At 43.0% G+C, this 243,793-nt stretch overlaps 2 protein-coding genes across 2 annotated transcripts in view; one reads left to right on the top strand and one right to left on the bottom strand.

Annotated features, from left to right (window-relative positions):
* The first annotated feature begins 2,918 nt into the window (after window positions 1-2,918).
* On the top strand, window positions 2,919-167,436 carry C6 (complement C6). The gene is made up of 18 exons (XM_082261715.1): window positions 2,919-3,027; window positions 7,434-7,585; window positions 14,987-15,143; window positions 39,862-40,006; window positions 64,694-64,826; window positions 68,316-68,463; window positions 79,073-79,273; window positions 84,071-84,311; window positions 122,672-122,794; window positions 125,997-126,163; window positions 137,150-137,375; window positions 140,224-140,395; window positions 147,308-147,419; window positions 153,119-153,251; window positions 155,883-156,074; window positions 158,037-158,127; window positions 161,238-161,476; window positions 167,175-167,436. The coding sequence occupies exons 2-18, from the start codon at window positions 7,443-7,445 to the stop codon at window positions 167,348-167,350; spliced, it is 2,799 nt and encodes a 932-aa protein (XP_082117841.1). The 5' UTR covers window positions 2,919-3,027; window positions 7,434-7,442; the 3' UTR covers window positions 167,351-167,436.
* Window positions 167,437-184,236: 16,800 nt separating this feature from the next.
* C7 (complement C7) overlaps window positions 184,237-243,793 on the bottom strand; it is a 117,916-nt gene continuing 58,359 nt past the window's right edge. Inside the window, exons 10-18 of the mRNA XM_082251610.1 lie at window positions 236,411-236,577; window positions 221,660-221,888; window positions 219,412-219,589; window positions 213,792-213,879; window positions 211,887-212,019; window positions 207,206-207,397; window positions 203,128-203,215; window positions 199,867-200,048; window positions 184,237-184,644 (exon numbers count right to left, since the gene is read on the bottom strand). Of these exons, the coding sequence (XP_082107736.1) occupies window positions 184,472-184,644; window positions 199,867-200,048; window positions 203,128-203,215; window positions 207,206-207,397; window positions 211,887-212,019; window positions 213,792-213,879; window positions 219,412-219,589; window positions 221,660-221,888; window positions 236,411-236,577 (1,430 nt within the window). The 3' untranslated portion in view covers window positions 184,237-184,471. The remainder of the gene's footprint in view (window positions 184,645-199,866; window positions 200,049-203,127; window positions 203,216-207,205; window positions 207,398-211,886; window positions 212,020-213,791; window positions 213,880-219,411; window positions 219,590-221,659; window positions 221,889-236,410; window positions 236,578-243,793) is intronic.

Below are 243,793 nucleotides of genomic sequence, written 5' to 3'. Positions count from 1 at the left end.
TGTGCAAAGTTTCAGGGCAATTGGTTATGGTTTAGGCACTTTATTACACATTAAGCTACATTAAGCCATTTTCACATTAAATGTTTTAGTATGTCCCCTTCTTTCCCTTAAAAAACTCTTTGGTTGCTTTCGCAGCATGCTTCAGGTCATTGTCCATCTGCACTGTGAAGCGACGTCCAATTAATTCTGAAGAATTTGGCTGAATATGAGCAGATAATATTGCCTGAAACACTTCAGAATTCATCCTGCTGCTTTTGTCAGCAGTCACATCATCACTAAATACAAAAGAACCAGTTCCATTAGCAGCCATACATGCCCATGCCATGACACTACCACCACCATGCTTCACTGATGAGGTGGTATGCTTTGGGTCATGAGCAGTTCCTTTCCTTCTCCATACTCTTCTCTTCCCATCACTCTGGTACAAGTTAATCTTGGTCTCATCTGTCCATAGGATGTTGTTACAGAACTGTGAAGGCTTTTTTAGATGTTGTTTGGCAAACTCTAATCTGGCCTTCCTGTTTTTGAGGCTCACCAATGGTTTACAGCTTGTGGTGAACCCTCTGTATTCACTCTGGTGAAGTCTTCTCTTGATTGTTGACTTTGACACACATACACCTACCTCCTGGAGAGTGTTCTTGATCTGGCCACCTGTTGTGAAGAGTGTTTTCTTCACCAGGGAAAAAATTATTTGGTCATCCACCACAGTTGTTTTCCGTGGTCTTCCGGGTCTCTTGGTGTTCCAAACAGTTGATTTGGCACACCTAATGTTTTTACTATCTCTCTGATGGGTTTGTTTTGTTTGTTCAGCCTAATGATGGCTTGCTTCACTGATAGTGACAGCTCTTTGGATCTCATATTGAGAGTTGACAGCAACAGATTCCAAATGCAAATAGCACACTTGAAATGAGACCCACAGGCCTTTTATCTGCTCCTTGTAAATGGGATAATGAGGGAATCACACACACCTGGCCATGGAACAGCTGAGCAGCCAATTGTCCCATTACTTTTGGTCCCTTAAAAAAAAGTTGGAGGCACATATACAAACTGTTGTAATTCCTACACCTTTCACCTGATTTGGATGTAAATGCCTTCAAATTATAGCTGAAAGTCTGCAGTTCAAGCACATCTTATTTGTTTCATTTCAAATCTATTGTGGTGGTGGTGAATAGAGCCAAAAAGATTAGAATTGTGTCAATGTCCCAATATTTATGGACCTGACTGTATGTAACTCAGGGACTGCCTGTATATAAAAGTTTACAATTAAAGTAGATTTGATACAAGCAGTAGCTTTGATCATACAAAGGACATTGATGCTTTCCAGCACTCCACTTCTGTCTCTCAAATGTGCAGGATAAAGACCTTTGTTTATAACTGCAGGCCCCTTTTTTTCAAGGTGACCCTAAAAGACTTGTCCCCAAAACATTGGTCTTGACAACTTACAGGAGTGCAAAGTGGAATCAAGATGTAAGGGACCAAATAAAATGACTCGCAAGCAGACAGTGGCAGCTGCTTTTCTTTTGATTTGGTTAAGGGACAAGATCCTTGTCTTAGAAGGCTTGAACCCTCCTGAAATCTACTCCTTTAGGGTAACAGATTCAATAAGAGCAATAGCCTTGATCACAGCAGGGCAAAATCTAAACGCTTGAAGTCTGTATTCCATAAAAAAGTTAGATACATACAATAATCCTGGCATACAAAATATCTTTACTGATCCAACGAACAGACCAACAGAACCATAATCACAGAGATTCTCCTTCTGGAGGCTTCAGAGGGAGTATTCCGGTGAGGTCTTGTTGGCCTGTTCATTGGATCACAAAAATCTTTTGTATGCTGGGATTACCATGTGTGGCTTTGCTTCCTAAACTAAATACAGGCAATGATGGTACCTAAAAGAAGTCAGATTGTGCATGAACATGGACACATTAAAATCCAATTTCAATAGACTTGGCTTGAATCTTATACTCCTCCACTTTTCAAAAAGCAGATTTCAATGTGTCCAAACATAGATGTGCTGTCCAGTGGTGCTGTACGTGAGCTAGGCCTCCATGCCCAGGGCAGTCTGTTATTGGGGCAGGATGTAGGCATTACATATCAACGTCAGTATGCATGACATGTCCTCTAAGAGGATAGATATTTTAAAGAATTTTTAAAAGAACAAAAATCAATAAAATTATAATATATGGCTGTATAAGACTAAAGAAAGAAAAGGTGTGAGCTTCAGTAGGACTTCATGCTACATTCAGTATAAACTAACCGGCGCCTTTGGGAAAGTAGATAATGGGTAGGATGCGGAAACGGAATAAGTCACATCCCCGACCCAGGTCGCTTTCGGCCAGGGGCTACCAATGTCGAACATGACCACATTTTGAACATGACCACCACAGATCACTTTTCAAAGGAGTGGCTATATTAGCTGCATGTCTGAACGAACCCTTAGACAGCAGCTGTCACTAGGACGGTTGCCCTCTCCTCCTGTCTCTTGATTTCCTACCTATGTTTGAAGGTTTGACATATGTATGTGATCATTACACGCCAAATATAAACTGGTTATGTCACAATGTACACATATGGTACATTATGGTAAAGACCAGGCCATGCAAAAACATGCTACTTTATTGAGATGCATCATGGCAAAAATGTGGCAGAAAAGCCTGTATGTCCATGCAAGCTTAGAAAATTACTTTATATCATTAAAGAAAGGCAAATATCTGAAGATGGAAAGACTATGGATGCCACAAACTTGATTTTTACCTGATTTATTGAGGACTGTCCCATCTGTGGGTGTCAGCAGACACCACCACCCCCCTGTCCGGTCATCTGTAGTCTATAACCAGCTTGGATTTCACACACAGACTCCTGATTTAAAAGATAATGGAACCAAACAATGGTTTTCAAAATACTAAATTTGCTTTTCAATGGATGAGGGGAGTGGAGGTTGGTATAAAATTAACCAATGTAAACAAAACCCTGGACTTTTACTTTAAGGGAATCTACTCCACAGATAGCAGTGTCACAGGAGCCAAGGTAAGGCATGCTAACACAAAAAGAACCTAAATATATGTTAAGAACCATAAAATTATTCATTTAGTAAGCAGTGATGTTATTGCTTAAAAGTATGATGTATCACCAGTTATCTAAACTGCCTTAAAGTAGGTCTAACCTCTTCTGGATGACATTTAATTTGCTAGAACGCTGTATATCATAAACTGATGCTGTATTTTTGTTTTCATTACTAAGGACCATATTCACCCTTATTTTATGCTTTGTTTGCATCTAAGTGAGACTGATTTCCTCCAGTCTATTTCAGCCGCTTCCCTTTCTATTCACTCGCTCAACTGCATATGATTGCATTGTACCAGATTCCTAATAGTGACAATGGTACAGGATGCGTGAGCAATATGTGTCGGCTGAATCAGTAGGGATTCTTTTAATCAAAACTGCATATCAAGAATGAAATCAACCTTTGAAATTACAGGAAGATTTAAAGTTTATATGAGATGTAATATAATGTTTATATGAGCTTTAACTAGGGGTTTCCACCAATTATAAAAAAAAGGTCAGGAATTCAGCTATTTGTTTTCTTTTAGAGTAGCTCTAAAACTGCAAGCTCGCGACTAAGACACATATTCTGTTTTCTGTGTATGGCTTATTGTTTATGAACAGATAACGGCTTTTCTATGGTGTCATACATGGATTCATATACTTTCTGATATGAAGGATGGGATGGAATCACATCAGGAGTAGTGGATGCTGGAAAATTTACAATATCAAGAAAAACTCTCAATGCTTTGGATTGCTGGACACAAAACCAAACACCAGATTGTGAAACTATTGTTAAGTGTGCTTTACTCAGCATTCTGGGGCTTGGGATCTGTATTACTATTGTTTTTTTTTTTTTATTACTCTTCATAGCATACATATCTCCTGTTAAATGCCTAGGGATTTTTTTCTGAATGCACAGAGTAAAGCAGCTCGTAATAAACTTTATTGCAATGAACCATTTTGTTCATAGCACATCACGCACAGACTGCTCCTTCTGACGTGTTTTACTTTAAGGGGCTTAATAACAGGGTGTTAAGTTCTTTAGGGTGAAACACATTAGAACCCTGATGCCCCTTATGCCCTTTGGCCCTTTTTTGTGCATTCCTTGGCGCCCCTGCAGACAGTAATCTGTGTTTCCTTATTCTCCTGTATAAACAGTGATCGCTACAGTATTATGGAACATGTCTCAAGTCTACGTCTCCTGAAGAATATTCCCAGTCTTCAACAACTTCTATAGTATTTTTGCAATCTCAAATCATATCTTGTTGATGCATACCTAAAGTCTCCAAGGCTCTAGATCATTTTTTTTTCTTGCGGAAGTGGGGTTCAGCTCTCTCAAATTGCAAGAGTAACACAAGATGGTGCCCTTTGCAGTTTGCACCTGCTCAGAAAGGTTGGCTATGGGGGTGTTTTATGAAAACCGTGGACCTGTGTGCAAGATCAAAAGTTCAGCTGTCTTGCCCGTGAAAACGAAAGCGTTCGGCAAATATTGGATGTGGTTCTTAGTGTGCTGAATATTGGTCATGGCTTAAGGGGGCACAAAGTGCAGGGGATCAGTAGTAAGTGAGGCAGATTTCAGGGGTCAATAGTAAGTGGGGCGGAGTTCAGAGGTCAGTACTAGGCAGGGCAAAGCTCAGGGGTCAGTAGCAAGTGAGGCAGATTTCAGGGGTCAATAGTAAGTGGGCGGAGTTCAGAGGTCAGTACTAGGTGGGGTAGAGCTCAGGGGTCAGTAGTAAGTGAGGCAGATTTCAGGGGTCAATAGTAAGTATGGCAGGGTTCAGAGGTCAGTACTAGGTGGGGCAAAGATCAGGGGTCAGTAGTAAGTGAGGCAGATTTCAGGGGTCAATTGTAAGTAGGGCAGGGTTCAGAGGTCAGTACTAGGTGGGGCAAAGCTCAGGGGTCAGTAGTAAGTGAGGCAGATTTCAGGGGTCAATAGTAAGTGGGGCAGAGTTCAGAGGTCAGTACTAGGTGGGACAGAGTTTAGGGGTCAGTAGTAAGTGAGGCAGATTTCAGGGGTCAATAGTAAGTGGGGCAGGGTTCAGAGGTCAGTACTAGGTGGGGCAAAGCTCAGGAATCAGTAGTAAGTGACGCAGAGGACATATTTTGCCTAACAGTGGGAGGGGCTTAATGGGGATGATTAAACAGAATCTGTGCCTAGTGGCTCTATACAATGCACACATATATCACAGTCCTTGTACCCACAAAATACTCCTAATTCCTATGTCACAAATGACAGTCTCACAGATACACATAAACCTCAGAACAAAGGATCAATTTTAGAAAAATAAACTTTTCCATCACGTATGCTTTTCTGCACAAAAAAAACTGATCACTTTGTTTGTCTGAATCTACCTTAAAAAAGAACTTAATTAAAACCAGCAATTGCTGGAACAATGAACACTATAGCCAGGACTATGTAATGTACATCATAATGTATGAAGCGTAGGGGTCAGGAGTTATAATATTATACAAAACAACATATAGAATGCAGCAGTCAGGACGAGCCTCCAGTTCACATCCGATTTCTCCATTACATCCTAAATTCTGACCAGGATTACCTCCTACAAGTCCCCAAAGTTCCACTTCTAAGTCAGTCCTTACTTACTTACTCACTCCTTCTCTAACATGAGGGTCCCTGGAGTCTCCCCCCTTTCATCAGGGTCCCCAGAGTCTCCCCCTTACATCAGGTTCCCACAGTTCTCCCCCAACATTAGGGTCCCCAGAGTCACCCCTCCTTACTGCAAACAAAAAACACAAAAAGGGCGCACCAACCTAGCGCATTATCCTCAATAATGGTTTTATTGTTGTAACATAAAAATGACTACTCACAAACGCAGATGAAATCAATCATATCGGACTCAGAAACTTGAGTGTCAGCAGTAGTTCATATGAAAGTCCATTGTCTAATTAGGATGACAGCTGACACGTTTCGAGGACTACGCCTCTTCCTCAGAGCCACTCTACAGAGACCCTTCCCTAACATCAGTGTCCCCAGATCCATCCCCTTACATTAGGGTCCCCAGAGTCACCCCTACCTTACATCAGGTTCTCTAGAGTCTCTCCCCTTGCATAAGGTTCCCCAGAGTCACCCCCTTATATAAGGGTCCCCAGAGTCACCCCTCCTTACACCAAATTCCCCAGAGTCATCCCCTTTTATATGGGTCCCCAGAGCCCCCCCCCCTCCTTACATCAGGGTCTCCAGAGTCTCCCCCTTACATAACGGTCTTCAGAGCCACAGAACTTACATCAGGGCCCCCACAACCACCCCCCCCTACATCAGGGTCAGTATGGCCACCCCTTTACATAGCGGTTCCCAGAGTTCTCCCTCCGTTACATCAGGGTCCCATGGAATAATCCCTCCCCTACATCAGGGTCCCCGGATTAATTCCTTCCCTACATCAGGGTCCCCAGAGTCGCAGCCCTTACATCAGGGTCCCGGGAGTCTCTCCCCTTACATTTGGATACCCAGAGTCCACCTGCTTATATCAGGGTCCCCAAAGCCACTCCACAACATTAAATTGGTGTCTTTAGAACTCTCCCCCCTCCCCCTGCTTAGGAGTCCAGTTACATTCTAAGTGCTGGAAGGGTGGGGACTAGCAGCAGGTCTGCAGGAGGAAGTTCCCCTTCTGAATGCTGGGGGCAGAGAAGGAATGTAATTGGTTGCTAGGATGCCGGCCTGGCACAAGGTAAAGCTGCGGCAGTGGTCTTTCAAAAAAAAAAAAAGATCTCTGCGACTTGGAGGTTGTTTGGGGGTGCTATAGCATACCCGTGCACCACCCTGGGCCTCTACTGTGTACTGTTGATGAGCATTGCAGTGGCACTGGGCACTTGTACAGGACACTGGAGGGGGGGTTGGACTCCCCTGACACCTGTTGTTATCTACACCCATGGCAGTCTCTCACAGTGTTCTGTAGCACTACATTTACTGGATATTTTTTGCTGCCTTTGTGTAATGTCAGGGGCTGAACTTGAGGCCCCTTATATCAAGAAAGTTGACCACCACTACGCTAAAACAAGAGGCCTATGCAGGTTGTGCTGTGAACAATAAAGTTTATTCCAGGAACAGAGCAGCTGCCATTTGGAACTATGGTACACTGGTTTGTCAAGCCACAGTTATTATTATACAATGGCTTTACGGTTAACGTTTTTTACAAGAGGAAAATTTGTAAAATGTTGATTCATATGCCATTCTATGGGCTGTTAGTTAAAAAAAAGATATTATACATTAGAAAAATGACAGAAAGCAAGGTGTGACTGGTTACAGTATGCAACACATTCGGTTCTTTTTTGCAACAGTTTTCATGTAACAATACCGAAGTATTAATTATAATTCTGAACAAGCTAAGGAAAATGCTGTAAGTCATGTTTTGCCTATCTCTCATTTTCAGTGTTAATCGATGGAGTCCAGAATCTGCCTCTTTAGTTTGCTCATAAGTTGCCTTGTAGCAACGGCCTCTTCATGCTTTTGTGAACATTACCCATGGGGCTCTTGGTCAGCATGTACCAGAACATGTGCCTATGGAACACAGAGCCGGTCACGGTAAGTTCTGAATGGTTCATGTAACTGAAATGTGCAGTCACTTACTAACCACCATCGCAATGAAGAGTAAAGAAAGTTATAATAATTAGCTTTGTGCTATAAAACATTCCCTACTGTAAACGACATCAACAGAATTTTAAAAGTTCAGACATTTTTGGCTAGATATGTAGGTCACAGCAAATGACTTCCAGATGACATAAAAGGCCACAATGAGATCTCCTAGTCCTCTTACATAGCTGTAATCAGGGCCGAGACAAGAGGAGGCAGGAGGGGAGGTTGCCCTGGGTGCAATGGTTTATTGCAAGAATGAGGGGGTGCCTTGACCCTAACCCTAAGGGAAGGGGGGGGGCGCAGTTTGGCATCCTTGCCCTGGGCGCTGGATGACCATGTCCCGGCACTCGCTGTAATACTCTAGGCATATCCACCGGGACTAGTTCTTGTTTTAGGGCGCTAAGGAAAATTACTTAAGAGCCAATAACTTTGTAGAACAAATCTGAACTTATTTACTGCTCACTGCAGAATATGGGAAGAATGGTGGAGAATAGTCAGCACATCCAACTTCACCCAGTCTTAAAGCTCAGGCTAACTTGCAATAAACCTTTTTGTGTTCCTACAGACTGTGCTGGCTTATATCAACTCACAGATCTTAAGCTACTAGGGGTCAAAGGTTCTTGGGTGTCTTGGTAGCAGTTTCCTAAAGCAGAACAGCTGAGAAAGAACCCGTGTTCACCATCTCTCTCTGCTAGTCACTCACCACCTCTCTTCAACTGGGGGATAGGCACAAGAACTTCCTCTATGTTGAAGAACTTCTAATCATTTAGTAGGCCAGCATCTTGTACCATTCTCCCACAAGGGGCACATTTTCTGACACACAGCTCTTGTGGGCCAATGACCAGGGGATACAGAACTCAGCACTCTGTCCCTGTGGTCAGGAGTTCAGATACCTAGGAACACTATTGAGGCTGTTCCAAATAATTTATCACATCTTCAACTCACACCATGAGGTCAAGCTTATAGCAGTGATTGCCTGGGCTGATAAGTATTTATAACTTAGTCACTCACTACATATAGCAAGGTTTGTACAATTGCAAAGTACAGATGATGACATCCTTCAATCTCAACTGATCCATCCTCTTGGTGACAGAGGCGGCTTTAGGCTTTGTGAGGCCTAAGGCAAAATTTGGACATGAAGCCCCACTCACGCCCATAATGGGAAAAATAATTCAAGCGATAAAAATTAATTGTATAAATTGCATATATTAAGAGCCTTAACCTTTGTACTATGAATTCACAGTTTCTAGAAACCCTGATATAAGGGGGAATGCTGGAGACTCTGATGTAAGGAGAGTTCTGGGAACCCTGATTTGAGTGGGAAAGCTGGGGACTATGGTGTAAAAGAGAACTCTGTGGTCACCAAGGCTCCCCCTTGCATCAGAGTTTCCAGAGTCCCCCTTACACTTCCCTTCCTCAGTCTGCCACAGTCTAGGGCACGACAAGTCCCACTGCAGAAGGCTGCCATACCTGAGTCCCCACAGAGGGCACTGTAAATTCCAGTATAGTGCACTGCCATTCCTCCCTGAGGAATGGAAGCCTGCTATGCTTGGACTTGTACTGCTCTCTGTAGGGGACTGAGGAACTACTGCCTGCTATGCTAAGACTTGTAGTGCCCTTTGTGGGGACTAAGGCATGGCAGCCTGCTATTCTGGAACTTGTAGTGCCCTCTGTGAGGAACTGAGGATTCCTCAGTCCTCCACATTCTAGGGCACTATAAGTCCCAGCATAGCGGGCTGGAGTTAAACATCTAAAGGACAACTCCAACCAAAACTACCAATAATGTACAGAGTCCATATGCCTTTATAATGTCACAGCCCCGCTACCCCTCACCTTCCACCTCAGGTGCTGTCATTGTGTAGGGCAAAGGGCTCCAGCTCCACCATGTTTGGCTTTGATGTCAGATATGCAGGACTGGCTCAGCTCCACTTTCTTCCCTGGCAACTGACTCTGGCATCATGGGGGCCCTCTCCTCCTCCCCCAGCCACCCAGGGGCCCTCTCCTTCTCCCCCAGCCACCCAGGGGCCCTCTCCTTCTTCCCCAGCCACCCAGGGGCCCCTCTCCTTTTCCTCCAGCCACCCAGGGGCCCTTTCATTCTCCACCAGCTACCCAGGGGCCCTCTCTTTCTCCCCCAGCCATCCACGGGTCCTCTCCTTCTCCCCCAGCCACCCAGGGGCCCTCACCCTCTCCCCCAGCCACCCAGGGGTCCTCTCCCTCTCCCCCAGCCACCCAGGGTCCCTCTCCCCCAGCCACCTAGGGGCTCTATCCTTCTCCCCCAGCCACCCAGGGGCCCTCTCCTTCTCCCTCAGCCACCCAGGGGCCCTCTCCTTCTCCCTCAGCCAACCAGGGGCCATCACCTTCTCCCCCAGCCACCCAGGGACCATCTCCTTCTCCTCCAGCCACCCAGGGGCCATCTCCTTTTCCTCCAGCCACCCAGGGGCCATCTCCTTTTCCCCTAGCCACCCAGGGACCCTCTCTTTCTCTTACAGCCACCCTCTCCTCCCCCAGCCACCCAGGGCCTTCTTCTTCTCCTCCTCCTCCACCAACCATTCTAAGACTCTTCCAACTTCCCTGGGGCTCCTCACCCCCTTTGCGTAGTAGACACCGCAAATCTATGACCAGCAGAGTGACAAGTCGGGACTTGGTTACCTTTTTGTTCCAGGGCCAGGGCAGAGCACTCCTCCCAGAGCAACAACCGATGATAGCAGAGTGAGCTGAACGGGCGGTCACTTCCTACTGATGCAGGTACACGCCCACCGATTCCTCCACATCTTAGGATTACATGATCAGACGCCCAATCCCCAGGCAGAGAAGGCGGGGTAAGTGTCAGCGGACAACAGACACCTGGCAGCCGCAGTGAAGGGACTGCAGCACACTGCTGCAACTTTAATATCCAAGGATTTAAAGCAATCTTTTATTTGGGAGATTTCCCTGACTGTGCCCTTCTAAATGTTGTCGCTCTGCCACTGGCCGCGAGGCCCCTGTAGGTGCGAGGCCTTAGGCGACAGCCTAATTTGCCTAATTAGAGAGCTGCCTATGCTTGGTGACCTTGCATCCAAGCAGAAAAGAAAACCCTACATGAACCCTATGGTTCCTGGGAACCCTGTAGTTTTGTCCACTAAAAGGCATCCATAACAAGCGGTGTGAGCAAAGCTGAGAAGCAGTGTTAATTTTGATGTCAAATTTCAATGTAGTTTTAGTCCGAATCGTTTGATTAAAATGGCATTTTAGTTTTAGTCATATTTTAGTCTTTTAATTAAAATGCCATTTTAGTTTTTGTCCTATCTTAGTCATCTGAATTGTTTTATTTTTATTTTAGTCAACTAAAATCTCTAGTACATTATAGTTGACTAAAATCTCCATTATATTTTAGTCAACTAAAATCGAATGGGTTTAGTTAGAGTGATTGTAAATGATCACCTTGTAAAACAATCCATTCAATATAAAATAGAAATTAAAGGCAAAACATTTTTATATAGGGGGAGGAGCAGCAGCATACTGAGCTTCCCAGTGAATGGCTGTGCAGTGGAGAAGCCATAGCTATAGAACTGACCACTGTATTTTCTCCTGCTTAGTGTGGTCAATTTTAAATAAGAAAGCAGAGGGACTGGCAGGAACACCAGGGATTTCACATAAAGCAAGCAATACAAAGAGAATATAATACTTTATCATACAAGTACATGGTGCAGCGGGCAGGAGGAGGAAGTTCCATCCTCCTTCCCTGAATGCTAGGGGTGGAGAAGGAATGTGATTGGTTGCTAGGATGCCAGCCTGGCACAATAGGGGAGCTGCAGGAGTGGCCTTTAGGAATTGCCAAACTCATTATATACTCCTGGAATAAAAATATAATAACATGTTATTATTTATAGTAATAAGGTTTGAACATGCACTATAGTTACAGATTTAGCTGATATATAACTTCTTTATAAATAAAATCAAGTTTCATAAACAAACAAAAATATTGCTTTTTGACAAACAGAAGTGCAAATTTAAAATATAAAAAAAAAACTCTGTAAATTCTATTGGCTGCAATGCCATTGTACATATTATCTATGTATACTGTATTACCAACATTAAATATTAAGGAAAAAATAGGAAGGCAAGGGGGGTGTTTGCCATGAAGCTGCTACCCTATGACTGAGCGGTTACCCTGTCCTATCAGATGGTTATAGTCCTTGGATGCGGTTATTGCCCTGGGCAGGGCCGCTGATAGGGGGGGACCACCAGCCCTCTTGTAGGGGGCCTTAGCACACAGGGGGGCGCACACAGAGAGGGGGATTAGTGATGGACAACAAATACAGAAATCTTCCTCCGGCACCTGAATCTGATCTGTCCCTCTCCCTGCTATCAGCTTTTATCTGTTGAGAAAGAGACAGTCGTCCCTCACTAATCCCACTCCCTGAGTGGGCCCCCCTCCCAGCTCTTATCTCTGCTCAGGAGTTTATTTGTAAATTGTAACTTTGTTTCTCTCTCTCTCTGTCTCTCTGATCTCTCATCTCATCTTCTTTTTTATTTAACATAGTTTTTTTTTTAGATTTAGCAGGAATTATGGGAGTTATGTTATATTTGTGTCTGATAATAGTGATTTTGTTGTAATTTTAGCTAAATATATCTTTAATATTTTCTTGGGGGGGGCCCTGCCAGGTAGTCTGTACGGGGCCCCTGCGATTTCTAACAGCAGCCCTGGCCCTGGGTCATCTGAGTGTTGCTCTGACGGTTTTGACCACCTATAATCTAGTGGTCATTTGGATCTGGTAAGGGGATTACCTTATCACACTGGGTGCACATCTATCTGTGTGTGTTTTTTTTCTGGGAACATTGGTGTCATCTACTATTCCCTCCCGGATTAAATGTTTTATAAATGGACTTTTTTACATTGCTATATTTATTATTATCTCTCTGTAATTAGGCCCCTTTCACACTAGCGGACCGTTCAGGTCTTGTCTGTCAGTTTTTCAGGCAGATCTGAACGGATGCCCCACGCATCTCTATGGGGCATCGGATGTCAGCGGAGACATGTCCGTTGACATCCGATCCATTGCGTCAGATCCGGAGGGATGGAAACCCTATTTTCCATCCGTCCAGCGGATTGGATCGGATGGGATCAGATGAGAACGGACAGGCGGTCCGTTCTCATCTGATTCCCCCATAGAGGACAGCGGAGACCTGACAGCTGTGTCTCTGCACACAGCGTGGAGACAGAACTGCCATCCGCCTGCTCAGCGGGGGATCAGCGGATCGATCCCCCGCTGAGAAAAACAGAGTCCGCCCACGGACTCCCAAGTGTGAAAGGGGCCTTAATGTCTAAACCGCTGGCAAGAAAAGTGAGTACACCCCTAAGTGAAAATGTCCAGATTTGGCCCAAAGTGTCAATATTTTGTGTGGCCACCAATATTTTCCAGCACTGCCTTAACCCTCTTGGGAAAGGAGTTCACCAGAGCTTCACAGGTTGCCACTGGAGTCCTCTTCCACTCCTCTATGAAGACATCATGGAGCTGGTGGATATTAAAGACCTTGCGCTCCTCCACCTTCCATTTAAGGATGCCCCACAGATGCACAATAAGGTTTAGGTCTGGAGACATGCTTGACCAGTCCATCACCTTTACCCTCAGCTTCTTTAGCAAGGCAGTGGTTGTTTTGGAGGTGTGTTTGGGGTCATTATCATGTTGGAATGCTGCCCTGTGACCCAGTCTCTGAAGGGAGGGGATCATGCTCTGCTTTGGTATGTCACAGTACATTTTGGCATTCATGGTTCTCTCAATGAACTGTAGCTCCCCAATGCCAGCAGCACTCATGCAGCCCCAGACCATGACACTCCCACCACCATGCTTATATGTAGGCAAGACACGCTTGTCTTTGTACCCCCTCACCTGGTTGCTGCCACACACACTTGACACCATCTGAACCAAACAGGTTTATCTTGGTCTCATCAGACCACAGGACATGGTTCCAGTAATCCACGTCTTTAGTCTGCATGTCTTTAGCAAACTGTTTGCGGGCATTCTTGTGCATCATCTTTAGAAAGATGTTTCCTTCTGGGACGTCAGCCATGCAGACCAATTTGATGCAGTGTGCCACGTATGGTCTGAGCACTGACAGACTGACCCCCCACCCCTATAACCTCTGCAGCAATGCTAGCAGCACTTATACATCTATTTTCCAAAGACAACCTCTGGATATGACTCTAAACACGTGCACTCAACTTCTTTGGTCGTCCATGGAGAGGCCTGTTCAGAGGGGAACCTGTCCTGTTAAACCGCTGTATGGTCTTGGCCACCATGCTACAGCTTCGTTTCAGGGTCTTGGCAATCTTCTTATAGCCTAGGCCATCTTTATGTAGAGCAACAATAGAGCACAGAGTGAGAGTGATAATGCCAAATTTAACACACCTACTCACACCTGAGACCTTATAACACAAATAAATCACATGACACCAGAGAGGGAAATGGCTAATTGGGCCAAATTTGGACATTTTCACTTAGGGGTGTACTCACTTTTGTTGCCAGCGGTGTAGACATTAATGGCTGTGTGTTGAGTTATTTTGAGGGGACAGCAAATTTACACTGTTATACAAGCTGTACACTCACTACTTTACATTGTAGCAAAGTGTCATTTCTTCAGTGTTGTCACATGAAAAGATATAATAAAATATTTACAAAAATGTGAGGGGGGTACTCACATTAGTGAGATACTTTATACTTATGTGGTAAGGCAGTGTTCATTTTGACGTCAAATTTCAATTTAGTTTTAGTCATAGTCTTTTGACTAAAATGCCATTTTAGTTTTAGTCGTATTTTAGTCATCTGAATTGTTTTAGTCATATTTTAGTTGACTAATATACTGTTAATTTAGTCAACGAAAATATTTTCGTCAACAAAATTAACACTGCCGAGAGGGGCCTTTTTTTCCTTTAGTAGCTCTGCACACACCCATATTTTATTCTAGCGAGATCAGGGATACCCAACAATTGTGTATGCTCAAATGCGGGTTTTTCTATAAATGCATACCAGGAAAAAGAAAAACATTTTCTTGGATTCTAGCTAGTTGAAACTTGTGTTTGTGTTACTATTGATGACTTTAATTAGTTGTACTGCTTGAGCCATATAGTATGAGCTTTATACTTTTCCCATTGAAACAGTTTTAGTTCCTCCTGACCTCCCTTGCCCCCACACAATAACTTCAGCTTCATCTCCTATTACCTATTACACAACAACAACAGCACCCACTGCCCCCTAAAATATTATTTATATACCAAAAATAATAAAATATTCTTGTACCTAGTATTGATGAAACAAATTACGTATGTGTTTGCAACAAAGCCAGTTATTAATAAGCTGCTCTTGGTTACAGAAATATAGTCTATGATGACTACTTCTGGAAGAATAACTGCAATCAAATGTGCACAAAATACGAAAGCCGATCTTGTAATGAAGAACCGTGTGCCATTAATTGTCGACTTGGGGACTTTGGACCTTGGTCGGATTGTGACCCATGTCTCAAAAAGCAGGTATGACCTTTGCAAAGATATACAGTACATTTTAACTGAATCTTGCCCTAAAATGTAGCATTACTTTTACTCCTCAAACAATGACAAAAAACCATACAGTAGATGTCCCACACATTGCTGTTGTGTTGCATTGCCATGTATGCTAGTTTACCTGCCAATCCCTATTTTAAAGCAGAACTAAACTCTCTCAATCAACATTAACTGTTTTTATTCCTAATGCTACGAGCCTTAGTGAATGGATAGGAAGGTAAATTATATTTACTCGCTTTAAACTTTTTATTTTACATTTCTTTAGTTACTTCCTGTTTTTTTGGCCTAGGCCAAAATTATGTCATACATCCCAGGAGTCTTCATGGCTATTTCTTTTTTCCATTTATCTGGAGGAGCTTTCTTAGCAAAGCACACCCTCCTGCTTGCATGCCCGAGCTAAGGGCAGATGGGTCCCCGAAAGTAAATTCCACATGAATCATCTACCCTTACTCAGGATGGAGGCAACCAAAAATGGTGGGGTTGTTAGACAATGCTTGTTAGGAATGCTTGATATGGTCACCCAGGACAGATATCTTGGGGAGGCGGCAGCGAGAGCCCTGTTTCAGGCATGTAGACTATTGTTAGCAAACTGGACTGCAACTGAACCTCCTACGCATGAGATGTGGATTGAACAGTTGGCCCAACAGTTTTACTACAACTGAGTTGGGTAATACATGTTGTATAATACATGTTTGTGTATTGAAAAACGTATATATCAACATAGGGGCTCCCCTTACAAATTTGAGAAGGTATGGGGTAGATGGTTGGCTACTCTGGGTCTGGCACCTGCGGACTTGGTACTGGATAGATTGCTGCGCCAATAATGGCATTTATAATGTCACTTGGGAGGAACTGCAGAGGCAATAGGAAATATGTGTTTGCAATTTTGTATAACGAACAGTATTTCTGTAACATTAGGTATGTATGCACCTGTTATAAATGTATTATTGTTGGCAACTCAATAAAATTGTTCTTGATTAAAAAAAAAAATGGTGGGGTGGGGGATTCAAATTAATTTCTTAATAAAATAAACCATGGAGACATGGATGGATTGGGATGGATTGGTGAGTTTGCTCTGAATATTAAAAAAAATATTTAAATAGCATTTTCAGTTTGTAGTCCTCAGATATAGTTATGTTCACTTTAATGATAATGATGCCTGATAGGTGTTTGCAAGTTGCCTGCGACACCCAATCGATTTTTGCATTTGTTTGTATAGCACCAATTGCACTTTATATTGGTCACTGATCTTTAGGGTCAGACCAACAAGGGGTGATTATTATATAATTCATCACATTGTGTTTTTTCATTTTTTATTTTTTATATTTCATATTTTTATATTTTATTTTAGCACTTAAATGCACTTTATATTGGTCACTGAGCACAGACCCATTATTAATTTGTTGTGATTTATAATTATCTTGGCAATTGGATTAGAATTCAAATTAAGTTACACTTTTCTTGCCCTGTGTTTAGAAAGAATTACCCAATTTATTATTACAAAGTGAGCCAAGCAAGCCAGAAACACTGTGAGAAGTGGCACATTAAATAAACATAAATTGTCCCATAGATATGTTAAATAGATAGACAATGCCATATTTGCGAATCTGTTCTTTAAATGATAATAGACAGGTCATTGGTTAAGGACCTTTAATGATGTACAGTAGGTCTACATGGAGGTCATCTGCTAAGCACCTTTTATGATGTTGGTTCAGTTTCTCCTAATATTACCCATCTTAAACTGTACAGGAACTGAAACTTGGGGTGCAAAAGTAAAAGATATACTGTTGGAGCTTTATAGGCTAGGTAAATTTTACCATTTGTTTTCCCCCGAAGTTGCATGTGTAATATCATGAAAGACATTTTTCAGATAACTTTGCTAGAGTATACAAACTTTCCAGCATTTTTTTTCCAACAAAAACTTTGGGTGTAACGTACAGTACATTATATGGCCAAAATTTTTGGATAGCTTACCATCGCACCTATATACAGCGCCTTGAAAAAGTATTCATACACCCTTGAAAATTTCCACATTTTGTCATGTTATAACAAAAAACGTTATTGTATTTTAATGGGATTTTATGTGATAGACCAACATAAAGTGGCACATTTCCACATTTTTTACAAATATATATCTGAAAAGTGAAGTGTGCATTTATATTCAACCCCCCTGAGTCAATACTTTGTAGAACCACCTTTCGCTGCAATTACAGCTGCAAGTCTTTTTGGGGATGTCTCTACCAGCTTTGCACATACAGAGAGTGACATTTTTGCCTATTCTTCTTTGTAAAATAGCTAAAGCTCTGCTAGATTCGATGGAGAGTGTCTGTGAACAGCAATTTTCAAGTCTTGCCACAGATTCTCAATTGGATTTAGGTCTGGACTTTGACTTGATCCAAACCATTCCATTGTAGCTCTGGCTGTATGTTTAGGGTCGTTGTCCTGCTGGAAGGTGAACCTCTACCCCAGTCTCAAGTCTTTTGCAGACTTTAACAAGGTTTCTTCTGAGATTGCCTGTATTTGGCTCCATCCATCTTCCCATCAACTCTGGCCAGCTTTCCTGTCCCTGCTGAAGAAAAGCATCCCCACAACATGATGCTGCCACCGCCATGGTGTGTTCAGGGTGGTGTGCCCTGTTAGTTTTCTGCCACACATAGCGTTTTGCTTTTAGGCCTAAAAGTTCAATTTTGGTCTTATCTGACCAGAGCACTTTTTCCACCTGTTTGCTGTGTCCCCCATTTGGCTTCTCGCAAACTGAAAATGGGACTTCTCTTGGATTCCTTTCAACAATGGCTTTCTTCTTACCACTCTTCCATAAAGGCCAGATTTGTGAAGTGTATGACTATTAGTTGTCCTGCGGACAGATTCTCCCACCTGAGCTGTGGATCACTGCAGCTTCTCCAGAGTTACCATGGACCTCTTGGCTGCTTCTCTGATTAATGCTCTCCTTGCCCAGCCTGTCAGTTTAGGTGGACGGCCATGTCTTGGTAGGTTTTCAGTTGTTCCATTTTTGGATGAGGAATTGAACAGTGCTTCGTGAGATGCTCAAAGTTTTGGATAGTTTATTATAACCCAACCCTGCTTTAAATATCTCCACAACTTTATCCCTGATCTGTCTGGCGTGTTCCTTGGTCTTCATGATGCTTTTTTTGTTTCACTAATGTTCTCTAAAAAACCTCTGAGGGCTTCACACAACAACTGTATTTATATTGAGATTAAATTACACACAAGCGGACTCTATTTACTAATTAGGTGACTTCTGAAGGCAATTGGTTCCACTAGATTGAAGTTAGGGGTATCAGAGTAAAGGGGGCTGAATACAAATGCACACCACACTTTTTCGATATTTATTTGTAAAAAATGTTGAAAACCATTTATCATTTTACTTTCACTTTACATGTGCCACTTTGTAGTGGCGTATCACATAAAATCCCAATAAAATAAATTTACGTTTTTGGTTGTAACATGACAAAATGTGGAAAATACTTTTTCAAGGCACTGTATACACTTGTTTGGGAAGGTTTTACACAATAGTTTGGAGAGTGTTTGTGGGAAGATGTGCCCATTCAGCCAAACAAAGCATTTATGAGGTCAAGGCTTTATGTTCACATTTGACATTACAATTGTGTTCAACAGGTTTGAGGAAAGTGCTCTTTGAAGGCCATTCATGTATATTCCCAGCAAACTCATTAAACCAAGTCTTTATGGACCTGACTTGGTGCACAGGGGCAGTTATGATGGTACAGAAAAAGAAGTGCACAATTGTCTAAAATCTTCTTGTATGCAATAAAGTATACGTCCAGCTGAAACAATGGATTAAGTGGGGATGTGGAGGGAACCCTTCTGGAGTTCTACTGCTATCTGGGTCTCTGTAAGAGACTTCCTGTGAATACTCTCTTGATATCAATGGTTTCACCAGTCAATAGACATGTGCAGAAGAGAAAAAGATTGTTTTGTTTAGTTTCGGACAGATTTGTTATGTTACTAATTTCGTTTAGTTGAATAATTTCGGATATCACTTTGTTTTGTTTAGCTTTCATTTTATTTAATTGAATTTATTAATTTTCTAACGAATTCCAAATTTTCAGAACGATTTGAATTCTGTGTGAAAATTAGCTGGTTGGTAAGCAGACCGGGAAGCCACCTGCCGTGTCCTTAATAAAAACGAATGACTCGGGGGCGTGGCCGGACCGGGCATGTGAGAAGACTCAGCTCACGGAGCTCCAAACATTAATCCTTTAATAAGATCCTTTACCCGGCCGGATTACCACAATTAGTGGACTGATCTTTCTCAGGGGGTCCCCCTGAGTCTACTGCTGCCTCTTGCTCCCGTATGTGTTCCTGAACACCAGAAGTCCTGGACCGTGGGGAGAGCTCCGCTCCGCCGGATCACCATCCCTCGCCATCCTACCTCTGCTTCACACCATCGGGCTCCAGCTCGCCTCCCAGAGGCTTTATTTCATCCCTGCCACAGAATCCTGCCTGTAGTTTTTGCGGGGGACCGCGCTTCGTGGAGTTCCGGACCGAGGCCTAGTTACTGGCCGAAGCCGCGGCCTTTCCTGCGGCGGGCGGCCGATCGCGGCGGCACCTGGGCGGACGTGGACTCAGTAAGCGGCTGTACCCCCTCCTTTGCCCGGTGCTCACCCTGGACTGTTCCTTATCTTAGACTCTCCCTGTCTGTACCCTGCATGTCCCGATCGGCGCTGCTATGACCCGTGGGAGCAAGCTGAAGGACGGCTCTGTCCCTGGCTCGGCCAGACAAGATGGGGCCGGCGTGGGGACTCCGCAGCTGTCACGGGGTAACAGGGCAGAGCCTGACGTAAGAGGAGTGGCTTACCGGGTAACTGGCGTGGCACAGGTTCACCAGAGGCGCGGAGTCTAAGTGTTAGCCGGTTTTCACCAGGGCCTCAGATGGTGGGGATGGACTTGGCTGCTTGCTAACACCAGGTCGCGGCCCCCTGGATTCCCTGGGAGAGCCAGGAACAGGTCCAGGACCAATAGCCGGTAGCAGGTAAACAGATCAGGACGAGACAGGAGGATAGTCAGGACAAGCCAAGGTCAGGGCGGGCAGCAGGTAATCAGAATCCAAAGACAAGCCGGGTCAGGTAAACAGGAACAGCAGATATAACAGGCACAGGATACAGGAGAGCTAAAGACAACACAGCAATCACCTAGAGTGACAGCTGTGTTTAAATAGGCCATTTTGGCACCAATTTGGTAGCCTCGAACTACACTGAGGTAGCCTCGAACTCCGCCAAGGTAGCCTCAAACTCTACCAAGGTAGCCCCGAACTCTACCAAGGTAGCCTCGAACTCTACCAAGGTAGCCTCAAACTCTACCAAGGTAGCCTCAGCGCATGTACATAGGCGTTCGCCGGTTAGCGACACCAGTGCGCCTCCGCAGGGTATTGGGTCCCTGACAGCAGCACTCATCCCGAGGCCCTGACAGGCAGAAAGACACAGGCACAAAGCCCAAAACAGTGCGCACAGGGGGAAAGGACAGCGCTGGTGACATCCTGCTGTATGCTTAAAAGTTGTGTGACATCCCGGACCCCAGCGATGAGGAGTCTGCACCCCTGACAGGAGCACAGGCCCTCGGGGACATTCAGCAGGGCCTGGGGGCTTTGGAACCGCCTGAGCAGCCTGAGTTTAGTGCTGAGCTGGAGGGAGACATGCTGGAGGGGACTCAGCCCACCTTGGGTCACATTCTTCTAGCAGTACAGAAATGCACGGCTTCAGTGAACACTGTCAAGGACAGATTGGGGGGTCTCACGGAGGAAGTGGCCCTTTTGCACCAGGATTTACAAAAAATGCGGGAACGCACCACAGCTGCCGAAAGACGCATCTGCGACTTGGAGGACCAGATGCACACATTAATTACGAAATCCAGGAAAACAGCCAGGCAGGCTCAGGCTAACAAGAATAAGACGGACGATATTGAGAACCGCCTGCGCAGAAATAATGTTCGTATAGTGGGGCTCCCAGAGAAGGTGGAGGGCAGGGACCCCACGGACTTTGTAGAAAACTGACTCTGTGAGATCTTCGGGCGCGAGTCCTTCTCTCCTCTGTACGCGGTGGAACGTGCACACCGTGTTCCCACTAGGGCGCTACCTGGTAATGCTCCCAGGCCCATGCTCGCCAAGATTTTACACTACAGGGACAAGGAGAAGGTGCTCCGCCTTGCCCGTGAAAAAGTCGATATCAGATATAATGGAGCCAGAGTGTCCTTCTACCCGGACTTTTCGGCGGATGTACAAAAACAAAGAGCTAAATTTATTGATGTGAAGAAGAGACTCCGTCGAGTTGGCCTGGTGTATGCCATGCTGTACCGTGCCCGTTTGAGAGTTACGGCGGAAGGCAGGGCGCATTTCTTTGACACTGCTGTAGACGCGGCGAACTGGCTGGATGTCCACGAGCTGGCTCTCAGCCGTAGGAATAGGGATGAGCGTGGAGAGTGACCGGGATTTCTTCAGTGACCGGATTTTTCTGAACGGGAGCTATTCTACATTTTGCAAGTGCGCTAGCACGCTGTTTGCTTTTGACCCAGCCGGGGTCGTTTACCGTGCTTGGTTTGGAATCTACAGCTCCAACTATGGCAAGTGTTGACGAACAATGATGTATTTCTACACGGCTCTGTTCTGGGGCCTGTTTATGTGTTTGCACAGTTGTGCATATTGGCCGGGTAGGTCTCTTCCGGACGGTTGGGCCGCAGCCGGGTCCGTCTGGAGTGGACCACCTGTGTTCAGACAGTTCGTTGTCAGGGTGCCGTTGTGCCTTGACTTACTGAGTTCTAGTTCATATGACATTTGTTTTGTTTTTGGGAAGATTCACACCGCATGTTTTTCTGGACACTGTCAGGATGCCATGCCTCCACACCGGCAGCCCTCTGGGGATCTTTTCTGTTTGGGCCTTGGCCACTTTGAAGGGGCCCCCGGTCTCCACCCATGTATTTCTATTATTTTTTCTTATGGCGGGGTACCGGTAGTCTCTTGGAACGTCCGCGGCTTGGGCTGCCCGCTCAAGCGGGCTATGGTGGCCCATCAGTTACAAAAGTACCACCCGGCCATTATTGCTTTACAAGAGACTCATTTGGTGGGGGACTCTGTTGGGTGTCTTTGGTACTCATGGGTGGGTTGGGGATACCACTCCACCCACTCCACATATTCCCGGGGGGGTCAGTGTGCTGATTCATGGGTCGCTGGCCTTTCGGGAACTGGGGGTTCGGGTGGACTCTGAAGGGAGGTATGTGTTCATACATTGTGTGCTCTTTCAAGTTATGTGTGTTTTAGCAATAGTGTACATACCACCTCCTTTTTCTTCTGGGGTTCTCAGGGAGCTCCTCCAATTTACTATGGACAAAGTTGGTCTGTCACTGTTTATTATAGGGGACTTTAATGGGGTGCTGGACCCCGCCAGGGACAGACACCCTCCACCTTCCCCCGTGGGTGCGGCAAGAGGTACAGCTCTTTCCCGGTTTCTGGTGGAGGTGGATTGGTCTGAGGTATGGCGCCTTAAAAACCCTGACACGGTGCAATTTTCCTTTTTCTCCAAAACACACTCTGCATTGTCTCGTATAGATTTATGTGTGAGAAACAGGGAGGCTCTTGCCATGGTGGAGGACATTAAGTATGCCCGCAGGGAAATCTTGGATCACTCCCCGTTGGTGGTCAGATTACAGGTTCGCCCTCGGGTGGACTTACGTAGAGCTCCCTGGCGTTTGAATGCCTTCTGGCTGAAACTGTTTCCGCCGGATAACGACATTCCAGCTGCCATTGCCAGCTTTTTTGAGGAGCATGACCAATTCGGTGATGTGCTCCTGAGGTGGGAGGCTTTTAAGTGCTTTCTCCGAGGGGTTCTCATAGCTAATGTTAAGAAGGTCCAGAACAGCTCTAAATGCTTTGAGGAACAGCTCTCCCAGTGTGCACAGCGGATGGAGCAGGAATACTTGCACAACCCCACTGATGATATTAGGGCGGCATGGCTCTCGGCTCGGTATGGGTTGGGGAAGTTCGCTCCAAGGCGGACAAAAAGTGTTTTTTGGGGAAGTTCGCTCCAAGGCGGACAAAAAGTGTTTTTTTGCCAAAACAGCATTTTATGAAGATGGGGAAAGGACGGGCCGCATGCTGTCGAGAATGGTGGGGGCACGCCCCTCGGTTCCTCCCATAGGAGCTCTCCAGATGCCTGGGGGGGGGCTTTGGTTGATACGCAGGATAAAATTATGACTGAACTGGTGAGATTTTACAAGGACCTGTACTTCTTGTGGGCTCAATACAGCCCGGAAGAGTTGCAGGAATATTTAGGTGCCACTCCTCTACCGCAGTTGACGGAGGAACAGCGGATGCAGCTCGAAGCCCCGATTACGGAACAGGAGTTGCTAGAAGCGGTGGCCCTCTTTCCGGGATCTAAGGCTCCTGGGGATGATGGCCTTCCTGCTGAAATCTATCAAAACTACTCTGGGTTGATGATGCCGAAATTATTAGAGGTGTTCCAGAGGGCGAGGGAGGTGGGGACTCTTCCAGAGTCTATGACTAGGGGCGAGCATCATATTACTGCTTAAACCGGATAAACCCCCCATGGCCCAGGGATCCTACAGACCCATCTTCTTGCTCCAGGTGGATGTCAAGTTACTGGCCACAGTTTTGGCGCGTAGAGTTAACAAGGTTATAACACACATCATACATGAAGACCAGGCGGGATTTATGCCCAATAGATCTACGGCCCTTAACCTGCGTCGCCTGTTTGTTGCGATTCAGACACCGGCGGACAACGCGGGGGAGAGGGCGCTGCTGTCACTGGATGCCAACAAGGCATTTGACAGTGTTGAGTGGGGATACCTCTGGGCGACCATGGAATCCTTTGGTTTTGGCCCTATTTTCCTGTCATGGGCGAAGCTATTGTACTATCAACCGACAGCTTCCATTAGGGAGGGAGGTAGGGTCTCCATATGCTTTTCTCTGGGAAGGGGGATGAGGCAGGGGTGTCCACTGTCCCCCCTATTGTTTGCCTAAGCGATAGAGCCCCTTGCGGCATGCATTGGAGCTCAGCAATCCATCGTGGGGTTCCGATATGGTCCCTATCAGGATAAAGTCCTGCTCTACGCAGACGATATGCTCCTGACGTTGGGAGATACTGATGTTTCCCTGAGAACAGTTATGGCAGTTATTACTGAGTTCGGTCGGTTTTCCGAACTCACTATAAACTGGTCCAAATCGGCCCTTCTGCAGTTAGACAGGGATGTCGCCCCTTCCCCGGGTCCCCACTGTCCGGTCCCCGTGGTCCAGCAGTTTAAATACCTGGGGGTTGTGTTCTCGGTGGATCCGACCCAGTATAGCTTACTTAATATTAGTCCCCTTCTCACCAGATTCCGCGATAAAATCAGGACTTGGAACAAACTCTGGCTTTCACTAGCCGGTAGGGTGAACCTTATAAAGATGGTATTGATGCCGCAATTATTACATTTCCTCCATAATTCTCCTGTTGTCATTCCACTGCAAACCTTTTGCATAGTTAATACTCTATTCCGAACCCTTATGTGGAAGGGTAAGGCAGCTAGAGTACGTTTGGAGCAATTACAGAAACCTCGCGAGGGGGGGGGGTCGCTCTTCCCAATCCATGGTTGTACTATCTGTCCTCCCAGTTGCAACATCTGGTGGGGGCGGTGTCCGGGACGCGTACTGGCATGGCACTGGGGGTTATGCAGTGGTTTGCTGGCGCACGAGGGGTGCCGGAGGGTCTTGAGGCGCAGCTTTTTTGTAAACCTAACAAGCGTTTCCCGACATATAGATTATTACAAAAAATATGGGACAAAACTAAACAACTTCAGCGCGCCTTGGGCTACACTAATTTTAGCCCGATCTGGGACAATAAGACTTATCCTGAATTATGTAAGTTGGATCAGGCAATCAGGTGGCGAGCATATGGGGTGACTCGCCTTACGCATGTTCTGCGGGAGGGGTCCCTCCTGTCTTTTGAGCAGTTTAAGGAGCGATTCTCGCTGCCGGACAGTATGCGGTTTTATTATTTTCAATTGCGGCACGCGATGCGGGTGCAGGCAGCCCATGGACAGCTCTTCCTGTCCCCGACTCTTGTTTTCTTCCTTATGCAACAATATACGGACACCAAGGGTTTCATATCTGGCTGCTACGCCTCTCTTTTGGGTTCGTTTTTGGAAAAATACCCGAGTCCGGTTTGTGACCGTTGGAATGAGGATGTGGGGGAGGTCCCGGGGGAACTGTGGGAGGAGGCCTTGGAGGTAGTTCGTTGCTACTCTCTCAATGTCTCCCACCAGGTGTCACAGCTTTACATCCTACTAAGAGTGCATCACACCCCCCTGAAACTTCATGCCATGGGTCTTCGCGACGATGATCTCTGTGGACGATGCCAGACAGAGACAGGGGACTTGATTCACTTGTTGTGGAGATGTCCAAAGTTGCACAGGTACTGGTCCACAGTGATATCTGCCATTAATGGGGCTCTGGGGGTGGATATCCCTAGGGATCCCAGACACTGTATTCTTGGGATACTGGAGTCGATAGTGGAAGATAGGTTTCTGAAAGAGGCCGCCACTCGGGTGCTCTTTCAGGCCCGTTTACTTATCCTGAGACACTGGATAGCACAGGAAGCACCTACGTATAGGATGTGGCTGGAACAGATGGCTTCTACTTTACGTATGGAGAAGGTTATATACCAGCATAGGGGGGTGCCTCAGAAATTCTCTAAGGTATGGGGTGTATGGTTGAACAGTCCAGGCATGGCCCCTGATGATCTCGTTCTGGACCGTTTGTTATTGTAATTCCTTGGGTGGCACTCCTGTTAATTTTTGGTTCGAATGAATGGGGTAGGGGAGTTTCCTGCATTTCCATATACTTTGTTCTCTTTTATGTGGATCGAACTGTACTTTTATGTGATATACTTGGGGGGACTGTGGCATGGTGTGGACTATGGAATGTTTATGGTTTGATGCTGCCATCTGACATTGTTTCTTTTATTGAATGTAATGGTGTGAATTTTTCTCAATAAAGCTTTTTCTTGATTTAAAAAAAAAAAAATGAATGACTCACTGACCCCACTGACAGCTGAAATGTAAACAAAAGAATGGCGTCAATAGAAAAGTCAGAGAAAAACATTTGGAGTCCCCCCAATCTATACCAGGCCTTTCGTGTCTGTACCCGGAGGGTCCCCTTAGTGCCTGGGGGGTCACCTTAGTCTGCCTGTAAAGTAGTGCATCTGTACCATGTATAGAACCTGCTGCAGCAAAACCGACAATTGTAAAGAAAAAAAAGAAAAAACATTTAAACTAATTATCACGGCTGCAGGCCATTGCCAGCAATAAAAAAAGGTATAAAATGGCATGGGGTCCCCCAAGCCATAATTAAAAATAAAATGGTGTGGGGGTCCCCCCAAAATCCATACCAGACCCTTGCAGTATGTACTTTTTTGGTAGATCTAAAAGAGATTATAGAATCAGATTGTGTGCAATGTGTAATTAACATATGGCTAGAAGTGAGAAGAGAGAGAGGGGAAAGAAAAGTAGAGCAGAGTAAGAAGAAAAAAAAGGGGGAGGAGGACAGATCTGTAGAAGAGCTTGTTGGCTATATAGATACTAATGCCCCGTACACACGTGCAGATTATCTGCAGACTTTTGTCTGCAGACTTACCAAAACCATATAATATGAGGTCAAATCTAAACACTTTCAATTTGTATGCAATCTGGCAGGCCCTTGCACTACATAGAAAAGGTAAGTCTGCAGACAAAAGTCTGCAGATAATCTGCACGTGTGTATGGGGCATTAAGCCAAGATAGATGGATCTATAGCCATTCCTGTCTGTGAGAAGTCAATCTAATGATCAATTTCTCTCGAACCGGCTTGTTGGAAAATATTTGTTCAATCAGTACTGCATTGATTAGTGAATTCTGACAGCAGATGAGTCTCTGCTGCCAGAATACAAAAGAGCTGCATAGAGGATTTCTGTATTCACTTTGAATGTGTGGATGGGGGAATCCATTTAGTTTTTTTTTTTTTTTTTAAATACTGATCAGTGTATAGCCAGCTTTAGAAGGGCTGTTTTGAAATTTGCAGAAAAGTCATTTGTAAACCACGAAGCCCAAATTACATTAAATGTAATGAATTATTTCAAGACAGTAACTGACTTAAAAGGTGTTCAATAATAAACGTAACCATCTAATATCACCCAAGGCTTCTTACATGAATGCAATAGTGGTTACAGAAACATGTAAATAACAAATCAAATAAATACTTAAAAATTAAACATTACAAACAAAAATGCAGTGATATTGTCTGTGTAGTCAAGTCCTAAAACAATGGCAAAGATCTAATATGCCACACTCACTGCACTTAGTTGACACAAGGAGGTCACCTAAAGGTTTATGGCTAGCACTCAACCAGAATATAAACTATAGGAACTTGTTAGGAATATCAGAAGATAATAGGAACACTCCCGACACTCACCAATCTGGTTTATGGCTTTACTGAATTAGCAGGATGACATAGTAAAACAGCAGGATTTAAACTCCCATTTGTTCCCAAACTTCTGTTTGAAGAAGCCTACATGTGTTCAATCATTGCCTGCATGCATATTATCCTACTGTGTCTGCTTCAATTTACAGTATATCACCCTGCTGATTTAGTAAAATCACAAGCTTATTTGGTGAAAGCTACAAAGCTACTTCATTGTCTCCTGAATATTGCTTACAGAGAACCTGCAGGTTTGCCCTTACCAAATGTAGTTATGGTGGACATATAGATTTAAATTTATATAGTAGCATTCACTATACCAAGCATTGTACTGTGGTGTTCCATGTGATCAAACCTATATAGAAAAACATATAAACAATAAGTCGTGCTAAACAAGTGAAATAGGATCAAAAATTATATTGATATACTGTAGTCCACAAAATAATTCATACATTTTTAGGTGGAAAAGTGATTAACACCGTGACACAATGAAATCCACATCTGATAGGGAAACTGCTTACCAGAGATGAGTAAATAAATGACATGTAACTCAATCCTCCTAATTCTTTCAAGAAATGTAGAATCCAGTTCAGATGTGAGCGAAGTGTTTTGGCGTCAAAAATCCCTCAAATTGGAAAAGAAGTAAAAGGGGACTCCATAGCATAACACCACACAAAAAAAATTGTAATAAATGATACACTAGAGAAGTGACCCAGCAACTCCAAAGTGAAATAAAAAAAAGGGTATGGAACACCTCAGTATGATATAGAAAAGGTAGGAATAGGTACTTCTTACCAGAAGCAAGAAGAGAAGTGCATAATATGGACCTCAATTAGATGCAGATGGGGGAGGGCACATAGAAACATAAAAACATAGAATGTGTCGGCAGATAAGAACCATTTGGCCCATCTAGTCTGCCCAATATATCTGAATCCTATGAATAGTCCCTGGCCCTATCTTATATGATAGGATAGACTTATGCCTATCCCATGCATGCTTAAACTCCTTCACTGTATTTGCAGCTACCACTTCTGTAGGAAGGTTATTCCATGCATCCACTACTCTCTCAGTAAAGTAATACTTCCTCATATTACTTTTAAACCTTTGCCCCTCTAATTTAAAACTGTGTCCTCTTGTGGTAGTTTTTCTTCTTTTAAATATGCTCTCCTCCTTTACCGAGTTGATTCCCTTTATGTATTTAAAAGTTTCTATCATATCCCCTCTGTCTCTTCTTTCTTCCAAGCTATACATGTTAAGGTCCTTTAACCTTTCCTGGTAAGTTTTTTCCTGCAATCCATGTACTAGTTTAGTAGCTCTTCTCTGAACTCTCTCTAGAGTATCTATATCCTTCTGGAGATATGGCCTCCAGTACTGCGCACAATACTCCAAGTGAGGTCTCACCAGTGTTCTGTACAGCGGCATAAGCACTTCTCTCTTTCTACTGCTTATACCTCTCCCTATACATCCAAGCATTCTGCTGGCATTTCGTGCTGCTCTATTACATTGTCTTCCCACCTTTAAGTCTTCTGAAATAATTACTCCTAAATCCCTTTCCTCAGATACTGAGGTCAGGAATGTGTCAAATATTCTATATTCTGCCCTTGGGTTTTTACGCCCCAGGTGCATTATCTTGCACTTATCCACATTAAATTTCAGTTTCACATAGTAGGGATCCTCGTCCAATGGGTGAAATAGGAGAGGGAGAGGAATAAACCAGTGATACCTGCACCCAGTAAAAATGAATCCTTGACCAAAAGACCTTAGATGCTGCAAAACTTGGATTCCAACCTGCGTGTGGGACAGCTACCCCCACCCCCTCGTATGAAGGTTGGTCTGATCGTTCGATCTCCTTGGATCTTCAAACAACATTTATTGTCCCATTTGAAGCGTTTTCCTTACTGTGGTCTGGTAAGGATTCATTTTTACCGGGTGCAGGTATCACTGGTTTATTAAATGCACAGGCATTTAGTACAGCCCTGGTGATTCGCAGAGGAAAGTGCCTCGGTGCATGCTGGGATACTGTATAAATGCCAAGGGCACATGTGCTCAGGGTCTTTCAGCTGGAGAGGGGAGTCCTGGAGGGAGGAGGCGGCAGCCTTCTCCTCTGTAGAAGTTTCCATGTGGCCTCAGGTAGTCCACCTGAGGGCCTAGAGAGCTAGAGAGGAACAAAACCTGTATCTGTGTCAAGGAGCCTGACCTGAGGGGGGCCATCCCTGCAGCTAGAAGAGTCAGTGGATGGGTGTCAGTAAAGGGAATGCCAGAGAGTATCCTGGAGATAATATAGTTCACCAAGTCTATTGCTGGAGAAAGAGAAAGGAGGCTTAAACCTTTACATACATGTGGCAGTATGGTCAAGCAGTGTGACTGCTTCCACAAGCAGCCTGGTGAGGCCAAGTGAGAGTCCTTATCAACTGTATATAGTTCCAGTTGGAGTATCCTACTATTCCCTTCTCCCATGCAAGTTCCACAATGAATACTAAAAACCAACACCCCTGGACTGTTTGGGTGTTGGGAGTAAGGGAGTAAGGATGAATGTGTGAACTGTACCCTAAGTTACTGTCTGCTGGTAATCATCATACAGCAAGCCCTACAGGGACAGCTACATTTGGGGGCTCGTCCGGGATTTCCTCTGAGTTACAGCAGTGGTTGCTACCAACAATGGCTGAGAGTATTTGCCAAGTAACGCTATGTCTTCTCAAGTAAAATTTCTGGCGTGTCAATAGAGAAAGGATGTGCTGTATTGTAGGAGAAAATTGTGTCTGCTTTACAGTAACCTGTGCAAGTGTGCTTTCAAGTTATGTTCAGGAAAGCAGTGACCCAGGATGTGGGGACCGGCATTTCAGAGGTTGTGTCAGTACATGTGCTGTGGAAGAAAATTTCTGCCGTGCAGTCGGTTACATTGCGACAATTCCTAACAGCAGTGAGGTAGTTTGGTTGGCTTGTGAATGGAGAAGTGCAACTGAAGCTCAAGTACAGACAGAAGAGGCAAATGTATGTGTATCTGTGGCAGGAAACACAATCTGCAATGCAGTAACATTCGTGCAGGCTGAGCAGCGTTATGACAGCAGCAAAGGGGTTACTGCACTGCGCAGGAGATCTGCCTTTCAGGAGGAGCCACCGCAGGAGAGACAGCTAGTCTGGGGCCATGGGCAAAGTCGCCATCCATGGGCCGCCAAGCCGAGTGGAGGAAGGGAGCTGATACATTACTTCCACCATTGGGTGTAGCTGAACAGCAGACACATGTGTGGAGAAGCAAGATGGCGGATTGAGCCAGAGAGCAGGGGATATCCCACGTGTTGGCAGAGAACCTGCAGAGCGGACTTAATCGTAGAATCCGACTCTGTTGTGTGGGACAGCTACAGACAGGGGTCCGATTGATGCCCAAGGGACGTCTGGCCTTGTGCAGCTGAGGAGACACGGAACATCTTGGACTTGTATGTAGCAGGTGCCTGAATGTGTCCATGTGGCTGCGACCGTGGGGTCAGTGTGGGAACTGTGTTGACATGCTGCCTTAGCTAGAGAGGAGTGATCACCAGCTCAGAAGATTGTATGTGAACTGGGAAGTAGGAACTTCTTCAGAATTGCTGACACCTATTGTGGCTATCCCTTTTGGAAGAGGACAGGGAGTGCCAAGAGTGTCGCTGGGGCCAGGACCAGTGATGCAAACCTGCACATCCATCTACCAAACCAGGGAGACCCACATCTCAGAGGTGCAATGCACACAAGTTGTCAGAGCTGAGCAGCGGTCCTAAGGTGCATTGGTAGCAGTTACAGCAGCAAACAGTCCTGCTCCTAAAGAGGCAGAGGGGAGTCAATGGGCCCAGAGATGGAAGTCCTCCAGTTCGTCCAGTGAAAGGGAGGTAGGGGCCATTGATGTGGGGTCACCCAGTTTCCAGTATCGCTACAGGTCCCTGAAAGAGGGAATGGTTGACTGGGGATCAGAAGTAGAGGCTGATTGGCACTGAGGAACTAAAGGAAGAAGAAGCCCTGCCAGTTCCAGTTCAGTCAGTGAAGAGACAGAGGCAGCAGTTGTTTACATGCTGTGCGCAAGGAACTTGGAGTTCTGTGAGGCCTATGCCACTAGGGTCCCAGATCTAACCCACCTCGCACTTATTCCCGGTCTTGGGCATAGAAGGACACCTACTCCAATCTGATCCAGAAAGTGGAGACCCTTTACACCCCACCTGGGAGAGGAAACAGGTTAAAAACTCCCCAGGTTCTCACATTTTCAACGCCTTGTCCAGAGGAAGGTGGCCATAGTGTACAGATACGATTATCTATACACTCCCTGGGAGATAATGGAGGAAATTGAGTGCAAGAGAGGGGCCAGGTGTGTAGAAGCTGTATTGGACTTTATGGATGTCCCCAAGCCACATAGGTACCAGTCCAAGCCTCAATTATGGGACACCTTCCTATCAGTCAAGGCTAACTGCAATCTAGGGCAGTCCATCTACATTGACCAAGTGGAGGTCCACCGCCCAGATGGAAAAGGTCAAGCCTGGGCCATCAGTATCCGAAACCCTGAAGGCAAAATCATCCACATACCTCATCCTGATCGCTACTACTGGGGTGTGCCGAGTTCTTGTCTCAGCTGGAAGTTGAGTTACAGGGATGTTCCTGTTCCTGGATGTTGTTAGTGCCTGTGTGTATGATGATATGTTTGGGGTTAGTGAAATATGTGTCGTTGATGACTCTTGTTGCCTGTACAATTGTTGAACAATGAATCCTGTTCCTGGGAAGAGCTGTTTGGTGTTAAAGTATTTCCCATTTGAGTCTATTATTAAAACTTTTTTAGGAGTTTGTTGACTGTTCTTGCCGTTTGATGATGGTTTGTTTGGGGTTTCTGGATTATTAGATTTGTCTTGGCTATTGTTTGGCTTTGTAATGTTAATTTGTGGAAGTTGATGAGTTTCACTAGTCTGTAGTTTACTGATGTGTACTTTGCCTGTACAGACCATAGCCTTTGAGTCTTTTTCCTGGTTGTTGATCTTCATTTGTGATTTTAGTGTCATTATCTCTTCCCTCAGATGAGTGTTTTCTTGAGCTGTTGCATTGTAGATCGAATTTCTTCTATGATAGATTTGTGCTGAGATTTCAGTGTATTCAGTTCTTCCCTCAGCTGGTCGTTTACATTTTTGTCACTTAACTGTCTTTGAAGCTGGTCTTTGAATTGTATAAAGTCTCTCTCAAGTTGAGATAAGCAATCTCTGGGCACAATGGGTGAGGGAACATCAGGCATGTCTCTGGACAATGTATCTCTTGGTATCTGTTCCTCATGATTTTTGCCTGGAAATTTTAGATCCTTATAGACCTTGGCCTGATCTTTAATTTGTGAGAAGACCTGTTTAAACTCCTTTAGGTTTTCATTATTTGTGCCATGATGGTGCCATTGTGATATATGTTCATGTAGAGTACCGCACAATTATCCTCCTCATCCCTGACCTTGATCTGCCAGCCCTTGCAGACACCTCTTTATGTAGTATTCTTGTAAAATGTACAGAACGCTGTATGCCAGGTTTCAGTATACTCAGTATGGAATATCAAATTAGTTATTTTTCTGCCATGTTCACTACTGGAAAAGTCAGCAAACAGAGTCTTTGGATTTTGCTTAAGTTGTTCCCTTTTAGGCCCCGTTCACACTGGGGCGATCCGACTTCCAGGGGCGACCTCCGAGGTCGCGGTGCGAGCAGTGCGCCGCGACCTCGGAGCGGCCGGCACGGACTTCATAACATTGAAGTCTATGACGGTTGCTCCGGGTCGCCCCAAAGAAGCTCCGGACCCTTTTTCTAAGTCGGAGCGACTTGTGTCGCTCCTATTAGAACGGGTCCGCAGCTTCCCTATGGAAGGCAACCTACGGCGACCTGTGAGGCGACCAGGTCACCTCACAGGTCGCCCCAGTGTGAACAGGGATTTATGGCTTTCTTTGTTTGTTTGCTCTTTTCTTCCTCTGAATAAACAATCTCCAAAACATCAGACCCTTTGCTGACTTTGGCTTGTGTAAAATAGTCTATTTTTGGGGTATTCTCTTTGTTCTGTTCCATTCTAAGTACAGAAATCTTCTTAAAAATGTATGTATATTTTCTTTATCTTTGTCTGTTTGCAGTTGGTGTTCTAGTAGGATGGACCTACCTTGTGTCACTGTTTGCTTGAATCCTTCAACCTTTGGTGCTTTCTGATGCTGTCTTCTGGATGGTCTTTGAGTTTTTTGCACTTTTGTCTTTATTCACCTGTTTTCCGTTAACTTATTTCTTCTTGTTCATCTCTGTCTTGCATGTAGTCTCAGTTTTCCTTGGTTTGTCTTTGCAATTTTGCCCATTACAAGGTATAAACAAATGAAGTTTCAGGAGCTCATCCTTAGTGCTACTGCTTCTCTCAGAGCAGGAAGTGCACTCTTTCTTTCTTTCTTTCTTTCTTTCTTTCTTTCTTTCTTTCTTTCTTTCTTTCTTTCTTTCTTTCTTTCTTTCTTTCTTTCTTTCTTTCTTTCTTTCTTTTCTTTCTTTCTCTCTTTCTCTCTCTCTTTCTCTCTCTCTCTCTCTCCATCCTTCTTTCTTTTTCTCTCTCTCCACCCCTCTTATTTTATCTTTCTCTCTCCCTCCATCCCTTTCTCTCTCTCTCTCTCCACCCCTCTTTATTTCTCTCCATTTCTCCCTCTCTCTCCGTCCCTCTTTATTTCTCCCTCTTCCTCTCTCTCTCTCTCTCTCCATCCCTCTTTATTTCTCTCTCTCTCTCTCTCTCTCTCTCTCTCTCTCTCTCTCTCTCTCTCTCTCTCTCTCTCTCTCTCTCTCCCTCCCTCCCTCCCTCCCTCCCTCTTTCTCCCTCTCTCTCTCCATCCATCCATCCATCTTTTTTTTTCTCTTTCTCTCTCCCTCCATCCCTCTTTCTTTCTCTCTCTCTCTCTCTCTCTCTCTCTCTCTCTCTCTCTCTCTCTCTCTCTCTCTCTCTCCCCTCTATCCCTCTTTCTTTTTCTCACTCCCCCTATACCTTTTTCTTTCTTTCCCTCTCTCTCTCTCCATCCCTCTATCTTTTTCTCTCTCTCTCTCTCCGTCCCTCTTTCTTTCTCTCTCCATCCCTCTTTCTTTCTTTCTCTCTCCATCCCTCTTATTTTCTCTTTCTTTCTCCCTTTATCCATTTCTCTCTCTCCCACTTCCTCCCTCCCTCTTTCTCTCTCTCTATCTCTCCCTCCACCCCTCTTTTTTTCTCTTTCTCTCTCTCCATCCCTCTTTCTTTCTTTATTTATTTCTCTCTCTCTCTCTCTGTCTCTCTCTCTCTCTCTCTCGCTCTCCATCTCTCTCTCTCTCTTTCCCTCCATCCCTCTTTCTTTCGCTTTCTCACCATCCTTCTCGCTTTCTCTCCGTATTTCATTTTTTTTCTCTTTCTCTATCCCTCCATCCCTTTCTCTCTCTCTCTCCATCCCTCTTTATTTTTCTCTCTTTCTCTCCCTCTCCATCCCTCTTTATTTCTCTCTCTTTCCTTCTCTCTCCATCCCTATTTCTTTTTCTCTCTCTCCCTCCATCCCTCTTTTTTTCTCTTTCTCTCTCCCTCCATCCCTCTTTCTCTCTCTCTCTCTCCCCCCCTCCATGGTCTTTCTTTCTCTCTCCCCATCCCTCTTTCTTTCTCTTTCTCTCCATCCCTCTTTCTTTCTCTCTCCCGTCCTCCCTCCCTCTTTCTTTCTTTCTCTCTCTCTCTTTCCCTCCACCCCTCTTTCTTTCTCTCTCTCTCTCCATCCCTATTTCTTTATTTCTCTCTCTTTCTCCCTCCATCCCTCTTTCTTTCGTCATTCTCTCTCTCTCTCTCCCTCTCTCTCCACCCCTCTTATTTTCCCTTTATCTCTCCCTCTATCCCTTTCTCTCTCTCTCTCCATCCCTCTTTATTTCTCTCTCTTTCTCTCTCCCTCCATCCCTCTTTTTTTCTCTCTCTTTCTCTCTCTCCTCATCCCTCTTTATTTCTCTCTCTTTCTTTCTCTCTCAATCCCTCTTTCTTTTTCTCTCTCTCCCTCCATCCCTCTTTCTTTTTCTCTCTCTCCCCCATCCCTCTTTTTTCTCTTTTTCTCTCCCTCCCTCCATCCCTCTTTCTTTCTCTCTCTATCTCCATCCCTCTTTCTTTCTCTCTCTTCATCCCTCTTTTTTCTCTTTCTCTCTCCCTCCATGACTTTCTTTCTTTCTTTCTTTCTTTCTTTCTTTCTTTCTTTCTTTCTTTCTTTCTTTCTTTCTTTCTTTCTTTCTTTCTTTCTTTCTTTCTTTCTTTCTTTCTTTCTTTCTTTCTTTCTTTCTTTCTTTCTCTCTCTATCTCCATCCCTCTTTCTTTCTCTCTCTTTCCATCCCTCTTATTTTCTCTTTCTCTCTTCCTCCATCCCTTTCTCTCTCTCTCTATCCCTTTTTATTTCTCTCTCTTTCTCTCTCCTTCCATCCCTCTTTCTCTCTCTCTCTCTCTCTCTCTCTCTCTCTCTCTCCGTTCCTCTTTCTCTCTCTCTTTCTCTCTCTTTCTCTCTCTCTCTCTCTCCCTCTCTCTCTCTCTCTCTCCACCCCTCTTTATTTTTCTCTCTTTCTCTCTCCCTCCTTCCATCTTTCTTTCTCCACCCCTCCATCCCTCTTTTATTTAATTTATTTTTACGGCCGGCCACAGACAGAGTGAAATTAGGCCAGTTCAGCAGAAACTGGACAAATGTCAATCCATCTATCGACAGACTGGTTGTACTGAAGTCGATATTGCACTTTATTTGTTAAAAAAGGAGTACATATTATATATATAAGATCCCCCCACCTCAAAATTAAAAAAGTGTGTGAGAGTGTACAATATCTCACAAAAGTGAGTACACTCCTCACATTTTTGTAAATATTTTATTATATCTTTTCATGTGACAACACTGAAGAAATGACACTTTGCTACAATGTAAAGTAGTGAGTGTACAGCTTCTATAACAGTGTAAATTTGCTGTCCCCTCAAAATAACTCAAAACACAGCAATTAACGTTTTAACCACTGGCAACAAAAGTGAGTACACCACTAGGTGAAAATGTCCAAATTAGGCCCAAAGTGTCAATATTTTGTGTGACCACCATTCTTTTCCAGCACTTAACCCTCTTGGGCATGGAGTTCACCAGAGCTTCACAGGTTGCCACTGGAGTGCTCTTCTACTCCTTCATGACTACATCACCGAGCTGGTAAATGTTAGAGACCTTGCGCTCCTCCACCTTCTCTTTAAGGAGGTCCCACAGATGCTCAATAGGGTTTAGGTCTGGAGACATGCTTGGCCAGTCCATCTCCTTTACCCTCAGCTTCTTTAACAAGGCAGTGGTCGTCTTGGAGGGGTATTTGGCGTCATGTTAGAATACTGCCCTGCGGACCAGTCTCCAAAAGGAGGGGATCATGCTCTGCTTCAGTATGTCACGGTACATGTTGGCGTTTATGGTTCCCTCAATGGACTGTAGCTCCCCAGTCCTGGCGGCACTCATGCCGTCCCAGACCATGACACTCCCACCACCATGCTTGACTGTAGGTCTTTGTACTCCTTACTTGGTTGCCTCCACACACACTTGACACCATCTGAACCAAATACGTTTATCTTGGTCTCCCATGAGACCACATGACATGGTTCCAGTAATCCATGTCCTTAGTCTGCTTGTCTTCAGCAAGCTGTTTGCGGGCTTTCTTGTGCATCATCTTTAGAAGAGTCTTCCCTGTGGAATGACAGCCATGCTGATCAATTTGATGCAGTGCCCGGCGTATGGTCTGAGCACTGACAGGCTGACCCCCCACCCCTTCAAATTCTGCAGCAATGTTGGCAGCACTCATACATCTATTTCCCAAATAAACAACCTCTGGATATAACGCTGAGCATGTGCACTCAACTTCTTTGGTCGACAATGGCAAGGCCTGTTCTGAGTGGAACATGTCCTGTTATACCTCTATATGGTCTTGGCCACTGTGCTAGCTCAGTTTCAGGGTCTTGTCAATCTTCTTATAGCCTGACCATCTTTATGTAGAGCAACAATTTTTTTTTCAGTTTCTCAGATTTATTTGCCATTAGGTGCCATGTTGAACTTCCAGTGACAAGTATGAGAGAGTGAGAGTGATAACACAAAACTTAAAACACCTGCTCCCCATTCACACCTGAGACCTTGAAACACTAACAACTCACATGACACTGGGGAGCGAAAATAGTTAATTTGGCCCAATTTGGACATTTTCACTTAGGGGTATACTCACTTTTGTTGCCAGTGGTTTAGACATTAATGGCTGTGTGTTGAGTTATTTTGAGGGGACAGCCATGCTGATCACTTTGACGCAGTGCGCGGCGTATGGTCTGAGCACTGACAGGCTGACCCCCCCACCCCTTCAAATTCTGCAGCAATGTTGGCAGCACTCATACATCTATTTCCCAAATAAACAACCTCTGGATATAACGCTGAGCACGTGCACTGAACTTCTTTGGTCGACAATGGCAAGGCCTGTTCTGAGTGTTATGCAAGCTGTACACTCACTACTTTACATTGTAGCAAAGTTTCATTTCTTCAGTGTTGTCACATGAAAAGGTATAATAAAATATTTTCAAAAATGTGAAGGGTGTACTCACTTTTGTGAGATACTGTACACTCTCACACACTTTTTTATTTTTGAGGGGGGGGGTCTTGGGTGAGTTCCCACACTTTTTTACCCAGGACTTGACTCCCCAGGGCTAGGAGCCCTGTTCCCAAATTCCCCTTCCCTTCTATCTATGCAAAAGAAGATGGGGATCAGCGAAACTGCTACAGTTTCTTCACCTGGGAGAAATAACTTTTTGCCACATGAACTGTTAAAACCAGGGGCTGCTACCTAGTTCACTGAGACATCCTGCTAAAGGACACTTTGTCAAAATCTTTTGGCCTTGGGCCTCTACTGTTGCTAAAGAGGAGTACCCAGAAAAGACACTTTGGGAAGATTCTTTGTTTAAAGGACACTTTGTGAAGATCCTTTGGGCCAGTGGGCCAGAGTGCTGTTGTAGGAAACTTTGTGCGAGTTGCTACCTTGTGAGAGAAGGGTAGAGGTTCATTGCCTCTTCAAAGAGAGAGGGATGCCAGAGTGAAGGATCCCTTGAAGAGTTTTTACAGACATCCACAAGTAAGGCAAGCTTTGCTCAGGCTCCAGCAATAATAACTTGCCGCCAGGAGAAGATGTGTTGCCTCGGTGTTACAGAGAGAAGGACACTGTGAACACTAGTCGGGTGGACTCTGCATTTCTTCGTCCTAATTTGTGGGATTAGGATAGGACAAAGTAACTGGTAACTGAGAGGGACTGTGCCTATTGCTAGTCAAATGGTTCCCAGATGGAACCAGTGCAAATGTGTTAGTCAGTTAGATTGGCAGGAGTTGTTCTGTTTTTGTCTATTACAGGTGCTCAACAGAACGACGAGTCAAGCGTGCCCTTAGGGGGCCACATGCATCAGAAGTCTCTACGGAAATGTTAAAGCAAGAGATTCTGCAGGTGAGTATGTAGGATGCATACGTTGCTATGTGCTTACCATTTCCTTTGCAGGCCATTCACTGTCCATTTTATATATATATATATATATATATATATATATATATATATATATATATATATATATGTACAGATGTTGTTTTTAGCCTAGTTAGTTAGGAATGTCTAACCTTTACCCGTCAGACAGATTTTTGTTTGGGGGGGGGGGGGGGGAGAGGCATTGGTCTAAATGCACCTGGTACCTTCCTATGTGAAAATGTGTAAATATTGTATAGCAGAGGTATTTCCCCTCTTTCCAAGTTTGTGGGATACTCTGTGTACATTTTTGTATAGGTATTTTTGTAGCCATGAAGTAACTGAAGAAATGTAAAAAAAAAAGTTTAATGCAAGTAAATATAATATACTTTCCTATCTATTTACTAATGCTAGCAGCATGAGGATTAAAAGTAATCAGTGTTTGTTGGATGAGTAAAATTCCACTTTAAACAGCAATTGCAATGGGTCGGCAAAAGGGATACTTTTCACAGGAGTAGCAAAACAAACATCCATTGTATTGACCTGCCTCCAACTGAGGTGATAGAGGAGAACCTAAACAACGTATCAATCACATATGAGTGCTACTATAACACACTTGTACATAATCGAAAAAACGATAAAAGGTTTTTAATTCATTGTTTTATCATACTCCTTATTTAGGAAATACACTAGGATCATTTTGCTAACTTGTACTCCACCACAAAAAAATGTGTATTTTCAGTTTCGCGTCCGTTCACTGGAACAGCCGTCCCAGTTTGGAGGACAGAGCTGCGAGGGATTGCTCTCAGATTCCCGCCCATGCATTCCAACAAAACTTTGCAACCTTGAAGAACAAGACTGCACTAAAAAGTTCAAATGTGCCACAGGTGAGCCTGCATGTTGTTTTATCATTTGTAATTTTTTGAAAATGTCATGGAATTAACAGTAGGTGGGCAACTTTTAGTTCAGGATTAGGGTTGAGCGAACACGGACTGTATTATTCGTGTTCGTACCGAATAATTGGATTTTTGTTACCCGAACACGGACCCGAAAACTTTACTGTATGTTCGGGTAAAAATCCGTATGTTCGGTCATTTTATTTCTGGGTTTTGTATGTATTGGCGAGCTTTTCATGGCGGGCTTTCAACAGCCAATCAACAAGCGTTTAACTGGTGTGCCTTAAGCCATCCCAGCCATGCCTACAAATGTATTAGTAGCTGTGATTGGCCATCTGAAGCATGTGACCAAGTCTTTATAAGTTCGAGACCGAGCGCCGCTGCGTCATTATGCTGTAGTACAGGGACAGAGCACACAACATCATGCGTGCTGGCTGCTGATTAGGGACAGACAGGCAAAAAAATCATATTGTGTCCGAAATAGAATTGAGGGACAGGTCGGAGTGCTGCAGGCAGGGGGAGATATAGGCATTTTAGGGCGAGGCTGGAGATATTTAGGGTCAGTGTTCTACAATCGATTTTGCTGTGTGGGGGGGGGGGGGTTTGCAGTGCCGGCAGTGACTGATCTTATCAATCCTTTTAGGGAGAGGCTGGAGATATTTAGGATCAGTGTTCTACTACAATCGATTTTGCCGTGTGGGGGGGGGGGGGGGTTTGCAGTGCCGGCAGTGACCGATCTTATCAATCCTTTTAGGGAGAGTCTGGAGATAGGCAGGTGTCAGTGGTCCACATCGATTTTGCTGTGTGTGGGGTGGTGTGAACACAATCTTTTTGCCCACTGAGGAGGAGGGAGAAAAGTATTTTTTATCAGTCAGTTGTGTGCAGCTTTTTTCCTTCAGTGCTGCTGTTCTGACTTTGATAATACACTGCTGTGTTCACATGTGCTATTATTGAGTGATTTCAAAAGTTATACACTTTTTTCTATTCCACTATTCAATATACACCCTTGGGTTAAAAAAATTAAATTGTGGCATAGTCTGTACTAATCTAGTTAAAAATTACAAACTTAAAAGGGGAATTTTTTTTTTTTCCCTCCATAGCCTGCTGCTGTGCTGACTGTGATAATACACTGCTGTGTTCACACATGTGCTATTATTGAGTGATTTCAAAAGTTATACACTTTTTTCTATTCCACTATTCAATATACACCCTTGGGTTAAAAAAATTAAATTGTGGCATAGTCTGTACTAATCTAGTTTAAAATTACAAACTTAAAAGGGGATTTTTTTTTTCCCTCCATAGCCTGCAGCAGAGCTGACTGATATAAGACACTGCTGTTCACATGTGCTATTGATAAATCACCAATTTTATATCATATTTTCTATTCCGCTATTCAATCTACACCTTTGGGTATAAACAATTAAATTGCGGGATAGTCTGTGTCGGTACGTGTGAGATACACCTTTCCAATTTTTGGGGTGCATCTCATACTGCCGAGGATTTGAGGGTGCTGCCTGTTCCGAACTCCTCCTACTCCTCATCCTGCCTTTGGGGGTACAAAAAATAGTAATTTGGGCCTAGTCTGGGTCTCTACGTGTGAGATACATACACCTTTTGATATCATATTTTCTATTCCGCTATTCAATCTACACCTTTGGGTATAAACAATTAAATTGCAGGATAGTCTATGTCAGGACGTGTGAGATACACCTTTCCAATTTTTGGGGTGCATCTGATACTTCCGAGGATTTGAAGGTGCTGCCTGTTCCGAACTCCTCCTACTCCTCATCCTGCCTTTGGGGGTACAAAAAATAGTAATTTGGGCCTAGTCTGGGTCTCTACGTGTGAGATACATACACCTTTTGATATCATATTTTCTATTCCGCTATTCAATCTAAACCTTTGGGTATAAACAATTAAATTGCGGGATAGTCTGTGTCGGTACGTGTGAGATACACCTTTCCAATTTTTGGGCTACATCTCATACTGCCGAGGATTTGAAGGTGCTGCCTGTTCCGATCTCCTCCTACTCCTCATCCTGCCTTTGGGGGTACAAAAAATAGTAATTTGGGCCCAGTCTGGGTCTCTACGTGTGAGATACATACACCTTTTGATATCATATTTTCTATTCCGCTATTCAATCTACACCTTTGGGTATAATCAATTAAATTGCCGGATAGTCTGTGTCGGTACGTGTGAGATACACCTTTCCAATTTTTGGGGTGCATCTCATACTTCCGAGGATTTGAGAGTGCTGCCTGTTCCAAACTCCTCCTACTCCTCATCCTGCCTTTCGGGGGACAAAAAATAGTAATTTGGGCCTAGTTTGGGTCTCTACGTGTGAGATACATACACCTTTTGATATCATATTTTCTATTCCGCTATTCAATCTAAACCTTTGGGTATAAACAATTAAATTGCAGGATAGTCTGTGTCGGTACGTGTGAGATACACCTTTCCAATTTTTGGGGTGCATCTCATACTGCCGAGGATTTGAGGGTGCTGCCTGTTCCGAACTCCTCCTACTCCTCATCCTGCCTTTGGGGGTACAAAAAATAGTAATTTGGGCCTAGTCTGGGTCTCTACGTGTGAGATACATACACCTTTTGATATCATATTTTCTATTCCGCTATTCAATCTACACCTTTGGGTATAAACAATTAAATTGCGGGATAGTCTGTGTCGGTACGTGTGAGATACACCGTTCCAATTTTTGGGGTGCATCTCATACTTCCGAGGATTTGGATTTGAGGATGCTGCCTGTTCCGAACTCCTCCTACTCCTCATCCTGCCTTTTGCGGTACATAAAATATGAATTTGGGCCTAGTCTGGGTCTCTACGTGTGAGATACATACACCTTTTGATATCATATTTTCTATTCCGCTATTCAATCTAAACCTTTGGGTATAAACAATTAAATTGCAGGATAGTCTGTGTCGGTACGTGTGAGATTCACCTTTCCAATTTTTGGGGCGCATCTCATACTTCCGGGGATTTGAGGGTGCTGCCTGTTCCGAACTCCTCCTACTCCTCATCCTGCCTTTGGGGGTACAAAAAATAGTAATCGGGGCCTAGTCTGGTTCCGTACGTTTGAGATACATACACCTTTTTTTTGATAATATTTTCTATTCCGCTATTTAATCGACACCTTTGGGTAAAAACAATTAAATTGCGGTATAGTCTGTGTCGGTACGTGTGAGATACATACACCTTTTGATATCATATTTTCTATTCCGCTATTGAATCTACACCTTTGGGTAAAAACAATTAAATTGCGGGATAGTCTGTGTTGGTACGTGTGAGATACATACACCTTTTGATATCATATTTTCTATTCCGCTATTCAATCTACACCTTTGGGTAAAAACAATTAAATTGCGGGATAGTCTGTGTCGGTACGTGTGAGATACATACACCTTTTGATATCATATTTTCTATTCCGCTATTCAATCTACACCTTTGGGTAAAAACAATTAAATTGCGGGATAGTCTGTGTTGGTACGTGTGAGATACACCTTTCCAATTTTTGGGGCGCATCTCATACTGCCGAGGATTTGAGGGTGCTTCAGTCTGCCTCCTGCCTGTTCCGAACTCCTCCTACTCCTCATCCTGCCTTTGGGGGTACAAAAAATAGTAATCGGGGCCTAGTCTGGGATTGTACGTGTGAGATACACCACCGTTTTGTAAAATTTTTCCTATTCCGCTATTCAATATACACCCTGTTTGAGTGTAAAAAATTAAATTGCGGGATAGTCTGTATCGATACATGTGAGATACACCTTTTTAAATTTGTTTGCCACATCTCCTTCCACCGCCGAGGATTGCAGGGAGCTTCAGTTTGCCTCCTGTTCCCAACTCCTCCTACTCCTCTTCCTCATCCTGCCTTTAGGGTACAAAAAATTGTAATCGGGGCCTAGTCTGTGTTTGTACGCGTCAGATACACCGTATTGTAAAATTTTTCCTATTCCGCTATTCAATATACACCCTTTTGGAGTGTAAAAAATTAAATTACGGCATAGTCTGTATCCTTACGTGTGAGATACACCTTTTAAATTTGTTTGCCGCATCTCCTTCCACCGCCAAGGATTGCAGGGCGCTTCAGTTTGCCTCCTGTTCCCAACTCCTCCTACTCCTCTTCCTCATCCTCCCTTTAGGGTACAAAAAATTTTAATCGGGACCTAGTCTGTGTTTGTACGTGTGAGATACACCGTTTTTTTTATCCTTTTTCATATTCCGCTATTCAATATACACCCTTTTGGGGTAAAAAACATTAAATTGCGGCATAGTTTGCATATTTGACTGTGAGATACACCCGTGCGATACTGTTGTTGTTTTGTTCCGCTATTCAATAAACACTTTTCTAGGGCAAGATCATAAATTACAGAAATATGAGGAGACCGTCAAATAGGGGCCGTGGCCTGGGTCGTGGTGCTGCTGGTAGAGCTCCTGTTGCAAGGAGAGGACGTGGTCGATCTGTGCCAGCTACACGCACAAGTGAAACACCTTCCTCAAGTGTGAGTAGGCGACAGAACCTGCAGCAGTATTTGGTAGGGCATCATGCGCCTCTAGAAGTGATGAGGCCAGAACAAGTAGAGGCGATAGTAGATTGGTTTGCTGCTGACAGTGCCTCCAGTTCCTTCACATTGTCTCCCACCCAGTCTACTGCAGAAAGGTCAGAGTTGGCACCTGCAGCCGATGTCCAACCGTCTTTCACCTCACCCCCTTGCAAATCAGACAAGCAGTCTGAGCCCCAAGTCATACAGCAGTCTCTTCTTCTTTTTGAGGACTCTGTCAGCAGGGTTTCCCAGGGCCATCCACCTAGCCCTGCCCCAGAAGTGGAAGAGATTGAGTGCAGCGATGCCCAACCACTTATTTCTCAAGATGAGTACATGCAAGGACCATCGCAGCACGTCTCCGATGATGACGAAACGCAGGTGCCAACTGCTGCGGCGTTTAGAATTGTGGAGACCGACAAGGAGGGCAGGGGTGAAGATTGGGTGGAAGATGATGTGGAGGACGATGAGGTCCTCGACCCCACATGGAATGAAGGTCATGCAGGTGACCTAAGTAGTTTGGAGGAAGAGGGGGTGGTCGCACAGAGCCACCAGCACAGCAGAAGAGGGAGCAGGGTGCAGAAGTGGAGCGGCCGTGCCCTAGACACTACGCCTGCTACTGCCCAACGCAGCAAGGGAACGAGCGCAACAAAGCCAGCTCAAAGGAGTTCTCTAGCGTGGAAGTTCTTCAGAAAATGTGCTGATGACAGGACACAAGTGGTTTGCACCCTGTGCAATCAGAGCCTGAAGCGCGAGGCATAAACCTTCTCAACCTGAGCACAACCTGCATGATCAGGCATCTAAGTGCAAAGCACGAGCTGCAGTGGAGTAGACACCTTCAAAACCAAGAAACGTCTCTGGCTCATCCTGCTTCCTCTTCTGCTGCAGTCTCGGCCGCTCCATCCACATCTGTAGTGATACCGGCACCTGCCACCCCGCAAACAGACGATCTGTCAGCAACACCACCACTTGGGTCACCAACCATCTCCACAATGTCCCGTGGAAGCGTTCAGCTTTCCATCTCCCAAACACTTCAGAGGAAGAGGAAGTACCCCCCTACCCACCCGCGATCCCTGGCCTTGAATGCCAGCATTTCAAAATTCTTGGCCTTTGAAATGCTGTTATTCCGTCTGGTGGAGACGCACAGTTTTAAAAACCTTATGTCGGTGGCTGTCCCACAGTACGTCGTGCCCAGCCGCCACTACTTTTCCAGGCAAGCCATCCCTTCCCTGCACAACCAAGTGGGGGAAAAAATCAGGTGTGCACTGCGCAACGCCATCTGTGGCAAGGTCCACCTAACTACCGATACGTGGACCAGTAAGCACGGTCAGGGGCGTTATATCTCCCTAATGGCACACTGGGTAAATGCAGTGGTGGATGGGCCTGAGGCGGATAGCAATTTGGCGCATGTCCTTCCACCACCGAGGATTGCAGGGCGCTTCAGTTTGCCTCCTGTTCCTAACTCCTCCTACTCCACTTCCTCATCCTCTACCGCCTCCTCATCCGGTCAGCGTAACACCTTCACCACCAACTTCAGCACGGCCAGGGGTAAACGACAGCAGGCAGTTTTAAAACTTGCCTGTTTGGGGGAAAAACCACACACCGCGCAGGAGTTGTGGAGGAGCATGGAACAGCAGACAAATGAGTGGTTGCTGCCAGCGAGCCTCAAGCCCGACCTGGTGGTGTGCGATAATGGGCGAAATCTCATAGCAGCTCTGGGCCTAGCCGGTTTGACGCACATCCCTTGCCTGGCGCATGTGCTGAATTTGGTGGTGCAGAGGTTCCTTAAAAATTATCCCGATATGTCAGAGCTGCTGCAGAAAGTGCGGGCCGTCTGTGCGCACTTTCGGCGTTCTCACCCTGCTGCTGCTCGCCTGTCAGCGCTGCAGCGTAACTTCGGCCTTCCCGCTCACCGCCTCATATGTGACGTGCCCACAAGGTGGAACTCCACCTTGCACATGCTGGAAAGACTGTGCGAGCAGCAGCAGGCCATAGTGGAGTTTCAGCTGCAGCACGCACACGTGAGTCGCTCTGCGGAACAGCACCACTTCACCACCAATAACTGAGGCCTCCATGCGAGACCTGTGTGCCTTGTTGCGCTGTTTTGAGTACTCCACCAACATGGCCAGTGCCGATGACGCCGTTGTCAGCTTAACTATCCCACTTCTATGCCTCCTTGAAAAAACAATTCGGGCGATGATGGAAGAGGATGTGGCACAGGATGAGGAGGAGGAGGAGGATGAAGAGGTAACATTACCAAGGCTTTCAGGGCAGTCATTCGCAAGGGGCTCCGAGGGTGGGTTCCTGCACACACAAACGCCAGGGACACAATTGTCCAGCAGGGGCACAGTTCTGGAGGATGAGGAGGATGAGGAGGAGGAGATGGAGGAGGAGATGGAACCATGTTCACAGCAGGGTGGCACCCAGGCCAGCTCATGGCCATCACTGGTGCGTGGCTGGGGGGATACAGAGGACACAGACGATACACCTCCCACAGAGGACAGCCTTTCGTTGCCTCTGGGCAGCCTGGCACACATGAGCGATTACAAGCTGCAGTGTCTCCACAACGACCGCCGAGTTGCCCACATTCTAACTTGTGCTGATTACTGGGTGGCCACGCTGCTGGATCCCCGTTACAAGGACAATGTACCGTCCTTAATTCACTCACTGAAGCGCGATCGCAAGATGCGCGAGTACAAGCGCACGCTGGTAGACGCGATGCTGCTGGCATTCCCACCTGACAGCGAGGCCACAGTGGAAGCACAAGGCAAAGGAGGTGGAAGAGGTCACCAACGCAACCAGGGCACCGCCAGCACCTCAGAAGGCAGGGTTAGCATGGCCGAAATGTGGAAAAGCTTTGTCAGCACGCCACAACAAACAGCAGCACCAGCAGCTCAGATGGAACGTCTTAGCAGGAGGCAGCATTTCACCAACATGGTGGAGCAGTATGTGTGCACACGCCTACATGTAGTGAATGACGGGTCTGCCCCCTTCAACTTCTGGGTCTCCAAATTGGGCACATGGCCTGAGCTTGCCCTTTACGCCTTGGAGGTGCTGGCGTGCCCTGCAGCCAGTGTATTATCTGAACGGGTATTTAGCACGGCTGGGGGCGTTATCACAGACAAGCGCAGCCGCCTGTCCAGAGACAATGTGGACAAGCTCACGTTCATTAAAATGAACCAGGCATGGATCCCACGGGACTTTTCCGTACCTTGTGCAGAATAGCGATGGATACCAACCTTACCCAGCCATTGTTCTATTTTTGCTTTTTTCTCACTCTTTTGGGGTGTACCCTCATTTAAAATTTCTGAAAAAAAGCAGTGTTGGCTACCTCGTCCTCCTCCACCGCCGCTTCCACCTACACCGCCCATAGGTGTGCGCAGCCTATTGCATTAGGGTGTGCACCCCAAAGTTTAAATACACATGCATGTGTTTGCCTACATGTACATGGCCCCGATACATTACTCTCCCTGCTGGCAAAGTGAAATAGAGCAGAGCAGGTCCGAGGGAGATCTTTCCCATCTCCTCACTGGCAAACAGAGCGATAATGCTAATGTGCCCTAGGTGATTAGGGTGTGCCCAGGTACACCTGGCACACCCTGTTTGCACGCCTATGACACCGCCACATCCACCACCACCTCAACCTCCCTCCTACTCCATATGGGCCTCGTCCTTCAGAGATGAAGAACATTGGTTTATTTTTCTGTTTTTTTTTGTTGTTTTAACTTATTTCCCTATCCACATTTGTTTGCAGAGCACTTGCCATGCTCTTAACTACGTTTTGCTGCCATTTGCAGCACTCTAGCCCTTTCCTTTGGTGTTTTAGAGCCATTTTAGTGCCTGAAAGTTCGGGTCCCCATTGACTTCAATGAGGTTCGGTGTCCGGGTAAAGTTCGGAAAAATTCCGGGACACGGACCAGATTTTTTTTCAAGTTCGGCCGAACCCGCCGAACACGGACATCCAGGTGTCCGCTCAACTCTATTCAGGATCTTAAATTGAATCCTATTAAAAACACATTTGGGGTTCCTAGATTATTACCTATTATATGCATTTGATAGTAATCTATTGGCAAATGGTTTTGAGGGTTCTGGGTTAAGCCATTCTGGATTCAAATATTATTAATGCCATTTAGTTGTTCCCAATGCCATTTTGCGCTAAAGGGCCGCCCTGCCATAGGACATGTATTTGGGGCGGTCTTTAAGTGTTAAACAGCAACTGTTTTTTCTTTTTGGGATAAGGGTTTAACATAAATACCGTATTTATCGGCGTATAACACACACTTTTCCCCCCTGAAAATAGGGGGCAAATTGTGTGTGTGTGTTATACGCCAATATTTTACCTGGCTGCTTCGGGGGGTGGGGGGTTGTGGCAGCATCGTTGCATTACACAAACCCGGGATCTCCTGTGTACTCGGGCTCGCAGTCACACACAGTCCCACCTCCTGGACCGCCTCTTAGGATAGACATCACATGTCCCAGCATTGGACCAGTGTTCTGTCTATCATAAGAACTGGCCAAGGAGGCGGGACTGTGTGTCCCGTAAACAGGAGATCTATCTGGGAACCATTTGACTAGCAATAGACACAGTCCCTCTCAGTTACCAGTTAAACAGGAGATCCCTCTGTGTAATTTGGCACAGATCAGGCTGCAAAGATGGGCAAATACAAGGCTGCATATGGGCACAAATCAGGCTGCAATGATGGGTAATGGCAAAGCTGCATATGGGCACATATCGGGGTGCAATGATGAGTAATGGCAAAGCTGCATATGGGCACAGATCAGGCTGCAATGATAGGCACAGATCAGGCTGCAATGATAGGCACAGATCAGGCTGCAATGATGGGCACAGATCAGGCTGCAATGATAGGCACAGATTAGGCTGCAATGATAGGCACAGATCAGGCTGCAATGCTGGGCACAGATCAGGCTGCTATGATAGGCACAGATCAGGCTACAATGATGGGCACAGATCAGGCTGCATATGGGCACATATCAGGCTGCAGTGATGGGTAAAGGCAAGGCTGCATATAGGCAAGTATCAGGCTGCATATGGGCACATATTAGGCTGCATATGAGCACAGATCAGGCTGAAATGATGGGCAAAGATCAAGCTGCATATGAGTACAGATCAGGCTGTATATTGGCACATTACAGGCTGCAATCATGGGCACAGATCAGGCTGCATATGGGCACATGCGATTCAATGATGGGCACAGATCAGGCTGCATATGGTCACAGATCAGGCAGTATATGGGCACAGATCAGGCTATATATGGGCACATTACAGGCTGCAATAATGGGCACCAATCAGGCTGCATATGGGCACTTATCAGGCTGCAATGATGGACACAGATCAGGCTGCATATGGGCATGGATCAGGCTGCAATGATGGCCACAGATCAGGCTGCAATGATGGTCATGGATCAGGCTGCAATGATGGGCAATGGTGAGGCTGCAGATGGGCACTGATAGGGCAGCATTGATGGGCACTGACCCTTATTATTCTTCAAAGTTCTTTATTTAAAATGTAAGTTTTTTCCTGAAGCTTCCCTCATAAAATTTAAGTGCATGTTATACCCCTGTGCATGTTATATGCCGATAAATACGGTAAATAAAAGCTTGCCATTGTAAGCACCCCTGTCAGTGGTAAATAGTTGTCTCAACCCTCAACTGACACTTTTGCTGGACAGAGTGGTCTTGAAAAATATCAAACTTACTGGTCAGATCACCAGGCGAAATAAAGGAAAAAAAGAAAACCAGTGCAGTCATCACATGATCTAGGAAGCTGTAATATATTACATTTATGTTTTGTGGTTTAATGTCTCTGGAATTGTTCACACTGTGCCCTTTCCTGGCAAAATTTCCCAGGCAACATCCCTTTTAGACATCTGCCATCGAAGCAGATGTCCACATTGGACATTTCCCCTATATTTGCTTCTACTGTAAAATTCTGGATTTTCTATCACATTTCTGTCTTTGTGACAATGTTCACCAGGACACATAGAGAGGATAAATCTCTACAGTGGAGACACAGATAGTAATTAAAACCATAATGGCCATACCTTTCTTGTGGACTACAGGAGTGCAAAAGTACATACAGAATCAGCCACAGTGGGCTAAAGTCTGCTGTAGACTGACGTCACAGAGCTGCTCCAGGCTCTGAAAGGATCCTGACCATTTTGTCGGGATCCACCCAGGTGTCTGATCCACAACTGGCTCAAACCCTCAGCATGAGGCTGAGAACCAGAACCAGCCATTCCTGCCCCTTCCACAGCCCAGTGTTCCAGTGAGCGCTGGAGGGGCAGAGCAGAGAGTGGTGACACCTCTCTCTGGTCAGAGTGAATGGAGAACTGAACGATCAGCAGTCATGTGATCTCTCAGTTCTCGGGTTGAGAGCCAGCGGGGAACAACTGCAGCATCACAGCAATGCTACAGCCATAATGGTGGGTATGTATGTTTGTTTTTTTCAATTCCCATACATCTCCTTTAACACTGACTCCATATGGGACAGAGCTCAGAAGAGAAAAGAACACTCTGAAAGCTTGCTCCAAACATTTATCACACCACTGAACAAATTCCTTAGTTATTTGGCTGGCGAGGATAAGTATTATTATTTCTTCCCTCTCTGTCTACTGTTGAAACATCTCAATAGTAGCAGGTTGACGCAACCAACACCCCAATCTCAGGAAAAACCTGCAGAGCTCAGAAAAAGTTAAGCAAAGCTCAGGCTGACTATAACTACTAAGGCAAAAACAGAATTTACTAGGGACACACGAGTTAAAGCAGGTTTTCTTCATACAATATAGTACCAAAAGTATTGGGACGCCTGCCTTTACACACACATGAACTTTAATGGCATCCCAGTCTTAGTCCATGGGGTTCAAAATTAGGTTGGCCCACCCTTTGCAGCTATAACAGCTTTAACTCTTCTGGGAAGGCTGTCCACAAGGTTTAGGAGTGTGTCTATGAGAATGTTTGACTCACTCATCCATATTTTTATGGACCTTGCTTTGTGCACTGGTCCAAATCATTTGGTGGAGGGGGGGGGGGGGATTATGGTGTGGGGTTGTTTTTTAGGGGTTGGGCTAAGTTCCAGTGAAGAGAACTCTTAAGATGTCAGCATACCAAGACATTTTGGACAATTTCATGCTCCCAACTTTGTGGGAACAGTTTGGAGATGGCCCCTTCCTGTTCCAACATGACTGCACACCAGTGCATAAACAAGGTCTATAAAGACATAAATGAGCAAGTTTGGGGTGGAGGAACTTGTCTGGCCTGCACAGAGTCCTGACCCCAACCCGATAGAACACTTTTGGGATGAATTAGAGCGGAGACTGCGAGCCAGGCCTTCTTGTTCAACATCAGTGCCTGACCTTACAAATGCGCTTCTGGAAGAATGATCAAACATTGCCATCGACACACTCCTAAACCTTGTGGACAGCCTTCCCAGAAGAGTTGAAGATATTATAGCTGCAAACGGTGGGTCAGCTCAATATTGAACCCTACGGACTAAGACTGGGATGCCATTTAAGTTCATGTGCGTGTAAAGACAGGCGTCCCAATACTTTTGGTAATATAGTGTAAGAGCTGCAGCACATAGTTCTACTTTTAAATATATGATATTTTTTTATTCTTCAGAGAAATCATTAACTAATTAAAACAACACATTTTCTTAATAACTTACAGGTGTACAGAAAAAGCTTGAACCATTCTCTAATTAAATTATCATCACATTTCAACAGTGTGTACATCATTTGTACAACAATTATGTCCTGTAGGTGATTGATAAATTACATCTTTCACATCAGAAAAGGGCAGATTATTCTTTCATGTGTTTGTTGTCAGTTATCAGCAACTTCAGAACAAGCAAGTCTTATCTCATTGTCTTTGAGTAAAAAAGGGGCGAGAAAAAGGCCTTAAATTGCTTATCTGTGTCTTAAAAGGGCACTAAACAATAAGTTCACTTTTCAGAAAAAAAATGTTAACTTAAATATATTATTTTTACTACTACTTTTTTTTAATATTAACTTAAATATATACATTTTTGCAGGTAAAAAAAATGTGCATTTATTGTTTTTTTTTTTTTTTTGAGCCTGTAAAGCATTGAACCGGTAAAATCAGCAGATCGCTGGTGCCATGCAGGTCTCCAGCAGATCTGCCAGTGTATCTGTGTGCCCATACATCCGGTACGGGAAGTACTATACAATCTGACAGGAAGAATCAATGAACTAGTGCAGCAAAGGATGTCAGGGCTTGTAGTTCATTCACACGCAGAGCTATGTGAATGAATGATTGACGCTCTGACCGCTACGGGAAACTTCTCCCTGTACTGCTGTCACAGGGGGGTGGATGACAGCGACTGCAGCATTGCAAACATGTTACATGTTCCACTCTAAAAATGGGTATCATGTTCCCAAACTTATCCTTTAAACCCTCTCTTATAACTTGTACCTATAGGTAAGCCTTTAACCACTTAAGCCCCAGAAGATTTTACCCCCTTCCTGACCAGGCCCTATTTTGCGATTTGGCACTGCGTGACTTTAACTGACAATTGCGCGGTCGTGGGACGCTGTACCTAAACAAAACTTACGTCCTTTTTTTCCTACAAACAGAGCTTTCTTTTGGTGGTATTTGATCACCTGTGCGATTTTTTGATCATGCGCTATAAACAAAAAAAGAGTGTAAATTTTGCAAAAAAAATGTAAAAATCAAAATTTTTTAACATTTTAGGCCAATTTGTTTTATGCTACCTATGTTTGGTAAAAAAAATTGCAAAAAGCGTATTTTGATTGGTTTGCGCATAAGTTATTGCGTTTACTAACTAAGGGAAAGATTTTTGTCATTTTTGTTGTTTTTTTTAACATGTAATGGCGGCAATCTGCGATTTTTTTTTTGCGGGACTGCGACATTGTGGCGGACAGATCGGACCCTTGACTGACATTTTTGACACTTTTGGGGTTACCAATGACATTATTACAGTAATCAGTGCTATAAATATGCACTGTTACTGTAAAAATGACACTGGCAGGGAAAGGGTTAACTTTATTGGAGGAGGGGTTAGGTGTGTCCCTAGGGGCGTGCTTCTAACTGTACAGGGATGTGGCTGTTTATGTAACTACAGAGAAATACGATCCTACATAGCAGGACCGTATGATCTCTGCACTTACACAGGGGAGAATGACAGGCGGCTTTGTTTACATTAGCCGTCTGCCTATCTCCCTCTGCAGCGGACGATTGCGGGTGGCCAGCGGGCATCGGGTTCGCGGGTCACACGCGCAGGGGGGTCTGTGAACGAGCGGGAGCGCGCCTCCGGCGGCGCGCGCTTCCCCCCTAGAGCCTCACAGGCTAGAGACTTAGTACTACCTGTGAGGGGCTGACTGCCGAAGTAAATATACTGACGGCAGTCGGCAAGTGGTTAATAAGGCTTACCTATAAGTACTCTAAATATCTCCTAAACTTGCACCGTTAAGGAGATATTTACTTCTAATTCAGCCGATGACATCATCAGCTCATGCGCTCTGAAGGAACGGCCACCCGTGCTGTTCCTTCAGAGCCCCGTGCTGGGAATGGCAGCTCGTGTGCGCATGCGCGGGAGTGATGCCATTGCGCCTCCGGCCAATCAGATGGCCGGAGGATACGAACCAGGAAGCAGGACGGCCAAACATGTCGGCCGTGTCACCAGCGAGCGGGGGGCACTGCGGGGCTTTTTTCTTAGTGAAGTATTTCAAAATGAGCTAGTATGAGATGCATACTAGATCATTATGCCTTTGTCTTACAGGGTTTTTTAATTTTTTTTTTTGAGGGGTTTACAATCTCTTTGAATCCCCAAAAAAATATGTATTTTTTTGCTGCTTATTAATTCTTGTGGTGGCTGCATTAGTTTTCTTCTTTCAGTTTTCCATTTTACCTGTTTAACCACCCACTAAATCTGTTATTTTCCAACTCCCTTTAACAGACCAAGCTATCCAGACAAAAGAGGAGTTAGAGGGTTCGGACAAACCATTTAACACTGACAGGGGTGCTTAAACTGTTGCTGTAACTGCTTTATCACTTGCAAACCCCCTTCCGCAATGTACTGTGGATGGACGTAGGCAAAGTGACGTACCCGTACACCGTTGCCTGCTTCCGAGTTTAGGGTGAACACATTCTTGAGTCCGTCAGCAATTCCCAGACAATGATTCTCAGCTGGGACCTGCTGATAGGTTGTGTCCAATTATAGTTCAGAGCCCTATGTTGACAATCAACACAGGGCTCTTTACAGAGGGAACAATGTTTTATAGCATAAAAAAAAAAAAAAGTATTATTTTTTCAAAATTATCTGTATGATTTTGTTTATATTGCAAAAAATAATAAAAAACCCAGTGGTGATCAAATATCACCAAAAGAAACTATTTGTGTGAACAAAAAGAAAAAGACTTAAAATTTTGTTTGGGTACAGCCTTGCATGACTGCAGAATTAGCAGGTAAAGTAGTGCAGTGCTGCTTAATAGCCAAAAATGGCCTGATCATGAAGGGGGTAAGACCTTCCGGGGCTTCAAGTGGTTAAAAAGTGTGAGCTGGAGTTCGACTTTAATTTGTCAGTCAAATCCATCTAAATCTGCTAATTTAACATTACCCTTTCCACAGATTGCCAGTGCTGCTGTCCAAGGGTGTCTCCTTTGTTCTCCTATTCAGCGTGAAGACACCCTAAGACAAGAAGTGTGTTACTGGTTCGACATTGAGGTGTAAATAGAGGAAAAAAGACATTTAGCGCAGCCTCCGCATTTAAGGATTGGTAAAGTGCAGAGAATAAAATATTTGTTTATGGGTTTAATACCACTTTAATGTGACCCTATTATTAAAATCTAATAAGAAGGGGGGTCGAGACTTTAAATGAGACATGTGACCCGGCCAATGGGATTAAAAAACATATTTATTGTTACAATGACAATAGCATAACATCCGATAAAAATACAAATTGAATTGTTGGTATAGAATTAACAGCACTGGAGATGTGAGCTGGTATGCATGTCCCAAATCGCACAATTGGTGCAATAAATCGAGTGTGGAGCTGAGAGTACATAAAGATATATGGCATCAGTAGGCTCGACGCGTTTCTGTGGGACATATTCCACTTCATCAGGAGAAAGTAATTGATGCGTATCTAAAGAGACATATGTGTCAAGAAGTACCAAAATTGATATAATGGAGAATTGGGAGGAAAAATTTGAATGGCCTAACTGAGCAGCTCAGATCTGGTGGTGCATGTGGACATGAACCCGCTGAACTCCTTATTACATGTCATTATATTGTCTGTCCTGCTGAGCTGGCTGTTTGCCTTTCTTACCCGGGAGCTGCGATGCTTGCCGGGACCCCTCCCCTTCCCCCTCCCCCGACAGGGCGCGGGTGTTTGGGCGGGTGTTTTCCCGCCGAGCATCGGCGCCACGCACTGCGCCCAATGCGTGACGTCATCCTTTGGCGCCGCAGCATTGGCTGCATTGTTCCATCCAGTGTGCTTTTAAGCACCCCATCGGGAGTGGGCTGCCATTGGTGCCTAACTACCGGTTGGAGTTGCTTGCCTCTGCACACATAAACGTGGCGTTGGGGGAACAGTGCGGGCTTGCTATGGACACCTCATGGTAATCCTCTTTCCAAACAGCTGGTTCCTATTCTTGCTTTCTCACTTGGATTTTTCATCCTCACCGCACACCTGTAAGTTACTTCATTTCTTCATATTTTCCCACACTTTCTTTCCACTCCCCCCCCCCTTTTTGGATTTTTATGGGCTTGCTTTTTCTCCCCTTTTTTTCTTTATTCCTTTCTTTCACTTTTTTCCTTTTCCTTTTATGCCCCCACACAGTCTTCAGCCACTTATGGTTTCACCATATTGGCACTGTTCACACCCTTAGCACCTTCTTACTCCAGCACTTCATTTGGGACATTGTTCCCATCCTTGGACACCAAGGCACTAACATACTGTGTTACATAACCAGTGTATACCTTTGATTTTCTCACAAGTACGAGACCCTCCTTTTTCCCAGCTGTACCATGTGTGTGCCCTATCTGCTAGCAATTGTATACCCCCACAGCTCCCGAGAGAGTCGCATTTCCAGCCGAGTTCAGCGGGTTCATGTCCACATGCACCACTAGATCAGTAAGTCCATTCAAATTTTTCCTCCCAATTCTCAATTATATTATATTCTCTATTATATCAATTTTGGTACTTCTTGACACATATGTCTCTTTAGATACACATCAATTACTTGCTCCTGATGAAGTGGAATATGTCCCACAGAAACGCGTCGAGCCTACTGATGCCATATATCTTTATGTACTCTCAGCTCCACACGATTTATTGCACCAATTGTGTGATTTGGGACATGCATACCAGCTCACATCTCCAGTGCTGTTAATTCTATACCAACAATTCAATTTGTATTTTTATCGGATGTTATGCTATTGTCATTGTAACAATAAAAATGTTTTTTAATCCCATTGGCCGGGTCACATGTCTCATTTAAAGTCTCGACCCCCCTTCTTATTACAATTAACAGGAATGGAGGTACTTGGTTTCATACCAAGTGCCTCATCTAAAGTCCCAACCTCCCCCCCTTCTTGCTATTATTAAAATCTAATTGTGATTAAAAGATCTCCCTGCAAAGAGCATAGTTATTACATTCCTCTTGCTTGCTGCCACTGTAATGAAAATAAGTTGCCAGATGAAGACTCTTTAGAAACCAAAATTTTCAGTGTTGATCTCCTGGATCCCCCACAGTGCTCCGTTATACGTCCTGCCCCCACACTACCTAACGTGTCTTGTAGTGACATAGGGGTTGGCATGGTGAACCACAAGCATTGGTTTCTTCAGCCGGTAAGTTTGGGACGTGCCCTACCTTACTACCGGGCAAAGTAGTTTTGCAGGTGTTGGCAGGAGGGGTCTTCCATAAATCACTTTGGGGGACCAGGAGTTCCACGCTCTTGGAAGAGTGTAACGCTCCGGCGTTTATTTGTGTGGTGTGGATTTGCAGCTGCGGAAGTTACACTCAGTAGTCATGTAGAGATGTGTTGAACTACCATATCCAACTCTCAAGACTCATCATTGCGCATCAGCCTGTCTCAGCAAGCACATACACAAACACAGACACTCATTAAAGATGTTCCTGGAGTGATATGTTTATATGTGAAAGTATAGAGGTGATACTGAGGGGACAGGCGTGGATAGTGATAGCAATGGTAAGAGGTAACAGATGGTGATAGTAAGCACTTAGGATAGCAATCATGTACAGGTAACAGGTGGTAGTGAAGAGCAGATGAAGTGTACAGGAGATGCTAGGCTAGTGCAGTGACAAGATGGTAATAGGCTCAAGAGCTTGCAATCTAAGTAGCGGTGCAGATGTTAGATGTAACAGTATAGTTCTTAGAGTAACAATAGTCTTTAGTAAGCAGAGTAGTAGTGAAAGTAGATTAGGAAGGTATTCCCCTGTGGGGTACTTATCACTGGTAGGTTTGTAAGGAGAGGGTTCCGGCGGTGAGGTAATGATCTTGTAGCGAGATACAAGATGTTGTAGCAAGTCTTCGGTCAATCCAGGTATTAGGGAATAGCTGGAGGATTCGGCAGCGTTAGGTAATGCTGTAGCAAGCGGTTTGCACAAACACATGTGAGTGAATGCCTGCGGTTGAAATAGCCGCTCAGAGCGGCACTCACTGATGAGGTCATGGAATTTAAAGGGACAGGTACTAGATGCGTTCCACCTATCTATATGGTGGAACATAATGTACAAATAATAGGCTGGAAGGGTACCGCAGGTACCAGGATCTTACAAAGAGGTGTCTATACACCATGGGCGTCCGCAGGTAGGGGCAAGGGGGGAAAATGCCCCCCCTGGAATCTCAACTTCCCCTTTCAAGTGGACCATCCTGTCTGGTCTGTTTAATAATCCTGTGTGTCTGTGTATGTGTTTTAAAAAAAATAAGCAGTCCTTTACCAGTTTTCAGAGGGCCGAACGGAGCTTGTGTGACCCGTCGGCTCTCTCCTCTCCCCGTCTGACAGCTGCCTGCAGTGGGCGGGTCCAAGGATTCATCAGTCATCACTAATGATAGTCGGAAGGGGAGGAGGAGGGGAGAGAGGCGGCGGGTCACGTGAGTGGCGAGTGGCACTCTAAAAACTTGTAAATATTAAACAGACTGTAGACAGGATATTAAACTTTAAATAAATCTACAGCAGCAGGAGGGGACGGGTGGGGAATGGGGGGGGGGGGGCACTGACACAGGAGCAGACAGGCAGGGAGCGAGGGGGGAGAGAGGACAGAGGAGGGCAGGAGGGCTGCCGATGACGGAGGCACGTAAGCTGACCACAGTGTCAGGGCTCAGCAGTCATGGTATACAGTGGTCAGTTTACAGAGGGGAGGACATAGCCAGGCAGGATCAGCCAGGTATTTTAGGTGATAGAAAGGGCCAAATTACACAGCAAAGCACTGTGCTGTATAACATGCTTTAAGGGAACAGGATCATTTTTTTTTTTTTTTTAGGTTAACAAATGCTTTAAGAATAAATGCTGCTGTTTGCTCTTTAAAAATAAGTAAAAAGTACTCAAAATAAGTAAAATGACTAAGCCCCTCCCCTTCATGACATTGTTGAAAAGAGGCGGCGCATGGGTGACCTTAAAATGTTGCCCCCCGCCCTGAAAAAAGTTCTGCGGATGTCCATGCTATACACTGTGTATTTTCTTTACACAGCACAATTTCAGCTAAAATATGCAGCTTTAGAAAAGAAATTGCTTACTTGGAGCGAGTGCAAAGTGATAACCCTCAGAGACTGGTGCCAACATCTGGTCAGCACAAGGAAGGCACATTCTCATCTGTTTCTTTTGCGATAATTACTACAATCACCTCTGATGTTTCTTGGAAAGGATGCTGAACAGTCAGATCCTTCAGAGATAGTATAGCCTTGGATAATCAGATTTCCTTAGTAGACTAAATGAATTTAACAAATCCCAACCAAATAATTACAAGTTTGTTCAGTTGACTTTATTTAGATATGTGGTGTGCAGTTTTTGTTACAAAATAAGATTTCCTAAATGGTGTAAAGTTAATATCATTTTTTTGTGATTTCAAAATATAATAATCGCTGCAAATGAAACATTTATTACTAAAATTCTCTTCAGGGCTTTCATCATTTTATTCCTTTTCTGTTATAAGGACGTGCCCCCTTTTTCTACCCTTTACTGTCCATTGTACCCTATCCCCTCTCCCCCTCCTCCCCCCCCCCTTTTTTTTTCTTTCCTTTCCCTCCACTTCTTCTTTCTCCTTCATATTTTGCTACTCTTTATTCCTCATTTTACTTTGTCTCATTTTAGGGTCCATAGGGGACATAGAGGTGGTTTTACTACTGGATACCCACATACAGTCTCTACCTCTTTTATATTATATTTGGGAACCCCATTGTTTTCTGTGTGCCTAGCCTATATTATCATACCCAGTATACATGTTGATTGTTTCCGAAATGAGGATTGCTGTCTCTCCTCTTTCTTTTTTTTTTATGTTCTGACTGAAATGTTCTGGTTGTTACTGGCTTTAACCACTTAAACCCCGGAAGATTTTACCCCCTTCCTGAACAGGGGGTATTTTGCGATTCGGCACTGCATGACTTTAACGGACAATTGCGCGGTCGTGCGACACTGTACCAAAATGACATTGATGTCTTTTTTTTTTCCACAAACAGAGCTTTCTTTTGGTGGTATTTGATCACCTGTGCGATTTTTCGATCATGCGCTATAAACAAAAAATAGCGACAATTCTGCAAAAATAACAATATTTTTCACATTTTTTTATATGAAATTCCCAAAAAAAAAATTTAAAAATCTAATTTTTTTTAACATTTTATGCCAATTTGTTTTGTGCTACATATGTTTGGTAAAAAAAATCGCAATAAGCGTATTTTGATTGGTTTGCGCAAAAGTTATTGCATTTACTAACTAAGGAAAAGATTTTTGTCATTTTTATTGTGTTTTTTTTTTAACGAGTAATGACGGCGATCTGCGATTTTTTTGCGGGACTGCGACATTGCGGCAGACAGATCGGACCCTTGACTGACATTTTTGACACTTTTGGGGTACCAGTGACATTACTACAGTAATCAGTGCTATACATATGCACTGTTACTGTAAAAAATGACACTGGCAGGGAAGGGGTTAACTTTATTGGAGAAGGAGGGGTTAAGTGTGTCCTCAGGGGCGTGTTTCTTATTGTGCAGGGATGTGGCTTTTCATGTAACAGCAGAGATCTACGATCCTACATAGCAGGACCGTTAGATCTCTACTGTTACACAAGGGAGAATGACAGGCGGCTTCGTTTACATTAGCTGCCTGCCTTTCTCCCTCTGTAACTGACGATTGCGAGTGACCGGCGGACATCGGGTCCGCCCGTTACACGCGTGGGGATCCCAGTGAGTGAGCGGGGGCGGGAGCACGCCTCCGGCGGCGCGCGCTCGCCCCCTATTGGCTCGCAGGCTAGTGACGTACCGGTACGTCACTTTGCCTGCACGGGGCTGACCGCCACAGTATATGTACTTGCGGCGGTCGGCAAGGGACATACTAAAACATTTAATGTGAAAATGGCTTAATGTAGCTTAATGTGTAATAAAGTGCCTAAACCATAATCAATTGCCCTGAAACTTTGCACAGACTAAGTTTTTAACTGTCCTAATATATCCTAGAAGTTTCATGTAGTTTGGTCTTCCAGGAGGCAAACTAGGGACATTAAGCTCTTTTTTTGGGGCGCTTAATGTGGCTTAACGTACAAAAAAGAGCTTAGATGTGAACCAATTTCCCCCAAACTTGGCACAAAAGAAGAGCCTATCAATTCCAACATATTCTGAAAATTTCAGATCATTTGGTAAATCACACCAAAAGTTATTCACATTAAGCTCTTTTTGTACAATACTAAAACGTTTAATGTCCTTAGCTTAATGTGAAAAGAGCTTAATGTACCAAAATGTGCCTAAACCTCAACCAATTGTCTTGAAACTTTGCACAGCCCAAGTTCTGCACTTCCCAAAGCTATCCTGGAGGTTTCATCGATTTTGGTCTCCCACACGGAAAACTGGGGACATTAAGCTCTTTTTTTGGGGAGCTTAATGTGGCTTAACGTACAAAAAAGAGCTTAGATGTGAACCAATTTCCCCCAAACTTGGCACAATAGAAGAGTTTATCAATTCCAACATATTCTGAAAATTTCAGATCATTTAGTAAATCACACCAAAAGTTATTCACATTAAGCTCTTTTTTGCAATCATAAAAACGCATGGCTTAATGTGAAAAGAGCTTAACGTACCAAAATGTGCCTAAACCTCAACCAATTGTCTTGAAACTTTGCACAGCCCAAGTTCTGCACTTCCCTAAGATGTCCTGGAGGTTTCATCGATTTTGGTCTCCCACGTGGAAAACTGGGAACATTAAGCTCTTTTTTTGGGGCGCTTAATGTGGCTTAACGTACAAAAAAGAGCTTATATGTGAACCAATTTCCCCCAAACTTGGCACAATAGAAGAGTCTATCAATTCCAACATATTCTGAAAATTTCAGATCATTTGGTAAATCACACCAAAAGTTATTCACATTAAGCTCTATTTTGCAATCATAAAAACGCATAGCTTAATGTGAAAAGAGCTTAACGTACCAAAATGTGCCTAAACCTCAACCAATTGTCTTGAAACTTTGCACAGCCCAAGTTCTGCACTTCCCTCGGCTATCCTGGAGGTTTCACCGATTTTGGTCTCCCACACGGAAAACTGGGGACATTAAGCTGTTTTTTTGGGGCGCTTAATGTGGCTTAACGTACAAAAAAGAGCTTAGAGGTGAACCAATTTCCCCCAAACTTGGCACAATGGAAGAGTCTATCTATTCCAACATATTCTGAAAATTTCAGATCATTTGGTAAATCTCCCCAAAAGTTATTCACATTAAGCTCTTTTTAGCAATCATAAAAACGCATGGCTTAATGTGAAAAGAGCTTAACGTACCAAAATGTGCCTAAACCTCAACCAATTGTCTTGAAACTTTGCACAGCCCAAGTTTTGCACTTCCCTAAGCTATCCTGGAGGTTTCATCGATTGTGGTCTCCCACACGGAAAACTGGGGACATTAAGCTCTTTTTTTGGGGAGCTTAATGTGGCTTAACGTACAAAAAAGAGCTTAGATGTAAACCAATTTCCCCCAAACTTGGCATAATAGAAGAGTCTATCAATTCCAACATATTCTGAAAATTTCAGATCATTTGGTAAATCACACCAAAAGTTATTCACATTAAGCTCTTTTTAGCAATCATAAAAACGCATGGCTTAATGTGAAAAGAGCTTAACGTACCAAAATGTGCCTAAACCTCAACCAATTGTCTTGAAACTTTGCACAGCCCAAGTTCTGCACTTCCCAAAGCTATCCTGGAGGTTTCATCGATTTTGGTCTCCCACACGGAAAACTGGTGACATTAAGCTCTTTTTTTGGGGCGCTTAATGTGGCTTAACGTACAAAAAAGAGCTTAGATGTGAACCAATTTCCACCAAATGATCTGAAATTTTCAGAATATGTTGGAATTGATAGACTCTTCTATTGTGCCAAGTTTGGGGGAAATTGGTTCACATCTAAGCTCTTTTTTGTACGTTAAGCCACATTAAGCTCCCCAAAAAAAGAGCTTAATGTCCCCAGTTTTCCACGTGGGAGACCAAAATCGATGAAACCTCCAGGAAAGCTTTGGGAAGTGCAGAACTTGGGCTGTGCAAAGTTTCAGGACAATTGGTTGAGGTTTAGGCACATTTTGGTACGTTAAGCTCTTTTCACATTAAGCCATGAGTTTTTATGATTGCTAAAAAGAGCTTAATGTGAATAACTTTTGGTGTGATTTACCAAATGATCTGAAATTTTCAGAATATGTTGGAATAGACAGACTCTTCTATTGTGCCAAGTTTGGGGGAAATTGGTTCACATCTAAGCTCTTTTTTGTACGTTAAGCCACATTAAGCTCCCCAAAAAAAGAGCTTAATGTCCCCAGTTTTCCACGTGGGAGACCAAAATCGATGAAACCTCCAGGATAGCTTAGGGAAGTGCAAAACTTGGGCTGTGCAAAGTTTCAAGACAATTGGTTGAGGTTTAGGTACATTTTGGTACATTAAGCTCTTTTCACATTAAGCTAAGGACATTAAATGTTTTAGTATTGTACAAAAAGAGCTTAATGTGAATAACTTTTGGTGTGATTTACCAAATGAGCTAAAATTTTCAGACTATCTTAGCATCAATAGAGTCTTCTATTGTGTGAAGTTTGGGGGAAATTGGTTAACATCTAAGCTCTTTTTTGTACATTAAGCCACATTAAGCTCCCCAAAAAACAAGCTTAATGTCCCTTGTTTGCCTCCTGGAAGACCAAACTACATGAAACTTCTAGGATATATTAGGAAAGTTAAAAACTTAGTCTGTGCAAAGTTTCAGGGCAATTGATTATGGTTTAGGCACTTTATTACACATTAAGCTACATTAAGCCATTTTCACATTAAATGTTTTAGTATGTCCCGGTCGGCAAGCAGTTAATATATATGACACGTATACCCGGGGTATGCAAATGTTTGCCCTCTTTGGAAATGTTTATACCCTAAGGTCTGTCATGGACATTGTTGTTTTGTACCTCAATCTTTTGGAAACTCAATTAAAGAGATTAAACATAATTATATTCCTTGCTATGTGTTGTCTGCCCATTGTAAATACAAAGTATATGTTGAGCACAGTGGTTAGCGCTTCCACCTAGTAGAACCAGGGTCATCAGTTTGAATTCGAACCATGGCACTATCTGCCTGGAGTTTGCATGTTCTTGCTTACATGGGTTTCCTCCAGGTACTCTGGTTTCTTCCCATACCCCAAAGACATGCTGGAAGGGTAATTGAACCTAGTATGTGTATGTGTGAATATAAGTTAGGGACCTTAGATTGTAAGCCCCTTGAGGGCAGGGACTGAGATGAATGTATATTAAAATTATGTAAATCGCTACGTTAATTGATTTCTGTAAGTACCTGTAATAAATATTATCAAATAAATAATATTCATAGATGAAAATTATTTAGAAAACAATCCTGTCTTATTGTTGCACACTCTTATGTCTAAAACAGGGCGCTGCATTGACTCAAAACTGAAATGTAATGGCGATAACGACTGTGGAGATAATTCAGATGAAAGAGGATGCCCAAAAAAAACAGGAAGGATCTTTGAACCCGTACCTGGAGCTCAGCTTATGGGAAATGGGTAACACAGCATATACAACCAATGATATCATAAATGGATTTATCAAAGAGAGACTGCTATAAACTATGGAAGATTCATTCACCATTAAACTTTTTATAGTCTATTGAACTGAAAGTGGTATAAAGAAAGCAAAACTCTTTTCCCTTTCTTCTAGCAATTTTGTGTGTACATACTTGTGGCGCATCTGTAAGATCTCAATAGTAGAGCCATAATGTAACTCCAGTGTGCAAAAAAATTGTCAAATGCAGAAGTAAAGGCAGAGAAGATGGCAGTGATGAAGTAGCACTGGGGAAAGAAAAGTTGTCAGAGTGGGGGCAAATATTTTGTGAATATTTTAGCACGGGCTTTAGCAACTCCCCACCTTCAATTCCACTAGAAGCAGTTCACACTGCGTACCTCTGAAGTTGTCCTTCTACCCACAGCTGGGTAAAAAGTCAACATCTCCCATACATTTTGAGGAGGGCCATGACTTATGACAGCTGAGGTACCTATCCAGTCCCAGAAGTTCAAACTGCTGATTCCAAGTAGCAGTTTCAGTGCATACACATCACTGCAAAAAAGCTTAGGCCTACTGTGCCGCAACTAGTAGCTCCATCCAGTTGACCAACCAGCACTGAAGGGTGCCTGGACTGTTGTAGATGAAGAGCAACCCCCCTGTTATATATATAACCTTTTTTGTTTATTCAGATCTCAAAAGCCTTTTAGGCTTGTGAGCGGGGATTAATGCGCCTTAGTGAGGGCACTGTGGGACATCGCTCGCTAAAGCCTACAGGAGCCATAGTCGTGTGAATTCAGCATTAAGATGGCACGCCAAATTTATAAAAGAGCTGGACAACTTGCATAGTTTACACTTTGTAATCTGTAGTGATATTTCTTACACTGTTGACACTAATCCACTACGGACAAAAGGTATGTATGTATCACCTGTCCTCATTTCTGAGTGACAATGTTCTGTATGTTACTTTAGGATACAGGAAACATACTTCTCCATAGCTCCATGCTTGTTCTCCTACTGGGGTCTCACTTCATCTTCCACCATTACTCCAGGCTAGGTCCCTAGGTACTCTGTGCCACAAAATTTGTCCAAACAGGAGGGGAATCAGTTAGTAGTGCAGGGGCCAAGCATTACGCCCCTTCACTACCTGAGTATCCATCACCCCGGCCATGTCACCCATTTCCTGGCTAGTTATTTGGCATATGACACAAATATTGTAGCCATTCGCAATGGCAATATAGCCCTCTTAGGACAGCTTCTCTGCGTGTTAGACATTTGCAATGTATCTTCTGTAATCTCCCAGCCCCATGTTGTAAGCCCTGTTCTTTTGATACACTATACATGCACCCCTTTAGAGATTTCAATCCAGGCAGAATAGACGAACAACAAAAATCTTTACTACAGTAGTTAGATGAGATATTTGAGCAGTACTTGATAGCATCTTCAACACAATCATAGCAAAGTTCTCTACTGCCCCTGAATAGTGCCCTATGAAGTGTTTAGGTAGTAAGTCTATAAAGAAGTCTTTTTCAAATGCAAGTCCAAAAAATTGGCAGAGATCCACACGAGGTAGCAATAATTCATAAGAAATGTCCAGCATTAGCTAGCTCAAGTCCATGTAAGTCTCTAGACTTCTCTCTGAACCACAACTGGGCTGCCCCCAAAGTAGTGGTACATACTGACAGCCTAATTGAAGGTGGTACAGGAGGTGTAGCGCCCCAAGTGGCACAGGTTACAAGCTGAATGCAAGTGGGTAAATCCGAAGGGTTCCAGGAGCGTGCTGGAAGAACTGGAGGCACATTAGGGTGGAAGTCTCTAAAGAGCTCCGGGGGAGCTAGGCAACCTTGTGCATTGGTAAGTCCAGGCAGAGGGTCAAACACTGGAAGGCAATCCAAGGGTAAGTCTTTGGTAGAGGAGACAGAAACTGACCGAAGTCTTGGGCTGGAGAGAGTAGCAGGATCTGTAGTGAAAGCTATGGTCATGCACAGGAGACTGACAGAATAATAGAGGGAAGTCCTTGAAGCAAGCCGGGGTCATACAAGATAGGTAAACAGGAGCGAGGTTGGTGGAGGAAGCCAAAGAGTCAAACCAGGAGGAAGAGATCAAGCAGAGTCAGGAGCAAGCCGGGTCACAACAGGAGATCAAATAGCAGAATACAGGAGGCACAGGAACACAGGGAAGCTGATGATAATCCAACAATGAGTAGTATCCCACAACCGCCTTTTATAGGCCAACATATGCCCATTCACGCCGTTGCGTAACTGTGTTCGCCAGGGCATGAAGGGATGCACCGGATGTGACAAGAGCACCCATTAGTACTATGTTGCCAGTTCTCCTATGGCCATTTCCCTGACAATAATAGCTACATTTTGGCAGTCTTTCCCCTATCCAACCTCCTCAGGACACTAATGAGTCTATATATATATATATATATATATATATATATATATATACACACACACTATATAACCATAAGTATTGAAACGCCTGCCTTTACACACACATTTAATGGCATCCCAGTCTTAGTCCGTAGGGTTCAATATTGAGTTGACCCACCCTTTGCAGCTATAACGGCTTGAACTCTTCTGGGAAAGCTGTCCTCAAGGTTTAGGAGTGTGTCTTTGGGAATGTTTGACCGTTCTTGCAGAAGCGCATTTGTGAGGTCAGGCACTGGAGTTGGACAAGCAGGCCTGGCTCGCAGTCTTAGCTCTAATTCATCCCAAAAGTGTTCTATTGGGTTGAGGTCAGGACTCTGTGCAGGCCAGTGAAGTTCCTCCACCCCAAGCTCGCTCATCCATGTCTTTATGGACCTTGCTTTGTGCACTGGTCCAAATCAAATAGTAGAGGGGGGATTATCGTGTGGGGTTGTTTTTCAGGGGATGGGCTTCGCCTCTTAGTTCTAGTGAAGGAAACTCTTAAGGTGTCAGCATACCAAGACATTTTGGACAATATCATGCTCCCAACTTTGTGGGAACATTTTGGGGATGTCCCCTTCCTGTCAGGCACATGATGTGGATGAGAAGGCCTGGCTTGCAGTCTCTGCTCTAATTCATTCCAAGGCCAGGACTCTGTGCAGGCCAGTCAAGTTTCTCCATGCCAAACTCGCTCATTTAAGTCTTCATGATCCTTGTTTGTGCACTGGTTGCACAGTCATGTTGGAACAGGAAGGGCCCATTCCTAAACTGTTCCCACAAAGTTGGGAGCATGAAATTGTCCAAAATGTCTTTGTATGCTGACGCCTTAAGAGTTCCCTTCACTGGAACTAAGAGACCAAGTCTAACCCCTGAAAAACAACCCCACACCATAATTCCCCCTCCACCAAATGGTTTGGACCAGTGCACAAAGCAAGTTGAGTTACCATAATCTTCCTCCAACCAGCACTAAATTATTTGTTTAAAAATGGATCTACAACTAATACATAAAATAATATAAGATCAGTTGTATTCAGCATTGAATTCATTATACTTTGGTAATTTTCTTTCTTTTTTTTCTAGATATAATTACCTCTCCGGTGAGAGCGCAGGGGAAATTTTCGACAACTCGTTCTATGGTGGACAGCGTAAAATAATTTATGGAAATGAAACGGGGCCAAACCGGAAAGGCTATAGGCTTGCATTCAACCTGGAAAGTTTCCAGTTCCAGGTAAAATCTACATGTTCTAAAATAGTCAGTCCAGCCTATACTGATGTTTCAATTATAAGTCTAAACAAATAGTTTGAATCACCCACTGGCTATATATATGAGCTATTAGAGGCAGCATGTGGTCTCCAGGTAAACTGTACAGACCACCGACATGAGAAACTAGAGATGGTTTCATGCTTCATATGTTGGCAGGTGCTTCATATGTTGGCAGGTCCAGTGCCCCTTTAAGTTTTTTCCCCCCTTTTGCTATGTCATAGATGAGGTTAGTACCCATATAAATCCCAATGGTGATTAGGGTCCAGTCAGTCAGGGTATGGGAGTAGGACAGCCCAGAGCTGAAAAGATGTAGTCCTACACTGTGCTAAGCTAAAGGACCCTCTGCAGGGCTGGACTCCCAGGAGAAGTGGCACAGAACATGTGGGGAGTAGCTGGAGTCCCCTCATCAGCCCTAACCTGCTACTGCAGGTCCTGTAGTGTGGTGTATGGCCCTGGGGGCCTGTGACAGTGTCTTCTAATGTAGATGGCCCTTGTCACTCTTGGTCCCCATCTGTGGGTCCTGTGACTCAGTGGTGGATAAGGATGAGGAATTTAGTATACCCCAGGAAAGTGATCCCAACTCTATGGTGCTCCCAAGGAGAAAGATAAATAAGAAGATGGCTAAAATATGTGAGCTGTGCTCTGCACTTAAAATACTGCAACGGAATGTTTATTGATGCTAGTGGCTTTCTGCGTCAAAGTTCTGTCAGTATGTCGAATGTGATATGTCATGGGAGAAATGGGAGGTTGCAGTAAAGGGCTGAAAATTCATCTGAGTGTGGATATTCCTCATTTCATTTGTTAGGCCTCAGACCTGGGAACGTCTGAGCAGGCCTCTGGCTAGGAGAAATGTGTCCAAGATGGTGACTTTAAAGACAGGTATGTGGGTTCTCTATTCAAGAAGAATTGGGGCTGGACTTGTAGAGTTTGGCGCCAACACCTGCCCAATCCAGGTCCACTACACATGGGTCTTCTCATAGGTGTCATGGATCAAGGGTCTTCTTACTTCACTCAGCATCCCCTGCAGCCCCTAACCCTACATTTGTTTAATGAACATAGCTATAAAGGTCCACAGATATAAAAAAAAAAATTATATAATGGTTATCTCAGTTTGTAAATTTCAAAGCTTGGTGGTGCCCTGTTTAACCCTGCCGCCTTAGGCAATTGGCCACAAATACAATTATGGTAAATACAGTCTGGGTGACCATAGCCAATTAAAAATAGTAAGCATCCCTATGCCTGCATCTGTACATTTAACCACATCTACTTAGCTAAAACAGGGCCTTTTTGTTCCACTTGTACATGCTGAGATGTCCTGATGTGTCAGTTTGATCCCACATCTAGCCAAGGCTAAGCTAGTTACCAAGTATTAAATATTTACACGCAGATTTTTTAGTGTACTTTAATTATTTATATGGAAGTATATTACTATACTTTAAATAGATTCCAATGGTATAATGTGAAACAGCTGGAGAAGAGACAAACAATGCTGCTGATCTGGAAACCACAGTAGAGAGACCTATTTTTATGTCCAATCTTCTCTAGTTTTTTTTTTATTTACATTTTTGTCATTTTTTTGTTAAAAATGATTAACCACTTCAGCTTTCCTACATTAATACCCCTTATAGACCAGTGCAACTTTTGCAATTCCACTATTGGCCTGTTTACTTAGCAATAACTCTGTCATGACCTTAAGATACAACGTAATATTTTGGTTGTTTTTTTGGGAACAAATGTTTTGTTCGGCAATGTTGTTTCACAAAAATTACTTTATGTTCTATTTAAAGTGTTACTAAACCCACAACAGTAATATCAGTCTGTATATGCAGTAAAAAAAGCATGCTTGTTATACTCACTGTGGATCCTAAGGGGTTAATCCTCTGCATTATTTAAAAAGGCTGTTTGATTCTGTCTTCTCTTAACCTCCCCTTCTTCCCCTGTCCCCAATCTATTTGCTGATACTACAGAGCCTTGGGGGCACCCTGCACATGGTCAGTTTGGTGTGTACTGCTAGAGATTTTTTTTTTTTTCTCGGGAGGGTGCATGTGATCAGCACAGGGCCAATCAGTATTGTCCAGACAGAGGGTCAGGGGTCATGCAGCCTCATAGGACAAGCAGGGGAGAATAAAAACTACTTCTACCAATTCCTGCCCGCTATGCGGCTCACCCAAACCATCGCTTGCTCATAGACTATGGTACTGCCCCCATATCCAATCCTTTTGGACTAAGATGGAATACTATGTTGCCTCTCTCACTGGTCTGGCCCCCCACATGGACCCTTATCTCCTACTATTCGGAAACTTTGATGTGGTCTTGCTAAAAATATCCAAAACACAACAACGCATTCTTACAACCAACAAAGCTTGGCTTGCATCATGCTATATGATTGCCAGAAGAGCCATATTAGCCAAGTGGATACAGCCTTCCCCTCCAAGACTCCAGGATGTGAGATTGGGCCTGCAGCAACTCCATGACAGAGAAGCCCTGGATGTCAACACTTCCAACCTCCGAGATTCTACCAAGTTCGACCGCAAGTGGTCCTCTTTTCAAGGTTTCACCCCACACTCCTAGCCCCACCCCCCAGGAGGCATGAATACTACCGACCTGCCACTCGCCAACACAGCCACTGAGCTATCTCTTGATCTGAATACAACACGATGAACTGCTGCTGTTCTGCGGATCTCTTCCTCATCTTGGCACATGGTAGGCTAGTTCAACCCAGTATGACGTCAAATTCCTAGTGTGCATTGAGTGGACCCTTTACTCCACCTCCCTTTTCTCGATATGGCATCACTTGTATACTCTCCCTTCGACACCTGGACATTAAAAAGACCTCCCCAGCGAGGTCACCATTGCGGACTACATCCTCTACGCTCAATAATATCTTGTGCTTGTAGAGGGTCATACAGTAAATTTTGCTTCTTTTACCCCCCCCCCCTATTTCTTCCCCCCCCCCCCCCCCAGACAATGCTAGACACTCTCTCCTTTGAGAACTCTGTTATTAGTATTATGATGGTGTCTAGACGCTTTGCTCATACCAGTATTGTTATGTTAATTCTTGTTCAATTGTTGTAAAAACAAGAAAAATCAATAAAATATTATTAAAAAAAAAAACTCCTTCTACAAGCTTTAACCAGACACTGATAGAAGTCACAAGACTGCTATATACTGCTGATAAGAAAAGGTATTTAGCAGTTTATAGTTTCTAAAATAATTGCATTTCCATGTTCTGTGTACTGTGGGAGACTAGATATAGTGAATACAGGATCCTGGGTTTAGTGACACTTCAATCCATAGACAAAAAGTATTCATGTGTTTTTTTCTCTTCCAACTGAGATTTCCCCAAATTGATGTTTGTGGTACAAACCATGGAAACATTTTTTGCAAATGAGAACATTTTTTTAATTTTGCCTTTACTTTAAATTAATTTAATTACATTACATTAGTGTTTTTTTCCCTGGTGGCTCAAACCGCATTATCTGCTTTTGGGGCAAATGGTAAGGCATCTATCTTTGGCATACTCATTAAAACATTGTACTAGGGCCAATTACCCTACCAGCATGTCTTTAGGGTTTAGGGTGGAATCCAGGGAAAACCCATACAAACTCCATACAAATAGGGTCCTGACCAGGACTTGAACCAATGACCCAAGTGCTGCAAGGCTGAAATGATAATCACTAAGCTACAAAAATGAATAAACAAGTGAAAACAAAAATGAAAAAAAAAAAAGTTTAAATGTTGATGTCCACATGCTTTTGGCCATATAGTTGTTCATTTGCTTTTGGCAATATAGTGACATGTCTGCCACCCCATTTGCTAAATATGAGTGAAACAATTGTCTTTCATACCGAAAGTTTAGGCCCTTTTTCCACTTGTACAACCTGAAAGACGCATGACTTTGTCGCATGACTTTGATGTGTTTTGAAGCAATGCCTGTGTAATCTTGTGGTCTATGGACCATAAGTCGCATCAAAGTAAGATCAAAGTAGTGCAGGGACTACTTTGAAGTTGCTGGGACTTGAATTTGCAAAGATATGAATGGTACTCATTGGAAACCATGGGGTATGACTTGTCATGTGACTTTGCAGTCCCAAACCGCAGGACAAGTCACACAAGTGTGAAAGGAGCCTTACAGCAATAATGTGCTAACTTGGTGCACTTTACCAACTTTCATTTTACAGCTTCCATACAAGAATACCTGGTGATCATTTATTGAAGGTTCTTGTTCAGGCACCTCCTGTTATGGGGTGAAAACTGTCCCTAATGGTACCTCAGCCTTGTTACTTCTTCACAAGTATCCCTGTTGGTGACTAAAAGCACTTGTGTGAGTGCACATTACAGAGGCATGTTCTCCATTCTCACTGTCAGAAATTGGGTAAGGATGAGCTAAGGTTCCTGAACCTGAAGAAAACTCTCACATGACAACAAGCAGCTGGCCCAATCAGTTGATGTCATGTAATTCCAATGCCCACAGCTGCGCTTTACAAAATTTAAGAGATGCTGATGATATCAATGATATTGATGAGGAAAAGGAAAGCAGCCATTTTATTTATTAAACATTTATTTATGATTATCAAACATGGATTTATGATTAAGCAGATATATTGGATGTATATGTTGTGAGAAGTCATATTGTATAACAGCTGTTGTATTCAAAAGCCATTTACAGCTCCAGCTGTTAAGATTGCTATCTCGACCTTTGAAGACCTGTTTAGCCAACAAGCTTTGGAAGTCACACATTTATGTTAAATGTCCATTCTGCATATCAAAGAATGTCCTCAAAGACTGAGATGTATAAAGCGAATGAAAAAATAGGTGCTGGTAATGATGTGGGTTTATAGCATATGTGTACTGATGGTCAGTGAAAATATTCAAAGTGAATAAGGATATTATATATATATATAGTGTCCTTACCAATAAATTATATTAATATATAAATAGAAGGTGGACCTTAAAATCAATTATAATACCTTAATGTAGAACCATAATAATATGCAATGATCCGCAATGAGTATCAACAACAGTGTGCTGTCCCCGCCGGAGTCCGGCTCTTCCTCTAGCCATGACCAGACCCTCTGGGCCCTTTTACAGAAACTGCCTACTAGGGAAGACTTTGAGGCCCTAGCACACAGAGTAGAGACTGCTCTAAGGGGTGAACTATCTTGGTAGTGGCTGTGGAAGCCAGGGTCACTACATTGGAGGAAAACGCTGCCACTATCACTCAGTCTGTCACCGGTCTGCAGACGGTGAGACAGGAGACCATGGACCAGATTTCCCAACTGCTTCTGCTTCTGAATGATCTAGAAAACCGTAACCACAGGCGCAATATAAGAATACGTGGTTTACCGGAGGCTTCTGCACAGCCTGAGCTTAAATCCACTGTGACAGCTATATTTAACATGTACTTGGAACGTCCCCATGACACCAATATCAGCATATACAGAGTCCATAGAACTCTTGGACCTAGGAAACCAGATGGGGACAGACCGAGGGACATCCTGTGCTGCCTGCATAACTTTTCCATCAAAGAGGATATACTTCAGAGAGCTTGGCGGAAGGGGCCTATTGCCTTTGATGGTGCTCAGATCCTCCTACTACCCGATGTCTCTAGGAGAACCCTTCAAATGCGCGGCTGTATTAGACCCTTGTTGGAAAAGTTCAATGAGTTGGGGATCACATATAAATGGGGGCACCCTTTCACCTCATAGTGTAGAAGGATAACCGATCGCTCACTTTGAGGCACCCCTCGGAGTTGCCGGAGTTTTGCAGTTCCTTGGACATGTCCCCAGTGTTCATCTCAGAATGGTTGGCTTTTACTCTCCCAGCAGCGGGCTCTGGGGGGGCTCCACATGGCAGGCCGCAGAGGTCTAGACCAAATCGCAGACCCAGACGCAGGAGGTCGCAGGCTCCCCAGGATCATGAGCCCTGACTCTTGCCTTTTGGTTCCCAGAGGAGAGCAGTGTATAATCCAAACACTTAGAGTCCTGCCTTAGAGTCTGCTTCAGTTTGCCCAGCTACCCGAGCATATATTGCCGTGATGTTTCCGGAGACCCCCTTTTTTTTTGCAAGTCGGAGTTGCCAGAGTTTTGCAGTTCCCTGGACATGTCCCCAGTGTCCCTCCCAGACTGGTTGGCATTCACTCTCCCAGCAGCGGACTCTGGGGGGGCTTCGCATGGCAGGCCGCAGAGGTCTAGACCAAATCGCAGACCCAGACGCAGGAGGTCGTCGCAGGCTCCCCAGAATCATGAGCCCTGACTCTTGCCTTTTGATTCCCAGAGGAGAGCTATGTATAATCCACACACTTAGAGTCCTGCCTTAGAGTCTGCTTCAGTTTGCCCAGCTACCCGAGCATATATTGCCGTGATGTTAGCGGAGACCCCCTTTTTTTTTGAAAGTCGGAGTTGCCAGAGTTTTGCAGTTCCCTGGACATGTCCCCAGTGTCCCTCCCAGACTGGTTGGCATTCACTCTCCCAGCAGCGGGCTCTGGGGGGGCTCCGCATGGCAGGCCGCAGAGGTCTAGACCAAATCACAGACCCAGACGCAGAAGGTCGTCGCAGACTCCCCAGAATCATGAGCCCTGACTCTTGCCTTTTGATTCCAAGAGGAGAGCTATGTATAATCCACACACTTAGAGTCCTGCCTTAGAGTCTGCTTCAGTTTGCCCAGCTACCCGAGCATATATTGCCGTGATGTTTCGGGAGACCCCCTTTTTTTTTACCAGCCCTTAAGTCACACAGAGAGGTTCATCCTCAGGGACCTGACAGGCTCACCACAGAAACTTCTGGCGAGGCTACAGGGTCCAGCTAAAAGTAGCCTCTTGAAGGCACGTAAAATTTTCTACGAATTTGGGGACAAATGTAGTAAACCTCTGGCAAACGCCTTGCGTGCCCAACACTATCTATCTTACATCCCTACTTTGTCTATCTCTCGGCCGCAGGTCTTCCTTCCCTTTACGGAAGAGGAGACAGAGCTGCTCTCCCGACGCATCACAGAAGACGAATTTAGAGGAGCCTTAAAGGGGACCCCCACAGGGAAAGCGCCAGGACCCAATGGGTTCACGGTGTCCTACTATAAACTATTTCCTGACCAACTGGCGCCCCCATTTCACAAATGTCTTTAATGGACTGCTGGACAACCATGACATGACCCCTTACCTCCTGCATGCCAACATAACGGTCATCCCGAAGCCGGGCAAGGATCCGCTCCTGTGCGCTAGTTACAGACCAATTTCTTTGCTCAACTGTGACCTTAAATTGTTCACGAAAATCATTGCTGAACGGCTGAGTTTGGTTCTACAGTGGATTATCCCACTTATCTCACTACCGGTCTTGCTATCTGAAATTCGCAAATACGGGGACCTTTCCGACTTCATAGTCAACCTGCAAAAATCGAAAGCCCTCAACGTTTCCCTTTCTCCACATCTCCTAAATAATCTTAGTAGTAACTTCCCGTTCTGTTGGGACTCTCATTATATCCAATACCTGGGGACAAAGATTCCCGCCAATCTACATCTTACTTATAAACTCAACTTTCAACCCTTATTTATCGCATTCTCCAGGGATTTGGACAAATGGAGAACCCTGGCTATCTCGTGGTTTGGTAGATGCAACTTCCTAAAAAGGAACGTCATGCCACGTCTCCTTTTTTTTTCTTCCAAAATATTTTTATTAAATGAAATTGAACAAGTCATACAGCAAGACTGGAAAGGCATTTGGTGAACATAAAGTATTGCATTGAACAAGGAGAATACAATAATCTTATAACCAAGAATGGATAATAAGTCAACCTAAACGTATTGTCAAGAGGAAAGGTATTTGACAAATAATGAAAAGTCAAGTACATCGTGAGAAAGGATTTATCTTGAACATGCCAAAATTAGGGAGCTAAGTAAAGATCGGTTCATGGTTGTGAGTGAAAGGCATAAAGGGTTGGTAAAGATCCAACTATAAGAATAAGATCTCCTTGTGGTTTATTCCATAGCGGAGATCTGAAGGGTATGGAGAAGGTGTTGTCTAAGTGATAGATGGGTCAGCCATGTTGATTATGTAATAATCTAGGGGTAAGTAAATGTATGACTGGGCGCTTGTGGAGGGATAAGGTGGTATCCTGATGTGGCCAAATTAACCCTCCGTTCAAATGCGGTTGGGAGGGAGGTAAGGGGGGGGGGGGTAGGAGAGGGTTAGGGGGGGAGTCTGACTCGGTCCCTGTTCTGGGGTCGTTCACACTTAGTCTAATGTTAAGGGGGTTGGACCACGTCTCCTTTATCTTTTGCAAGCTCTACCGATTAAAATTTCTTCAGATTTCTTTCACAAACTCAGGACGCTGTTCATCCATTACATTTGGCAGAACAAACCTTTCAGGATTAAGAGGGTGCTCCTGCAACGCTCAAAGCTTAGGGGAGGTGTGGGTCTCCCTGACCCTGCCTTATACCGCACGGCAACCCATCTGAATAGAGTAGTGGACTGGTGTAGGCACTCATCCCATAAACTGTGGGTGGCATTGGAACAGGACTCAGTGCTGGTTCCGCTGGCTGGACTCCCCTGGGTCGTGCCGCGTTACTTCCGATCTCTCCCTCCACACCCCTTGATTGAGCCTACTCTGGTGGAGATCCATAAATATTTCAGATGGGCCGGGGTAAGCGGTTTCCCTTCACCGATGACCCCGATCATTGGTCACCCGGACATTCCCCCGGGTCTCATGGACAAGAAATTCCAATTGCAAACTGAGCGGAGTTTGGCCAGTGCTTCTGCTTTCTTGGGCCCTTCGGGTGGCACCATCCCTCCGCATTATATAGTGCATTTGATTCCTCCATTCTGGCAAGATGGAAGATCTGGCAACTGTCCCACTTCCTTCCTTCCCTGCCGGACCATAACAATTTCTGTCTTACCTCATTTGAAGACCTTTGTGTGGGTGATGGCCCCTTTACGGAAATCCCTTTCATGTTCTTACGGCATCTTAACGACAATCTCATCACATGCTGATCCCCCTTTTCTGAATAAATGGGAAAGGGATCTTAACGTTACGTTCTCAGACGCTCAAAAGAACAGGATCCTTTTCTTTGCCCATAAATCCTCCTTATGTAGCAAATACCAAGAGGTTACCTATAAAATTCTCACGCGCTGGTATCAAACCCCTTCCGCCTTGGCATCAATGTTTCCCGGCCACAGTCCATTGTGTTGGCGCTGCAACACAGAACCGGGCACACTTTTACACATTTTCTGGGAATGCCCTCGGTTGCGTCCCTTCTGGCTGCAGGTACTGGGGATCGTTCACAAACTTACTGACATCTCCCTTACAGATGATCCAGCAGCGGTGCTCCTTAATTTAACCCCTATGTCTAGCAGGAAATACAGTAAATCGTTATTGAGGCACCTTCTTAACGCTGCTAGGGCATGCATCCCCATCGCATGGAAGCAACAATCTCCACCTACAGTTTCCCAATGGTTTGCCAGGGTGAATGACATTCAGCGAATGAAGAGTTTGGTGTCTTCCCTTGAGGACAGGATGGAGGTCCACAGGGATCGGTGGCTGCATTGGGACATGTTCCTATTTTCGGATGATTATCTGACCTATTCTTAATGATACTATTACTCTGAGGGGAAACTAAGTGTTCTGGTATGTCAACAGTGTCAAGGTTCCCCTTACCTTTCCCTTCCCACTCCTCTCTCCCTCCCCCCCCATTTTTTTTTCTTCCCCTCCGTTTCTTCTGCTGCACCTCTTCCATTCTTTTCCTTTTCTCATTTTACGTCTATTCTTAACCTTTTCAACCTCTACCCTTTTCTCATCTTGCAAAAAACTTGAAAATGTTCTTAGGTATGCTTTAACCAGTGGGCCCAAATGATGCGGAGAACAGTTATATGTTCTTCACCTTCCTATCTCCTGGTTTACTCCTGTATTTTGTTTGACCTGGCAGCATTATTTAGTGCCCATTTTCATTCACTCTTTTTCCACCAAATTGATGTACGTTGATAGCCCTAACTTCAACAAGGTTCATCATGCTGTATTAAGTATTGTTTTAGGTGCAGAAAACTATTGCACAGATGCAATTTCGTTTCTTTAACGTTCTTGAATCACTTAGCCAATATTCATGATTATTATTATTATACAGGATTTATATAGCGCCAACAGTTTGCGCAGCGCTTTACAATGTGAGGGAAGACAATACAGTTACAATACAATTCAAAACAGGAGGAACTAGAGGGCCCTGCTCGTTAGAGCTTACAATCTAGAAGATGTGTTTCAAGTACCTTCCTACCTGTTGCATTGAACCTGTTGTTTGGATATTGTTATTACTGCTAATTGTGTTATCACTCTGTTATGTATTATTGCATACCTTAAAAAAAAAAAAAGGTAGAAACAGTATTTTATGAAAAATTGTCTATCATACATAGTGCTTTGGCAAACTAAATGATAGGTTTAATTATGCTTTTAATAACATGGTAATTAAAACCATGAACATCTACAGTACCTTCAGCTGAAATATGGGGTGGTAGGACCCTCAATGCAGTTATAGTGGGAATGAGATAAACACTTCTTAAATGATAGTGAATATGCTGTACTATTTTCCCCACAGGTGAAAACTGAGGAAGATGATGTTGTATCTGATTTCTACAGCAGTATGAATGATTTTAACCGAGACATCAAAAATCAAGACTATAGGCAGTCGTCTGGCTCTAGCACTTTTAGAATTCCGATCCTGTTTAGTAGCAAAAGCAACTCGAGGAGGACCTCAAGTTCATCCTTTAAGGAAGCTATAACGTCATCTTACAAAAAGGTATACAACATTTATCTGGTACATGACACAATGGACATCAGTATATGGGTTGGCATATTAGAAATTATGGTGCTATATCTTAAAATAATATTAGGACAAAATCCAGTGGAAGTGAAATATTCTATCAAACCTGGGGTGGCCAGAATTCTCAGAGACATTGTAGGAAAGGAAGGGTGATATAGTTGATTTAAAGTGTAAATTGAATGTGCTCACCTAGATTCTAATCAAATTGCTCCTATACCAAAAAAAGTCCTTCAACTCAGTGGGTTTATCTCAGGGGTATACTCTGTGCCAGCAATGCAAACACAGCCAACGCAAAATATCCTGGGAAGATACACAGCTGAATGAAACGAAAATGTGATGCACAGCAGCCATAAACATTTTATTACATGAAAATTAAAGAAAGTTATTGAGAAGCAGTACTTTTCAGAAGTATGCTAATCATCATTTGCAATTATTAAAGTGTAACTCCAGCAAAAACTTAAAATTTTGTTTCAGATAAAGCAGGGAAATGTTTGAGTCTCTGTTGAGTTTTACTGCTATCTACAGTATGTCTCTATTATGGAGTTTTCTCACTTGCCAGTACAGGAAATAATGGGAAATCTTGTCAATGGGAACACAAAACCAAAAAAAAAAATTGTAGAGAGAATTGCTTAGTGAATGAATTCAATCCCTTGATAGGAAAATGTAAAAAAAAACATATTTTTGCTTAAGGCTGACTGGATAATGGAAATTTTTAGAACTTCACCCCATTTAACAAGCTAAGGTAATATTTCCTACCAACCCCAATAATGCCACAATTGGAACATAGAAAACCAATGCAAGCATTACCTGCTGCACTACCACTGCAACACCAAGATGCACCATCTAGAAAAGTATAATAAACATTTGCCCTATCGTGACAAAAGTTTGATTCTAGGTGTACTGACACAGCACACTATTCTACCAACAACCATTCACAAAATGTGCGGGGGCAGCAATAATTAGGATCCAACTGAAATGTTCTAGAAAGTGGTCCAGAACATTTTTATATTCTGAAAAGCATTATTGACAGTTAGCAGTAGGATGTGTGGGTGACTGTGTGCCACCATTGGCCATGGCTTATGTTGGCAATCCAGAAATCCAGCCTTGGAACAGTGGCACTGTGGCAGGTATATACTGGGAGGGTTTAGTATCAAACAGCATGGTACATAAAGAGGTTTGGTCCATACTCATCAGCCTTTACCAGGGCTTTTAGCCCACGTTTATTTTTCTCCATCAAAGTAATACAGACACAGTGGTAAGTCCCACATAAACTTAGGAATTCAGTCCTCCTCAACTTCACTTCAGTTTGTTTTATTAGCAATGATAGGCTTCAAAATGTGTATATAGTATTAAATTGAGGTGGGGACTAGATAAGGAGATAATAGCCTGAGCAGCCACCCATATCATTGCAATGATGAGTATTGCAGTCCATGTTTGGTTCCCATGTTGTTGGCTGTAGGGGGATACCAATGTTTAAGCCCAACTCTAATCAAAGCTTTTTTGCCAAGCTTTGCAAGTTATATCTACACATTAGGTAATATAACTGCCGCATTGACAAATAGTTGCCATATTGTTCCTTTTTGCATCTCTGCCTTACATACTTCATGTAGCTATTGTGTCTGAAATTGTGATACCAATACAGATGGCTGTTGATAGGGGCAGCTCTGCATTGTGGCACCAGGCCAAGTGAGTCTTCATTAATTCTGAATAAAGATTTAGGTAATGTTAGTTCTCCAACTGTGGCGGCATTAGCTCATGTGACCTAGAGTGTCTCCAGATCTCCTTGCTATGACATACAGGTGCATTTATGCATAGCTCCCAAATGTCCCTGATTTTGAGGGGCCATCCCTGATTTGGAACAAAAATCCTCTGTCCACCTTTCCTCCTCATTTGCCCCTCATTTTTATCTGATCTATATTGTTGTATATAAAATGCACTTTTTATCTTTCAAAAAGTGTTTCGCAGTGCTAACCCTTTCCTCCAGTTTCTACATTTCTACATTTGTAAACTTTAAAAGCCAGTTTAAAGAAATAGTAGCGGTAAAAAGAGCATGTGGGTTTAACTAACAATTTTTTTGTATAATTCCCCTTTAGGGGGGCGTGGCAGAGGGGTGCCCTATACCCACATATTTTAACTAATAGGTGTCCCTCGTTCCCGTCATAAAAAGTTGGGAGGTATGCATTTATGATCATTCTAATACCTTTATCCTGTGTCCCTAATTGCTCTCTAGTAGTTTTAAACATACCTCAATTTTGACTTAATGTACTGTATAATTAAAGGCAAAAGTTTTTTTTAGTTTTAGAGTAGAGAGGGATTAAAACCCCTCTTATGTTTTTTTTATTCAAACTGCATTTATTTACAGTACAGAACAAAACAGAATAGCATGTAGGTAAACTGTGAAATAAGATGTTGTATCATGCAGGCTGTAGGTTTAATACAAAACTGATGAGTTGGATCAGTAAATAGAATTTGAGAAGAGAATAAAAATATTCATAATACTGTAGAATAAACACAATGGCAAGATATGGCTTTCCAAATACAGACCGTTGTGCTTAAACCTTAGCCTTTAAATGCCATCTCGGTAATTCTTAGGCATGATAAAAGCAGTTTGCAAGGCTGGAAAGAGGCATGAAGCATCACTGTATTACCTCAAGAGGGCAGATAAAGGAAAGTACAAGTGGAGAAGAGGAGAAAAGGGAAAGGTGGGTATTCCACCATGGCTCTATGATGGCACAAGAGTATCATTTAGCAAGCCAGTCTCGGAACATAGACCAAGAAGCCCATGTTTTCCTAAATTTTTCTGATCTATCGTTCCCCTCTGAGAGCAGGTGTTCCAAACTTCAAATAGTACCTAGGTCGAGACCCATTCCACAAGGCTGTTGATTTCCTGTATATGGGAAGCAGGATAAAGACAGAGAACATCTTCCTTGGCTAGCAAGATTGAGCCCAGAATCATAGAAAGCAAGGCTATTCTAGGTGAGAAAGGTATTTGTGTCATCGTTACCTTACAATAAATGTTGAAGATTTTAGCCCAGAATGCCTGAATTAGGGGGCATTCCAACAATAGGCGTGTCATGTTCCCTTTAGAGTTGTGGCAATGGCAGCAGGTATCAGAGTAGGGCGGAAATGTATATCTGAGAATGCCCAGGCATCTATCCCATCTAGTAATAAGTTTTAACCCTTTTTCAGAACCTGTTTTAGTTTTTTAATTGCTGTCTGCAGTATATCTCTGAAGGAAGATTCACTTTCTTTATTTGTCCTGTTTACCATTATCACTAAGTGAAAGTAAAAAAAAAAAAATCCCAAATTTTGAGTTGCCTCCGGAACAGCACTCGAGAGAAAACTCCAATGGGGGACACTAGTCCTGGTTACAACTGGTGTTTCTCTCACTTCCTGTTGTGGCTGTGGGGCAGGAAGGGAAAGGGAATCTACTCAATGAAACACAGTTGGCAAAATAAATAAATAAATACAAATTGACAGGGGTTTTATCTATATCCAAAAAGGAAAAGCCGGAAAAAACTCAACCTATAGCTGGGGTGTCACTTTAAATTGTTACTCCAGATAAATGTATAAAATTACATTTAGCTCACAAATGTTTTCTTTGAAAAGTCATGAAATAATTGTTAAATTCAAGCATTGTACTTTCCTGAAATGTGTCTTCTATTTGAGTTGCCACACACACAGCTGATATTATTACATCTCACTTATACTGATCGTATAAATTTGTAAAGTGTAAAGAGCTTTGACTCCTAAGGGAGAAAAAGTGCTTTATGAATCTTAGCGGTATAGTATTATGTCTGTGGTGTCCAATCTCTTTAAGTAGATTGAAACTGAAGTCGAAGGTGGCCTTGACTGACTGTAAGCCTCTTATCTATTCCCAACAAGAGTGCAGAGCACACAACCACTACTTACTGTATCAAACTTTTAAGCAGGCCTGTAGTCCTAAGAACATTAGAGGATAAGAGGCGTCTTTTCCTTACACAATTTTCATATTAAAAAGGATCCCTGAACAAATAAGTAAAATATCTTCAAGTTCAACTGTATATTCCTTGCAGATTAAAAAAAAATATGTATTAGTTCATCTGATAAGTCTTTTTATTAAAAGAAGAAAAAATAAAATAGCAACAAAACTTAAGCTGATGTCTTAAGTGACCATTAAGATTATTTCTCAATTCTCATGGGTAAGTGGGGAATGTGGGCTCTCAGGAGATCAAAATCCCTCAACATTGTAATTGTATTTAGTATCTCTGCAGAGAGGGCAGGAGGTGGGGCAGTGGCATGCAGCCAGAAGTATTGCAGACTTGGACATGTAATAGCACTTATGCAGTCATGACTAGGGTAGCTCTGAGGTTACCACCTAAAACTCCTAAACAACCCCCCAAAACTTCACCACCCCTTAAACCCAATAAAATACTCATGACGAAGTGGGGTTAAATGTCCATTAAGATTTTTATTAAATAAAATTAACAATATATAACAAATGAATAACAATTTAACATAACAACAAAATATACATGCCCCCAGCCAGAAAACACTACCTCTGGGACATTAGCACCTGCCCACAGACCTTACAGATCTACCACTACCTGGTACCTATTATTGGACCACAACAGCAGTGGACACCATAGAAACCAATGGTATCCCACAAAAAGATGTTTAACCCTATTCAAGGGGTCCCAAAATTAACCATGTAATATTCCTTATCTGTATCATATAAAATTGAACGTACAACTTAAGAAGATATGTTTATTGTTGGTCTGGTTTTGTCTATAGGATTCTAAATATATTAGGATTCATAAAGTGATCTCAGTGTCGGAATTTGCCATGAAGAAAGACAATCTCTGGCTATCGGATGTCTTCCTTAAGGCTCTCAATTATCTGCCCTTGGAGTACAACTATCCTCTCTACAGCAGGATCTTTGATAATTTTGGCACCCATTACATCAGCAAGGGCTCAATGGGCGGATTGTATGACCTTCTTTTCCAGTACAGTTCAGAGGAACTGAAAAACTCAGGTAATCAAATTACAGGACAGCTGTGGGATGTAGGTTCTTACCTTGATGTAACACTGTATAAAAAGACCCAATTTTTTTGTGATGTGATGCAAATATAAGTATATTGATTTTCATAAGACTGCCAATGAATGAGTTATTGCTTGCTGTGAAATCGTTTAACAGACTTAAGCAATAGCAGAAGCGAAGGGCACACACTACTGTGTATTCCTAGAGAAAAAAACAGTTTTGGTCTATTTTGATGCTCTCTATTGTTACTTTACTCATGCCTACATTGTCTTGTTATTGTGCATGTCGCCAACCTATTTGTTCTTTGCAGAATATGTAAATAGATGTTGCTCTTCTACCCAATTGCCTTCTATTGATTGGAAAAAAAGGATGTGCTCATGATGAAGGTGTAAAGGGAATATATAGGGGTGGTGGGGAAGGGGGGCTTTGCTGATCCAAGACTTCATGTCACTCAGTATTTCATATGCATTTAAGTAAAATACTTTTTTTTTTTTTACCAAGGACAGTTTTTTGACAGATGAATTGCCCAGAAGATTATGATTAGAGGACGTATCCCACTCAAATCAACAGTTATCTATACATCAATAGACCCTGTGATAATGTATATCTTGTACATCAAGATATAATATTTATTTAGTAGCCTATATATGGGTTCACATATGCTTTTCTGGTGTGGTGATCTTGCTCTTTAGTGGCATGTTTTCCATAGGTTTGGCTAGGTTTATATACCGTATATGCTCGAGTATAAGTCGACCCGAGTATAAGCCGAGGCCCCTAATTTTACCACAAAAAAATGGGAAAAATGATTGACTCGAGTATAAGCCTAGGGTGAGAATGCAGGGCTGCGGGCATGGTACAGGAGAATGCAGGGCGGCGGGCATGGTACAGGAGAATGCAGGGCGGCGGGCATGGTACAGGAGAATGCAGGGTTGCGGGCATGGTACAGGACAATGCAGGGCTGCAGGCATGGAACAGGATAATGCAGGGCTGCAGGCATGGTACAGGACAATGCAGGGCTGCGGGCATGGTACAGGACAATGCAGGGCTGCGGGCATGGTACAGGACAATGCAGGGCTGCGAGCATGGTAGAGGACAATGCAGGGCTGCGGGCATGGTACAGGACAATTCAGGGCTGCAGGCATGGTACAAGGCAATGCTGTGGGCATGGTACAGGACAATGCTGTGGACATAATACAGGACAATGCAGTGCTGTGGGCATAGTACAAGAGAATGCGGGGCTGCGGGCATACTACAGGAGATGCAGTGCTGCGGGCATGATACAGGTGTACCATGCCTGCAGCACTGCGTCCCTTGTAGTATGCCCGCAGCCCCGCATAATGGCAGGTAGTGCGGCCATGTTTCACTTACCTGTTCTAGAAGCGCTTTAAATTAAAAAATGGCGCCGCCCGGTGCCGATGCAACATTGCGCATGCGCCGCCGCCGCTCGGGAAACCTCGTATACGTTCGGCTATTCCCGGGAATAGTCGAACGTGTACGGCCTGTCCCGAGCAGCTGCGGTGGTGCATGCGCGGTGACACGTTGGGGACATTTTTTTTTTTTTTGTTGATTCGAGTATAAGCCGAGGGGGACGTTTTCAGCACAAAAAAATGTGCTGAAAAACTCCTCCCGGCGCGGACTGTTTTTGTCTACTCTGATCCAGATCATCTTAACAGTGAGTGTACTGCGTTTTTTTGCCGCTATTGTATGGATTATCTATTCACTTTGGGGCCTTCTTTCGTTATGAGCATTTAGGGCACCAGACCACCGGCTCGGAAGTGCTCCCCCAAATACGAAGAAGAGACCCCCCATACAGCTGCACAGGTCGTATTGCAGACGCCACCTAGTGGACACTCTGGACTCTGCACAGCAGCTTTTGCTTATTTTTAGCACGTGTGGCACATATATCAGTGAAAGTCCTGATATAACACTTGTGGTTGTGGTCATTTCGAACTCTGCACAGTAGCACCTGTTTATTTTCAATACTTGTGTGGCACAAATATATCAGAAAAAGCATATACCTGATATAACACTTGTGGTTGTGGGAACACCCCCCTTCCCCCTCCCCCCCCCCCCCACAATTTTCTTTTTTACACCATTTCGATATGTATATTGCACATGTATCACTATATTTGTTTTTTATTTGAAATTCAATAAACACACGGATTGTTTATTTCATTTAATTTACTCACAAAAAACATTTTCTGTTGACACCCTTATATATTTTTTCACCTACACTTTGGGGAAGTCACGTTTTATACTGTAAGGTAGCGCCGATACCAATCGCCACATAATATATTTCACTTTCACCCTTGCACTTAAGGGTTGATTGGTGGCAGCTCACACCTTCTATATTTCTTTATCTATTTGTCCCCTCATATATCTTTAATCCATAGCGCTGGTCATCCTCCCTTTACTACACACACAGATGTGTTTAATTGGTAGCTTGATTGCATTCAGCCATCTGCTTATGTTTCCTTGTTTTTGCATGTATGAACAGTATATATATACCTGTGTGTGTGTGACCAATATTCCAGCTATGACTAAGCACCAAGATTGGTGTGAAAGGCATTAGCTGGGCTGTTTTTTACTTCCATGTGCTGTATGGATTGTCGCTTTTACATATTTGGAACCGTTAAAGGTGATTCAAGCAGTGTGCGGTCCTCCAGACTTCTTCTTCCTACATGTTTCTGATGCATGCCAGGCCAGCACCTGTTTTATGTGCAGATACAGCTAAGCAATAAGGGAGTAGTCTTCCTTGAGCGGTACACCACATATCAATACATTAAGGCAATTACTTGTTTTAACATGCATGCAAAGATATAGGACATCAGCGGAAAAGGAGACAAAAAGACCCCAGACACAGGGACGCTCCGGTATGTGCAAGCTGCTAAAAGACATTTACTCTTTACTGCGACTCCACCCATAACTGCAACTGGAACCTGTTTACTCTCTCTGTCTATTTTGTGCTTTTGGTATGTGCCCTTATTCATCTGTTGCCCCGTGTTTATTACCATGATGTTTATGTTGTTCTGAAGTGTCAAATAATGCTTTACGATTAGGTCTTATCTTTATAGCCATTCTTGCCCCTTTTCAGTCTGACTTTAGAAGTGAAAGATCCACTCTGTTAGACATCATTATATCCAATCTTGATTAATTAACCAATTTCCACCCCCACCCTTATACAAGTATACATTTAGTGCACCCTTAAGGGGAAGCACTTTGCTGGGCATCTTTCCTTAAGGCTTCTTTCTCTAAGTGATTTTTTCTACAAGTGATATGCACTTCAAACTCTGTACTTCAGCGATTGAACAAAGTGAAAGAACAAAGGAAAGGCTGAGATATACACCACATAGACTGCAGGTGACCTAATTTACCTTATCAGCTCTTGCTCCTTGTAACTAGTGATGTCGCGAACCTAAAATTCGCGGTTCGCGAACGGCGAACGCGAACATCGGCAAATGTTCGCGAACTGGCGAACCGGGCGAACCGCCATAGACTTCAATAGGCAGGCGAATTTTAAAACACACAGGGACTCTTTCTGGCCACAATAGTGATGGAAAAGTTGTTTCAAGGGGACTAACACCTGGACTGTGGCATGCCGGAGAGGGATCACGCAAAAAAAAGTTCTTAAAAATTATAATTTTTTGATACAGAGCCAATTATTGGAAAAATTAAAAAAAAATAAAAATAAAAAATTTCTTTGGATTTAGCATCTGTGGGGTCTAAAAAGTGTACCTGTGAAGTTTCAGCTCTGTAGCATGTCCAGAACCCCTAAAAAACAGCATTTTTCTTATATTTTCAGGAATATGGCTTCTCTGCGGCTGGCTTTTCCTCTTGCAGGCATTTAGCGGGCATTTTTTTAGGCAGGCATGTCATTTTTTGTATTTAGTGTCTGGGGGGTCTAAAAAGTGTACCTGTCAATTTTCAGCTCTGTAGCATGTCCAGAACCCCTAAAAAACAGCATTTTTCTTATATTTTCAGGAATATGGCTTCTCTGCGGCTGGCTTTTTCTCTTGCAGGCATTTAGCGGGCATTTTTTTAGGCAGGCATGTCATTTTTTGTATTTAGTGTCTGGGGGGTCACAAAAGTGTACCTGTCAAGTTTCAGCTCTGTAGCATGTCCAGAACCCCTAAAAAACAGCATTTTTCTTATATTTTCAGGAATATGGCTTCTCTGCGGCTGGCTTTTTCTCTTGCAGGCATTTAGCGGGCATTTTTTTAGGCAGGCATGTCATTTTTTGTATTTAGTGTCTGGGGGGTCTAAAAAGTGTACCTGTCAAGTTTCAGCTCTGTAGCATGTCCAGAACCCCTAAAAAACAGCATTTTTCTTATATTTTCAGGAATACGGCTTCTCTGCGGCTGGCTTTTCCTCTTGCAGGCATTTATCGGGCATTTTTTTAGGCAGGCATGTCATTTTTTGTATTTAGTGTCTGGGGGGGTCTAAAAAGTGTACCTGTCAAGTTTCAGCTCTGTAGCATGTCCAGAACCCCTAAAAAACAGCATTTTTCTTATATTTTCAGGAATACGGCTTCTCTGCGGCTGGCTTTTTCTCTTGCAGGCATTTATCGGGCATTTTTTTAGGCAGGCATGTCATTTTTTGTATTTAGTGTCTGGGGGGTCACAAAAGTGTACCTGTCAAGTTTCAGATCTGTAGCATGTCCAGAACCCCTAAAAAAACAGCATTTTTCTTATATTTTCAGGAATACGGCTTCTCTGCGGCTGTCTTTTTCTCTTGCAGGCATTTATCGGGCATTTTTTTAGGCAGGCATGTCATTTTTTGTATTTAGTGTCTGGGGGGTCACAAAAGTGTACCTGTCAAGTTTCAGATCTGTAGCATGTCCAGAACCCCTAAAAAACAGCATTTTTCTTATATTTTCAGGAATACGGCTTCTCTGCGGCTGTCTTTTACTCTTGCAGGCATTTATCGGGCATTTTTTTAGGCAGGCATGTCATTTTTTGTATTTAGTGTCTGGGGGGTCACAAAAGTGTACCTGTCAAGTTTCAGCACTGTAGCATGTCCAGAACCCCTAAAAAACAGCATTTTTCTTATATTTTCAGGAATACGGCTTCTCTGCGGCTGGCTTTTTCTCTTGCAGGCATTTATCGGGCATTTTTTTAGGCAGGCATGTCATTTTTTGTATTTAGTGTCTGGGGGGTCACAAAAGTGTACCTGTCAAGTTTCAGCTCTGTAGCATGTCCAGAACCCCTAAAAAACAGCATTTTTCTTATATTTTCAGGAATACGGCTTCTCTGCGGCTGGCTTTTTCTCTTGCAGGCATTTATCGGGCATTTTTTTAGGCAGGCATGTCATTTTTTGTATTTAGTGTCTGGGGGGTCACAAAAGTGTACCTGTCAAGTTTCAGCTCTGTAGCATGTCCAGAACCCCTAAAAAACAGCATTTTTCTTATATTTTCAGGAATACGGCTTCTCTGCGGCTGTCTTTTTCTCTTGCAGGCATTTATCGGGCATTTTTTTAGGCAGGCATGTCATTTTTTGTATTTAGTGTCTGGGGGGTCTAAAAAGTGTACCTGTCAAGTTTCAGCTCTGTAGCATGTCCAGAACCCCTAAAAAACAGCATTTTTCTTATATTTTCAGGAATACGGCTTCTCTGCGGCTGTCTTTTTCTCTTGCAGGCATTTATCGGGCATTTTTTTAGGCAGGCATGTCATTTTTTGTATTTAGTGTCTGGGGGGTCACAAAAGTGTACCTGTCAAGTTTCAGCTCTGTAGCATGTCCAGAACCCCTAAAAAACAGCATTTTTCTTATATTTTCAGGAATACGGCTTCTCTGCGGCTGTCTTTTTCTCTTGCAGGCATTTATCGGGCATTTTTTTAGGCAGGCATGTCATTTTTTGTATTTAGTGTCTGGGGGGTCACAAAAGTGTACCTGTCAAGTTTCAGATCTGTAGCATGTCCAGAACCCCTAAAAAACAGCATTTTTCTTATATTTTCAGGAATACGGCTTCTCTGCGGCTGTCTTTTTCTCTTGCAGGCATTTATCGGGCATTTTTTTAGGCAGGCATGTCATTTTTTGTATTTAGTGTCTGGGGGGTCTAAAAAGTGTACCTGTCAAGTTTCAGCTCTGTAGCATGTCCAGAACCCCTAAAAAACAGCATTTTTCTTATATTTTCAGGAATACGGCTTCTCTGCGGCTGGCTTTTTCTCTTGCAGGCATTTATCGGGCATTTTTTTAGGCAGGCATGTCATTTTTTGTATTTAGTGTCTGGGGGGTCACAAAAGTGTACCTGTCAAGTTTCAGCTCTGTAGCATGTCCAGAACCCCTAAAAAACAGCATTTTTCTTATATTTTCAGGAATACGGCTTCTCTGCGGCTGTCTTTTTCTCTTGCAGGCATTTATCGGGCATTTTTTTAGGCAGGCATGTCATTTTTTGTATTTAGTGTCTGGGGGGTCACAAAAGTGTACCTGTCAAGTTTCAGCTCTGTAGCATGTCCAGAACCCCTAAAAAACAGCATTTTTCTTATATTTTCAGGAATACGGCTTCTCTGCGGCTGTCTTTTTCTCTTGCAGGCATTTATCGGGCATTTTTTTAGGCAGGCATGTCATTTTTTGTATTTAGTGTCTGGGGGGTCACAAAAGTGTACCTGTCAAGTTTCAGCTCTGTAGCATGTCCAGAACCCCTAAAAAACAGCATTTTTCTTATATTTTCAGGAATACGGCTTCTCTGCGGCTGTCTTTTTCTCTTGCAGGCATTTATCGGGCATTTTTTTAGGCAGGCATGTCATTTTTTGTATTTAGTGTCTGGGGGGTCTAAAAAGTGTACCTGTCAAGTTTCAGCTCTGTAGTATGTCCACAACCCAAAAAAAACAGCATTTTTCTTATGATTTTTAGTAGAAAACTAATGCAGTGTCTTTCCAGCTGTCTTTTTTTCTTTCTGGCAAGCTGAAATATGATATGCCAAGGCAAACATGCCTATCAGTTGAGCTATGACACAGACAACACTGCACACATGGGGAAATATGTAAAACAAAAAACAGGAAAAGGAAATTAGGTGACGGTCACAAAACATGATATTGTGATTGGCCAAATAAAAAGTCACCTCGCGATGAGGTCGCGCCAAAGTCGCGCTAAGTCGCGCCAAAGTCGCACTGGAAGCGACGCTACTTTAGTGGTAGCGGCAGTGTAAACCAGCACTAAAACATCCAGTGTGTGAATACGATCAGGTATGATGTTTTATCGGTCAAGTAGTGTAAGGGTTACGCCCGTCGCCCGCTTCACAGTGACAGACCAAACTCTGACAGACCAAACTCCCCGTTTAACAGTCAGTCAGTCCATTTGCACAACCGCAAACTCCCAATTTGCACAAGGTTGGATACCAAGCTAGCCATGTCCCGTTCCTTGTCCTCACTGACATCATTGAAGGTCTCTTCCTCCACCCAGCCACATACAACACCAAGGGTCCCCGAAAGGTGAGAACAAGCCCCCTGGGACGCCTGCTGTGGCTGGTATTCCACCTCCTCAAAGCCACCTTCCTCCTCTGACTTCTCTTCTTCAGACTCCTCTCTCTGCGTTGCCACAGGTCCAGCAATTGACAACGACAAGGCTGCTTCTGGTGGTGATGAGGACCACAACTCTTCCTCTTCATGCTCATCTACAGCCTGATCCAGTACTCTTCGCAGGGCACGCTCCAGAAAAAACGCATATGGGATGAGGTCGATGATGTTGCCTTGGGTTCGACTGACCACCAGGGTTGTCATCTCCGCAAAAGGACGCATGAGCCTACAGCCATTGTTCATGAGCATTCAGTAACGCGGCCAAAAAATACCCAGCTCCGCAGAAAGAATGAAAGAAAATGAATGTTTTTTTTTATGAAAAATTATCCTGCGGATCGCTTTTGGTCTGTACACAATGAAGCAACGACCTTATCATCTGGGGTGTGCCAACACAATCCTAGAGGTGATCGCTTCATTGTGATACGCAAGCCCCTTCACCACGACAAGGTAACGATCACGAAGGGGAATTGACACATGTATGTGCCTTTTTTTTTGTTTTTTGTTTTTTTGCAGCCACAGTGTAGCACCAGAGGCCAGAAAAATTAGGCATGTACACATGCATGAAAAAGTAGGTATTGTTGCAGCCGCTGCTGTAGCAGCGGCCTGAAAAATTGAGGTTTTAAGGCAGAAAGTGCACTAAAACATTGCTGCTTGAACTGTAGTTGGTGGCGGAGACGTCACGTAAGTCATCCGGCATGCAGAGAATGATTATATACAGCAGCGTGTGGACCATTTTTAGGCCAAGGCATCTCAGTCATCACCAGGCCTTTTTTAGTCAAATGCATCCCCCACTGTCAGTCCCTTCGGGATCCATGCCTCATTCATCTTAATAAACGTGAGGTAATCAAGACTTTTTTGACCTAGGCGACTTCTCTTCTCAGTGACAATACCTCCTGCTGCGCTGAAGGTCCTTTCTGACAGCACACTTGAAGCGGGGCAGGCCAGAAGTTCAATGGCAAACTGGGATAGCTCAGGCCACAGGTCAAGCCTGCACACCCAGTAGTCAAGGGGTTCATCGCTCCTCAGAGTGTCGATATCTGCAGTTAAGGCAAGGTAGTCTGCTACCTGTCGGTCGAGTCGTTCTCTGAGGGTGGACCCCGAAGGGCTGTGGCGATGCATAGGACTAAAAAAGCTCCGCATGTCCTCCATCAACAAGACGTCTGTAAAGCGTCCTGTCCTTGCCGGCGTGGTTGTGGTGGTAGGAGGAGGATTACTTTCACCTCTTCCCCTGTTGGATTCCCGTTGTGCTGTGACATCACCCTTATACGCTGTGTAGAGCATAGTTTTTAACTTATTTTGTAGCTGCTGCATCCTTTGCGACTGCCGGTAATTGGGTAACATGTCACAGACTTTCTGCTTATACCGGGGGTCTAGTAGCGTGGCCACCCAGTACAGGTCGTTCTCCTTCAGCCTTTTTATACGAGGGTCTCTCAACAGGCATGACAGCATGAAAGACCCCATTTGCACAAGGTTGGATGCCGAGCTACTCATGTCCAATTCCTCGTCCTCACTGATGTCATTGAAGGTGTGTTCTTCCCCCCAGCCACGTACAACACCACGGGTACCAGATAGGTGACAACGAGCACCCTGGGATGCCTGCTGTGGTTGGTGTTCCTCCTCCTCAAAGCCACATTCCTCCTCTGACTCCTCTTCCTCACACTCCTCTTCCAGTGTTGCCGCAGGTCCAGCAATCGATGGTAAGGCTATTTCTGGTGGTGGTGATGGTGACCACAACTCTTCCTCTTCCTCTTCACGCTCATCTACGGCCTGATCCAGCACTCTTCGCAGGGCACGCTCCAGGAAAAAAACATATGGGATGATGTCGCTGATGGTGCCTTCAGTGCGACTCACTAGGTTTGTCACCTCCTCAAAAGGACGCATGAGCCTACAGGCATTGCGCATGAGCGTCCAGTAGCGTGGCAAAAAAATACCCAGCTCCGCAGAGGCTGTCCTAGCACCCCGGTCATACAAATACTCGTTGACCGCTTTTTCTTGTTGGAGCAGGCGGTCGAACATTAGCAGTGTTGAATTCCAACGTGTCGGGCTGTCGCAAATCAAGCGCCTCACTGGCATGTTGTTTCGCCGCTGAATATCTGCAAAGTGCGCCATGGCCGTGTAGGAACGCCTGAAATGGCCACACACCTTCCTGGCCTGCTTGAGGACGTCCTGTAAGCCTGGGTACTTCTGCACAAAACGTTGCACAATCAGATTCAACACATGTGCCATGCACGGCACATGTGTCAACTTGCCCAAATTCAATGCCGCCAACAAATTGCTCCCGTTGTCACACACCACTTTGCCGATCTCCAGTTGGTGCGGGGTCAGCCACTGATCCACCTGTGCATTCAGGGCGGACAGTAGTGCTGGTCCGGTGTGACTCTCTGCTTTCAGGCAAGTCAACCCCAAGACAGCGTGACACTGTCGTATCCGGCATGTGGAATAGCCCCTGGGGAGCTGGGGGGGTGCAGTTGGTGTGGAGCAAGACGCAACAGCAGAAGAGGACTCAGCCGAGGAGGTTAGCAAAGAGGATGGAGTAGGAGGAGTAGAGGAGGTGGCAGCAGGCCTGCCTGCAAGTCGTGGCGGTGTCACCAACTCCTCTGCAGCAGAGCCACGCATTCCATGCTTGGCAGCCGCCAGCAGGTTTACCCAATGCGCAGTGTACGTTATATACCTGCCCTGACCGTGCTTTGCAGACCAGCTATCAGTGGTCAGATGGACCCTTGCCCCAACACTGTGTGCCAGACGTGACATGATTTCCTTTTCCACAATAGAGTACAGGTTGGGGATTGCCTTTTGTGAAAAATAATTTCGGCCGGGTACCTTCCACTGCGGTGTCCCAATAGCGACAAATTTTTTGAAGGCCTCAGACTCCACCAGCTTGTATGGTAAAAGCTGGCGGGCTAAGAGTTCCGACAAGCCAGCTGTCAGACGCCGGGCAAGGGGGTGACTCTGCGAGATTGGCTTTTTGCGCTCAAACATTTCCTTCACAGACACCTGACTGTGGGCAGGTGACGAGCAGGAACTGCTGAAGGTGAGAGGCGGAGGGGCGGGTTGTTGATAGGGGGCATGGAGGACAGCAGTGGTTGACGTGGCTGAAGATGCTGGATCAGGAGGAGGATGGTGGCTTTCAGTTTGTGTGCTGCTTTTACTCATGTGTTGATCCCATAGGCGTTTGTGATGTGAGATCATGTGCCTTCGCAAAGCAGTTGTACCTAGGTGGGTGTTGGACTTCCCACGACTCAGTTTCTTTTGGCACAGGTTACAAATGGCATCGCTGATATCAGAGGCAGACACACAAAAAAAATGCCACACTGCTGAGCTTTGCAAGGACGGCATTCTGGTGGTGGCAACAGCTTGCGTTGATTGGCGTGCTGTCTGGCTGACCCCGGGTGCCGAATCTACATGCTGTCTGACTGCGCCACTAGCTCCTTGCGATGACCTCCTCCCCCTGCTTCCAACTCGTCTCCTCCTCCTCTCTGTCTCCCCATCTGAACTTTCCCCCTCTTCTTCTGCTCTTCGAGCAGGCACCCAGGTGACATCCACAGACACATCGTCATCATCAGCCGCTTCACTTGACAACTCAGCAAAGGCAGCAGCAGCAGGTACAACATCATCATCATCACAATGTACGTCCATGTGTATAATGCTGCCTGACTGAGACATATCCCCGTTATCTACATCCTCTGGCACTAATAGTTGCGCATCACTTATTTCTTCAAACTGATGTGAAAATAACTCCTCTGACGGATCAAGTGAAGCGGCTGTGGTGCTAGTGTTGGTGGTGGTGCCGGCGGGCTGGCGAGTGGTAAATTGAGAGGTGCCCGAAGCTGAGCTGGAGGAGGATGGTGCATTAAGGTTCCGAGCGGAAGCTGTAGACGATTGGGTGTCCTGTGTAAGCCAGTCAACTATGGCCTCAGAATTTTTTGAGTTCAGGGGCTGTGGTGGCCTCTGAACACTGGGCATTATTCTAGAGCCTAAGGAAATCACAGCACCACGACCACGACGGCCCTTGCGGGGTGGCCTGCCTCTGCCTGTCATTTTTTTTTTAATGTGTTGTTACTGTTGTACTATGAGTGCAAGCTGCTGTGCCACCTTATATATCAGTGGTGGGTGGGCAGTGGCACAGTACACTCTCTGTGGACCTGACAGCAGTCACTGACACCCAGGCAACTGCAATTTAAAAAATATATATATTTTTTTTTACTTTGCAAGCTGCTGTGCCACCTTATATATCAGTGGTGGGTGGGCAGTGGCACAGTACACTCTCTGTGGACCTGACAGCAGTCACTGGCACCCAGACAACTGCAATTTAAAAAATATATATATATTTTTTTACTTTGCAAGCTGCTGTGCCACCTTATATATCAGTGGTGGGTGGGCAGTGGCACAGTACACTCTCTGTGGACCTGACAGCAGTCACTGGCACCCAGGCAACTGCAATTTAAAAAAATATATATATATTTTTTACTTTGCAAGCTGCTGTGCCACCTTATATATCAGTGGTGGGTGGGCAGTGGCACAGTACACTCTCTGTGGACCTGACAGCAGTCACTGGCACCCAGGCAACTGCAATTTAAAAAAATATATATATTTTTTTTACTTTGCAAGCTGCTGTGCCACCTTATATATCAGTGGTGGGTGGGCAGTGGCACAGTACACTCTCTGTGGACCTGACAGCAGTCACTGGCACCCAGGCAACTGCAATTTAAAAAAATATATATATTTTTTTTACTTTGCAAGCTGCTGTGCCACCTTATATATCAGTGGTGGGTGGGCACACAGTGGCACTGCAGTGGGCACAGTACACTCTGTGGACCTGACAGTCACTGGCAGCCCAGGCAACTGCAATAATAAAAAATATTTTTTTTTTCAATTTATTGCAACAAGATGCTGTGCCAACGTATATATATCAGTGGTGGGCAGTGCACTGCAGTGGGTACAGTGCACTCTGTGGACCTGACACAGCACTCACTGCAATTATGACAGAGGAAAAAAAAATATTTTTTAAAATGCCAGGTACTGTGCCTGTGCCACCCGAAATGAGTGTGGTGTGCACACAGTACAGTCTGTGGTAGGTCTGTGGCCTCTCACACACAGCGGGCAGGCAACTGCAGTGTACAATAGATATATATATATATATATATATATAAAGAAAAAAATATATTACCTTACCAGCCCTTGAAAGGGCTTTTGGGGACACTATATATATATATATATGTATATATATAAATAAAAAAATCCTCAATTACCAGCCCTTAAAAGGGCTTTTGGGGACACTAGATAGATATAGATATATATATATATGAAGAAACAACTCAATTACCAGCCCTTAAAAGGGCTTTTGGGGACGCTAGGTATATATATATATATATATATAAAAAAAAAAAAAAAACACAAATACCAGCCCTTAGAAGGGCTTTTTGGGGTGCTGATATTACAGCAGTAGTGGACCAAGAACACTGCAAGACCAGGAACACTGACTAACTGTCCCTAGCTTAACAGCAGCAGCAGCAGCAGCAGCAGCTCTCCCTACTCTCACTACACACACTGCTTCAGAATGATCTAAGATGGATGCTGCCCTTGCTTATTTATAGGAGGTGGGAGGGTGTGGGAGGGAGGTACGCTGATTGGCTGGAAATGTGTCTGCTGACTGTAAAGTTCAGGGTCAAAGTTTGCCTCAATGATGTCTTATGGGGGGCGGACCGAACATCGCATATGTTCGCCGGCAGCGGCGAACGCGAACATGCTAAGTTCGCCGGGAACTGTTCGCCGGCGAACAGTTCTATACATCTCTACTTGTAACATGCACTCTCTGCCACTTCTTTTTGCAGCCATATCCTCTATCTTAAACTCTCTCTCCTTCACCCCTCTTCTCCACCTCATAGCTTACATATATCACCCTCACTACTGTCCTCTCCTTATTACTGCACATACCATCTCCTGCTATTTCTAAATCCACACGCACACAAAACCTCCAGGACACTGGGGCATGTCCCTTCATATAAATCACGCTCTCACATTACCACCCTCACCTTTCTGCTTCTCCTAACCTCTGGAGACATATCCCCAAACTCTGGCCCTCCATTTACCTGTACTCAACCCACCCACTACACTGCACCCTCTGGCTGCAGCCGCAGTCAGCACAATCTAGTTCCCATCTCTCTTCTTCCCAAGACCAGACTCCCTTTCTCCTGCGCCCTTTGGAACGCCCACTCTGTCTGTAATAAACTCCCCTCTCTCCATGACCTCTTTATCGCTAACTCTTTTCATCTACTCGCCATCACTGAAACCTGGCTTCATGAATCTGACACCACGTCTCCTGCTGCCCTATCCCAAGGTGGTCTTCTATGGACTCACTCCCCCAGACCCAATAGACGCAAGGGAGGGGGTGTCGGGATCCTTCTAGCCCCACATAGCACCTTTCAGGTACTTCACCCACCTCCCTCTCTGTCACTCTCCTCATTTGAGGTACATTGCATTCAAATTTTCTCCCCTGTCTCTCTAAGGATAGCTGTGATCTACCGCCCACCTGGACCAATGTCAACCTTTCTTGATGACTTCTCTGCCTACTGCCTACTGCCTGATGACTACTCTACTTTCTCTCTTCTGAAATCCCCACAATCATTCTCGGTGACTTTAACATCCCTGTTAATACTAACACTCCTGCCACTTCCAAACTTCTCAGTCTAACCTCCTCCTTTGACCTGAAGCAGGCCCGGATTGGCCAATCGGGAGAACCGGGAGGATTCCCGGTGGGCTGGTCGGGTTGAGGGCCGGTGACACCGGTGTTCTAAAATTTAGAACACAGCTGACAGAGAGGGGGCAGGACTGGTTGCTTAGCAGAGAGGAGGCGGCACGGATAGAATACATCCTCGGGTCTGAGAGGAGGCGGGGCTGAGGCGGGACGGACTGCTTAGCTGGGAGGAGACGGGACGGAGGTAGAGAAAAAATGTAATCTGCCAGCTCTGCATTATTACAATTATGCTCGACTTCCGTCCCGCCTCCTCCTAGCTAAGCAGTTCGTCCCGCCTCCGCCCCGCCTCCTCTCAGACCCGAGGATGTCTTCTCTCCCTCCCACCTCCTCCCAGCTAAGCACTTCGTCCCGCCTCCGCCCCGCCTCCTGTCTCAGCTAAGTAATCTGTCCCGCCTCCTCTGTCAGCAGTGGGCTAATAGCGCGGGGGGGGCGCCATTTTTAAATCGAAAGAAAAAAACTGCAGTGGCCCAGCAGTGGCGCTCGCATCTCATCACGGCCAGGTAAGACCCCTCCACAGCCTTTAACCATCTCCCCTTGTACCATGCCCACAGCCTCTAACCATCTCTCCCTGTACCATGCCCACAGCCTCTGACCATATCTCCTTGTACCATGCCCACAGCCTCTAACCATCTCTCCCTGTACCATGCCCACAGCCTCTAACCATCTCTCCTTGTACCATGCCCACAGCCTCTAACCATCTCTCCCTGTACCATGCCTACAGCCTCTAACCATCTCTCCTTGTACCATGCCCACATCCTCTAACAATCTCCCCTTGTACCATGCCCACAGCCTCTAACCATCTCTCCCTGTACCATGCCCACAGCCTCTAACCATCTCCCCCCTGTACCATGCCCACAGCCTCTAACAATCTCCCCCTGTACCATGCCCACAGCCTCTAACCATGTCCCCCTGTACCATGCCCACAGCCTCTAACCATCTCCCCTTGTACCATGCCCACATCCTCTAACAATCTCCCCTTGTACCATGCCCACAGCCTCTAACCATCTCTCCCTGTACCATGCCCACAGCCTCTAACCATCTCCCCCCTGTACCATGCCCACAGCCTCTAACAATCTCCCCCTGTACCATGCCCACAGCCTCTAACCATGTCCCCCTGTACCATGCCCACAGCCTCTAACCATCTCCCCTTGTACCATGCCCACATCCTCTAACAATCTCCCCTTGTACCATGCCCACAGCCTCTAACCATCTCTCCCTGTACCATGCCCACAGCCTCTAACAATCTCCCCTGTACCATGCCCACAGCCTCTAACCATCTCCCCTTGTACCATGCCCACAGCCTCTAACCATCTCTCCCTGTACCATGCCCACAGCCTCTAACCATCTCCCCCTGTACCATGCCCACATCCTCTAACAATCTCCCCTTGTACCATGCCCACAGCCTGTAACCATCTCCCCTTGTACAATGCCCACAGCCTCTAACAATCTCCCCCTGTACCATGCCCACAGCCTCTAACCATCTCCCCTTGTACCATGCCCACATCCTCTAACAATCTCCCCCTGTACCATGCCCACAGCCTCTAACCATGTCCCCCTGTACCATGCCCACAGCCTCTAACCATCTCCCCTTGTACCATGCCCACATCCTCTAACAATCTCCCCTTGTACCATGCCCACAGCCTCTAACCATCTCTCCCTGTACCATGCCCACAGCCTCTAACAATCTCCCCCTGTACCATGCCCACAGCCTCTAACCATCTCCCCTTGTACCATGCCCACAGCCTCTAACCATCTCTCCCTGTACCATGCCCACAGCCTCTAACCATCTCCCCCTGTACCATGCCCACATCCTCTAACAATCTCCCCTTGTACCATGCCCACAGCCTCTAACCATCTCCCCTTGTACAATGCCCACAGCCTCTAACAATCTCCCCCTGTACCATGCCCACAGCCTCTAACCATCTCCCCTTGTACCATGCCCACAGCCTCTAACCATCTCCCCTTGTACCATGCCCACAGCCTCTAACCATCTCCCCCCTGTACCATGCCCACAGCCTCTAACCATCTCCCCTTGTACAATGCCCACAGCCTCTAACAATCTCCCCCTGTACCATGCCCACAGCCTCTAACCATCTCCCCTTGTACCAAGCCCACAGCCTCGAACCATCTCCCCTTGTACCATGCCCACAGCCTCTAACCATCTCCCCTTGTACCAAGCCCACAGCCTCTAACCATCTCCCCTTGTACCAAGCCCACAGCCTCTAACCATCTCCCCTTGTACAATGCCCACAGCCTCTAACCATTTCCCCTTGTACCATGCCCACAGCCTCTAACCATCTCCCCTTGTACCATGCCCACAGCCTCTAACCATCTCCCCTTGTACCATGCCCACAGCCTCTAACCATCTCCCCTTGTACCATGCCCACAGCCTCTAACAATCTCCCCCTGTACCATGCCCACAGCCTCTAACCATCTCCCCTTGTACCATGCCCACAGTCTCTAACCATCTCCCCTTGTACCATGCCCACAGCCTCTAACCATCTCCCCTTGTACCATGCCCACAGCCTCTAACCATCTCCCCTTGTACCATGCCCACAGCCTCTAACCATCTCCCCTTGTACCATGCCCACAGCCTCTAACCATCTCCCCTTGTACCATGCCCACAGCCTCTAACCATCTCCCCTTGTACCATGCCCACAGCCTCTAACCATCTCCCCTTGTACCATGCCCACAGCCTCTAACCATCTCCCCCTGTACCATGCCCACAGCCTCTAACCATCTCCCCCTGTACCATGCCCACAGCCTCTAACCATCTCCCCCTGTACCATGCCCACATCCTCTAACCATCTCCCCTTGTACCATGCCCACAGCCTCTAACCATCTCCCCTTGTACCATGCCCACAGCCTCTAACCATCTCCCCTTGTACCATGCCCACAGCCTCTAACCATCTCCCCCTGTACCATGCCCACAGCCTGTAACCATCTCTCCCTGTACCATGCCCACAGCCTCTAACCATCTCTCCCTGTACCATGTCCACAGCCTCTAACCATCTGCCCCTGTACCATGCCCACAGCCTCTAACCATCTCCCCCTCTACCCCATAGACATGCATTATGTCCGTATATCATCCGAAAACGGATAGGATGATATGCAGACATAGGGACCGGATGACACAAGTGTCATCCGTGTCCGTAAACAAAAAAAAAAGTGCCACAGCGGACAAAAAAAACGGAGCGGCCGTGTGAAAGAGGCCTTAGGCTACTGAATTTGCACTGAATTGTAAATATTTTTTGAAAAGTACAATGAATTACAAGGCTGTAGAGAATAGAGAACAGTGCGCCTTTGCAAACTTATATTCTGAGGTTTTAATTACATTATTTTAATATAGTCAGTCATGAACTAAAGTGGGCCGGTCTAAGTCATGAAACTCCAGGGCTGAAAATGAGTCCCACTCCGGCCCTGACCTGAAGCAATGGATACATGCTTCTACTCACTCTGAAGGCAATATCCTTGACCTTGTTTTCTCCCACCTATGCACTCTGCACAACCTTTCAAACAATCCTTTCCCTCTCTCTGATCACTACCTTATTAGTTTCACTCTCTCCCTCTCCTCCACCTCCTCTCCCTCCAGCTACCTTACAGTTACCCGCAGAAACCTACGCCATCTCAACCATTCTCTTCTCTACTCTGCTACCGACCACCTCTATGACAAAATTGCACCCCTGTCCTGCACCAACCTAGCCACTTCTGTCTACAATGCTTCACTCTTAGCCTCCCTGGACACTCTGGCCGCCCTCACCACACATCGAATCAGACCCCGACCCCTTCAACCTTGGCAAACAGGTAACACTAGAAGTCTGAAAAAGCATAGTCGCGCGCTTGAGCGCCTATGGCGTAAGACTAAGTCTCAGAAAGATTTCAGCCAATATAAATCTGCCCTCCAAAAATACAATTCCAGTCTCCACACTGCCAAGCAGACCTATTTTATCACTCTCATTAACAACTTGTCATCTCGCCCCCGGCAACTCTTCGCTACCTTTAATTCTCTACTCCGTCTTCCACTGCCTTCACCCACTGATTCAGTCACTGCCCAAGAGATTGCCAACCATTTCAAACAAAAGATTGATACAATCCGTAAGGAGATCATTGCTGTTCAGATACCTTCCGTGCTTGACGCTTCTTGCCCCAGGTGCGATCACTACTTACCTCATTCAACCCCACCACTATAGACGAGGTTGCTAAACTACTTGCTAATGTATTGTCCACTTAACCACCTGCCCTCTGGATCCTGTTCCCTCGCAAATGCTACGTTCACCCTCTGGTCCTATTCTACGCTCTCTAACCCACATCTTCAGTCTCTCCCTCTCTTCTGGCATCTTCCCCAACTCTCTAAAACATGCACTAGTCAGCCCCATAATTAAAAATCCCTCACTGGACCCAAACGATCTTAACAACCTACGTCCTATTTCCTTGCTCCCCTTTTTATCCAAACTCCTTGAACGTCTGGTCTACAACCAACTGTGCAACCACCTTGCCGAGAATAGCCCCCTTGATCCCCTTTAGTCTGGATTTCGGCCTCAACACTCCACTGAAACTGCTCTCCTAAAACTGACAAACGATCTACTAATGGCCAAAACCAATGGACACTATTCTGTACTCTTCCTCCTGGACCTTTCTGCTGCCTTTGATACGGTTTACCATCCCCTCCTCCTCAAAAGACTCCATGCCTTTGGTCTCTGTGACTGTACTCTTCACTGGTTATCTTCCTACTTATCTAACCGCACCTTTAGCGTTACTTACAATTCCACTTCCTCCTCTCCTCTTCCCTTCTCTGTTGGGGTCCCCCAAGGCTCTGTTTTTTGACCCCTCCTATTTTCAATCTACACCTCCTCTCTGGGTCAGCTGATAGCATCCCATGGTTTCCAATACCATTTCTATGCTGACGATACACAAATCTATTTATCCACACCTCAGCTCTCTCCCTCAGTCTCCGCACGTATCACTAATTTACTATCTGATATATTGGTCTGGATGTCACACACTTCCTCAAACTCAATCCCTCCAAAACCAAACTAATAATTTTTCCTCCACCACGTGCCCCTTCCCCTGATCTCTCTGTCAATATCAATGGAATTACTATCAGCCCATCCCCGCATTCCAAGGTCCTAAGTGTTGTCCTGGACTCTGAACTCTCCTTCAAGGCCCACATCCAATCGCTGTCCAAATCTTGCCGCCTCAACTTCCGCAACATCTCCAAAATACGCCCCTTTCTAACCAAAGACACAACAAAGCTCCTAGTTAACTCCCTGGTCATCTCGCGCCTCGACTACTGCAATTCCCTTCTCATTGGCTTACCTCTACACAGGCTATCCCCCCTTCAATCCATCATGAATGCTGCCGCCAGACTCATCCATCTTACCAATCGCTCAGTGTCCGCTGATCCTCTCTGTCAAGCCCTCCACTGGCTTCCGCTCACCCAACGAATCAAATTCAAAATACTAACAACATCTTACAAAGCCATCCACAGCTTAGCCCCCAACTACATTACTAGCCTAGTCTCAAAATACCAACCCAATCGCTCTCTTCGTTCCTCTCAAAACCTCCTGCTCTCTACCTCCCTTGTCCCCTCCTCCCATGCTCGCCTCCAGGACTTTACCAGAGCCTCTCCAATCCTGTGGAACTCCTTACCCTTATCTGTCCCATTATCTCCTACTCTATTAGCTTTTAGGCGATCTCTGGAAACCCTCCTCTTCAGAGAAGCCTATCCTACCCACACCTAACAACTCTACCTCCATTTTATCCATCTGCCTATCCCCCTCGGTTACTGCCTTTTGTTTCACTTAAACCTCCCTTCTAGATTGTAAGCTCTAACGAGCAGGGCCCTCTGATTCCTCCTATTTTGAATTGTACTGTAACTGTATTGTCTTCCCCCAAACTGTTGGCGCTATATAAATCCTGTATAATAATAATAATAATAATAAAAAAGATGCCTATTTTCTCTTTAACATTTACTGCCTATTCTTACTGCCTATTCTTCTACCTGCTCCTTTACTCTTGCCATCTGCACTACTACAACAACCAGCACTAATGGAAACCATTCCTATCTTTACTGGGGTTTTAATCCCCTGCAGATGCTCCTGGGTGATCAGCCATGGATTGAAGAGTCCTCCCTAATTCTCATGCCACATGATTTCTCCCCTTTACATTCATCATGGGTGTCTGTATTGGGGCTCCTTCTTTGCAAGGGTGCTAATTTTGGGGTTAACAAACAACCATTAACTGTCTTTAGTAAGACACAAGTGTCTGTAGCTTAGTGGTATGGCCCAATGTTCAGCTTCCTTGGCAGAACGTTAAAAATTCTTATAATAAGACCAGTCCCAGCAGTAAAAAATCACATGACTCCAATTCATCAGTTGCTAAGCTAATGAAAAATGAATGTGTTGCCTGTAGGCAGGTGCAGTCTACTTTCTCCACTGCAGGTGGTGCTCATTGTTCCTCATTGGTTTTCAGGGTCACTGGGAAAGCTATCCAATAAGATCCTACCACCCCATGTGACTCTAGCAGCCATCTTGGGTCAGGCACACCCTATTTAAAGCCCTGGCTCCCTGGGTAGGCGTGCATTTCTCGAGTGGATAGTGTCCCTCGTCTGGCAGAGGTTCCTGATGAGTTGGGAAAGGATAGGGACACAACATGCTACCTGGAGGCCTAAATATTTGGGTCCAGACTGGCCAGGCCGCATTCTGAGACCTACCGCAAGTGTTTCTGGTTGGGTGTCCTCCTGCTGGGCCTGTTGTGAATTACTGGATTCTGAATGAATACAAGTTCTGTTCTCTGCAACCGGAATCTATGTATTTACTGCCGCTGCACCACACCGCACCTCCCACACTTGGCAGCAGTTGGCAGGATATGTCCTTTCTTGCAGCGGGTGCAGAAGGAGGTGCAGAGACCATCATAGCCCCACTAGGATTGGCTCTGTCATGTTTAAAGAGGAAGAAAACACTAAGCTATAATTTATAGCTATAGGTAAGCCTATAATAAGGCTTACCTATAGGTACAGTAAATATCTTCTAAACGTGTACAATTTAGGAGATATTTACGTTGCATGCAGCTGATGACATCATTGGTGCATGCACTCTGAAGGAGCTGCCACCCGAGCCGCTCCTTCAGATACCTATGCCATGAATGACGGCTCGGCTCCCCCACGCATGCGCGTGAGTGACGACATCGCAGCTCCAGCCTGTCACACCGCTGGAGACTGTGGATCCGGAAGAAAAACCAGGAGAAGATGGACATTGCCTCCAGCAATTACATTGCATTGCTGGAGGGCTTCATTTTCAGGTAAGCGTTACATAACGTGTTGGTATACGATGCATACTGGTACATTATGCCTTTACCTTGCAGGTCCAAAAAAAAAAAGCAACCAGCAATTTACAACCGCTTTAATGGCTCCAACGTTCCCCTGACTGAGTGGGAAGAGAACTAAAAATGGGTTTACTCTCGCACTGCTATGTTGTGCTATTGAGTGCTATGAGACTACAAAACGTACAAAGCGGATCGCTCATTCTTATACACACTCTCTAAACATGTATCAATATTCAGAATTGTATTCATAAGTGGTGCCGCGCTATCAAATGCTAATGTGCTAGTATCCCTTTAAATCTGTTTGCATAGCAATTTTCAGAGTCAGCATACGTATCATATCAAACCATATATAACATTAACAAAACAAATAATGCATCACTCCATAAAGTGTCCTTTGGTATGAATTTGCTTGCATATGCTCAATATTTCATAAAAAACAGACTTGTGTTCACATATCCAATATATATATATATGAGGGGGATATTATCCCCCCTGAGGAAGCCATGTGACCTTGTGGTGTAATGCATAGGGGAGGGGCCGATCTGTCATCACATCAGGAACAACACCTTGTCTGCTGGCTGTAAATCATGTACTCTTAGATCATAGCTCCTCTTGTTCTGCTGACCCTTGGCTCTGTACTAGATTCCTTGACACAAAGCTTAGACCCTTTCTGAATTCAATTGATTCCACTCTTTTTTAGGAGTCTCTGGGTCATAGGTTCTTCATGACAAAGCATCTGTGTCCCTATTCCCAACTGCAGGGAAGCATTTCAAATTGAAATGGAACAAAGACAGTGCCTTTAACAAGGGCTGCTGATTAGGGGGGGGGGGGGCACCAGTCCTCCTGTAGGGGGCCCAGGCACACAGGGGGGCCCCAACATCATGGGGAATTGGTGCGGTCGGGCAGAGGGGCAATTACAGAAGGAAGCCCTGTGTGGCTCTCTGCAGCAGCTGAAAGCCAGTTTCTCCCCCTCCTGCCAGCTTTCATCTTCTGCCAGGAGAGACACAAACTAAGTGGATCATTCCTGTAATTGCTTCTCTGACACTTATCCCCCTCCCTGTTCTGCCTGATTCTAATCCCCCCCCCTTCTTGTGTGCCCCCTTTCACTGTGCCACTTACCCTTGGCAAGAACATAAGTAAGCGGGTTGCTATCTGTCTTCTGTTTGTTGCTATCTAGCTATCTAGCAGGGGGTGATTTCGTTCTGGTTTATGATCAGGATTTTACGTTTTTTTTTTTATAGTGTGTTGGTATTATGTTAATTATTATTTGGGGTAAAAAAAAAAAGTGGTGTATTATTTGCATTTGGTAGTTGATTTTCTGTTTTTTTAATCTGTGCTTTTTATTCTATATTGTAATTTAATTTTATGGATGGTTTATATGTAGTGTAGTTTTAATTTGTTTTATTTGGTGCTAATGGCTGTTATTGGTAATTTTGTTGTGTCTTTGTATCTTGTTCTGTTCATTGGTGTGATCTTGTGTTGTCTTTGTTGAGTGTGGCTGTGTCGCAACAATTTCCCAATTTCCCTTTGGAATTAATAAAATATTCTGTATTCTGTAACCTCAAATTCTACCCTGTACAAGTATCCCTTTTAGCTTGTCCACAGAAGCCCACTTCAAAGCCAAATACTCCAGCTTGTGGACAGGATAGTTTCTCTCAGATGGCTCATGTAACTGACAACTCTCAGACATCCTTCATTATTCTTGATAAAAGACACTATCCAGTCCTTCTCTGCTGACATCAACCTGCAGCTCATGGGGGTTGGCAGGGTCAGCATAGGCTGTACTGACTCCACTAAAAGCCATAAACTTAATCTCCAGCAACATATAGGGATTATAGAACCTGGGAATCTATTTATCCCTTGCATCAATTCAGACAGTTTAACTCGATGAATAAACTTAAATGTTGAGGAGACAGATGATGAAGCCTTTCAAATGTTCTGTTTAATGGAATATACTCATAGGTAGAAAAACATTATTGTTGTAAGCCACATGGAAAGATGTCTACAGCATGACAGGATACAATGGAATGATTCTAGAGAGAGGGAGGAGGATATAGAAGTATGGTGAGAGAAAGAGCTCAGCTTAGACAGAAGAACACTTAAAGACACAGAGCAATGATAAACCAAATAGAGTAACACAATATAAGTCAAAACTGGTGCATTGGTCAAACTCATTTTCAAATGAAGAAAGGTCTGTTCACATTGGGTGAATCATTCTTCCTCTATGGACTCTCTCGGCTCTTTGACTTGATGGAGCTCAGTGAGGAGTTGGAATATCTTTGCAAACCCTTCCACAAACCTCTTGTAATAAGAAACAAACCCCAGGAATTATCTAAGCGCATTCCCATTTCAGGGTATGGGCCAGATGGCGATAGCTTACAACTTCTTAGGGTCAATGGCCACTCCCTTAGCAGAGACAACATGCCACAGATAGGTCACCATGGCTGATAGAACTAGCCCTTCTCAAGAGACAATTTCAACCCTTTGCTAGGACCCAGGTCTGAACCTGCAACCTCTGCCATGCCTGTCAATGTCTCTTCTTGCTAAACCCCCTGATATGCTGGACAGCTCCGGGCTCCCTGTCTGATTGTTTGGACTTTCTTGCTTTGTCTTTTGTTTTTGGTGAACCTTGAACTCTTTGCTCCTCCCATGAACTTCCAGATTTAAGCCATGTCTCTTCACTTCTTGTTTGTCAAATTATTGTGCTCTCTCCAGCCAATATCTCACTCCTGAAACTCCTGCTGCTGTCTGTTTTTTTGCTACCTCTCGTTACCAACCTTTGGCTAGTTCCGTGACTATGCTTCTGCTTAATCCTAACCTGCTTGATTCCTAACTGCTATTTCTGCTACTTGACCCTGGCTTTTTCTCTTCCTGGTGGGACCCTATGTCTACGTAGGTATTGATTATTCTTCCCCGAAGGTGTGGCAAACCTAGCGGGCAGGAGAGTCATCAGAATAGTGCAAGTGTGCCACATACAAATATTGTGCTTGTGAAAAAAATATAAATAAATAATTTATAAAGAAAAAAACCTCTTTTTTACACATACTCGTTCTTAATAAAAATCGCCTATTAAATACTTCTGTAATTTAAATTAGATCCACTAGATGGCAGCATGATCTGACATGATGATTAACGTAGCCATAGATATACATCCCATAATAAGCTTGCACATTCTACAAACATCTTTCGTTATCGAGCAATCACTGGCAAATGTGCATTAGGGCAAGTGATTGGCCACTGGGATGACTCTGGCTATATCAGGACAGCGAGGTCGACTGACGGGCACCACTCCCCATAGACGTCCTATGACGAAACGTACGTAGGGCGGAACCCACGTCACTTCCGGTCTACAGCTCGCCTATGCTTGGAACGCGGAAGCTCCCTTGGCGCAGACTGCTACTATCTGACACGATCTGCTGCATCTACTACCTAAGCGTGAGTCGCTACTACATAGAAACATAGAAACATAGAATGTGTCGGCAGATAAGAACCATTTGGCCCATCTAGTCTGCCCAATATATCTGAATCCTCTGAATAATCCCTGGCCCTATCTTATATGAAGGATAGCCTTATGCCTATCCCATGCATGCTTAAACTCCTTCACTGTATTTGCAGCTACCACTTCTGCAGGAAGGTTATTCCATGCATCCACTACTCTCTCAGTAAAGTAATACTTCCTCATATTACTTTTTTTTTTTTTTTTTTTTTTCTTTTTAAACAGTTTTTATTGAAGGCAAAAGAAACATGGTACAGTAACATGCAGTAGAAAGCTTAGGTACATGCCGTGATATAACAAGTCACAGTAAATCTAGAACTACAGCATATAACATTCAAGGAATAGGTAACAATGTGATACGCATAAGAGATCGACCTGGCATCCCGACTGAGAAGCAGTAATGGCACGTACAAATTCAAGGTGTGACCGAGGTCACAATGCGTAAATGGGCCCCCTCATAGAAGGGGCCTCAACCAAAACAAAGGTATAACACTTAATGTGATATGCCAGGGGCCGAGTGGGGAGAGGGGGCTGGGAAGGCAGGGTTGGGATGAAATCAGGGTAGGTGGGAGAGGGTTATGGGGGTTTGGTAACAGCTGGTAACTGGAGGGAGCCTCGAACCCCCCAGGGGCCCAAGTGGGGAAAGAGGGTCGGCAAGGAGGACTTCCCAATCAGGTGAGTACAAGGCTGTCGTCAAGGCCTGGTGGTAGGCAATGGACAATCCAAGGCCGCCAGAGCCGTTCATAGGGGGTCAGTTTATCCAATAAAATTGCTTCTGTTTTAGCATGTAGCATGGCTTGGGTAACTCTGTGTTGCACAGCCAAATGACAGAGCGTGGGGGTTTTCCATGCTTTCGCGATGGTTTGCTTTGCAGCCGTCGTGACGTATAGGTAAAGTTTGAATTGACGGTGTGTAAGGTTAGGTGGCTTGCGATTCAGGAGAGCTGATGCCGGGTCAGGGGCAAGAGAGGTGCCAAACATGGTAGACAGGGTACCGTGTACTTTGGACCAGAAGGCTCGCACCACAGGGCATTCCCACCAGATATGTGCGTGAGTACCTGGGGAGTCGCATCCCCGGAAGCAACGGGGGGAGTACTGAGGTACATATTTAGAGATCCTAGTGGGAACCAAATACCATCTGGTAAGGACCTTGTAATTGGTTTCGAGTGCTACAATATTCGGGGATGCCGATTTGGTAGCCTGCCAAATTTGCATCCAGTCTTCATCGTCAAGCGTAATATGTAGGTCTCGTTCCCATTTGGCTGTGTATGTGGGCGGGGTGGTCTCCTGAGCTGACAGGAGGTGGGCATAGAGGTCAGAGAGGAGCCCTCGTCTGTGAGGGTCAGTATTGCATGCGCGTTCAAATGTCGAGAAGGTGGTGGTGTTCTCTCTAACGGGAGTAGCTTGTGTAAAGAAATGTTTGAGTTGTAGGTAGCGGAATATTTCCCCAGATGGGAGATTGTGAGTTTCTCGTAGGGTAGGGAATGGGTAGAAGGTGCGTGGAGTGAAGAATTGATGGGCCCGTATCAGACCAGCACTAGTCCAGGCGGAGAAGGAGGTCCGAGAGGACCAGGCCAGGTAGAAGGATGGATTGCGGAGAAAAGAGAGTAGGGGGTTATGAGGAGATTGCAGGTGGAAGCGTCGGCTAAGTCTATCCCAGATAGTCAAGCTATGTTTCGTGATTGGGTTAGTAATACTCCTCCGTTGCGATGGCAGCAGCCAGAGCAGGTTGGCCACAGATAATCGATCGCTTTCCACTGCTTCAAGGGAAACCCACAGCGGAATTTCCTTTGTGGCATGGTATTTAGGGAGCTGAGCCAGTTGTGCTGCGTAATAATATTTGGCGAAATGTGGTACCCCCAACCCGTCGCGAATACGTGGGCGGTATAGCGTCTGTCTCGGTAAACGAGGCTTAGAGTTGCTCCAAATGAAGTCCAAGGCCCGTTTCTGTAAGATGCGTAAGTAGTAGGCCGGCACCTGTATGGGGAGTACCCGAAAGAGGTACAAGATTTTGGGTAAAATGGACATCTTAAGCACTGTGATTTTCCCCATCCAAGATAGGGGCAGGGAGGACCATTTAGACATGAGGTTCGATTGTGTAGACAGCATGTGGGGGTAATTAGCGGAATAGAGTCCAGCAGGGTCTGCTGTGAGTTTAACTCCCAGATAAGGGATATACGAAGTCGCCCAAGGGAACGGGAGTGAGGACCTAAGGTGGTCGTGGACATCGGTTGGGAGAGATACATTTAAAGCTAGTGATTTTCGAGGGTTAACTACCAGGCCTGAGACTGAGCCAAAGTTCGCTAGGGTGCGTAGGAGGCTAGGAACCGACAATAGGGGGGCAGTGAGAAAAACGAGCACATCGTCCGCAAAGAGGCAGAGTTTATGGTGATGGCCGCCCAGCTCAAGTCCCTTAATATTGGGATCAGCGCGAATAAGCATAGCTAGGGGTTCAATAGCTAGGGCAAAAAGAAGGGGGGAGAGGGGGCAGCCTTGTCGCGTGCCCCTTTCAATGGGGAAGGAGTCCGATCGAAAGCCTGAATAGTGAACATATGCTCTAGGGTTCCGATATAGGGCATTTACCCATTGCATAAAATGCGAGCCAAATCCCCAACGACCGAGGATCGAGGTGAGGTAAGGCCAGGATAAGGAGTCGAAGGCTTTGCAAATGTCGAGGGAGAGGAAGCAGGAGGGAATGCGGCGTTGTCTAGCGATGTGGGCTAGAAGAGTAGCTCGTCTGACATTATCACCAGCTTGGCGAGACGGAATGAATCCCATTTGGTCAGCGTGAACTAAAGTTCCGATAACGGTATTGAGACGGGTAGAAAGGGCTTTGGCCAGTAGCTTAATGTCTATATTCAGTATGGAGATGGGTCTAAAGTTAGACCAGGAAGTGTGGTCGGAGTTGGGTTTAGGAATCATGGATATCGCAGCCGTAAGGGACTCCTCTCAGAAGGGGTGCCCATCGAGCAAGGAATTGAGCGCTCCTACCAGAGGGGGGATCAGAATGGGTGCAAAGCGTTTATAATAAGTAGCGGAGAAGCCGTCTGGGCCTGGGCGCTTACGAGGTTTCAAAGACTTTATAGCCTGATGCAGTTCTTCAGCTGTGAGGTGCTGTTCCAGCATTTCCCTATGGGCAGATGATAGGGAAGGGAGTTGGACGGAAGACAGGAGAGCGTCCAGCTGTGATTGATTGAACCCAGAGGGATTCTTGTAGAGTGTTGAGAGTTTGTCGCGAAATTTGCGTAGGATTTTAAGGGGATTGCTGGAGTAGGTGTCCTTGGATAGTTTAAGACGTATGGGTTTCGGAGTGTAGTCAGCCTTACGCAGTGTCAGAGCCAGGAACGTATCAGGTTTATTCGCTTTCATATAAAGAGTGTGTTTAGATTTTCGGAGCGTTTGTTCTGCCGATTCCGACAGGAGGAGGTCTAATTCCAGACGTGCTTTGTCAAGAGCCTGTTTAGTGGAAGGCTTGGGTGTCTCCTGAAAGTCCGCTGAGGCCTTGTAAAAGGCTGCTTCAAGCTTGTGGAGCAGAACACGCTTTTCCTTGCGTACGTAGGAGGCTCTGCTAATGCAAACCCCTCTAATAACGGGTTTGTGGGCTTCCCACAAGGTCAATGGGGATGTGTCTGGTTGCGAGTTTGTAGTCAAGTAGTCGGTGATGGCTCGCTCAATTTCCTGGCGGTAAGTAGGGTTGGCCAGCATGCTGTCATTGATTTGCCAAGTGCGAAGGTTAGGTTTCGGCACCATGGAAGAGAAGGAGGTGATCACCGCATCATGATCAGACCAAGAGCACGGTATAATGGTAGAAGCGGTGATGAGTGGAGACGTGCCCACGTGGGTAAGAATGTGGTCAATTCGGGAAAATACTTTATGTGGATGAGAGTAGTGAGTGTATTGCCGCCGCATGGGGGTGTGCTCGCGCCATGTGTCTAAGAGAGAGTGTTGGTTCAGGAGATGTTGAAAAGAGAGTCATTGTGGAGTCGTTGGGGTAGGGGATTTGTCGAGCAGGGGATAGAGCGTTTGGTTCGAGTCGCCGCAGAGCAATAGCGTACCGCTCTTGTGCGTGTCAGTGACGGTCAATAGATGGGAAAGAAAGGCCTGGGGATTTTTGTTAGGGGCATAGTAAGATACGACCGTGACCTCAGAGTCAAGAAGTTGTCCAACCAGGAGGAGGTACCGACCCTCTGGGTCTTTAATCTCTTTCCGAGGCGTGAAAGGAGTAGTTCTATGAAACGCTATCAGTACCCCGCGTTGCTTCGTGGGGGCAGAGGCCGTATAGACCTGTGGATACTGGTGACCAAAGTGTTTGGGAGTAGATTGCGATGAGAAATGCGTCTCCTGAAGGCAAGCCACATGAATGGATAGTGAAGAAAATGACCGGAAAGCTTTCACTCGTTTAGAAGGGGAATTGAAGCCTTGTACATTTAAGGTAAGCACATTCAAGGTTGACATGGTGAAGATTGGAAGTCGTGAGAGGGACGAAAGAGTCGGGTTCCAGGGGTAGGAGGCTCCCCCCGGGGGGGGGGGGAAGGAGGACGGGAAGGGAGGGTAGACCGGAAGGAGAGGGGGGGTAGGGAAGCTGGGAAAGAGAAGCTTAGGGAGAGTTTAAATGTTCAGTAAACCTACAGGGGTCCTCCGGAAGGAACTGTAGTTCCCGCCGGTAGGAATCAAAGGGTCCAGTAGATGCCAATCCAGACAAGGCTGGCTCTAGTGGACAAAAAGTGGGGTGCAGTGAGCAGTCCCTGGGACTAGGACAGCCTAAGAAAACATATAACGTAATGATGTAAATAATTCGAGTCATTTATACAGTAAACTCTGAACAGTAAAACTAATAGGGTGGACAATATACCCAACTATATCAACATAAGTAGGCAACCAGGGTATCTAGCCCCGAGTGCCTACAGCATACCAATGCACTCAGAACAGGCAGCGATGGTGTTGGGGGAAGAGAAGATGGCATGGCCGACTGTTAGTAAGCTTGCTTAGCAGGCATAGCGAGAATCACTACAACCTTTCCTTGGGTAATGTACGACCAGTATAGGGGGGGGTGGGGTCAGTGCGGGGGCAAGTAATCAACCATAAGTGCCTGGTATGAGTGCACCGAGCAGCACAACTGGCTGCGTAGTGTGAGGAAAAAAAAAAAAAGGGGGGGGGGGGTCATAGTTACTGTGTCTAGGGGACACCAGAACCGTGGTACCCAAAGGGGTCGGCAGAGCTGCAAAGCGCTTGCCGAGGCATTGGAACGCTGCTGAACGGCACGGTGTCCCATCAGTCCATGGAGTCTTCTGGAGCTTGAGCAGGACGTGGAGTTGGTGAAGAATAGCGGCCCCTTTTGTGGATTCCTGGTTGGGCGACTTGACCAGCGTGGGCTTGCGATTTCTGTGGTGAGGAGGATGTAGCTCGGCGTTTAGAGCCTTCTGGCGAATGTTCTGGGGGTGTCAAGTGGAGTTCCCGGAAAACGTGTTGCAGGTCTTCTGATGTTTTACATTGGTAGGAGGTACCTTTGTAAGAAAAACGTACCGCAAAGGGAAAGATCCAGCGGTAGATGATCTTATGGTGTTGTAGGGTTAGCAAGTGAGGTTTCATAGCTTTGCGCTTAGCAAGGGTGGCTTGTGATAGGTCTTGAAAAAACTGGTAGCGATGACCTTGAAAGATTAAGGCTTCCCGGTTGCGGGCTGCAGCCATGAGTTGTTCCTTGGAGCGGAAATAATGAAGTTTCACTATTATGTCCCTCGGGGGTCCTTCGTCTGAGCGAGGGGCTAGGGATCTATGAATCCTGTCCATTTCCAAGCGTTCAATTGGTATAGAGGGGGCTAGTTCCTGAAAAAGCGCTGTTATGGTGGATTGAAGGTCCTCAACCGATTCCGGGATACCCCTGATCCGTATATTGGATCTCCTGGCCCTGTTTTCAAAGTCCTCCAAGCGGGATTGCAGGGTTAGGTTCTCCTCTCTGAGAGTCTCAAGCTCCTCAGCATGGTTACCTGTCGCTACCTCTAGCTCATCAGTACGCTGTTCCAGTACAGTCGTGCGGTGGCCCACTTCTCGGATTTCATGTGTGAGCCTGTCAGTTATGGTATCTGAGGTAGTTTTCAGGGCCCGGGTGAGCATCCGCTCGAATTGCTGGAGGAGGTCAGTTTGTGAGGCGTCGCTCCTAAACATAAGTGGGGTCAGTCCAAAGTCAGGGTCAAGGTCTCCCTCCCGTGGATGGGCAGAGGAATGCGCACCGGAGGGAGTGTGAGGTGAACCGGAAGATGACGGGCCCGCCATCTTGGAAGATGATTTGATTAGCACGTCCCGGATGGATTTAGTCTTTATTTTTGACTTGGTGCCTCCGTATACCATCGCAGGTAGGTCAGACAGTTGGGTCTGTTAGTGGTAAGGTAGGTAGCGATGACTCGAAGCGGCTTGGCTGTCCTATCCCCAGAGATGCGAAGCTCTAGGCTGTCATGTCTTGCCTAGAAGGCTCCGCGCATGCCGCCACAGGAACGGTGGAGTAGATAGCTGAGGGGGATATGATACTTTGAGCACAGAAACAGCTGTATAGGACCAAAAAGTAAACGTCCTGAGACAGAGAGTTAGAGCTGAGATGAAGGGCTATTGTCGTGACTCCGTAAGCAGCCAAGATGGCGGGTGGCTCCCTAAGAACCTGATCAGCTGTTTTCATACACTTGTTAGTTGGCTGCCACTGAACAATAGTATTCTGTGCTGTGATAGTGTTTTGTGCCTGTCTCTGTCAACAACACAATGTAATAGGGGTTGTAAAGGCTGCAAGAGCTATATAGGGGTGATCAATTCATTAGGGCACAGAGTTAACACATAGGATGCAGCTGCTTGAGGAAGTTTTTAGTGATGGTAGGTTTGGTGAGGTGTGCTGCCTAGGCCAAGATGGCGGCCGGCCGCGCTAGGCCCGAGTCCCTGGATTATTAAAAAGGCTGCAGACAGCTAGTTTGGAGGTGGCAGGGAGAAACAAAGGCCTCAGGGGGCAGATATTGCCTTTCTTGGGGATGGATGGAGGTGGATGGCTTACCCAGTCCTCTGTAGTCCGGAGGATGAGATGGCGGCTGTATGAGGTAGGCCGCGGGTCCCGGTATGCAGCAATCCGACTTGCAGGGCGGACAATACTGGTCTCCCCAGGTACCCAGAGGGACTAGCAGTCATTTGGGGGTGAAAGCAACAGTAATCTGTGCTGTAGGTGTGCAGATGGATGTGGATGTTTAGATGGCAAGATGGCGGCGGTATGAGGTAGGCCGCGGGTCCTGGTGTGCTGCAATCTGACTTGCAGGGTGTACAATACAGGTCCCCCCAGGTGCCCAGAGGGACTGGCAGTCTTTTAGGGGTGAAGAAAGCAGGATTCTGGGCTCTAGGAGCGCCGATGGATGTGGCTTGTAATCCTGTGCTCTGGAGCTGTGTAAATGCGGTTTTCTCTTTCAGTCTCCTCTCCTCTCACAGCCCCCCATCCACTCTGAGGGGATAGGTAACAAGGGCTCCAGGTACCTCAGCTATGGTGCAGGCGGCGGGCCCGATGTAACCGCGATCGCGCGGCGCCGGCGGGCGGGAGGGATCCAAAATTTAGTCCGCGGCTTCAGCCTGCGGAGGGCCTCGAGTAGGCCGCAAATCCCCGGGCTCAAGATATTGGTCCGAAATTGAAAATGGAGGTACCTCTGGATAGAGGGCCGCTGTGGGAGTGCTGTAGAGGTGTTTTTCCGGCCGAAGAGGAGAATGCAGAGCAGATGCAAGCGGATTACTTTATTTGGCAGCAGGAGCTCCCTAAAAGATGTCCAGCGCCATCGACTTCCGGCCACGCCCCTCACCTCATATTACTTTTAAACCTTTGCCCCTCTAATTTAAAACTGTGTCCTCTTGTGGTAGTTTTTCTTCTTTTAAATATGCTCTCCTCCTTTACCGAGTTGATTCCCTTTATGTATTTAAAAGTTTCTATCATATCCCCTCTGTCTCTTCTTTCTTCCAAGCTATACATGTTAAGGTCCTTTAACCTTTCCTGGTAAGTTTTTTCCTGCAATCCATGTACTAGTTTAGTAGCTCTTCTCTGAACTCTCTCTAGAGTATCTATATCCTTCTGGAGATATGGCCTCCAGTACTGCGCACAATACTCCAAGTGAGGTCTCACCAGTGTTCTGTACAGCGGCATAAGCACTTCTCTCTTTCTACTGCTTATACCTCTCCCTATACATCCAAGCATTCTGCTGGCATTTCGTGCTGCTCTATTACATTGTCTTCCCACCTTTAAGTCTTCTGAAATAATTACTCCTAAATCCCTTTCCTCAGATACTGAGGTCAGGACTGTGTCAAATATTCTATATTCTGCCCTTGGGTTTTTACGTCCCAGGTGCATTATCTTGCACTTATCCACATTAAATTTCAGTTGCCAGAGTTCTGACCATTCTTCTAGTTCTCCTAAATCCTTTTCCATTTGGCGTTTCCCTCCAGGAACATCAACCCTGTTACATATCTTTGTGTCATCAGCAAAAAGACACACCTTACCATCGAGGCCTTTTGCAATATCACTTATGAAGATATTAAACAAAATTGGTCCCAGTACAGATCCCTGAGGTACCCCACTGGTAACATGACCTTGTTCTGAATGTTCTCCATTGACTACAACCCTCTGTTGTCTGTCACTCAGCCACTGCCTAATCCACTCAACAATATGGGAGTCCATGCTCAATGACTGCAGTTTATTGATAAGTCTTCTATGTGGGACAGTGTCAAAAGCCTTACTAAAATCTAGCTTTACTATCTGGAACATGTGTTTAAACACATGTTTAAAGCAGCTACGTCAGACTGGATCCCCACAGCGCCTATTTCTGTAATGGCAGCTTTCTTGGCCTTAGTCTCTTCTTCTTGAATAGTCAATTTGAAGTAGGTTAACAGCTCATTATGGTCTCTGGTTCGAAGGTTACACCGAAAGAGCCACTGGTATATTTGGGTCCGTTGTTCTTCTCTTAGCCCTAAATGGAGCCTCACTCCTAACACCAACAAGTTACCTTGGCTGTGGAGTCTCCCGGCAGTCACACTGGAAGGATACACACATGGTTACAAAATAAATGACCATGCTGTATTAATGGTAATGAAGAGAATGACAGACAATTCAACAGTAAATAAAATGATTAAATAGTAAGTAAGGTGAATCAGCACAGGAGCAACACAATACAGTCAAATACTCTTAAAATCGTGGCTGCCTGTCCTGCAGGACTGAGGATATAAACAACAGCCCTTTGACTGGGAGATTACTCCCCAAGTAAGACTTGTAAGGTTAATAAAGAATTAGGTCTAGCTCACCTGTAGGCCCTCATTCAGGAGTGTCTAGGTTTAAGCACTAGGAAATCCTTAAAATCTCTTGCACACCAGTGAGTACAGTCAATCTGGAATGTTGATTCTTCTGCCGGCTTAATTGAGACCCTTATGTTGGAGTGCAGTGAAAGGTGAAAGGTGCAGTCACTTTTAGATATATAGAAATAAATTATTCTCTTTAAGAGGTAAAGTGGATGGCACAGTTCTCCTTAGTAAGTGAAGTTGGTAAGGAAGGTCACTTTAGGATATTGGATTGTAGGGATGAGTCAATTTAGGAGAAAGGGGTGAAGAACTGACAGGTGTGTGTTCCTTTAAAGAATGAACTTAGGGGATCTTCTGTGGCTTCTCTGCCTAACCCACTCCGGTCCAGGCCCATGCGGCTCGACACAGCTCTCACATACACTCCTTACACCAGCAAAGTCTCCCCTCAACTCCGATGAACGAGTATAAAATGTGGATTGAGCTAGCATCGAACGCTTATTGGGGCACCATCCCCATAGATAATGTAGAAAAATATATAGAGCTCTTCTATTATCCTGGAGTTTTCCATGGATAAAAAGAAGACTCAGTAAAGAGAGGTATTTTAATTGTGCCAAAAAATAGGAGTATTGCACACCAATGATGTAAAAGAATATACAAAATCTTTATTACGAATATTAAAAGGACACGTATGCAATAGACTATATCATCAAATTTTCACATTTTGTTTCAGTGATATACAATCAGGTTTGTACACAATTGAAAAACAATTTAAAAGTTTGGTGATATTGTCAATTGCATACATGGCCTTTTAATACTTGTAATAAAGATTTGACTGGCACTCCAGGGTAATAGAAGAACTCTATACATCTCTAGACATTAAATACCGTGATAAAGTTGGCCATCATCATATATTGTATCAAAGAAAAAATGTAAAGAAAAAAGTGGGACTATATGGGCCACAGTATTAATGGGATAATCACAAATATTCACAAATTTGTAAAAAGAACATCTTTATTAACCAAAATATTAAAATTCACATGTACAGTATATTTATACAAGTTCACTAGAGAAATATATACAAATAATGTGTTACAACCAGTACAAACATTACACTCCCCATTTAAAGAGGAAGTAAACCCTCCTCTGACACTTTTACCTATAGGTAAGCCTATGATAAGGCTTACCTATAGGTACTGTAAATATCTCCTAAACATGTACCGTTTAGGAGATATTTACCTTACATGCAGCCAGTGATGTCACTGGTGCTTGCGCTCTGAAGGAACGGCCGCTGGTGCCGTTCCTTCAGAGGCCCGTGCCGTGACCGTCGGCTCCGGCCAATCAGATGGCCGGATGCCGGGATCCCGGAAGACCGGCGACTGGACATGTCGCCCGTCATAGAGGTAAACGGGCGGCATGGCGGGGGCTCGTTCTGAGGTAAGTATTTCATAATGAGCTAGTATGCGATGCATACTAGCTCATTATGTGTTTCTCTTGCAGGTTGAAAAGAAAAAAAAAAGTGGGGTTTACAACCTCTTTAATAGTATGCATCAGCATTGTATATGGTACCTTATGGTTAACTCAATCGGGTCATGGGCAGGCTAGAAGCATGTATCCCTGGGCAGGCGTCGGGACCCTCTATATGGTAGATGGCAGGTTTATATTCAAAATTATATCATTACATACCTCCTAGCCAGATGGGGGCTGCTCACCTCTAAACTTATGAATTGCTAGTCATGTAATGTTGGATATCATTTTGAATATAAACCTGACATCTACCACTTATGGAGTTTTTTTTTTCTTGTTTTCTTTTAATATACTGTATGTATATACATGTGAATTTTAATATTTTGGTTAATAAAGATGTTCTTTTTACAAATTTGTGAATATTTGTGATTATCCCTTCAATACTGTGGCCCATATAGTCCCGCTTTTTTCTTTACATTTTTTCTCTATACATCTCTCTCCAACTCCGATGTCAGAAGCAGGGGTTCTCAGACTCAGTGACTTCCTAATGATTTTTACAGAAAAGAATCTCAATTATTAGATGTTGGATGCCTGTTCTGAACTAGAGTTTCTACTAATCTTCCCATATTGGTTAAAAATGAGGTGAGGGGAACCCTAAGGATGGGGTTGGAGAAGTGGCTGGTACTCCTGAATCTGACGCTATGGAGCTGGAACTTTCTAGGTGTCTGTTTGGTATATTTGGCAGCGTAAGCTAAACTTTCAAATCCCCTGGTAGCTTTAAGCTATCCCCCTCAAAGCCCATTGGGATTCCTCTTCTTCATTCTAAAAAAGTGCAACAGGCTGCCTGGTCAACTTTAATTTCCACCACAATTATTTTTCTGGTACCAAGGTCGATACCACTTGCTGGACCTGTTTGCTTGTCCAGATGACAATAGTGAGGCCCATAACTACACAGAGCCCTAGCCTGGCATTCTGCTCTTCACACACTCAACAGCAGTGACCGAGCCATCATGGTGGTATGGTTGGTAGAGGAAATGATTACTCTTTTTCTTGGTCCCAAATTCAAAACCTGTATAAGCCCCCCACATGTATTGCTACTCCCAGAGAAGCCGCAGAATTGTTTTGTCCTTTTCTCTGCACACCTGAAGATGACACCTCTCACTCACCCAGCACTTACTGACACAGGTGAGGTGTTTAAAAAATGTATTAAGCCAAGCATTGCCTAAAAGAAGAGAGGATTACTAGCAAGCTTACTTGTACAAGCAATCAATAAGACATCAACAATATTCTGAGAGATATGGTTGAACACCTGCAGTATTCTGACTACCAGTATTTAACAGAACTGAGTTGCTTTTACTATATAAATACCACATAGCAACACTATATAAAGACAGCCCTAACTTGCTATATCAGTCCTCATTTTATCCCACTGGCCAGTGAACAATGAAAAAAAAAACATTGGCCGGCAAAGTTAGGGCCCTTGAAGAAAACACAGCAGTTCTCAGCAGACAACAGATTTAAGCCCATACAGATGGGGCAAATGTTGGTAGACATCGCCCGTTTAAAACAGATTCGGCCTGTGCGTATGCCACCCTGTCCGACAGAAGCCAGCTTCTGTTGGACGATCATAGTGCAAGTCCAGAAGCCGACCGACTCCCAATCAGCACTCTCCAATGGTGGAGAGCGCTGATCGTAGTGTTCTGCTGAGGGGGCTGTCCCCTTGTTAGAACACAACAGCTCAGCAGGCTTAATTTGTGAAATATTAGTCTCCTTCCAGACCCAGGACTCATTTTTCTTGGTGTTCAGACATGTGCTCTGACTCAGTTCAAGTCCTCAGGCATGGATAGGAGTTGATGTGATGTCTTTCTTTTAGTTCTGCTAAGACCATCTTTTCCTTCCTTACAAATGGTATGAGTGCTCTCTAGTACAGTCTGATCTCACCAGGCATCCACTTCACACCCTCCCATGGAGAAGGTTACTGGTCTCTGAGGCAAGGTCCTGTGTGATGAGCAGTCTCAACACACTTATCCTTGCTTTACTGCATCAGCCAATCATCGTCCTCCAGGATTGATCCAGACTCATCCATGATGGCTGGGCTGTCCCCTGCACTTGAGACACCCCATAGACAAGCATTGCAAAGTGGACTCCTTAATGATGGCTGCTGCACTTCTGCAATAATAAATATTCAGTTTAACCCTGCCCACACTGCAGAAGGATAATACAGCAGCAACAAAGGAATAAGTTTTGCAACAGTTATCAGCTACAGTCCTACAGCCCAGGTTACAATCACAACATTGTATGCTTATGTTTACATAGGCACTAAATTGTTTTATGTGGATACAAATGTGCACATATATATTTATTGTTGGATTGAATTATTTATAATATTTGGCAGTGCAGCACATTTTCTATTTGTATATCGTTAGATTATATTTTCATATCTGGTGCTTGCAGATTAATCTCAAGAGGAAGGTTTGTGCAATATATTATTTTTTTCCATTTTTCTTCTAGGTTTGACAGATGAAGAATCAAAGGAGTGTTTGCGAACTGAAGTAACTAGACGGATCTTGTTTTGGAAAAAAAAGACGGTGAGGGAGAGTTGCACTACAAACAAGATGTCAGTGCGCTATGGAGGTAAATGGAGTCTTAGAAAAAGAGTGTAATTTTTATACGAACCAGTTGATTTAGGTTTAAAGCGATTGTAAAGTCTTGTTTTTTTTCCTATAAAAATAACAAACATTTTATACTTACCTGCTATGTTTCTGTGGATTTGCACAGAGCAGCCCGGATCCTCCCTCTTCTGTGATCCTGGCTCCTCCCTTCTGTTCAGTGCCTCCCACAGCAAGCAGCTTGCTATGGGGGCACCCAAGCCGAGTCACAGCTCCCTGTGTCCATTCAGACATGGAGCCCCAACCCACCCCCTCCCTCTTCTCATTGGCTAGCTGACTTTGATTGACAGCAGCAGCAGCCAATGACGCCACTGCTGTGTCTTAGCCAATCAGGAGGAAGAATCTCGGATGGCTGAGACACTCATGGACATCACTGGACAAAGAGGGACCTCAAAATAAGTATTCGGGGGGCCAAGGGGGGCTGCTACACACAGAAGGTTTTTTATCTTAATGCATAGAATGCATTAAGATAAAAAAAAAACCTTCTGACTTTACAACTCCTTTAATCTCTTGTTTTTTTTATTCAAAAATGGGATACAGGTAAATATTACATGACAGTGCCTCTATCATGAAAATAAGGGATCTGAAAAGGGGAGACAGAAAGGTGAGGGATGTAGGGGCTGAAGATGTGACCGAGATTGCTGTTTTTGTTAGGTGTATAACTACCACATTGACACCAATAGTAAGTTGTTAAGATGTAAAGTGGTTTCGGACTACCCGGGATGATCTGAAAATGGCCCAGCCCAACAAAGTGAAGCGGGTCCAATCTGAAGCAGCTCTTATCGGGCTCTGTTTGCATGAGGTCATTCATTATTGCAGCCCAGGCAGACAGCAGTGGTGTAATGGCCATTTTCCAGTGTCTGGATATTGTGGTGCATGCTGCTACTAGACAGTGTCTCAAGAGATCTCCTTTTTACAGATTATAGATCCCGGGACAAGGAGTGTAACGCTAGTTCTGGTGTGCCTTTAAAATTTTGTTATTGAAATTAATTATATACCTGGAATATTGAATGCAAAAATTTCTTTTTTGTTCAGCTCTACCAGATATGGAGCTAGCTCACACAATTCTTGGTGGCATCTCTGGCAGGTATCAGAAGATGACAGAACATGTTTTACAAGGTGGTCGGCTATGTGTACCACTAGGGATGATCGAACTTTTCAAAAGTTCGGTTCGACCAGAACACCAGAACTTTCAACAAAATGCCCCTAAAAAGTGCCTAGGGTTCTGGGTCATGCCCCAGAGACTATTAATCACACAAAAAAAAGTTCTTAAAAATTTTCATTTTTGATAGAGAGCCAATTATTGAAAAAATTATTGAAAAAAAATGAGATTTTTTTGATTTTGACTTTGGATTTAGTGTCTGGTGGGTCTAAAAAGTTTACCTGTGAAGTTTCAGCTCTGTAGCATGTCCATAACCAGAAAAAAAAAGATTGTTTCTATTAGGTCACTTATAGAACAGGGATATGGCTCCGCTATTTTCACACCTTGCTGGTTTTGTAGAAAGCATTTTTTTGGGCATTTTTTGGGGGTTATTGGAGGCAGTCATAACATCAGAACTTCTGTGTAGGGGTATATATACACACCCACTTATATGTATATATACACCTACACATATATAGGTGTGAAAATAGCAGAACACTATGCTTGCACTAATAAAATAACTCCAAAGACCCACAAAAAATGCCCAACAAAAACGCCTGCGCCAAAAAAAAACGCCCAGGTGTGTTAATGCAGGCTTTTTTTGGCGGGCATTTTTTTGGGGTCTTTGGAGTCAGGCAAAACATCTGAACTTGTGTATAGGGGTATATATACACACACATGTATGTATATATACACCTACACACATATAGGTGTGAAAGGAGCGGAGCCATATGGGTGTTAATTATTTTATTAGCGCAAGCATAGTGTTCTGCTATTTTCACACCTATATATGTGTATATGTCTATATATGTGTAGGTGTATTTAGACATACATGTGTGTGTATATATACCCCTATACACAAGTTCAGATGTCATGCCTGACTCCAAAGACCACAAAAAAATGGCCAAAAAAAAAAGCCTGCAATAACACACCTGGGCGTTTTTTTTTTTTTTGGCGCAGGAGTTTTTTGGGGTAATGATTTGACACGGATAGAGAGTGCATTAGAATGTATGCCTTACGGAATCGGTCCAGTCAGCTTCCAATAGCTGCCCTCCAAGAGCTTGTTCTCAAGCTTTTTCAAGGGGGAGGTCATCTCTCTTAGCATTGCAAAAAGCTCCAATATTGCCCAGGGATTCCTGCTGAAGAGGGGCATATGCATTCAAACTTCATCAGAGGGCAATTTAAAAAATAAAAAGAATATTGCAGCGCTGAAGATAATAAACAATAAGAAACAATCTCAAATGGAAAAAAATGAACAAATTGGAGAAATGTCTCTTGTGATAAAGTTCATAAATTATTGTGACAACATTCAATAGGTGCAATCCAGTGAACATGTGGATGCCACGATGAAAAGGAAAATGACCTCTCCACCACCAAAAATGAGTGAAATGCAAACTCACCAAAGCCAAATGCTGTCTAGATTATAGGACAGCGATCGAGTATTGTGCGACCAGTCTCAGGATCTTTGGGACATCAATGTAGTCAGCAACTTCCAGCCTCGTGGATAACCTCCAATGCGTTGATTGACTCAGCATGTTATGAAAGGGTTAAATTGCAAAAAAAATGGTAAAGGCTCATGGTGTAGTATGAAGTAAAAATCAATTTAATAAAAATACATAATAAAATTTTCGGTATCACTGATAAAAAACAGTGTATAAGAAATGTACAATCAAACAGCGGTAAAAAAGAACTCACATATAAAGCCACCACTAAAATGAAAAGTGATGACTGGGACCTTGTGTGTTTGAGATAACAAGCTCTACGGCCGTTTCAAGGCCGACGCATCCTCCTGTATGTATGCACTTTTCTGCTAGCTGCTGTTTGTTTCACAAGCGCGGATTCATACCTTTTATCACTTAGAGGGCAATTTAAGGTTCATCTTTTGATGTTGATAGTCAGATAGTTCCCATGTCTGGTAACAATTCTTCATGGTGGATTAAGTCAGGTAGGAGGACATAACGTATTTGCATTTTTCTAATGTTATGAACCTGGTAATTTACTCTGCAAATCTATTCACCATTTTTAGGATCTTTTCTGCAGTCATCCGAGAAATCGATCTCTTTTGTCAGAGGCGGCAAAGCTAAATTTTCAGCTAAGCTGGGTTATGAGAAACAAGGTCCCTACCCTGAGAATCCGGACTATGAAGATTGGAAAGCATCTGTAGCCGAAAACCCAATTGTAGTGGATTTTGAGGTGAGAGTCATTGGTCTTCTAATGTAGGTATGTGCAGGCTGTTTACCTTCAAACTTCTTAATAAATACATTTTATAAAATAAATTCATAAAAATATATTGATACATGTTGGTGCAGTATTCATGCTTCAAGGTATCACTCATCGCACATTTTCACCATGGCTTAACTCCTCCTACCCCAGCTATAGCTGTGTTTTAAGTTTAAGGTAAACCCTTGTTAAAGTCTCACACTTTTTTATCTACAATGCTGTTTGATTTGTGACTGATTGTTGCTTGGATATATATAAGCTGTTTTACCTGCTATAGGATTAGCATTTTTGTCCATCCAGGCCCTAAGGTTTACACAGCTCTGCCATACAGCACAGTCCTGTCTGGCAGGGACCTAATTTTTCTCTGCTTTAGTTAGGTAACACTTACTGAACAGGTCTTGTCTCTCCTTCAGCCTGTGACTGTATAGTGAAAGGAGAAACAGCACACTGATGAGCTCGTCACTCTGCTCTCTCCTACTATCACCATGTCCCATGTTAGCACATGATTACTGCAGCACAACTGATCAACTCCTTGAGCTGCTTCTCTCTCACCCTGTCTGAGCTCTGCTGTACTGTGGGTTGCAAGAGGCAGATAAAAAATGTATGTACTTACACTGCTTGGATTAAAAAAAAAATGGCATCTTAATAATTACAGAGCTGCATTATTTGTGTCTTTTATATCTGCCTGAAGTTCAGCTATATAAGCTTTTATCTGAAATTGTTGCTTCCTGCTCACATCTTCAGTGTTCTTTGCTGGCATAGCTAAGAGTCTTCATCTTTTTGTTTTCCTTTAAATAGTTCAAATACATTTTTTTTCAATCTAAGCTCACTTTCCCCTTTAGTATTGTACCTTCTATGCACAAAGCACTTTTGTACATTGAGTAGTTTGCAGGTGGGGTACAGTGTGTGCGGCGGAAACAATTCACACAGACAGGTGCAGGCAGAACTTATATTAAAATACTTATGCATTCCCTCTGGGTCAGAAACCTTTCCCTAACGCTAGTTCTATAACTAACAGGTGGTGTACCTGTCCCTACTCTACCAACTTGCAAAATGCGTGCCAAACATGGGCGTTCGCAGGTAGGGGCAAGGGGGGGCAAATGCCCCCCCCCCCTCGGAATCTCAGCTTCCCCTTTCAAGTGGTTGTTAAGCCACTTTATACCATCCTGTCTGGTCTGCTTAATAATCCTGTGTGTCTGTTTATGTGTTTTAAAAAAATAAGCCATTCTTTACCAGTTTTTAGAGGGCCAAGTGGCGCTCACGTGACCCGTCGGCTCTCTCCTCTTCCTGCCTGACCGCTGCCTGCCTATATATACAGTGCCTTGCGAAAGTATTTAGCCCCCTTGAACTTTGCGAACTTTTGCCACATTTCAGGCTTCAAACGTAAAGAATAAATAAAACTGCAATTTTTTGTGAAGAATCAACAACAAGTGGGACACAATCATGAAGTGGAACTAAATTTATTGGATATTCCAAACTTTTTTAACAAATAAAAAAACTAAAAAATTGGGCGTGCAAAATTATTCAGCCCCCTGGCGGTATGATTATGTCAGGAATTACATACCAAAAGCGGTACAATTGTTTTCATGGAAATTTGGCGTTATGTATTATAGGCCTACAATTCTTAGTAATTACTGACTTAAACCTGACCAAAACAAGAGTCTAGTAGACATCCCAGATGTGATAAATTTGAAACACAAATGCGTGAATTATAATCTAATCAATAATATTATTTTATTATTTAATATATAATATATATAATAAAATTATATTATTGATTAGATTATAATTCATGCATTATATATTATATATAGATATATGTGTGTGTGTGTGTGTGTGTATATATATATATATATATATATATATACACACATATATATATATATATATATAAATATAATATATAACGCATGAATTATAAATGAATCAATAATATAATTTTATATATATATATATATATATATATATATATATATATATATATATATATATATATATATATATATGTGTGTGTGCATATATATATATATACACATATATATATATATATGCATATATATACACTTATATACGTATACATATATATACATATATATATGCATATATATATATACATATATAATACAAAATGTGTTTTGTGAAACGTTTTTTTTTTTTTTTAATTTCCCTCCCTAGTTCCGCTCCCATGCAGCATTGCTGCTGCAGGGAACGGAACTAGGAAGTGATCAGACCGACGGTGGATGGAGGAGCGGCGGGACTCTCGGCTGGCGATCTCAGCAATGAGAGATCATCGCTGGATCGCCAGGATAAGGTAAGAGAACACCGCTGCGCTCTGCAATCCACCCCGAGCGTGACTCGGGGTTACCGCTCCTGCAATGAAAAATCCACCCCGAGTCACGCTCGGGATTACCGCCTAGGTGGTTAAGTTAATACTTTGTAGCGCCACCTTTTGCTGCGATTACAGCTGTAAGTCGCTTGGGGTATGTCTCTATCAGTTTTGCACATCGAGAGACTGACATTTTTGCCCATTCCTCCTTCCAAAACAGCTCGAGCTCAGTGAGGTTGGATGGAGAGCGTTTGTGAACAGCAGTTTTCAGTTCTTTCCACAGATTCTCGATTGGATTCAGGTCTGGACTTTGACTTGGCCATTCTTACACCTGGATATGTTTATTTGTGAACCATTCCATTGTAGATTTTGCTTTATGTTTTGGATCATTGTCTTGTTGGAAGACAAATCTCCGTCCCAGTCTCAGGTCTTTTGCAGACTCCGTCAGGTTTTCTTCCAGAATGGTCCTGTATTTGGCTCCATCCATCTTCCCATCAATTTTAACCATCTTCCCTGTCCCTGCTGAAGAAAACCAGGCCCAAACCATGATGCTGCCACCACCATGTTTGACAGCGGGGATGGTGTGTTCAGGGTGATGAGCTGTGTTGCTTTTACGCCAAACATAACATTTTGGATTGTTGCCAAAAAGTTAGATTTTGGTTTCATCTGACCAGAGCACCTTCTTCCACATGTTTGGTGTGTCTCCCAGGTGGCTTGTGGCAAACTTTAAACAACACTTTTTATGGATATCTTTAAGAAATGGCTTTCTTCTTGCCACTCTTCCATAAAGGCCAGATTTGTGCAGTATACGACTGATTGTTGTCCTATGGACAGAGTCTCCCACCTCAGCTGTAGATCTCTGCAGTTCATCCAGAGTGTTCATGGGCCTCTTGGCTGCATCTCTGATCAGTCTTCTCCTTGTATGAGCTGAAAGTTTAGAGGGACCGCCAGGTCTTCATAGATTTGCAGTGGTCTGATACTCCTTCCATTTCAATATTATCGCTTGCACAGTGCTCCTTGGGATGTTTAAAGCTTGGGAAATCTTTTTGTATCCAAATCCGGCTTTAAACTTCTCCACAACAGTATCTCGGACCTGCCTGGTGTGTTCCTTGTTCTTCATGATGCTCTCTGCGCTTTAACCACTTAAGCCCCAGCCCTATTTCGGACACTTTTTGTTCACGCGTTAAAACCAGTATTTTTTCCTAGAAAACTACTTAGAACCCCCAAACTTTACATATATTTTTTTTAGCAAAGACTCTGGAGAATAAAATGTCGGTCATTGCAATATTTTTTATCACGCGGTATTTGCGCAGCGGTCTTTAAAGCGCCATTTTTTTGGAAAAATTTAGAAAAATCACATTTCACTAATTTTAAAAAATATAAACAGTAAAGTTAGCCCATTTTTTTGTATATTGTGAAAGAACATGTCACGCCGAGTAAATAGATATCCAACATGTTACGGTTTAAAATTGCGCCCCCCCGTGGGATCGCGACAAACTACGGTCAATAGAGATCTCAATCTGCGACGCTTTAAATTTATTTAACGGTTACCAGTTTAGAGTTAGAGTGTAGCTCTTTGTTTTTAATTATTGCTCATGCTCTGGCAATCGCGGCGATACCTCACATGTGTGGTTTGAACAGCGATTTAATTTGCGGCTCGACTTCCGTATACGTTTTTTTTTTGTGCGCGAGCTAACGGTGACGGGGGCGGCTAAATTTTTTTTTTTTTTTTTCCCATTTATTTTATTTTTTTAACTTTATTAAAGTTTTAAAAAAAAATAAAAATCTGATCACTTTTATTGCTGTCACAAGCATGTAAACATCCCTTGTGACACCAATATGTAGTGACAGGTACACTTTATGGAGGGATCAAGGGTCTAAAAGACCCTAGACCCCTCCACTACACTTCCCTGTATGCAAAACGCCGAAAACGGCATTTTTGCATACAGCCGTTTTTCAAATTTGCCGCCTTTTGCAGCACAGTAACCCGGACGTGACGTCATGGACGCCGCCTCCGGGTTACGTCATCGGAGACCCGATCAAAGCCATTTCCGTCATTCATCGGGACTCCATCCAGCCGGCGGACATGTCGGCTGGGTGCTCGGGGCTCCCGGTGGGACGGGAGCCCCGAGCAAAGCCACGGAAGGTGGCGGGAGGGGGGGGGACGTCCCCTCCCGCCCCCCCGGGTACCGATCGAGCGGCTCCCGAGCCGCATCGGTCGGTACCGACGGAAAGCCGACCGTCGGCTTCAAACCACAGTACCGGGATGATGCCTCTAGCTAGAGGCATCATCCCGGTACACTACCGCAAAGTTTACTGACGTAGCCCTACGTTAGTATGCGGTAAGTGGTTAAACGGACCTCTGAGACTATCACAGTGCAGGTGCATTTATACGGAGACTTGATTACACACAGGTTGATTCTATTTATCATCATTAGTCATTTAGGTCAACATTGGATCATTCAGGGATCCTCACTGAACTTTTGGAGAGAGTTTGCTGCACTGAAAGTAAAGGGGACTGAATAATTTTGCACGCCCAATTTTTCAGTTTTTTATTTGTTAACAAAGTTTGAAATATCCAATAAATTTCGTTCCACTTCATGATTGTGTCTCACTTGTTGTTGATTCTTCACAAAAAATTACAGTTTTATATCTTTATGTTTGAAGCCTGAAATGTGGCAAAAGTTCGCAAAGTTCAAGGGGGCCGAATACTTTCCTAAGGCACTGTATATACAGTATCTCACAAAAATGAGTACACCCGTCACATTTTTGTAAATATTTTATTATATTTTTTTCATGTGACAACACTGAAGAAATTACACTTTGCTACAATGTAAAGTAGTGAGTGTACAGCTTGTATAACAGTGTAAATTTGCTGTCCCCTTAAAATAACAACACGCAGCCAGTAATGTCTAAACCGCTGGCAACAAAAGTGAGTACACCCCTAAGTGAAAATGTCCAAATTGGGCCCAATTAGACATTTTTCCTCCCCGGTGTCATGTGACTCGTTAATGTTACAAGGTCTCAGGTGTGAATGGGGAGCAGGTGTGTTACATTTGGTATTATTGCTCTCACTCTCTCATACTGGTCACTGGAAGTTCAGCATGGCACCTCATGGCAAAGAACTCTCTGAGGATCTGAAAAAAAGAACTGTTGCTCTACATAAAGATGGACTATCCTATAAGAAGCTTTTCCATGATGGCCACACAAAATATTGACACTTTGGGCCCAATTTGGACATTTTTAACTTAGGGGTGTACTCACTTTTGTTGCCAGCGGTTTAGACATTAATGGCTGTGTGTTTCAGTTATTTTGAGGGGACAGCAAATTTACACTGTTATACAAGCTGTACACTCACTACTTTACATTGTAGCAAAGTGTAATTTCTTCAGTTGTCACATGAAAAGATATAATAAAATATTGACAAAAATGTGAGGGGTGTACTCACTTTTGTGAGATACTGTATATATATATATATATATATATATATATATATACGCACACACATACACACATATATACATATACACATATATACACAATCCTATACTCACAGTTAATCCAGAGGAAAGCAAAAAAAAAACTCCAATAAAGCATTATCCAATTTGCTCCAGCAAGGGAAAAATTTGTTCCTGATCCCCCAAGAGGCAATCAGATATTCCCTGGATCAACTTTACCTTAAAAAAATAGTATCCAGTTATATTAGGTGTATCTAGGAAAGAATCCAGGCCTTTCCTAAAACAATCTACTGAGCTGGCCAGAACCAGCTCTTGAGGGAGTCTAGTCCACATTTTCACAGCTCTTACTGTGAAGAAGCCTTTCCATTTTTCGGAGATGAAATCTCTTTTCCAGACCTAAAGAGTGCCCCCTTGTCCTCTGTGATGACCTTAAAGTGAATAACTCAACACCAAGTTCACTATTTGGACCACTTATGTATTTATACATGTTGATCATATCCCACCTCTGTCTTCTCTTCTCAAGAGAGAATGAATTCAGTTTCTCTAATCTTTCCCCATAGCTGAGCTCCTCCATGCCTCTTATCAGTTTGGTTTCCCTTCTCTGCACTTTCTCCAATCCCCCAAGCAGGCCCGGACTGGCCATAGAGCATATCAGGCACTTGCCCGGTGGGCCGGGGCCGCAAGTCCTTGCAGGGCCCAAGGCAGCTGGGCTGCTTTTTCAGCCCACACCATTCACCCAGCCACTCTGCGGCCGCCCGGCTGCCAGTTCAGCTTAGCAGTCGGCGCTGGGGAGCATGACCATGAAGGGGAAGGAGCTAGAGGAGACACCTTTGTCCTCTCCGCGGCCACATGATCATCAGTATAGTTCAGCTGTCGGCACCGGGGGGGGCATAACCATGAAGGGGAGGAGCTAGAGGAGACACCGGCTGCAGACACCATGGAGCTGGGTCAGAGAGAACGTGAGTGCAACCACGATGTAACCTGGATAGGAGGAGCAGTGGGGTGGCTGCATATAGAAGATTCATTCTCTCCATTTCCTCCTGCAGCCTCTGAAAGCCTGCAAGAGGGAGAGGAGGAGAAGCAGGCATCCAGAGGCTGCAGGAGGAAATGGAGAGAATGATTCTTCTATATGCTGCCACCCCCACTGCTCCTCCTACCCTGCTTCTTTCTGCTACTCCCCTGTGCTCCCTGCCCCCCCCCCTGTGCTCCTTGCCCCCCATGTTTTCCAACCCTCCAGTGCTTCCAGACATTCCCCAGTACTCTCCAGCCTCACCCCCCGTGCTCACTGGCTCCCCTGTACTCTCAGGCCCACCCTATGTTTTTGCTTCCCCCTGTGCTCTCCACCTCCCCCAGTGCTCTCCAGCCCCCCATGCTCTCACCCCCCCCCCACCCCCAGTGCTCTCCAGACCTCCACATGCTCTCCGATCCAGCCTGTGTTCTTGCTTCCCCCTGTGCTCTCTGCTCCCCTAGTGCTCTCCAGACCCCTGTGCTCTCCAGCCTTCCCTTATGCTCTCTCGCCCCCCCCCCCGTGCTCTCCTCTTCCTCCCGTGTTCTCTTCCTCTCTGCCTTTCCTCAGTTCTCTCTATCCCCCAGTGCTTTCCGCTTTCTCAGTTCCCCCTTTGTGCTGTCCACCTACCACCATGCTCTATACCTTCCCCCTGTGCTCTCCACCTCCCCCCTGTGCTCCCTGTCTCCCCCCCCCCCAGTGCTCTTCAGCCTCCCCAGTGCTCTTGCCCCCCCCAGTGCTCTCTGACATCCCCCCTGCTCTCTGCCTCCATCTGTGCTCTCACCCCCCCAGTGCCTTTCGACCCCCCCCCATGTGCTCTCTGGCCCACCACATGTTCTTGCTTCCCCCTGTGCTCTCCAGTCCTCCTCTATGCTCTCCGCCCCCCCCCCCCGTGTTCCCCTCTTCCCCACCCCATATTCTCTGTCTCTCCCCTGTCATCTGTGCCCCCACATGCTCTTACCCTGCCCCCCTCCCCCCCCCCAGTGCTCTCTCCCACCCTGTGTTCTCTGGCTCCCCCCCAATGCTCTTATCTGGCCCCCTGACGAAAGGATGCATCTACAGGAAGCGGATCACCGGATATCCTCATTGCAACCACTCAGCACAGCGGATAGGAAGACTCCAGACAGATCTTTGCTATGCCCATGTCACATTTACCAAATGTGAGTGCTTTTACACTTTTAACTTAATAAATACTCAGAGCCTACTGCACTTAGAGGCGCCTGTCTTTTTATATTTATCACTTTCAGAGCAGCTTCTCCTCTCCAGTGCTGCCGAAGTGCAGTGTCTCACTTAAAGCCTGCTGTATTCCATGGAAGCGCCCATACAACAAACCCTTGCGATCTGACAGGATGGAGAGTGGGGAAGGGGCAGGTTAACATGTCATGGGTTGCTTAGTCCCAATGCTTAGGCCTATTTTATGTCCAAGTCTGGGCCCGCCCCAATATTCTTTTTGTGAACTGGTACCCAAAACTGAACTGCATATTTCAGATGAGTTCTTACTAATGATTTGTACAGGGGCAAAATGATATTTCTCTCTCTGGAGTTAAAGCCTCTCCTAATACATGAAAGGATTTTGCTCACTTTGAAAACCGCAGCTTGGCATTGCATGTTATATTAACCTCCCTGGCGGTATGATTATGTCAGGAATTACATACCAAAAGCGGTACAATTTTTTTCATGGAAATTTGGCGTTATGTATTATAGGCCTACAATTCTTAGTAATTACTGACTTAAACCTGACCAAAACAAGAGTCTAGTAGACATCCCAGATGTGATAAATTTGAAACACAAACGCATGAATTATAACCGAATCAATAATATAATTTTATTATTTAATATATAATATATATAATAAAATTATATTATTGATTCAATTATAATTCATGCGTTATATATTTTATATATATATATATATATATATATAATGTGTGTGTGTGTGTGTATATATATATATATATATATATATATATATATATATATATACACACACACACACACATATATCTATATATAATATATAATGCATGAATTATAATCTAATCAATAATATAATTTTATTATATATATTATATATTAAATAATAAAATTATATTATTGATTCGATTATAATTCATGCATTATATATTATATATAGATATATGTGTGTGTGTGTGTGTGTGTATATATATATATATATATATATATATATATATATATATACACACACACACATTATATATATATATATATATATATATATATATATATATATATAAAATATATAACGCATGAATTATAATTGAATCAATAATATAATTTTATTATATATATTATATATTAAATAATAAAATTATATTATTGATTCGATTATAATTCATGCATTTGTGTTTCAAATTTATCACATCTGGGATGTCTACTAGACTCTTGTTTTGGTCAGGTTTAAGTCAGTAATTACTAAGAATTGTAGGCCTATAATACATAACGCCAAATTTCCATGAAAAAATGTTTCATTGGGCCACATAGTTGCCCAATGAAACAGTGCATTGAGGTCAGCTTGTAAATTGGAGACATTCTGTAAGGACGTTATTCCACTGCATAGCTTGGTGTCATCTGCAAAGACTGAAATGGTACTTTTAATCCCAGACCCTATACCACTTATAAATATATTAAAAAGTAATGGTCCTAACACTGAACCTTGGGGTACACCACTGATAACCTTAGACCATTCAGAGTAATAATCAATAACCACTACTCTCTGAATTCGGTCTTTTAGCCAATTTTCTATCTATTTACAAACTGATCTTTCCAAGCCTGTAGACTTTACCTTACACATTAGCCGTGTGTGGAAATTATGTCAAATGCTTTGGCAAAATCCAAGTATACTATGTCCACAGCCAACCCTCTGTCCAAGGTTTTACTTACCTCCTTATGAGTCCATGCTGTCTGTTGCTTAAAATATTTATTTCCAGCAAGAACTCATCTATGTGGTCTTTTATTAAACTCTCCAGTATCTTCCCAACTATAGAAGTTAAACTAACAGGTCTATAGTTACTTGGTAAAGACTTTGATCCCTTTTTGAATAAATGATGAATGATGCCCTGTATAAAAATATATATATATATATATATTTTTTTTTTAAATCCAGTCTTACCACTTGAGCCACAATAGCTGTGAATTCTTGGAGCCATGACATCACCCATTTTCTTTAATGAATTCTGCCCCCCTGCCAGCATGTTGTGGAGAAGAATGCTGTCTATCAGCAAAACCTCCCTTCTGAGTCACACCTATAGGAATTGAAATCAGCAAATTTCATACTCCCTGCTGATAAGAGATGTATGGCAGTTACAGAGCCGAGGGCATGTCAGACCTCTGCAGAGAGACTATCAGTATTTACCCAACCACATACACTTCTCCCTGAAGATGAAAGTGGGCATTCAAAGAGAAGCACTGTACGTGAATGCACAGGTAAACGCTGATGCATAAGCCATTGGTGCAGGGCCATCTTACCGAATGGGCAAGCCGGGCAGTTGCCCGGGGGGGCCCCACCTGCCCAACGACCCAGCCCCAGCCAAGCGTTAGTCCAGAATCCAGTGTGCATCCCGCCGCCAAACTTAGCAGGTGGCAAGCGCCTGTCGGCCCTGCCCTGCTGTCAGGCCACTTGGGCCGTGGAGGGGGAGCCCATAACTGCAGGAATACCTGTCTGCCTCCACGGGAACAGGCACACAGAGGACAGTCGAGTCTGACTCCCGTCCGTGTGTGTGTTCACTGGACCCAGCCGCCCAACTTGAAAGCTGTCATTAGTCTGGCACTGCTGTACCAAAAAATATTGCCTTATCGATAATTTGCATTTTTATTCTCGTGGGTGATTGTGTAGCCGAGGCCTCAGTGCACTGCATTGCCCGGGGCCCTTTAATGCTCTTAAGATGGCACTGCATTGGTGTTTACCCAAACATGGCCCTTCACAGCCCTTCCCTTGTATAGGAAGCTGTATCCAGAACGTTCAGCTCCCTGGGTTCCAGAAAGCACCAAGGAGTTTACGCTTCAGCACACAGCAGCTACTAGGCATCCTTGTGCATGAGGCCAAAGACACTACTTGTGTATTTAATAATGTTTCCATTTGTTTAGTTTGTTTAGATATTATTATTTGTTAATAAATTTGGTAATTCACATAATTTGAATGTTTCTTACAGCTGAAGCCCATTGTGGATTTAATAGCTGGATTTCCCTGTGCGGTGACAAAACGTCGCAATCTGCTGAGGGCTTTTAACGAGTATCTGGGAAGGTTTGATCCATGCAAGTGTATCCCGTGCCCTAATAATGCCAGAACAGTGTTAGTGGATACAGAGTGTCTGTGTGTTTGTGAGCCTGGTACATACGGGGAGAGCTGTGAGAAAAAGGCGCCAGATTACAATTCGAGTAAGTGGCGGTTAATACTTTTAAGGTCTATAGAAGCTAATCAGATGAAAGGCTATTTTATAATTTGGACTAAAGAAATGACAGTTGGAAGCTGCTGTGGACAAATATCAGCTTCATTAAAAGATTCATTAAAAAATTAAAAAAAAAAAAAGAAATCCATTACATGACAGTTATATATGTTCAAAGACTTTGGAAAACGTTGTTGCCATTTTGTACTTGGCTTTGCTCTCTAAGATACATGATGGGCCATTACGCTGAGTAACTCAAACGGATAACTAAAGCTACATTCAGACGACTGAATATCTGCTGCTAGTTTGCTGTATTCAGAGGTAGCTAAGCGCCACATTCTGGATGCAGCAACTCTATACTCTTACAGATGGTATCGACATTGTAATTACCTGCGACCAGTTTGTGGTGTACGTTTAATTAAACAGAGATTAGGCCTCATGCACACTGGACATTATTAAATTGTTAGTAGAAAACTGTTTTTCAGCTTTTTACAATAGTGTATTTCAACGTTTTTCAGCTTTATCGTTTTTTCGATTTTTTTTTTTAGCAAAACAATATTCCTGCAAAAGCTTATAGGTCAATGCATTTTTTGGTGTTTTGTGGCATTTTTCAGCATTTTCCAGCTTTTATCAGCAAAACCTACTAGTTTTTGGGGTTTTTTCCAGCCAGAAAACACCCCTGCCAAAAACTGCTGATAACAGCCTATGTGTGCATGGACACATAGGATATCATGCTGGGGAGTTTACTGGCTGGAGAAAAAAACGTCTGACGCCAAAAACAGCAGCTGTAAAATCGTCCCGTGTGCATGAGGTCTTAGGCTCCTTTCACACATGCGGACCGTTCAGATCCGCCTGTCAGCTTTTCAGGCGGATCTGAACAGATGCCCCATGCATCCCTATGGGGCAGCGGATGTCAGCGGAGACATGTCTGCTGACATCCGATCTGATCCCGCCCGTCAAATCCGGACGGATGGAAACCCTATTTTCCATCCGTCTGGTGGATCGGAGTGGATGAGAACAGACAGGCGGTCCGTTCTCATCCGATTCCCCCATAGGGGACAACTGGGATCTGACACCTCCGTCTCTGCACACAGAGCGGAGACAGAGCTGTCATCCGCCTGCTCAGCAGATCGATCCCCCGCTGAGCAGAACAGCTCCGTCGAGGGAACGGAGCCGTGTAAAAGGGGCCTTAATCTCATTTTAGTTCTCAGCAGTTCTCAGAGAAAAATTATCTCCTCTGGCACCCTGTTTATGAAGCAGAGAACATTTGTTCTCAGACATGGGCAGACTGACCCATCGGGCACTGCCCGAGGGCCTGGGCCAGTAGGGGGCCCCATCGGATGTCGGCTGTAGTTGTCATACTGCTGTGTGTCTCTGTTACATTGTAACAGAGCCCAGCAGTAGCACAGCTCCCCCCTCCACACAAATGGCAAAGTCTGGGTCGGGTCTGCCCCCTCCCCCTGTCCCTGTGTCCGTCCACACTCTGTGCAGTCCATGTTCTGCATCTGAAGAGGATGTGGGGGCGGGAAGTTTAAACGAGTAGCCGACAGCAAGAGAAGCTGCCGGCTGAGCCGTTGAACCTCCTGGGACCATCCACGTGAGTTAGCACTGACACTATGACCGAACTCTCCCCCCTCCTGCCCTCTTTTTCCCAAATCTCTCTCATCCCCCCCGTTCCTTCTTACTCTGTTATCTTCCAGTACCAGCAGAACCTTTCGTTATCTCTAGCCAAAGAGTTTCCCTTTAACCAGCCTATGCTAGCAGTTTGCCCCATCATGTTCCTTTAAGTGGGTTTACTGATGCACTGTGGTTCAGTCGCAGTGCGGGTGTATACACTGTTATACTGAATTTACCCCTATTTTAGCCGCAGTCCCTATTAGATTGCGTAATTTTACTGTATTTTCTGAAAGCGCACCAATTGTCCTGTATGCTGCATTTTTGGTGCGCTTTCAGAAAATACAGTAAAATTACGCAACCTAATATAAGCTCTTGGGACTGCAGCTAAAAATTGGGAATAAATGCATGAAAACTGTGTATACATCATACTGCGACAAACTCCAGCACACCAGTGTGAACCCGAAGGCATCTTCATACTCTTGCAGGCAGTACCACTCCACTTAAAATTGATCAATACTCAGGTCACTTTTCAAAAGGCATTTGACAGGCAGTGAGGTGATTACGTATCCTCACTGCCTGTTTTAGCCTGGGTTCACACTAATGCGATCGCAGATATCACATATGATTCACACCATATTCCTATGCAGATCACATGCAATGTTTGTGCAATGCAAATTCAGCCATATAGTTTGTATGGCTGAAATCGCACCGCAAGACATTGCAATTGATGTGCACAGGAATGCAGTGCAAATCACATGCGATGTCTGCAATCGCACAAGTGTGAACCTAGTAAATATGACCTTAAAGGAGAAGTAGAGCTAAAGCTTGTTTGGCTGTACTTCTCCTGTGGGTCACAGAAGTGCAGTTCATGCTGCACTCCTGTGGCCCGATTTCAGCTAACAGCAGGCTATGACCCGCTGTCACAGCTTCTGTAGTAGGCAGCCTTGCTCTTGCCAGTTTAGCACCTTATGTCAAGTCTTAGTTAACCTCTGGGAATTATTCTTTAATTTTCTTGTAATAATTTATAGTTTGGCTTCTACTACTCATTGGCTATTTTAAAATTGTTATTTTTTATTTTTCATGTTTTACTTTTTATTTATGAGTGGTTTCTTGAGACAGATGACCCCTTAGGTTGGATTGTTTGTGAGTTAAGATGTGCTTTAATGCATTAAACCTGTGATATTGACCATTAGTGATTCATTCTAATCTTTAAATTCCTACAGTTGCAGTGGACGGTTCATGGAACTGCTGGACATCTTGGAGTGCATGTGATGCTTCACGAGTTAGAAGAAGAAGCAGGCAATGTAACAATCCTGTTCCCAGGAATGGAGGAAAACCATGCGAGGGCCCACAGACTGGAGAAGATCATTGCACTATTTCTCTGTTTGAAGACCAGTAAGTCAAAAAGTGCACTACAGATCTAAAATCCAACTTTTCTACTGCTTTGTAATATTGTCACCCTTCTCTCCAGAGAAAACACTAAACCTCCATAAGATACATACAAAGATTTATGCCATGCATATCAGTCTAGGTGGTTTCTGGCCTCCAATTAGTCTTATCTTCTTGCTTACTTCAAAGTACAATACTTTACTAGGGAAGAGGGTAACATTATCTATTGTAATCATTGCAGTAAAAATGTTTATTGACATGAAGGTGTCAAATTTAATGTTAGAATATGGGCTGGTTCTAAAATTATATATATATATATATATATATATCAAATAGGTGCGGGGAACAGCCTCAAAAGAATTTCCTAATGCAATGCAATAAGGCTTTCCTACAGCCGTTTTATATAGAAAAAAATAATCCAGGTTTGATGTACTGTAAAGATTTATTTAAATAACCATAGTAACAAAACAAAAAAATCAACCAAGTTCCATAGCTGCTACAGTTTCAGTCTAAACATAATAGTGCCCTTCCTCAGGCTGGAACAAGTCAAATTCATTACAAAAATATTGAATATATATATATATAAACATATTTAGAAGGAACCAATAAATCATTAACACATAATTAGATTAATCAATACTATCACATGTCAAATCTTAATTCTAAGAGTAAAAGCTAACGAGTTTTATTCCTTCCCACTAAGTAGATGTAAAAAAGGTTCCCGAATGTCACCTATCAAAAAACACAATATAAATCATTTATATCTAAAACAGTAGATAATGATATATATATATATATATAATTATATAAAAGATAGATTTGATAAAAACCTTCCTATTCATAGCAAAATACCCCATCATGTTTATTATACTCCTTTTCACAAAAAAATATGTACATCAAAATCTGAATTTAGTCCACAATGCTGTAAAGTACAAACAATTTATCCAATGCACCGCACTTTTTTTAAATGTAATTCCCTATCTTCTCTTTTGGAGGGAATACTGTAAATTACCATAAATTGAAGTTGTTCTACAGTATATTGCTTCTCTAAAAAATGTCTAGATATAGGTAATTGGACCAGTTTGTCTCGAATTGAATACTTATGTCTTGCAATCCTATCCTTAATTTTTGGTGCGTAGTCATGTTGGAACAGGAAGGGGCCATCCCCAAACTTTTCCCACAAAGTTGAGAGCATGAAATTGTCCAGAATGTCTTGGTATGCTAATCAGTGGCGTAGCGTGGGTTGTCAGCACCCGGGGCAAGGCAAGTCATTTGCGCCCCCTACACAAACCTACTAGACCACTATACAGACCTACACCCCCCCATACACTGACACCTACACTGACCCCCCTTCACTTAACCCCACTACACTGACACATACACTGACCCCCCCATACACTGACTCCCCCTTACATTTCTATACACCGACCCCCCCATACACTAACACCCCCTACACTGACACCTATACAGACCCCCCTACACACTGACCCCTACACTAACACCTATACTGACACCCCCTACACTGACCCCCCCCCATACACTGACAGCTACACTGACACCTATACTGACCCCCTTACATTCCCACATACACTGACCCCCAATACACTGACCCCTACACTGACTCCCCCCTACATTTTCACATACACTGACCCCCTACACTGACCCCTACACTAATAGCTATACTGACCCCCCCTACACTGACCGCCACATACACTGACACCTATACTGACCCCTGTACATTTCCACATACACTGACCCCCCCTACACTTTGCCCCCCCATACACTGACACCTACACTGACACCTTTGCTGACCCCCTACACTGACACACCCTCCTCTACACTGACCCCCCCATACACTGACACCTACACTGACCCCCCCGTACACTGACAGCTACACTGACACCTATACTGACCCCCTTACATTCCCACATACACTGACCCCTACACTGACTCCCCCCTACATTTCCACATACACTGACCCCCACTACACTGACCCCTACACTAATAGCTATACTGACCCCCCCATACACTGACACCTATACTGACCCACCTATACTGACATTCCCCATACACTGACACCTATACTGACCCACCTATACTGACATTCCCCATACACTGACACCTATACTGACCCACCTATACTGACATTCCCCATACACTGACACCTATACTGACCCCCCTACACTGACCGCCACATACACTGACACCCCTACATTTCCACATACACTGACCCCCCTACACTGATCCCCCCCCATACACTGACACCTACACTGACACCTATGCTGACCCCCCTACACTGACACACCCTCCTCTACACTGACCCCCCCATACACTGACACCTACACTGACCCCCCCGTACACTGACAGCTACACTGACACCTATACTGACCCCCTTACATTCCCACATACACTGACCCCTACACTGACTCCCCCCTACATTTCCACATACACTGACCCCCACTACACTGACCCCTACACTAATAGCTATACTGACCCCCCCATACACTGACACCTATACTGACCCACCTATACTGACATTCCCCATACACTGACACCTATACTGACCCACCTATACTGACATTCCCCATACACTGACACCTATACTGACCCACCTATACTGACATTCCCCATACACTGACACCTATACTGACCCCCCTACACTGACCGCCACATACACTGACACCCCTACATTTCCACATACACTGACCCCCCTACACTGATCCCCCCCCCATACACTGACACCTACACTGACACCTATGCTGACCCCCCTACACTGACACACCCTCCTCTACACTGACCCCCCCCATACACTGACACCTACACTGACCCCCCCCCCGTACACTGACAGCTACACTGACACCTATACTGACCCCCTTACATTCCCACATACACTGACCCCCCCATACACTGACCCCTACACTGACCCACCCCCCCCCCTCCCGCCCTCCCTCCCTCCCATGTCCACTTCCCCTACACTGACACCTATGCTGACCCCCCTACTACACTGACACCCCCCCCCCCACTTCCCTGGGCCCTGGGGGCAGGCAAGACATCACTTACCTTGTTCTGTGCCAATACACTGGCGACTCGACAGTCACAGTCCAGTCAGTCCTGACTCCTGTCCTGTGTACACAGCCAGCCCACTGAGCCCAGTACAACTCCAGTCCAGTCACAGTCCAGTCAGTCCTGACTCCTGTCCTGTGTCACTCGTGACTCCTACCTTTTTTTTACAGGTGCACCCGATCACAACAGCAGCATGTCTTCTTCTCCAGGTCCTCCGGCTCCTAGGTTTTCCTCCTGCGTCTGTCACCACTGGCTCTCTCCTCTCTGGCCTGTCACCTGCCGCCGCTGCCAGCTTCTTCTTGCTGCTGCTGCCTGGGCTGGGCTGGTGTGGCTCCCGCGCTCAACGCTGCGCTGGGCGGCCGCTGCAGTGCATTGTCCCTCCCCCAGATAGTCCCTCGCTCTCCGCACGCCTGGCACCACCCCCCCCCCCTCCACAGTGGGCGGCGACCCGGCGGCTCGGATTCGCACAGCGCCGCCGCCACAGCCAGCACTGCAGTGAGAGAGAATTTGTGAGCCAGGCAGGGCAGAGCTGCGAGTGCGCCCCCCCCGGATGTTGCGCCCGGTGCGGCCGGCCCCCCCTGCACCCCCCACGCTACGCCACTGATGCTAATGCCTTAAGAGTTCCCTTCACTGGAACTAAGGAGCCAAGCCCAACCCCTGAAAAACAACCCCACACCATAATACCCCTCCACCAAATTATTTGAACCAGTGCACAAAGCAAGGTCTATAAAGACATGGATGAGCAAATTTGGTGTGAACGAACTTGACTGTCCTGACCTCAGCTCGATATAACATCTTTGGGATGAATTAGAGCGCAGACTGTGAGCCAGACCTTCTCTCCAATATCAGTGCCTGACTTCACAAATGCGTTCTGGAAAAATGGTCAAACATTCCCATAGACACATTCCTATAACTTGTGTACAGCCTTCCCAGAAGAGTGGAAGCTGTTATAGCTGCAAAGGGTGGACCAACTCAATTTCGAACCCTACGAACTAAGACTGGGATGCCATTAAAGTTCATGTGTGTGTAAAGGCAGGCGTCCCAATACTTTTGGTAATATAGTATAAATATGTATATATATATATATATATATATATATATATATATATATATATATATATATATATATATATATATATATTTATTTATTTATTGTTACCTGATGATTCTGCCAGTAACACACTACCTGTCCTATGCTTATTCACCCTACTATATATTGCATCTATGGGGAGCAGTACTGTCAGGACTAAATAAGGCTTCCAGCTCTCCATCTTTCCCACATGGTAGGAATTTCTGGTGTCCACAGAGAACGGTGAGAACACTCTCAGCCTGGTCTCTGGCAGCCAGTTGCAAGCTGTATGGGAGGGTGCAGCTCGTCCCATGGCACTCTTCTTTCCACATAAGAACACAGTGCCTGGGGAAGCTGTCCCTCCTGCCCCCCCTCCTTGTCCCATCCCTGCGCAAAGTTTTCAAACTGACCTTGCCTGGTTTGGCTCTTTACCTGAAAAAGTAGAGGCATCATGCAGCTAGACAGTAAATTTTGTCTTCTTTTAAATGTTGTGGATTCTTCTTTTAATCTTGTGTTCTCCTCTGTATTAAGCAGGGTTTAACTTAACTCACTCATCGCACATTTTCAAATCTCCTTAGATTATCTAGGTCTACAAAACAATATGATAGCAGCTGAACTTGGCACTTCTATGGGTTTTAAATACCCGGGGGGGCCAACGTGAGGCAGGATTTATATTGAAATCCATAAATAAATAAAACCCATACAATGAAGACTGCACCATCCAGCCTGCTCTGGAAAGTGTCGGACAAACATTGGCTAGAGATCATGAATAAAGATTAAACTTGTTACATCTGGTTCCTCTGCTTCCTTTTTGCTTGGCTTCTTGCCCATTCAGTGTTTGGAAAGACGAGTGCATGTACCGGTTAGAATCAGCAGAGTTTGGGAAATCTAAAGCAGAATATTGGTTTTCGTCCCTGGAAGCACATATTTTATTTTTAAATCACTGAAACCAAATTTAAAGGCCAACACCCGCTAAAACTTTATATTTTAGTTTTAACACAGTTGAGTATTGTCCATGATACTTTTTTTTTAAATTTGACGGAATGTTAAGAGACAAAACTACAGAGATAAGGATCTGAAAAACACACAAATGTATATATAGGGCAATAAAGTGAGAAAGTTAGCCAGTTATGGAGTAGAAAATTGGGCTTAGAAATAGGAGGGAGGGAAGAGTCACAATGCTGAGAATGGTTCCAAAACTGATATCCATTTGGAATGCCAAGGTCCACATTAAATCCATTATTTTGTTTTAGAAAGTGCAGAGAAGGGTTAGAACCACTGTTAGATTTTTATTTCTATTGACATTACAATTAAACACATAACAATGTAATCCTTAACCACTTGAGCTCCAGAAGGTTTTACCCTATTCATGACCAGGACATTTTTTGCTATTCAGCGCAGTGCTATTTTGACTGGCAATTGCGTGGTTATTCAACGCAATTGCCATTAAAAATGAAATTTTCTATCTTTTTGTTTACACAAATAGCTTTCTTTTGGTGGTAATTGATCACCACTGGGTTTTTTATTTTTAGCCCCCAAATGTAGCACTACTCCCTTGGGAGCTGCTGGTTACGGGTTCCCCTGGGTTACCATTAGCAACAGCACGACAGTTCAACATTTTCCCAAGAGTTTTGGCTCAGTCAGGAAACAGTCCAGTAGCTTTGTTTTTTTTTTTTTTTTTTTTTTTTTGAGAACTTGGATGGGAGAAGGGAATGAGTGGGATACACCAACTTATATAATCCTATATCAATCATGATAAACACCGCCTCCACCGACCCGAAAAAAAAAAGAAACGGTCCGCACCAGACGTAAGCTTCCGCCATCTGACATCTCCACCTCCTGACAGTTCTTAAAGAACTAAAGGGTGGAGCCACCAAATTATGTCATCAGATGACCCCACCCCCCTTTTGACATCATCAACCCAGCATGCCCCACTTCTTTATCTGATTCATAGACTTTTATGTTGCACATTTATTTTTGATTTTTACTTTGTTGCATTAGGATTGTTTTTTTTACTGTATATATTGTGATTTACACATGATCATTTATAGTATATTTATTGCACTGGTGTTGTGTTAATCCTAACAATACTGGTAAAAATTTGTATTGTGTTTGCTGCACTGATTACATGAGTATTGTGAAAGAGACTGTTTATGTTCGCATTTATGAGTTATGTTTATTTATGAGTATTTTCATGAATATATATTGGGTTTTAATTTGACACAAATATTTTTGGGATGATTTCGTTTAAGCAGCACAACACCTTTTTTATTTTTTTTTTTTGGTTTCATCTAGGTCAAAGAACACATTTTGGTGGCTGCAGCAGCTCTTGAATAAGGGGTTGTTTTTAGAATAAGTACAGTGGTAGCGTGATCGTGGTTTTTAGTTTTGTTGGTGCATTCAATAAATGTCAGCAAACTCTAAGACTCCGTTCACACTGGGGCGACCTGTCAGGCGACCTGGTCGCCTGACAGGTCGCCGTGGGTCGCCTGCCCATAGATTAGCACAGGACCCGTTCTAATAGGAGCGACACAAGTCGCTCCGACTTAGAAAAAGGGTCCTGAGCTTCTTTGGGGCGACCTCGGAGCGACCTGCATTGACTTCAATGATATGAAGTCCATGCAGGTCTCTCCGAGGTCGCGGTGCGCGCTGTGCACCGCGACCTCGCGGGTCGCCCCGGCAAGTCAGGTTGCTGCAATGTGAACCGGCTCTAAAATAAAAAAAAGTTTTATCTATAGATACAATTTATTTATAATTTACCATTATGTGTTTTATTACTTATCTAGAGGAGCTCTGTGCATTAACGATGATGAAGACAAAAAGGAAGTGGACCAAACTCATCCAGATCCAGACAGTGGATGTCCAAAGCCAGAGCCACCAGAGAACGCACTGTTTGTTGTAAGATAATATATACCTTTATTTAAAATTAACGATTTGTAAAATAAATTAAAGTTTTATAATCCCGCCTCAAGAAGGCAATATAAGTACCATACCTACCAACTTTGTGCGCTGAGAAATAGGATGTCAAAAAACACACTTCTACCGTGCCCCCATTTACACAGACCATGACAAATTAAAGGGTATGTCAAGGCAAAATGAAAGAAGCCCCTACATTACAGAAAAATACCTGTTGATCTGCCAGAAATGTGATCAGCTCCTAATTTCCTGTTGTGTACTGACTACACAGAGCCTTTTCTGGATTAAAATTGCAAGGTATTTTCTTGCAATTATCAGATATAACGAAATGCTTTCAATTGTATATTTAAGAGAGCAGAATGGTGCAAAAAGTTAATTGTAATGCAATGTGTTGTGATGCATGTCATATTGCCATTCATTTATAACATTACCAATATTATATATATTGATATTATATATATATTATATATATATATATATATATATATATATATATATATATATATATATATATATATATATATATATATTATATATATATACATATCAATGCATTAGGACAAAACAGATCCAACACACATGGGGGAAATTTACTAAAACTGGTGCACAAAGAATCTGGTGCAGCTGTGCATAGTAACCAATCAGCTTCTACCTTCAGATTGTTCACTTAAAGCGTAACTCAACTTTTGTTGAGAAGAAAATATTCCCCTCTGGGTGATCTCTGTACATTGCAAGGATTTTAACAAACTTTGTTGCTGATTCCTACCTTTTGGTATTCTGAAGAAATCATTGTTTGTTCCTCTGTGCCTCTGTGCTGAGTGGGTCAAATGGGAGTGGTTTCAAAATAATCTATCAGCTGTGGCATCTGCAGAGCTCTACTGAGGGAAGCTGCTCGGTCTGAATCCATTTAGACGTGTTCCTATTGGGAGTATCTCACCAAAAATAAATTTTTTGTTGCAGGGGATGCCAGAAATCTGACTTGTATCTTATGCAGACTTCTGGGAAAATTGGTGAGCCAATCACACAAGTGGGAAATTATGTTTCTGGGGTGTGGTCAGTATACATTCTTTGTACAGAACACCTCCAGGTAGCCATATTGTATTGCATTTTCAGAAAATTATAACAGCTGCAGATTGAAAAGGAAAGGTCATTTTTAATAACATTCAATCACAATATGAATTGTGTGTTAATTGTATACGCTATATTGTTTTTTCCTCATTTGCTATTTTTTTCCCCACGAAAGTGGATTTACCATTTAAGCACAATTAAACCAGGAAGCTGATTGGTTACTATGCACAGCTGCACCATATTCTGTATGCACCAGTTTTAGTAGATTTCATCCATGTGTTTTAGCACACCACAACACATAGGGGTTGATTTACTAAAAGTGTAAAATCTGGCGCAGCTGGGCATAGTAGCTTCTAACTTCAGCATGTTCAATTAAAGGGTAATTCCACTTTCGCGGGGGGAAAAAATAGCAAATAAATAAGAAAATAATATAGTGTATACAATCGTGACATAAGTAACATTATAATGAAATGTTATTAAAAATTCCCTTTCCTTTTTAATCTGCAGTGATGTAATCTTCTGCAAAATGCGGAGGTGTTCTGTATACAGATGGTGTACAGAACATCCCCCCAGATATGTCATATCCTGCTTGCATGCACTAGATTTTGCACTCTCCAATTTTAGTAAATCAACCCTATTGCAATACAATGTATTGGGGTTGATTTACTAAAGGCAAATACACTGTGCAATACAAGTGCACTGAAAGTGCATTTGGAAGTGAAGTTCCTGTAGATCTGAGGGGGACATGCAAAGAAAGTAAAAAACAGCATTTTTGCTTGCACATAATTGAATGATAGAAATCGGCAGAGCTTCCCCTCAGAACTACATGACTGCACTTCCAAATGCACTTGCCGTGCATTTGTAGTGCACAGTGCCTTTGCCTTTAGTAAATCAACCCCAATGTGTTGTGGTGCACTACTTAAAAAAAAAAAAAAAAATGCTGCATTAGTGCTTTTTGGTTTATTCTTGCATGTTGAAAATCCATTTAAAATGAATAGGTTGCCTTAACGCAATGAACATTACCATATGATGCAACGCACAATAACACAACATTTACATACCATTTAACCTCCCTAGCGGTATTCCTGAGTGTGATTCGGGGTTACCGCTAGGGAGATCGCTGGATCCTGTAAGAGAGGCTACTTACCTTGTCGCCGGGATCCCATGATGTGTCCCTGCAGCATATGGCGGCTGGATCTTCCGCCCGATGCTGTGAGCCCCGGCTTCCATCTCCTGCGACGTGACGCTCACAGGGGGGTGGAACCGGCGGCAAATTCAAATAGTAAAACACACAAACACACTGATACATTACAAAATAAAATAAATTCACATTAGTTTGCCCCCCAGTGCCCTTTCCTGCAGTTTTACTGTACTTTATATATAATATATGTATACGCAGGGCTTTTTTTCTCCAAAAATAGGTGCAGGAACTCCCTTTTTCGGACTTTCCCCTTGTCTCCGCCCCTACCTACCTGCGTGAACCATTCCTTGGTTCTACCCACTACCCACCTCCCAGGATCATCCTTTTTAGAAAATACAGAACCAAGTAACATTTGTGGTACTAAGCAATTTGTATGGATTTTTTTTATTGATAACAAAGAAGCAGTAAAATAGATCCCCTGCAGCCAACAATAATAGACCCCCCCAGCAGCAATAGATCCAGCCAGCGACAATGGGTCCCCAGCAGCAACAACAGATCTCCCAGCAGACAGTATCAATAGACCCTCCAGCAGCCAGCTACAATAGACTGCTTCATAAAGAGTAGATCCCTCCCATCAACAACTGACCCCTCAGCAACATAAGAACCACCCCATTAACAATAGACCCCCCCCCTGCAAAATGAGATCTCTTCCAATATATGCAATAAACAATATAGACAATATATCCCCCAGCAGCCACACTAGACCTCCCCAGCAGCAATATAACCTCCTGCAGGAATGGATCCTCACCATCAACAATAGATCCCTCAGCAGCCAGCAGCAATAGATAATGTTGCATTCCTTGCAATTACATACATTCAGTGCTGGAGGTGCCGGAACTGCGTTCCCCCGCGTTCCCGCTGAAAAAAAGCCCTGTGTATACGTATATATATATATATATATATATATATATATATATATATATATATATATATATATATATACATAAATACATACATACTTTAACTTATTTATAGTTATTTATTATATTATAATTTATGATTTTGTGTTTCAAACTTTATCATACCCGAGATGTTGTAAAGAAGAACGCACAGAAAAAAATAATCATATGTAAATTGTTGGTTTGGGCTGCTCGATCTTAAGAATTACATTCAAAATAATTGTACCGCTTTCAGCACCTAAAATCGGAAACAATCATACCGCCAGGGAGGTTAATGTGCAAAAAAATCCACAAATGCTTTCTCACTGCTTCTTTTTCTTTCTACTGGCTTTTCAAGATAACAAAGGTAACAAGATAAACTTTGGATTAAAAGAGTAGTTTAGCATAGGGATCTCAGTAGTTGAACAGTACATTTATATTGAGATCTCTTCTTCAGGCCTTAAATCACAAAACTGACTGAACAGATTAACCGCTAAACCTTTCAAAACCATGAAACAAAATTGTGATGGATGGAAACGGTTGATGGTTGTCAGTCCTGTGTTATCAGTTTGGTTTTTCTTTTGCAGTCCACAGCTAGTTAAAAGTGGTTGCATTCACCAGAAACATTTCCTGTGTATGGCCTGCATTAGGGTGAATATTAGAAATATTGGAAATGTTACACATTTTCCAAGGAGAACATTTCAAAGTTAATCTTAAAAAACAATTAAAGTGGCCCTGTTGCTTTACTAAACATGCCAAAAACCCTTTGTCCACCGTTTGCCTCTGGTGTAACGGGTCATGACCCACACTTTACCACAGGCTGTGGGAATGCCACCATATCTCTTCCTTTTGGGACCAGGTTCTACGATATATTTTTCCAAAATATTAAGACTTAATGCACCTAAAGACCCCCTACTGTGCCTCTTCAGTTATGACAGGTTGCCAACCGCTTCATCAATGCAATCTCATGCCCCACTCCCACATTGGGCCCACATTTTCTTTCTGACAGCATGAAGAGTGATCATGCAGACCTGGATATATCCCTCCCCTCCACAAATCACTGCAGTGAGGCAAACACTCCTGAAACTATTTCTTCTAGAGAAGCTGGACACTATCCCCCAGCAATCCAAACCGTTGAAGTGCTTCATTTCTAGAGGGAAACACTACATGGAACATACATTCTCAGCAGAGGACACCTCTCTTCACATGACACCCTTCGAATACACCAACTGGTACCTTCAGGCAGAAGCCTCGGATGCTCTCGGCAAACTCCGGATCCAAGCATAGCTCACCACTCCAATTTATAGTGCTCCCTAGACATTCCAAATGCTCTGTTCTTTTATGTTAGTTTCTGACCTAATATTCATTGTGGCTTACCTACTTGATGCCTTTAAGGATAGTTCTCTATTCTACTCTAGATATTATTGTCAGCTTCCACTCCCTAAGCCCTCCCTTAGCTAGAATCTCAGACCAGAGATACATGCATTTATCCAGATGCCATACTGTTTGAATGTTTGTTAGTTACCAGCACACCTGTACACTCTTAGATTAGTTGCCTTAAATTGTTGACGCTGTCTCGATATCTTGCCATATGAAGTCTTTTCTATAACTCAAGCATCTTTGAGATTGCCATAATTCTGTTATCACTATTGAAAATGTTATGTCTGTGCCTTTTGTACTTGATTATGGGTCCTCTGCAGCTCTCACTGGTTTCTCCTGCTGATCTCCACTTATTATAGGATACAGTAAAGATGTGGATGTCAGCAGGGGGGGACCAGTTGGAGCTGCTGGAAACCCAGAACTCCTGGAAGTGGACTTCCAGGGCCCATTTCTCAAGATCAGAGCGGTGTTCAGCAGTATAGCTTGCTTAGCAAGTTTAATATGACAATGGGGTTGCTTTAAAAGTAACAGAATTTTTGTAAGATAGTCTCATAAAATTATTGAAAATAATAAATGTTACATAGTTAGTCTGGTTGAAAAAGACACAAGTCTTTCCAGTTCAACCAATAAAAGGGGGAAAAAATATACAATCCTATACCCAACAGTTTATCCAGAGGAAGGCAAAAAAAAGCAAATGAAGCATGATCCAATTTGCTCCAGCAGGGGATTCATTCCTGATTCCTCAAGAGGCAATCTGATATTCCCTGGATCAACTTTATCTATAAATAATAGTACAAAGTTATATTATGTGCATCTTGGAAAGAATCCAGGCCTTTCTGAAAAAACACTCTACTGAGCTTGCCAGAACTACCGCTTGAGGGAGTCTATTCCTCATTTTCACAGCTCTTACTGTGAAGAAGCCTTTCTGTATTTGGAGATGAAATCTCTTTTCCTCCAGACGTAAAGAGTGCCCCCTTGTCCTCTGTAGTGACATTAAATGTTACCTTAAAGTTAGTAATAAAATGATAATAATTAAATAAATAAAATAATACATGTTAATAATAAAATAATACAAAATAAACAAAATAATGAATAAGTACCAAATGTAGAAAATAATACATACATTGAATTAAAATATATCTTTTTCTGGACAGAATGAAAAGAGGTGGTACAAAGTTGCCGAGGAGATTGAAATAATGTGCTTCTCTGGCTATGAACTATCTGGATATCAATTCGTGAGATGTCTTCCTGATGGAAAATGGAAGCAGGAATATGTCAAGTGTGTTAGTAAGTGCTTTATTCTCTTGTCCAGGATTTATTGTATTCATTTATATGGAAATTTAGACCAGGGTAAAAAGACTTACATTGTACATGTTTTACTGCCATTTCAATAATCCATGACTCACAATTTATAGCTAAGTATATAGAATGGATTTGTATAAGAGTGAATGGTGCTCACCATACAGGAAAAACTCATTTAGAAATCTTTAATTCTAAAGATAACATACAAAAATATTATTATAATCTACTAATCTAATCTACTGCACTAGGTAGCACATTTAAGGCACATTAGCACTTATAAATATAGCAAAAGGTGGAAGGGGGTGTCATCCTATTAGATTTAGAATACTGTGGTAGCAATCAGGGAAGAGCTTCCCACAGTAGTTGGTCTTTGGCAGAAAATGCATGCTTTTAGGCTGCAGCTCAGCTACACGCACGCCAGTTTTGACAGTGGAGGGCCTCTCATCTGTCCCTATAAAAGAGACACTGTCACCATGCACCACATTCAAGGCACATTAACAGTAATAAATATAACAAAGGAACACTCAGGGTAACATCAGACTAGTAATGCTATTGCATCAACATACCAGTGAATCTCCAACGACAATGCATCAGCAATAGGGTCACTATACAGTGAATCCGCAAAGTATTCACATCACTTTTTCCACATTTTGTTATGTTACAGCCTTCTTCCAAAATGGATTACATTCGTTATTGTTCTTAACATTCTACAAACAATACTTCATAATGACAACGTGAAATAAGTTTGTTTGAAATCTTTGCAAATTTATTAAAAATATAAAATGAAAAAAATCATATGTACCTAAGTATTCACAGCGTTTGCCATGACACTCAAACTTGAGCTAAGATGCATCCTGATTCCACTGATCATCTTTGAGATGTTTCTACTACTTGATTGGAGTCCCCCTGTGGTAAACTCAGTTGATTGGACATGATTTGGAAAGACACACACCTTTCTATATAAGGTCCCACAGTTACCAGGGCTTATGAGAGCTAAAACCAAGCCATGAAGTTCAAGGAATTGTCTGTAGACCTCTGAGACAGAATTGTATGGAGGCACAGATCTGGGAAGGGTACAGAAAAATGTCTGCAGCATTGAAGGTCCCAATGAGCACAGTGGTCTCCATCATCTGTAAATGGGAGAAATTTGGAACCACCAGGACTCTTGTTAAAGCAGGCCACCTGCCCAAACGAAGTGTTCGGGAGAGAAGGGCCTTAGTCAGGGAGATGACCAAGAACCCAATGGTCACTCTGACAGAACTCCAGCGTTTCTCTGTGGAGAGAGGAGAAATTTCCAGAAGAACAATCATCTCTGCAGCACTCCACCAATCAGGCCTTTGTAGTAGAGTGGCCAGACGGAAGCCACTTCTCAGTAAAAAAGTACATGGCAGCCCGCCTGGAGTTTGCACATGAAGGACTCTTACACCATGAGAAACAAAATTCTCTGGTCTGATGAAACAAGAATTTAACTTTTTGGCCTAAATGGCAAGCGTCATGTTTGGCGGAAACCAGGCACCGCTCATCACCTGGCCAATACCATCCCTACAGTGAGGCATGGCGGTAGCAGAATCATGCTGTGGGAATGTTTTTCAGTGGCAGGAACTGGGAGACTAGTCAGGATTGAGGGAAAGATGAATGCAGCAATGTACAGAGACATGCTTAATGAAAACCTGCTCCAGAGCACTCTGGACCTCAGACTGGGGCAAAGGTTCATCTTCTAACAGGACAACGTCCCTAAGCACACAGCCAAGATAACAAAGGAATGGCTACGGTACAACTCTGTGAATGTCCTTGAGTGGCCCAGCCAGAGACCAGACTTGAACCCGATTGAATATCTCTGAAAAGATCTGAAAATGGCTGTGCACCGACGCTCCCCATCCAACGTGATGGAGCTTGAGAGGTCCTGCAAAGAAAAATGGGAGAAACTGCCAAAAAATAGGTTTACCTTGCTTGTAGCATAATACTTAAAAAGACTTGAGGCTATAATTGGTGCCAAAGGTGCTTCAACAAAGTATTGGGCAAAGGCTGTGAATACTTATGTACATGTGATTTTTTTTTTTTCATTTTCTATTTTTAATACATTTTAAAAGATTTCAAACAAACTTCTTTCACATTGTCATTATGGGATATTGTATGTAGAATTTTGAGGAAAATAACAAATGTAATCCATTTTGGAATAAAGCTGTAACATAACAAAATATAGAAAAAGTGAAGCGCTTGAAAACTTTCCGGATTCACTGTACACAGCAGAATAAATACTCACTTGGTATCACATTTTTTTTCGTGTCTCATGGAATCAGGTCATCTTTTACCACGTCTGCAAAGCGTTCCAGTTGGTGGTGAGACGTCATTGTACTCACTTCATCTATATTTTTACCTCTACACCTCGGATACTACATTACACATCTTCTGACATCTCAATCTCCCTCTTTTTTTAACATATACTATATATTTTCCTCTTGTACACTAATAAAGGTGAAAACTTGCCCAGTATGTCCCCCATGGGTGTCTCTCTGCTTCAAGTGCAACTGCAAGCTGACTGGTCATGTACACAAAGAAGCACCCTTTCATCAGTTATTAATAATTTTCAAAACTTGCTGTAAATTTCTCTTTTAGGAACAACATGTCCTAGACCAGCAGCCACTCATGATGTGACGATATCCCGATTTAAGTCAGATTATAAAGTCGGTGAAGTGATTAATTTAAGCTGCCCTTCTGGCTTTACTGTCACTGGTAAAACTCGCTACACATGTGGAAGCAACTACGAGTGGAGTCCACCTATTCAGGGGGAACTGGACTGTGAAAAAGGTAAAAAGGGAGTATAACATGTATTTTATATTTTCATAATTTACTTATAATGATCAGCAAATATAATTTAAAAAAAATCTTTCTAGTCAAGCAGATAGGAAATGCTGCATATGGTTTTTTACATTTGCCATTTTCAACTAGTAGGTGTAAACTGTAAGCTACGAATATAGCTTTTCTAAAGCCTGATTTACTGCAATGCTGAGAATTGTCTCTATAGCCTATGTTATGAATAGACCTAAATGGCAGATGATCAGCAAAATGGCACAGAGAATGTAAACTTCATTCTTATCTAGCAGAGTTTAGTAAAATCAGTAAATTTACAAAATTAGAATGTAAAGCAGTCATAAATCTGGGCAATTCAAACTGAACATTTTATGGAAAATGGATAGGCAGAGATTACCTTCATTGAAAACCACATAAACACAAGGCCGAGCTTGACTTTTAGAGGAAAAGTCAAGATAGTTCCCCTATTGCTGGATCTACTTTTTCATGTAGCACCCTCCACTATAGGTTGCTAGATTGGTTAGGTAATTTTAGTTATTTTCCTCAAGGGGGCAGTGTGTGACTGCTCTTATCTGCTCTGGACGTCCCTGGCTGTGGGTTTGTCTGTTTCCCCTGTCTTCTGGAAAGTTCTAGAAATTAGTGGACTGGATGAAGCAATTTAATTGTTATGTTGTCCCAGCCAATCCCCAGGAGAGGGTGCCCATATGGTGGCTGGGAGTGGGCATAAAAAGCCGGAAGCCTAGAGTTGCCCTGTACTTGCCCAGGAGGAGAAGTTCCCAAATTCTATCTGCTTTCATCGAGTTTCTAGCAATGACAAAGCTGGGGGGGGGGGGCTATGCTGCTAGAGTCCTTTGACCTAAGCAAGGGAGTTCACCAGGGATTTGGTCTGAAAAGTCCACTAAGGAGATGTCTGCCTGGCCCTGGAGGGAGGCATCCGAGCTGTCAAAAACTTATGAGTACATACCTGAGTGCAGGATCTAGGTGACTGTGGCTGCTATTAACCCCATATGCCTGACACATTGTGCTGTCCATTCCTGCAGCAATTGCTGAAGGGGCTGTTCTGAGAAGCAGCTGCATAGAGAAGCGTGTCTTGTCACTGTGCTTCAGTGTTCTGGAGTATCCCACTTCTCCCTGTGTCCTATCCAAGTCATCCAGCGGTCTCCATAATTTCTGAACAAAGAGCCACTTTACTGTCCTTAGGGTTTTGAGGGGGCCAGACTGTGGCCAGTGTGAGTAGAAAATGCTCTGGCGCCAATAAGGGTTAAGAATGCCCCATCATTGGTATTAGTAGGAGGAACATTGCCCCATTGTTGGTATTCGGGGAAAAAAAATTTCTACATGATTTGTGTCATTGGGAGGAATAGTGCCCCATTGTTGTTACCAAGGGAAGGAATAGTACAAAATCATTGGTGTCATTGGGAAGAATAGGGCCCTGCAGGTGGTTTAAATGGGAGGAATGATGTCCCCAAAATTGGTGTCAATGGGAAAAATAGTGCTCCATTGTTGGGGTCATTGGTAGTAATAGTGCCCTATTGTTGGTATCAGTTGAAGGAATTATGTCCTATTTTTGGTGAATAGTATCCCAGGGGCCTGATAAAGCAAGCAAAGGGCTACATCCAGCCCCCTAGCCACAGTTTGGAGACCACTGCTCTAGACTATTCACCAAGCTAGAAGTTGCTGAGTGTCTGGCTGCTGTAAATAATCTGGGACAAATCAGCAGCCCTTTCAGGGTTGAGCACTACATATGCATTTATTCATATTTCATTATTTTATTTATTTAATCATATTCATAATTTGAAGTGACCAATTTACTTTAGCGAGGCACAGGCTACAAAATCACAGTTCAGGAACATTTCTGCTGTTGTAAAATGATAAGCCAGAATTCCCTTTTTTATGACAACTTAGATCATGTTATGTATCAGTCTTGCTAGCAACGTTAATTTGTATTGTTTTTTTTAGCCCTGCCAACGGTGAATCAAGGCAACTGTAAACCAGGTCAAAAGCTACTTGGCTCTGAATGTGTCTGCATGTCCCCAGAAGAGGATTGTGGGTAATGTGTACATTCTCTGCTGCATCTTACAATCTTAATTTCTATATATATATATATATAATTGTCTAGTAGTCCTTGCAATAAGCCATTCGGTGATCAGAACTTTCCTAAGGTTCCCATACACACAAGAGGGTGGTCAGACCTGATATGACCACATTTAGGTACTCCTATGTGCCAGCACTCCTGTAATCATGAATGTTTAATGGTCAGTTTTTGTGTTTAGCCTATGGAGAGGGACAAGAAGGTACAATGTAGAATTCTCCATTGGTTTACATATGAATTAATCAGTTTCTAGGGACTTTTTGCATAAAAAAATGGCTGGACTTTAACGGTATTTCAATACAAATAATTATACAAAAAATATAGTTTTTAATTAAATCCAATTAAATTCATATTAGATTGTAAACATAAAAAATAAGACCATCTGGCAAACATAATTGCATTATACAGTATATCATTTAAACCTCCAAAGGCTTTACCTCAAGGTACCACTGGCCTGCAGCATCAATGTACCTAAAATTGTACTGTAACAGCACATAGTATTGCAAAAACGAACGAATAATGTTTCTGTGACAGATGCTGTTGATTCAATGGAGTAGGGATGGTTGCTATAAAGGTTTCATAGGCACACCTACTTCGTTAGGGGAGCATCAAAGGTATAGTAATCATTTGTCATCCAGTTGCCCCACAGATAAAATCATGAGGACCTCACTCTTCTTTTGAGAAGCCTGAGATCTATACTTAGTATGGTGGATATCTCCTTGTGTCCAGTACTTTCATGTACAAGGAGGAACTGGGATTACTGGGACTAGTGTGATACATTGACATTGAATACTTCCATTTATATTCTGAAAGTCCATTTAGGGTTTTTACAGCAAACCTGATTCACTCACTGGACTGGTTTTATTAATGCCTGAAAGGAAGGCACCATAGACCTACATCTGCTTTTATATTAGACAGAGTTACCACAAATGGCACAGTGATACTGGCACTTTCGCCCTTTCATCTAGTAACTATGTATTTGCCTCTGTGAGATCATCATAGTTTAAACTGTGGTGCAACTGGATGACAAATGATTGCTATACCTCTAATGCTCTCCCGAGGAAGTAGGTTGTATTACGCCTGCGAAATGTGTAAAGGCATCCTCACTCCACTGAATCATCAGCAACTGGTAAATTATATTTTTTTGGTAAAGATTGAAACAAGTGCACTGGTGTGACTAATCAGTGATAGATTGGTGTAAAGTATTTGAATAATATAAATTATACATTATATCTAATGCAATGGAATTTGCCAAACAGCCTTCTTTTAAATATTTACAATTGAATGTCATGTTAACCATGTGATACCATCAATGTCCGAGCCTTCTATTTTGTAAAAAGTCCTTGTGCATTTATAAATGTGGTATTTTGGCTAACCACAAATTATTATTTCTTGATTTATTTCACTTATAAGCAACTCACAAGAGTGAATGATCAGTGAACAAAACCCCTCCAGAATATTAGCAAATTCCTAGTTATTTCAAGCTGCCATCTTGACTCTTACACAGCACGGAGAAGATCGACACATTGTCTCTGCACTCCCTGTGACAGTGATGTGTCACTGCTTTATGTATATGTTAGTTGGTTGGTTAGGGATGGTGATGAGGACTTTTTAGCCTGCTCAGGCTAATGGTTTGGTGAAAGCAGGGCTGCATTTCAAACAGCTGATGAAGCAGATTATGAGGATACCACTATGTTCACATGTTTGTGATATGAAATACATATGGCAGCAACAGTTATATATACAGTATAAGCCCAAGGCTTCTGTGTTTAACCTGGGGGTTTCTGTAGCTGTTCACTTCAACATTCTGCTTTAGAAAAGTACAATCTAAGAACACTACTGTATCTCCTCCCCAATTTTAGTTTGCCAGTCTATACAAAGACTTGTGTAAGCCACAAAATAATTATTGAACACCTTTCCCTGATATTTGAAAGATACTTGAATCTGAAATAGACCCTAAATAACAGTACATTTAACATCAAAGCAAATTGCGGGCGTGACTTACATATGCGTTTTATTTGGTGCATGAGATAACAGGGACAGAGGGGCTTTAAATTTGCGGGGGCACTTTAAATTTGGATCCCAGGCCCCTCCACTGCACTTAAAAGTATTCAAAACGCAGAAATCTGCATTTTTCAATACTGACACTTTATTTAAATCTGCGCCACTGGCAGCCAAGTAAACTCGGGACTCCAACCAGACAGTGGACATGCTGGCTGGTTTCTCGGGTCTCCCGGTGGGACAGGAGACCTGGGCAGAGCCACAGAAGGTGGCAGGAGGGGGGGGTTATCTCCTGAAAGCCGACGGCCGGCTCTAAAAAAATGGTACCAGGTTAATGCAGGCATCATCCCGGTACAACCACTTCTTCAGGAATGTCGGTTGCGGGAGGTGGTTAATTTGCCCTCGAAAGACTAAAGTTAAACCTGAACACCACCCATATATTCTGTATCTCTAGTTTAGTCTTAGGAGATATAATAGAAAATAATACTTACCTTTTTAGTTTTATGTAAGCCACCCTGGAATGTGGGCAGCAATGGCCACTGGTCCTGCATTGCACATGATGATGACAGTGAAAGGGGCAACCACACAACCAAAGAAGATGATACACTTCATGGGACAATTTCTCAGGACTATAATCGATAAGTAATACTCTTTATGACATCCCCTCTAGACTAAACAAGCATTTTATACTGAATATACAAGGAAGGGGCACCCATACGCCATTTGACCAGACTTTAGCTTTGGTGATTAAGCTAATAACACAGAGTCCAGGACTTGGTATTAAACACCGAGCCTAGGTGGTGGGCAGTTTTATGTCTGGCAGTATAAAAAGGAGAGGGGGAGGACTCTTTCAACAAGCCACAAGATATAAGTAAAGGTGGGAGTTGGAGGGTCTTTAGCTATTATTCTAATTTGATACTACTGCGTTTTTCGAAAGCATTGTTATATTGATTGTTAGGTGTATTTTTTTTTTAATGGGTAAATAGAGAACAGGAAATAACATGTCTCCTGTAGGTTGGGATATAATTGTACACAAACACTTATAAACCCAAATTTTCTTTGTCTAGACACTACACAGAAGATTTCTGCCTTTATGATCAAGATAGTGATAGTGCTGTCACTATGCCACGTTGTCGTTTCCTAGCTGAGCAGTGCCTGGGAAGAAAGAGGCTTCATTTTCTAGATAATGGACCATGCAATGATGTCAACCTAAACTGGGTGCGAGACAGGATCTCACTGTCTACCCACAGCATAAAGAGGGAGGCTTGTGGATCCGACTTCTGTTATGACTGGGAGCGATGTACAGGTACAATTCAATGTGATATATCATTCAACACTTTAAAGCACAATTCCAGCCAATTTTTGTTTACATTTTTGGACAGAGTGGGGAAAGGTGAAAACTCGTGACAGGTTTGCTGCTGTTTCTGTAGCCAGAGAGGTTGTCTTTACCTTTGGTGTGGTCACCGAGACAGGAAGTTAGCAATATCTCTGGACACAGAAATAAAATAGTTTAGTAAAGTGAAATGTAGAAAATTATAAGCCTAATTCAGATTTTTACTGTCTGTATTGCAGCTGTCTAGATCTTTGTTTTTCTTGTTTGGTCACCAGGACAGACATTTAAAATCTCCTCTATAAAACCATGGATGCCAATAGAACCCTCAGTGAGATTATACCCCTTGCCTGCTGTATTCAAAACCAAACAAAAAATTATGTTTTGACTGGACGCGAGCTTTAAAGTAAATTATCAAACATGATGTTTCTATGATTTACAGTATAAAAGTCTCATGTGGACATTTATCCAAACTGATTTTAGGTATTTTCAGTGAAGGATACTGTTAATGATACAGCATACAAATACATTTTAGAAAATTGTGAGCTTCCATCCTTGAGGTGAACGTTTGGGGAAGGTCCTTTTCTCTTCCAGCATGCCTATTGCTCTTGTGTACAAAGCCAGCTCCCTGAAGATATGTTTTGATGAGCTTGGTATGGAGGAATCTGGATGGCCTGCATGGAGACTTGACCTTAACCCTACTAAACACCTTCGGCATAAATTATAACGCTGTTTGTCATCCAGCATTAGCAACTGACCCCACAAATGCTCTTTTGTCTGAATAGGCACAACTTCCTACAGACACACTGCTAAATTTTGTGGAAAGACTTACCAAGGCAGTGTAAGCCTTATTACCTTCAAAGTGGGCACAACATATATCTAAAAAACATTGCTGACATCTTACCTGACTCCCAGCAATGTTTTTTTCTAAATGTACACTGTGCATGTAGAGCTCAGTGTACAATCCCAGCATGTGCAGGGGGCTGAGATGTATTAACACCATTGCATATACACAGTAGTTACGTCATTCTAGGCTGCCAAATCAAGATGGTTGAAGAAGCCAAACCTAGAAGAATACTGGGTAAAGATGTTAATGCCTGTGGTGAGGGACAAGTCAGGCATTGCAGTGCTGGAAAGGGATGCTTTGGCAGGGAACTATGTCATAACATACAAGTATGCACAGCTTGGCAAAAACCTAGGACTCTGGAAGCGGAGTTTTATTCTGCTTTAATGTCAAATTGGTATGTCCATGGGTTTAGATGGGATGAATGACCAACAAGCTCATATTGGCGTGATGGTCAGGTGTCCATAAAAGTTTACATTACAATAAATCACCAATAATATTCTATTGCTGTAGATAATGAAGCCATACACATTGGCTTTTCATTGAGGAAGTATGACAATGCTGTAATTTTTTTTGATTTAGGAAAAGTTGAGTATCTAGGTGTCCAATATGTATTGGTCAACAATAAAATGATATATATTTATTAACATATGATAGTGGAATTTTGTCTCCTTTCTTGTTTCACTGTGGTTCTGTTTATATCACATACAGTGGGGATCGAAAGTTTGGGCCCCCCAGGTAAAAATTTGCATTAATGTGCATAAAGAAGCCAAGGAAAGATGGAAAAATCTCCAAAAGGCATCAAATTACAGATTAGACATTCTTATAATATGTCAACAAAAGTTAGATTTTATTTCCATCATTTACACTTTCAAAATAACAGAAAACAAAAAAATGGCGTCTGCAAAAGTTTAGGTTAGAGTTCTGTACGTGGTTTGAGGAGGGAGGTAGATGTAACTTGGACCAGCGTTTTTTTTATTCTGGAGTTCTTGTGTGTGAATTTATGCTAACAGGGCGTTAAGCCTCGAGGTAGATTTATTTTTGGCGTAAGCCCCCAACAAAGTCTACCCCTCATGTACGCCTTATGGGGACTTCAAAGGGTAAAGGGAGAAATGTCATCAGTATCATTGGTTGAGAAAAAATCTTTGATATGCTGAGAGCAAAGCACCATCACTAGGATTTCTGATGAGCTTGTTGTTACACCGCCACAACTTTATTGGAGGCAAAGTGTTCTGCTCCACTATTGTGAGAGTAATACCAGCGTGGTCCAACCACGTGATAGAGGAGATAGCAGATGAGGACACTTGTTGCAAAAGCCCCATATCTACAACAAATAGGTCAATTCATGAGTAAGACCTGTGTCCCGGGGAAAAGTATGAAAAGTCCTTCTCACTAGAATGAAGGCAGTTACATACATCATACAAGTCTTCTTTATGTAGAAGCGCACAGAGTGAGGGCACTCGGCCTTTGGGTGTTGAGGACATATCAAGATGGGGATCAACTGTGAGATTAAAGTCACCGCAAAGGATGAGATGTCCGTATTTGTTTGTTGTTAGCTTTTTGAACAGTTTACCCAGAAGCAGAGAATGCCAGTGTTAGGAGCATATACGCTTGCTAGAATATAAGGCTTGTTGTTAATATAACGTTGTAAAATAATAAAGCGGCTATCCGGGTCATTGATTTTAGCATGTAGGGTGAAGTCCACAGTAGTCTTGACTGCTATCAGAACACTGCATTTCTTTGCTGAAAAGCTGGAGAAATAGATTTGTTGGAAGTCTTTGTGTATGAGGGTGGGAATCAGTCTGAAAATGTGCCTCTTGGACTGTTAGAATGTTGGCTCTGTGGGACATAGCTACACAGGGATGACCTCTTGCCTGGGTGATTGAGGCATTAATTGATAATATTTGTAATGTCATGGTGGCTTAGGAGGGATCGATATGTGTATATGTGGACTCACGTGAATCTCTGAGGAGTTGGTGCTCCGAGAGTTGGCGAGGCAGGGTTGCATCATCAGGGTTTTCTGGTGGCGATTGATCGAGTACGTTGGTGTACGTTCCAATGCATCAAAGTGAAGGTACCACAAACATCAGGTGGAAACTACAAAAGAAAAGTAATTAAAACAACGGAAACAAAGAGCAGCATAGTAAGGCCATGGCTGTGGGGTCGACAAGAAAGCCATGTAGTTAGGTTAAAAAAGAGAGTTCTATGAGAACCATGGGCAGAAGTTCTGCAACACTGAACGGGGGTTGAAACAAAGTGTGGATGTGAGGAAAAAAGATAAGCTTTTGTGGGGCTTCAAGAGTCTAGAGCTCATGTTGCTTGCATCTTAAGGATCTAAAAGGTATCATGGCCCAGAGTCTTAGGGGTTGCGTTTCATATTGGAGCGTCTGTTGGAGACCACTTGCCAATCTTCTGACACTGGAGAGTGGGAGACCTTGGTCGCAGCAGAAAGCTGGTGGTCTGCTAGTATATCCTAAGAACGTAGGAGCCTGGGACCATCTTTCAAGGTTGTGATAGAGGAGGTAGCACCATCACATGTGATGACTAAGGTAGCTGGGTGCCCAAGATGGCGGCCTTCTTCCTAGACCTGCAGAGGACAAATATCGTAATGCTGTTTAGAAATTCTTTACTAAACCATCTCCTAAAGACCAGCTTCCACAGTCTTCCTCCCCTGGCGATGACAGTGCAGAGCATTTAGAGACAGATGACACGGCACCACTGAATGAATCAGCTATTCCCCTACATGATGTTGCCTGCACTTATATCACAGTCACCCAGCACGCTGCAAAGCTAGAGAACCTTGAAAACAGGCTGAGGAAAAACAATGTGTGGGCAATTGGAATACCTAAAAAACTTAAGGGGATAAATCCAGTCACCTTCAATGGTTATTTACTACCTTTGGCAAAGACTCTTTCCCCCCCATGTTTTCTGTGGAATGGGCACACAGAGTCCCTGCAAGTCCGTTACCACCTGGTACCCCTCCTTGCCCATTCTTATTTAAAATGCTAAATTACAAGGACATAGATATATCCTATCTAAGGCCAGAACCATGGGGTCAGCTATGGTTATGGATAATTCCAAAATCTCACTATTCCCAGATTTTTCAACCGAGATCCAGAAGTAAAGGGCCCAATTCTTGATGTCAAGAAAAGGCTGAGAGCATTGGATCTACAATATGCTATGCTGTACCCTGCCAGGCTTTGGGTAGTAGCGAAGGGGGAAGTCCATTTCTTTGAGAAATCATCCATGGCTCAACAATGGCTGGATCGTGAGGAGAACAGCCTCTGGGAGTACGCAGAAAATCGTCGCTTACCTGCTCGAATATGATAGTTACTGTGGTTACATTTTAGCTGAAAGCTGATCTTTCTTACGGAAAGCCGCAAGTTTCTTCTCCTTTCTTGGAAGAAGTGAATCCACAGGAGAACGTCTCAGGGTACATTGGAGGGGAAAAATGATGGTTTAGGGACCCTGTGGATGCTATCAATGGTTAGGTCCTCGGGTGGGAACGATGGGATCAACTTTTGAAATAGGTTGTTCACAACGTGCGGCAGCTGTGAGGAGGATATAGTCTCTGGAATGCCACGAATCTTAAAATTATTGCGCCTGGATCTTAAAATTATTGCGCCTAGATCTATCTTCTAGGTCAGCGATTTTATCTTTGCTCCAAGAGATATCTTCCTCGTGTGTGATATGTGTGTCTACCATGGTGTTAAACGATTGAGTGAGTTCCCCCATTTTATCCTCTACATAATCTACTCATTCTCCTAAGTCGCAAACTTCTGCTGCTACTTTATGCACACAGGAGAAGAGGTCTGCTTGTAGTGAGGCTATGAGAGACATTAACATGTCTTTAAGTCTAGTGTCAGAGTAGGGAATGTAGCTATGGTGTCCTCTGTAGTAGGTGTATTAGGCAAGGGGGTGTCCAAAGCGCTTACCTTCATAGAGGGTTCTGTGGATTCATTATCATCCCAGGAGTCCCTGCGTGGCTGTGAGGGCATACAGGGCTTCCCATGGATGGAGTGATCCATGGGGTTCTCTGTAGCTTTCGACTGAGCGGGTACTAGAGGACCAACTGCGGGACCAACTGCGGCCGCCGTAGCTTGTCTCTCTCCACTATTTTGGGGAAGTCCTTTCTGGATTGTCAGAAAGAACCCAGGTAGCTTCTGGAGCTGGGAAGCTTCTCTGTGGCGTCTCAGCATGGTAGGTTGCTCAGGGGCACTGGAGGAGATGACAGGGGTCCCTTGGTAATCTGGATCCACTCTGGAGGATCAGGTTTAGCTTGGCTGTCGGAGGAGCAGGTCTATCATGCAGCCATTTCTCTTGGCGGTCACCACGCCCCCACAAGTATATTATTTGTATACTCTGTTGAAGTAGTTTGCTCCATTTGTCATGTCATTAGCCACATTTCAATGTAAAATGCAGTGGTGAGCTACACTAATTGCAATAACACAGCCCTAAAAACATTGAAGTTATTAATAAGGTTAAATCTTTAATTAAATTAACTTCTGCTTGACTTCATGCTTATTGAAAGCTTATAATCCAATGCAGCAGATGCCATGGAGCAGATGCTGAGAGCAAATGGGAGCAGAATTAAAGGTAGCTGAAGGATGCATGTGACTCCCAAGCCACTGGCTGAGGACCACAGCTTTATGAAATCTCATCATATTATTTTATTATTCAGACAGATGCATTTAATTTCTCATGAGGTGTACATTGCTGGAATATTCCCAGTTTGTTAAGACAGATATTTAAACATGACTTATTGCATTGCTTCATCGTTCTTCTGCTACCGTTGGATAACTTCTAATCAATCTCATTTCTTCTTGGCAGACTCACAGTGCTTCTGCCTGCTCCCATATCAGTGCCCTGAAAATAGTGAACAGATGTTCTGCATCAAGACTGGTTCTTCTGGGAGGAAGAAAACCGTCAACCTATGTGGACTGGGAGCCATTAAGTGCTCAAAGCTAAAAGTCGATGTAGCGCACGAGGGTGCATGTACTCCGTAACCAGTAAATACTTGTATATGTATTGTATGTGTGCGGCCTAAGACAACATCTTATGAGTAATGATATTAAAGAAAAATTTACAAAGCTCTATTTCTAGCTAAGATGACCACTAAACATTATTCCAGAACAGTTACAGAAAACCTGTGATCCTTTCTGTGAAACAATACTTTCGATTGATAGGATTAAAATTCCTTTAATGGTGGCCATTCAGGCTTCAATAAATGATTGATTTCTTTTCAGATTGATCTCTGTCGATAGGAGTAATCATTCTATAGTTGACAATGCATTTGACCGATATGTTACTTTTTGGTGAAGTGGATTTCGATCAATAGTTAAGATATCATGGTAACTTACCAATATACGTTATCGATCACATCTCTTTTTCCACCATGTAACCTCATATCCTGATTGATTAAAATATGATCACATTTATCTCAGTGCTTCCGATCAATGCAAATGATTATTGTCCATCCTCAGATGATCTATCCATATTGAGTCTGAATCGATCAGAAGGCAAGTTATGACTCTTCGATTGTTTGTGGATTCGATCGTTTTGATCATATATTGATCGGATAAAAATGTTGAAGCGAGTATGGCCACCATAACCAAATATCAAAAAACAAATAGTGCTGTGCTAGCCAATAAACCACTACTTATACTATTTCCAATGTGTGGTGTAACCTATTTTGTGTCATACCAACCAATCGATATGTGCAGATAAATCAAAAGAAAATGTAATAAACAATAAATACAGTCCTTATTGTACACGTGTCTAGTCTCCATGTCTCCTTTCTTTACACCCTGTATTCAGGTGTGTGTTCCAAATATTAAATCAAAAACATTAAGTGCAAATATGTCCTTTATATTCTCCATCAGACATGAAACGAACCCAACAGAACTCCAGTGCTGTAAATTAATGGACTTCCACATGTGCTCACAATGCTCTCACCTCTCTTATTTAACCCACATAAAAAATAAGGTCATATAACACTTTGGTATGTATCCACCAGGACCTGGAACTACACTGCATCTGAGCATCACAAACCAAAGAAATATTTTAATAATTTGTAATATTCAAAGCAAACTCACCCACCCATCCATATTTTCTGGCCCTGGCCATCTTAAGTAAGGGCAGATGATTCATGTAGCCTTTACTTCATGAAATCCATTTGCCCTTAGCTCATGCATGCAAGAAGGAGAGTATGCTTTGCTAAGAAAACCTCTCCTCCCCTCCTGAAGGGTCCTGGGATGTATGATGTCATTTGCCTAGGCGTGGAAACCAGGAAGTAACCGAGGATATGCAAAAAAAAGTAAATATATATATATATATACTTTCCTATCTATTTACTAATGCTAGCAGCATAAGGATTAAAATTAGTCAATGCTAATTGAGAGAGTGAAGTTCTACTTTCAATGCCAGCTTGTGCACTTATGCTGTCATCCAGGATATTATGGTGTGGGTCCCTTAAAGGCTGATAGCTACTTATGAGGCCATACTGTATCACTCCTTCACATACCATGTTAAGACACAGAGACAGCCTCCATAGTGTAATAATTAAAATTAGATGATTTATTAATGAAAATCTGCACTCACATTGCTTAAAAGACAACTTGTATATAATAAATCCCAAAGAAATACCGCCAGTGCTTTACAAACTGTCACATCTGGTCTTCGTCACCCAGGCTCCGCCCTATGCACCGGTCACATGACTTCATCAGGGGATGTGTCACTGTCACAAAACTGTGAGAGCTCACATGCCAGGGGCTGACATTAATAATCTGTAGAGGGACTGCTTCTGCATACATACTGGGTGAGAGACCATCCATTGCACCCGTATTTAAACAGGACACGGACTATCCCTGCTGCATTCAGGAGGGCTGCCATTGCATCCAGAGACTGTGAGAGTCAACCTGCAGTTGCATTCAGAGACATGGCTCTGAACTCCTAGGAATAAATGATATTGCCATACAAGATTTCCAAAGTAGTAAAAGGCCTCTTGGCCACTGGTTTTGTCTTCTACCTAGTTAAAGAGATAAAGCTGTCCTCTTACCATGATAATTGGAACTTATTCCTTTAGGGAGCTCCTTCCCCTTTTTCTGAAATTAGAAAATCTATTTAAATCACTACATCAAGGACATTTGACTCCAACGCCAGCCAACGACAGACGTGACCACTGGCCAGTGGAGGTAAGCAGGTACCGAACCTTTTATAGGACTCTGTGTATCTCCCATTACTTTGGGAAATTCCATCGGCCGGAGACCTAGAAGAACCATTAATCTAGGGTGTTCAGTAAACTCATAGTTCAAAAATCTGTTGCAATCTGTGTTATTGGTACATGAGGTATACATTTATGTTGTTTATTGATCTTATGTTTCAACCAGCTAGATGTTGTAGCCCAGCAGGGAAAAGAACCATTTTCTTGTCAGAGTGTGCTACCATTTAGGGGCTCATCAGCACCAGGAATGTAAAAATCCAAACAACCAGCTGCTTTGGGATTGGCTTTACACTATTTCGCCTTAAAGTGTATGTAAACCCTAACAATTAACTTTCTGTGCTTTCTGCCGGTGCTGCACCTTAGTCAGTTATCGCTTTCCCCACAGTGGCTAAGTTGGTAGCACTTCCGCCTGGCAGCACTGGGTAGGGATCTGCAAGGCCGTACATGGACACTGGTGTCCACGGCTGGTCCACGGCAGCAGCACAGTCAGTGACAGTCACAGCCACGCCGCTGCCCGCTGGTTGGTAGGACCATGCCAGAGTCCTAGCCAATCAGGTGCACTACTGCTCAAGTTGCACCTTGTGCATTGGTTGCCCCACCCCAGGCCCTGAGTACTTCAGAGCAGAGGACTCAGAGAAGGAGAATGGAAGGAACTGCTCTAAAGGAGATCTATGGGGGACCCTGCTCTAAATGGAGATTTATAGGGACCCTGCTCTAAAGGGGGATCTATGGGGACCCTGGCCTGCTCTAAAGAGGGATCTATAGGGACCCTGCTCTAAACGGGGATCTATGGGAACCCTGCTCTAAAAAGGGATTGATGATGACCCTGGCCTGCTCTAAAGGGGGATCTATGGGGACCCTGCTCTAAAGGGAGATCTTTGGGGACCCTGGCCTGCTTTAATAGGGGGATCTATTGGGACCCTGTTTGAATCTTGAAGATCTTTTAAACATTTTATTACAGTATACCACATTCAGTCTTTATATAAATGTTATTTTAAACGTATTTGTACTTGTAGAACTAAGCCAGAGAGTAGACAGAGTGTTTTTTTTTTTGATGGTTTAAATTTGAAATGTACCTTGGTGTCCTTCACTAAGGTCTGCACTTTGGAGAATGTCTGCACAGCTTTGGTCCGTGCCTATCTCTGGCACTGGGGTCATCGTTCGAATCCCAACCACGGCACTACCTGCATGGAGTTTGGAGTTTGCATGCTCTTCCCGTGCTTGCATGGGTTTCCTCCCACACTCCAAAGACATGCTGGTAGGTTATTTGGCTCCTGTCTAAAGTGGCCCTAGTATGTACTGTATGTATGAATTTGAGTTAGGGACCTTTGATTGTAAGATCCTTGACATCATGGAAGTATGTGAATGTATCATATATATGTAAAGCACTGCGTAAATTGTTGGCGCTATATAAGTACCTGAAATAAATAAATAAATACATTTTAATCCCCACCCCTTTGTTGGGCTACCAGACTTTTCCCCACTTCCAGTTCATGTCCCCTGCCATATTAGATATATTGCCAGGGTAATTTTAAGTAGGAATAAGGAAACATCTCATGAGTGGGCACTGAAATATTTTACCACACTTCCAATCCTTCTCTTGGCATATTATGTATCTATGCCAGCGTTAGTTTAAATGGGCCTAAAGCAAACGTCTAATGGGTGGGTCCCCAATCTTGTACCCCACCTTTAATCCTGCCCTCCTGCCTTCTCCACCCAGGACATTTTATGTAGTTCTAGGGCAAAGATCCCATGGGTGTGCGCACCATATTAATACCCCATTTCAACTCTCTCCCCTTGACATATTTTAAATATTTAAGAGGCCCAAGGTAAACATCTCATGGGCAGGGCGCTCAATCCTTTGCCCTGTTACCTAAAAAGTCCCCTTTTCCCAACAAAGCAAAAGAGGATAGGAAGAAAGAGACTCCAGGAGAGGTTTTATACAACACTATCAAAGGTCGCAATGAAGTTACACTGGATTGTTGTGAACTACCATATATGTGTATATATATATATATATATATATATATATATTAATTATACATGCAGCACAAGTAGAAAGGCACCCCCCCCCCCCCAGCACAGCCAGGCACACAGCATCTTTACAGGCTCACTGCAGTCAGGAAACAGTTCAGTGCTTTGTTTTTTTTTGTTTTTTTATTGAGGGAATAAACTTGGATGCCGATAGGGGTATTATGGGATGCCCACTTGACTTGCAAACTTCAAGTCAACTTTCAGGGATACTCAAATATATACAGTCTCTTTGGTGTGTAGAAAGAGTCCCAGTGTCCAGCTATTCTTCTGTGGCTACTGATCCCAGCACCAACTTTTCAGGCACTGCCAGCCCACCTTGCTGCAGCTGCCCCTTTCACTAGCCCTCCTGGTTAATCTTCCCACAGTCATCCCAGATTGTCAAACTCACCAGCTGTCCTCACACCTGCTCCCATGCATCTAGGAACAATTCGTCTGTGTGTTGTAGAGGGTCCCTCCAGCACCCGGGACCCAGACCCAAGGTCACCCCCCCAGAATAGGTGGCTACCCTCAAGGGTCTCCGACATCCTCCTTAGCACTCCATCTCCAGCCTTCACCTGAACTCTCCTGCCCCTGCTGGGCTGACTCTAAATATTTATGAGGTGACCTGCCCCCTGCCAACCCATCTGTTGGGGATTGGTCAGGACCCTCACGAATACACCAAGCAGCTCCTCCTAACCTCCGTCCCATTCTTCTGTAAGTTTCTTGCAAGTTCTAGAAGTAGGGGGGTACCATACCAGCCTCCCTGAGCCACTCACCCTGACCCAGATTCAAACACAGGCTTGGCTGCCAGCCAAGCCAAACATTTTACCTACACTAACAAAAAAAACCCTATCACTACCTAATACTAGAGGGTGCTACATACACCAATGTTAATAATGACCTACAACATGTCAAAAATGAATACTGTATATAAATACTGTATATCAAAGTAAAGGAAATAAAGCAACAGCAATTAAGCCTCACTGCAATATTTTTTGCCCACTATTGTGCCTTGCCATCTCAGCAACTGTGATATCTGCAATACTGCATCTAGTTTACAGCAGTTGCAACAGAGGAAGGAACAGCAGGACAGTGCTCTGAAGGTAATAGGGAATGGAGGATGGACTTTAAAAAGACCTTGCCACTTTGCCCTGAATAGGTAAAGTGACAGGGTCAGGGTCTCTTTAAATTATTATTGCAGTTTTTTCCTTATCAAAAATGAATTTTTCAAATTTAAATGGCAGAGCAGGAAGAAACTGGGTGTAGTCATGCTGATAACCAACAATGATAACATTCAGGCTTTTCCACCTTAAAACAAGCTGCCTTTTCACTAAAAGTACAAAATCCAATTGTTTTATTTGATTTGTAACTGTGTTTTTAATGCAGACAAGCTATGGAACATTATTTTTTTTTTAAAAATGAATTAAAGCCTTTGCGGAAAATATTTAAAAAAAAAAACACCATTTTTCTATATTGAGATTGATAATACACATTAGCTGCTTTTTAGCTTGAAACAGCTTGTGCTAAGCAAGTCACACTTTATAACTATCTTTTATTCAATAGAAGCAATAAGCGTGCATTATCCATGCCATCTGTTGATTCAATCCAGCTTCTCACTCGAAAGATCGGTAAATATTACTTTTATTTATTATATTATCATTTTTTCTGCTTTTTAGTCCTAGGATACAGTAAATCTAACTTTCCATAATTACAGTATCTTAGGAAATATGTACGCTAGACCAGTAATTTGCAATATGATATTACACTCTCCAATGCTAAATTAGTAAAAGTTACTAATGTCAATGTAACAAGCATAATTACATAGAAATGCAGTTTTTACTGTGTGTTTTAAAAGACCAAATGTTTAGTAAGGGATCTGAGTTCCCTTTTGGGAGAATTTTCCTTACTTTAATTGATTAAGAATAGTAATTGAGAGAAAATCTTATGAAGCCGGTTACTTTAAAGTCCTTCTCTGAGCAACACCCTGATCACACCGACCAACTTTAATATTTTTTTTAATTACACACTTTAATGCACAGTGACAGCTGCAGCCTGCCTCTCTATCTCTTTTCACAGTGATGGCATAGAGAGGCACAGTGACCGCTGTAGCCAGCAAATTTATGTGTAAACTAACTTCATGGGATCGCCATGATTTTCTGTTACACTAATGACAAGACTTGGAGCCATGTTAATTGGCGTCCAACTGTTAGCGTCCTTTCACACTGGATTTCCAATCAGGTCAGTTTTTCAGGCAGACCTGATCGGATGCTCCATGCAGCCCTATGGAGCAGCAGATGTCAGTGGTGACATGTCCGCTGACACCCGCTGCTATCCGTTCTGATTCTGTCTGTGAAATCTAGACGAATGGAAACCCTATTTTCCATCCGTCTGGAGGATCAGATCAGATGAAAATGGACAGGCGGTCCGTTATCATCTGATCTCCCATAGAGGAGAGCCAGGATCTGACAGGTCTGTCTCTGCAAAGTAAGCGGAGATGGAGCTGTCATCCTCTTACTCAGCGGGGATCGGCGGATCGATCCCTGCTGAGCAAAACGGAGTCTGCTGGGCAGAAAGCCCGTGTTAAAGGACCCTTAACCACTTGCGGACCGCCGCATGACTATCTACGTCGGCAGTCAGCCCCTCACAGGCAAAGTGACGTAGATCTATGTCGCTCGCCTGTGAGGCTCTAGGGGGCAAGCGCGCACCGCCGGAGGCGCGCTCCCGCCCCCGCTCGCTCCCTAACATCTCCGCCCGTGTGAGCCGGTCACTCGCGATCGTCGGGTGGAGAGGGAGTGCCATTCTCCCCTGTGTAATGACAGAGATCATACAGTTCTGCTATGCATCTTGTTTTTCAATTGACAGGGATGGAGACACTGTGCAGTGCTCGCCAGTTCTCATATAAAGTCCCAAATTGCCCATTTCTTGTATCTTACTAGGGATGGAGACGCTTGCTCTACAGGCGGGTGTCTCACTCAAAGTCCCCATTTGCCTATAGCATCTTTACTAAAGGGATGGGGGTGTGTGTCTCCCAGCTGATCACATTTAGTTTGCACCCCATGGCTTTTTTGTGCAGCCATGCGTTTTTCGTTGCCAGTCGTGGATTGGAGCAGGTGGGGGAGGATTGGGCGTTCTCCAATCCCATCTGTTTCCAATCCATCTATTAGCAAGCATGTACTTCCCTTTGTGAAGACACTTATACACTCAGGTTGAGCAGTGTTATTTAGTGTTAGGTTCTGCAAGAACGCAGGATGCCTTGTCGCTGGCCTTGCAGCTTCCGCATGCATTTGCAAACATGTGTTAACTAAACTCCTGCTTTTAACTTATTTGTTAGACAGGTTTATTTTGGTTTGTTAGCAGACTGGTGGGTAAATATTTCAAACTAGGGATCGGCTGTTTTTCACACACCCTCATTTATCCCATCTTGTTTTTCAATTGACAGGGATGGAGACACTGTGCAGTGCTCGCCAGTTCTCATATAAAGTCCCAAATTGCCCATTTCTTGTACAGTTCTGCTATGCTGGATCGTATTTCTCTGTTATAGGACCTTAACATGTATAGCTTGGAAGAAAGAAGAGACAGAGGGGATATGATAGAAACCTTTAAATACATAAAGGGAATCAACTCGGTAAAGGAGGAGAGCATATTTAAAAGAAGAAATACTACCACAAGAGGACACCGTTTTAAACTAGAGGGGCAAATGTTTAAAAGTAATATGAGGAAGTATTACTTTACTGAGAGAGTAGTGGATGCATGGAATAACCTTCCTACAGAAGTGGTAGCTGCAAATACAGTGAAGGAGTTTAAGCATGCATGGGATAGGCATAAGGCTATCCTTCATATAAGATAGGGCCAAGGACTATTCATAGGATTCAGATATATTGGGCAGACTAGATGGGCCAAATGGTTCTTATCTGCCGACACATTCTATGTTTCTATGTTTCTATGTTATTACACGAAAAGTCACGCCCCTTTACAGTTAGAAACACGCCCCTAGGAACACACTTAACCCCTCCTTCTCAATAAAGTTAACCCCTTCCCTGCCAGTGTCATTTTTACAGTAACAATGCATATGTATAGCACTGATTACTGTAGTAATGTCACTGGTAACCCCAAAAGTGTCAAAAATGTCAGTCAAGGGTCCGATCTGTCTGCCGCAATGTCGCAGTCCCGCAAAAAAAATCGCAGATCGCCGTCATTACTCGTTAAAGAAAAAACAACAAAAATTACAAAAATCTTTCCCGTACTTAGTAAACGCAATAACTTTTGCGCAAACCAATCAAAATACGCTTATTGCGATTTTTTTTTACCAAACATATGTAGCAGAAAACAAATTGGCCTAAAATGTTAACTCATTTTGATTTTTACTTTTTTTGGGGGAAATTTATATAAAAAAATGTGAAAAATATTGTTATTTTTTCAAAATTTACGCTCTTTTTTTGCTTATAGCGCAAAAAGTAAAAATCACACAGGTGATCAAATACCACCAAAAGAAAGCTCTGTTTGTGGAAAAAAAAGGATGTTAATTTCGTTTAGGTACAGCATCGCATGACCGCGCAATTGTCCGTTAAATTCACGCAGTGCCGAATTGTAAAATAGGCCCTGGTCAGGGAGGGGGTAAAATATTCCGGGGCTTAAGTGGTTAATGTAAGACCTATTGCTGTCATTGACAGTGCTGCCTCACACAGGTGAGATAACAGTTGTGACCTGATGACTAGTGGAACAATATTCAAGCAGCAGAGGATTTAGAAAGCACAAATACATAAAATGGATAAGGCAGAAGGTGAATAGGTGAAGGTACTTCTGCATTTTATTCCGTAAGTACAGGGAGAAGCACAGTAGTGACAATTCTAAACCTCACTTCAAATCTAGTTTGTATAGCAGCCAGAGACAGCAGTGCCTTAGATGATCTCACACTGCGGATATACAGAGCTGAGGCTCCAGACACAGGAACACCTGGGCACTTCAATTTTTCAGGAGGAACTCAAGACACACGGTAGATTTTTTAGTGTATTGCTTGGGTATAATTAATGTTTCTAGATGTTCAGTATAAGATAGTAGGTCTTCACTTTTTGAGTCAGGTCCTCTTTAATTACATTTCTAATTCTTACCATCTACTCTTTGAAAGGCAATAGATAAAATATACAATTTTTTGGGAGTCAATCAGCGAAGGTTGGAATATTGGATAGTTCATGATGTCAGCTCCGTGGTCTTTCCAGCAGTAACATATGACAAGACTTTGACTGCTAGAGAAGCTGAGCACAAAATCCTGAAATGTTTCTACTGTTCTGTTGTCCGCAACATCGCAGTCCCGCTAAAAATCGCTGATCACCGCCATTACTAGTAAAAATAAATAAATAAATAAAATTGACATAAATCTTTCACCTAGTTTGTAGACGCAATAACTTTTGCGCAAACCAATTGAAATACGCTTATTGGGATTTTCTTTTACCAAAAATATGTAGCAGGATACAAAATTAAATTTAGATTTTTAGTTTTTTATAATTGGGAATGTTATATAGCAGAAAGTTAAAAATATTGTTGTTGTTTTTTTTTTTTTGAGAATTGTCACTCTTTTTTTGTTTATAGCGCAAAAAAATGAAAATCGCAGAGGTGATCAAATACCACCAAAAGAAAGCTATATTTTGGGGAAAAAAGGACATCAATTTAATTTGAGTACAGCATCGCATGACCGTGCAACTGTCAAAGTAATGAAGTGCCGAATTGCAAAACATGGCCTGGTCATTAAGGGGGGAAATCTTCTGGTCCAGAAGTGGTTAAACATTTGGTATGTTTTCTATTTTCTATTGTGAACAAAATCATTGCATTCTGTTTTTAATGTAGATTTTACACAGTATCCTGACTTTTTTGGATCTGCGGTTGTATGTATGGACCATACTTGGGGGATCCCCACAGAAGCTGGAAATCATTGTAGTAGGCACTACTAGCTGTGTGGAGGGGCTGCTCTGATCCATTGTGAACACAGGAGGGCGCTCCCTCAGTGCTGGTGCCATTCAGAGAGCACTTTGCAGTTTCTCAATCAGTGCAAACCATTTTCTGATTGAAAGAGATGAATTGGCGGGGTGGTGACATCACTATTTCCACCTTGTCCAATCAGAGAACACTTTGAATTCAAATATAAAATGTTTTCTGAAAGACTCTCATGCTGATTGATTGCCCAAAAACAGCAAAAATGTTACTGGTTGTTGCTAAAGTATTTGAGATTTGTTGTTTTTATAAATAAATATGATAAAAACCTTTTGATTATTTTCAACTCTTAATTTCCAAACTATCCATACTTAAAGTAAAATCAAGCTATTGATATGTTTTGAAGTTATAATGGAACCTAATTTAACTGGTGATAATTTCAGCAGTCTGACGAAGGAAGTATAAACACATTTCAGACAGGCCAATGGAGTCTGTAATCATAAAAAGAGTAGGAACCCAAGATCTACCCTGTTTCCCCGAAAGTAAGACCTACCCTGAAAGTAAGACCTAGTATTATTTTCGGGGAGGGCTGCAATATATGCCCTACCCCGAAAATAAGCCCTAGTTTAGTTTATGAAAAATCCTAGGATGCCCTTTATTAGTGTTTTAAATAATGTCCAGTGTGTTTTTGTAATATAAAACTGTAAAATACCTTCCTTACATCCCCGCTCTGCTCTCAGCTGATTCCCTGCTGTCTTTCTCCTCTCATACGGTAGCTGTCAGAGGGGGATCTCAGCCCCTCCCCTCTACAGTGTACAAGGAAGCGCTGAGTGTTCGATTTGAATTGTGGGAAATACCTTCGGTACATCGGCGCTTCTGTAACCCCCAGCTGTCGGCCAGGGAAAAGAGGACAGCAGAGCAGCAGATCAGCAAACCTATTCTAATCTAATCTACCACGGAACACCGGCTCTTCTGTGTACACTGCAGAGGGGAGGGGCTGAGATCCCCCTCTGACAGCTACGGTATGAGAGGAGAAAGACAGGAGAGAGCAGGAGATTAGCTGAGCACAGAGCAGCGATGTACCGTAATGAAGGTATTTCACACAATTGTATTACAAAAACACTCACTGGACAGTATATAAAACACTAACAAAGTGCATCCTAGGATTTTATATACACTAAACTAGGTTTACATGGGATTTCTGGCAGGCAGGTAGGGCAGAGGGGGACAGAACATTATAAGACCTACCCCGAAAATAAGCCCTACTGTGTCTTTTGGTGCAAAAATTAATATAAGACCCGGGCTTATTTTCAGGGAAACACGGTAGAGCGGTGTAACGTTCATGCGTTTTTGTTAATGGATGGATTTTCAGCTGCAGAATTATCACACTCAGTAGCCTTGTAGAGATACTGTTGAATAAACCTATCCAACTCTGAGGACTTCATCACGGTGTACAGCCTGTTATGCAATATACATATACTCAATCAGATGTTTTAGTGGAGGGATAGAACATATGAGAATGTATAGATGAGAGACAGGTTGTATGGTGATTACTAGGAGTAATATTAGGAGAGTCGCAGGTGATGGTAAAGCAGATAGGTTCTGATGTCTAGTATAGTGCAGATGGTAAGAGGACACAGATGGAGTATACTTAGACAGAGTAACCTAGTGCAAGGATAGTTGAAGGCAGTCCCAAGAGCTAACAGTCTATGCAGATGGTATGGAATAGATAGATAGATAGTCCTGGTAATTGCAGTAGATGACAGTAGGAGATTGGTTAGTAAGGAATCCCCTGTGGGGTACTTATCACTTAGATAGGTTAGTAGTAACAATGTCCATAGATAGAGAGGTGATCCCGTAGCGAGATACGGATCAGCGGCGAGGTTCCGGCGTCAGTTCAGCAAAGGAAATGTCAGCAGCTCCGACTTCACAGGAGAAGGTGCGGTGAACATGTGGTTTGAACGAGCGATGAGTGAGAGAAAGCCGGCGATTGAAATAGCCCCTCATAGCGGCGCTCGGCAATGATGTCATCCGGTCTTAAAGGTATATGCGTCTCTTGTTACACAAGATGGGACGCAATTAGCAAAGGAGAAATATGGAACAAGGGTACCAGAGGTACCAGAACATTACAAGCGGCCTTTTTCAACCGGGGGGTGCCTTGGCAAAATTCCTAAATAATTGCCCAAAAATTGTATACAAACCAGAGGGTAGATCAAACCTACATTTTTAATTACAGAAAGCCACAGGTTATCATTGTGAACCATTACAAACTTCTATTCACTGGCCTCCTAACAACCAATGACATTAGGCGGATGTCAGGTGCCCGCACAGCATCCTTCTTTGCCCCTCCCTTGCCCCTTTCTATCAGCACTGGGATCCCATTAGCTGAGCGAGGAGGAGAAACATTGGAAAACTAGTCAGTACCTGTGTGTAAAAGGTGTTTTGCTTTGGAAAAATAAACCTTTAAAGCGTTTGTTACCCCAACACTTCATTATCCTGATATGTGCCTGCTGTACCATGTACTTGTGTGAGAATGTATCCTGCTCTTTTTATATTGCGTCCTTTATGTGAAGCCCCTGGTGTTCCTGCCAGTCCCTCTGTTTTCCTATTAAAAACTGACCACACTAAGCAGGAGAACACAACGTGGTCAGTTCTCTAGCTATACTGGGAACTCAGCCTGCTCTCCTCCAATGATCAGACTTGTCCTGGCACGCCCCCACTGTACAGCCATTCACTGGGAAGTTCAGTGTACTGCTGCTTCTCCTCCCCCCAGCACTTATGCAGCTGAGAACAGAGGGAATGTGATCACTTATAAAGAAGTGGGAAAAGGTATTTATCATTTTTTTTATTTCTATAAAAAAATGTTTTAGATTTAATTTCTGTTTTAAACTGAATGGGTTGTTTTACAAGGTGATCGTTTACAATCACTTTAAAGTGATTGTAAAGTCTTGTTTTTTTGTTTTTTTTGTTTTAATAACAAACATGTCATACTTTCCTACTCTATGCAGTTGGTTTTGCACAGAGCAGCCCGGATCCTCCCCTTCTCAGGTCCCTCTTTGGCTCTCCTGGGCCCTCCCTCCTGTTGAGTGCCCCCACAGCAAGCAGCTTGCTATGGGGACACCCGAGCTGAGTCAAAGCTCCCTGTGTCCATTCACACACCGAGCCGCGACCCGGCCCCATCCCCTCTCTCTCCTAATTGGCTGAATGATTTTGATTGACAGCAGTGGGAGCCAATCGCGCTGTGCTGCTGTCTTAGCCCCCGTTCACACTGGGGCGACCTGTCAGGCGACCTGGTCTTCGTAGGTCGCCTTCCATAGAGAAGCTGCTTGCCTGTTCTAATAGGAGTGACACAAGTCGCTCCGACTTAGAAAAAGGGTCCGGAGCTTCTTTGGGGCGACCCGGAGCGACCTGCATAGACTTCAATGTTATGAAGTCCGTGCCGGCCGCTCCGAGGTCGCGGTGCGAGCAGCGCGCCGCGACTTGTGAGGTCGCCCGGCAAAGTAGCGTCGCCCCAGTGTGAACAGGGGGCCTTAGCCAATGAGGGGGGGGGAGTCCCGGGCAGTTTAGACTATCCTGCAACGTTGCTGGATTAAGACGGGCTCAGGTAAGTATTAGGGGGGCTGCTGCGAACATAGAATACATTAAGATAAAAAAAAAACTTTCTGCCTTTACAATCTCTTTAATGTTGGGTGTCCAACGTGTGTGGATGTTGCTGCGTTATGTAAAACTATTAATTTCCTTTTTATCATTTTAGAATGGGGTACCTCGACATTGTGCAGAAATTTAAAGGGCGCCTTGACTGAAAAAAGGTTGAGAAACATTGATCTAGAGCAACTCAGGAGCCCTAAAACCTAACCTGTTTTAACCACTTAAAGAGCAGCCGCCGCAGGTATACTGCGGCAGGCTGGCTCTCCTGCGCAAACCGCCGTACCTGTACGCCGGCTTGCGGGAGCGGGTCTCAGGCGCGCGTGTGTGCCGCCGGCGGCGCCATCGCACGCCCGCTCTCTAGCCCTGCAGCTAAGCAACGTGTCTGGCGGCCACAATCGCCGTCTGGAACCCGGCGATCGCTGCAGGGACTGACAGAAGGCAGTGTGCCGTTGTAACCACGGCGCACCGCTCACCTGTCACTGATTGAAACAGGGCTTCTGTGTTCCTGTTATTTCGAAAAAACAGCAGCCCTGTTTCCATCCACCAAGTTTGGCCCCCACACAGTTAGAATTACCCACTAGGTACACATTTAACCCTTTGATCGCCCCTGGTCAGTGTCATTATCACAGTAACAGTGCATTTTCTTAGCACTGATTACTGTAGTAATGTCGCTGGTCCCCCCAAAAGTGTCAACAATGTCAGTTAGGGGTCTGATCTGTCCGCCGCCAAAAATCGCAGATCGCCGCCATTGCTAGTAAAATAAATAAACATGACATAAATCTTTCCCCAAGTTGGTAGACGCAATACCTTTTGCGCAAACCAATCAAAAAACGCTTATTGGGATTTGTTTTTACCAAAAATATGTAGCAGAATACAAACTGGCCATACATGATTTTTATATATTTTTTTTATTGGGAATGTTATATAGCAGAAAGTGGAAAATACTGCTTTTTATTCAAAATTTATGATCTATTTTTCTTTATAGCGCATAATCAAAAAAACGCAGAGGTGATCAAATACCACTAAAAGAAAGTCCTGTTTGTGGGGAAAAAAAGGTACAGCGTCGCACGACTGCGCAGTTGTCAGTTAACCTCCCTGGCGGTATGATTCTTTTGGATTTTAGGTGCTGAAAGCGGTACCATTATTTTGCATGTAATTCTTGTGAATGAGCAGCCCAAACCAACTGTATACATTTATTATATATATATATATATATATATATATATATATATATAATGTATACAGTTGGTTTGGGCTGCTCATTCACAAGAATTACGTATATATATATATATATATATATATATATATATATATATACATATATATATATACACATATAAACACATATATACATACATACACATATATATATATATATATATATATATATATATATATATATATATATATATGTGTATGTATGTATATATGTGTTTACACAGTACAGTACAGTAAAACTGCAGGAAAGGGCACTGGGGGCAAACTAATATGATTTTTTTTTATTTTAAATAGTATCAGTGTGTTTGGTGTGTTTTTACATTTGAATTTGCCGCCAGTTCCACCCCCCTGAGAACGTCACGTCGCAGGAGACGGAAGCCTGGGCACGGAGAGGATCGGGAGGAAGATCCGCCACGAGACACCGCCAGGACACATCGCTGGATCCCGGTGACAAGGTAAGTAACCCTGCTTACAGGATCCAGCGATGCTTCTGGCGGTACCCCGAGTGTGGTTCGGGGTTACCGCTTTTGCCTCTGAAATTTAACCCCTAGCCACGCTCGGGAATACCGCTAAGAAGGTTAAAGTAACGCAGTGCCAAATTGCAAAAAATTGCCTGATCATTAATGGGGCAAATCCTTCTGGTCCAGAAGTGCTTAACCACTTGCCGACCGCCGCACGACTATTTACGTCGGCGGTCAGCCCCTCACAGGCAGAGCGACGTAGGGCTACTTCGCTAGCCTGTGAGGGTCTAGGGAGCGAGCGCGCGCCACCGGAGGCGCGCTCCTGCTCCCGCGTGGTCACGGACCCCCCCGCACATGTGACATGTGTCACTCGGCGATCGTCGGTGCAGAGGGAGAAAGGCAGGCGGCTAGTGTAAACAAGCGGCCTGTCATTCTCCCCTGTGTAGAAACAGTGATTATACGGTTCTACTATGTAGGACAGTTGATCACTGTTCCTACACCTCAAGCCACAGCCAATCACAGTTAGAATCACGCCCCTAGGGACACACATAACCCCTCCCTCTCAAAAAAAGTTAACCCCTTCACTGCCAGTGTAATTTTACAGTAACAGTGCATATGTATAGCACTGATTACTGTAGAAATGTCACTGGTAACCCCAAAAGTGTCAAAAATGTCAGTCAAGGGTCCAATCTGTCCGCCGCAATGTCGCAGTCCCACAAAAAAAATCGCAGATTGCCGCCATTACGCGTTAAAAAAAAAATGACAAAAATCTTTCCCTTTGTTAGTAAACGCAATAACTTTTGCGCAAACCAATCAAAATACTCTTTTTGCGATTTTTTTTACCAAACATATGGTAAAAAAAAAATTGGCCCAACGTTAAAAAATTTTGATTTTTACTTTTTTGGGGGGGGGGAATTTCATATAAAAAAATGGGAAAAATATTGTTATTTTTGCAAAATTGACGCTGTTTTTTTGTTTATAGCGCAAAAAGTAAAAATCGCACAGGTGATCGAATACCACCAAAAGCTCTGTTTGTGGGAAAAAAAGGACGTCAAATTTGTTTAGGTACAGCATCGCACGACCGCGCAATTGTCCGTTAAATTCACAGTGCCGAATCGCAAAAAAGGCCCTGGTCAGGAAGGGGGTAAAATCTTCCAGGGATTAAGTGGTTAATATACAAATAGTAACCTAATCCACACCCTCCAGTCTCTCATTCCTTACTTTTGACCTGTTGTTTGATAGACAGCCAATAATAAAGCATGCCAAACAGTAAACCCAAATACAGATTTCACCATGTAAAGTTACCTATCATAAATAATATGCTGGAAATGGAAATTGGCCAGTCTGACGATGCTGGAGACTGGAAACAGAACGCTCTGTGCTTATTATTTAAGAAAAAGCCGAATACTAAAGGAAGGGATTTATTTTTAGCTGGTACTAAAAAAAAAAAACTCATTTGTTTTACAAAACACAAACACAAGACCTGACAGCTTGAATTTGATGTTACATTTCATTTTAGCAGTATTATAATTCAATGGCATTTGTAGGCATGAAGGAGCCGCAGAGCGGCGGAAGTGCTGAGTTGCTTTGACGTTTTCTCTAGCAGGACAAAAACGCAGCGACACGGTACTGAGATTCCTCTACTCATCACAGGGACTCGTGCTGACAACTTCCACATCCTGCCCTTGGCATCGGAGGATTCCAGCGTCACATTCACTCACAGTTTGCTCCCTGCCGTTCATAAGGACACAAATGCTGATTCCTTTATCATGGCAGCTCCCAGCTTTTCTGCAGACACATGTGTTTGTTTCATCTGGACAAACAGGGAGAAGGTTGGATTAACACAATGTAAACTAGACTAAACAATAGCTATCCAGTCCTATAAGCAGTGGTCATTTTGGCAGAAAAATTTCGATTTCGCTTTAGTCATAGTCTTTTGACTAAAGTGCTATTTTAGTTTTAGTCATATTTTAGTCATCTGATGTGTTTTACTTTTAGTCATATTTTTGTCAACTAAAATCTCCAGAACATTTTAGTTGACTAAAATCTCAAACATTTTAGTCTGCTACAAATCGAAAGGGTTTAGGTAAATTGTAATTCATTATTTAAACGTTTCTCTAGAATTTCCAAACAAATTATATACTCCTGGAGTAAAAATTGAATATGTTATTATTTATGGTATTAAGGTATTTCCAAAATTAAAATATCCACTTACTCTTGGGCGTCATCGGAAGCCCTCAATGATGCCCAGTGGGAGGGGCGAAACGCGTAAAGCGAGGTACAGCACCTGACGTCACATCTGCAAGGTGGAACGCACGCCCCACTCTGCAGTCCACCGGCCTTACATGCACTTAGAAGTATTAGCGGTTATTACATGTAAGTAGATATTTTAATTTTGGAAATAAAATTTACATACTTACACTATGGAGAGTCTATCCATTTTATCTATGTCGTTGGCTATTAACCGGTTGCCGACTGCTCACAGTATATTTACTGCGGCAGTCAGCCCCGGCCAGGCAGAGTGACGTAGGTCTACGTCGCTCGCCTGTCACTCCTTTTAGAGCCAATAGCGGGCGAGCGCGCGCCCGCCGAGGTGTGCGCCCGCCTCAGCTCGTTCACAAAGGAGTGTGGGCGTGTGACCAGCGGACCCGATGTCCGCCGGTCACACTACGATCGCCGGTACAGCGGGAGAAAGACAGAGCGGCTTATGTAAACAAGCCGCCTATCATTCTCCCCTGTGTAAAAATGAAGATCAGACGGTTCTACTATGTAGAACCGTTGATCTTTGTTTTTACACTAGGAGACCTGTCCCACTACAGTTAGAATCACGCCCCTAGGACACACTTAACCCCTCCCTGTCCAATACAGTTAACCCCTTCCCTGCCAGTGTCATTTTTGCAGTAACAGTGCATATATATAGCACTGATTACTGCAGTAATGTCACTGATACCCCCAAAAGTGTCAAAAATGTCAGTCAAGGGTCCGATCTGTCCGCCGCAATGTCGCAGTACCGCAAAAAAAATCGCAGATCGCCGCCATTACTCGTTAAAAAAAAAACACCAAAAATGACAAAAATCTTTCCCTTTGTTAGTAAACGCGATAACTTTTGCGCAAACCAATCAAAATATGCTTTTTGCGATTTTTTTTACCAAACATATGTAGCGTAAAACAATTTGGCCGAAAATGTTAAAAAATTTTGATTTTTACATTTTTTTGGGGGGGAATTTCATATAAAAAAAAGTGAAAAATATTGTTATTTTTGCAAACATTACGCACTTTTTTGTTTATAGCGCATGATCGAAAAATCGCACAGGTAATCAAATACCACCAAAAGAAAGCTCTGTTTGTGGGAAAAAAAGGACGTGAAATTCGTTTAGGTACAGCTTCGTGCGACCGCGCAATTGTCTGTCAAAGTCACGCAGTAAAAAATCGCAAAAAAAACCCCTGGTCAGGAAGGGGGTAAAATCTTCCGGGGCTTAAGTGGTTAAAGATACAGATCCCAATAGGATTTTCATGACTGACTCCGTGGGGGACTCTAATACCTACCTCTTTGCAGTAACCCATCCAGTCTCTGGTGAGTGGGGGCACATAGTGGAGCACGGAGTGAGCACTATTGAGCACCTATTGATTATCTTTGAAGCACAGAACGGCACTTTATGGACAATATATGGACATTTTTATTTCTGCACAATATATTAATTGATTGTATATATAATTTTTTTTTACATATTTATGGTATAATTTGTCACTTTTTGGCACTGAGCATAATTTATGTGTGTATATTTAGACGTTTGATTTGTAAAGGAGCAGCGCTGACACCCATTTTTTATTCATTATTTAAAGGTATATACCTTTTTGCCAGCAGCAGCCCATACTAATTGCAATATTAACCACATATTTACTGCTTTCAGCATGTATTCATTTTTACTAATATACTCCATAGCGCAGGGACTCTTTGCTTATTTATGTACTGTGACATACTGAAGCAGAGCATGATCCCCTCCCCTCGGAGACTGGGCCGCAGGGCAGTATTCCAACATGATAACAACCCCAAACACACTTCCAAGACGACCACTGCCTTGCTAAAGAAGTTAAGGGTAAGAGTAATGGACTGGCCAAGCATGCCTCCAGACCTAAACCCTATTGAGCATCTGTGGGGCATCCTCAAACAGAAGATGGAGGAGCACAGGATCTCTAACATCCACCAGCTCCATGATGTCGTCATGGAGGAGGGGAAGAGGACTCCAGTGGCAACCTGTGAAGCTCTGGTGAACTCCATGCCCAAGAGGGTTATGTCAGTGCTGGAAAATAATGGTGGCCACACAAATTTTTTACACTTTAGACATATTCACTTAGGGGTGTACTCACTGTTGTTGCCAGCGGTTTAGACATGAATGGCTGTGTGTTGAGTTATTTTGAGGGGACAGCAAATTTACACTGTTATACAAGCTGTACACTCACTACTTTACATTGTAGCAAATTGTCATTTCTTCAGTGTTGTCACATGAAAATATATAATAAAATATTTACAAAAATGTCAGGGATGTACTCACTTTTGTCAGATACTGTACATCAAATACAAAAGCCTCTGTGTCAAATAATCAATAGAGAACTCATAAGTAAATATGCGATGTGTTACAAATAACCTCATTAAAAAATATAGTGAAAGTCCAATATCAGACTGCTTATAGTAAGAAAAAAAGTCCCTATTATAACATAGTGCCACATATGAAATCTTATACTTCACCATCGTGTGTCCACACCATGTGACTAGGGCAAACAATGCTCACTCACCGGACTTTTTAGCACTAAGACGGTCAATAGGCACTTTATTCATAAACAAGGATTGCTCTCTTCCCATAGATCAGAGACCCTCTTTAGCATCAGTTTTTGGCGATACACACGCCCATCTAAATCTCCTCAACGCACCATCAACATATAGGAACCACAAAAGAAGATCTCATTGTGCAGTATTTACCATATGCAAAAATCACCAAGGGATAAAACATATCAATATTGCTCTCACATTTATGAGTGCCCCAGCTTGGCACCAAAATATCCAGCTTGTGTATAACAGAAAGCATGTAATGTCGCTGCTCTGCTCACTAATGGAGCCGGCATGCGTTGCAAAGACCAGATCTCCCACACCAGATGTGACACACTGGAACCGATGACCGGAATTACCTGCCTGTACACATTTCATCTCTCTGATATCTTCAGGAAGCTATCCAGTCGCCATTTTGCTAAAGCATAGTTCGCCCTTGTCACATGGTGTGGCATTATGTTATAATAAGGACTTTTTTTCACTATAAGCAGTCTGATATTGGGCTTTCACCATAATATTTGTATGAAAATTGGAGAGAGATTATTGGGGGTACCCTGGACCAAATAAGGAACCACGGACTACAAGTAAAATGGGATTTTCTGGGGCTGTAATATGTTCTAAAGGAACATACACATGGACAAAAACATTCATAAAACTAATAAATTTATTGAAATACTAAAAAGATTCAATAAAATTCATAACAAGATGATATACATTGGATATACATTGGATGTTTAGACAAAAAGGAATCAGTAACATGGATACCAGGTCCTACATGTTTCGCCGAGGTGTAATCCCTCATGTAGCGGCTTCTTCAGGGACCAATTTGTGTGATCCATACAAGATTGATTTTATCCAACCAATTGAACATCTGCTGAAAATAAGGAAGATGTGGTCGTTCACAGGGTAGCTAGATCAGGTAGTCTGTCTGCAGTCCGCTGTGTATAGGTCTGGTCCAGTATTCACCTATTTCTGGGTACCCTGACTTTGCTGGCTATACGTTTCTGGCTTCGTTGGGTGAGCAGTAGGATCCTTTGGCCGCTCTTGGATGCCACATTTTCCTTATTTTCAGCAGATGTTCAATTGGTTGGATAAAATGAATCTTGTATGGATCACACAAATTGGTCCCTGAAAAAGCCGCTCCAATGAGGGATTAAACCTCGGCGAAACATGTAGGACCTGGTATCCATGTTACTGATTCCTTTTTGTCTAAACATCCAATGTATATAATCTTGTTATGAATTTTAATGCAACTTTTTTGCATTTCAATAAATTTATTAATTTTATGAATGTTTTGGTCCATGTGTATGTCTTCCTTTAGAACATATTACAGCCCCAGAAAATCCCATTTTACTTGGGCTGTAGTCCGTGGTTCCTTAATCTGTCCAGAGTACCCCCACTAATCTCTCTCCAATTTTGATATATTAGGGATCTGGCTGATATATGTTCTATCTAGTGAGCCAACAAACTCTCACCCTTATTTTCCTAAATATTTTTATGAGATTATATGTAAAACATTGCACATTTATTTATGAGTTATCTATTGATTATCTGACACTGAGGCATTTTTGTTTGATGTATGTTCATATAGAAGCCCTTTTTTTATTGATTTTGTGTTGTTTACACAAGAGTGGGTCACACTTAGTAAGGTGGCAGCTTATTTTGTAGTTTTCGTTGAATGCAAAAAAATCACCTACACACCAGCAAAGGTGGAAAGTATAAAGTGAACCTATGTGCTCAGGGGTACGATAAAAATTAAAATTAAAACGGAATGCTGCTACTTGTCAGGAGAAAATATAAAACATTACATTTCATAAAAATGTTACAATATGAAACATAATACAAAATTCAGTAGCGCAAAACTAAAAGGATGCCATAGGATCCCAGTACACCTCAATATAATGCATCTATATTGAGGTGTACTGGGATCCGATGGCATCCTTTTAGTTTTGCGCTACTGAATTTTGTATTATGTTCCATATTGTAACATTTTTATGAAATTTCATGTTTTATAGTTTTCGTTGAATACTTGACGCAGGGCACCTTCTACCTTGGTGAACTCTATAATAAAGCCCATGGTTTTGGAATGGGATGTCCAACAAGCTTGTTTAGATGTGATGCTCACGTGTCCACAACTATTTGTTTATACAATGTACATGAAGACAGGCAGGTATATTTACTGCCCAATGAATAAACTGCATATTTCATTTTTGCTCTGTCAATTTGATAAAAAGCTGACACCTAAGAGAGCCTGGACACAAGTACTGACGGAAGTTCAAATTTCAGAAAGAAATATTTCTACATCTAGAAATGGTTAGAGCTGAGCACGGTGCATACATGACTAGAGGGCGTGTTATTTTGTGATGGTCGCCCTTTAACTAGAGACGTAATGTCTTGTTCGATCATATCTAAAAACAAAAGCCAAATCTCAGCATAAGGTTGATACATATAGACCTATTTATACAGAGTAAAAGTCAATTATTTCTTGTTTTTTGATGGAATTATAATTTTGATAGCTTTGCCATTTTCAAAACCACTTGTAATTGTAAATTCCATACAGATAAAAGGAATTTTAATAAAAGATCGGAATTTTCACAGTACAAAATAAAAAAATGTATCTGAAAACATTTTTGTATTAATAGTGGCAGAAATTGATGTGCAACATGGTTCAGGGGGCTTTTTTCACAGAAAAAATGCAATGTTATGTGTTGCTTTCAGTGCTGATCCAATGTGCAAACACAAGATCAGCACTTGGAGGTTTAAGGTGGAACTTTAGACATAATGTACTCTAGATCAGTGTCAAAAGGCATTTCTCTGCAATGTTTTTATAGCTATGTCCCCACTGGGGTAATTCACTTACAGTTTCTTTACTGGTGACTAGAGATGTATAGAACTGTTCGCCGGCGAACAGTTCCCGGCGAACTTAGCATGTTCGCGTTCGCCGCTGCCGGCGAACATATGCGATGTTCGGTCCGCCCCCCATAAGACATCATTGAGGCAAACTTTGACCCTGAACTTTACAGTCAGCAGACACATTTCCAGCCAATCAGCGTACCTCCCTCCCACACCCTCCCACCTCCTATAAATAAGCAAGGGCAGCATCCATCTTAGATCATTCTGAAGCAGTGTGTGTAGTGAGAGTAGGGAGAGCTGCTGCTGCTGCTGCTGCTGTTAAGCTAGGGACAGTTAGTCAGTGTTCCTGGTCTTGCAGTGTTCTTGGTCCACTGCTGCTGTAATATCAGCACCCCAAAAAGCCCTTCTAAGGGCTGGTATTTGTGTTTTTTTTTTTTTTTTTATATATATATATATATATATATACCTAGCGTCCCCAAAAGCCCTTTTAAGGGCTGGTAATTGAGTTGTTTCTTCATATATATATATATATATCTATATCTATCTAGTGTCCCCAAAAGCCCTTTTAAGGGCTGGTAATTGAGGATTTTTTTATTTATATATATACATATATATATATATATAGTGTCCCCAAAAGCCCTTTTAAGGGCTGGTAAGGTAATAGATTTTTTTCTTTATATATATATATATATTGTACACTGCAGTTGCCTGCCCGCTGTGTGTGAGAGGCCACAGACCTACCACAGACTGTACTGTGTGCACACCACACTCATTTCGGGTGGCACAGGCACAGTACCTGGCATTTTAAAAAATATTTTTTTTTCCTCTGTCATAATTGCAGTGAGTGCTGTGTCAGGTCCACAGAGTGCACTGTACCCACTGCAGTGCACTGCCCACCACTGATATATATACGTTGGCACAGCATCTTGTTGCAATAAATTGAAAAAAAAAAATATTTTTTATTATTGCAGTTGCCTGGGCTGCCAGTGACTGTCAGGTCCACAGAGTGTACTGTGCCCACTGCAGTGCCACTGTGTGCCCACCCACCACTGATATATAAGGTGGCACAGCAGCTTGCAAAGTAAAAAAAATATATATATTTTTTTAAATTGCAGTTGCCTGGGTGCCAGTGACTGCTGTCAGGTCCACAGAGAGTGTACTGTGCCACTGCCCACCCACCACTGATATATAAGGTGGCACAGCAGCTTGCAAAGTAAAAAAATATATATATTTATTTAAATTGCAGTTGCCTGGGTGCCAGTGACTGCTGTCAGGTCCACAGAGAGTGTACTGTGCCACTGCCCACCCACCACTGATATATAAAGTGGCACAGCAGCTTGCAAAGTAAAAAAAATATATATATATTTTTTAAATTGCAGTTGCCTGGGTGCCAGTGACTGCTGCCAGGTCCACAGAGAGTGTACTGTGCCACTGCCCACCCACCACTGATATATATGCCTGCAAGAGAAAAAGCCAGCCGCAGAGAAGCCGTATTCCTGAAAATATAAGAAAAATGCTTTTTTTTAGGGGTTCTGGACATGCTACAGAGCTGAAACTTGACAGGTACACTTTTTAGACCCCCCAGACACTAAATACAAAAAATGACATGCCTGCCTAAAAAAATGCCCGATAAATGCCTGCAAGAGATAAAGACAGCCGCAGAGAAGCCGTATTCCTGAAAATATAAGAAAAATGCTGTTTTTTAGGGGTTCTGGACATGCTACAGAGCTGAAACTTGACAGGTACACTTTTTAGACCCCCCAGACACTAAATACAAAAAATGACATGCCTGCCTAAAAAAATGCCCGATAAATGCCTGCAAGAGAAAAAGACAGCCGCAGAGAAGCCGTATTCCTGAAAATATAAGAAAAATGCTGTTTTTTAGGGGTTCTGGACATGCTACAGAGCTGAAACTTGACAGGTACACTTTTTAGACCCCCCAGACACTAAATACAAAAAATGACATGCCTGCCTAAAAAAATGCCCGATAAATGCCTGCAAGAGAAAAAGACAGCCGCAGAGAAGCCGTATTCCTGAAAATATAAGAAAAATGCTGTTTTTTAGGGGTTCTGGACATGCTACAGAGCTGAAACTTGACAGGTACACTTTTTAGACCCCCCAGACACTAAATACAAAAAATGACATGCCTGCCTAAAAAAATGCCCGCTAAATGCCTGCAAGAGAAAAAGCCAGCCGCAGAGAAGCCGTATTCCTGAAAATATAAGAAAAATGCTTTTTTTTAGGGGTTCTGGACATGCTACAGAGCTGAAACTTGACAGGTACACTTTTTAGACCCCCCAGACACTAAATACAAAAAATGACATGCCTGCCTAAAAAAATGCCCGATAAATGCCTGCAAGAGAAAAAGACAGCCGCAGAGAAGCCGTATTACTGAAAATATAAGAAAAATGCTGTTTTTTAGGGGTTCTGGACATGCTACAGAGCTGAAACTTGACAGGTACACTTTTTAGACCCCCCAGACACTAAATACAAAAAATGACATGCCTGCCTAAAAAAATGCCCGATAAATGCCTGCAAGAGAAAAAGACAGCCGCAGAGAAGCCGTATTACTGAAAATATAAGAAAAATGCTGTTTTTTAGGGGTTCTGGACATGCTACAGAGCTGAAACTTGACAGGTACACTTTTTAGACCCCCCAGACACTAAATACAAAAAAATGACATGCCTGCCTAAAAAAATGCCCGATAAATGCCTGCAAGAGAAAAAGCCAGCCGCAGAGAAGCCGTATTCCTGAAAATATAAGAAAAATGCTTTTTTTTAGGGGTTCTGGACATGCTACAGAGCTGAAACTTGATAGGTACACTTTTTAGACCCCCCAGACACTAAATACAAAAAATGACATGCCTGCCTAAAAAAATGCCCGATAAATGCCTGCAAGAGAAAAAGACAGCCGCAGAGAAGCCGTATTACTGAAAATATAAGAAAAATGCTGTTTTTTAGGGGTTCTGGACATGCTACAGAGCTGAAACTTGACAGGTACACTTTTTAGACCCCCCAGACACTAAATACAAAAAATGACATGCCTGCCTAAAAAAATGCCCGCTAAATGCCTGCAAGAGAAAAAGCCAGCCGCAGAGAAGCCATATTCCTGAAAATATAAGAAAAATGCTGTTTTTTAGGGGTTCTGGACATGCTACAGAGCTGAAACTTGACAGGTACACTTTTTAGACCCCCCAGACACTAAATACAAAAAATGACATGCCTGCCTAAAAAAATGCCCGATAAATGCCTGCAAGAGAAAAAGACAGCCGCAGAGAAGCCGTATTCCTGAAAATATAAGAAAAATGCTGTTTTTTAGGGGTTCTGGACATGCTACAGAGCTGAAACTTGACAGGTACACTTTTTAGACCCCCCAGACACTAAATACAAAAAATGACATGCCTGCCTAAAAAAATGCCCGATAAATGCCTGCAAGAGAAAAAGCCAGCCGCAGAGAAGCCATATTCCTGAAAATATAAGAAAAATGCTTTTTTTTAGGGGTTCTGGACATGCTACAGAGCTGAAACTTGACAGGTACACTTTTTAGACCCCCCAGACACTAAATACAAAAAATGACATGCCTGCCTAAAAAAATGCCCGATAAATGCCTGCAAGAGAAAAAGACAGCCGCAGAGAAGCCGTATTACTGAAAATATAAGAAAAATGCTGTTTTTTAGGGGTTCTGGACATGCTACAGAGCTGAAACTTGACAGGTACACTTTTTAGACCCCCCAGACACTAAATACAAAAAATGACATGCCTGCCTAAAAAAATGCCCGCTAAATGCCTGCAAGAGAAAAAGCCAGCCGCAGAGAAGCCATATTCCTGAAAATATAAGAAAAATGCTGTTTTTTAGGGGTTCTGGACATGCTACAGAGCTGAAAATTGACAGGTACACTTTTTAGACCCCCCAGACACTAAATACAAAAAATGACATGCCTGCCTAAAAAAATGCCCGATAAATGCCTGCAAGAGAAAAAGACAGCCGCAGAGAAGCCGTATTACTGAAAATATAAGAAAAATGCTGTTTTTTAGGGGTTCTGGACATGCTACAGAGCTGAAACTTGACAGGTACACTTTTTAGACCCCCCAGACACTAAATACAAAAAATGACATGCCTGCCTAAAAAAATGCCCGCTAAATGCCTGCAAGAGAAAAAGCCAGCCGCAGAGAAGCCATATTCCTGAAAATATAAGAAAAATGCTGTTTTTTAGGGGTTCTGGACATGCTACAGAGCTGAAAATTGACAGGTACACTTTTTAGACCCCCCAGACACTAAATACAAAAAATGACATGCCTGCCTAAAAAAATGCCCGATAAATGCCTGCAAGAGAAAAAGACAGCCGCAGAGAAGCCGTATTCCTGAAAATATAAGAAAAATGCTGTTTTTTAGGGGTTCTGGACATGCTACAGAGCTGAAACTTGACAGGTACACTTTTTAGACCCCCCAGACACTAAATACAAAAAATGACATGCCTGCCTAAAAAAATGCCCGATAAATGCCTGCAAGAGAAAAAGCCAGCCGCAGAGAAGCCGTATTCCTGAAAATATAAGAAAAATGCTTTTTTTTAGGGGTTCTGGACATGCTACAGAGCTGAAACTTGACAGGTACACTTTTTAGACCCCCCAGACACTAAATACAAAAAATGACATGCCTGCCTAAAAAAATGCCCGATAAATGCCTGCAAGAGAAAAAGACAGCCGCAGAGAAGCCGTATTACTGAAAATATAAGAAAAATGCTGTTTTTTAGGGGTTCTGGACATGCTACAGAGCTGAAACTTGACAGGTACACTTTTTAGACCCCCCAGACACTAAATACAAAAAATGACATGCCTGCCTAAAAAAATGCCCGATAAATGCCTGCAAGAGAAAAAGCCAGCCGCAGAGAAGCCGTATTCCTGAAAATATAAGAAAAATGCTTTTTTTTAGGGGTTCTGGACATGCTACAGAGCTGAAACTTGATAGGTACACTTTTTAGACCCCCCAGACACTAAATACAAAAAATGACATGCCTGCCTAAAAAAATGCCCGATAAATGCCTGCAAGAGAAAAAGACAGCCGCAGAGAAGCCGTATTACTGAAAATATAAGAAAAATGCTGTTTTTTAGGGGTTCTGGACATGCTACAGAGCTGAAACTTGACAGGTACACTTTTTAGACCCCCCAGACACTAAATACAAAAAATGACATGCCTGCCTAAAAAAATGCCCGCTAAATGCCTGCAAGAGAAAAAGCCAGCCGCAGAGAAGCCATATTCCTGAAAATATAAGAAAAATGCTGTTTTTTAGGGGTTCTGGACATGCTACAGAGCTGAAACTTGACAGGTACACTTTTTAGACCCCCCAGACACTAAATACAAAAAATGACATGCCTGCCTAAAAAAATGCCCGATAAATGCCTGCAAGAGAAAAAGACAGCCGCAGAGAAGCCGTATTCCTGAAAATATAAGAAAAATGCTGTTTTTTAGGGGTTCTGGACATGCTACAGAGCTGAAACTTGACAGGTACACTTTTTAGACCCCCCAGACACTAAATACAAAAAATGACATGCCTGCCTAAAAAAATGCCCGATAAATGCCTGCAAGAGAAAAAGCCAGCCGCAGAGAAGCCATATTCCTGAAAATATAAGAAAAATGCTTTTTTTTAGGGGTTCTGGACATGCTACAGAGCTGAAACTTGACAGGTACACTTTTTAGACCCCCCAGACACTAAATACAAAAAATGACATGCCTGCCTAAAAAAATGCCCGATAAATGCCTGCAAGAGAAAAAGACAGCCGCAGAGAAGCCGTATTACTGAAAATATAAGAAAAATGCTGTTTTTTAGGGGTTCTGGACATGCTACAGAGCTGAAACTTGACAGGTACACTTTTTAGACCCCCCAGACACTAAATACAAAAAATGACATGCCTGCCTAAAAAAATGCCCGCTAAATGCCTGCAAGAGAAAAAGCCAGCCGCAGAGAAGCCATATTCCTGAAAATATAAGAAAAATGCTGTTTTTTAGGGGTTCTGGACATGCTACAGAGCTGAAAATTGACAGGTACACTTTTTAGACCCCCCAGACACTAAATACAAAAAATGACATGCCTGCCTAAAAAAATGCCCGATAAATGCCTGCAAGAGAAAAAGACAGCCGCAGAGAAGCCGTATTACTGAAAATATAAGAAAAATGCTGTTTTTTAGGGGTTCTGGACATGCTACAGAGCTGAAACTTGACAGGTACACTTTTTAGACCCCCCAGACACTAAATACAAAAAATGACATGCCTGCCTAAAAAAATGCCCGCTAAATGCCTGCAAGAGAAAAAGCCAGCCGCAGAGAAGCCATATTCCTGAAAATATAAGAAAAATGCTGTTTTTTAGGGGTTCTGGACATGCTACAGAGCTGAAAATTGACAGGTACACTTTTTAGACCCCCCAGACACTAAATACAAAAAATGACATGCCTGCCTAAAAAAATGCCCGATAAATGCCTGCAAGAGAAAAAGACAGCCGCAGAGAAGCCGTATTCCTGAAAATATAAGAAAAATGCTGTTTTTTAGGGGTTCTGGACATGCTACAGAGCTGAAACTTGACAGGTACACTTTTTAGACCCCCCAGACACTAAATACAAAAAATGACATGCCTGCCTAAAAAAATGCCCGATAAATGCCTGCAAGAGAAAAAGCCAGCCGCAGAGAAGCCGTATTCCTGAAAATATAAGAAAAATGCTTTTTTTTAGGGGTTCTGGACATGCTACAGAGCTGAAACTTGACAGGTACACTTTTTAGACCCCCCAGACACTAAATACAAAAAATGACATGCCTGCCTAAAAAAATGCCCGATAAATGCCTGCAAGAGAAAAAGACAGCCGCAGAGAAGCCGTATTACTGAAAATATAAGAAAAATGCTGTTTTTTAGGGGTTCTGGACATGCTACAGAGCTGAAACTTGACAGGTACACTTTTTAGACCCCCCAGACACTAAATACAAAAAATGACATGCCTGCCTAAAAAAATGCCCGCTAAATGCCTGCAAGAGAAAAAGCCAGCCGCAGAGAAGCCATATTCCTGAAAATATAAGAAAAATGCTGTTTTTTAGGGGTTCTGGACATGCTACAGAGCTGAAAATTGACAGGTACACTTTTTAGACCCCCCAGACACTAAATACAAAAAATGACATGCCTGCCTAAAAAAATGCCCGATAAATGCCTGCAAGAGAAAAAGCCAGCCGCAGAGAAGCCATATTCCTGAAAATATAAGAAAAATGCTGTTTTTTAGGGGTTCTGGACATGCTACAGAGCTGAAACTTGACAGGTACACTTTTTAGACCCCCCAGACACTAAATACAAAAAATGACATGCCTGCCTAAAAAAATGCCCGATAAATGCCTGCAAGAGAAAAAGACAGCCGCAGAGAAGCCGTATTACTGAAAATATAAGAAAAATGCTGTTTTTTAGGGGTTCTGGACATGCTACAGAGCTGAAACTTGACAGGTACACTTTTTAGACCCCCCAGACACTAAATAAAAAAATGACATGCCTGCCTAAAAAAATGCCCGCTAAATGCCTGCAAGAGAAAAAGCCAGCCGCAGAGAAGCCATATTCCTGAAAATATAAGAAAAATGCTGTTTTTTAGGGGTTCTGGACATGCTACAGAGCTGAAAATTGACAGGTACACTTTTTAGACCCCCCAGACACTAAATACAAAAAATGACATGCCTGCCTAAAAAAATGCCCGATAAATGCCTGCAAGAGAAAAAGCCAGCCGCAGAGAAGCCATATTCCTGAAAATATAAGAAAAATGCTGTTTTTTAGGGGTTCTGGACATGCTACAGAGCTTAAACTTCACAGGTACACTTTTTAGACCCCCCAGATGCTAAATCCAAAGAAATTTTTTATTTTTATTTTTTTTTAATTTTTCCAATAATTGGCTCTCTATCAAAAAATTATAATTTTTAAGAACTTTTTTTTGCGTGATCCCTCTCCGGCATGCCACAGTCCAGGTGTTAGTCCCCTTGAAACAACTTTTCCATCACTATTGTGGCCAGAAAGAGTCCCTGTGTGTTTTAAAATTCGCCTGCCTATTGAAGTCTATGGCGGTTCGCCCGGTTCGCCAGTTCGCGAACATTTGCCGATGTTCGCGTTCGCCGTTCGCGAACGGCGAATTTTAGGTTCGCGACATCACTACTGGTGACTGCTGTCACGCAGAAAAAAGTAAGGGTAAACCTAAAATGCCACAGAAGCAGAGGGGATATCTCGCAATGGGGACAGCTATTCCAGTGGAACCTGTCAAAGGTAAGTCTTTGTTGCTTTGGATAAAAGAAAGAGGTTGGGACTTTACATGAGAAACGTGACACAGCCGAAATGGAAAGTTTATACATTTTTATTGATACACATCATCAGAACATGACAGAAATTGTTACATAGTCAACACACTAAGGGAACTGATACATGGTCCTCGGATCCAAATACATAACAATCAGCAAGGCGAGATTTCAAATAATAATAGAGTCATATATTATGTTCACAGTATCACGTATTAAAATCCAAGTAATATACAATTCATATTTTTTTATAGATATCGTCTCACGCTGCCCCACATTATACTCCCCCTCTTGGCTTCGCTTATTCCAGCCCACACCCATCATGTGTGCAGCGTTTTCTGCCTATCCCGCCTGCTCTGTGTGCCCTCGGCTCCCGGGGAGGACATTTGGGCCGCATTTATTCGCCATGCCACACACTATCCAAGCTTGCATGTAAGTTTGGGTATCTAGGGTTCCTCTCCCTTTTCTTTTCCCCTTGTTTCCATTTCTTAAACATCATCATGGTGCCATTTTTCTTATATGTCTTTTAGAGGTTCTCATGTATCCACTCCTGACGAAGTGACGATGGGCCACGAAACGCGTTGAGGTTACAATGCTATGTACCTATTATATACTCCACTATTACTTGGATTTTAATACGTGATACTGTGAACATAATATATGACTCTATTATTATTATTCGAAATCTCGCCTTGCTGATTGTTATGTATTTGGATCCGAGAACCATGTATCAGTTCCCTTAGTGTGTTGACTATGTAACAATTTCTGTCATGTTCTGATTATGTGTATCAATAAAAATGTATAAACTTTCCATGTCGGCTGTGTCACGTTTCTCATGTAAAGTCCCAACCTCTTTCTTTTATCCAATAGATTAGGGATGGAGACGCACGGCACTCCCACCGTGCGCCTCATTTAAAGTCCTACCCTTCCCCCCCCCCCCCCCCCTTTGTTCACTTTTTGCTTTGGAGGATTTTTCTTTTTGTGTGTTTAAAATTCTCCCTTTTTAGATTGCTGTTTTTCTTCCGTAGAAAGTGCACAAATTAAAAAAATTCTCACCAGAGCAGGTTTCCCATAGGTGGCATGAGCCACATGTCTTATCTGTTTTGGGGAACTTGCAGTTGTCATCTGTGGTCAGCGTATATGTCCGCCCCAGGCATTCGAGTGCATGCATTTTACAGACTGTGAGTGCAACGTTCTTGCTGTTTCGGCCATCAACAGCACATACATTCAGAGAGGAGCTGGAAAACAAACAGATAATGCATAAATGTCACAATTCCAGCTGTCATCAATGTCATGGTGATAAAATTTAAGTTTAACAAGGCAGCATGACCCATTTTGCATTTTGCAGCATTAAATGAATCAGGCCAAAAACTCTTTGTCAACCTAACAGTAAGTAGAAAACCGGTATCTCAATCAAGACTAGTATATATTCTCAGAGGGGTTTATGATATAATAAAAAAAAAAAAAACAAAGTTGCAGATAAATTTGATGGAGAGCAATCTAAAGATGAGAAAGAAGGTTTTGAGTAGATTGATGGGTGTTGTCTAAGATATGTATAAACATTTAGATAGAGTTTGCATTTTTAGCATATTTATTCTGCTGAACCAAAGTATATTTTGTGCACGCTAGAAGAGCTGGATTCTTTGCAAATCATTTTAATACTTACAGTCTTATATTAAATAGAGAAATTATTTTTTGGAAGAGCAAGGGATTTTGGCAGGAGGGAGAGGTTTAAGACTTCCATTTTTTATATGTTTACTTTGAAATGACTGAGTTTGCCGAATCTTTAAAACTCAGTCAACATCAATGGTAGGGTAATGTGGATGTTGTTGAATATAGAGGGACAGTTCATCTGTGTAGAGGAGCATTTTGTGATGGAACCAATTCGTTTTGATATCTAATAAAAGTATTCTTGTGAATGGCTTGTGCTAAGTGTTCCATGACATCAAAACCCACCTGTTTCTTATGTGTTAAGTGCAGTAATGAAGGGGAGATATGGTTGGCTAGAGTTTTTTTTTTAAGGATTTGAAAGTTAAGGTTTAGTGCCGGTTCACATATGTGCGAGTGCGGCAATCGCATATAATATGGGAGCGCACTGCTCCTTCATTATATGCGATCGGGTATGCGGCGCGAATTCAGCCATACACATTGTATGGCTAAATTCGCACTGCACCTGCAGTAAAATCGCACATGACCCTTTTTTTGAGCCGCATCAGGATCAGATAGCACAGTGGTTCACACTTGTGCGATCCGATCCTGTGCGAACTGTAAGATCGCACTGCGATATGCGATCAAACTGGGGGTGTCGTTAAGATTACATTGACACCCCCAGCGTATCGCATATGGCAGTGTGAACTGCCAAGGGTGCATTTGCGATGCGGGAACAGGCTGCGAATTCGCAGCCTTCCCGCATCGCATAAGTGTGAACCGAGGCTTAGGAGTGATATAGGTTTAGAGCGGCTGCAGAGAGAAGGATTTTGACCAGGACAGCCAGCAGCTAGCATTTGGGGGTCAAGGGGGGTGATCTGCATCAATGGACTGGAACCCCATAATCTATCTACTTTTCCCAGTCCCCTCACCCCTCATTCAACAACACAGACCTACTGGGAAGCCTCTTGACCCCTACTCCTCGAGGTTATACCTGATCCACCAGGCTAGCCAGCAGCTAGCATGTGGGGTGGGGGGACTGCATCAATAGAAATGAAAGTGTGCGCCAGAAGGAGAATTAGGAGGGAGGCAAATATCTTGCTAAATCCAAGAGTAAAGCCCTCTGAGGGTAGACATTTTCCAGTTTTCAGACTTGTAAGTGTTTTTTTTAAGTGTAATGTGGTGTTTTGACGTGGGGCCAAAGTAGACCTTGAATTTGGTCGAGGAGGTAACCCCTTAAAAAGGAATCTGTCAGGAATGGAATATGGGAGCTGCCATTGCCAATCTTAAGTTGCCTGACATCTGCTTCCTTCTCAAACACTTGACCTCGCACATTCAACAGTCACTTAAAGAAAGACAGTTGGGGTGATTTACTAAAACTGGAGAGTGCAAACTCTGGTGCAGCTCTGCATAGTGATCGACTTCCAGATTTTTTGTCAAAGCTTAATTGAAAAAGCTGAATTTAGAAGTTGATAGGCTACTGTGGAGAGCTGCACCAGATTTTGCACGCTCCAGTTTTAGTAAATTCCCCCCCCCCCCCCCAGTGTGTGAGATACTTGAGAGACTGACCACTGACCCCTAGCCCTCCTGTTAGGTGTAGACCTGGACAAAGTATTTAAAGCTAAAAAAAGAGCACAAACTATCCACCCACACCTGGATGGAATGTCCATATTGTATAGAGCCACTATATTACCAAAAGTATTGGGACGCCTGCCTTTACATGCACATGAACTTTATTGGCATCCCAGTCTTAGTAGGTAGGGTTCAAAATTGAGTTGGTCCACCTGCAGCTATAACAGCTTCATCTTCTCTGGAAAGGCTGTCCATAAGGTTTAGGAGTGTATCTATGGGAATGTTTGACCATTCTTCCAGAAGAGCATTTGTGAGGTCAGGCACTGATGTAGATGAAAAGGTCTGGCTCGCAGTCTCCACTCTAATTCATCCTAAAGGTGTTCTATGGGGTTGAGGTCAGGACTCATTCTTTGTGCACTGGTCCAAATCATTTGGTGGAGGGGAGATTATGGTGTGTGGTTGTTTTTCAGAAGTTAGGCTAGGCCAGTGAAGGGAACTCTTAAGATGTCAGCATACCAAGACATTTTGGACAATTTCATGCTCCCAACTTTGTGGGAACAGTTTGGGGATGGCCCCTTCTGGTTCCAACATGACTGGGCAACAATGCACAAAGCAAGGTCCGTAAAGACATGGAGGGGTGGAGGAACTTGACTGGCCTGCGCAGAGTTCTGACCTCAACCTGATAGAACACCTTTGTGATGAACTAGAGCGGAGACTGTGAGCCTTCTCATCCAACATAAGTGCCTGACCCAACATGTGCGCTTCTGCAGGAAATGGTCAAACATTCCCATAGACACACTCCTAAACCTTGTGTACAGCCTTCCCAGAAGAGTTGAAGCTGTTATAGCTGCAAATGGTGGGCCAACTCAATATTGAACCCTACAGACTAAGACTGGGATGCCAATAAAATTAATGTGCGTGTAAAGGCAGGTGTCCTAATACTTTTGGTAATATAGTGTTTATTAGCTGCATTTAGGACTACCACCTGACTAGCATTTTACTGGCCAGGCTGGTAAAAATGAGGCTTGCTGGCAATGTTTTTAATAGGTAAGATATCACAAGGCTGTTATTTCGGCCCAGAAAAGGTTGTAATCTTACCTGCATTCAGCTGGCATTTTACAAATGCACTTAGAGTCCTGGAATTTTTCCCATGGCTTGCATTTTGTTTCATCTGATTTTGGGATGACTGCAGGAGTAGAAATATAATGTCATATAAAGGTTATCAACAAATGCAACGTTTGTTTTTTTATTTCTTTTATGTCTTTCTATTTGTCCTCACATTTATATGGAAGTCAAGCTATCCAGGAAAAGTGACAATGACAGGTGTTGAGAAAAACTAAAACACTGCCAGGGGTGCTCAAATCAGTCACCTTTTATTCACCCGCTTTACATATTATTTAACCACTTGAACTCCGGAGGAGGCCAATATGAATTCTGTTACATGTTTTTGGTAAAAAAAAATACCAATAAGTGTATATTGATTGATTTACGCATCATTATAGCATTTTGCAAACAATGGGATATATACTATTTATTTATAAATTTTTTTTTTGCTAGTAATGGCAACGATCATCAAAACTAACTGATACTTTTTGACACTTTGCGGGGAACCAGTGATACTACGACAGTGATCAGTGCTAAAAATATGCGCTGTCACTGTACTAATGACACTGGCTGGAAAGGGGTTAAACATCTAGGGTAGTCAGAGGGTTAACTTAAAAAAGTGGCTACATCGCATGAGTTTACTGACCCTAACTACAAGTGTAAACCTAGCCTTAAAGGATAAGTTCACCTATTGGAGCATGTTACACCTTACATCCATATTTAGGGTGTAATGTGTAACATGGTCCAGGTCTGCCAGCCCCCCCACCCCCTCCCCCTTCCATTAAAGGGGGTGGAAAGGTGGAAAGTGGAACTAAACTCTCTCAATCAACATTGAGGCCCCTTTCACACTTGTATGACCTGAAGGTCGCGCAACTTTGACACGCTTTCAACTCGACTTGAAGCAATGCCTGTGTAATGTTGAAGTTTATGGACCTCAAGTCACATCAAGGTTGGACCAAAGTAGTGTAGGGACTACTTTGGAGTCGCTGCGACTTGAACTTGCACAGCTATGAACGGTACTCTTTGGAAATCATAGGGTATGATGAGGCCTAAGTATTTTAATCCCTATGCTGCTAGCATTAGTACATAGATAGAAAGGTTTGTTATATTTACTTGCTTTAAACTTACTTTTTTTTCACATTTTTTTTTACTGTCTTTAAACTTTCTATCTTTTCTTTTCCTTTTTTTCAGTTGCTTCCTGGTTTCTGGTCTAGGCAGTGGCAGCTGGTGCATTGGGGGAGTAGGGGCGCTGCCCCCTATCCATGCGTCCGGCCCCCTAATCTACATGCGGGGCGCCGGATGCATAGAGTTCAGTGGGGCTTTTTTTTTTTTTTTAACCATGTGATTAGAGCCAGAGGCTCTAATAGGTTAAAAAACAAAAAAAAGGTGGGCTTGGGGCGCAGAGCAGAGGAGGGAGGAGACGCAGAAGACTAAGGGGGGAAGAAACCAAAGCCGCCGCTGCCTGCTGCTGCAGATGTCCAGGCAGGGTGAGTGAGGTGGGGGGGGGTGTCCTGGTGTAGTCCTGCTGTGGTCCTGGGGGGGATGGTGTGGTACGGGGGAGGGGGGATATGGTGCGGTCCGCCTGCCGACCCTGACCCATGAAGCACCAGCTGCCACTGGGTCTAGGCCAAAATTATGTTTTACATTCCAGGAGTCTTCATGGGCATTTGTTTCTTTCATCTGGAGGAAGGGAGATAGGCTTCTCAGCTAAGCACACCGTCCTGCCTGCATGCCTGAGCTAAGGGCAGATGAATTCCAGTAAGTAAATGCTACATGAACCATCTGCTCTTTGTTAAGAGCTAGAAATGCTAGGTAGGTGTTTTTCAAAGTAATTTCTCTACAAAATAGAGCATGGAGACACATGGAAGGATGGGTGAGTTTGCTTTCAATATTAATAAAGAGTTAAATAGCGTTTTCAGTTTGTGGTGCTGAGATACAGTTAAGTTTTACTTTAACACCTGGAAGTGAGGGAAAATTATTCTAAAGGAGCCTCTGATAGTTCTAACCTTTCCCTGCTCTCTACAAAACTAGGGAAAAAATGTTTTTGCTGAACATGCACTTTAACTCCCAGGTCTGTACAACGTCTAAGACAGATATTAGGGTGACCCATTCATACTGCTGGATTTTCATTTAATTTCATAATGCAAATAGTGGAGTAAGACCACCCCTGCTATATCAGGAGAGGAGTAACAGAACTGGAGATCCAGGAAGCTAGGAAATGTCCCAGCTCCAAAGACGGGATCACAATTATTACTTTTGAATATACTTAACCAACTGAAGCCCTATCAAATCGGAACACTCGGTTTACATTATTACATCATCATATTACCATTTCTCAAAGTTGTGTTCACTAGCATGTAGTAAACTTTATTAAAATCTAGACTAATGCCTCGTACACACGTTCAGATGATCGTACGAAAATAATCGCTTTCGACTTGATCGCGCGATAATCTGATCGTTAGTACACAGCTTTCAACAGCCGATCACAACAGTCCGTCCAACAAAATCCGAAGGGACAAACACGAAAACTTCTGTCTTACGATAGCCTAGCAAACAACAATTGTTTAATCAGTACAGTATGCGCCCGCTAAAAATCGATCGACAAAGACCGCGCATGATCAGAAACACTAAAATAGCACGGAAAAAGCCTGGCTGCCATTGTTTTTGTTTTGCATCATCTGATACATAGCTACGCAACCAGGAAGATTTTCCAGAATCGTACGAAAAAAAATCCTACGTTTATATGCATTGTTGAATTCAATATTAGTATCATGCAACAAAATGCGAAAGATAAGTCGTCCAATTATCTGAACGTGTGTACGAGGCATCAGGCAGCCCATACTTTATTCAATTTTATTGTAAAGTTTTCCTTTAGATTTACCAAACCCATGTAATTTGAGGTCAAAGTTAAACACTTCAGCTTCGGAAGGTTTTACCCCCTTAATGACCAGGCCATTTTTTTGCGATTCGGCCTTGCATTGCTTTAACTAACAATTGCGCGGTTGTTCGACACCGTACCCAAACACAATTGATGTCCTTTTTTTCCCACAAATAGAGCTTTCTTTTGGTGGTATTTGATCACCTCTGCAGTTTTTAGATTTTGCGAGATAAACAAAAAAAGAGCGACAATTTTTAAAACAAAACACCATATTTTTTTACTTTCTGCTTTAAAACATTCCCAATAAAAAAAATGTTTTTTTATCAGTTTAGGCCAAATTGTATTCTGCTCCTTTTTTTATGGTAAAAAAAAAATAAAAAATCCCAAAAAGGGTATATTAATTGGTTTGCGCAAAAGTTATAGTGTTTACAAACTACAGGATAGATTTTTGGACTTTTTATATATTTTTTTTTTGTTTTTATTAGCAATGGCGGCGATCTGCGATTTTTAGCAGGACTGCGACATTGTGGCGGACAGATCGGACCCCTAACTGACATTTCTGACACTTTTTGGGGACCAGTGACATTAATACAGTAATCAGTGCTAAATATTATGCACTGTTACTGTATAAATGACACTGGCAGAAAAGGGTTAATACTGGGGGGGATCAAGGGGTCAAATGTATGCCTAAAGTGCTTGCTAACTGTGGGGGGGGCTCTGTGACAGGCACACAGAGATCGGTGTTTCAGCTTAGGTGAGACACACGATCTCATAGTACCTGTCTGACAGGAGAGCCGTCTGCTTTGCTCACATAGGCAGACAGCTCTCCTGTCAGTTTCCCAATAGATTGCGGGAGGCCGGCGGTGATCGCGCCCGCTCCTTCTGCGGTCTGGCTCCCGCTGAGGTCTAATCACAGCAGGAGCTTTGCTCCGGCAACGGGAGACCACGTGCACATAATCACGTAGATCTACGTGATTATGCACAGCTGAGCTGCCCTGCCGCAGTAAAACTGCCTGGGGCGGTCGGCAAGTGGTTAAACACTTTCAATTTGTATGCTATCAGGCAGGCCCTTCTACTATATGGTTGAAGATAAATCTAAAGGAAAGTTGTACAAGAAAATTGTATAATGTATGCTGAGCCTAATCAAGGAAAGTCAGGCCAAATTACTCCAATTAAAGCTTCCATCACACTTACCTTTTCTTGTGCACTGGATGTCTTTTATATCAGGATTCCAGGTCAGGCTTGAACTGCATGAAGCGATCTCCGGACCTTCTAAATTCAGGCCTTGTTGGCATGAGAGTTTTATTTTATCTCCAACCTGGTAGGAATTCTTCTGCGGGGCAACCGTAATGCCACTTGGAAGCTGAGACAAAGAACACTGAAGTCCTGCAAAAATGGATTTAAATAAAGTTATACCTATGTTGAAAATAATTTGGACGGATAAAAGAGGGCCCTGAGGCTGGGTTCACACAATTGCGAATTGGATGCGGATTTCTCTGCATCCACTTCCCGTGTCAGGAGTTTGTGACCGACTCTCTATGGAGCTGGTTCACATATCTCCGGAGCGGCTCAGGAGCGAATTGCACGGCAGTCATGTGTGTCTTCTGGTCCGTTTCAGGCCCGAATTGAGACAAAAATTCAGACTAAAATCTGACCTGAAATGGTGAACAGGGACGCACCGGACCCCTGCAGTGGGCCGCTCCATGCGGCAGTGTGAACACAGCCTAAAAGTGTATCTATGGTCAGAATTTCAAATCATATATTCATTTCTACATTGCATTTCAATTATTTCTAGCCTACGCATATTAGTCAGAATGATATTGAAGTTTGTAAACTTACAATGTAAATATTCCCACACATTTCCTCCCTTGGATTCTATGACATGCAATCACTATGTGTGAGTAGGCACTGCTGTGTCACACATTTCACAGAGCCTGCCTTCTAAACTACAGAGGAGCTGAGAGGAGGAGTTTCAGGAGGCGGAGTCAGTACAGGAACCACTGCTTGCAAGGAGCAAAGTATCATGGGATATATAGTCCTTAGAAATCCATATTAAACAACAGAGGAGAAGATGCAAAGCATGCAGGGAATCCAGGAAGTTGTGGAAAGGGACGGCCAGCAGACAGGCAGAACTCACAACATTAACCACTTCTGGGCTGGAAGGATATTCCCCATTAATGACCAGGCAATTTTTTTTGATTCGGCACTGTGCTACTTTAACGGACAATTGGGCGGTCGTGCGACGCTGTACCTAAATAAAATGTATGTCTTTTTTTCCCACAAATAGAGCTTTCTTTTGGTGGTATTTGATCACCTGTGCGATTTTTATTTTTTTGCACTATAAACAAAAAAAGAGCGACAATTCTGAAAAAAAAAAACAATATTGTTCACTTTCTGCTATATAACATTCCCCCAAAAAAATGTAAAAATCCAAATTTTTTAACATTTTAGGCTAATTTTTTTTCTGCTACATATTTTTGGTAAAAAGAAAATCGCAATAAGCGTATTTTGATTGGTTTGCGCAAAGTTATCGCTTCTACTAGCTACGGGAAAGATTTATGTCATTTTTATTGTTTTTTTTTTTACTAGTAATGGCAGCGATCTGCGATTTTTAGCAGGACTGCGACATTGCGGTGGACAGATAGGACCCCTAACTGACATTTTTAACACTTTTGGGGGGACCAGTGACATTACTACAGTAATCAGTGCTAAAAATATGCACTGTTACTGTAATAATGACACTGGCAGGGAAGGGGTTTAAAACTGTGGGTGATCAAGGGGTTAAATGTGAGTCCCCGCTGCCGAGTGGGGGCGGGAGTGCGCCGGTGGTGGTGCGCGCTCGCCCCCTAGCTGCAGGCACGCGACCGACATATACCTACGGCGGTTTGCGCAGGAGAGCCAGCCTGCCGCAGTATAACTGCGGTGGGCAGTCTTTAAGTGGTTAAAAGAAGACTTTTCAAGTAAGCTTATATTGGATTGTCAAATATAACTATTATTTGTATTGTTTTTAAATGAAAGTTTATGCTGTGACCATACATCTCTTTTAAGTTGTAGTTCATTTGGGGGGGGGAAATATTGAGTACAAGTAAAGTGTGGGAGAGATTGACTGGCATATCACAGTCAAATTTTTTTTCGATTAACCACTTGACCTCTGGAAGATTTACCCCCTTCATGATTGGGCCATTTGAGAAATGGCACAGCGTTACTGACAATTGTGAGGTCAGCGACACTTTACCCAAACAAAATGTATGTGCTTTTTCCTCACAAATAGAGGTTTTTTTGTGGTATTTGATCACCTCTGCGTTCTTTATATTTTGCACTATAAAAAAAAAAAAAAACCTGACAATTTTTAAAAAAAATATTTTTTACTTTCTGCTGTATAACAATATCAAATTAAAAAAATGTAAAACATCAAATTTCTTGACAAATTTAGGCCAATATGTACTCTGCTACAAATATCCTATTAAGCGTATATTAATAGGGTTTGCGCAAAAGTTATAGCGTCTACAAACTATGGCATAAATACTGGAATTTTTATTTATTTATTTATTTTTTAATAGTAATGGTGGCGGTCAGCGACTCAAAGCGGGATTGCGATATTGCTGCGGACAATTGGGACACTAACTGATGCTTTTGACAATTTTTCAAAACCAGTGACACGAATACAGGGATCAGTGCTAAAAATATGCACTGTCACTGTGCTGACACTGGCTGGGAAGGGGTTAAACATCAAGGGCAATCAAAGTGTAAAATATCTGCCAAGCCTGTGTTTTGGTGTACTGTGTTAGGTGCTTTTACTGGGGGAAGCAACAGATTTTATTCCCTGCTTTGTAGGGAAAGAAAATCTATTACTTACCCACTGACAGGACAGGGTTCTGCCTTGTTTACATAGGCAGGGCTCTGTCCTGCGTGAATTCATGACGATCGCTGGGTGCCGCCGATAATCCATTGGCCGGCACCCGGTGATCTTCATCTGCACAGCATGGTCGGGTCGCTGGTGGCACGCATGCGCCTCCTACCCGGAAGTGTCAGATAACATACTAGGTACGTAATCTGGTGCAGCTGAGCCGCTTTGCCGCCGTATATGTAAGTTATACAGTCGGCAAGCTTTAAATCAGCTTTTTGCCATCTTTGTCCCATTCAAGAGATTTCCCCTCAGTTTCTGCCTGTAGACATACAAGGAAGTGAAAGCAAGTTTCTCCAAAGTGAGGTAGATCTTTTAGACAAATTTTTCTATTCCTGTTATGGTGGCAACTCACATTTTTACATTTTCCCTTACTTTCATTCCCAGTGATAGTGGTGACCATGACAAAAAGTGAGTGAATCTCCCTAGCAGGGATACAGAGATCAATAAAAACCGGGAGATGTAAACCTCCACACTCTATCCAAATTTTTTTTTTTTTTTAAGCGCATTTTGCCTTTAGATATACTTAAAGAAACAATATACTTGCCAACATATGGAAATGTAAAGTTCACCCCATTCTAACTTTTTCTTTTTTTCTGGATAGAGTTGTAGAGGATTTAAGGGTCAGAACCTCTGTCAGGTTTTTTTTGCTGTCTAAGTCTTTACTGGAGAGATTCACCTTCTCTATTTCTCCTCATGACCAATGTCTCCAGGACAGAAAGTGATGGAAAAATCAAAAATGTTATGATTGCTCCCAAAACAGAAGGTAAGTGGAAATCTTCCAATGGGAACACAGTTACAATTATTCTACAGAGGATTTATTATTTATTTATTGCAGGTATTTTTATAGCGATGTCAATTGACACAGCGCTTTACATACTGTTCATTCACATCAGTTCCTGCCTTCAAGGATCTTGGAAACCTCCCTCACATAGACACATACTAGGGCCAGTTTAGACAGGAGCCAATTAACCTACCAGCAACTAAGCCATTGTGTTGCCTCTTACTTTGGGGACATCTCCTTTGATTTCTTGTGACTCTGGGACCCCAGTGGCACACAGACACCAGTGGCACCGAAAATCCCTATCTCAAAACAAAAAAAAAGTGTTAGCCTTGAAACAACTGTTTCAATATTTTTTCTTAGGCTCCATGTACACGGGACATTGTTAAAAGTCCCTTTGAATGCTGGAATTTTTAGGACGTTTAAAATGTCCATTAGGTCGCGTTTGCACCCGCGTTTAGCGGGCGTTTGCCGGCGTTTGCGTTTAGAACCGTTCCTAGAGGTCAAAAAAATCATCTCCCCTTAAAATGGAAAAACACGGGCGCTAAATGCGGGTCATTGCGTTCGGTCGCGTTTGGCTGCGTTCGGTCGCGTTTTTGCATTTGAAACGCCGGGAATCACACGTTCGAACGCAAATAATTGCTTTCCAAAAAACAGCCCTGAAGTCAACTGCCTGCAAATAACTGTAAACGACCCTGTGTACATGGACAGATAAGATAACATGTAGGTGGGTTCAGGGGCTTCTGAAAAAAACGCCCAACTGCTCCTAAACGGCCATATACAACGTCCCGTGTACATGGAGTCTAAGGTGTCCTTGAAATAACTTACAGGTTACAGGTAAACGTGGTAATGGGCACACAGAGTACAACAGTGCCAATAGAACTAACTTGCATCCACTATTGCCAACCACTCATTGATATCAGATGCATTGTTATACTGTATGTGCAGGGGCTTTAGAGAGTCTTATGAAGCCTGTAGTTGATATATGGCTATTATTATGAAGTGTTCAGTCTTATAAAGATTTGGTTAGGCAGCTAGACATTACCAGTCACCCTTATGAGCTTACATATCTGTGTAATATTTTTTGGAACGCTCTATACATCAAGCGAAAACAGTAATTGCAATGCCTTGGCCCAATGAAGAAGAGTAACTTTCATTAGAACATGTGTAAGTAAAGTGTATCTACTTACTTTGGCATTTCATGGCACCAACATGCCACTGGAGGTCTTCTTTACATTCAGCAACAGCCTCACCCTCCAGTGTGTAACCACTGTTACACGTGTACACAATACGTTTGCCAACATAGTGCGTATTGTCCTCATCCTGTTGAGAGAACAAGATAGAAGGAAAATAGAGACTCAGTCATTGCTTTCTCATGAATTGAGTGCTAGGAATTTAAGGCAGTATTCAGAGAAAATTCAACACTACTCTTGCACTGCATGGATTAAATGTTCATTTTTGTCTAGGGTACCATTAAAGAGCAGTTTTAATTACCTTATCCCTCACTTCCTCAGCAGGTGGCGCTCACCTCTTCCCCTCGGCGCTCTGGGCTGTAGGCAGACCCATGGTGTTCTCACTAGTGTTGGGCGAGCGATTCTGACCGAGCATAAGTATGGCCCGAATATCGCCCATTTGCCCAAAATTGCTGGGTGCTCAGCAGAATGTTCACCCTCCGAGCACCCCACAATGAACTGCGTGCTTTTTTATTCTTGGAGTGGGGGTTCCCCTCCAAATCCATAGAAGACCTAGGGGTCTGGTATGTATTTTGGGGGGACCCTGCGCTGTTTTTAAAAAAAATGTTGTTGTGGGGTTCCTATTAAAATCCATACCAGACCCAAAGCGCCTGGTGTGGATTGGGGGTGGGCCCTACATTATTTTTCTAACATTTTTGCATTGCCGGCAATGGTATTGTAATTTAAATGTCATTTTTTTTTTCCCTAAATGCTTGTTTTGCTGCAGCAGGTTCCTTACATGATACAGACGTGCCACTTTACAGGCAGACTAAAGGAACCCCCCAGGTTAGGCATCATTAAAATTACTGCTCCTGTAAAATTAATCTTTTTTCTAAAAATAAATTGCATTGGTACATGTCCCCCAGGGCAGTACCTGGGCCCCCATAACCTTTCGATTTTTCAAGTTCGGGTCCCATAGGTTTTAATAGAGTTCACAGCTCGGCTCCGGACTTTTTACATGTTCGGGAGTTCTGGTGTGAACCGAACCAAGTGGTGTTCAGCCCAACTCTAGTGCTCATTTATAATGCAGGACTTCTGCCAAACTCTAGTGCTCACTTATAATGCAGGACTGCTGGTCCTCCATTGTATGCGATGATGCCCGAGTGTCAGAGCGCCAAAGAGAAGCAACTGCGGGGACTGGTCACACAGAGAGGAGGAAGTCTGAAGGATTGCGGGACCAGGAATAGAAAACTGCATTTAAAGGTACCCAAGACAAAAATAACCCTGGAGTTCAACTTCATTCTAACTTTCCCTAATACAAAAGGAAATTATAAAATTATATTATGGACCTCTTTTTTAAAATGTAAAATAACAAGAAACATTTCAACCAAATTTTAAAATTTTCTCTCAAAATCCCCAGAAAAGAAAACTCCAATTTACTTAATTCCTATCAATTATAATAAAGAAGTAAGTCTTAAGTAGAATTTAACTTTTGCAGAAGCGATGGAACAAAGTAATTTTTCACACATCTTGTCCGCTGCCCTTGCTGCCCCCGTTGGCAGGCAGCTAGGACGTAATATGTTGCCTCTTCATTGCCTGTTTTAACCTTGAAAAGCCCACATCACCGCGTCACAACCACATGCATGGCATGCTGTTGAAAGGCAGTTGCTATGCAGTCCCTTTCACCTGAATGGGTCGTATTCAACAGTAGTACTGCCTGCCAAACTAGAAATGGGCAATCATTTTTCCGTGGCCACAAAGCACAGCATTGCAGCCACAACCACAGCATGTGTACAACCCTGTCCGGCTGCTGTTGCAGCATAAGGGGAGCAGTCGAGGGGTGGTGCACTCATGCCTATTTTCTACCACCACTGGCCACCCATGTGAGTGAGTCCTATAAGTACACAAAACAGCTGTACTTACCAGGACATAGCCATTCCACAGAGCAGGAGGGGGAGGGCAGAACTCAGTAGGTAAAATGTTGATGTCAAAGCAGTGAGGCTCCACAGTTCTGCAGACAAGTGAAAACACATTAATGACTGTATTACACACAGTTACCATTCAATTAGTTATTATTAATTACTTTTACAATTTATACCATTAGTAGTAATAGTAGTAGTATTAGTATTGTATTATCATATAACATTATGCCAGCGCTAACATTCATTTGCTTAAAGTGACTATGATCTTTGCCCATACAGACCCATGAGGGTCACTTAACTTCCACCCCCTCCCCAGCAACACATTCATCTTTCTAGACTCCCCTGCCACACAGCTCAGCCAACTGTGTACAGAGCACTTCCAGGGTTCCCTATTTCATTGACATTTTGACTGTTTTAAAAAGTTACAGAGGCTTCTATAATTTAAAGGTAATTTTAAAAACATTAAATTACCATATATATATATATATATGTGTAGATCCCCGTTTTAAATGTAATATTTTTTAATGCAACTAGAGTAAGTACTGGAATATGATGTGGTATCAACCTTTTGCAGTTCCCTGTGCAGCAGACCTCATACTATGGAAAAAAGGGTCAGGACTGGGAGCCAATCATGTGTACTATATGAAAATTTGCTGAAAAGAAACATGCTAATAGAATAAAAGAGCAGAGTGCGTAAACGAATTACCTTCTCGTGCTTCTGCTGTTCTTTTACTATGGTCAATTGGTTGAGGTTGGTGAGAAGACATCACTGTGTTCCTTTACCCCTTTGCACCTGCCCCAGCATCCCTTTAAACCAGTGGTTCTCAACTCCTGTCCTCAGGACCCACTAACAGGCCAGATTTTAAGTATTATCTTGGGGAGCAGTGTTGGGGTAGTTACTCGAAAAATGTAACTAGTTACTAGTTACTAGTTACTTCTGTAAATTGTAACGAGATTACTTTACTAGTTACTGCATTTGAAAAGTAACTTCACTACTTATTACTTTACTTTCCTCTTTCTTAATTGACCGTGTAGAAGAAGATACATGACACTCTTTCTGCATAGAGTTTATTGTATACACACAGGCTTTGGGAAACATGAGAACAAAACCTGAAAAAACAGAATAAAACATAAAGTGCAACAAAAATTCATAAACTTCATCCCTCTCTATTCTTCGAAATAACGTTTGTATCGTACGGCTTGGGTAACGCAGGAAAGCACGTTCCTATAGCCTAGTAAAGTAGTGTAGTTACCTCCTATAGCCTAGTAAAGTAGTGTATTTACCTCCTATAGCCTAGTAAAGTAGTGTAGTTACAAATATTAGTATTGTAACTAGTTACTTTACTTAGTTACCAAAAAAAGTAATGTAGTTACTGTAATCCGTTACTTTGTAACTAGTTACCCCCAACACTGTTGGGGAGATACAGTCTACAATACTTAAATCACTGATCAGTAAATGATATCACCTGTGATGTATTTAGTTATCTTGCAAACCTGGCCTGTTGGTGGGTCCTGAGGACAGGAGTTGAGAGCCACTGCTTTAAACAGTTTGGATCGCCCAGGTTGGGAAGGACCAGCGATCCCACCAGCTACTGATCTGTAGCCTGGATTGAGACCTGTCTGCCACAGCTTGGTTTTTGTGCTGAAAGTAGGCAGTGCACAGAGCAATGGCTGTCCAGCAAAGCATATGTATGGCGTGTGGGCATTGAGTGTGAGAAAGCCCACCCTTTTGCCACCACACATATGTGTTGGGCAGTCAAATAAGGGGTTAACAGTAAGTGTCATTCAGCTGGCTGTGCTGTGTGGCAGAGCTGTGTAAAGTACTGGATGGACAGAAATATAAATCTTTTAGCAAGTAAAGCAATTCCCTTCTATGTATTTAATCCCGGTATTTGACTGTCTGCCTGGAAATAATCTTTTAAACAAAGGAAGATGTGTTAAAAGCAAGGTAAAATATTTATCAGTGTTTGAAGCACGATAAACATTATAAGAAAAGACCAACCAAAACTGAAGGTTTGCCTCACCAAATCTTCTTTATTTTGGCTTAACCACGCCACTCATCCCTAGAAGTTAAGTGGGGTACACACTATGGGAAAATCGGAAGAAAAATTCCATACAAGGCACGATCTTTCCAAACGAAAGTTTTCGAAGGAACAAACTCCAAAATTTTTCTCGTATGTAAAACAGAACAAACGATTTTTGTTTATTGTGCACTGTTTTCAGATGAGAAAAATCAGATATGAAAGACTGCGCATGATCAGAAACATTAACCACTTGCCTACTGGGCACTTTTACCCCCTTCCTGCTGAGGCCAATTTTGGTGGTATTAAATCACCATTGGGTATTTTATTTTATGCTAAATAAACAAAAACAGCCTGAAAACTTTGGAAAAAAATGTTTTTCATAGTTTGTTATAAAATTTTGCAAACCAGTAATTTTTATACTTCACTGATGTGTGCTGATGAGGCTGCACTGATAGGCACTGATAGGCTACACTAATGGACACTGATTATGCGCCACTGATGGACACTGATAGTCTGCACTGATGTGGCACTGGTGGGCACTGATGAGGAGGCACTTATGAGGCTGCACTGATAGGTGGCACTGATAGGGGGCACTGATGGGCACTAATAGTTGGCACTAATGGGCACTGACAGGTGGCACTGATGGACACTGGTAAGTGGCACCAATAGGCAGCACTGATAGGTGACACTGATTAGAAGTCACTGATGGGCACTGATTGGCAGCACTGATGGGCACAGATTGGCAGCACTGGTGGGCACTGTTAATCAGATGTCCCTTTCACACAAGCCGGTTATCGGCTCTCCTTTCCTTTCCTCATGCTGCCAGCATGAGGAAAGGAATACCGATATCAGCTTGTGTTTACATTGTGATCAGCTGTGATTGGACACAGCTGATCACGTGGTAAAGGGGCGCTATGATTGGCCTTTCATCCTGATCTGTGGGCAGCTGTGTCCTAAAGACACAGCGATCACAGTGCGCACCGACCACGTGCCGTATTGGGTGCGCGGTGGGCATGATTATGGGAGGACATCATATTACACCCTCTCAGAACTGGCAAGCCGCGCTGTAGCTGTCATTCCGCTATAGCGTGGTCGGCATAAAAAGCCTTTGTCTTGGGAGAATTTTTGAACATTAGTTCCGTCTTCGATTTTGACTTGGTGTGAAACATCGAGGAAAACTGGGCAATCGTTTGCCTGATTTTCTTATAGTGTGTGCTGGGCCTTAGTGACAATCGGTCATCTCTTTCTCTGCAGGCTGTTCTGTGTATAAACCATCCTACTTTAAATTCTTAGGCAGTATTTACACTGCTGTGCTATGCTATCACACACGCGTTAATGTGCGTTCGCATGTAGCTCACATATATTGGTAGTGGCACGCTATGGTGCATGTGCTTTGTGGTGCGTTGGTGATGTTCATGTCTGTGACATCCAAGCAGGAATCAGCCAAATTGTGAGCAGTGCATGGCCAGCTTTAGTTGATCTGATTATTACCTGACAGACCTTTGTTATAAAAGTGTTTCATAATATAGCTATAATTATGTTAAGAAATGCTGTTCAATACTTTGTGATAAAAAGAAAATGCTAATACATCAGGATCCAAGAATAAAATATTAAAAGCCAAAGGCTAGGTTGGCAGAGAGAGAACAAGTGACCTTTGTATAAATTTGCCTATTATTTTAATCAGTAATGGGCAAGCTCCTAATTTTGCAGATGATAAAAGTCAGCGTCCATTTGCTGACAAAGTGACAATGACAGTTGTCAGAACAGGTGAGTGTTTTATCAAGGATTTGACATTTGGGAAGAACAAATATTAGCATTTGGCAGATGCAGGCTGATTATCTGAGAGCTGTAATCAGATTTTAGGCATGTTTCCGTTATTAACTCATTTGTATTGCGTTATTTTTTTACACTTTTTTTGGCAAGTACATCGTTCATTCAATACACATCCATTGGGTAGGGCAATGAAGAAGGTGAACCTAGGAATATATTTTAATGTATCGTGACATGCACAGCAACAGCTGGTACTGAAGATTATCCCTTAAAGTGGTTTTAAACCCTTACATCTACACAGTGAAGTGACTGGCCTCATGTGATACACAGAGATGAAATAAATCCTCCTATATAAGTTGTACCTGTCTATCTGCGGCCCTTTGCTCTCTACATCTGTTCAAATTTCAATGTCTGAGAGTTCAAAAAAAAAGGGGCAAGCTGAAGTTACACTCTGCAGAGCTTAGCGAGGAGAGCTCTGAGAGCTGATTGGAGGAAATGGACACTCCCCCCCCCCCTACACACAGCACACAGGAACAGAGCTGAGGCTATCAGTCACCTTTTTGCTCTTCGGAATGAAGCAGCAGACAAAAATGACACTAAGGCCCCTTTCACACATACGATCCGTTCAGTTCATCAGTTCAATCACATCAAAATCTATCAGTTTTTCATCCGTTTTTTGTCCGTTTTTCATCTGTTTGTTTTTTACATCCACTACCAATGCAAAAACGGATGGAAAACACACCATTTGTCCGTTTACATCCGTTTTCATCCGTTCCGTTTTTTTAATCGAAGAAAAATAGGGCTTTCATCCATTCAAAAAAACGGATATTGACGGAAGCGGATGAAAACGGATGTAAATGGATGATCATCCGTTTTTCCATAGGAATGCATTGATGTCAGTTTTTCATCTGTCAACGGATGGATGAAAAATGGACAAACGGTCCGTATGTGTGAAAGGGGCCTTAGTGCTCCTAATTGAGACAAGAACACACTAAAGAGGGATATGATTTGTTCATATTTCATGTCTGAGGTTTACAACCACTTCAAGGGAATTGTCATTAATGTTAATTGTACCTAAGCAGTACTCTAAAAAATCTACCTTTTGTCTTGAATACCTCTAGAAAATTTAGGTGGACCTGTCTTTTTGTACTACAAGGGAAAGTGCACTGAAAAAAAGTATTTTTTTTTCCTCTGGTTACACTTTTAGTGTACTTATAAAGAGTATATTTTTAAGGCATATGTTGTGTTTTTTGAAGTGTAAGTTCACCTTTACACAAAAAAAGGAAAGGTGAACTAACACCGTATACTTTCCCCACCCCCCTACCCCCAGTCCCCACTGCACTTACCTCTGTGGATGATAAACTTTCAATGCCCACTCAGCTGGTGCAGGGGTCAGAGGATTTGAAAGGCACAGTCTTCTTCCCATTCTTTACTTAGGGACACTTGGACAGATCAGAGCAATTCTGGCTGGTCAAAGAAGTCACGTGCCAACACATGACCAATCAGAATCATTCTGATCTGTCCCAGGAAGAAGACCATCAGATCCCTGGACCTCTGCAACAAGCTGTGTGGGCAGTGAAAGCTAATCATCAATGGTGGTAAGCAGAACAGGATCCAGGAGTTGGGGAGGGTGTACAGTGTTAGTTCCTTTTTTTTTTTTTTTTTTGTGAAAAGGTGAACTCACGCTTTAAATTTTGCCACATTCTGCTTTAATATTACTGTAGCAGTGCTAACAGATTACGTTTTGGAAGAGTTAGAAACGGAAAGCACTAGTGTTCTTCTGAGATGATGAACAAAGAATTATATATATATATATATACAACGAACCGTAAGTGCTCCAGCTCATCCTCCTCACACTTTTGGCTTTCTATCGAGTCTCCAATACAGCTCTTCCCACCTCCACTGGGTGCTGGATTATTACAGACCCGGTTCCGGACTCTTCTCCCCGAGGTTCCGCGACAGACACTCCAGGAGGACCAGCAGCTCCAGCTACCATGAACAACTCCTTCAATCATAGGAAGTTTAGGGAGATATACAGAAATCAAGAGTAAGATGATGCATGCTTATTAAGTCTGATTGCTTTTTTAAACTGCACATACAAATTACTTACAAATTACTATCCTTTCAAAATCATTTCTAGGAACACTGAATCTAAGAAAATCACATTGAGTATAATGCTGTCTTAGAATACCATGTGGCCTGTTGTATCTCATCTCATAAATGACTTTGTAAAGTTCTTAAAGAAAATATTTCCTGAAGAAAACATGGAGGCTGCAATTGTTCAATTTTGTTTGGGCTAATGCCTTTTTCTTGGATATCATGAAGACCCCCAATCAGTATTTTGAGTCACTAACTCAGATGTCTGTAGGTAAGACAAGACACTCCTGATCTTCATACTTGTTAATGGTCAGTGGCTTATAAAGTATCAGGAGGTTGGCACACAATTTCCAGGCGGTTGGCAATGGCAACCCCCATTTTTCAGGTTCAATGTAACATTTAAAACAGATTTTTAAAGAGCAGTAAAATAGTAAACCCACAGCTAGCAGTGATAGGAACACCTCTGCATGTTAAAAATATGGTGCCACGAAGAGGGCTTCCAGATGTAGGGTAGACATAGACAACCCAGTATTTAGAATTGATGATCCCAATTTCCAGCTTAGCTTGCTAGAGCTTTCCCTCCTAAGAGGCAATGTTGGGAAAACCTTCTAGAGGCCATACCAAAATACCATGCTGTCATCACTGGACAAGTGCCATGGTAGGTGCTGGTTCTTAGTGTACACTGACTTTTGTTCACACTAGAACTGATTTTCTCTGTTTTATTCAGCCAAACTGGCTTTGTGGATGGTCCCCACCTATAGGCATGCCCCTTTGGCATGTTTCACCCTACCTCTATAATTAAATCCATCCTGGATAAAAAATGTCAGAGGGGTGCTCAAAAATCGAAAGCACGCATGAGAGCTTTGAGAGGCACTGTTCCCTTGAATTCCTCAGCTGTTATACTAATTTAATTGAATGGCTGACATAAGCACAAATGGGGTTTAGGGGTTTTTTTTTGGTTCTCTTTGACAAAGTACTACGTGCAGCATGAAACGAGTAAGAAACTTTTATTGCGTGTTAACTTCTTAATAAATAGGGTTTTCTATCAGACTCAGTAAATGGTCTTCTACTATATGAATATTGCTGTGCCTGCAGACAATCCAGATCAGGACCTGTGTCTTGTTTGGCTGGTAAGTACAGACCGACCTGGAAAGTCGTAAAATGTGTATTGCAGGTCAAATTCACCTGGGAAGGAAATCACATGCAACTTAATGGCATCTCAAACTGATATGAAATGCAAGAAGAATGCACCAGAAGGCATGATGCATATGCCCATCTACACACGCCCTTAGGATTGCCTCATATTTTTCCATCCATGGTTACATAGTTAGTGAGGTTGAAAAAAGACATCCGTCCATCCAGTTCAACCTATGATGTGTGTGTGTGTTTGCTGTTAACCGTACATTGTATACCCCTGTATGTTGTGGTCTTTAAGGTGCCCATCTAATAGTTTTTTGAAACTATCAATGCTCCCTGCTGATACGACTGCTTGTGGAAGAGAATTCCACATCCTTACCGCTCTTACAGTGAAGAACCCCTTACGCACTTTAAGGTTAAACCGCTTTTCCTCTAGTTTTAGTGAGTGGCCACGTGTCTTATTGTATTTACTTTCTCTGAATAGTTTGTTCCTTATGCTAGGGTCGCCAGTACAGTATTTGTACATGGATATCATATCCCCCCTCAATCTTCTCTTCTCCAGAGAGAATAAGTTCAGTGCTTGTAGTCTTTCCTAATAGCTGATGTCCTCCATTCCCCTAATTATTTTTGTGGCCCTTCTCTGGACTCTCTCCAGTTCCAGCACGTCCTTCCTGAGGACCGGTGTCCAGAACTGGACAGCATACTCCACACTGGACAGCATACTCCATGGAGATTTAGGCTTGTCTATGACCACCCATACATACAACCACTAGAGGAAGAATCTACTAATCTACAAAATGAACTAGATTCATGTACTGACTATACACTATAAATTTCATACCTGGGCTTTCTTCTGCCAGGGTCCCATATTCACAGGCATTTCCATGAGTGTTCGGCTTACAGTAACATTCACATTTTCTTCCGTTGACAACTGGTTGTCCATTGTTCCTGCATGGCTTGCAGCGGCACGAATGTGCTTCTTGGATATATTGCTCAATGGCTCTTTTCAAATAGATTCGTTTGACTGATGCACAAGGCACTTCTTTTACCAGCTCGTACAATGGAGTAAGCTTAAACAAAATGAAAAAAAAATCTGTGCAATGACTCATTAGGATTTACCAATTCTGAGAACTCTTAAAAAATGGCATCTATATGGTCAGAATTAACCATTTTACTCCAATATCCTTATCATTTAAATAATTAATCAGTTTACCCCAATATATCCTTGTCATTTAGGGTATTAATCCTTATGCAATAAAATGAGATACAGGCTGGCAATAAAAGTTCCGAGATATATGAGTTGGTGTCCAATGTGGATCAGACATGTAGTCTGATTTGGGGAAGAGCACTTTGAAGTGAAAACCAGACTGGTGTCACCAGAGCACAGTAGAAGGCAATACCGTCTGTCTGATTGAAAACTAAGCGCCAATGGTACACTGAAAGGGCAATGAAAGACATCACAGACAGAGAGGTAGACAACACTTTGCAAGGATAGATAATAGACATTGGATATACTTTAAGAAAGGGTGTACAATAACACCAGAAATATTTTTTGCAAAGTACACCTTCAAAAGGTTTGAGGACACCTGACCATCACTCCTATATAAGCTTGTTGGAGATTCCATTCTAAAACCATGGATATTAATATGGAGCCCCGCCAATTCTAAATACAGCTATAACATCCTACACTCTTCTGGAATGGCTTTTTACAAGATTTTGGCATTTGTCTGTGAGAATCTGTGCCTTTTCAGCCAATAACATGTTAGTGAGGTTAGATACTGATGTTGGATGAGGATATGTGGCTCATAACTGGTCTTTAATTCATCCCAACAGGTTGAGGTCAGGGGTCAGTATAAGCCACTTCAGTTGCTCCACATCACAAACCCTTAAAACCATGCCTTTATGGAGCTGGTTTTGTGCACTGGTGCACAGTCATGCAAGAAGAGAAAAGGGCCTTCCCCAAAGTGTTGCCATAAGGTTTGAGGCACACAACTGTATAATAGGTCTTTGTATGCTATAGCATTAACAGTACCCTTTACTGGAAATAACTAAACTCAATTATTTGCAGGCGTTTTCTCATAGTCCATATACCTTGTTCTGTGGTGATGTGGCAGCCAGCAGGAGAAACCAAAATGCCCAGCGGGGTGGGGGAACGACATGTTATCTAATCTAACAAACCTGGAATAGGAACAGTGCTCGTCTCTATGCAAGACAGCAAAAGAATAATTGGGGGAGATTTACTAAAACTTGTGCACATAGAGATTCTGGTAACCAAAAAGGTTCCATGTTTTATTGTCAAAGCTTAATTGAATAAGTGAAGTTAGAAGCTGATTGGTTACTAGGTTGGTTACCAGATTCTGTGTGAACCAGTTTAACCACTTTGCCGCTGCTCACTAGAGCTCTACTGCGGCAAAGTGGCTCGATAACGTCTGGCGACGTAGACGTACGTCGCCAGACATTCCCCTCTCTCGGTGGCGCGCGCGGTGCCGGAAGCTCGCTCCCGCTGTATTCAGTCACAGCAGGAGTCGGGCCAGGGGAGGAGCGGCGGCGATCGCCGCTGCTCTTCCCCGATCGTTGGGGAATCGAGTGTGGAGATCCGCCTGCTTGTGTAAACACCTGTCAGATTGCAGGGTTCTGCATAGCTGAACCTGCGATCTGTCCTTGTGTCACTCAGTCCCCTCCCCCCACACATGTCAGTAAGCACCAGGCATACATTAACCCCTCCCTCTCCAATAAAAATTAACCCCTTCCCTGCCAGTGTAATTTTTACAGTAACAGTGCATATTTATAGCACTGATTACTGTAGTAATGTCACTGGTACCCCCAAAGATGTAAAAAATGTCAGTCAAGGGTCCGATCTGTCCGCCGCAATGTTGCAGTCCCGCAAAAAAATCGCAGATCGGCGCCATTACTCGTTAAAAAAAAAAACACCAAAAATGACAGAAATCTTTCCCTTAGTTAGTAAACGCAATAACTTTTGCGCAAACCAATCAAAATATGGCTTATTGCGATTTTTTTTTTACCAAACATAGGTAGCAGAAAACAAATTGGCCAAAAATTTAAAAAAATTTTGATTTTTACATTTTTTTGGGGGGGAATTTCATATAAAAAAATGTGAAAAATATTATTTTTTCAAAATTTACGCACTTTTTTGTTTATAGCGCAAAAAGTAAAAATCGCACAGGTGATCAAATACCACCAAAAGAAAGCTCTGTTTGTGGGAAAAAAAAGGATGTAAATTTCGTTTGGGTACGGCGTCGCACGACCGCGCAATTGTCAGTTAAAGTCGCACAGTGCCAAATCGCAAAAAAATGGCCCAGACGTAAGACAGCAAAATCCTCCGGTGGTAAAGTGGTTAAATAAATCCCTCCCAAAGTGTTATTATACAGGGGGCTGTTGGTTGAGACAGGGTCACTTTACTGTAAAAAAAAAACGTAATGTATGTGAATATTTTCATGTTAGTTACATGTGCAGATAGAAGTGAATGAATATACACAGAGGTAAACATTTATTCTCATTACACATTCAGCCTTTGTTTTACTTCCTTAGATAGCAATGGACAGTGAATAGCTCTCTGCAGTGTACTGAGATTGTTTTTACATTTTGCCTACACAACTCCTTTAAGGATTTGCTGCTATTTTTATTTTTAATGATTAACCATAGAAATCCATCACCTTGCAGCATCTCACTTTGTTGTGATTGTCCTTAAGAAGGAAGCTGACAATCATATCTGCCTTCCACAGATGAACTCACCAGCGCCATATGTCAAGACAGATGCGCCAAAATACAAGCTGACAATTTTAGAACAACTTTTCAGCTAGTGAAGGCAAAGTCATAGCAACATATCTAAATGCATTTTATATAAAAATACAAATAAACTAATTCAGCAGGATAGGAACAGAATGTTAAAGAAGGTACAGTTTAGTCCAAATGACTCAGGAGTCCATGCTGAAACCTAGAGATACAGGCTGTTAAAGCTAGCCATACTATTTCAATTTCCCCATCAACGCTAAACAACGTGGATAAATGAATCTTCCCTGACAGCTATTGTATTGTATTGTATCAAAATAACCAAATAATGACTGCATCTGATTGGATACAATATACAGTGATAAATAGTGTTGCGCTACTCCATGATAAATCTATAGCACATAAACAACTACTATAAAAATATATAATACACAGTATCAAAAAGTCCACACTATACAGCCATGGCCAAAAGTTTTGAGAATGACACAAATATCAATTGTAACAAAGTCTGCTGCCTCAGTCCCTCTGCCATCAAAATGAACGTAATCCAATAAAAAAAAAAAAAAAAAAACTTACAATACATTTGTGAAGAAGGGCGCCCAAGAAAGTGCAGCAAGCACCAGGACTGTCTTCTATAATTGCGGGATCGGGGCACCACCATTGCAGAGCTTGCTCAGGAATGACAGCATGCAGGTGTGAGTATATATGCATGCACAGTGAGGAGAAGACTTTTGGAGGATGGCCTGGTGTCAAGAAGGGCAGCAAAGAAGCCACTTCTCTCCAGGAAAAACAGGGACAGACCAATATTCTACAAAGGTTACAGAGATTGGACTGCTGAGGACTGGCTTAAAGTGATTTTCTTCTGATAAATCCCCTTCCTGATTGTTTGGAGCATCTGGAAAAAACCTTATCGCTACCATCATTCCTGTGTCATGTCAACAGTAAAGCATCCTGGGACCATTCATGTGAGGTTGCTTCCCAGCCAAGGGAGTGGGCTCACTTACAATGTTGCCTAAGAACACCACGAATAAAGAATGGTACAAAAACTTCCTCCGGGAGCAACTTCTCCCAACCATCCAAGAACAGTTTGGTGATGAACAATGCCTTTTCCACCATGATGGAGCACCTTGCCATAAGGCAAAAAGTGATAACTAAGTGGCTTTGGGAACAAAACATCAACATTTTGGGTCCATTGCCAGGAAACTCCCCATACCCTAATCCCATTGAGAACTTGTGGTCAATCCTTAAGAGGCGGGTGAACAACCCCCCCCCCCCCCCCCCCGTGAACAACCCCCCCTTCTCCGCACACAAATGCTGACAAGCATTGTTTTTGGAAGAATGGGCTGCCATCAGTCAGGATGTGGCCCAGAAGTTGATTGACAGCATGCCAGGGCGAATTGCAGAGGTCTTGAAAAAGAAAGGTCAACACTGCAAATATTGCATAAACTTCAGGTAATTGTCAGAAAAATCCTTTAACACTTATGAAATGCTTTTAATTATACTTCAGTATACCATTGTAACATCCGACACAAAGATCTAAATACATTGAAGCAGCAGACTTTGTGAAAATGAATATTTGTGTCATTCTCAAAACTTTTGGCCACGGCTGTATATCTTCCAGTGTGATAAATCAGAAAAGTTTCTTTGTAATAAAATATCCATCCATCACATGATGATCTTATATTCTGTGCTCCACTGTAAAACAGAGTTTTCCACCACCAGTAGAAATACCCGCTCCCCTGAATACTGGACCCATATAAATGAATATACAGGTCTCAAAAGCGCTTTCACTAGGCATAGGTTACTGTGTCCATCAGCCGGACTTCCCAGGACAGTTGTATGGACAGAAATGTTGAATAGTGGCAGGTCCCCTTTAAATGCATGGCATCTGACTCCCCCGCTTATTTTCTATATAGACTCACAGAAGGAAATATTAATTTATATGGGTCCAGTATTCAGGTGAGCGGGTATTTCTACTGGTGGTGGAGCACTCAGATTTATGGTGGAGCACAGAATATAAGATCGTCAAGTGGTGGATGGATATTTTATCACAGATAACTTCTTCTGATTTATCACACATATATAGGGGTTTATTTACTAAAGGCAAATTCACTGTTGCAAATTCACTAAAGGCAAATTCACTGTGCACTACAAGTTCACTGCAAGTGTACTTGGAAGTGCAGTTGCTGTAGATCACATGCAAGGAAAACAAAAAACAGCATGTTTGCTTGCACATGGTTGGATAATGGAAATCAGCAGAGCTTCCCTTCATTTCAGATCTTCCCCTCAGATCTACAGTGACTGCACTTCCAAATGCACTTGTAGTACACAGTGAATTTGCCTTTAGTAAATCAACCCTGGGGGTACTGGGGGTACTGGTAGACAACAGGCTTGGAAGTGGCATGCAATGCCAAGCCGCTGCAAGCAAAGCCAACAGAATACTGGGTTGTATAAAAAAGGGGATTCACTCCAGAAATAAAGAGATTATTCTTCCACTCTACAAGACTCTGGTCCGGCCACATCTGGAGTATGCTGTCCAGTTCTGGGCACCGGTCCTCAGGAAGGATGTGCTGGAACTGGAGAAAGTCCAGAGAAGGGCAACAAAAATAATTAGGGGAATGGAGGACATCGGCTATGAGGAAAGACTACAAACACTGAACTTGTTCTCTCTGGAGAAGAGACGCTTGAGGGGGGATATGATATCAATGTACAAATACTGTACTGGCGACCCTAGCATAAGGAACAAACTATTTAGAGTAAGGGAATACAATAAGACACGTGGCCACTCACTAAAACTAGAGGAAAGGCGGTTTAACCTTAAAGTGCGTAAGGGGTTCTTCACTGTAAGAGCGGTAAGGATGTGGAATTCTCTTCCGCAAGCAGTCGTATCAGCGGGGAGCATTGATAGTTTCAAAAAACTATTGGATGGACACCTTAAAGACCACAACATACAGGGGTATACAATGTACGGTTAAAAGCAAACACACACACATAGGTTGAACTGGATGGACTTGTGTCTTTTTTCAGCCTCACTAACTATGTAACCCCATAGTGTGGGCCTTATTGTTGTGATTGATATTTATTTGTTGGCTTCACTTGATATTGTGTATTTTATATTTTTATGGTAGTTGTTTATGTGCTATAGATTTATCACGGAGTAGTGCACACTATTTATCACTATAGATTGCTTTTAAGGGGGAAACACATTGAGTGTTTTGCTGCAACTCATTAAGTGATTCATATATCTATTTATTTATTTATACACTTTGCAATTTTGCGTGGTAGCACATAGAGTTTTATGTTTTTTTATCTGATTGGACGAAAGTTAGGGGGGGGGGGGGGCACAGGCATTGAAAGGTTTTATGTCCTAATGCACAGAATGCATTCGAGTAAAAAAACTTTTGTCTTTAAAACCACTTTAAGAGTAGCAGGATGACTATTGTACCTTAAGGTAAATTGTGATGCCAATTGTGAGCCAGATCTTCTCATTCAACGTCAGTACATGACTTCACAAATGTTCTTTTGGCTAAAAGGGGACACATTTCCACTGACAAACTCCAAGGATCTTGTGGAAAGACTTAAATTGGCTTTGGCTGGATTTCTTACATGACACATATGAACTCATGGCCTCAATATTTGGAGGTCCATGGTTTTTGGTAAGATTCTTGGATTTGTTTTGGGGGGATGATCACTGAAAATGGCACAATTGAATACTGGTCACAAAGAATATCAACTGGAGGTGGACTTTTTATGTTAAAATTGTTCCTGTCTTGATTAAGGAGGTCACTTGTCACATTTCTTGTATTTTTTGTTACCAATTGCACTGTTCTGTGTTTGAATTGCTCGCTTTGTACATACATTTTTAGCTTACATTCAGTATTTTATATTCAGACACTTTTTTGAGTGCGACTGCCCCCTAATAATGTTTTCATTCATATCTTAGCACATGGTTATCCAGCGCAGAGATTCAAACTTCTTCCTATTGTCTATTGTTTTGGAATAGAATATTCGACAAGTTCATATTGATGTAATGGTCAGGTGTCCACAAACTTTTGTGAATGCTAACAGCCTAGAATTTAAAGTGGCCCACTGACGTGACTGATAACCACATTAATGAGTATTATTGTAAAGTTCTTCAGTGAGTTCTCCATAACTAATTTTCTGTAATTAATCTAGCTGAAATTAATTTGACATGGAATTTACATTTGAACACTTATCATGTCATATTTAATGATCTTATTTTATTATAGACAACTTGCTACATCTTGTGGCCATCTGTTGGTCAGGGAGTGCACTCAGCATAATCAACTACTGCGAGAAAATCAATTACAGAATAAGCCTTCTGGGAAAAGTTTTGTACTCCAGAGCCTGTAAACCTAATCTGGAAAAGCTTTGCTCAGTGAGACTTAAATGCACTTGCATTACTATAAATACGAGCTCTCTACAGGCTGCCATTGACTGTAGTCACAATAGTACAGCTTGCTGTAGTTCCTTCTTGGTAGTTCAATAGAAAGAATGTGATTTACCACTTCTCTTTTCTCACTGTTAATCTATGTATCAGACTCATGATTTACTTCAAAGGATAGGTTTACTTTTCGTAATATATTACATGTCCCACCAATATTCAGGGACGAATGGACTGGCCCCCGCACATCCCTGATCCTGGACCTAACAACAAGCAGGAATCTTCTTCAAACCAACAACCCCCCCCCCTCCCCCCCGCTAGCTGCCCAGCGCATCACTCTTTCATAGTGTCCTGTGAATGGAAAACTACAAGGTCAGACGGCCTTTGCAGCTGTCGGCTTGTAGTTTTTAATGAACTACAATGGCGTTGTGGAGTGCCGTGGTAGTTCATTCTCTCCTCCTGTCAGATTGTATCTGCTTGCCTGTACGGGATGTATGGGGAAGCAAAAACACTGGCGGATCTGCTGGAGACCTGCATGGCACCAGAGATCTATTGATCGCTGGTGCAATGCTTTACAGGCTCCAAAAAAATAATAATAAATGCACCCCTTTTCACCTGCAAAGTGAACTTTTCCTTTAATATAACACAATCTCTAGGTTGCCTATCCTGTAACTGAATTTATCTTGGAGATTTTCAGCATAGATGCTGATCATGCACACTAATGTAAAGATAGCCACTAGAGGAAAATGCTTTCAAACTGTATATAAAAAAAATGATAAAAAAAATAAAAAATTTGACACAGAAAGCACATAAAGGTGAATTTTAAATGAACAAGTTCTTTGCAGTAAAGTTGTAAAGTGATAACCTGAATTGTGTACTCGCTGACATTGTTGTACAGTTTCCCTTTAACTGAGGCAAAGGTGACTAAATCAAGTCACTAAAAATCATTGTCAGGCCTAAACCATTCACAGATTACATCGGGCTCAACAAGACAAGCAAGCGGTGTGCAAGAGATGTGAATGGAATGATAATAACATTGATAAACATATTTCAAGCAATATCATTGATCACACAGAAAGGTCATCACTATTTCTGTCAGATCCCTAATTACTTTTTGTCTCCAATATTCCCAAATGCAAAAGGTGTTGAAATGTCTGGCTATGTAAGGCATGATAAATGGTACTGTCATATGCAGCTTGCTGAAATGAAGGCACACGTGATGGTGTATGGCTTAAAATATCTTCCATTGTCTCCACTGTTCCTAAATCCCACATAAAAAACCACCTCATTCACTACATAAATAATTTACTCTGGAAATTGTTTAGTAGAAAGGGAATGAGAAAATACAATGTATATATAAGACCATTGCTATGTGCAGAGAAAGAACTGCCCTGAGCACATAGGAGAAAGGGCACATCACAGGGTGGGCTGGAAGGTAAGAAAAGGGTAAGGCAGTGGTGGGTAATAGTTTAAGGATATGACATAGGGAGCAAGGAGAAGCTGGGTATAACTAAGGGAGAACAGACAGAGAAGTGAGCAATTTGGACAACGCACTCGCCCTTATGGTAGCAGTGTAGTACGGCTATATATGGTGTAAAAGCTTGGGGAATTGACATATGGGAAGAGGATGTGGAACTTGTGGAGCATGTTGTAATTTTCTCACACTATCAAAGCTTCTTTGATGGTGCCAAAAAAGTAAGATCATTGGTAATTGTTTGGATGAGTTTAATCTTAAAGCAAAACTTCTTCCTAAAGGGGCAGTTCCGCTCTATGCCCTCCTCCCCCTATCCTCTTCTAACTTTTTTTAGATGGGTGTTCTACTCGCGCCTAGGTATCGGTATAAAATGGGGGAAGCAGCAGGTTAACAAGTCAGCAATATAAATATAGTTGACTGAGCATGTATTGTGTAAGAGATACTGTGCTATCCCTGAGTAGATGGTGAGAGCTAAAAATAAAGTGCTTTAGTGATTTAAATGCTGCGTTAACTCACATATAAAACATATAAAGTGCATATAAATGTGCATATATATTGCCAGTACCATGTGATATTGACAATAGGAATAGACAAATAATGTTAATATAAATTCAATAAAAGTCCATAAAAATTGCTGATTAAGACGTCATATCTCTGACGAAACGCGTCAAGTTGGTACGCACGTTGCCTCGTTCTGAGTAGTCTGCTGAACCGCATGCTGAGTTACCGATTCCGGGTAAGGCGTACCCGGTTTACACAGCAGCGTCCTGTGATACCAGCCGCGAGGCTGAACAGGCACTCAGTAGTGGCTGGAGCGAGGACTTAGCCACAAAAGTTTTTGCAACGGTTTGCAATATCTTGTATTTCTTTTGGTTTGCCGTGATATTTATCGTCTGATGTTTTTGGTGTGAACAGTTTTTAATCACTGCAGTGTTTTATGGAAGTTTTTATTGCATGGATGTTCGTATGAAGTTTGCAAATAAAGGTGTTTAACCTTCTACACGATGAGGAGCTTCTTTTTTCTTTTATCCTGAGCCTACACCAGCACCTCAAGGATCCCACTCACCCACCAAAGTTGGAGCGGTGTACAAGCGCAGTTTGATTCCTATTGGCGTACGCCATAGGAATCCACGCCATCTGGTAAGTGAGCTACCTTACCAACTATCACTTTGCGGTGGAGCGGAGGGCCGTAGACATCACTAAACCCGTATCAATTGCACCTATAAGACTTTACCGCACTATTGCACTTTTTTCTCTTTTTTTCTCTTTTCTTGTTTATATATAAGCAGTATCACGGACTTTTGTTGAAGTAATTCACCATCACTTTTGGTTTACTGCACATGGTATATAGCACGTTTTTAATCAGCAATTTTTATGGACTTTTATTGAATTTATATTAACATTATTTGTCTATTCCTATTGTCAATATCACATGGTACTGGCAATATATATGCACATTTATATGCACTTTATATGTTTTATATGTGAGTTAACGCAGCATTTAAATCACTAAAGCACTTTATTTTTAGCTCTCACTATCCACTCAGGGATAGCGCAGTATCTCTTACACAATACATGCTCTTCTAACTTTGACACTTTTTTTGGGGGGGTGGGGGAGTGGATACCTGGTTTGACTGGTACCCGCTCCCACTTCCACTTGGATTGGCACAGTGATCCACCAGAAGTTCTTTCTCCACCTGCAACCTTCTGGGACACATCACTCTCCACAAAAAGTGGGAGAATGTTAGCATTCTACACTTACCTCCTTTCCCTTACTCCATTATTTCTTTCCCTTCCTCGTACTGAGGGTTTTTGTTTTTGCCCCTACCCTTTCTTTACCTGCTTTTGTTCTTTCGCTATCTACAAATTTTTAGTACAGCCACACTTTCAGACAATAATGACAGGATGCTTTGTATTCCTTTGGGCAGTAGGTGTATACTACAGCTGTTAGAAATTGAATTTTCATGACTATAGGATATGCCTAATTTATATCCTGCAATATAAGACTGATATTACTTTATTGACAATATTTTGCTGTTTCTTGTTTCTGTATTATTATTGCCATGGCCTTCATTAAGGCAGTGCTCTGTAGACCAACATGTCTTTCTCTATTTATTGATATCATTAGTACTGATCTTAATACATTGGAGTTGATTTACTAAAACTGGAGAGTGCAAAATATGTTGCAGCTGTGTATGGTAGCCAACCAGCTTGTTTAATTCAGCTTTGGCAATAAAACCTGGAGGCTGATTGGTTTCTATGCAGAGCTGCACCAGATTTTGCACTTACCAGTTTTAGTAAATCAATCCCATTGCAATAAAACTACATGACATAGATTCAATGAAAGGGATGATTTCCGCGCTAGGATATGTATGACAGGCTGCGGCCTATGTCACATATCCCAAAAAAAGGATATTAAATAAATAAAAATCAAGGGGAGGGATGGGTGGCGCTGCCTGAGAAAAGCTGTATGTGTATCAAACCAAAATACGAATGCATTTGAAGCCATAAATAAATAGTAAACAGATACAAAGGGCTAATGTTTTAAGCCCTTAGTGTGTAGAAAATATCTATATAAATCCAGAGTGTATAAAATGAAAAAAAAAAAATAAAGTGCTCATGTTGCAAATAAAGTGTAAAAAAAAATCAATAAACAATTTGTCTCATGAATATATAACAAAATGTGGCATTATAAAAAATGTTCCCTGTGCAAAAAAAAAAAAGTATATATATATATATATATATATATATATATATATATATATATATATATATACATATATATATATATATATATATATATATATAAACACAATATGTAAAATATAAATTAATCTAAAAATTCATCAGTCCATATAAAGTGACAAGTGCAAAAACCAGTGCAGGTAAATCACAATCTCTGGCAATGGGCTGTGAAGAAATGCAAAAACACAATATGTAAAATCTCCAATAATATAGATTATTTCATAAATCCATATAAAGTGACAGATGCAGAAACCAGTGCAGGTAGAACACAATCTCTGCTCCCCCCTCTCTCCAAGGTCCCCACTCACCAGAAGATGGAACCCCTGCAGGGGTCATAGACACCAACCAAACAGCGGTATATCGCTTTCTCCACTTCGTGCCAGATCACGGGGGGAAACAGGATAAAAAACCCCTAACAGGGGTCGCAGACACCAAATAAGCAGCAATCTTTCTCCTATTCCACTTCAATATACTCAATCACGGGGAGTTTCCATCACAGGTTTATGAAGGTAAAAAGAGGCATCTCATAGCGTGATTCCATACAAGATATTTATTCAGTACAATTAAATGGACTTACAAAGGAGCAGAGCTAAAAGATCGTAAATTCCAATCTGTCTATGCGCTATGTCCAGAACGTGATGCACTCCACAGCCTGGAAGTGTAAGGCCGGAAGTGACGCGATAACACGATACGCGTTTCGCAAGAATGATGTCATCAGGAGCAGCCAACCAGAGCACTTTATTTTATTTCATTTTATACACTCTAGATTTATATAGATATTTTATACACACTAAGGGCTTAAAACATTAGTTCTTTGTATCTATTTATTATTTATTAAGGGCTCAAATGCATTAGTATTTTGGTTTGATACACATACAGCTTTTCTCAGACAGCGCCACCCATCCCTCCCCTCGATTTTTATGACGTAGATTTAATTTGTTTATTCTTACACCTGTCCATTTTCTTCATTTTTGGATATATTGCACACATATTAACATAATATGGTGACCATACAAACCGGATAATATCTTCCTCATAAACTCAAAAAAAGAAGACTCAACATAATGTATACCCGTGTGAAGGGAATTTTAACCCAAAATAGGAACATTTACACGTATCCAAGATAAAAAGCGCTTGTATAATACATAAACGTCCAGAACAAAGTCACAGCAACACTTGTAGCAGACCCGATGCAGCGTTTCCTCTCATAAGACATCCTCTCCAGGAGACGAATAAGACGAAACGCCGCGTCGGGTCTGCTACAAGTCTTGCTGTGACTTTGTTCTGGACTATTTTAGATTAAAATTCCCTTCACATGGGAATACACTATGTCGACTCTTCTTTTTTTGAGTTTATGAGGAAGATATTATCCGGTTTGTGTGGTCACCATATGATGTTATTCATCGATACACATGTTGGGTTATGAGATGCCCGGTGGATGTTGAAACATTGAATCCATTCCAGCACTGTGGATATCGTGACTGCTATATATATATATATGTATACGAATACGCCTATGTGACCCAAAGAGTGTAAGCTCTATTGGGTCCTATTTGTCTGGTAAGCCCCCTCCTTGTTTCACTTATGGGTGGAGGTGCACATATTGATAACGGTGGAGACACTTTATACAAGAAGAGATTCCTGCACTTTTTTGCACTTCGGCTGTTTCTCGTTTAAATACAGAGACTGTTTCACAAATAGTTGTTGATGCACTTTATATTTACTATATGCACTTTACATATGTTTACACCCTATTGATGTTTTTTTCAATTGTAACTGCATTTACCACAAGATACGTATGCACTTTAAACTATTGCACTTTGTTCGTTTAATAACATAATTTTCTTTAGCGCTGCAATATTTGGTCTTTTGTATGTATTGCGAATTGTCTTTCGTTTTTGCTGGCTGCTGATTACTGCACAATGTTAGCGAGGTATTTCTTTTTAACTATTTGTTTTGTACTCACTGTATTCTTCAAATGAAATGTCCTTTTATTCTCACTTATTCTATATCAATGGGTCTCTTACTATTTATTTTCTTTATGAACTGACTGGTATGTAGAGGTCTACAACTGCCATGAGTAAGGCAGGCCATACATTATACAATTTTCTTATTGAATATCCTTTAGATTTACTTTGAACAATGTAGTGCAAAGGGCCTGCCTGATTGCATTCAAATTGAAAGTGTTTAGGTTTGACCTCATATTATAAGGTTTTTGGTAAACCTAAAGAAAAATTGTACAAGAAAATTGTATGGCCAGCCTAGGTCTGGTCTTCTCACGGGTCCAGGTGATTGGAATGGTGTAGCACAGTGGTTTATTGGTTAGAACCTCAGCCTTGCGTCACAAGAGTTTGCATGTATCCCCTGGGCTTACGTGGGTTTCTAATGGTTAATCTGGTTTCATTTTACAGCGTAAGACATGCTGATAGTAATTGGCTCCTGTCTGAAATTAGCTATAGTATAATATTTTAGTGAGAGTGCCCAAGATGGCTGCCTCACCATTTGTCCCAACAGCTGATAAAGCACTTTCAGTCACCAGGGGAAAAGGGTGCCATATAATAATAATAATACTGTTTAGGACTCTGGAAACTCTGGGAACTTTAGCAGTACCAAAGTTTGTACAGGTACTATATTGCTCCCGGATCTGTGTTGATCACTCCGGTCTGGATCTACAAGCAGAAGACCTGGAACAGGACGCTTATGAAGAGTAAAAGGTTGCAAACTTGAACTGTTCACAATGAACAACTCTGTAATAAAGTTGAACAAAGTAGTGCTTTCTGATGGTGTTCAAAGAAATTAAATAGTTTAGTACTCTAAAGTCATGCACACTCCTTTTTTCATCCCTCATCATTCATGTAATGTCAATCATCAATCTTTAGCATTTCTGAATTCATTCTTTTCTGCTCACGTTCATACTAATTTTTTCCGTGCCTCATCAGTCATTCTTAGCTTTCTTCATTCTTGAATCTCTCGATCTCTCAATAAATATTTAATTTGCCTAAACTAGCCACAAGTTATGTATCAATGTTTCCAATCCTTTCAAAATGACCATACATCAATATTTACTGTATCTTTACATTTCACCAATAACACTTACTCTAAAAAATGATGTTACCTGAGCTCTTTAAATGATGATGTTCCCCTGATTCGATAAAAGATGATGTCTTAATATGAGCAGTGCATTAGGTTGAGAGGTAATGCATACAAATAGTACTGACCTTATACTTAATAACAGTTGGAAGATTTGGTACAGAGCCGGCCCAGGCAGCATAGCGCTTTTGATTTTCCTCAGGCTTGATCATGGAGAAATATGACAGGGCACCAACAAATTTTGGCTCCCCACCTTTCACAACTGCTTGACCACGAACTTCTTGGTCATTGGAACCTTCAAACAACAAGCAACAATATCAATTCCCTTGCGTATCAGTGTGTCAATGAATGTTGTGTGCTGGAATACAGCAAAGAAAAAGAGTGGGTTTTTTTTTTTTTGTTCTAACAAAACAAAAATGAGAATTATGGTTTGGTCAGAAAAGCCAGTAACTGCTGAACTATGAATCAAGCATACAGTGTGTGCACAATTATTAGGCAAGTTGTAATTTCAAAGATTATATTCATTATTGAACAACTACAGTGTTCTCGGTCAATCCAAAATGTTAATAAACCTCAAACCTAAATATTTAAGAAAGTAAAAGTGAGGTTATTGGCTTTCTTAGGAGAATATCTATGTGTGCACAATTATTGGGCAACTATTAGTGTGCAGAATTATTATGCAGCTAAATGAAAACTTTTTTTTTTCTTATCTGTTAAAGTGAGAAATATAAGCAAACAGCTCAAAATTTACAACTAAACATTTCTGACATTTAAAAAAAATATATAAAAATCAGTGACCAATATAGCCACCCTTCTTTTTGTATGCCTTCCATTTCATGAATTCTGTTGATTTCTTGATCTGTTGATAATCAACTTTTTGTGCAGCAGCAACTCAGCCTCCCAGACACTGTTCAGAGAGGGGTACTGTTTTCCTTCACCGTAAATCTCCCATTTAAGAAGGGCCTACAAGTTCTCAATAGGATTTAGGTCAGGTGAGGAAGGGGGCCATGTCATTATTCTTTCATCTTTAATGCCTTTATTGGCTAGACACGCTTGGACTACTTTGATGTATACGATGGAGCATTGCCCTGCATAAATATTATGGTCTTCTTGATAGATGCAGACTTTTTCCTGCACCACTGCTTGAAGAAAGTGTTTTCTAAAAACTGGCAGTAGGTTTGGGAGTTTATTTTGAGTCTATATTTAATGCAAAAAGGTTCAACTAGTCCATATTTATTAATACCAGCCAATACCAGTACCCCACCTCCACCTTGCTGGCGTCTGAGTGGAAGTGGAGCTCTGTGTCCGTTAACGATCCAGCCACAGGCCCATCTATCTGGTCCGTCAAGAGTCATTCCCATCTCATTAGTCCATAAAATCTTTGAAAAATCTGTCTTTAGATATTTCTTGACCCTATCCTGTCATTTTATTTTGTGTATCTTGGTCAGTGGTGGTTGGGTTTCAGCCTCCCTTACCTTGGCCATGTCTCTAAGCACTGAACACTTTTACTTCTGGGCACTCGAGGTAGATTGCAGCTCTGGAATATAACAGCAACTAATGAGTTCCTGGTAGCTTCTCGTATGATTCTTCTCAAATCTTTAGCAGTTAATTTGCATCTTTTTTTCTCAACACATTTTTTGTGACCCGGTTGACTTTTTTCAGAAAAACTTTGATGGTTCTGTAATCACGCCCCAATCTCTTAGCAATTTCAAGAGTGCTGCATCCCTCTGAAATACTTTTTACAATTTTTGACTTTTCAGAGTCAGTTAAATCTCTTTCCTTGGCCCATTTTGCCGAAGGAAAAAAGGCTGCCTAATAATTATGCCCACTGTGATAGAGGGTGTTGATCTCCTTAGGCCACGCACTACCTCATTACACAAATATACATAACCTGATATGCTTAAATCCAATAAACATTCAAGATTATAAAGCTTGGAGTTAGACAATATGCACAAAAATGATGATTTAGGCAAAATACTCACTTGCCTTAAAATTGTGCACACAGTGTAGAGCTGGCCATACACTGGTGGATTTTCATACAAATGGCTGTGTGAAAAATCTCCTTAGTACATTTAATAAATCCATCAGAGATTTGATGAATGGGCGTTCGAATGTACTTCAAAATTTTGTTTGCTTTTAACATTTGATTTTATAATGAATGGAATTTCCCAAATGAAAACCACATTCACTGTGTTCATTACGGAGAAAATTTACATAATGCTGGATTTTCTCATCACTACAGCCAAAAACAAGAGTTGATTTGACCTCAATAATGAATACAAAATTCCACGAACTTTCTGAATATGAAAATTTTCAAACAAAATTCTACTAGTGTATAGCCAGCTTCAACATTATCTGTTGGGATGCCGGATGGCAGGGGTTTTATTTTGTGGACCGTTGTCTGCCGATGGGGTGCCTGGCCTTCACTCCATCATCCACTTAGATGATTTTTTATGCATTGGCCCGGCGAATTCTAGCGTTTGTCGTAACTTGTTACGCACATGGTGGAGGTTTTTGGGGTGCCTTTGGCCCCTGACAAAACAGAGGGCACTTCCACAGTGCTTAGTTTTTTGATCATCCTTATTGACACGGAGGCTATGGAGTGTCGCCTCCCTGTGGGGAAACTTGTGGATCTGCGGGTGGCCGTATGTTCAGCTCGGGAGGGTAACAAGATCACCTTGAACAATTTCTGGATACTTAACACGGGAGGTCAGTGTGGATGGAGGGTGTGACCAAAGCTTGCAACATGGAACTCTTCACAGATGCCCCTGGATCAGCGGGTTATGGTGTGTATTTCCAAGGTCATTGGAGTGCGGGCCCTTGGAGTACGGGCCCTTGGACTGCAGAGTGGCAAGACGGGGAGTTCGCTAGGAATCTTGTCCTCTTGGAATTGTTCCCTATCGTGCTGGCAGTGGAATTTTGGGGTGAGTTTTTCTGTAGCAAGAGGGTGCATTTTAATTGTGATAATCTGGGTGTGGTAGAGGCCAATTATAGTGTTTCAGCGTTCTTTCCACCAGCGATCCGTTTGCTTCATCATTTGGTCCTGTCCTGTTTGCTTTTGAATGCTTTTATGTACTTTGTGCATATCCTGGGTTGCACCAACTTAGTGGCCAACTCTCTTTCTTGGTTGTAGTGGGACAGGTTCCGAATGTTGGTGCCGGGTCCGGAGCAACATGGAGTTACTTGTCCGGTCTGACTTTGGAGGATTCCCTTGGGTTGATGGCATCAATTATTCGTCGTTCAGTGAGTGAGACTACTTGGTCGTTTTATTTGTGGGTGTGGGAGGAATGGTTAGCCTTTGTGCACGGAAGGGGTGGTGTTGTTTTGGAAGATGGCGTCCGGTTGGTGCTGTATTTCATTGGCTGTAATGTGGAAGATCTGGTGTCCGTGTCTTCCTTGAACCGGAAGTTGGCAGGTTTGGCTTTCCTGTTTAAATTGTTGTAAAGTAAAGATGTTAACCGCGCTAAAGGAAAAGTACAGTGAAACAGCTGCAACTTCTAGTGTGACCACACCCTGTAGAATATTGTAATAATAAGTCGCGCTAAAATATGATCAATGGAGATGTAAAGTCCATACAGTCCAAACATAAAGTAAAGATGTAATCCGGAACCAGGAACCCCAAAGGGTATAAGCTTACCAGATTGAGGTAAGGTAAAGGTGGTTTCTTTGGATAAACTTGTCACCTTGATTGTAGATCTCTTTAGGAAGACAAAAAATCAGAGTCGCCATTATTTCCGAGTGCAACACGCTGCTCTGCAATGCATGTGTGTCAGAGCAGTCTACACCTACAATGAGTTAAGGTGACTAGCAATGAGAAGGGGAAAGCCGCTCAGCACCCCAGTTTGAGAGTCGGGTCCTTGGATGCTTGATCACCATACAGGCTCAACATTACCTGTTTTTGGTAAGAGGCGACCCCTATTGGTTTATTTTATTATTGGCTCCGGGTTCACACTGAATTGTGATCTGCACGTTTTGCTCTAATCCTTATTCCATATGGTAAGAGGCGAATCTAGCCATAAAAGGTGGTGGTTCAACACGCAAATCTCACATTTTTTGTCTTCCTTTTAAAGTTGTCCGGTAAGAGGCGACTTCAGCTATAACACGTTTATATATTTGGTTTATACCTCTATCACCTCTGGTAAGGGGTACCCATCATCATTTTAATTTTTGCATGTTTTTTTATTCACTGTCATCAGTGATCAATTTATTGGTGGAGGTTTATTCTTTTACACATTAGAATTCATTTTTCACGAACACTGGGGTGTTTAATCAAATTAGTTTGTAAGGTTTTACGCTATTGCGCTTTTACCTTTACTTCCATGATCCTGTGACCATTGAGCTAACTGTTCACGTGGACCTGGATCTACAATCAAGGTGACAAGTTTATCCAAAGAAACCACCGTTACCTTACCTCAATCTGGTAAGCTTATACCCTTTGGGGTTCCTGGTTCCGGATTACATCTTTACTTTATGTTTGGACTGTATGGACTTTACATCTCCATTGATCATATTTTAGCGCGACTTATTATTACAATGTTTAAATTGTTGGGTCGCTGTGATAATACTAAGGATTTTCTAGTGCGGCAGGCCATGCGTTGGTACCAGAGAGGCTGTAGACTTGTGGACAGCAGTCGGCCGGTGTCTTATGATTTGTTGTGCTCGTTGGATCGGGTGCTTCCTTCTATTTGTTTTCCTGCGTATGAAATGGCCTTGTTTCGGGCAGCATTCATTTTAGCAATTTGTGGGTTTTTGCGCATTGGCAAACATGTAGCACCTCCAAGCAGATCGGCTGATGGTCTGCTATGTGTCGATGTTCTTTGTACAACAGCGGCATGGTTTTCTGGATTTGATGCTCAAAAACTGACCAGGTGTGTTGGGGGTCAAGGGTGGAGTTTTTTCCTGTTCCTGGTTTGGACGTGTGCCCTGTTCAGACACTGTCCCAATTTTTGTTGCTGCAGCAGGGCCAGGATGGCCCTCTATTGCGGCACGCGGATGGCTCTGCTTTGTCCCGCTTCCAGTGTGTGTCTGTGTTCCGTAAATGCTTAGCGCCATTGGGCCTTCCGATCCACTGATTATGCTTCACATTCTTTTCGGATTGGGGCAGTGATGGAAGGGGCTCGGTGGGGTCTGAGCGACAGCATAGTCAGACGCATTGGCCGCTGGGAGTCCATGCATTACCGACTGTATGTACATTCTCACTTGTTGTGATTGTTTGTGGGGGTGTGTGCCCTGTGAGCCAATGTTTTTTCTTGTCTGTTGTAGTCTTTTGTTATTCGTATGGTGGTTTGCAAGGCAGTGAAAGCTATGTATGCTGCTTTGTTGCGTTTCATTTCAGGTGAAGCCCCTTGTTAAATATGGATCTTGGGGCACTCCTATGTCGCGTAGGGAGCCAGAAGGGCGGATATGAGGCCGAATGGACGTCAGCTGGGGTTCCCCAGGGATGTAGCCACACTGTACTGGTTCGGGGTGCCAGGCATGCTGTGGAGTCGAGTGGGGGCCGAGGTTCACCTGTTTGCCCGGCTGGACCAAGCGCCTGATATCCTGCTGGTACATGCTGGGGAAAATTACCTAGGTCTGCGCTCTATGAGGGAATTAATCCAGAATATTACATTTGATATTTTACGTTCCTTTTACCCAGATTTGGTTTTTGTTTGGTCTGATAGGGTGGTGCACACTTGGTGGCTCATGGTGTGTTCAGTTGTCGCCCTGAATAAGGCCCTGATTAAGACCAATAGGGAAGTATCTCACTTTGTCGTGTGGAATGGAGGGATGGTAGTAGGCATGTGGAAATGGAGCAAGATTCTTAGCAGTATTTGCGGGGTGATGGTGTGCATCTGAATGCGGTCGGGATCGACATGTGGTGCCTGGGCTTGAAAGATGGCCTTCAGAGGGCCCAGCAGGTGTGTACAGGCGCACAAACATAAGGTCTCATGTTTGTGCATTGATGGCGGGGCATGAGGTCCTTTGATGTGTTTTGATTAGAGGCAAAAAGTACATTTGTAGGGAACCATCTTAGGTACGGCTGACAATATTCTGGCTGGTGGTACCTGCGATGTTGGTTTGTCTCCGAGCCGGTGCTTTCTGCCGCTGGAGGCGTAAAAAATAGTGGTTACGCAGGTACACGTAGGGCATTCCCACAAGGATCTTGGGGCCCCTTGAATACTGTCTGATGTTCATTTGTTAATATGTTTAATATGTTATTTATATTTGGTTAATAAAAGGCTGCTATGGCCATTAAAACTCCAGTCGGTGTCATGTCTGGTCAATTTTATTATAAGTGGTCGGTGGAGTGGTGGTCAGGCAGTTTGATCAAAGCCTCTTTGGTACCCTAAATATTTTATTAAATATTTTATATATTTATTGTATAATTTAGTCCATATTTAGCAGCATATGGTATTTTTTTGCACTATTAAGCACTTTATCTAATTTTGCACAGCACATTTGTGTGTCATTAGCACTTTAGATTGATATTGGTTTTTACAGATATTTATTATTAGTTATATATGTGTACAGAACATAGCTTACATATGTGCCATCAGCATCTATACCATTTTATGTGATTTTGTATGTAATATTTATATAATAATTTATACAATTTTTCACATTAAAAAAAAGAACTAGGTTTGATATACCCAATTATATTCGTTTAACATCCAAGATCACCGGTGCCTTTTTACCAATTTTTAATCTTTGGTACCCTAGTCAAGTGCTGTTGTGAAAGAAAGTTTTGTCTGTGCCATATACTCATGATAAATGTCTGTAAATGCCAAAAAAAGAGGCATTTCATGTGCATATGAAAAAATGGGTATCAGGGGGCGTGGCGACCGAGCTCCGTGATGGACGCTTAGGGTGAGAGCTCTGTCAGGCCGCAAGGGGAATCTGCCAACATCACTGCCTCTGTTAGATTTACCAACCTGAGACAGACACCGCCGACGCCTCAAACATCCCCACCATGCCATGGAGGAAAAAAGAGCTGCCTCCCCGTAGCCGCAGAGGCTATCGGGCTTCTTCTCCTCCATCCTTTGAGGCCCCCACCGAGATGGCGGCGCCGCCCACATCTTGCCGGCCGGAAGACCAGGCCACAGCCTCAACCTCTCAGCATACAGGGCACCAGGCCGCAACATCCACATCACCATCCCACAGCAGGCCATCGTGGGCCAACTCGATACCATCCACAAGAAGCCCTGTCAAATCAAGGCCACGGATGGACTCTCCCTGCAGAGATACCTGGAGCCCAAACATGGAGGTGAGTGGGCCTCAGGCCTCTCAGAGCAGTACCCTCCACACTATCCCTGATCCCATAGATAACTTTCCAACATCTGGCCAACCTATTTCTGACATGGTCCTAAAGGACATGCTTATTTCCTTGAGGTCCTCATTGCACAGAGATGTGGTCACAGCGACTGGGAATTGCCAAGCTGAAGTGCATGCTCTTGGGATAAGGACAGATCATGTAGAAAACACCCTGAGGGGACTATTCCACATCCTTTAATACCCTAGTGGATGCATAT

The sequence above is a fragment of the Pelophylax lessonae genome (genome assembly GCF_965119305.1).
Source record: "Pelophylax lessonae genome assembly, chromosome: 1".
NCBI lineage: Eukaryota > Metazoa > Chordata > Amphibia > Anura > Ranidae > Pelophylax > Pelophylax lessonae.
This window is presented reverse-complemented; position numbering and strand designations above follow the sequence as displayed.

What these genes read in the sequence shown, in the direction of transcription:
- C6 (XM_082261715.1), top strand. Translation starts at nt 7,443, where the DNA reads ATGGAGTCCAGAATCTGCCTCTTTAGTTTGCTCATAAGTTGCCTTGTA. An exon ending in ACCCATGTCTCAAAAAGCAG is followed by an intron (nt 15,144 to 39,861) that starts GTATGACCTTTG and finishes GTGTATTTTCAG; the next exon opens with TTTCGCGTCCGTTCACTGGA. An exon ending in GCTCAGCTTATGGGAAATGG is followed by an intron (nt 64,827 to 68,315) that starts GTAACACAGCAT and finishes TTTTTTTTCTAG; the next exon opens with ATATAATTACCTCTCCGGTG.